The following is a 288,358-nucleotide window of genomic DNA, read 5'->3' on the forward strand; positions in this document are numbered from 1 at the left end:
CTTGCAGTGTAAACAGGCAGCCAATCACCCTGTGAATGAGATAAAATTGTGGTGGGCTACTGGGGAGACGCAAGATGTTGCAGAAGGGCCAGCTGGGGCATGTAGTCCCACTGGCAGCAGACAATGTTATGGTAGCTGAAGTGGGTCGCTGTACCCCTCAATGCTTCCCTCATGTCCACAACAATTATCAATAGTGGGAGGTGGCACTTATGGATGGTATAGGATCCTCCGCGGGCACTCCAGAAATGGTGTCTGGGTGCAGGTTTTGGAGCGCCCGTGGTGTTTGTGCAATCTCAAGTAGCCAGACACGCAGGTGAACTTGTAAACATAACAATTTTACTGAAAGCGATAAAGGGGTACAGTCTCTCTTTTAAAGGCAAAGTTCACAGTATATTGTGCATATGGAAGTAATGATTCTCTCCACACAAGACAAGCGAGGTTATGGTCTCTCAGGGTGGCTGGAGCAGAGTTCTTTTCACTTGCTTTTAGAGGAAGTGCTATGTGCAGTCCGAGAAATATTACACAGATGGCAGGATTGACTCTCTGTAGAAACACACTAAAGTGTGGAAGTACTCTCAGTTTTCAGCCTACCATTCCCTATTGCAGGGGGTAGTGTTATGAATGGGTCACCAAGGAGAAAAAAGCAAAACAAGCTAAGTCACAGAAAACCAGAGAGGTTGGTAACTATGCAGATTGCAGATCCCTGATCTTACCACACAACTAGCAGTAGCCGTGGAGCGTGCCTACGATGTTCCTAGATGCCTCGTCACGGCCGGAGGACTAAATAAGCCTAAAGCAAGAAAAGGGAAAACTATCTGCCCCAGAGCAGACCCCAAAAGAATAGATAGCCCCCACACATGTATTGACGGTGAAACAAGATGAAGGCACAAACACAGGCAGGAAAATAGACTGAGCAAATGATGGGGCCCAAACTAACTAGACAGGGAAGGAAAGAAAAGACACTGTCTGCAACCTGCAAAAAACCCTACAAAAATCATGTCCAACACTTCTGATAGTAAAATTAACCCTGAAGTCACTAGACTTCTTCCACTATATCAGCACTCTGAAATATTCTGAGACAGAGCAAAAAGAGACTGGACTAGTAAGGGACAAAAAGCCAATTGGCAAAATACTGATAAATAAGAGTGGAAATTCAGCACAGCCCCCAGCAGGGGCTGGCTGACCACATCAAAAAACTGAATAGACCAACAAAATCAAGTGTGAACATTAGCAGAAAAACTTAGCTTTAGATGACTGGAACAGAGCTGAAAACCAAGAGCTGACAAGCCAGAAGGAATCACCAGCAACTGAATAGGGCGTCGGCTGTCTTAAATCCAATCTGAGACTCCTGAGATCCAATCGTCATCTTCTTTCTCAGGTGGCAGATCTCCACCGATCAAATCAGCCTCTCTACCTCCTGTTACCACCAGAGGGAGTCTGGAAGGAGAACTCACAACTGGTGAACCAGAGAATGAACTCAAAATAGTACCCCCCCTTGAGGAGGGGTCACCGAACCCTCATCCACGCCACCAGGCCGATCAGGATGGGCCCGGTGAAAAGCATGAACCAATCTATTGGCATGAATATCGGAGGCAGAGACCCAAGAATTATCCTCCTGACCATAACCCTTCCATTTGACCAAATACTGGAGTCTCCGTCTATCCAAACGAGAATCCAATATTTTCTCTACCTCATATTCCACATTGCCTTCAACCAACACAGGGTCAGGAGGTGCTGCCATAGGCACCACTGTCTCAACAAATCTCTTCAACAGAGATTTCTGAAATACGTTATGGATCTTGAACGTAACTGGAAGAGCCAATCGAAACAAAACAGGATTAAGAATTTCCAAAATCTTATAAGGACCAATAAATCTTGGCTTAAATTTAGGAGATGCAACCTTCATAGAAATATTCTTAGATGACAACCAAACCATATCAACCACTTTAAACCGGGGACCAATGGTCCTATGCCGGTTGGAAAATCGCTGGGCCTTTTCCTGAGAGAGTGACAACTTATCCACCACTTGGTCCCATATCTGCTGCATTCTCTTAACCACAGTGTTCACACCTGGGTAGGATGAAGATTTCACTTGCCCTGAAGAGAATCAAGGATGAAACCCAATATTACAGAAAAAGGGTGACATCAAAGTGGCAGAACTAGCTCTATTGTTCAGTGCGAATTCGGCCAAGGGCAAAAATGAGACCCAGTCATCCTGATCAGCAGATATAAAACATCTCAAATAAGACTCCAAGGTCTGGTTTGTCCTCTCAGTCTGTCCTTTGGTCTGGGGATGAAACGCGGAGGAGAAGGATAACTGAATTCCCAGATTGGAACAAAAGGCTTTCCAGAATCTGGAAACAAACTGGACTCCTCTGTCGGACACAATATTCTCAGGAATCCCATGTAACCGAACCACCTGTTGTAAAAACAAGGGCACCAACTCAGCGGAAGATGGCAACTTTGGGAGTGGTACAAGATGGACCATCTTCGAAAATCTATCACAAATCACCCGTCATTCTCTGAGAGACAGGAAGATCAGAAATAAAATCCATTGAGATATGGGTCCATGGCCTCTTGGGCACCGGCAAGGGCATCAGCAACTCACTAGAACGAGAACAGGGTTTAGACCGAGAACAAGTCCCACAGGACTGTACAAAATTCCTAACGTCACGAGATAAGGCAGGCCACCAAAAGGACCGACTTGCCAAATCTCTGGTACCAAAAATACCTGGATGACCAGCCAATGCGGAGCAATGAATTTCAGACATCACTCTCTTTCTCCACTGGTCTGGAACATACAATTTTCCCATAGGGCAACGCTCAGGTTTATCCTCCTGAAAATTCTCCAGGGCGTATCTCAAATCGGGCGAAATGGCAGAAAGAACTACCCCCTCACCTAGTAGGCTCGGTCACACTAAGAGAATCGGCAAAGAAACTCCTAGAAATGGCGTCTGCCTTAACATTCTTAGTGCCCGGAAGAAAAGAGACCACAAAATTAAAACGCGTGAAAAACAAGGCCCATATAGCCTGTCTAGGATTCAAGCGTTTGGCCGACTCCAGATAAATCAAATTCTTGTGATCGGTGAGGACCACAACTTGATGTCTAGCTCCCTCCAACCAATGTCTCCACTCCTCATATGCCCACTTCATGGCCAACAATTCCCGATTACCCACGTCATAGTTGCGTTCAGATGGGGAGAACTTTTGAGAATAGAAGGCACAGGGATTCATCTTAGAAGTCACAGGGTCTTTTTGGGACAAAACAGCTCCTGCACCAATCTCAGAAGCATCTACCTCCACCTGAAATGGAAGTGAGACATCAGGTTGCCGTAAAACTGGAGCTGAAGTAAATCTCTGCTTAAGCTCCTGAAATGCTGAGATAGCCTCAGGAGACCAATTCAGCACATCAGCGCCCTTCTTGGTCTGATCAGTCAGTGGTTTGACAATACCAGAAAAATTGCCTATAAATTTACGATAGAGATTAGTAAAACCCAAAAACTTCTGGAGGGCCATCAAAGAAGTAGGCTGAACCCAATCATAAATGGCCTGTACCTTGGCCGGGTCCATTTCCATAGTCGATGGAGATAAGATAAATCCCAAAAATGAAATCCTCTGTACACCAAAGAGGCATTTTGATCCCTTAACAAACAGGGAATTCTCCCTCAAAATCCGGAACACAGTCCGGACGTGTTCCACATGAGAATCCCAATCACTAGGAAAGATCAAAATATCATCCAGATAGATGATCAAAAACTTATCCACGAGGTCACGGAAAATATCATTCATAAAGGACTGGAAGACAGAAGGGGCATTAGTGAGCCCAAAAGGCATCACCAGGTACTCAAAATGTCCCTCCGGAGTATTAAATGCCATCTTCCATTCATCCCCGTGCTTGATGCGAATAAGATTACACACCCCCTGAGGTCAAGCTTAGTAAACCAGCAGGCACTCTTAACTCTGGAGAATAAATCAGACATCAGAGGTAACGGGTACTGATATTTAACCGTTATCTTGTTAAGGGAACGATAACACAGGTCAACGAAAAAAATTTTTTTTTCTGGTGTCCAAAATATTTTAATGAATTTGGGGTATTTTTGGGGTGCTGATTCTGAATATGTCATCAGTTTTGCCAGATTGGCTCAAGTTTTTGAGATTTTTGGTATCTTATTTATAGCACTTGTTGGTAAATGCGACGCATCATCTCATTAATTTCTTTGGATTAGTACTTGAACTGAGCAGTTCTCAATATAGTTTTGTGTTAATTAGTGTTCTAAAAGTTTGTTCATAGCTTGATTTTTGCACTAACTTTATGTTGTTGTCTGTTTTCCAGTGAAAAGCATGAACTCATCATGAAGAAGTTGTCTTAACGATCCAGACTCATTCTGTTACATTTGTGGTGAATATACACTGCCAAAACATAGAAGAAACATAACAGACTTCGTAAAAAAAGTGTATTTTGCCTATTTTGGGGTTATGCTTGGGGACCAAGACAAGTTTTGGGCACCACACATAGTGTGCAAAGCATGTATCGAATTATTACGAAAATGGAGCAAAGGACAAAGAAAAAGCTTCAAATTTGGTGTTCCAATGGTGTGGAGAGAGCCAAAAAATCATCATGATGACTGTTATTTCTGTGCAGTGCAAGTGCAAGGATTCAATAAGCATAAGAAACGAAAATGGGAGTAACATGGAATCTGCAAGAAGGCCTGTCCCTCATTGTGAAGATGTGCCTGTACCTGTGTTTACCATAAATAACAGTCATCATGATGATTTTTTGGCTCTCTCCACACCATTGGAACACCAAATTTGAAGCTTTTTCTTTGTCCTTTGCTCCATTTTCGTAATAATTCGATACATGCTTTGCACACTATGTGTGGTGCCCAAAACTTGTCTTGGTCCCCAAGCATAACCCCAAAATAGGCAAAATACACTTTTTTTACGAAGTCTGTTATGTTTCTTCTATGTTTTGGCAGTGTATATTCACCACAAATGTAACAGAATGAGTCTGGATCGTTAAGACAACTTCTTCATGATGAGTTCATGCTTTTCACTGGAAAACAGACAACAACATAAAGTTAGTGCAAAAATCAAGCTATGAACAAACTTTTAGAACACTAATTAACACAAAACTATATTGAGAACTGCTCAGTTCAAGTACTAATCCAAAGAAATTAATGAGATGATGCGTCGCATTTACCAACAAGTGCTATAAATAAGATACCAAAAATCTCAAAAACTTGAGCCAATCTGGCAAAACTGATGACATATTCAGAATCAGCACCCCAAAAATACCCTAAATTCGATGAAATATCTTTGGCACCAAAAATGCTGTTGACCAGTGTAATCAATACACGGTCTTAATGAACCATCTTTTTTGGCCACAAAAAAAAACCCAGCACCTAAAGGTGACGAGGATGGTTTAATATGATCATTCTCCAATGACTCCTTAATATGGGATTGCATAGCATCATGTTCGAGTACTGATAATTTGAAAAGCCGACAATTGGGAAATTTACACCCAGGCATCAACTCAATTGCACAGTCATAACTCCTATGAGTAGGCAAAGACGCAGACTTGCTCTCACTAAATACATCAGAAAAATCGGCTAGATAATCAGGAATATCATGAGACTGAGGAGGGGTGGAGAAAATAGGAGCGTCCCTAAGAACACACTGACAACCCCAACTCACCACAGACCCAGATTTCCAATCCAAAACTGGATTATGAGTTTGCAACCAAGGAAAACCCAGAACAATAGTATCATGCAGATTATGCAGCAACAAAAATGTACAATTTTCTTGGTGGTCTGGGGCAACTCGCATTGTCACCTGGGTCCAAAACTGAGGTTTATTCTCCACCAAAGGAGTAGCATCAATACCCCTCAAAGGAATAGGCGTCCACAGCGGCGTCATGGAAAAACCACAATGTTTAGCAAAGTCCAAATCCATCAGATTCAACTCTGCTCCTGAATCCACAAAAGCCTTCGTGGAAAATGTGGATAAGGAGCAGATCAGAGTAATTGCCAAAAGAAACTTAGGTTGTATACTGCCCACAGCAAATGTGTGTGCAAAACGTTTCTCTCGTTTTGGGCAGACAGAAATAATATGAGAGGCGTCTCCACAGAAAAAACACAGCTTATTACGCCTTCTAAACTCCTCACGTTGTGCCCTAGACAAAACCCCATCACATTGCATAGGTTCAGACGTTTGTTCAAAAGGTGGCAGCGCCTCCCGTGTAGTTTTACGTTCACGTAAACACCGATCAACTTGAATGGCTAATGACATAGAATCATCCAGACCAGAGGGAACAGGAAATCCCACCATAACATTTTTTACGGTCTGTGATAAACCCTTCCGAAAGAGAGCTGCCAATGCACTATCATTCCATGTAGTAAGGACCGCCCACTTTCAGAATTTTTGACAGTATAACTCTGCAGAATCCTGACCCTGGTTTAATGCCAACAGGGTTCTCTCAGCTTGATCAACAGCATTAGGTTCATCATACAACAACCCCAAGGCTTGAAAAAGTGCATCCACATTAGTCAGAATAGGATTTTCAGGTGTCAGATAAAAAGCCCAATCCTGAGGATCGCCGCGCAGCAAGGAGATGACAATTTTAACCTGCTGCACAGAGCTCCCCGATGAGTTAGGCTTCAAGGCCAGAAATAATTTACAATTATTCTTAAAATTCAGAAATTTAGACCGATCCCCAGAAAACACATCAGGAGTAGGGATCTTAGGTTCAGCAGCATGTGACTGAATGAGGTAGGTGGAAATTCCCTGCACTTCAGCAGCCAGCTGCTCCACATGATCAGACAATTGCTTAATCTCCATTAGGAAAAAAAAAAAAAATCCTCCTACGGCCCCAGGGAAAAAAGAGGAAAAAATATAACAAAAAAAATATAATAAATTCTGACACTTTTTTTTTTTTTTTACAACTCCTTCCTGCTTTTGAGTACCCTAGAATCTGCAGTATGGCTGGTGATCCTGTTATGAATGGGTCACCGAGGAGAAAAAAGCAAATCAAGCTAAGTCACAGAAAAACAGAGAGGTTGGTAACTATGCAGATTGCAGATCCCTGATCTTACCACACAACTAGCAGTAGTCATGGAGCGTGCCTACGATGTTCCTAGACGCCTCGTCACGGCCGGAGGACTAAATAAGCCTAAAGCAAGAAAAGGGAAAACTAACTGCCCCAGAGCAGACCCCAAAGGAATACATAGCCCCCACACATGTATTAACGGTGAAACAAGATGAAGGCACAAACACAGGCAGGAAAATAGACTGAGCAAATGATGGGGCCCAAACTAACTAGACAGGGAAGGAAAGGAAAGACACTGTCTGCAACCTGCAAAAAACCCTACAAAAATCATGTCCAACACTTCTGATAGCAAAATTAACCCTGAAGTCACTAGACTTCTTCCACTATATCAGCACTCTGAAATATTCTGAGACAGAGCAAAAAGAGACCGAACTAGTAAGGGACAAAAAGCCAATTGGCAAAATACTGATAAATAAGAGTGGAAATTAAGCACAGCCCCCAGCAGGGGCTGGCTGACCACACCAAAAAACTGAATAGACCAACAAAATCAATTGTGAACATTAGCAGAAAAACTTAGCTTTAGATGACTGGAACAGAGCTGAAAACCAAGAGCTGATAAGCCAGAAGGAATCACCAGCAACTGAATAGGGTGTTGGCTGTCTTAAATCCAATCTGAGACTCCTGAGATCCAATTGTCATCCTCATTCTCAGGTGGCAGATCTCCACCGATCAAATCAGCCTCTCTACCTCCTGTTACCACCAGAGGGAGTCTGGAAGGAGAACTCACAACTGGTGAACTAGAGAATGAACTCATAACAGGGTAGGTTAAGCAAAGTCAGTGGCGTGACAGCCACGTGGATCTGGTCCTGGCTGGAAGCAAACAGGATAACCAGCATGCAGGAGGGCACATGTGCAGCTTTATCTCTTCTGACAGGATGAGACTTCACTCCTTTGTGGAGGAGATTATGTGGAGAAAGATGTTCCCTCAGTGTGGACTCGCATGGAAAACTATGATTGGAGCAGTAGTGTTTGCTCCCTTAGGCAGCTTGAACTGCCCAGAACTGGAAGTTGCCTCAGGAAGTGTGAGAGTCATGAGCTGAGAGGCTCCTCCTGGCCATTTCTATAGCAGCTTGCTGTGAAAAGAATCACTTAACTTTCATATACACATTGTCCTGTAGATGGCAGCAAAGCACATTTATGAGTCATCGGTATACAATGCAATGTATTAACTCACAGTTTCCAAACTAATTCTGACACACTGGAACAAATTTACTGCCACACGACAACTGCCTAATTCAGCAGCAGAAGAACGGATAGGGGGATACCACAAAATCATCTTTTGTGCTGCACAAAAGCTCATCCTTTTTAACAGCGCATTGTTTTGCATAAACAGAGCTTGAACTTCTGAGAAGAGTGGCAGACTATGTATTATGATTAGTGTTGAGCATTCCGATACCGCAAGTATCGGGTATCGGCCGATACTTGCTGTATCGGAATTCCGATACCGACTTCCGATATTTTTTCAATATCGGAATTCGGCATCGGAATCGGAAGTTCAAAGTTGATTGACAGCCTGACGTCATCATGATGCGCGGTGTGTGCGCATCATGATGCGCCGTCATTTCGGGCCTTCCGGGGGTCTCTGCCGGCCTGCCGGGGGGCTGAGTGGACTGCCCGGGGTCTGTACCGGCCTGCCGGGGGGCTGTGCCGGCCTGCCGGTGGTCTGTGCACCCTGTGGGGGTCTGTACCGGCCTGCCGGGGGGCTGTGCCGGCCTGCCGGTGGTCTGTGCACCCTGTGGGGGTCTGTACCGGCCTGCCGGGGGGCTGTGCCGGCCTGCCGGGGGGCTGTGCTGATGTCCGGGGGTCTGTGCAAGCATCGTCCGATGGGACAACAAGTCCCATCTGGCGATGCCTGCTACCATGACAGTGATTGACACATTAGCCAATGATGGGACAGTAGTAGTCCCATCATCCGGCTAATGTGTTAAATGTTAAAAAAAATATATATATATATACTACATACATACTACATACATACTACATGCATGCTACATACATACTACATGCTACATACATACTACATATATACTACATGCATGCTACATACATACTACATGCTACATACATACTACATATATACTACATGCATGCTACATACATACTACATGCTACATACATACTACATATATACTACATGCATGCTACATACATACTACATGCTACATACATACTACATGCTACATACATACTACATATATACTACATACATACTACATACATGCTACATACATACTACATACATACTACATGCATGCTACATACATACTACATACATACTACATACATACTACATGCATGCTACATACATACTACATGCATGCTACATGCATGCTACATACATACTACATGCTACATACATACCACATACATACTACATGCTACATACATACCACATACATACTACATACATACTACATACATACTACATGCTACATACTACATATATACTACATGCATGCTACATGCTACATACATACCACATACATACTACATACATGCTACATGCTACATACATACTACATATATACTACATACATACTACATACATACTACATGCATGCTACATACATACTACATGCATGCTACATACATACTACATGCATGCTACATGCATGCTACATACATACTACATGCTAGCTACATGCTACATACATACTACATGCTACATACATACTACATATATACTACATGCATGCTACATACATACTACATGCTACATACATACTACATATATACTACATATATACTACATGCATGCTACATACATACTGCATGCTACATGCATGCTACATACATACTACATACATACTACATGCATGCTACATACATACTACATGCTACATACATACCACATACATACTACATATATACTACATGCATGCTACATACATACTGCATGCTACATGCATGCTACATACATACTACATACATACTACATGCTACATACATACCACATATATACTACATACAAACAATACATTCATACAATACATACATAGACATACAGTACATATAACATAGAGTAACATACTTACCAATACTTGTCACATTGTTCCCCGAAGCCATTGTCTTTTCCGGAATAAATATTAACATAACAAACCACAAAAATACTCACCCACGATCCGAAGCAGTCCACGAGTGTGTCCCACGACGATCTTGGGTAGAGAACTGCAGCATCAGATGATGCTGCCGTTCTCTACGGGCTGCAGGAATCCAATGACGGAAGGTAGGTATCCTTCCGCACTGTATTCCTCCGCCACTTAAAAAAAAAAAAGTCCCTAGTCTCACTTTATGCCATTGCTGCGTGGGAAATTCCCACACAGCAATGGCATAAAGTGAGACTAGGGACTTTTTTTTTTTTTAAGTGGCGGAGGAATGCAGTGCGGAAGGATACCTACCTTCCGTCATTGGATTCCTGCAGCCCGTAGAGAACGGCAGCATCATCTGATGCTGCCGTTCTCTACCCAAGATCGTCGTGGGACACACTCGTGGACTGCTTCGGATCGTGGGTGAGTATTTTTGTGGTTTGTTATGTTAATATTTATTCCGGAAAAGACAATGGCTTTGGGGAACAATGTGACAAGTATTGGTAAGTATGTTACTCTATGTTATATGTACTGTATGTCTATGTATGTATTGTATGAATGTATTGTATGTATGTAGTATATATGTGGTATGTATGTAGCATGTAGTATGTATGTAGTATGTATGTAGCATGCATGTAGCATGCAGTATGTATGTAGCATGCATGTAGTATATATGTAGTATGTATGTGGTATGTATGTAGCATGTAGTATGTATGTAGCATGCATGTAGTATGTATGTAGTATGTATGTAGCATGCATGTAGCATGCAGTATGTATGTAGCATGCATGTAGTATATATGTAGTATATATGTAGTATGTATGTAGCATGCATGTAGTGTATATGTAGTATGTATGTAGCATGTAGTATGTATGTAGCATGCATGTAGTATATATGTGGTATGTATGTGGTATGTATGTAGCATGTAGTATGTATGTAGCATGCATGTAGTATGTATGTAGTATGTATGTAGCATGCATGTAGTATATATGTAGTATGTATGTAGCATGTAGTATGTAGCATGCATGTAGTATATATGTAGTATGTATGTAGCATTTAGTATGTAGCATGCATGTAGTATATATGTAGTATGTATGTAGCATGTAGTATGTATGTAGCATGCATGTAGTATATATGTAGTATGTATGTAGCATGTAGCATGCATGTAGTATGTATGTAGTATTTTTTTTTTTTTTTTTTTTTTTAACATTTAACACATTAGCCGGATGATGGGACTACTACTGTCCCATCATTGGCTAATGTGTCAATCACTGTCATGGTAGCAGGCATCGCCCGATGGGACTTGTAGTCCCATCGGACGATGCCTGCACAGACCCCCGAAGCCTGCACAGACCACCGGCAGGCCGGCACAGCCCCCCGGCAGGCCGGCACAGCCCCCCGGAGCCTGCACAGACCGCCGGCAGGCCGGCACAGCCCCCCGGCAGGCCGGCACAGCCCCCCGGAGCCTGCACAGACCACCGGCAGGCCGGCACAGCCCCCCGGCAGGCCGGCACAGCCCACCGGAGCCTGCACAGACCACCGGCAGGCCGGCTCAGCCCCCCGGCAGGCCGGCACAGACCACCGGAGCCTGCACAGACCCCCTGGCAGGCCGGCACAGCCCCCCGAAAGGCCCGTACAGACCCCAGAGAGGCTGTACAAGGCAAAAACAGGGTTTTTCTTATTCCGATACCGGAAGTCCCATAGACTTGAATGGGACTTCCGGTATCGGAATCGGCGATACCGATACTTTTTTTAAAGATCGGCCGATCCATTCCGATCCGATACTTTGAAGTATCGGACGGTATCGCTCATCTCTAATTATGATCTAATTCAATGAAAAGATCCAGCTCACCAGAGACAGCATCCTGACATCGGAGCACGAGACCGCTGTGTCAAAGTGCTTGATTTAAAACAATGAAGAAAGGAATATCCAGCTCCAAGATGTAACATACTGCTCTTCTCTTAGTTGAGATTCATCACTAGAGCAGTGTTTCTGCAGACTGCAAACAATCCTGACACATGACTAGGAGGGCTACTATCTGAGCTATGTGAATGGGTGCCATTTTTTCACATTCTGAGAGAACACCTTTTACAATATTCATTGAATGATCTGTATTAGATCATAATGAAGAAAGGAATGTCCAGCTCCAAGATGTAGTGAATACTTAAATCTTTTTATTCACTTAGTCACTTCAAAGGTGAGGTTAAAAGGCCAGCATAGAAAAACAAGGCTTGCTTTCTCAACGTGTTTCTGGTGACTTCGCACCCTTAGTCATGATGAACAGCTTTGTTACAAATAGATCTTATATACTGTGTCCGGTTGACACAACGGTAAAATAATTAACACACAAAAAGTGGGAGACATGTGAAACAGACAGAATTAAAATCTGAAATGGTTGCAGCTCATACTGCTGTGATTTGCAGCACAATTTTTCTAAAATCGCAAGAGTTTATGTGGAATATTTCTGCTACGAAAAAATTCTTCTTTGCACATAAATAAAAGGTAATTATTTCCTCTTCCCTCTCTGTTTTATACAAATAGTCTCTATAAAAATATAAACAAGATATAAAAAAATGTAATTTAAAATAAAATTTTTTTTATCTATTAAAATATAATTTATCATGACTAAGGGTGCAAAGTCACCAGAAACGCGTTGAGAACGCAAGCCTTGTTTTTCTATGCTGGCCTTTTAACCTCACCTTTGAAGTAACTAAGTGAATAAAAGGATTTATGTATTCACTAAATCGTGGAGCTGGATATTCCTTTCTTCATTATGATCTAATACAGATCATTCAGTGAATATTGTAAAAGGTGTTCTCTCAGAATGTGAAAAAATGGTACCCATTCACATAGCTCAGATAGTAGCCCTCCTAGTCATGTGTCAGGATTGTTTGCAGTCTGCAGAAATACTGCTCTAGTGATGAATCTCAACTAACAGAAGAGCAGTATGTTAAGCACACATACCAGAGCTGCTGGTTAAGGGCTGTGACAGGAGAATAAATAAATCTTCTCATCTGAATGACTGTGCACTGCAGGACTGAGGCTGTAGAAAAAAATCCTTTGTGCTCTGCCACAGAAAAGATTTCTTTCTTCTCATATCACAGCTCTTCTCCTGCAGGTCACTGAGGTGTGTTAGTTCAGACACAGGTCTCGGTAGCTTGTCTCTTCAGACTGCAGACCGTTCTGGCATGTGACAAGGGTTGTAGTTTGTATTACATGATGGGGGAGATTTTATATAATTCCTTATATTCAAAGAAATAGGTGACAGATTCCCTTTGAAGAACGTCTTCAATGCTTTCACGACATATGACATATTATTATGTCATATGTCGAGTATTCCCCTTTAATCCGAGCTCCGGCGCTGAGCCTGCAATTTTCTGGCGCAAGATAGCTGATGTCATCAGCTGACATGTTTCCCAAACAGATATGGGTGGAATCATGATCCACCCACAGCTGTTAACATGCTAAATGCCACTGTCAATCTTTTTAACATGATCGCGCTGGAAGTACATCAATCTGCAAATCTGTCACATGACTATGGGGCGTCAATAGGTTGGAATGACAACCCGATGTCTCTAGGAGACCCCCATGGTTGTCATTGCTGATCTGCTATTGCTTATTGCAGATCAATTCAGTAGCATAAGTGATCAGAATTTCGCAACTTCAAGTCTCCTAAGGGGATTATTGGAGCAAGTATAATGTAGAAAAAAATGTTTTTAAATAAATATATAAAAAATGATATAAAAAAGTTCAAATCACCCTCCTTTTGCCCCATTCAAAATAAAATAATATAAAAAAATCAAAACGTGTTTATATCTGGTATCAGCACATTCAGAAATGCCCGATCTATCAAAATATAAAAAGAATTATTCCGATCCGATCGGTAAACAGTGTAACAAGAAGAAACTCCAGAATTATTTTTTTTGATTACTGCAACATTGTGATAAAATAATAAAATGTATCATAGGCGATTAAAAAAATCATTTCTACCCCAAAATGGTATCAATAAAAAATTGGCTTGGTACGCAAAAAATGAACCCTCACCTGACCCCAGATCCCAAAAAATGGAGATATTATGGGTCTTGGAAAATTGAGCCATTTTTTTTTATACCAAACTATTAATTTTTTTCACCACTTACTGTAAATAAAAAAGAATCTATATATGTTTGGTATCTGCAAACTCACATTAACCCCTTTCTGACATCAGACGTACTATCCCGTCCATGGGACCCGGGCCCCTATGCCCATGGACGGGATAGTACGTCTAGCGCGGTCAGCTGCGCTCCCGGGGGGGAGCGCAGCTGATCGCGACCGGGTGTCAGCTGATTATCACAGCTGACACCCAGCACTATGTATCAGGGGTGGTCATGGACCATCCCTGACACGTTAACCCCTTGCACACCGCGATCAAACACGATCGCAGTGTACCGGGGGTTAAAGGGAAGCATCGGCAGGGAGGGGGCTCCCTCCATGCTTCCCTGAGCCCCCCACAGCAGCACAATGTGCAGCGCTGCTGCGGGGGGCTCCTTCCCTGCAGGTCCCCGGATCCAAGATGGCGACGGGGACCTTCAGGGGCCTGCAGGGAGCTGGCTTCCTCAGTGCCTGCAAAGCGCAGGCATGAGGAAGTCTGATTCAATGCCTGTGACAGATCGCTGATCTGTCACAGTGATCTGTGATGTGACAGATCAGCGATCTGTCACATGACAGCTATGTCCCCCCTGGGACAATGCAATAAAGTTAAAAAAAAAAGTGTAAAAATTATTTTAAAAAAATCGCTAAATAAATTTAAAAAATATATATTCTCTAATAAATTCATTTTTTGGAAATAAAAAAAAAAAACAATAAAAGTGCACATATTTGGTATCACCGCGTCCGTAACGACCCGCCCTATAAAACTGTCCCATTGGTTAACCCCTTTAGCGAACCCCTTAAAAAATAAAAAACGAAGCAAAAATAATGATTTATTACCATACTGCCGAACAAAAAGTGCAATAACGCGTGATCAAAAAGATGCATATAAATATCCGTGGTACCGCTGAAAACGTCATCTTGTCCCACAAAAAACGAGCCGCCATACAGCATCATCAGTGGAAAAATTAAAAAGTTATAGCTCGCAGAATAAAGCAATGCAAAAATAATTATTTTTTATATAAAATTGTTTTTATTGCATAAAAGCATCAAAACATAAAAAAAACAACATAAATGAGGTATTGCTGTAACCATACTGACCCGAAGAAAAAAACCGCCTTATCAATTTTACCGCTCCCCCCAAAAGAAATTCTTGAAATGCTGGTTTTTGTTCATTCTGTGTCCCAAAAATCGGAATAAAAAGCGATCAAAAAATGTCACGCGCCTGAAAATGGTAACAATAAAAACGTCAACTCGTCCCACAAAAAATAAGACCTCATATAACTCTGTGGGTCAAAATACGGAAAAATTATAGGTCTCAAAATGTGGTGATGCAAAAACTACTTTTACAATAAAAAGCATCTTTTAGCGTGCAACAGCTGCCAAAAATAAAAACCCGCCTTAAATAGTAAATTAAACCCCTCATTATCACCCCCTTAGTTAGAAAAAAATTATAAAATTTAAAAAAAATGTATTTATTTCCATTTTCCCATTAAGGTTAGGGTTAGGGCTAGGGCTAGGGCTAGGATTAGGGGTGTGTTGGGGTTAGGGTCAGAGTTAGAATTGGGGGGTTTCCACTGTTTGGGCACATCAGGTGCTCTCCAAACGCAACATGGCGTCTGATCTCAATTCCAGCCAATTCTGCGTTGAAAAAGTCAAATGGTGCTCCTTCCCTTCCAACCTCTGCCATGCGCCCAAACAGTGTTTTACCCCCACATATGGGGTATCAGCCTACTCAGGACAAATTGCAAAACAACTTTTGGGGTCCAATTTCTCCTGTTACCCTTAGGAAAATAAAAAATTGGGGTAAAAAATATATCATTTTTGTGGAAAAAAAATATGATTTTTTTATTTTCACTCCCGGATATTATAAACTTCTGTGAAGCACTTGGGGGTTCAAAGTGCTCACCACACATCTAGATAAGTTCCGTGGGGGGTCTAGTTTCCAAAATAGGGTCACTTGTGGGGAGTTTCAACAGTTTAGGCACATCAGAGGCTCTCTAAACATGACATGATACCCGCAAACCTTTCCATCAAAGTCTGCATTCCAAAACATCACTACTTCCCTTCCGAGCCCCGATGTGTCCCCATACAGTAGTTTTCTGCCACATATGGGGTATCAGCGTACTCAGGACAAATTGGACAACAACTGTTGGGATCCAATTTCTCCTGTTACCCTTGGGAAAATAAAAAAATTGGGGACTAAAAGATCATGTTTGTGGAAAAAATATGATTTTTTTATTTTCACGCCCGGGCGTTATAAACTTCTGTGAAGCACTGGGGGGTTCAAAGTGTTCACCATACATCTAGATAAGTTCCTTAGGTGGTCTAGTTTCCAAAATGGGGTCACTTGTGGGGGGTTTCCACTGTTTAGGTACATCAGGGGCTCTCCAAAGGCAACATGGCACCAGCAGATCATTCCATCAAAGTCTGCATTCCAAAACGTCACTACTTCCCTTCCGAGCCCCGACGTGTGCCCATACAGTAGTTTTCTGCCACATATGGGGTATCAGGGTACTCTGGACAAATTGGACAACTTTTGGGGTCCAATTTCTCCTGTTACCCTTGGGAAAATAAAAAAATTGGGGACTAAAAGATCATGTTTGTGGAAAAAATATGATTTTTTTATTTTCACGCCCGGGCGTTATAAGCTTCCATGAAGCACTTGGGGGTTCAAAGTGCTCACCACACATCTAGATAAGTTCCTTAGGGGATCTAGTTTCCAAAATAGGGTCACTTGTGGGGGGTTTCTACTGTTTAGGTACATCAGGAGCCAGGACCGGACTGGGACAAAAAAGCAGCCCTGCCACACAAACCCCACTAGCCCACAAACTATAACACTCCTCACCTTGATCAGTGAATCTTGATTTACTTTGTCATGCTTCTCAATCTCCTAAAGGGAGACATTTCAAGAGCCACATGTGAATGGCGCCACACTGCGTATGATCGACCACAGCTGCATTTACATGCTGCTCTACATAGTTCCAATTTTCAGGATCATGGGGGTCCCAGCAGTCGGATCTCCAGCAATTGAAAAGTTATCCCCTATCAAGAGGAGAGGGGATTACATGGGATAATGCATTTAAACCGCTTTTCCAATATTTTATTTTTATTTGGCCATAGTAATATTTAAAATACTAAACCAAAATTGACCCTCCCAAAGTCCAATGTGGCCTCTTTGACAACAAGACAGGAGAAGTGGGTAGTGTGCAAGTCATACAGGGCTAGCTCCAGGTTTTTGAGGGCCTCGGGTGAAAGTCTCAGTGGCCCCTTTAACACATACCACAATTCATAATGCACATATACAGCAGAGAAATATAGGTATACAATGCCAAAGATTTCACTTCTTACATTACATGAGTGATAACTATTGTACAATAGGTCAGAAACTAGACAGTATAGTCCTCCATACAGAATAATGAGCCCCATATAATGCTCCATACAGAATAATGAGCCCCATATTATTATTATTATTATTATTATTATTATTATTATTATTATTATGCATTTATATAGCGCCATTTATTCCATGGTACTTTACATATCAAAAGGGGAATTATAGACAAGTATAATATATACAAGAATAATAAACAAGTGTAAGACAAGGGACGCACAAGTACATAAGGAGAGGGGACCCTGCCTGTGAGGGCTCACATTCTACAGGAATGGGTGAGGATACAGTAGGAGGGGGTAGAGCAGGTCGTGCGGTGGTTCAGTAGACCGAGGATCATTGCAGGCTGTAGGCTTGTCGGAACAGGTGGGTCTTCAGGTTCTTTTTAAAGGTTTCCGCTGATGGGGAGAGTCTGATGTGTTGCGCCAGGGAGTTCAAGAGTATGGGGGAAGCACGGGAGAAGTCTTGTATGCGGTTGTGGGAAGAGGAGATAAGGGGGAGTAGAGAAGGAGATCTTGAGATGATCGAAGGTTGCGTGCAGTTAGGTACCTAGAGACCTTGTCACAGATAGATGGAGGAGACAGGTTGTGGATGGCTTTGTATGTCATGGTTAGGGCTTTGAATTGGATCCTCTGAGTGATAGGAAGCCAGTGAAGGGCCTGGCATAGGGGGGAGGCTGGGGAGTAGCGGGGAGACAGGTGGATTAGTCGGGCAGCAGAGTGTAGGATGGACTGGAGCGGTGCCAGAGTGCTAGAGGGGAGGCCAGAGAGTAGGAGGTTGCAGTAGTCAAGGCGGGAGATGATAAGAGCATGCACTAGTGTTTTTGTCGTTTCGTGGTTGAGGAATGAGCGGATCCGGGAAATATTTTTGAGTTTGAGGCGGCAGGAGGAGGCGAGGGCCCCATATAATGCTTCACACAGAATAATGAGCCCCATATAATGCTCCATACAGAATAATGAGCCCCATATAATGCTCCGTACAGAATAATGAGCCCCATATAATGCGCCACACAGAATAATGAGGCCCATAAAATGCTCCATACAGAATAATGAGCCCCCTTTAATGCTCCATGCAGAATGAGCCCAATATATTGCTCCATATAGAATAATGAGTCCCATATAATGCTCCATACAGAATAATGAGGTCCATATAATGCTCCATAAAGAATAATGAGCCCCATATAATGCTCCATACAATATTATGGGTACCACATAGTCCTCCATTCAGTGTAATGAGGCCCATATAATGCTCCATAAAGAATAATGAGCCTCATATAATGCTCCACACAGAATAATGAGCCCCACATAATGCTCCACACAGAATAATGAGCCCCCTTTAATGCTCCACGCAGAATAATGAGCCCCATATATTGCTCCATACAGAATAATGAGTCCCATATAATGCTCCATTCAGAATAATGAGTCCCATATAATGCTCCATACAGAATAATGAGGCCCATATAATGCTCCATAAAGAATAATGAGCCTCATATAATGCTCCACACAGAATAATGAGCCCCACATAATGCTCCACACAGAATAATGAGCCCCCTTTAATGCTCCACGCAGAATAATGAGCCCCATATATTGCTCCATACAGAATAATGAGTCCCATATAATGCTCCATTCAGAATAATGAGGCCCATATATTGCTCCATACAGAATAATGAGCCCCATATAATGCTCCATACAGAATAATGAGTCCCATATATTGCTCCATAAAGAATAATGAGTCCCATGTAATGCTCCATAAAGAATAATGAGCCCCATATAATGCTCCATACAGAATAACGAGCCCCATATAATGCTCCATACAGAATAATGAGGCCCATACATTGCTCCATACAGAATAATGAGGCCCATATATTGCTCCATACAGAATAATGAGGCCCATATATTGCTCCATACAGAATAATGAGTCCCATATATTCCTCCATACAGAATAATGAGCCCCATATAATTCTCCATACAGAATAATGAGCTCTATATAATGCTCCATACAGAATAATGAGGCCCATATATTGCTCCATACAGAATAATGAGCCCCATATAATTCTCCATACAGAATAATGAGTCACATATAATGCTCCATACAGAATAATGAGGCCCATATATTGCTCCATACAGAATAATGAGCCCCATATAATGTTCCATACAGAATAATGAGGCCCATATATTGCTCCATACAGAATAATGAGGCCCATATATTGCTCCATACAGTATTATGGGTACCACATAGTGCTCCATACAGTATAATGAGCCCTATATATTGCTCCATACAGAATAATGAGCCCCATATATTGCTGCATACAAAATAATAAGCCCCATATAATGCTCCATACTGTATTATGAGTACCACATAGTGCTCCATACAATATATTGAGCTCCATATATTGCTCCATACAGTATTATGGGTATGCCAAAGTGCTCCATACAGTATAATGAGCCCCATATATTGCTCCATACAGCATTGTTGGTACCACATAGTGTTCCATACAGTATAATGAGACCATATATTGTTCACCATATATGTTGCTCCAAGCAGTATAATGAAACCCATATAATGACCCCAAACACTATAATGAGCCCCATATAATGCTCCAAACAGTGGAATGAGCCTCACATAATATTCCATAAAGTATAATGAGCCCCATACCATGCTCCATACAGAATGGGCCTCATATAATGCTCCATACAGAATAAGTTCCATATAATGCTCCATACTTTATATGATGGGTCCTATATATTGCTACAAACAGAATGGGGTTCATATAATGCTCCATATATAATGGGCCCCATATGATGCTCCATTATATGATGGGCCCTATATAATGCTCCATATATAATGGGCCCCATATGATGCTCCATTATATGATTGGCCCCATATAATGCTCCATATATAATGGGCCTCATATGATGTTCCTGTATATAATGGGCCCCATATTATGCTTCAGTATAATGGGCCCCATATAATGCTCCATATATAATGGGCCTCATATGATGTTCCTGTATATAATGGGCTCCATATTATGCTTCAGTATAATGGACCCCATATGATGCTCGATACATAATGTTCCCCATATGATGCTTCAGTATATGATAGGCCTCATATATTGCTCAAAACATTTAAAAAAAAGAAACCAAAAATCCTCCCCTCTCCTCGCTGGCTGCTGCTCTTCTCTGGACACCTCAGCGTCGCCGTCTTCCAGCTCTCTGCACTGTGACTGTTCAGGCAGAGGGTGCACAGAAGTGACCTCATCGCACCCTCTGACCAGAAACGTCACAGTCAAAAGACACCACAGCGGAGGAGCGGGAAGAGGTAAGTATCGCAAGTGCTGGGCCCATGAGCAAGCGGGGAGGGGCGGACTCTTTATTAGCCCATGTAGCAATAGTTTAGTTCCACAGCAGAGAAAGGTTATGTTATGGATCTGACACGTTGCCACATGGGCTAATAAAGAGTCCGCCGCTTTCCACAATTTATCAGAGTGATTATATATATTAAATATATACACATACACATATATACATGCATAGACATACAGACACACACATAGTAAGCTCAGATACTGAGAATTACACCATGTATACAGGACAGAAGTATACACAGCTCCACAATATATACTGTGGTAAGGAATATAAAGTAGAGTGCAGCTGTGTATATAGTGTATAGTGGGACTCACCCTCGCAGACACGCTCATAGACATGCATGCAGACATGTACAGAAAGACACTCACACACTCAGATAAGTACATAGATATGCTTATAGACACTCTTATAAACGCACGCACACAAACATGCTTGTAAACAATCGCACGGAGACTCGCACGCATTCAAGCAGACACACACAAGCAGACATGCACGCAAGCAAACATGCAGTCTAGCTTGCAGGCATGCTTATAGAAATGATTATACACATGCATGCAGACATGCTTATAGACACACCCACAGACACGCTTGCAACATGCATAAAGACACGCTTATAGACACACTCGCAGACATGCTCACATGCATGCACGCACATAGACAGGCACACAGACACTCATGCACACATGCAGACATACACATATACAGACACATACACAGATAAATATACCTGCAGTCACATACATATTTGGACTTATATACAAAATAATCTTACAAAATTCATATCTATAGACATATAAATATACGGAAACAACATTCATGTAAACACTTATTAGGGGAGGGTTTTTTTTTACCTTCCCCCGATTTTTCACTGACCCTCATGCACGCTCCTTTGATGTTCCTCTCCAGCAGGAGGATAGCAGTGCAGGGCGCGCTGCATTATATCATCATAGCAGACAGGGCCATGTCTGTCTGCTGCTGTGATGCGACCAGGCCCGGCACACAAGATTTAAAGGTGCAGTGCTGGCATGGCCCGGGGGAAGAAACAGCCCGTCTTGTGTCCCTGCAGAGCTGCTGGAGGAGCCGCCTGGGGGGGCATATGCCCCTCTGCAGAGAAGCGGATCACTGGCAGGGGCTGGTGGTCATTGCTGAGTAGCGCAGGGAAAAAAAATCTGCTCTGACGCTGGTAGCCTGGTACTGGCCAGCATCAGACTGAAGAGCCCTGCTCGCGCCGCGAAGGCCTTTTCAAAATACCCTGTGTGCGCGCACTCCTGCTTGCACACACTGACACAGGGCCGCCGCTGTGAGCACGTACTGTCTGTCAAGTGCCACAGCGGCTCTTGTCAGCGCGTGCAAGGAGAGAGCGCGCGCGCACAGGGCCTCTAGTAAGTTGTTTTAAGGGGCCGGCGGCCCACTATGTTACATAGACGCCAGCCCACCTGGAATCTGCCTGGTTCACCAGATTACCAATCCGGGCCTGTCAGGTGCTCTCCAAAGGCAACATGACACCAGCAGACCATTCCATCAAAGTCTGCATTCCAAAACGTCACTACTTCCATTCCGAGCCCCGACGTGTGCCCATACAGTAGTTTTCTCCCACATATAGGGGAATCAGGGTACTCTGCACAAATTGGACAAAAACTTTTGGGGTCCAATTTCTCCTGTTACCCTTGGGAAAATAAAAAAATTGGGGACTAAAAGATCATGTTTGTGGAAAAAATATGATTTTTTTTATTTTCATGCCTGGGCGTTATAAGCTTCTATGAAGCACTGGGGGTTCAAAGTGCTCATCACACATCTAGATAAGTTCCTTAGGGGGTCTAGTTTCCAAAATAGTGTCATTTGGGGGGGTTTCCACTGTTTAGGCACATCAGGGGCTTTCCAAACACGGCATGGCGTCCAATCCCAATTCCAGCCAAAAAAGTCAAATGGCGCTGCTCCCTTCCGAGCTCTGCCATGCACCCAAATAGTGGTTTACCCCCACATATGGGGTATCAGCGTACTCAGGATAAATTGCACATTAACTTTTGAAGTCCTGTTACCCTTGGAAAAATAAAAATTGAGGGTGAAAAGATCATTTTTGTGGAAAAAGTGTGATTTTTTAATTGTACGTCTGTACGTTATAAACTTCTGTGAAGCCCTTGGGGGTTCAAAATTCTCACCACACATCTAGATAAGTTCCTTGGGGGGGTCTAGTTTCCAAAATGGTGTCATTTGTGGGGGTTTCCACTGTTTTGGTACATCAGTGGCTTTCCAAACGCGACATGGTGTCCGATCTCAATTCCAGCCAAAAAAGTCAAATGGCGGTGCTTCCCTTCCGAGCTCTGCCATGCGCACAAATAGTCATTTACACCCACACATGGGGTATCAGCATACTCAGGACAAATTTCACAATAACTTTTAGGATCCTGTTACCCTTGGGAAAATAAAAATTGGGGGTGAAAAGATCATTTTTTTGGAAAAAATATGATTTTTTCATTGTATGGCTGTACGTTATAATCTTCTGTGAAGCCCTTTTGATTTCAAAGTTCTCACCACATATCTATATAAGTTCCTTGGGGGGTCTAGTTTCCAAAATGGGGTCACTTGTGGGGGGTTTCCACTGTTTAGGTACATCAGGGGCTTTCCAAACGTAACATGGCGTCCGATCTGAATTCCAGCCAATTTTGCATTGAAAAAGTCAAATGGCGCTCCTTCCCTTCTTAGCTCTGCCATGCGCCGAAACAGTGGTTACCCCCCACATATCAGGTATCAGCGTACTTAGGACAAATTGCACAATAACTTTTGCAGTCTAATTTCTCCTGTTACCCTAGGTAAAATAAAAAAAATTGGACCTGAAGTAATTTTTTTTGTGAAAAAAGTTAAATGTTCTTTTTTTTTAAACATTCAAAAAATTCCTGTGAAGCACCTGAAGGGTTAATAAACTTCTTGAATGTGGTTTTGAGCACCTTGAGGGGTGAAGTTTTTAGAATGGTGTCAATTTTGGGGATTTTCTATCATATAGACCCCTCAAAGTGACTTCAAATTTGATGTGGTCCGTAAAAATAAAATGGTGTTGCAAAAAATCGCTGGTTAACTTTTAACCCTTATAACTTCCTAACAAAAAAAAATTTTGGTTCCAAAATTGTGCTGATGTAAAGTAAACATGTGGGAAATGTTACTTATTAAGTTTTTTGCATGCTATATCTCTGATTTAAGGGCATAAAAATTCAAAGTTGGAAAATTGTGAAATTTTCATAATTTTCGCCAAATTTCCATTTTTTCACAAATAAACGAAAGTTATTTGAATGAAATTTTACCACTATCATGAAGTACAATATGTCACGAGAAAACATTGTCAGAATCACCAGGATCCATGGAAGCGTTTCAGAGTTATTACCTCATAAATGGACAGTGGTCAGATTTGTAAAATTTGGCCCGGTCATGAACGTGCAAACCACCCTTGGGGGTAAAGGGGTTAACCTGAAGAATCATAATGGCAGGACAGTTTCTGCATTTAGTGAACATAAAAAAATTGTGGAATTGCTCTTTTTTGCAGTTTCACCGCACGTGGAATTTTTTTCGGTTTTCAGGTACATTATATGGTAAAAGCAATGGTTTCGTTCAAAAGTGCAACTCCTCCCACAAAAAACAAGCCCTCATATAGCCATATTGATGGAAAAATAAAAAGTTAGGGCTATATGAAAAAATGGAAAGTGGCCCGGAGTTGAAGGGGTTAAGCTTGATCTACCTATGTAAACAGCTTGCTAAAAGACTGCCAATCATAGAATCATAGAATGTCAGAGTTGGAAGGGACCTCAAGGGTCATCGTATCAAACCACCTGCTCAATGTAGTGCAGGATTCACTCAACCATCTCAGACAGATATCTGTCCAGCCTCTGTTTGAAGACTTCCATTGAAGGAGAACTCAGCACCTCTAGTGGCAACCTGTTCCATTCATTGATCACCCTCACTGTTAAAACGTTTTTTCTAATATCTAATCTGTGTCTTCTCCCTTTCAGTTTCATTCCATTGTGTGAGATATGGGAAAATGGTGTCATTTTGATAAAGTTTGACATAAAAATACTTGCTTCAGACCACTCAGCCCCCCCCTCCCTTGGCATCCATTCCCCAAAGCCATAAAAAGCAATGCAATGTTCTTTAATTAAAACCTCCAGGAACAAGCTCTTTGAAGCTCGGTGACTACCAATTAGCACAAGGGTGTGAGTTCTAGTGCAGGAACAGCTAAACTAAATTCCTTTTGTGTAACTCAGGCACAACACGTCACAGCAAGGCTCTGAAGTGTGGAATCTGGAAAATGACTTTTAATAACAGAATGCAATATCTCTGAGACTAGCCGAGCACATAATCAGAATCGGCATTCCTTCCCCTACACGCCCGTGCCCGGAAGCCACCTGTAGCACTCTGCGTTATTGAGATATAAAGCAAAGCTTCCAGGAATTATATATGGTAGGCATATTTAGTCTCTATGCGCAGATAAAATCCAGCAGAATCCAGTGGCACCGCTGCTATTCCATTCAGAGCTTTGGGCGAAAAGTTATGAGCTTCCACAGTTCTGGACAGAAAATCATAATCTCAGAGATGGGAGGAGAGAGGCTGCACAAGCTCAGGGGTGGGCACAGAGTGTGGGAGGGAACAGCATAGGACATAAGTGACAGCTGCTGATTCTGAGCTTAGTTTTTCTACTGGCAGGAGGATACGTTAGCTTTGCAGCCAGGAAAACCACATAACTAAGATTTGGACCTGTGATCCATCAGCGCCTCCCTGTGGTCACATGCTACATAACAGGGTAATTGCAACCTATCAATACCCTATCCTTGTACTACCCTCTTGACTGTATACCTGTATATTATTCAGGTAAATATATATATATTTCTAGTGCGCCTTTCCGGCGATTAAATATAAAATTAATCTTGGGCTGCTCTTTTATCTCGATACACGAGTCCCCATGTCTGAACACTCCATTGGTTATTATATGCTACCAGGGTTGGTTTCTGATCTGATATACAGTAAGCCTGCTGTCAGACGGGGTTTATTTAGAACGAGGAACTGGTGGCAGCAAACCGTGCTGTTTTAGTGAGGAACTCTGACAGTAATGGCCAGGAGGTTTATATATATATGTATATATATATATATATCCCCAGCCTGCACTGTTGATATATATCCCCCTCACTGGGAACACCTCATTAACTCGTACCTATAAGGGAAGCTTTTCCTGCGACTATTTGCCCTCGGTGCAGTTCCCTGACTGATCTAGGGCAAGTGGTGGCACCAGAGAGCTGATCCCTGCTGGGTCCTTCTCTCCCCTCCCCCAAGGTGAGCAAAGTCGACACCCCCTTCTCCTGTGCGATCCATCACACATTGTTTCTCTTGTTTCCATGAGCAAATGAGAATAAGGATGATAGATAATACTATGAATACAACTCTAGGCACTAGCAAGATGAGTTCCTCTGGGTATATGTGATGCTGTTTATTGTTGATGATTCTTGCTCAGACCATATACACTCAGTCTTTTATAAGAGGTGCTCCTCTCAACAAAGATGGTCAGTATACAAAAATATACAATGTTCTGTATAAATGAGTACACCCCTCTGAAAACTTTTCGATTCCTTTCAGAATCAACATTTTCTATGGGTTACCATTCTACAAAATACACTCACAAATATGGGCTATTGATTACAAAGAAGATTTATTATTTTGAGAACCCAGAAAAGTTATTTTTCTAACAAATTCATTCAAGATTGCGTACACCCCAATAAAAAGTCATAGGAGCAAAGCTGAAGATTAAGCTACAAAATTAAAATGAACACAAATTCAACCACAGGTAAGTCTAATTATTCATTATTTAGGTGTCTATCAGACAATTGACTATAAAAGGGCGTTACTTAAAAAGGAAGCAAAATGAAGAGACTCCAGCTCCAAAAACTGTGATTAGGGATGAGCGAGTACTGTAGTATTCAGACTCGCTGTACTCATTACAAGTACCTCCTAATACTCGGGTACTCGTAACGAGTACCAAGTCCAATGTAAGTTTATGGGAAATGCGATTAATGGGCGGGAACTGTGCGAAGACTGTTCCAGGCTATGCGGGACTGTGCTGGCCTGTGTGGGGACTGTGCCAGACTGTGCTGGCCTGTGCGAGTACTGTGGCGGGCTGTGCGGGACAGTGCTGGGCTGTGCGGGAACTGTGCGGGGACTGTACCGTGCAGGACGGTGCAGAGCTTTGCAGCTACTGTGCGGGACTGTGCTGGTGTCACGCCGCCTCCGCATACTCACCCGGCCTCCGCTCCCACGCCACAGCCCCCTGCCGCCCGACAGCCACGGCGGTCCCTTCTGACAGGCTCGCGGCCGACGGGGTCTGTGCAGTCTCTGCATGCAATGTGCATGCGCCATAGGCCGCAGCCGCGCCTCCCTCCTGTTACTTGTGCTCTGGCAATGCCCTGACCCGGAAGCACCTACGGACCAATGGCAGACCTGACAGGGCCATATCAGGCCATTCCCCCCTGAGGGAGGCCTGATCGTTGTGTTGCTAGTACACTGGGGCCTGCTTCCTTGTGTGCTCTCTGCAGTCTCGCAGTCCTGTCTTCAGTGATTCCTGCAATAGCCTCTCAGTCCTGCCTTCCGTGGTCCCTACAGTAGCCTCGCCATCCGGTGCTCCGTGGGTCCAGCTATCTATACTCCAGTCCTGTCTCCGGTGTTCCTGCTCCTTCCTGCTATCCACACTCCAGCCCTTCAGTCCAACTCCAGTCCTACCTCCGGTGTTCCTGCTCAATCCTGCTATCCACACTCCAGTCCTACAGTCCTACTCCAGTCCTGCCTCCTAGTTTCCTGCTCCATCCTGCTATCCACACTCCAGTCCTTCAGTCCTACTCCAGTCCTGCCTCCGGTGTTCCTGCTCCATCCTGCTATCCACACTCCAGTCCTTCATTCCTACTCCAGTCCTACCTCAGGTGTTCCTGCTCCATCCTGCTATCAACACTCCAGTCCTACAGTCCTACTACAGTCCTTCCTTCCCGTGTTCCTGCTCCGTCCTGTTGTCTATGCTCCAGTCCGGCAGTTCTACTCCGGTCCAGTTTCCAGTGATCCTGCTCTGTTGTCTACGCTTCAGTCCCGCACTCCTACTCCAGTCCGTCCTGAACCGCCCCTCTCGGTACCGGCTATCGTGGTACCCAAACCCCTGGGCCTGCTCATAGCGATCCCTGCATAGGGGTCGGCTCCACCTGGCAGCTCGCCCGGGCCCCTCGGTGCCATGGTCCAGAGGGTCCACTCCTGGAGATTTGTCTCCTGACCAGCCGTGGTAACAGTTGGGCTGTATGGGACTGGGTTGGGCCATGCTAGGCTGTGCGGGGACTGTGCCGTGCTGTGCGGGACTGTGCAGGACGGTGGGGAGACTGTGTGGGGACTGTGTGGGCTGTTGCGAATATTGCGAGGCGAGTAGTGAAATACTCGCGAGGATTTGAGTACCGAATACCGAATCCTCACGAGTTTGCTCGCTCATGCCTAACTGTGATTCTTTATTCACATAAGCAATTTGGAGGATATACATAGTCAGCTATACAAATTCACATGACATGCATCAACACATTTCAGGTGTTCTGCGCACCATCAATCATGATGCGTGTCATTTGAATTTGTATCGCTGACTGTGCATGTCCTCCAAATTGCTTATGTGAATAAAAAATCACAGTTCGTGGAGCTGGAGTCTCTTCATTTTGCATGTTCCATGCCTTGACAAGGCACTTCCAGGCTCCGAACACCCTCAAGATGCAATCACGGTGAGCTGGATTTTATTTTAAAAAGAAAGCCTTTTCCCTTGTGATGCTGTCAGCAATGGCACTACATGGAAGAGAAATGTCACAAGACTTGAGAAAGAAAATAATTTCTTTACATGAGATTGGTGAAGGCTACAAGATGAGCAAAGTTTTATTTAACTGTCGTAATACTATAGCAAAACTGAAAAAAAAAAATTAACAAAGATTGAACTGTAACCGTCTAACAGGGATGTCTGGGTCGACCATAGAAGATAGCACCTAAACAGTAGCATCTTCTGGTAAGAACAGTTTGAAAAAAATCAGCATGCAAATTCTCAGCAGTAATTACAAAAGTAAAAAGCCAAACTAGAGAAAGTGTTATCCTTCTCTCCTTCATCTAGATGCCTTGATGAATGGTGGTATGATGTGACTATTTAGCCTGGCATCAAGGAGGCACTGAGCTGTGCATCAGATGGCAGCTTCAGAAACCTGTGATGACATCATTGAGGTAACCGCGGGTCCTTGAAGCTACGGTACCCACAAACAGCTCATTTTTAATGGCCCTATGAACTTCAGTAACCTCAAAGAAATTTCTCACAGTGTTAGTGGTGATATAATGAAGGTTACCGCAATTCATCGGCTGGCTGGCTCACAGTGAACTGAGTGTGAGAACAGCTGGCAGTGACCGGCAGTAGCCTCCATGATGTTACCGCTCATCACTGAATTTGCGCTCTGATGCTCAGCTCAGTGCCACTTGGAAGTCAGGCTGAATGGTTGCATCATGCCATCATTCAGTAAGTCATCCAAATGAAGCACAGATGGATTACGATGTGAGACAAATGAATTAACATTGGACAGATGAGGATTATGGTTATGTATTATTTTAATTTTTACAGTAATAACTGGTAAAAAGGGTGGGGTGTGTTCATTTCAATTAAAGGACTTTATTCTTGTTGTGTCTTTTTTATAAAATGAATATGGGGTTAGTAATGGGGATGTTTTTTAGACACCTCTTCATTACTAACCAGAAGGGCTTGATGTCTGCTGGCAAAACAAAGCTTACATCAACTTCAACCCTATTACCCCACTTGCCTCCACACCAGGGTGAGTGGGAAGAGGAAGGCTAAGCACCAGGTTTGGTGCATCTTATGAATGTGCTATTTCTGGGGCTGCTGGTAGCTGATGTTGGTAGCCTGGGAGGGGAGCAATTTCCATGGCCCCTTCCCTAACTATTAATATCATCCCACAGCAGTCTGTTTAGTCTTTGCTGGTTAGTATTTATAGGGGGACCCTATGTCATTTTTTTCTGGGGTACCCCTGTAAATTAACCAGTAAAGGCTAGGTAAACAGTTTTCAGCTGTGATTAATAGCCTGGAAGCCTTTTGGGATATTGTCTCTTTTTCCAGATTATTAACATCAGACCCCAGCCGTGGGCTTTCCCCCTGCTGGTTATCAAAATTACATGGGAGCCCATGTCAATTTTTTTATTTAATTCTTAATTTTACACAGAATGTACACAGGGGGTCTTGAATACAACTCCCATCATTGTTGCCTGGTCGCACTGAGCTCAAGGAGACCAGGCGACAATGATCACAGCAGTCTTCAGCAACCAGCTCCTGGAAACAGCGCAAACTGTATCGCTTTTCCCAGACGCCGGTATGTGTCACACTGATGACATACGGATGTCATCCATGTGTCGCCAGTGTGTAAGTATGTGGGACATTTTGCGGCCTATGCTGCTGATAAAGCATAGATATGTCTGTGCGTTTGCCACACGAACACATGGTCCGTGTGAAAAACCCGACGTGTGCACACCACCATTGAATATAATAGGTGTGCGTGTGTCCGTATCTGCGGTCATGAAAAAATGGACCTCATACGGATAAGAAAAACAGACATGTAAAAAGGGCTTTACATATAGTTAGAGTTACTGAGCTGATAGAAGTATACTATGGCATTGCATAAAGTGTGGTGTAAATGATAACTTGGTAAATAATGTAATGGAAACCGTCCAACTTCATGACTAACTTTGCCTTTATTCTTTGTTAAACAGTATCTGGACTTCTGTTGTGTGTTAATAGCTAATGTTTTAGTACACAGCTACATGACTCAGACTTAAGCTATTCCAATGCTGCTTGGAACATTTATATAAAGTCAACATATGGACAAAGTATTTTTTGTTTATATGAAGGATACCCTGATTTGTAATTTGTAATTATGGCAAATGTCTTAACCCATGCATTAAGCAACAATTACTCTAGTGCTGCCTTGTTTACAGAAAGTACTTAGGAAATGCTTTCATCCATCATAATAATTTTTCATAGAACCCATCAATGCTTGAAACAATGTGGAGTTAGTAAATATTATTCAAGTAAGGCTCCAATAACTGCGCCAGGAACAATTACATACAATAGGAAGTTTTTAGCTCTGCATTTCATTAAACCTTGGAGTAATATAAAAGCAACATAAACATAATTAAGTGTTAGACTGTGCTCTTTCTTGTGCCAGTCACATCCTCAAATTGTTAAAGTGACAGTCCCTGTGCATTCCTGTACAGTACATCTACAGATGCAGGAGCTGTCGGCTATTAAAGGGAACCTGTCACCAGGTTCTGCCTATAAACAATAGTAAACCCCTTTTTACAGCATTCTAGAATGCTGCATGTATATCCCCAATTCCCTATAAAAGGCACAGCAAAGGTCTTCTATTATAATCATATACAGTGCAGTCCAGTTCAGTCAGCATCTCTGGTCTTAATCTTCTTCTTTTCTTATGATCGCCGTCCTCCTGCCCTGCTTCATGTGGATGGCTCATGATTAGTGTTGAGCATTCCGATACTGCATATATCGGGTATCGGCCGATATTCGCTGTATTGGAATTCCGATACCGATTACAGATATTTTTACAATATCGGATACCAGAATTGGAAGTTCCCATAATGCAATGAGCCACTATTGTGGCTGTGATTGGCTGCTGAAATGATGTCATCATGATGCGTGGTCTGTGCGGGCCTGCCGGGGGTCTGTACGGGCCTGCCGGGGGTCTGTGGCGGCTGCCGGGGGTCTGTGCGGACTGCCGGGGGTCTGTATGGGCCTGCCGGGGCTCTGTGCCGGCTGCCAGGGGTCTGGGCGGACTGCCGGGGGTCTGTACGGGCCTGCCGGGGGTCTGTACGGGCCTGCCAGGGGTCTGTGTGGGGCTGCCAGGGGTCTGTGCAGGCTGCCGGGGGTTTGTGCGGGCCTGCAGGGGTTCAGTGCGGGCTGCCGGGGGTCTTTGTGTCTGTGTGCAGGCATTGTCCGATGGGACTACAAGTCCCATCGGGCTATGCCTGCTACAATGACAGTGATTGACACATTAGCCAATGATGGGACAGTAGTAGTCCCATCATCCGGCTAATGTGTTGAATGTAAAAAAATATATATATATACATACTACATACATACTACATATATACAACATTCATACAACATACATACATACATACTACATACATACTTCATATATACTACATTCATACAACATACATATATACTACATACATACTACATATATACTACATTCATACATCATACATACTACATATATACTACATATATACTACATTCATACAACATACATACATACTACATACATACTACATAGATACAACATTCATACAACATACATACATACTACATACATACTACATGTATACTACATTCATACATCATACATACATACTACATACATACTACATATATACTACATTCATACAACATACATACATACTACATATATACAGCATTCATACAACATACATACATACTACATATATACTACATTCATACAGCATACATACATACTACATACATAGTACATATATACTACATTCATACAACATACATACATGCTGCATACATACTTCATATATACTACATTCATACAACATACATACATGCATACTACATACATGCTACATATATACTACATTCATACAACATACATACATAGTACATACTACATACATAATACATACAACATGCTACAGACATACAAAATACATACTACATACTTACTACATACATACAACATACATACAACATGCTACAGACATACAAAATACATACTACATACATACTACATACATAATATATACAATACATTCATACATTCATACAATACATATAGACATACAGTACATATAACATAGAGTACATACTCACCATTACTTGTCACTTTGTTCCCCGAAGCCAGTGTCATCTGTGAGAAAAATTAGAAAATAACAAACAAGCAATATACTCCCTGATCCGCAGAAATCCACGAGTGTCCCACGACGATCTGCTGCACTGCATCACTGAGAGGTTACTATCGTTCACTGGTCTCACTTTATGGCAAAAGCTGCGTGGGAACTTTCTCACACAGCAATGCCAAAAGTGAGACTAGGGACTATTTTTTTACAGTGGCAGAGGAATACAGTGTGGAAGGATGCCTATCTCCCGTCATTGTATTCCTGGAGCCCCCTAGAGAGCGGTCGCATCAGCTGATGCTGCTGTTCTCCATGGGAGATCGTCATGGGACACTCGTGGATTTCTGCAGATCAGAGAGTATATCTGTTTGTTATTTTCTAATTTTTCTCACAGATGACACTGGCTTCGGGGATCAAAGTGACAAGTGATGGTGAGTATGTACTCTATGTTATATGTACTGTATGTCTATATGTATGTATTGTATGAATGTATGAATTTATTGTGTGTAGTATGTATGTAGTATGTATGTCGTATGTCTGTAGTATGTATTTTGTATGTCTGTAGCATTTTGTATGCATGTTGTATGTATGTAGTATGTACTATGTATGTATGTATGTTGTATGAATGTAGTATTTATAAAGTATGTATGTAGTATGTATGTATGTTGTATGAATGTAGTATATATGTAGTATGTTGTATGAATGTAGTATATATGAAGTATGTATGTAGTATGTATGTATGTATGTTGTATGAATGTTGTATATATGTAGTATGTATGTAGTATGTATATATATATATTTTTTTTACATTCAACACATTAGCCGGATGATGGGACTACTACTGTCCCCCGGCAGCCGGCACAGACCCCCGGCAAGCCCGTACACACCCCCGGCATTCCGCACAGACCCCCGGCAGGCCCATACAGACCCCCGGCAGGCCCAGACAGCCCTCCGGCAGGCCCGTACAGACCCCCGGCAAGCCTGCACAGACCCCGCCCGCACACACAGACACGCACAGTGTCCGCCCACGCACCGCCCACACTCTTCCCCCCTCCCGAAGAGGGTGTGCAAGTACAGAAAGGGTTTTTTTTAATTCCAATACTTCTGTCCCATTGACTTGAATGGGACTTCCGGTATCGGAATCGGCGATACCCGATACTTTTTGGGTATCAGCCGATCCAATCCGATCCGATATTTCTCAATATCAGATGGTATCGCTCAACACTACTCATGATATGTCTTCCATACATTGTCCCCCATTGTGCTCCTGTGCAGGCACACCTTTCTCTGCACTGCCGGGGGCAGAGCAAACCACTGTAGTACGCCTGTACGGGGAAAGGCCTAAGAGCGCCGATGACCTGTATGTAAAGACGTCATATGCGCACTACAGGGCTTTGCTGTGACTTTGGCAGGGTAGACCGAAAAGTGCACCTCGGCAGGAGTGCAATGGGAGTCACCATGTGGATTATATAGGAAGCGTCTTCCAAATGAAGCAGGAAAGGAGGACAGCAATCGTAAGAGACCATCAAACTGCCTGATTACTGCCATACCTGTTCTCAATCAAGAAATCACTTAAATAGGACCTGTCTGATAAGGTGGAGTAGACCAAAAGACCTCAGAAGCTAGACATCATTCCGCGATTCAAAGAAATTCTGGAACAAATAAGAAATAAAGTAAGTGAGGTATATTAGTCTGCAAAAGGTTATAAAGCCATTTCTCAAGCTTTGGGACTTCAGTGATCCAGAGTGAGAGTCATTTCCACAAATAGAGAAACATGGAAGAGTGCTAAACCTTCCCATGAGTGGCCAGTCGACCAAAATTACCCTAAGAGCGCAGCAACTACTCATCCAAGAGGTCTCAAATGTCCCCATAATTTTCCAAAAAAGGATCTGCAGGCTTCATTTGCCTCAGTTAACCCCTTCATGACCCAGCCTATTTTGACCTTAATGACCTGGCCATTTTTTGCAATTCTGACCAGTGTCCCTTTATGAGGTGATAACTCAGGAACGCTTCAATGCATTCTAGCAATTCCGAGATTGTTTTTTCATGACATATTGGGCTTCTTGTTAGTCATAAATTTAGGTCAATAATTTTTGCGTTTATTTGTGAAAAAGACGGAAATTTGGCGAAAATTTTGCAGTTTACAAATTTTGAATTTTTATTCTGTTAAACCAGAGAGATATCTGACACAAAATAGTTAATAAATAACATTTCCCACATGTCTACTTTACATCAGCACAATTTTGGAAACAAATTTTTTTTTTTTTTGTTAGGAAGTTATAAGAGTTAAAAGTTGACAAGTGATTTCTCATTTTTACAACAAAATCTACAAAACCATTTTTTAAGGGACCATCTCACATTTGAAGTCACTTTGAGGGGTCTATATGGCAGAAAATACCCAAAAGTACACCATTCTAAAAACTGCACCTCTCAAGCTACTCAAATCTACATTCAAGAAGATTATTAACCCTTCTGGTGCTTCACAGGAACTATAGCAACGTGGAGGAAAAAAATGGACATTTTAATTTTTCCAACATAAATTTTCTTTAGTATCAATTTTATCATTTTCACATGGGTAACAGGATAAAATAGATCCTAAATTTTGTTGGGCAATTTCTCCTGAGTACACCGATGCCTCATATGTGGTCATAAACCACTGTTTGGGCGCACGGCAGGGCTCAGAAGGGAAGGAGCGCCATTTGACTTTTTGAATGGAAAATATGCTTGAATATTTAGCGGTTGCCATGTCGCATTTGGAGAGCCACTGTGCGCCTAAACATTGGAGTTCCCCCACAAGTGACCCCATTTTGGAAAAACTAGACCCCCAAGAAGCTTATCTAGATGCATAGTGAGCACTTTGAACCCCCAGGTGCTTAACAAATTGATCCGTAAAAAAAAAGAACTTTTTTTCACATAAATTTTATTTAGCCTTAGTTTTTTCATTTTCACATGGGCAAAAGGATAAAATGGATCCAAAAATTTGTTGGGCAATTTCTCCTGAGCACACCAATACCTCATATGTGGTCATAAACCACTGTTTAAGCGCACGGCAGGGTCCAGAAGGGAAGGAGCGCCATTTGACTTTTTGATTGGAAAATTAGCTCCAATCGTTAGCGGACACCATGTCGCGTTTGGAGAGCCCCTGTGTGCCTAAACATTGGAACTCCCCCACAAGTGACCCCATTTTGGAAACTAGACCCCCAAGGAGCTTATCTAGATGTGTGGTGAGCACTTTGAACCCCCAAGTGTTTCACAGAAGTTTATAACGCAGAGCCATGAAAATAAAAATATTTTTTTTCCTCAAAAAATAATTTTATCCCACTATTTTTTATTTTCACAATGGTAACAGGATAAATTGGACCCCAAAAGTTGTTGTCCAGTTTGTCCTGAGTACGCTGGTACCCCATATGTGGGGGGGACCATTGTTTGGGTGCACGGCAGGGCGCAGAAGGGAAGGAGTGTCATTTGACTTTTTGAATGGAAAATTAGCTCCAATCGTTAGCGGACACCATGTCGTATTTGGAGAGCCCCTGTGTGCCTAAACTTTGGAGCTCCCCCACAAATGACCCTATTTTGGAAACTAGACCCCCTAAGGAACTTATCTAGATGCATAGTGAGCACTTTGAACCCCCAGGTGCTTCACAGAAGTTTATAACGCAGAGCCACGAAAATAAAAATATTTTTTTTCCTCAAAAAATGATTTTAGCCCACTATTTTTTATTTTCACAAGAGTAACAGGATAAATTTGGACCCCAAAAGTTATTGTTCAGTTTGTCCTGAGTATGCTGGTACCCCATATGTGGGGGGGACCACTTTTTGGGCACACGTTGGGGCTCGGAAGGGAAGTAGTGACGTTTTGAAATGCCAACTTGATGGAATGGTCTGCGGGTGTCATGTTACGTTTGCAGAGCCCCTGATGTACCTAAACAGTGGAAACCCCCCACAAGTGACCCCATTTTGGAAACTAGACCACCCAAGGAAGTAATCTAGATGTGTGGTGAGCACTTTGAACCCCCAAGTGCTTCACAGAAGTTTATAAAGCAGAGCCGTGAAAATAAAAAATAATTTTTTTCCACAAAAATAATTATTTAGCCCCCAATTTTTTATTTTCCCAAGGATACCAGGAGAAATTAGCCCCCCAAAGTTGTTGTGCAATTTTTTCTGAGTACACTGATACCCCATATGTGGGGGTAAACCACTGTTTGGGCGCACATCGGGACTCGAATTGGAGGGAGCACTGTTTAACGTTTTGAACGCAAAATTGGCTGGGATCAATGGTGGCGCCATGTCGCTTTTGGAGACCCCCTAATGTGCCTAAACAGTGGAAACCCCTCAATTCTATCTCCAACCCTAACCCCAACACACCCCTAACCCTAATCCCAACCCTAATCATAACCCTAACCACAACCCTAACCCTAATCTCAACTCTAACCCTAACCACAAGCCTAACCGTAATCCCAACCCCAACCCACCCCTAACCCTAATCCCAACCCTAATTCCAGCCCTAACCCTAATTCCGGCCCTAATTGTAATTCCAACCCTAACCATAATTCCAACCCTAACCCTAATTCTAACCCTAGCCCTAACCCTAGAATCATAGAATCATAGAATCGTAGAGTTGGAAGGGACCTCCTGGGCCATCTGGTCCAACCCCCTGCTCAAAGCAGGATTCGCTAAATCATCCCAGTCAGATGTCTGTCCAGCCTCTGTTTGAAGACTTCCATTGAAGGAGAACTCACCACTTCTCGTGGCAGCTTGTTCCACTCATTGATCACTCTAACTGTCAAAAAGTTTTTTCTAATATCTAATCTGTGTCTCCTCCCATTCAGTTTCATCCCATTGCTTCTAGTCTTTCCTTGTGCAAATGAGAATAAAGTTGATCCTTCTACAATGTGACAGCCCTTTAGATATTTGTAGACAGCTATTAAGTCTCCTCTCAGTCTTCTCTTTTGCAAACTAAACAATCCCAAATCCTGCAACCTTTCCTCATAAGACAGGGTTTGCAGACCAGTCACCATTCTGGTTGCTCTTTTCTGAACTTGCTCCAGTTTGTTGATGTCTTTTTTAAAATATAGTGCCCAAAACTGGACACAATATTCCAGATGAGGTCTGACCAAAGAGGAGTAGAGGGAAATAATGACTTCACGTGATCTAGACTGTATGCTTCTGTTAATACATCCTAGAATTGCATTTGCCTTTTTTGCTGCTGCATCACACTGTTGACTCATATTCAGTCTGTGATCTATTAGTATACCCAAGTCTTTTTCACATGTGCTGTTGCTTAGGCCTATTCCTCCCTATTTTTCCCTGTTGAAAACCATTCTGTTAGTTGCTGCCCACTTCTCCAGTTTATTTATATCTTTTTGAATCCTCTCTCTCTTCTTTAGTATTAGCTATCCCTCCTAGCTTTGTGTCATCAGCAAATTTAATCAGTTTACCCTCAATTCCTTCATCTAAATCGTTGATAAGGATGTTGAACAATACAGGGCCCAGGACAGAGCCCTGTGGTACCCCACTTGAGACATTCTTCCAACTGGATGTGCAGCCATTTACTACCACTCTTTGGGTCCGATCACTAAGCCAGTTATGAATCCACCTAACAGTTGCCTTGTCCATTCCATACTTAGTCATTTTTTCAATAAGGATTGTATGAGATACTTTGTCAAATGCTTTGCTGAAGTCAAGATATACTATATTGTATTGTAAGGGTTCCAATGGATTGTGATGAATAAGAAAATGCTCACACAAGAATTGAATTTACTAAATTGATTTACTTAATAAATGATAAGATTAAATAATAAACAATATAAAACTATAAATACAAATGCATTAATCAGAAACAAGCATTATTCATACATTACATTATTCAGATAGATGTCGACCAGTCATCCTCCATGAGCCAAGAGCGCAAGAGAACATGTGTCCTAGTTCTTTTAAAAATGTCCAGCGAAAAGGTGTGTCCAGCCCCACCATATGGGGAATGATGTCACAAGTCTATTGTCCATTAGCTATAAACACATCCCCTCAATACCTGTTTTAACCAGTACATAATACAGGAAGCTGGAGGAAAGGGGCCTCATGTGTGCCACATGGCAGAAATACAGCAAGCTGGAGGAGGGGCTTCGGAGGAATGTTTACCCACCCAATCTAATTATGGCAATGAAGGTCCTTTGTTGGTAGATAAGTGTAAGACAGTTAATTGCTTTGCTTGGACAATTTGACCATCTGGTTGAAACAAGTTTCAATGACCTTCTTGGAAGTTTCAAAGAGCTGATTGAAACTATATCAATAGTTGGTATTAATTAATTGGAGTGTTGAAACCATTAAAAATAACTCATAGTATACATATATCTACAGCATTTCCTTGATCCACCCAATCAGTGATTCCGTCATAGAAGGAAATTAGGTTAGTCTGACATGACTTATTAGTTACAAACCCATGCTGACTCTGTTTAATCACTTCATTCTTATCTAGGTACTGACATACATGTTGTTTAATAATTTGTTCAAAGATCTTTCCTAGTATAGAAGTCAGACTCACTGGCCTAAAGTTGCCTGGGTCCACCTTCTTCCCCTTTTTGAAGATAGGAACAACATTTGCTCTTCTCCAGTCTTCTGGGACTTCTCCTGTACTCCAAGAATTTTCAAAGATTATGGAGAGTGGTTCAAAAATTTCTTCTGCTATCTCCTTCAGTACTCTGGGGTGTAATTCATCTGGACCTGGAGACTTGAATTCATTTAGGTTAGCTAAGTGTTTCCTCACTATCTTTCTGTTTATAGATATCCTGGATTCTTCTATTCCCTTAATAGGACAGTGAAGAACAGTTGATGTTACATTTCCTTTCTGAGAGAAAACATATGCAAAATAGGAATTTAAAAGTTCGGCCTTCTCAACATCCTGTCTTACCATTTCATCATTTTCATCCTGTAAAAATCCTATAGCATCTTTGACTTTTCTTTTACTTTTGCCATATCCCCAAAATCCTTTATTATTGCTTTTGACATCTCTTGCAAGCCTCCATTCATTGTCAGCTTTAGCTAATCTGATTTGTGCCCTGCAGGTTCTGCAGACAGCATTATATTCTTCTTTAGATAAGCCTCCCTCTTTCCATTTTATAAACATTTTTTTCTTCCTTTTTAGCATGTGCTTAAGTTCTGTGTTCATCCATCCTGGCTTCCTTAAATGCTTCCTATTCTTCCCTCTTTTCCCTAATTCCAACCCTAACCCTAACTCTAACCCTAGCCCTAACCCTGATGGAAAAATAAAAATATTTCCTTTATTTTATTATACGTCCCTACCTATGGGGGTGATAAGTGGGGCGGTGATTTACTTTTTTATTTATTTTGATCACTGTGACAGTGATCAAAATAAATGAATGAATCTGCAGCGTCGCAGATTCCCGGCGGGCGTACTGCGCATGCACCTGCCATTTTCCAAGATGGCGGCGCCCATGATCCATGATGGCGGGACACCAGGACGGCCAGAGGGAGGTCGGAGGCCTCGTGGAGGGTGAGAGGGGGTGATCGGAAGGCGGGGGACCGGAGGGAAGGCGGGGGGCAGATTTTGACAGCGGCTGCCGATCTGCGCCGTCAGATGGTGGCGGCGGCCGATTGGCGCTGTCAGTCAGTTGGGGGGTCGGTTCAGTGTCTCCAGCCATGCCCAATGCTATTTCAGCATCGGCCATGGTTGGATTTGTAATATTTCATCAAATTTCATTGATGAAATATTACTATCGCTCTGATTGGCAGTTTCACTTTAAACAGCCAATCAGAGCGATCGTAGGCATGTGGGGGCTAAGCCACACCCCCTAGGGCTAACTCTAAGGTGTCCTCTGTGTGCGGGTCGGGTGACCTTTCAGTGTCCCAGGTCACCTGACCCGCAGGGGGGCTTTAAAGTCATGACGCCATATTTTGACACGACTTTTCATGACGCCTATGTGGCGTCAAAGGTCATGAAGGGGTTAAGGTTAATGTTTATGACTCCAGCATAAGAAAGAGACTGGGCAAAAAAATGGTTTGACTAGCAGAGTTCCAAGATGAAAACCACTGTACAGCAATAAGAGCCTAAAGGCTCATCTCATTTTTGCCAGAAATCATCTTGATGATCCCCAAAAGACTTTTGGGAGAATACTCTGTGGATTGACAAGGCAAAAGTTGAACTTTTTGTAAGGTGTATGTCCAATTACATCTAGCGTAGAAGTAACACAGCATTTCAGAAAATGAATATCATACCACCAGTAAAATATGGTGGTGGTAGTGTGATGGTCTGGGGCTGTTTACCTGCTTCAGACCTGGAAGATTTGCTGTGGTAAATGGAACCATGAATTCTGCTATCCACCAAAAAATCCTGAAGGAGAATGTTCGTCCATTTGGTCGTTACCTCAAGCTGTAGTACACTTGGATTATGCAGCAGGACAATGATCCGAAACAGCAAGTCCGCCTCTGAATGACTTAAGAAAAACAAAATTTAGACTTTGGAGTGGCTAGTCAAAATCCTGAACTTAATCCCATTGAGATGCTGTGGCATGACCTTAAAAAGGCAGTTCCTGCTTGGAAATCCTCCAATGTGGCTGAATTGCAACAATTCTGCAAAGTTAAATGGGCCAAAATTCCACCAGAAAGTCGCAAAAGACTCATTGCCAGTTATCACAAAACTTTGATTGCAGTTGTTGCTGCTAAGGGTGAGCCAACCAGTTATTAGGTTTAGGGGACAATCACTCTTTCACACAGTGCCCTGTAGGTTTGGATTTCTTTTTGTTCTTTAATACTAAAGACCTTCATTTAAAAACTGCATTTTGTGTTTACTTGTGTTATCTTTGTCTAATGTTCAAATTTGTTTGGAGATCTGAAATATTTAAATGTGACAAACATGCAAAAGAATAGCAAATCAGGAAGGGGGCAAACACTTTTTCACACCACTGAATGTGCCCTCCAATACACATCACCGAGCTGACAAATAAAGGTAGATCAACATCACGAAGCAAACACTGACCTCAGGGAGACCAGTCAAAGAAAACTCTGCGGCAGCCGGCAAAGGCGCTCAATCACAGTGAAATCCTAGGTGCATTGCTCCCTGGGAAATACAAATATGCAAATAAAGTCTGTGGAGCCTCATTTAAGAGTCTCAAACACGGGACTAGCCAGATCTTCCTCCAGGGAAGGACCCAGCCAAGGGGTGGATCCTTTCGGAAACCACCATTACCACCATATTAAGTGGCCCTTTAAGTCAATATCCAGCTCTTTACGAGTTTACAGATATGACAAGGGAAATACCAAGGCCAGGTATCCATCCACAGACAGTTGTTTCGGGGTGTTGCCCCTCATGAGTGTGGAGTAGGATTCTGGCTAGGTGGGAGCAATGCCTAGTAGACCAACATCACAAAACAATCACTGACCTCAGGGAGACCAGTCAAAGAAAACACTGCGGCAGCCGGCAAAGGTGCTCAATCACAGTGAAATCCTAGGTGCATTGCTCCCTGGGAAATACGAATATGCAAATAAAGTCTGTGGAGCCTCATTTAAGAGTCTCAAACACGGGACTAGCCAGATCTTCCTCCAGGAAAGGACCCAGCCAAGCCATAATCATACTCCACACTGATGAGGGGCAACACCCCAAAACAGCTGTCTGTGGATGGATACCTAGCCTTGGTATTTCCCTTGTCATATCTGTAAACTCGTAAAGAGCTGGATATTGACTTAAAGGGCAACTTAATATGGTGGTAATGGTGGTTTCCGAAAGGAGCCACCCCTTGGCTGGGTCCTTCCCTGGAGGAAGATCTGGCTAGTCCCGTGTTTGAGACTCTTAAATGAGGCTCCACAGTTATTTGCAAATCAAGGTAGATAGCATGTATTCTTGTTGGAACCAAAATAGCCCTGTGAAGGATCTTTAGAGAAGTTTCCATTAAAGTGAAATGCTGACTTCCCATGCTAGCAGCAGTGTACAGTCACCTTTAATTTTCTTTACATATTTCTTTTCCTACTGTATATTTCCTTCCAGTTGTAACATGTAAATGAGTTTGGTATTTGATGGGTGTGCTATTCAAACAGATGCAAATGGATAAAAAAATGCCCTTTTAGTTGTCATCAATCCGCCCTTTTATGATGATTTGTTTGAAGGCGGTGCTAGAAGCTGTGGGGTGGCGCAGGAGTCACTCACTGCTTCTATCTCTACCCTGTGATGATGTCTTCTTTCACAAAAGCTATGACTGTGGTGGAGTTAGAAGCAGAGTGCTGGCGCTGCACTTACCTTTCCCACAGCATCCATCACCCAGGATCCAGTTTGTCTTCAGAGGGGGCAGCAATGCAAGAAACTAGTAATTGCAGCACTGCCCCCTGTGACATCCTGTCCTATGAGGGGCAATGGACGATGCGGGGAGTGAGTTTACCATCATCCTCCTTTGACTTCACGTTTGAGGCTCCTCTCACACAAAACATCACAGGAAGTACAGTAAAAAAAAGCACATTTAGAGATTATGTAGATAGGGAAAAGTGTTGGGTGTTGTGTAATAAAGCTCACAACAAAAGTGGTTAGGGTGTAAAGATAGATAGTTAGAAAATACACTTTAGGTTCCCGGACAATCCCTTTAGGACTTCTACCGGGAGGTGAGGGGAGAGGAGCTTATAAGTTGTATTGAAGGTAACCATGGTCATCAGCTTGTCATGTAAAAATAAATCTTTAAAGGGTTGTTCAATACTTAAAAAGTCCTCAATAAATACCTATATTTACCTGTCTCCTGTAACGGTCTGTTTGAGACTTCTCTCAAATTAAATGTCACAGGATGTAACTGTGACGTCTGTCGGCAGATCTGGGCTGCAGTAGGGACAGCACCCCGAGAAACCCAGAGACCCTTAACCCCTATACAGGGATCTGGAATTGTAGCAAGGCCAAGGGGGTGGCTGTCTAGCGGAGCAGTGCGCCAGAGCAGGACGGTCGCCAATAGGGAAGAAAACAGGGATCCAAAAACGTAGTCAGAAACTGGGCGAGCAGCGGTAAAAGTACAAAAATGGCAGGCAGTAGCAGAGTCAACAGTCCAGGCCAAGGTCACAAAACGGGAGGGCGGTAAAAGTACAAAAACGGCAGGCAGTAGCAGAGTAGAATATCCAGGCCAAGGTCACAAACTGGGAGAATAGCAGAGGTATAAAATCGTCAGGCAGTAGAGGGGTCAAATATCCAGGCTGAGGTCAGAGTCAAACAATAGCAAATCACACAGTAGCACATAGGGGAACCAAGAAAATATCCGGCAGCTTGCAAGACCAGTCCGAAGGTATTTGAGGGATCAGGTCAATCCTCACAGGCTCCAGGACTGATGATGTCATCAGGACCGCCCCCAGGACCAGGCCAGATGGCAATGCACCAACCCCTCCATGACCGACAGAGGAACGGAGCCTGCTTTCATCAGATGCCTGCGCAAGAGCCCCTTCTCTGTCGCCACCATCACTCGGGGCAAACCACAGCGCCTCCCAGTGGTCGAGGCAGGAACAGCAGGCCCCGAGTCTGATGGCGATGTGACAGTCCGGCGCCTCCTAGTGGCCGAGGCCAGGACAGCAAGTCCCGAGTCTGACGGCGACGTGACAGTCTGGTGTCTCCTAGTGGCCGAGGCCGGGACAGCAGGCCCCGAGTCTGACGGCGACGTGACAGTAACATATCACAAATTTCTAAAGGCCTTTATAGGTATTGGTCCACCCCTTTAAGCACCAAAAATCTCTGAGCATTCAACCGCACAAAGTGGTGAGGATCAGCTGCTGGTGGGTAGTCAGGGTTATAGAGTATAAGGTTGATAAAAGTGCTGCCCTGATCATTGCAATGAATATATGTGCCTCTAGGAGTATGTGCACACGTTGCAGATTTTGAAGCGTTTCCGCAACATTTTTGGATGCGCGGTATTTCACTGTTGCCATGCGTGCTGGGTTATGGTCACCATTCTTTCTGTGTTTATTGTGATTGATCTAGGCTGCTGTGCACACACACAGCAGCCCTGTCCTGCCCCAGCTCAGTTTGATTGTGCACCTCTGTCTGGGCCTGTATCACCCTTCATCTGTGGAGCTGGTGAGACACTGTGGAGGTGAGACCTGAGATGTCTATGTCCGGACCTGGTCAACCTTTATCTACGCTCGCCTTTTCTGGCTCCGTGGGAGTGATTCAGAAACACTTCAGGTACAGTTTGCATTTAATGTGGTCTTGTTTTTAATACATTTAGGAGGCCATAATGGCACAGCGAATATAAAAAACGTAGAGTAGGACTGCCCCATATGAGAATGCCTTGGCATGGCGGGGTGGCTCAAATAATTGATCATTTTTTTGCAAAATGTCTCATTTTGAAATACAGTTAGAAATCAATATGTGCATATTCACTTTATGAAATGCGTTCTGACCATAAGCAGCGCTGACTTCTCCCCCCCTTTTTTTAGTTATTGCATCAAATCTGCAGTGCAGAGTGCACATAATGTTGATCAATGGGAAATTCAAAAACGCTGTGCATATGCTGCGGAAAAAACGCATGGATTCGCAGCGTTTTATTTTCCGCAGCATGTCAATTCTTTGTGCGGAACTGCAGCATTTCTGCACCCATTGACCTGCATTGAGTCAGGCACATCCGCAGCAAACCTGCAGATGTAAAAAAGATTTTTCGGTTTTGCTGCGGATGTGGGTGTGAGAAATGCTGCGGACCGGGAGGAGTGAAGTGTGTGGGCGGAGTGTGGGTGGAGAATGTGTGCATGTCTGTGTGCGGGGCGGGGTCTGCGTGTAGTGTGTGTGCCGGTGTCTGCGTGAATCTGTGTGCAGGGTCGGCGGGGTTGTGTGAGGGGTTGGCGAGGCTGTGCGGGGTTGGCGGAGCTGTATGCGGGGTCGGCGGGGCTGTGTGTGGTGTCGGCGGAGGTCAGAGGGGCTGTGTGCGGGGTCGGTGGGGCTGTGTGTGGTGTCGATGGAGCTGTTTGTGTGTGTGTATGCAGGCATCGTCGGATGGGACTACAAGTCCCATCCGGCTATGCCTGCTACAGTGACAGTGAGTGACACATTAGCCAATGATGGGACAATAGTAGTCCCATCATCCAGCTAATGTGTTGAATGTAAAAAAAAAAACACATACACACATATAGTTCATACTCACCATCTATGATTAATCCCCGAATCCCTCGCTCACCTGCAAAAAAAAATCAAAATAATAAAACAACAATATACTCATTGTGTCCACCATAATCCAATTAATACGATTGTTCCATGACGATCTCCCATGGAGAGCTGTCCCATCAGCTGATGCGACCACTCTCCAGGGGCTCCAGTGATACAATGATGGAGATAATCCTCCGCATTGTATCCCTCCGCTGCCAACAGGTCACTTGAGTTCACCTGTCACTTTGCGGCACTACAGAATGAGAATTCTGATAAAAATGAACAAAACCTGGTTTAGCCCCGACTTTTCCACACCTCCAGGGAACAGCAGTGCATAAAGTATTTGTAATCTTCAACATTAATGCCCTCCAGTTGCTGCCTTCAACAGTGTATGGATGGCCCACCTTATATTTGTTTCTTGCTTTCCATTGTGTGCAGAGCCTTTAGGAGTTTAGAAGTACCACAACTACACTTTCTTAATATTTGAATGAGGCACTCCAGTTGGTGTGTATGGTTGACCCTGCTTGTAATTTTTGGCTGGCATTGCATTGTGTGCAAAGCTTTTATGAGTGTAGGAGTACCACAACTACACTTTGTTCACAATATTTGAATGAGGCACTATAGTTAGTGCCTTCAAAGGTGTATGGATGACCCAGCTTGTAATTTTTGTCAGTCTTTGCACTGTGTGTAGAGCTTTTTGAGTGTAGGAGTACAAATATTATACTTTGTTCATAATATTTGAATGAGGCACTACAGTTGGTGCCATCAAAGGGGTATTGATAACCCTGTTTGTAATTTTTGGCAGGCTTTGCACTTAGTGCACAGCCTTTATGAGTCTAGGAGTACCACTACATGACAATTTGAACAGCATGTGTATAAGGCCCTCCTTTATTTCGAATACAGGATGTATCTGAGTCCCTCTTCCACCACATGTTTGACAGTTCTTGCTTCCTTCATAAATTACACTGACATTTCCATTTTTTTTATAAAAATTACAATTTTGGTTTACTTAAATTATTATTTTTCAATCCTTTTTAAATTTTGCCTTATATTCAAATCATTATACAGGAAATAATGTATATTTTTTATTATGTATTGCTTATATAGCACCACCATCATATTTTACAGCTCTTTACATACATTATTATTACTGTCCCCAATGAGGCTCACAATCTATTTTCCCTATCAGTATGTCTTGGAGAGTGAGAGGAAACCGGAGAACCCAGAGGAAACCGTCGCAAACACGGGGAGAACATACCAACTCTTTGCAGACGTTGCCCTCAATGGGATTTGAACCAAGGACCAAAGCACTGCAAAGCTGCAGTGGCAACCACTGTACTACGCATCTTTATTTTTATTTCCTCTTTCATTTTGAATGTTTTATTGTCAGTCCTTAAAGAGGAGTAAAAGTACAATACAACCATTGTTCTCAGTAGTGATCTGGGAGTCAGATATGCTCACATGTGTCTTCCCCATGCTGTTCAGCTTTTTTCCATCAATTCCATAATTTTCATGCTCGAATTTCCCAGTGACTCCCATTATACTCGTTACTCGAAACGAACATGCGAATATTAAGAATTGCTCTGTTCACGTAACGAGCAGCCTAGCATTTTAGTGCTCTCTCATCCCTAATAAACATCTCAAAAGTGGCACAACTGTTAATTATATACGATACGATACACTTTATTGATCCCGAGGGAAATTATGGTATCACAGCAGCGTTACAAACAGCATTCCAAACATTGCAACATTACAAACAGCATTACATAAAGTAATTCCTAGACACAGATCTTTCACATGACAAACCACATTACGTAACAAGCAAAATTGTGTAAGTGCAGGTACTTAAATCTTACAACTCTGATCATTGCTATTAGTGCACCAGCCATTGGTCGTTGATGTCTTGACTGTCGCCAATCGATATTTCTTCTACAATCTGGCAAGTTATCTTTTATCTCCTCTGCTCTCTGCAGGGAAAAAGAACCTGTCCCAAAATATACAACGTACCAATTGAGAATCCTGTTTTGCCCCTAGCAGAAGGAAGTGCATCTGGTCCACAAACATATGCCCAACTTTTTCTTGGCACCAGGCAGGTACGGACTGGGGCTGAAATTCACCCCTGGCTTTTGAAATCACACTGGCCCATGTTGTCCTCGTCCCCATGAACCAGATGGGATATATTACTAATATTACCCTGGATGGAGGAAAGGAAGATTTTCTACAAGACCATAATTTCTAATGATACCTGTGGCCTGCTGGGGTAAGTGATGGAGTCAGCAACTTTGTGCTCCATCACAACTCTTAACAGTATGGATGTCTTGAGAACACTGATTCTGTTAAGAATGTAGCAGCCAAGCGGCCCACAACCAGACAGGCCCTTCTGGCATTTGCCAGAATTGCCAGATGGCCAGTCCGGCCCTGGCACTAAGCCTGGAGTTCAGATAAATACGGAGCCCATAATCTTAAGGCATTCTCAAATGTGAACTTTGATCCCAGGCACCCTGTGTTCTGAGCACAATACAAGTATTACAAATACAGACTTAAAGGTTCAGTGTCTGAAATAAACATGAATACACAAGAAGGTACAAAACGTATAATTTATCAAATGCTTTATAGTCATCTTGGTCCCATTATTCACAAACAAAGCAGATTTTTTGAAGGATCAGTATGCAATAAAAATATTTTTGGCATTATGCAAACACACATGGCTTAACATAGGTTGGCAAATGTCACCAGTTCATTAGCTATCACAGTTCAAGGACACATTTGTTAGAAGGGGACTGTACTTTCTCATTAAACCAAACCCTGACTTTAGAATTTATATGTAAATTGAGACTTAACGAAATTTAAAAATTCGCTTGAAATAGGCTTTAGGTGAAATAATGCACCTTTGGATTAAAAGTAACCTTTGAATTTGCATCTACTATATAAACGTTCTTTTTAATTATCGTCTATTGATTTGTTTGTTCTTTTTCTATGACCACAAGCGCACCATAAGCCCGATTAACTGTAACTGTCATTTATTCTGTTTTTAAGTCAGAAATGAAAGTTGAAATTTGCGTTCGAGCAATGGCTTTCCAATACTGTTGAAATAAATAAGATCAAAACAAGCAATCAAAAAGAATACGAGCACAAATATTACAATCGCAACAAGTGTTCCGGCTTAGATTTGGCTATGCAATGGAATCAGACACATGTTTTGATAAGGTTTTTACAAGTAACTTCAAAGGCTGAAAACTCTGCTAATATAACAAAAAGCGCAAGAAAAACAAAGTGAAATGATTGCTTGGCACCCAAATCATCTCCATCCATCTTAGTAAAAAGAACATGAAACTTTTCCTTTACTTAGAACGATGTCTTTCAGCCAAAACAAAAATGAGCTTCAGGAATATATTATAATAAAACATCAGGATTTATTATACTCCAAGTAGTTATTTGTTCATATATTTACTGTTTTTCTTGTATAGTAATACAGATTACAGAATCTTCACAGGATCTAATTTCTCCATAAATCAACAGCAAAACCTATATATTTTATTCAATGATGCAGGACAATATATGTATTTTTACCAGATGTCATTTTACTGCATTTCGTGCCTTTGCGGTATGCACACTCAAAAGTGAGAATGCTTTAGAATTAATAAGACTTGCTTTCTTTCTACCCAACCAATACAATTTTGTTCACGATAGAGCTAGGCTACGGAAAGGGCACACTTTAAACTTGTGCACCTTGTGCTTTGTAAATGAATTGTACATTACAACAGTATAGCAGTGTCAATATCAGTTCACTTTGTGTTCCATCTCCCCCACATAAAAGCTAGTGCCTATCAATAAAAATTCATTGAAAATTGAGCATATGGATGTGGTGGTAAGACCAAATATTTCACAAATGTTACAAAATAAAATCATGGTGTTACAGACTCTTAAATAATATTGAGAATTGTTCAAGAATTCGAAGGACTGGGAAGAAAAAAAGGGGAAGAATAAGTTTTATTTCTGAAGCTTTGCTGGTATGGGCAAACAAACCCACAATAAAAGACCAAATGAAAGTCATTTAACTCTTTGAGAACTCTACAGAAAGAAGATTAAAGGAGCTGTCCAATCACTAAATGCTGTTCCAGTGCTGCCACTCCACTGTTACCCTGAACTTTGTTGACACAGCTATAGATATAATGTCACGTTGACAGCTTGTGAAGTTGTGACCATCACCAGTCAACCACTGGACTCAGCAGTATTGTGTCATCAACGTTGTCATCACTGTTGAGACCAGTGATTGGCTGCAGCAGTAACATGCGCAGATGGGATGTCACTGCTATAGCCATGTCATCAAAGACCAGTGGAGCAGTGCACAGTGCATAAAGCTAATTTTGTTATTTTTATGTGGGGCACAATTAAGATTGTATGATATTTAAAAGTAGGCAATCCCATCAAGGCTAGGTGTACATCATGTAGCTTTTGATGAACCTTTTCTTTTAGCCAAAACAAGCACTTCATACTTCCCATACTTCCTCCATTTTAGGTTTGAGTCTTGATCTGGTCATACAGAATGCATCAAAAACTAAAGTGAATTTGCTGTCTGAGTCTGGCCTAAATAAGTAGATTTTCCAATACACCTACTCATGCCACAGCAATTCAATATGTCATAAACCCTAGATACCAGACCTGGAATGGTGACCAATGAAACACCAGAGCCAGCAGTATATATATGCACATGAACAGTAGATGTATAATCAGTCCAAGACTTGCAGCAAGCAAATTGTTAAAGAAAGTTGTAGTAGAGTTGTATGCTATTATCAGAAAGATGGTCTTTGGCAGGGATGACGGCAGCAGTGATGAACAGGAAAACTGTGTTGTTTCTTATAGAGAAGGTACACACTACTGTGGTTGAATTTGTAGTGTGAAGAGAACCAGTGAACAGTTTTGTTAACTGCAGGTCTGAACCATTAAGTAAATCCAGAGAGTTGAGAAACAAACATAAATTTGCTGAAGAGATGATTGTGAGCTGGGAGAAATGGATGGTGAGGCAAACTCCAACAGCACATGTTAACTGAATACAAAGCTCAAGGAATATATTGAAACACAAAGTTTTCTGAGGTACCTTTAAAAAGCCTTGAATAATGTCATAAGAATTTTCTGGACTACTTGAGAAACCCAATGTGGACCTGAGTAAAGAAAGCTGCTATATAAGAAGATAGCAGGGCTCAGCACCAAACCAGAGATAGGTGAGTAGCAATATGGTTGTCTGCGATGAACCCCTTTTTAAAGTTTAAACATTTTTAAAGTTTGAAGGTTAAGGTCACTATATAATAAATGTCCTAACATACCATAAAGTGTTATTTTTCTTTACATTTAATGTGTTAATGTGTCTGTTTATTAGCCCAGCTCTTTACTGGAAGCTCCCTTAGTGCACATGGAATAGACATGTAAACGATTGACAATGGAGATCCCCCCATGTAAGATAGCTCCAGTCACATGACCTACCTATGTGACCGCTTCCCTGACGTTTCCTTGTTGAATCCTCTTTTACTCTGAATAGTGGTACCACTTATGGATACTACGTATCCATTGTTAGACTAAATTAACAGGTCATGAATTAACATCCTGGAAAAGGGTCCCCATATATGGAGGGGCACAGGAGCTGAGCCTTTTTTTTTCATGCGACTGATGCTGATTGTTTTACATAACCGTAACATGGCACCCTCATAAAAGTGCAGCAAAATCTGCACTGTAATATGGTTCTATTTCCTTTCTGAGCATTGTAGTTTTTGACAACATATGGGGTATCGGTGAAACTCAGAAGAAATTACACAACAAACTTTGGGTCCATTTTCGCCTTTTGCCCTTGTGAAAATACAAAATTTGTAGCTAAAAAAGATTTTTGGGAAAAATGTATTTTTTTTATTTTCACGGCTTAATGTTATAAACTTCTGTGAAGCACCTGGGGGTTCAAGGTGCTCAATACACATCTAAATAAGATCCCAACGGGGTCTAGTTTCCAAAATGGCATCATTTGTGGGGGGTTTCCACTGTTTACACACATTAGAGGCTCTTCAAACGCGACACAGCGTCCGCTAATTATTCCATCAAATTTTGCATTGAAAAAGTCAAATGCGCTCCTTCCTTTCCAAGCCCTGCCATGCGCGCAAACACTAGTATTCCCCCACATATAGGGTATCGGCATATTCATTAGAAATTGCACAACAAATTGTATGAAGAAATTTCTCAAGTTACCTTTATGAAAATGCAAAATATAGAGCTAAAAAAGATTTATTTTGGAAAAATTAGATTTTTTTATTTCCACGGCGCTACGTTATAAACGTCTGTGAAGCACCTGTGGGTTCAAGGTGCTCAATACATATCTAGATAAGTTCCCTAAGGAGTATAGTTTCCAAAATGGTTTCACTTGAGGGGGGTTTCCACTGTTTAGGCACATCAGGGGCTCTCCAAACATGACATGGCATCCGCTAATTATTCCAGCAATTTTTGCATTCAATAAGTCAAATGGTGCTCCTTTCCTTCCAAACCCTGCCATGCACCCAAACAGTTGTTTTCCTCCTCATATTGGGTATCTGTGCACCCTAAAGAAATTGCACAGCAAACTGTATGGAGCAATTTCTCCTGTGACCCTTATGAAAATGCTAAATTTGGAGCTAAAAAAGATTTAGCTAGGAAAATGTGATTTTTTTTTATTTTCACGGCTTAACGATATAAACTTCTGTGAAGCACCTGTGAGCTGAACTTGCTCAATACGCATCTAGATAAGCTACCTAAGGGGTCTAGTTTCCAAAATGGTGTCACTTGTTGGGGGTTTCCACTGTTTAGGTGCATCAGGGGATCTACAAACATAACATGGCGTCCGCTCTCAATTCCATTTAATTTAATTAATTATGCCAGCAAATTTTACATTCAAAAAGTGAAATAGCGCTCCTTCCCTTCCGAGCCCTGCCGCATTCCCAAACAGTAGATTTCTACCACATATAGGGTATCGGCATGCTCAGGAGAAATTGCACAACAAATTGTATGGTCCATTTTCTCCTATTACCTTTGCGAAAGTAAAAAAAAATAAGTCTAAAGGAAAATATTTGTGAAAGAAAAATAAATGTTTATTTTTTTCCTTCCACATTCCAAAAATTCTAGTGAAGCACCTGAAGGGTTAATAGACTTCTTGAATGTGGTTTTGAGCACCTTGAGGGGTGCAGTTTTTAGAATAGTGCCACTTTTGGGTATTTTCTATCATATTGGCCCCTCAAAATGACTTCAAATGTGAGGTGGTCCTTAATTAAATGGTTTTGCAAATTTTGTTGTAAAAATAAGAAATCACTGGTCAACTTTTAACCCTTAGAACTTCCTAACCAAAAAATTATTCTTCTAAAATTGTGCTGATGTAAATGATTTATTAAGTATTTTGTGCAATATGTCTCTCTAAATTAAGGGCATAAAATTAAAAGTTTGAAATTAAAAGTTTGAAAATTGCAAAATTTTCTCCAAATTTCCATTTTTTTCACAAATAAATGCAAGTCATATCAAAGAAATTTTACCACTATCATAAAGTACAATATGTCACGAGAAAACTTTCTCAGAATCAGTGGGATCCACTAAAGCGTTCCAGAGATATGAACTCATAAAGTGACACTGGTCAGAATTGTAAAAATTGGCCTGGTCAGGAAGGTGAAAACAGGCTTCGGAGTGAAGGGGTTAAGGGGGTTGTCTAATAGGTCAGCATCAGATCGGTGAGGGTCTGACATCTGGCACCTTCAAGGGTCAGATAGTATCAGCTCTGGCATCAGCCAGATACAGGGCTGCCAGTAGGAATTTCGGGGCCCCATACTGGCAAAATTTTCAGGGCCCCATTGAGATTCTGCCCAGTCTCCACCCCAGCCCTGCCCTCCACCCCTCGAACTGTCCACAGTTCCACTGGTCTCTCTTGGAAAAACTCCACAAATACCACCGCACCATGTCCAGACCACATATTACCATCACATATTGACCTATACAGCCACACCATGCCCAGACCACATGTTACCACCACATGGTGACTGAATAATACAATACTGATCATTAATGAAAAAGCATAATATTATCACCATAAGTGCCATTATACACAGGAGATCTGTACTTAGTATGCAGTATCTGTGTACAGGTAATACAGTGATCACTGGTGACATTCTGCACAGGACCTCTGTATGTAGTGCCAGTGTACAGATAATACAGTTATCGCTTGTTATATTGTACACAGGAACTCTGTATATAGTGTACAGTGTCAGTGCACAGGTTATACAGTGATCACTGGTGACATTGTGCAAAGGCACTCTGTATATAGTGTATAGTGTCAGTGTACAGGTAACACACTGACTCACCAATGACGTGTCTAGGTGAAGTCCTTTATCTTCGCTTTTCATTTTTCATCCAGCACAGGACCGCCATCACGTCTTCCAGCCAGGGCTCGTCTATGCAGGAAATAACACAGTTATCTAGAGCTCCACTTGCAGAACACATTACTTACTTTTTTACCAACTTCTACACTACACCAGATGAAAAAAAAAGGTGACATAGTGTCGCTCTGTACAGTTACAGGACCTTCCCCCATTTAAAACAGTATCCTCAAAAAAGTAAAATAAATACATCACTGCAGTAATAATATCTCTTAATTATCCCCTATGGTAATAATATCCCCCATCCTAGCCCCTGTGTGTCTCATTCCTGGCTCCAGCCATATTTTCTCTCTTCCTGCCCTCATGAGTATCCATTATGCTCCCATATGATCTCCCAATCCTGCTCCATCTGTCTACATCGTATCCTTCCTGCTGCCCCATGTGCCCCATGTGTCTCCCATCCTGCCCCCTGTGTCTCCCATCCTGCCCCCTCCTGTATCTCACATTCTGCCCCTTCTGTGTCTCACTGTCACATTCTGCCCCCGTGTCTCATATTCTGCCCTCATATCCATTCTGCCCCCTCATGTATCTCACTGTCACATTCTGCCCCGTGTCTCACATTCTGCCCCTGTGTCTCACATTCTGCCCCTCCTGTGTCTCACTGTCACATTCTGCACCCATATCCATCCTGCCCCTCCTGTGTCTCACTGTCTGTCACATTCTGCCCTGTATCCATTCTGCCCCTCCTGTGTCTCACTGTCACATTCTGCCCCCATGTCTCATATTCTGCCCCCATATCCATTCTGCCCCCTCATGTATCTCACTGTCACATTCTGCCCCGTGTCTCACATTCTGCCCCTGTGTCTCACATTCTGCCCCTCCTGTGTCTCACTGTCACATTCTGCACCCATATCCATTCTGCCCCTCCTGTGTCTCACTGTCTGTCACATTCTGCCCTGTATCCATTCTGCCCCTCCTGTGTCTCACTGTCACATTCTGCCCCCATGTCCATTCTGCCCCATCCCCATGTCTCACATTCTGTCCCATGTCCATTCTGCTCCGTGTCTCACATTCTGCCTCCGTGTCTCAGATTCTGCCCCATGTACATTCTGCCCCCTGCTTGCCCTGGGGTCCTGTGGCAGTGGGAATGCTGCAGTGTGGGCACCCCCCTGGGTCCTTTGTTCGTGGATGCTGCCTGTGGCTGGCTGTGCTGGGCCCCCCCTGGCCCCTGCCTGCCCTGGGGCCCTGTGGCTGTGGTGGGAATGCTGCAGACAGTGCAGCTGGCTGCGCTGGGCCCCCCCTGGCCCCTGCCTGACCTGGGGCCCTGTGGCTGTGGTGGGAATGCTGCAGACAGTGCGGCTGGCTGCACTGGGCCCCCCTGGCCCCTGCCTGCCCTGAGGCCCTGTGGCTGTGGTGGGAATGTTGCAGTGCAGCTGGCTTCGCTGAGCCCCCCTGCCCTGAGACTACTCACCTGCTCGCTCGCCTGCCGCCACGTCCGGTCTGCTGCGCATGCCGCCTCTTCTCTCCTGATGTCCGCCACCCACCACCCACCACCCGTCCACCGCTCCCAGCCACGTGGCACGCACACCGCACGCCACTGCTCGCTCTGCTCCGGAATGAGAAAGTGGAGCAGAGCTGCAGAGTAGCATGTGATGGGTGACGTCACAAGAGGTTTGCTGGACCCATAATGCACTGGGGCAGGCCGTAGCTTAAAGCTACAGTGCTTGCCCATTTCCTTTTGCCAGGCAGGCCTGGGGCATTGTTAATAAAAGCACTTGCTGCCTGAACAAATCATCAGGGGGCCTGAGTGCACGGATCAGGCTGCCAGCGTGCTCAGGCGGCAGGCCCCCCGATTCACCATGCCCCATACACCAGTAAGGGCTGTAATGCCCTGATGGTGGCCCTGGCCAGATACAAGCAATGTATGGAGTGGAACACTGCAGCTAAGTACATTGTTTAACAGCCACTGCAAGAACTGCAGTTTATCTCTTATTAATTCTCTTCGCTGTTGAATGCAGCAGTTTATCTCACATATCAAGGTAATGTATCCTTATCTAATGTTAACTAACTGAAGAAAATATAAACCTAAGACGTACTTGTATGGAAATAGTAGACTTTTTATGTTAATTTAATCTTATCTCATCCGCAAGGAACAAGAAGTCCACAAGTGTCATTGCATGACACACAGACTCCAGGCCTTTTTTTCTGCATTATTGGTGCGTTATATTGAAGTACTAGGTTAATCAAATGCATTATTTTCCAGTGGTATTCATTTGGAACTAGTTATATTTTCCTTTGCTTTTTGATATCGGGTTCCAATGTTGCTTTTTTAATTGATCTCCATAACCCACAGTTTAGTTGCTTAAATATGCTGCCTTGGGTCCACCCAATGACGTCTGCTGTCCATTATTCTGCATTCAACAGTGAGGTGGAAAACATGTCTCACTTTTTTCCATCTTAACGTTTTCACCTCCTAGAGCAAAGTATATTAAACAAGGAAGTAGCAATTTACTAAAATGTGATTTTCACTTTTGAGGAAGATGATTATATAATAGTAACAATACAATTCTTTGGCCTGATTCATCAGAGCTTTAATGTCAGAATTCAGGCCTGAAAAGCTTTGAAATATTGCAATATTTTGTCAAAATGCAAGACTGTAATAACATTTTGGAACTTATGGCAGTGGGCAGAGCTGGGATGGGACATGGCATGGCAATCCCTGCTCGTGAAATTCATGAAGCGTGGTAGCGCTTACTACAGTCTCCGGCTATAGTATGATTTGTGCCAAGGTGCCCACAAAGGTAAGCGCCACTTGTCAAAATAATCTGATTAAAAGGCATGCACCTTATAAAGAGGTTGTTTTATCCAAATTGTTAAGTCTGCATTCATCACCGAATCCTGAATTAGCATGCACACGTTCCCTATTTGTGACTTGCTGCATTTGTTTACCCACTAACTTCACTAAAGTCAGTAAAAAACTCAAAAGACGCAGATATAATATTTTCTGCTCATTTGCTATATTTGTAGCATTTGTACTTAAAAAAAATATGTGTTTTAATAAAAAGAAAGTGATATGATAATAATAATAATAATAATCTTTATTTATATAGCGCCAACATATTCCGCAGCGCTTTACAGTTTACCAGTTTACCAGTCCTTCTGGTGACATATGATGTCACCAGAAGGAAGAGGAAGCTCCACCCTTTTGTGCAGATGTGTGATGGGTATATGGGCATGGGACTATGGGATGGAGGATGTGTGATGGGTATATGGGCACTCGACTATGGGATGGAGGATATGTATGATGGGTATATGGGCATGGGGCTATGGGATGGAGAATATGTATGATGGGTATATGGGCATGGGACTATGGGATGGAGAATATGTATGATGGGTATATGGGCATGGGACTATGGGATGGAGGATAATTATAATTTGCGATAACTAACCACAGTTAGGTACTATGCCCGGGCAGCGCCGGGCTCTTCAGCTAGTATATAATATATATGTACTTGAAACATACACTTGATATATATACTTGAGATATATATATATATTATATATATAGCAAATATAATTGTACATATTATAGGATGCACATTATAAAATTGCACCCTTTAGTGAATTGCATATGGAGTTTATTGTATGGCTTTGTATGAAGCTAATAAGTGAATGAATGAAAAAAAATACATTCGGTCTCCCACATTTTTTTAACCAGCAAAGTGAAGGCAGACAGCTGTGAGCTGATATTATCTTTCTGTGTTGGCAGCAGATTATTCAGGATACTCTCCAAGCATGTGACAACAGAGCTTCTTCATTCAGAAACAAACAGGAACAGTATAAGATAAACTTAATAGATCAGGAATAAATCATTTGTGTGTATCTGTGCAGCATCAACAGCAGGCTGCTTCTCTCATACACAGACACAGGAAAACAGGAAATACAGTTACATGCTATCCCTGTGTGAGCCTCTGGAGAGCTTTTTTTTATTTTTCTTCTAACTTTATAAGCAGCATACAAATCTAGCAACTAAACACTCATAGACAGGAATGGAGTTGTTGCACCAAACATATTCACACATTCTGGGAAGATCAATTGTTATTGGCCCCTTCCCAACCTAAAAATATGAACCCACAGCTGCCCCATATTTGGCACATCACATTAGATGCGCCAAGTCTGGCTCTTCGCCTTGGCTCTTCCCGATACCTTGGTGCGGTGTCAATCGGAATAACGGTATTTGGGTTGATGTCAGTTGTGAAGTGTCCAAAAACACATCTCTCATCAAGCCTCAGTGCTTGTAATGGAGATGTATCAGACACCCTCATTACTAACCCAGTAATAAAAAGGAAAAACACACAAAAAAATACTTTTTTTAAAATAAACACTCCCTGACACTTTCACCACCAGCGTAAAGTATAGTGGCATACAAAAATATTATAAAGAGGTCATTTCTGTGGAAGTAAAATTGTATAAACAATTATATGTATGAGGAAAACCCGCACAATATATATTATTATCATCACAGTTCAACTCCTAATATAAGATGAAAGAAATGAAGTTGAAGAAACCTTCTAAAGCAATATAAAGTACATAATGACACCAAAAGAACAGTGTATCCACCAAAGATCACATTACTTCACTGCTTTTTTGTATTAACGCATGATCAGTGGTGGATATGCCACTATTTTAGTCTAAGGTGGATACTGTGCTCCCAGTTTGGGTTAGGTGTGGAATTGTGTTATACTATCTTCATGCGTTATAGTTTTCTTTTGATGTTTTAAATGCCCTATTTCTTTTGCTGAACTTGCACTTCCATTGAAATAGATCTAGCTGTATACACTGTATATATGTTGCACCAGTTTTCCTCCCACCTATATCTGTTTATACAATTGTACTTACACAGTAATTCTTTATAACATTGTTGCAAGCCTCCATATATTATCCTGCATCATGTTCTCTTGCCAGTATTATATGTTTTAATGGAATTATGTAATTTAATCATGATTGAATAATGTATTATATACATTGGTGGGGTCTCCTTGCTCTATAGGACTGTATTTTTGAGTAGACTCAATATTAATATTGGCCTTCTTGTTTGGTTTATGAGCTGTAATATAGTGGCATCCAGTTATGGTGACTTTCCGTGACTGTCTCACACAGGAGAGGGTTATCCCTCTGAAGGGAAGGCCTTAGTGCATCATTTAATGCAATTAATTCTACTTCATCTGTAATAACATATGTGTTAGCTGGTCAGAATTTATTAGTTCCTAAGCAAAAAAAATTTAATAGTGCATTTTTTCAACGTCATGGCTGATGTAAAGCCTGCAAATATGTAGGGAAAACAATAAAAAGAGAAGAGCATTATGTCTTTTTTAATGATAAATGACAGTTCTCAGGACAGCAATATCCGCAGACGCAGACTAAATGGAAGCACATCTGAAGGGAATTGGGAAAATCTGTTTTCTTTTTTTGTGGATTACCTTTAGGACATCAAAGCAAAAGATGTGACAATTGTTCCAGGGGTGAAAATAAAAAAAATGAGCAACTTAAACTTAATTCATTAAAGATCTGGGCCTAAACTCTGAAAATATTAAATGGAGTATCAAATAGGAAATAGGAAGAAAAAGGGGCAAATGAACACAATAGAATAGAAAAGTATTAATACTTACATAGATGATTGGAAGTTATCATACTCAGGATCAAATGGGGTTGTTAACAACTGCAGACACCGCTCTACAGAAAAAGTATGTATGTACAGAGGGTACGGAAAGTATTCAGACCCCTTTAAATTTTTCACTCTTTGTTTCATTGCAGCCATTTGGTAAACTCAAAAAAGTTCATTTTTTCTCATTAATGTACACTCTGCACCCCATCTTAAATGAAAAAAACAGAAATGTAGAAATTTTTGCAAATTTATTAAAAAAAAACTGAATTATCACATGGTCATAAGTATTCAGACCCTTTGTGCAGACACTCATATTTAAGTCACATGCTGTCCATTTCATTGTGATCCTCCTTGAGATGGTTCTACTCATTCATTGGAGTCCAGCTGTGTTTAGTTTAAGCTGATAGGACTTGATTTGGAACAGCACACACCTGTCTATATATGACCTCACAGCTCACATTGCATCTCAGACCAAAAGAGAATCATAAGGTCAAAGGAACTGGTGAAGGAGCTCAGAGAGAGAAAGGTGGCAAGGCATGCATCTGCCCAAGGTTACAAAACAATTTCTGCAGTAGACAATGTTCCTAAGAGCATATTGGCCACCATAATCCTTAAATGGAAGAAGTTTGGGACCACCAGAAGTCTTCCTAGACCTGGCCGTCCAGCCAAACTTGAGCAATTATGGGAGAAGAGCCTTGGTGAGAGATGTAAAGAAGAACCCTAAGATCACTGTGGCTGAGCTCCACAGATGCAGTAGGGAGATGTGTGGCACCCCCAGGAGTATGGTCACCACAGTCGCATTGCCTTCCTCCTAGGGAGAGTGATGTCATGCCTGGAAGCAATGAAGGGTCTCTCTGGCAGTTAACCATAACATACAACACAGTTCCCACTAAAGGCCAGCAGAGGGAGTTCTGAACCAATACTAAGGGGAAGAGCTTCTGTCTGGGGGCCAGGAGGGGATATTAGTCAGTTAATGTGAGGAGGGCGTCATGTGCAGACATGGAGAAGAAGAGCTGGGGAGATTGAGGAAAGTGGAGAGCTCAGTCCCAGTGATAGCGCATGATCTGGAGCCTGGTCTCCAAGGGTGTATGGATACTAATGGTCCTGCACCAGAAACCAGAGGAATAGGAAGCTGTAAATGCCCTATTCCCACATAATCCTCAGAGGCACAACAGCGACGGGTGAGCCAAGAGAGATAAAAGGCTACGGCTGTCTGCCATGCGAGTGGAGTTTGGATAACATCAGAAAGGAGGAACTCCAGTGTAACTCAATACTGGGAGTACTTCATAGAGAGCGCTAGTAAGGAAACTGCACAACCCATCTGCCAGAGTGATTCCTGATTTGCTTCCTGGCTAACCAGCTCCTGTGCCATCTGTACTCAGGACCCTGGACTGCATTTGCCAAGTAAAGGTAAAGAAACTGCAACCTATTGTGTCCTTGCCTTTTTGTTGCAACCTCCCCGGCACTGCTACATCTCTGTGCCTGACACTGCACCTTCCTTCCCAACACCCACCTACACTGCCCTGGGACTACAGCCCTGCCTGTGGAGGGCTATAACATCATTGCTGCACTACACCATCTGTCCCAGAGGATCTGTCTGAAGCGTCGGCTTAACATTTGTCGAACACCACAGGTGGCGTCACGAATAATCTATTCATAAACTTTATTCCATCACTTCACTCCCTTACATGGACGCCCAGGGCCACGGACTGGGTCACCGCTACTGTGACACTTCCCAGTGAAATACCGGCACGGTACCGAGTACTCCACTGCCCTGGCGGGCGATCCAGATGGGAGAAAGTTCCACAAAGTCAACTTTCACTGCAGCCCTCCACCAGTTGGGCCTTTATGGCAGAGTGGCCCGACGGAAGCCTCTCCTCAATTCTAGACATAGGAAAGTCCGCATACAGTTTGCTAAAAAATACATGAAGGACTCCCAGACTTTGAGAAATAAGATTCTCTGGTCTGATGAGGCGAAGATAGAACTTTTTGGTGATAATTCTAAGCGGTATGTGTGGAGAAAGCCAGGCACTGCTCATCACCTGCCCAATACAATCCCAACAGTAAAACATGTTGGTGGCAGCATCATGCTATGGGGGTGTTTTTCAGCTGCAGGGACAGGACGAAAGGGTTGCAATTGAAGGAAACATGAATGCGGCCAAGTACAGAGATATCCTGGATGAAAACCTCTTCCAGAGTGCTCTGGACCTCAGACTTGGCTGAAGGTTCATCTTCCAACAAGACAATGACCCTAAGCACACAGCTAAAATAACAAAGGAGTGGCTTCAGAACAACTCTGTGACCATTCTTGACTGGCCCAGCCAGAACCCTGACCTAAACCCAATTAAGCATCTCTGGAGAGACCTGAAAATGGCTGTCCTCCATCATTCACCATCCAACCTGATGGAACTGGAGAGTATCTGCAAGGAAGAATAGCAGAGGATCCTCAAATCCAGGTGTGAAAAACTTGTTGCATCATTCCCAAGAAGACTCGTGACTGTACTATCTCAAAAGGGTGCTTCTACTCAATACTGAGCAAAGGGTCTGAATAATTATGACTATGTGATATTTCAGTTTTTGTTTTTTAATAAATTTGCAAAAATTTCTACATTTCTGTTTTTTTCAGACAAGATGGGGACAAAGTGTACATTAATGAGAAAAAAATGAACATTTTTGAATTTACCAAATGGCTGCAATGAAGCAAAGAGTGAAAAAAGTAAATGGGTCTGAATACTTTCCGTACCCACTGTATATAAGAAGCCATCTAGTCGAAAGAAGACCGCTAGCAACATTTCTAATGGATAATAAAAAAAGTAATAAAGCAAAAAAGTAAAAATTCAGGTGAAATCCCCACAAAATGTGCAGAAAATCCGCAGTAAATCTGCACTAAATTCGCAAGTAAAATGCAGGTCACTTTACCTGTGGATTCAGCCCCATCCACGCAGAAAAATCCGCAGCCAAATCCGCAACGTGTGCACATACCCTAAGCAATACAAATGTGTGTACTGTGAACAAAGTGCTGGAGAATCTAAGTAAAAATAACCTAACATGGTAAACCACAAAAATCAGAAAAAAATGAAGAAATGATAAAAACTAACCTAGGACAGTGAACTGAAGGAAAATCATTTACTATTGGAATATGTTTGGTGCAACAACTCTATTCCTGTCTATGAGTGTTTAGTTGTTAGAGTTGTATGCTGTTTATAAAGTTAGAACAAAAAAAACTCCCAGAGGCTCACACAGAGTGAGCATGTGACTATATTTCTTGTTTCCCTGTGTCTGTATATGAGAGAAGCAGCCCGCTGTAGATGCTGCACAGATAGAGACACACAAATTATGTATTCCTGATCTATTAAGCTTATACCTATATTGTTCCTGTTTGATCTTGAATAAAGAAGCTAATACTAGTACATATTAAAAAAAAATATTTATTTATCAATTAAATTCATCATGAGGAATCTCAGGAAAAAGGAAAAATGATAAAGTGCAGTCCTTCCATTAAAATGATGGAGCCTTGAGTCCTCAATACCGAATACACCAGGAAAGGCTACACGTAGAATGACACAAAATCTGGAAAGTATATGAAAAATGAATAACAAACAGGACAAAATTAAAATCAAAATGAAAAAAATAGTAAAATAATAAAAACATAAAAATAACAAAATAATAAGTAGTGAAAAAAATACAAAGTTTGTAAAAAAAAAATGGTGCAATTTTTAGCGTTAACTTTTTTTGGAATCTGGGGCCAGGTGAGGATTTTTTTTTTGCACCCCGTGCTGTCCTTTTTATTGATACCTTTTTGAGAAAGATACAATGTTTTAATCGCCCGTTATTACATTTTATTGCAATGTTGCGGTGATCACAAAAACGTAATTTTGGCATTTTGATTTTTTATCGCTACACCATTTACCGATCAGATTAATTATGTTTATATTTTGATAGATCTGGCGTTTCTGAAAGCAGCAATACCAAATATTAGAGATACTCAGGAGAAGTCTTGCAGGCGATTGGATGAGGAACGTTTGATTGTGGAGGAGAAGGAGGTCTTGGGAGGAGTAGAGATTACATGGAGGGAGATATTGAGAGATTAGTTCAGAAATATATGGGGAAGACAGATGTTGTACGGCTTTGTAAGTGTTACTAGCTTGAAGTGGATACGTTGTTGAATTGTGAGACAATGAAGGGGTTTGCAGGGGGAGAAGCGGCGGAATAGCAGGGAAAGAAGTGAATTAGTAGGACAGCAGGCTTACAGAAAGACTGGAGACGTGTGATGATGCGATGGGGGATGATGAGGTCTTAAACCCAACATGTAGTCAAGGCCATCCAAGTGACTTGGGCAGAGGAAGAGGCCATCCCTTAGCAATTAAGTTGTCTGCTACTGCACACCATGGCAAGCCCCTAGCCTTTTCTCTGCCCATGTTGCTTCCTCCTCCTACTCCGCTTCCTCCACCATCTCATCCGGTCAGAAAGTGCTGGCTGTCTGTGCGTTCTCATCCTACTGCAGGTGGGTATCTACGGTGCAGCGTCACTTCTGCTTTCCCACTCTGCGCCTCATATGCGACATACCCATAAGGTGGAACTCCAATTTGCATAAGCTGGAGAGATTGTACAAGCAGCAGCACTCGAAAGTGGAGTTTCAGATGGGTGAGTGTTATGAATGAGTCACTGGAGGAGGAAAAAACCAAAATGCAAGCTAAGTCCAGAAAACCGGAGAGGTTGGTAGCTAGCGGATTGCAGTCCGCTGATCCTATTCACAACAACTAACAGTAGCCGTGGAGCGTTCCTATGGTGGTCCTAGACGCCTCTTCACAGCCGGAGAACTAAATAAGCCTAAAGAAAGAAAGGGGAAATCTAAACTGCCCCAGAGCAGACCCCAAAGCAATAAACAGACCCCAACATGTATTGTTGGTGAAAACAGATGAAAACACAAACACAGACAGAAAGACAGGCAGAGCAAACGATGGGGCCCAGCTAACTAGATAGGAAAGGACAGAAAAGATGCTGGCTGCAATCCGCAAAAACTCTACCAAAAATGTCCCAACACGTCTGATAGGAAAAACGGCCCTGAAGTCGCTAGACTTCAAAATCCCTATATCAGCACTCCGATATATCGATATATTCTGAAGACAGAGCAAAAGAGATTTAACCGATCAGGGACAAAAATGGAAATTCAGCAAAGCCCCAGCCGGGGCTGGCTGAACACAAAACTAAGCAAATCAGGCAAAATCTCATGGAACAATAACAGAGTAAAACTTAGCTCTAGAAGACAGGAACTGAACTGGAGGACAGAGCTCAGAGCAGAGAAATCACCAGCAACCCTACAGGGCGTCGGCTGCCTTATATCCACTCAGAGATTTCGGATGTCCAATCGCAATCCACCTGTTCAGGTGACAGGTCTCTCCCATCCAAATCAGTTTCACGACCTCCCTTCACCAGCAGAGGGAGTTCATTGGACATCAAAGGTGAACGAGAAAATGAGCTCACAACAGGTGAGTGGCTCTGCGGAACAATACCACTTTAATACCAATAAGTGGGCTTCCCTGCGGGACGTATGTCCCGTGCTGCGCTGCTTCGAGTACTCTCGAACACGGCCAACGCTTATGACGCCATAAACAGTGTTACGCTCCCAACTTCTATGTTTCCTTGAAAGAACGCTTCAGGTGATGATGAATCAGATGGTGGCACAGTAGGAAGAGGATGAGGAAAATTAGTTATGAGATATATGGGGGAGACAGATTATGGACGGCTTTTTAGGTTAGTGTTACTATCTTGAAGTGGATATGTTGTGGAACTGGGAGACAATGAAGCCATAGCTATCACTAAGGACCCTGTGTGGTCTGAAACGGCATAAGCAAGATGTTTTTATGAAACTACAATAAATAGTGTTGAGCATTCCGATACCGCAAGTATCGGGTATCGGCCGATACTTGCTGTATCGGAATTCCGATACCGACTTCCGATATTTTTTCAATATCGGAAGTCGGCATCGGAATCGGAAGTTCAAAGTTGATTGACAGCCTGACGTCATCATGATGCGCGGTGTGTGCGCATCATGATGCGCCGTCATTTCGGGCCTTCCGGGGGTCTCTGCCGGCCTGCCGGGGGGCTGTGTGGACTGCCCGGGGTCTGTACCGGCCTGCCGGGGGGCTGTGCCGGCCTGCCGGTGGTCTGTGCACCCTGTGGGGGTCTGTACCGGCCTGCCGGGGGGCTGTGCCGGCCTGCCGGTGGTCTGTGCACCCTGTGGGGGTCTGTACCGGCCTGCCGGGGGGCTGTGCTGATGTCCGGGGGTCTGTGCAAGCATCGTCCGATGGGACTACAAGTCCCATCGGGCGATGCCTGCTACCATGACAGTGATTGAAACATTAGCCAATGATGGGACAGTAGTAGTCCCATCATCCGGCTAATGTGTTAAATGTTAAAAAAAAAAAAAAATACTACATACATACTACATGCTACATACATACTACATGCTGCATACATACTACATACATACTACATACATACCACATACATACTACATACATACTACATACATAACACATATATACTACATGCATGCTACATACATACTACATGCTACATACATACTACATACATACTACATACATACTACATACATACCACATATATACTACATACATACTACATACATAACACATATATACTACATGCATGCTACATACATACTACATGCTACATATATACTACATACATACTACATACATACTACATATATACTACATGCATGCTACATACATACTACATGCTACATACATACTACATATATACTACATACATACTACATACATACTACATGCATGCTACATGCATACCACATACATACTACATACATACTACATACATACTACATGCATGCTACATACTACATGCTACATACATACTACATATATACTACATGCATACTACATGCTACATACATACTACATACATACTACATGCATGCTACATACATACATACTACATGCTACATACATACTACATATATACTACATACATACTACATACATACTACATACATACTACATGCATGCTACATGCTACATACATACCACATACATACTACATACATACTACATGCTACATACATACTACATATATACTACATGCATGCTACATACATACTACATGCTACATACATACTACATATATACTACATACATACTACATACATACTACATGCATGCTACATACATACTACATGCTACATACATACCACATACATACTACATACATACTACATGCTACATACATACTACATATATACTACATGCATGCTACATACATACTGCATGCTACATGCATGCTACATACATACTACATACATACTACATGCTACATACATACCACATATATACTACATACATGCTACATACAATACATTCATACAATACATACATAGACATACAGTACATATAACATAGAGTAACATACTTACCAATACTTGTCACATTGTTCCCCGAAGCCATTGTCTTTTACGGAATAAATATTAACATAACAAACCACAAAAATACTCACCCACGATCCGAAGCAGTCCACGAGTGTGTCCCACGACGATCTTGGGTAGAGAACTGCAGCATCAGCTGTTGCTGCCGTTCTCTACGGGCTGCAGGAATCCAATGACGGAAGGTAGGTATCCTTCCGCACTGTATTCCTCCGCCACTTAAAAAAAAAAAAGTCCCTAGTCTCACTTTATGCCATTGCTGTGTGGGAAATGGCATAAAGTGAGACTAGGGACTTTTTTTTTTTTTAAGTGGCGGAGGAATACTGTGCGGAAGGATACCTACCTTCCGTCATTGGTTTCCTGCAGCCCGTAGAGAACGGCAGCAACAGCTGATGCTGCAGTTCTCTACCCAAGATCGTCGTGGGACACACTCGTGGACTGCTTCGGATCGTGGGTGAGTATTTTTGTGGTTTGTTATGTTAATATTTATTCCGTAAAAGACAATGGCTTCGGGGAACAATGTGACAAGTATTGGTAAGTATGTTACTCTATGTTATATGTACTGAATGTCTATGTATGTATTGTATGAATGTATTGTATGTAGTATGTATGTAGTATATATGTGGTATGTATGTAGCATGTAGTATGTATGTAGTATGTATGTAGCATGCATGTAGCATGCAGTATGTATGTAGCATGCATGTAGTATATATGTAGTATGTATGTAGCATGTAGTATGTATGTAGTATGTATGTAGCATATATGTAGTATGTATGTAGGATGTAGTATATATGTAGTATATATGTAGCATGTAGTATGTATGTAGTATGTATGTAGCATGTAGTATGTATGTAGCATGCAGTATGTATGTAGTATATATGTAGTATGTATGTAGCATGTAGTATATATGTAGTATGCATGTTGCATGCATGTAGTATATATGTAGTATGTATGTTGCATGTAGTATATATGTAGTATGCATGTTGCATGCATGTAGTATATATGTAGCATGCAGTATGTATGTAGTATATATGTAGTATGTATGTTGCATGTAGTATATATGTAGTATGCATGTAGCATGTATGTAGTATGTAGTATGAATGTAGCATGTATGTAGTATGCATGTTGTATGTATGTAGCATGTATGTAGCATGTAATTTTTTTTTATTTTTTTTTTTTACATTCAACACATTAGCCGGATGATGGGACTACTACTGTCCCATCATTGGCTAATGTGTCAATCACTGTCATGGTAGCAGGCATCGCCCGATGGGACTTGTAGTCCCATCGGACGATGCCTGCACAGCCCCCTGGAGCCTGCACAGCCCCCCGGAGCCTGCACAGCCCCCCGGCAGGCCGGCACAGCCCCCCGGCAGGCCGGCACAGCCCCCCGGAGCCTGCACAGCCCCCCGGCAGGCCGGCACAGCCCCCCGGCAGGCCGGCACAGCCCACCGGAGCCTGCACAGCCCCCCGGCAGGCCGGCACAGACCACCGGAGCCTGCACAGACCCCCTGGCAGGCCGGCACAGCCCCCCGAAAGGCCCGTACAGACCCCAGAGAGGCTGTACAAGGGAAAAACAGGATTTTTCTTATTCCGATACCAGAAGTCCCATAGACTTGAATGGGACTTCCGGTATCGGAATCGGCGATACCGATACTTTTTTTTAAGATCGGCCGATCCATTCCGATCCGATACTTTGAAGTATCGGACGGTATCGCTCAACTCTAACAATAAAGGATAAAGGTTTATTAATATCACAGCCTTATTTTCCTCTATCTAAATATGCCGTTTTGCTGGTGACTGGACTTCCCCCTTTTTTTTGTATATAGTTTATTCACTTGGGAGTCGGCTCAGGATCTCTGTGTCCGTGCACCGCACCCTACTAACTCCGGAGTGACCTCATTTGGATGAATGTGAAGGTGAGCTGAAACACCTTTTTTTCTGTTTCTTGGAGCAGAATTAAATAATTTGCTCTGCCCGCAAATAGGAACCAGACGCCTGCCTACTAGAATTTTTTTTTAGCGCTGCTATTTTTTTTGTGAAAAGTTCAGGTACATCTAGCAGAATTGATGTTACAATCAAGTTTTGTAATGCGCTTTTTGTAGATTATACTTTACCAAGACTTAAGACAAGGTTAAATAAGGGCCACTTGGGATAGTTCTTGATACTATAGAGGAAGGTGCTAGAAAAGTACTATAAAAAAGTTATATTAAGCAACTTTTTGTGTCAGTTTTTTGTTTTGGCAAAAAGAAAATACATTAAAAATCTAAAACTGCACTGTGTGACCAGTCCCTAGTCTCATAGGATCATATGCTGACATAATGACAGTTAGTTACTTTAGTCATATAAGCTGCTTGAACATTATTATAACCACCAAAGAGATTTATTATAGTGGTTTGAAAAAACCACTATATTGTAATCCGAACGCTGCTAACTTATTCTTCTTCTTCTTATTTTCCAGTTGATTTCCGCAATTAATACAGCCCGAACCGCTACACGCACAGACGCCGTTGAGGTGTCGTTTCGAAGCCAGCGTCCATGAGAGGTGTGCTAAGTATTTTTCGTGTTGATCGGATTTGTAGTTTTTGCGCAATTTGCGTTTGAAAATTTTTTTTCCCGTCATTGGAATGCACTGTCTCCAATGCTTGTCAATGGGAAATGGCAAAACGTGCCCTGAGGCGATTGAAATGACAGTTAAGCTCATTGATATGCGCAGGCACACCCAGTTACTATGCCAACGCCTACGAACGTCACATGACATCTCCATAACAGAGCTTCTGCCACATAATATCAGCTCTTAAAGCGAAACCCACAGCACAAATGCAAATCTAGCTTCATCACATGACACATGCCCCTGAGAGAGAATGTGCGCCAAAGTGGATTTAGAAGCCCAGTGAGCCACCCTGGCTCTTAAAGGGCCGACGTGCCAAAGTGATTCTTAAAGGGCCGGCGCACCGAAATGAGTCTTAAAGGGTCGGCGCGCCAAATCGAAAGCTGAGTGACCCCGGCCTCCAAGTTGGAGGCTGAGCCACTCCGGCCTCCAAATCGGAGGCTGAACCACCCCAGCCTCCAAATCGGAGGCTGAGCCACCCTGGCCTCCAAATCGGACCCAGTGTGGCCCCGCTCAAAAAATCAGACCCAGTGTGGCACAGCCCACCAAATCAGACTCCGAGTGGCCCCGCCCACCAAATCGGACCCTGAAGGGCCCCGTCCACCAAATCGGACCCTGAGGAGCCCCACCCACCAAATCGGACCCTGATGAGCCCCGCCTGAAGGGCCCCGCCCACCAAATCGGACCCAGAGTGGCCCCGCCCACCAAAATGGACCCAGGGGGCTCCACCCACAAAATCAAACCCTAAAGGGCCCCACCAACAAAATCGGACCCTGAGTGGGCCCGGCCACAAAATCAGACCCTGAGGGGTCCCAACCACAAAATCGGACCCTGAGAGACCCCGGCCACAAAATCAGACCCTGAGGGGCCCCAGTCACAAAATAGGACCCTGAGGGGCCCCAACCACAAAATCAGACCCTGAGGTGCCCCGGTCACAAAATCGGACCCTGAGGGGCCTCACCCACAAAATCAGACCCTGAGGGGCCCCACTTACAAAATCAGACCCTGAGGGGCCCCACACACAAAATCAGACCCTGAGGGGCCCCAGCCACAAAATCAGACCCTGAGGGGCCCCACCCACAAAATCAGACCCTGAGAGACCCCGGCCACAAAATCGAACCCAGAGGGGCCCCAGTCACAAACTCAGACCCTAAGGGGCCCTGGTCACAAAATCGAACCCTGAGGGGCTCCACCCACAAAATCAGACCCTGAGGGACCCCAGCCACAAAATCGGACCCTGAGGGGCCCCACCCACAAAATCGGACCCTGAGGGGACCCGGCCACAAAATCAGACCCTGAGGGGACCCGGCCACAAAATCGGACCCTAAGGGGACCCGGCCACAAAATCAGACCCTGAGGGTCACCGGCCACAAAATCGGACCCTGAGGGGCCCCACCCACAAAATCAGACCCTGAGGGTCCCCGGTCACAAAATCGGACCCTGAGGGGCCCCACCCACAAAATCAGACCCTGAGGGGCCCCAGCCACAAAATCGGACCCTGAGGGGCCCCAACCACAAAATCAGACCCTGAGGTGCCCCGGTCACAAAATTGGACCCTGAGGGGCCCCACCCACAAAATCAAACCCAGAGGGGCCCCAGTCACAAAATCAGACCCTAAGGGGCCCCGGTCACAAAATCGGACCCTGAGGGGCCACACCCACAAAATCAGACCCTGAGGGACCCCAACCACAAAATCGGACCTTGAGAGACCCCGGCCACAAAATCGGACCCTGAGGGGCCCCAACCACAAAATCAGACCCTGAGGGTCCCCGGTCACAAAATCGGACCCTGAGGGGCCCCACCCACAAAATCAGACCCTGAGGAGCCCCAGCCACAAAATCGAACCCTGAGGGGCCCCACCCACAAAATCGGACCCTGAGGGGCCCGTCCACAAAATTGGACCCTGAGGGGCCCCGCCCACCAAATTAGACCCTGAGGGGCCCCGCCCTCAAAATCGGACCCTGAGGGGCCCCAGCCTTAAAATCAGACCCTGAGGGGCCCCAGCCAAAAAATCGGACCCTGAGGGGTCCCAGCCACAAAATTGGACCCTGAGGGGCCCCACCCACAAAATCGGACCCTGAGGGGCCCCACCCACAAATCCAGACCCTGAGGGGGCCCGGCCACAAAATCAGACCCTGAGAGAACCCGCCCACTAAATCGGACCCAGAGTGGCCCCGCCCACATAAATGGACCCAGGGGGCTTCACCCACAAAATCAGACCCTAAGGGGCTCCACTCACAAAATCGGACCCTGAGTGGGCCCGGCCACAAAATCAGACCCTGAGGGGCCCCAACCACAAAATCGGACCCTGAGAGACCCCGGCCACAAAATCGAACCTAGAGTGGCCCCAGTCACAAAATAGGACCCTCAGGGGCCCCAACCACAAAATCAGACCCTGAAGTGCCCCGGTCACAAAATCGGACCCTGAGGGGCCCCACCCACAAAATCAGACCCTGAGGGGCCCCACCCACAAAACCAGACCCTGAGGGGCCCCAGCCGCAAAATAAGACCCTGAGGGGCCCCACCCACAAAATCGGACCCTGAGAGACCCAGGCCACAAAATCGAACCCAGAGGGGCCCCAGTCACAAAATCAGACCCTAAGGGGCCCAGGTCACAAAATCGGACCTTGAGGGGCCCCACCCACAAAATCAGACCCTGAGGGACCCCTGCCACAAAATCGGACCCTGAGGGGCCCCACCCACAAAATCGGACCCTGAGGGGACCCACCCACAAATCCAGACTCTGAGGGGCCCCTACCACAAAATCAGACCCTGAGGGTCCCCAGTCACAAAATCGGACCCTGAGGTGCCCCACCCACAGAATCAGACCCTGAGGGGACCCACCCACAAAATCGGACCCTGAGGGGCCCCGCCCACCAAATTAGACCCTGAGGGGCCCCACCCTCAAAATCGGACCCTGAGGGGCCCCAGCCACAAAATCAGACCCTGAGGGGCCCCAGCCACAAAATCGGACTCTGAGGGGACCCACCCACAAAATCGGACCCTGAAGGGCACCACCCACAAATCCAGATCCTGAGGGGACCCGGCCACAAAATCAGACCCTGAGAGACCCCTTTCACAAAATCAGACCCTGAGGGGCCTCAACCACAAAATCAGACCCTGAGGGACCCCAGCCACAAAATCAGAACCTGAGGGGCCCCAGCCACAAAATCGGACCCTGAGGGGCCCCACCCACAAAATCAGACCCTGAGGGGCCCCACCCACAAAATCGGACCCTGAGGGGCCCCGTCCACCAAATTAGACCCTGAGGGGCCCCACCCTCAAAATCGGTCGCTGAGGGGCCCCACCCACAAAATCGGACCCTGAGAGACCCCGGCCACAAAATCGAACCCAGAGGGGCCTCAGTCACAAAATCAGACCCTAAGGGGCCCCGGTCACAAAATCGGACCGTGATGGGCCTCACCCACAAAATCAGACCCTGAGGGACCCCAGCCACAAAATCGGACCCTGAGGGGCCCCACCCACAAATCCAGACCCTGAGGGGCTCCGGCCACAAAATCGGACCCTGAGAGACCCCGGCCACAAAATCGGACCCTGAGAGACCCCGGCCACAAAATTAGACCACGAGGGGCCCCGGCCACAAAATCGGACCCTGAGGTGCCCCACCCACAAAATCGGACCCTGATGGGCCCCACCCACAAAATCGAACCCTGAGGGGCCCCGCCCACCAAATTAGACCCTGAGGGGCCCCACCCTCAAAATCGGACCCTGAGGGGCCACAGCCACAAAATTAGACCATGAGGGGCCCCGGCCACGAAATCGGACCCTGAGGGGCCCCACCCACAAAATCGGACCCTGATGGGCCCCACCCACAAATCCAGACCCTGAGGGGCCCCAGCCACAAAATTGGACCCTGAGAGACCCCGGCCACAAAATCGGACCCTGAGGGGCCCCAACCACAAAATCAGACCCTGAGGGGCCCCGGTCACAAAATCAGACCCTGAGGGGCCCCACCCACAAAATCGGACCCTGAGAAACCCCGACCACAAAATCAGACCCTGAGGGGCCTCACCCACAAAATCGGACCCTGAGAGGCCCCGCCCACCAAATTAGACCCTGAGGGGCCCCAGAGTCAAAATCGGACCCTGAGGGGCCACAGGCACAAAATTAGACCATGAGGGGCCCCGTCCACAAAATCGGACCCTGAGGGGCCCGACCCACAAAATCGGACCCTGATGGGCCCCACCCACAAATCCAGACCCTGAGGGGCCACAGGCACAAAATTAGACCATGAGGGGCCCCGGCCACAAAATCGGACCCTGAGGGGCCCCAACCACAAAATCAGACCATGAGGGGCCCCGGTCACAAAATCGGACCCTGAGGGGCCCCAGCCACAAAATCAGACCCTGAGGGACCCCGGCCACAAAATCAGACCCTGAGGGGCCCCAGCCACAAAATCGGACCCTGAGTGGCCCCACCCACAAAATCGGACCCTGAGGGGCCCCACCCACAAAATCGGACCCTGAGGGGCCCCGCCCACCAAATTAGACCTTGAGGGGCCCCACCCTCAAAATCGGACCCTGAGGGGCCACAGCCACAAAATCGGACCCTGAGGGGCCCCACCCACAAAATCGGACCCTGAGGGGCCCCGCCCACCAAATTAGACCTTGAGGGGCCCCACCCTCAAAATCGGACCCTGAGGGGCCACAGCCACAAAATTAGACCATGAGGGGCCCCGGCCACAAAATCGGACCCTGAGGGGCCCCACCCACAAAATCGGACCCTGATGGGCCCCACCCACAAATCCAGACCCTGAGGGGCCCCAGCCACAAAATCGGACCCTGAGAGACCCCGGCGACAAGATCAGACCCTGAGGGGCCCCAACCACAAAATCGGACCCTGAGGGGCCCCACCCACAAAATCGGACCCAGAGGGGCCCCACCCACAAAATCAGACCCTGAGGGGCCCCGCCCACCAAATTAGACCCTGAGGGGCCCCGGACACAAAATCGGACCCTGAGAGACCCTGGCCACAAAATCGGACCCTGAGGGGCCCCAACCACAAAATCAGACCCTGAGGGGCCCCGGTCACAAAATCGGACCCTGAGGGGCCCCACCCACAAAATCAGACCCTGAGGGACCCCGGCCACAAAATCAGACCCTGAGGGGCCCCAGCCACAAAATCGGACCCTGAGGGGCCCCACCCGCAAAATCAGACCCTGAGGGGCCCCACCCGCAAAATCGGACACTGAGAGGCACCGGCCACAAAATCGGACCCTGAGGGGCCCAACCCACAAAATCGGACCCTGAGGGGCCCAACCCACAAAATCAGACTCAGTGTCCCCGCCCACCAAATTGGACCCTGAAGGGCCCCGTTCACCAAATCGGACCCAAAGTGGCCCCGTCCACCAAATCAGACCCAGAGTGGCCCCGCCCACCAAATCGGACCCTGAGGGGCCCCGCCCACCAAATTGGACCCTGAGGGGCCCCACCCACCAAATTGGACCCTGAGGGGCCCCACCCACCAAATCGGACCCTGAGGGGCCCCGCCCACCAAATCGGACCCTGAGGGGCCCCGTCCACCAAATCGGACCCTGAGGGGCCCCGCCCACTAAATCGGATTCTGAAAGGCCCCAACCACAAAATCGGACCCTGAGGGGCCCCGCTGACCAAATTGAACTCTGAGGGGCCCGCCCACCAAATCGGACCCTGAGGGGCCCCGCTGACCAAATTGAACTCTGAGGGGCCTCGCCTACCAAATCGGACCCGGAGTTGCCCGCCCACCAAATCAGACCTAGAGTGGCCCGCTCACCAAATCGGACCCCGAGGAGCCCCACCCACCAAATCGGACCCCGAGGGTCCCCGCCCACCAAATCGGACCCCGAGGGGCCCCGCCCACCAAATCGGACCCCGAGGGATCCCGCCCACCAAATCGGACCCTGAGGGTCCCCGTCAACCAAATTGGACCCTGAGGGGCCCCGCCCACCAAATCGGACTCTGAGAGATCCTGCCCACCAAATCAGACCCTGAGGGGCTCGGCTCACCAAATCGGACCCAGAGTGGCCCCGCCCACCAAATCAGACCCAGAGTGGCCCCGCCCACTAAATTGTACCCTGAGGGGCCCCACCCACAAAATCGGACCCTGAGGGGCCCCACCCACAAAATTGGACCCTCAGGGGCCAGGCCACAAAATCGGACCCTGAGGGATCCCGGCCACAAAATCAGATCCTGAGGGGCCCCAACCACAAAATCGGACCCTAAGAGGCTCCGGCCACAAAATCGGACCCTGAGGGGCCCCAACCACAAAATCGGACCCTGAGAGGCACAGGCCACAAAATCGGACCCTGAGGGGCCCCGGACACAAAATCGGACCCTGAGGGGCCCCGGCCACAAAATTGGACCCTGAGGGGCCCAACCCACAAAATCAGACTCAGTGTCCCCGCCCACCAAATTGGACCCTGAAGGGCCCCATCCACCAAATCAGACCCAGAGTGGCCCCGCCCACCAAATTGGACCCTGAGGGGCCCCGCCCACCAAATCGGACCCTGAGGGGCCCCGCCCACCAAATCGGACCCTGAGGGGCCCCGCCCACTAAATCGGATTCTGAAAGGCCCCAACCACAAAATCGGACCCTGAGGGGCCCCGCTGACCAAATCGGACCCTGAGGGGCCCCGCCCACCAAATCGGACCCAGAGTGGCCCGCTCACCAAATCGGACCCCGAGGGGCCCCACCCACCAAATCAGACCCCGAGGGTCCCCACCCACCAAATCGGACCCCGAGGGGCCCCGCCCACCAAATCGGACCCCGAGGGATCCCGCCCACCAAATCGGACCCCGAGGGTCCCCGCCAACCAAATTGGACCCTGAGGGACCCCGCCCACCAAATCGGACTCTGATAGATCCCGCCCACCAAATCAGACCCTGAGGGGCCCCGCTCACCAAATCGTACCCTGAGGGTCCCCGCTCACCAAATCGGACCCTGAGGGGCCCCGCCCACCATATCGGACCCTGAGGGCCCCACCCACCAAATCGGACCCTGAGGGGCCCCAGCCACAAAATCGAACACTGAGGGGCCCCACCCACAAAATCAGACCTTGAGGGGCCCCAGCCACAAAATCAGACCCTGAGGGGCCCCACCCACAAAATCGGACCCTGAGGGGCCCCGGCCACAAGATTGGACCCTGAGGGGCCCCAACCACCAAATCAGACCTTGAGGGGCCCGGCCACAAAATCAGACCCTGAGGGGCCCCACCCACCAAATCAGCCCCTGAGGGGACCCGGCCACCAAATCGGACCCTGAGGGGCCCCACCCACCAAATCGGACCCTGAGGTGCCCCACCCACAAAATCGGACCCTGAGGGGCCCCGGCCACAAGATTGGACCCTGAGGGGCCCCAACCACCAAATCAGACCCTGAGGGGACCCGGCCACCAAATCGGACCCTGAGGGCCCCACCCACCAAATCGGACCCTGAGGTGCCCCACCCACAAAATCGGGCCCTGAGGGCCCCACCCACAAAATCGGACCCTGAGGCCAAAGTGGCCCCTGAGAGGCACCCACAGTTAAAACGGATCCTGAGTTGAAAGTCTTGCAGGTGCAGCAGGCAAGTCTCTCTTAAAGGGGCAGCCCGGGCAGCATTTCAAACCACTATCTGTACTACATTCAGGAAATACACATCTAGTTATAGTGGTTTGAAAAAACCACTATATTGTAATCCGAACGCTGCTAACTTATTCTTCTTATTATTATTATTAAGTTGATTTCCGCAATTAATGCGGCCCGAACCGCTACACGCACAGACTCCGTTGAGGTGTCGTTTCGAAGCCAGCGTCCATGAGAGGTGTGCTAAGTATTTTTCGTGTCGATCGGATTTGTAGTTTTTGCGCAATTTGCGTTTGAAAAGTTTTTTTCCCGTCATTGGAATGCACTGTCTCCAATGCTTTTCAATAGGAAATGGCAAAACGTGCCCTGAGGCGATTGAAATGACAGTTGAGCTCATTGATATGCGCAGGCAGACCCAGTTACTATGCCAACGCCTACGAACGTCACATGACATCTCCAGAACAGAGATTCTGCCACATAATATCAGCTCTTAAAGTGAAACCCACAGCACAAATGCAAATCTAGCTTCATCACATGACACATGCCCCTGAGAGAGAATGTGTGCGCCAAAGTGGATTTAGAAGCCCAGTGAGCCAAACTAGCTCTTAAAGGGCCAACGCGCCAAAGTGATTGTTAAAGGGCCAGCGCACCCAAATGAGTCTTAAAGGGCCGACACACCAAATCGGAGACTGAGCCACCCCAGCCTCCAAATCGGAGGCTGAGCCACCCCGGCCTCCAAATCGGAGGCTGAGCCACCCCGGCCTCCAAATCAGAGGCTGAGCCACCCCGGCCTCCAAATCGGAGGCTGAGCCACCCCGGCCTCCAAATCGGAGGCTGAGCCACCCCGGCCTCCAAATCGGAGACTGAGCCACCCCGGCCTCCAAATCGGAGGCTGAGCCACCCCGGCCTCCAAATCGGAGGCTGAGCCACCCCGGCCTCCAAATCAGAGGCTGAGCCACCCCGGCCTCCAAATCGGAGGCTGAGCGACCCCGGCCTCCAAATCGGAGGCTGAGCCACCCCGGCCTCCAAATCGGAGGCTGATCCACCCCGGCCTCCAAATCGGAGGCTGATCCACCCCGGTCTCCAAATCGGAGGCTGATCCACCCCGGCCTCCAAATGCGACCCCGGCCTCCAAATCGGAGGCTGAGCGACCCCGGCCTCCAAATCGGAGGCTGAGCCACCCCGGCCTCCAAATCGGAGGCTGAGCCACCCCGGCCTCCAAATCGGAGGCTGAGCCACCCCGGCCTCCAAATCGGAGGCTGAGCCACCCCGGCCTCCAAATCGGAGGCTGAGCCACCCCGGCCTCCAAATCGGAGGCTGATCCACCCCGGCCTCCAAATCGGAGGCTGAGCCACCCCGGCCTCCAAATCGGAGGCTGAGCCACCCCGGCCTCCAAATCAGAGGCTGATCCACCCCGGCCTCCAAATCGGAGGCTGAGCCACCCCGGCCTCCAAATCGGAGGCTGAGCCACCCCGGCCTCCAAATCGGAGGCTGAGCCACCCCGGCCTTCAAATAGGAGGCTGAGCCACCCCGGCCTCCAAATAGGAGGCTGAGCCACCCCGGCCTCCAAATAGGAGGCTGAGCCACCCCGGCCTCCAAATCGGAGGCTCATCGACCCCGGCCTCCAAATCGGAAGCTCATCGACCCCTGCCTCCAAATCGGAGGCTCTTTGACCTCAGCCTCCAAATCGGAAGCTCAACGACCCCGGCCTCCAAATTGGTGGCTGAGCGACCCCAGCCTCCAAATCTTACCCAGAGTGGCCCCACCCACCAAATCAGACCCAGAGAGGGCCCTGCCCACCAAATCGGACCCTGAGGGGCCCCGCCCACCAAATCGGACCCTGTGGGGCCCCGCCCACTAAATCGGACCCTGAGAGGCCCCGCCCACCAAATTGGACCCAGAGTGGTCCCGCCCACCAAATTGGACCCAGAGTGGTCCCGCCCACCAAATTGGACCCAGTGGGGCTCCGCCCACAAAATCAGACCCAGAGGGGCCCCTGCCACAAAATCAGACCCTGAGGGGCCACGGCCACAAAATCGGACCCTGAGGGGCCCCAGTCACAAAATTGGACCCTGATAGGCCCCGGCCACAAAATCGGACCCTGAGGGGCCCCAACCACAAAATCGGACCCTGAGGGGACCCAACCACAAAATCGGACCCTGAGAGGCCCCGCCCACCAAATTGGACCCAGAGTGGTCCCGCCCACCAAATTGGACCCAGAGGGGCCCCACCCACAAAATCGGACCCTGACGGGCCCCGGCCACAAAATCGGACCCTGAGGGGCCCCACCCACAAAATTGGACCCTGAGGGGTTTCGGCCACAAAAATCGGATCCTGAGTGGCCCCGGCCGCAAAATTGGACCCTGAGGGGCCCCAGCCACAACATCGGACCTTGAGGGGCCCCACCCACCAAATCAGACCCTGAGGGGCCCCGGCCACCAAATCGGACCCTGAGGGGCCCCGGCCACCAAATCGGACCCTGAGTGGCCCCGGCCACAAAATCAGACCCTGAGGGGCCCCACCCACAAAATCGGACCCTGAGGGGCCCCACCCACAAAATCAGGCCCTGAGGGGCCCCACCCACAAAATCAGACCCTGAGGCCAAATTGGCCCCTGAGAGGCACCCACAGTTAAATCGTATCCTGAGTTGAAAGTCTTGCAGGGGCAGCAGGCAAGTCTCTCTTAAAGGGGCAGCCCGGGCACCATTTCAAACCACTATCTGTACTTCCTTCAGGAAAAACACATCCAGTATTATTATTACTATTCAGTTGATTTCCGCAATTAATGCGGCCTGAACCGCTTTACACACAGACTCCGTTGAGGTTTCGTTTCGAAGCCAGCGTTCATGTGAGGTGTGCTAAGGACTTTTCATGTCGATCAGATTTATAGTTTTTGCGCAATTTGAGTTTGAAAAAATTTTTCCTGTCATTGGAATGCACTGTTTCAATGCATTTCAATTGGAAAATTTTGACATAGGGAAAACATGGGGCAGTCGTGAGGCGATTCAAATAGCAGTTAAGCTCATTGATATGCGCAGGCACACCCAGTTACTATGAACTTTTCATGACCCCTCCAGGACAGAGTTTCTGGCAGATAATATCAGCTCTTAAAGCGAAACCCAGGGCACAAATGCAAATCTAGCTTCATCACATGACGCATGCCCCTGAGAGAGAATATGCGCCAAAGTGGATTTAGAAGCCCAGTGTGCCAAACTGGCTCTTAAACGGCCGATGCGCCCAAGTGATTCTTAAAGGGCCGGCGCACCAAAATGAGTCTTAAAGGGCCGGCGCGCCAAATCGAAATCTGAGTGACCCCAGGATCCAAATCGGAGGCTGATTGACCCTGGCCTACAGAACAGAGACTGAGCTACCCTGGCCTCCAAATTGGACCCAGAGTGGCCCCGCCCACCAAATCGGACCCTGAGGGACCCCACCCATCAAGTCAGACCCAGAGTGGCCCCGCCCACTAAATCGGACCCTGAGGGGCTCCGCCCACCAATTCAGACCCTGAGGGGCCCCGCCCACCAAATAGAACCCTGAGGGGCCACGCCCACCAAATCGGACCCTGAGGGGCCCCGCCCACCAAATCGGACCCTGAGGGGCTTCAACCACAAAATCGGACCATGAGGGGTCCAGGCCACAAAATCGGACCCTGAGGGGCCCCGTTCACAAAATCGGACCTTGTCGGGCTCGGGGCACAAAATCAGACCCTGAGGGGCCCCACCCGCAAAATCGGACACTGAGGGGCCACACCCACAAAATCAGACCCTGAGGGGCCACACCCACAAAATCAGACATTGAGGGGCCACACCCACAAAATCAAACCCTGAGAGATCCCGGCCACCAATTCAAGCCCTGAGGAGCCCAGGCCACCGAATCAGATCCTGAGGGGCCCCACCCACCAAATCAGACCGTGAGGCCAAAGTGGCCCCTGAGAGGCACCCACAGTTAAAACGGATCCTGAGTTGAAAGTCAGGGGCAGCAGGCAAGTCTCTCTTAAAGGGGCAGCCCGGGCACCATTTCAAACCACTATCTGTACTTCCTTCAGGAAATACATATCTAGTTATTATTATTAAGTTGATTTCCGCAATTAATGCGGCCCGAACCGCTACACGCACAGACTCCGTTGAGGTGTCGTTTCAAAGCCAGCGTCCACGAGAGGTGTGCTAAGTATTTTTCGTATCGATCGGATTTGTCGTTTTTGTGCAATTTGCGTTTGAAAATTTTTTTTCCCGTCATTTCCCGTCTCAATGCATTTGAATGGGGAAATTTTGCTATAGACAAAACATGCCCTGAGGCGATTGAAATGGCAGTTAAGCTCATTGATATGTGCAGGCACACCCAGTTACTATGCCAACGCCTACGAATGTCACATGACCTCTCCAAGACAGAGCTTCTGCCACATAATATCAGCTCTTAAAGCAAAACCCACAGCACAAATGCAAATCTAGCTTCATCACATGACGCATGCCCCTGAGAGAGAATGTGCGCCAAAGTGGATTTAGAAGCCCAGTGAGCCACCCTGGCTCTTAAAGGGCCAACGCGCCAAAGTGATTCATAAAGAGCCGGCGCACCAAAATGAGTCTTAAAGGGCCGGCGTACCAAATAGAAAGCTGAGTGACCCAAGGCTCCAAATCGAAGGCTGAGCCACCCTGGCATCCAAATTGGACCCAGAGTGGCCCCGCCCACCAAGTCGGACCCAGAGTGGCCCCGCCCACCAAATCAGACCCAGAGTGGCCCCACCCACCAAATTGGACCCTGAGGGGCCCCACCCACAAAATCGGACCCTAAGGGACCCCTCCCACAAAATCGGACCCTGAGGGGCCCCGGCCACAAAATCGGACCCTGAGGGGCCCCACCCACAAAATCGGACCCTGAGGGGATCCGGTCACAAAATCAGACCCTGAGGGGCCCCACCCACAACATCGGACCCTGAGGGGCCCCACTCACAAAATCGGACCCTGAGGGGACCCACCCACAAAATCGGACCCTGAGGGGCCCCAACCCCAAAATCGGACCCTGAGGGGCCCCAACCACAAAATCAGACCCTCACGGGGCCCGTCCACAAAATCGGACCCTGAGGGGCACCGGCCACAAAATCGGACCCTGAGGGGCCCCGCCTACAAAATTGAAGCCTGAGGGGCCCCAACCACAAAATCGGATCCTGAGGGGCCCCACCCACAATATCGGACCCTGAGGGGCCCCACCCACAAAATCAGACCCTGAGGGCCCCGGTCACAAAATTGGATCCTGAGGGGCCCCAACCACAAAATCGAACCCTGAGGGGCCCCAACCACAAAATCGGACCCTGAGGGGCCCCAACCACAAAATCGGACCCTGAGGGGCCCCACCCACAAAATTGGACCCTGAGGGGCCCCACCCACAAAATTGGACCCTGAGGGGCCCCGGCCACAAAATTGGACCCTGAGGGGCCCCACCCACAAAATTGGACCCTGAGGGGCCCAGGCCACAAAATCGGACCCTGAGGGACCCCGGCCACAAAATCGGATCCTGAGGGGCCCCAACCACAAAATCGGACCCTGAGAGGCTCCGGACACAAAATCGGACCCTGAGGGGCCCCAACCACAAAATCGGACCCTGAGAGGCACACGCCACAAAATCAGACCCTGAGGGGCCCTGGACACAAAATCAGACCCTGAGGGGCCCCGGCCACAAAATCGGACCCTGAGGGGCCCAGCCCACAAAATCAGACTCAGTGTCCCCGCCCACCAAATTGGACCCTGAAGTGCCCCGCCCACCAAATCGGACCCAGAGTGGCCCCGCCCACCAAATCAGACCCAGAGTGGCCCCGCACACCAAATCAGACCCTGAGGGGCCCCGCCCACCAAATCGGACCCTGAGGGGCCCCGCCCACCTAATCGGACCCTGAGGGGCCCCGCCCACCAATTCGGACCCTGAGGGGCCCCGCCCACCAAATTGGACCCTGAGGGGCCCCGCCCACTAAATCGGATTCTGAAAGGCCCCAACCACAAAATCGGACCCTGAGGGGCCCACCCACAAAATCGGACCCTGAGGGGCCCCGCTGACCAAATTGAACTCTGAGGGGCCCCACTCACCAAATCGGACCCTGAGTGGCCCCACCCACCAAATTGGACCCTGAGTGGCCCCGCCCACCAAATCGGACCCTGAGTGGCCCCGTCCACCAAATCGGACCCTAAGGGGCCCCACCCACAAAATCGGACCCTGAGGTGCCCCGGCCACAAAATCGGACCCAGAGGGGCCCCACCCACAAAATCAGGCCCTGAGGGGTCCCACCCACAAAATCGGACCCTGAGGCCAAAGTGGCCCCTGAGAGGCACCCACAGTTAAAATGGATCCTGAGTTGAAAGTCTTGCAGGGGTAGCAGGCAAGTCTCTCTTAAAGGGGCAGCCCGGGCACTATTTCAAACTACTATCTGTACTTCCTTCAGGAAATACACATCTAGTTACTCTAAACACTCTGCATGTCATCAGGAAAGATGAAAAAAGTTCACACTGAATCTGATGATTCATCTTGTAATACAAAATATTCTCGAAATGGGTCAAATAAGGGTGTGATTTCATATTTAGAATATGTAGTATGAAAATTTAACCTTTCAATAAAAATTGAATTTTGAAAAATATGCTGCAACCTAGAAAATAATTGCAGGGATCTTGGCAGTTGTTATAGGTTCTGAATGTCCTCACCATATTTAGTGAGAAAAGTGGAGGTTGTGCTTCCTTTAGGGTATGTGCACACACTGCGGATTCTGCTGCAGATCCGCAGCAGATTTGGCCCTGCGGATCCGCAGCAGTTCTGCAGACAGTGTACAGTACAATGTTAGCCAATGGGATTTCCATTCCGCAGTGCACATGCTGCGTTTTTTTCTGCACGGATTTGCTGCTGTTTTAAATCCACAGCATGTCAATTCTTTCTGCGGATTCCGCAGCGGTTTGCCACCTGTTCCATTTTCCAGGTGTCAATATGCAGGGGAAAATGACTGGCAAATCCGCAGATAAACCGCAGATCACTTTACCTGCGGTTTTACCTGCAAATCCGCGCGGAAAAATCCGCAAGTGAATCCGTAGCGTGTGCACATACCCTTAGATGGATTGTGTTGCTTTAGGATAAATGAAATGTTTATAAGCAGTCATCTTCCATCAATGACTGCTGCTTAATATCACGGTTACCAGGTGTGGATAAAAGTGAAAATGGCATGGGTTTCTAATGTCATCTTTGATGAAAGTGTAGGGAAGTGGACTGACCCATGGACCTGTCTGAAGAGGAACAGTGAATGTAAAATGTGAAGTGAATTTGTATAGACATGTGGGGAGACAGCTAGAAATAGTGAAAGATTTTGAAGTACTGGGTTTTGGCCACTAGGGGGAGACAAAGAATAGCAGGAAAAGGAGACGATGGCCACTAGAGGGAGACAAAATAAAGCAGGGAAAGGACATAACAGCAGCTAATGCTTAAGAAGCCGCAAACTCATGGTGGACGGAGTTACGGGGACTCGAGAGGGGAATTCCCAGGCAGGGGAATTAAAGAGAGGGAGAGAGAGTCGAGGGGTTCCAGTACAGGAGGAGTTCAGCACAGCTCAGCTCAGGAGGAGACTGAAGAAGGACAAGCTCCGGAAGGGACTGGAAGGAGAGACAGTCAGGGGGGTGGCCCTGATAGGATAGCCGTAGGACAGAGCACACCCGGGGTACCAGACAGACAGACTCGGCCATGGGAAGCACTGTCGTGGTGGGCCTAAGCCAGCCACGGTGAAAGAACTGCGAGGGACATCGCCTAAGGGGAGAGGAGGAGGTGAAGGGTACTCGGGCCTGTGCGTAGGAGCTGTCATGGTGCTGTGGTCATCGAGAGGATGGCCAACAAAGAGGACCTGTTTGACCGCACTTTGGTTTCCGTCTCCAGTCTGTTTGCAGCCGAAAGGGACAACCCCCAGTGGGCTCACGTACTACAAAAGGATGATTCTGAATTAACAGCAAATCCAGTTCTAAACCCATGATGAGGAAACCAGACAAGTTTTCTAAAATAAAGTCCTTTTTACTAACAATAAAACCTATGTACAGAGGATAACAGGAAATAAGCTTGCTGTTTTCTTCTGAACCGTACACAGACACATTCTTGGTGGTTATGGATGGCGGCACAATGCTTGTGGTGAATGTTACAGATGAACAACAGGAAAAATTGGGTAACTCCATCTTCCTAGTACAAGGCCACAAGGGTCAATGTGTTTCCCTGAGACCACTGTACCCTAGCTATACTCTCGTGAAACAATGTAAGGGAGCTCTTACTAGCTACAATCTTGCTGATGTGCTCCAGTCTGGCTGACCACATATTCCTTCATGTCTGATCTCCAAGTCTTGCTAATACCACTGCATGCTTTAGCTTTTCCAGTTCTCAAGTGCCCCAACTTGCCAGTTATGAGGAACCGATGCCAATGAATATCTCTTGCTGAAACTTGCTGCCTTTTTCTTGTCTCTTTTCCCACACACGGTCAAATAATGATAGCTTTCCTCTGAGGGTATCATTTCTTCTCTCTTGCTGACTAACAAATAACTACAAACTAAGAACTAACACACAAGTCCCTAATTCTCCTCCCCAAGTATGGGCTGGCTCTACTGTTAACTGTCACCCCTGTCTAACAGGCACTGTAGCCTTCAGGAGAATAAAACATGTCATAAAATGCCCTTTGTGTAACTTTAAAACACAAGGGTCTTCAGAAATGGTCTGTTCATTGTGTCTAAAGTAGAAGTGAATTTCCTGAAACAGCAGGCAGTTAGAGTCCATAAACTACCCAATGTCATGTGTTAAATTGGCAAGATTTCTCATTTTTCGTTTTAATAAAGATTATTATACAAAAATAAAATATATTGGGAATATTTTTCAAATACTTTTAATGCAAAATCCTGATTTAAACAATAGATTATTTCCTGATATACTCATTTTCTTTAATTAAACAAAACGCACAAATTAACAATTTGTGTACCAACATTGAACACAATGAAGCATATTGTATGTTTTAATGTTTCATCATTGAATAATATTAAGGCAGGGAGTCTCACAACTACAAGCTTTGTTATTGAAATATTCCTCATTTTTAAGCTCTCCCTTACAATTTTGGTCTTCTTCTTTCTCGTAAGCCATTATGCATAGTTATGGCCACTGCTGGGGTCTCTATTTAGTTGTCATTCTTGTGCAAGTAGCTTCCCATTAATTTAAAGTGGTTATTCGGAACGTTTAGTTTTCCCTATGGGGCTAAGAACATAACAGCAGATAGTTGCCAATTACTGTCTGTTCTGTCATTTGACAGTCTCATTCATAGGATTCTCCTGTTCCTTTGACCTGACATCAACAGAGCAGCTCTTTCGCTTCCGGGATGCTCTCTCAACATCAATGCTAACAGCTGACTCTCCTCAGTTAGGCAGGGGGGAACCAGTTGTCAATCAGCATGACATCAGCAGTGATGCACTGTTAAAATAGCAGGGTAAAAGAGAAGGAGCTGTCCTATGGATATGACTTCACAGGAAGCAGAATAATCGATGACTGTTCTAAGCTGAAAAAGATCATTGTTGTCAGGAACATGGCACTGCACTTGCTCACTGAGCCAGTGCGTGTGTCCTGACTCCTGAGTACAAAAACAGCGCTCAAAGATACCTGTAGAGCGGGCAGCAGCGGTGATGATGCATGCTCCAGGACCTGAAGCACGTGACTTCTGGTGGCATGGCCTAAGCTCCACAGAGCTAGGAGCTGCAGGGAAACTCCTAGAAAGGTAACTACAAGACAATGTTACCAAGAGGCATAGACAGGGACATAAATCAGATCAAGCCGGGTCAAAGCACGAGATAGCAGGACAGTACCAAAGGGTTAGACAGAGCGAATAGTCAGGACGTAGCAATAGATCAGAAATCCAGAACGGGCAATGGACGGTACAATAGGGACAAACTGCAACGGAGTAGCAATAGCCAAGCCAGGAGGTCAGAACCGGAGAAGACAATAGTACCAAAATGAGAGACGGAGTACAGAGTGAGGGAACAGGCCGGGTCATACACGGGAATCAAACAAGCAATGCAGAATACACGCATACCAGGGGGGTCGGTCAGACACACAGCAAGAATAACAGTATAGCTGACAGAGAATGCTAGTCTGGAGTGAGTATAAATACCCCTCCCAGATTCAAAGAGAGGCCGGCAAAAGTTAACTCTGTGAGAACAGGACATTAACCATGTCCTAACCATGACAGTACCCCCCACTTAATGGGGGGCCACTGGACCCCCAGGTTTCTCAGGGTATCTGGCATGAAAAGCCCGCACCAGTCGATCAGCGTGCACCGAACTGGCTGGACCCCATGACCGATCCTCCACGGAATATCCCTTCCAATGAATAAGGTACTGAAGTCTCCGGTGCACCCACCGTGAATCAATTATGCGCCCTACCTCATACTCCAGTTGAACCTCTACCAACACTGGTGGAGCCACAGATGAGGATCTTCTCTAACTGTCCCCACAGGTTTTAATAGGGACCTGTGGAAAACGTTAGATATTTTGAAGGAGGTGGGCAACTGTAATCTGTATGCCACCGGGTTGATCACCTCTACAATCTTGTATGGGCCAATAAATTTTGGGCCCAACTTCGCAGAGGGTATTTTAAGTTTGATGCTACGGGTGGACAACCAGACTTTTTCCCCCACTGTTAACGCAGGACCCAACCCCCTCCTACTGTCCGCAAAATGTTTATACTTCTTCTGGGCTTTGGAAATGTTCCCCTGCACCTCCTCCAGAGGGTTTTTAACTGTTGTACCATCCCCTCGGCACCAGGGCAATCCGAATCCATAAGGGAAAATTCCTCAAACTGCGGAATGAACCCATAATTGACCTGAAAGGGAGACTTTCCGGTAGACTGATTAATACGACAGTTGAATGCAAATTCTGCCATGGGCAATACCTCACACCAGTCTTCCTGTCTGGAGGAGGCCAGGCATCTCAGAATCTGCTCCAATGACTGGTTGGTGCGTTCATTCTGTCCATTGGATTCCGGGTGATAGGCAGAGAAGAATGACAACGTGACCCCCTAACTTCATACAAAACGCTCTCCAAAACCTGGCCACAAATTGCACACCCCTGTCCGACACCACATTCACGGGCACTCCATGCAATCAAACAATGTGCTGTATAAACAAGCAGGCCAAGGTTTCAGCAGATGGTAACGCAGGTAATGGCACAAAGTGAGCTTGCTTAGAAAATCTATCAACCACTACCCATACCACTGAGTTGCCCTTGGAAGATGTAAGATTAGTGATAAAGTCCATTGACAGGTGTGTCCATGGTTTATCCGGAATTGGCAAAGTCACCAATTCCCTGGCCGGCCGGACCTGAGAGCTTTTCGAGCACGAGCACACCTCACAAGAATTTACAAACCTTTTTATATCAGTACTAATAGAGGGCCACCAAAAACCCCTAGCTACTGCCCCCGGGTAGCTGCAATACCAGGGTGTGCACTTAACACAGAATCATGAAATTCTTGAAGGAGTGTGAGACGGAATTGTTCAGGTACAAACAATTTACCTGGCGGTTTATTTCTGGGAGCTTGTGCTTGTGCTTCCAGAATCTCTCTCTGTAACTCAGAGGAGATTTTAGCTACAACCACTCCCAGTTGAAAAATGGAGGAAGGAGGTTCTGGAGGGGACACAGAATCAAAACTTCTGGATAAGGCATCTGCCTTTACATTTTTAGACCCTGGTCGGAACGTGATGGTAAAATGAAATCGAGAAAAAAAAAAGTGCCCACCGAGCCTGTCTGGGGGTCAATCTCTTAGCAGACTCGATATAGGCCAGGTTTTTATGATCAGTGATGACCGTAATGGAATGAGCGGCCCCCTCCAAAAAAATGCCTCCATTCTTCGAAGGCCAATTTAACCGCTAACAATTCCCTGTTACCGACATCACAGTTTCTCTTGGCCAAAGAGAATTTCTTAGAGAAAAAGGCACAGGGTTTGAGGTTAGTCAGGGTAAAGGAGCCCTGTGACAATACTGCCCCCACCCCCACCTCCGAAGCCTCGACCTCAACGATAAAAGGTCTTGACGAATCGGGTTGTACCAACACAGGGGCTGTGGTAAAACACTTCTTTAGTGTAAGGAAGGAATTTTTTGCGGCCACGGACCAATTTTTTACATCTGCCCCTTTAAGAGTGAGGTCCGTCAAGGGTTTCACCACCTGCGAGAACCCTTTAATGAACTTCCTATAATAATTAGCGAAGCCCAGAAATCGCTGCAACCCCTTCAGGTCATGAGGCTGCACCCAATCGGTACTGGCCTGAACCTTCCCTGGATCCATGCAGAATCCCTCCCCGGATACAATTACACCCAGAAAAGACAGTTCTTGCATAAAAAATGAGCACTTCTCCAGCTTAGCATACAAATGGTTCTCCCGGAGTCTCATAAGAACCGTACGTAAATGGTGTAAGTGTGACTGACTGTCCTCAGAGTATACCAAGATGTCATTGAAGTAGATAACTACATAACGCCCAATCAAGTCAGAAAAAACAACATTAATGAAGTTCTGAAAAACAGCAGGAGTGTTTGTGAGGCCGAAGGGCATAACCAGGTTTTCAAACAGCCCCTCAGTTGTCAGGAACGCTGTTTTCCATTCGTCCCCCTCCCGGATCCTTATAAGGTTATAAGCCCCTCGTAGATCGAGTTTAGAAAACCATTTGGCCCCCGTGAGTTGGTTGCATAGATCAGGAATCAACGGGAGAGGGTACGTGTTCTTAACAGTAATTTTGTTCAGTTCCCGAAAGTCGAGGCACGGTCGCAACCCACCATCTTTTTTCTTTACAAAGAAAAACCCCACTGTCACGGGTGAGACCGAGGGCCGAATATGCCCCTTGCGAAGGCTCTCTTTGATGTACTCTTTCATAGCTTGGCGCTCAGGCCCGGACAAATTAAACAAATGAGCCTTGGGTAATTTGGCTCCAGGTACTAAATCGATAGCACAATCAAATGGTCTATGTGGTGGGAGCGCCTCAGCCTCGTTTTCAGAAAATACATCTTCAAAGTCTCTCAGGTACTCCAGAATTCCATCCAGACCGACAGACGACACAGATACAGATCTTATCGGATTGACAAAAGGAACCGGGTTACAACACAGACCATTATCATTACATCCCCATCGGATGATCTCCCCCTTCACCCAATCAATGAGAGGATTGTGGCGTTGCAAGCAGGGCATCCCCAATACCAGTCCTGCAGGCAGATTATTCATAATAAAACAACTTAACTTCTCCACATGAGTGGAACCCATTTTCATAGAAAAAACTTCAGGCATAAAGCAAATTCCATCCCGGGTAAGAGGGGATGAATCAACAGCCACAATTTTAACAGAGTCTTTTAACCTGACTGTTCCTATCTTATTAAGAGTCACAACTTGGCCATCAATCAGATTAATGGAGGAACCACAGTCAACAAAGGCGGTAGTCATAACAGGACCGCCAGCAAGTTCCAATTCAACCTGGAGCACCATCTTTGTACATAAGAAAAAATGTACCTGGGAGTCTGGACAACCTCCTCGATTGTTGCCCAGACTCAGCCATTTCTCTGATGGTTTCTCTGAAGAAGGGCAGGAGGGGCAATTCCTTTTCCAATGTCCAGAGGCTCCACAGTAAAAGCATAGTAGGTTGTCTCTACGGTATCTTCTCTCTTTCTCCTTAACCGAGACTGACCCAACCTCCATGGGCTCAGATACAGGTGCAGTGTCACACAATTTGGGGTACAAGGGAGACTCTTGTTGCATCATTCCTCTAACACGGAGTCTCCGGTCAATACGGACTGCCTGCATCATGGCATCCTCCAGGGTATCGGGGAGGATGTAATGCCAGAGCTTCCTGCAGATGGTCAGACAGGCCCCTGCGGAACAACCCCCTCAGGGCGGTGTCATTCCAGGATACTTCTGTGGTCCAACGTCTAAACTCTGAGCAGAACCATTCAGCAGAGTGCCTCCCCTGTGTCACACTCATCACATATCCTCTGCCAGATGCACTCTATCAGGCTCATCATAAATGTGCCCCAGAGCCTCAAAGAACAAATTCACAGACATACGTTCAGGATCAGAGGAAGAGAGAGAGAAAGCTCATGCCTGTGGAGCCCCCCGAAGTAGAGAAATGACGACCCCCACCCTCTGGAACTCATCCCTGGAGGAGTGGGGCCTCAGAGAAAAAAAAAGCTTGCATCCTTCTCTGAATGACCTGAACTCCCATTTATCCCCTGAGAAAGGGTCTGGCAATTTGACCGGAGATTCGGGGGATGCCAATGACACATCTCTATCCCCAGCACTAGAAGCCCCTGCAGTGACAACCCCCTGCACAGTATCCACCAACTGTTGCTGGGTATGAGCCATCGTGCGCTGTTCCACATTAAGTTTGTGGAACAATTGGGTCAGGTGCTTGACCTGATCAGCCAAAGCTTGTATGGGATCCATGAGGATAACACTGTTTTTTTTTTCTTCAGAGAAAAAAAAACTGAAATGGTCAGCTATAATGTCAGGAACACCGCACTGCACTTGCTCACTGAGCCAGTGCGCGTGTCCTAAGTACAAAAACAGCGCTCAAAGATACCTGTGGAGTGGGCAGCAGCGGTGATGATGCATGCTCCAGGACCTGAAGCACGTGACTGCTGGGGGCGTGGCCTAAGCTCCACAGAGCTAGGAGCTGCAGGGAAACTCCTAGAAAGGTAACTACAGGACAATGTTACCAAGAGGCATAGACAGGGACGTAAATCAGATCAAGCCAGGTCAACGCACGAGATAGCAGGACAGTACCAAACGGTTAGACAGAGCAAATAGTCAGGATGTAGCAATAGATCAGAAATCCAGAACGGGCAATGGACGGTACAATAGGGACAAACTGCAACAGAGTAACAATAGCCAAGCCAGGAGGTCAGAACTGGAGAAGACAATAGTACCAAAACGAGAGACAGAGTACAGAGTGAGGGAACAGGCCGGGTCATACACGGGAATCAAACAAGCAATGCAGAATACACGCACACCAGGGGGGTTGGTCAGACACACAGCCAGAATAACAGTATAGCTGACAGAGAATGCTAGTCTGGAGTGAGTATAAATATTAGTGTTGAGTGATACCACCCGATACTGAAAAATATCGGATCGGAATGGATTGGCCGATCTAAAAAAAGTATCGGTTATCGCCGATTCCGATCCCGGAAGTTCCATTCAAGTCAATGGAACAGAAATATCGGAATTACAAAAAACCCTTTTTTTCCCTGTAGGTTAATTCTACATGAAGAAAAACAACTAATAATAATGTAGAATGTATTGTGGGAGGTGTAGGAGACATTAAAGCCATAGAGGTTTAGCCCAATCAAATGGAATAGCAGTAATTTGTTTTTTTTAAAGATGTTCGTAGTTACAAAGATATTGACTATGTTAAAGTCTTTAATATTTTGTCAGATATGTATGTTTCACTACTTTCATGCTCTTCACCTTCTTTTTTACTTCTCCCACACTTTCTCCTTCATCATCCTCAGCAGCATCTTTTTCATCAACTTCTTCTTCACCTTATTCATCTTCTTCTTCTTCTTCTTCACCTTCTTCCTATTTTTTTTTTTTTTACATTCTTCATATTCTTCTTATTCAACTATTATTCTTCTTCATATTCTACTTCTTCATCTTCTTCCTATTCTTCTTCATCATATTCTTATTTGTGTCAGGCATTCCTGTAGTTGTAATCTATAAAAGTTTGAAGATTACACCTTCTGTTCAGCGTGTCACAAAAGATTTACAACAGGATTTGTCTGCGTTCAGTTTGGCCTGCAGCAGCAGGCCTTTTCCAGGGGCACCACGAGGAGGAATGGACTCACCCCCATACACTGCTTAGTCTTCTTCTGCTTATAAATTAGATAATATAATTTGCTCAGATTTTTAGTGTTATGCTTAATGTTCTTCTGCTTTTGGTTTTTATGCTTCTTGTTCTTCTGTCTCTTGTTGTTCTGCATCTTGGTGGTTGTCTTCATGTTCCTTGTCCTCTTGGTCATCTTCTTCAGGGTCATCTTTTAGGTATTCTTCTGTGTGGTCTTCAGGGTCGTCGTCTTCAGGGTCATTGTCAGGGAGATCCAGAGTGAGAATCAAAAACCATTTCCACAAGTTTGAACTTGGAAAAGTAGTAGAAGGTACAAGAAGGTTGAGGAACTGCCGAGAACCAGCTGACGGTACTGGAACCCAGATGGGTAGCAGAAGGAACAATAGCAAATGGAACTAGCGAGGACCAGCTGATGGTGCTGGAACCCGGAGGGGCAGCAGAAGGAACAAGAGCCAACGGCACAACTGTGGACCAGCTGACGGTGCTGGAACACGGTTACTAAGCAGGAGGTACCTGTGCTACAAAGCACTACCAAGGACCAGCAGATGTTGCTGGAACTCGGATACCAAGAAGGAGGCACCTAGGCCAAAGGCTCTGCCGAGAACCAGCTGACAGTGCTGGAACCCGGATGGGTAGCAGAAGGAACAATAGCAAATGGAACTAGCGAGGACCAGCTGACGGTGCTGGAACCCGGAGGGGCAGCAGAAGGAACAAGAGCCAATGGCGCAACTGTGGACCAGCTGACAGTGCAGGAACACGGTTACTAAGCAGGAGGTACCTGTGCTACAAAGCACTACCAAGGACCAGCAGATGTTGCTGGAACTCGGATACCAAGAAGGAGGCACCTAGGCCAAAGGCTCTGCCGAGAACCAGCTGACGGTGCTGGAACCCGGATGGGTAGCAGAAGGAACAATAGCAAATGGAACTAGCGAGGACCAGCTGACGGTGCTGGAACACGGTTACTAAGCAGGAGGTACCGGTGCTACAAAGCACTACCAAGGACCAGCAGACGTAGCTGGAACTTGGATAACTAGAAGGAGGCACCTAGGCCCAAGGCTCTGCCGAGAACCAGCTGACGGTGCTGGAACCCGGATGGGTAGCAGAAGGTACCCATAATCAACAAAGTTGCAAGGCCGCGAGCAGGACGCAGTTACCGAATCCCACAGTCCAACAGGGGGTGCTTGTCCTATTGGCACTACGGAACCAGCCTTTAGTACCAGAACCCACAGCCCACATAGGAATCACCGAAACTGCAGGCACCATAGACTCGGCTAACCCGACCGCAACACGACAGGACAACGTATTGGTGGCAAAGTGACATTGACACTACCCAGAAACAGCAGGCGTGCTGGAACCAGGCTGGGCAGGAGGGATTACCCATGGCAAAGACACTGCCGAGAACCAGCTGACGGTGCTGGAACCCGGATGGGTAGCAGAAGAAACAAGAGCCAATGGCACAACTGTGGACCAGCTGACGGTGCTGGAACACGGTTTCTAAGCAGGAGGTACCTGTGCTATAAAGCACTACCAAGAACCAGCAGACGTTGCTGGAACTTGGACACCGAGAAGGAGGTACCTCGGCCGAAGGCTCTGCAGAGAAACAGCTGACGGTGCTGGAACCCAGCTGGGCAGGAGGGAGTACCCATGCCAAAGACACTGCCGTGAACCAGCTAAGGGTGCTGGAACCTGGATGGGTAGCAGAAGAAACAAGAGCCAATGGCACAACTGTGGACCAGCTGACGGTGCTGGAACATGGTTTCTAAGCAGGAGGTACCTGTGCTAAAAAGCACTACCAAGAACCAGCAGACGTTGCTGGAACTCGGACACCGAGAAGGAGGCACCTCGCCAAAGGCTCTGCCGAGAAACAGCTGACGGTGCTGGAACCCGGCTGGGCAGGAGGGAGTACCCGTGCCAAAGACACTGCCGAGAACCAGCTGACGGTGATGGAACCCGTATGGGTAGCAGAAGGTACCCATAATCAACAAAGTTGCATGGCCGCGAGCAGGACGCAGTTACCGAATCCCACAGTCCAACAGGGGGTGCTTGTCCTATTGGCACTACGGAACCAGCCTTTAGTACCAGAACCCGCAGCCCACATAGGAATCACCAAAACTGCAGGCACCATAGACTCGGCTAACCCTACCGCAACACGACAGGACAACGTATTGGTGGCAAAGTGACGTTGACACTACCCAGAAACGGCAGGCGTGCTGGAACCAGGCTGGGCAGGAGGGAGTACCCGTGCCAAAGACACTTCTGAGCAGCAACTGGCAATGTTGGAGCCCAGGGGTCAATCATGCAGCAGGATGAGGCCTACTTGGAGCGAGTTTTATATTGGTTGTACACAACTAGTGATTGTAACCGTGCTCCACTTCGGCCTCTGCCTCTACTGTCTCTAGTATTTCCCCTGGCCTCCAACACCGCCAGTTGCTGCTCTGAAGTGTCATCTGCACAATCCACACTTGTTCCTGGGTTACAGGGGTTCTGTCACGTCAGTTGATCCCATGATGTGTGTCCGGCAAGGTCTCCTGCTCTGTCCACATTCCCACTACTAGTAATGGGAATGGGGACAGAGCAGGAGACATTGCCGGACACACATCAGGGGATCAACTGACGTGACTGAGCCCCAGTAACACAGGAACAAGTGTGGATTGTGCAGACAACACTTCAGAGCAGCAGCTGGCGGGGTTGGAGGCCAGGGGAAATACTAGAGACAGTAGAGCCAGAGGCCAAAGTGGACCACGGTTAAAAATCAGTAGTAGTGTGATGGTGTAGGCAGCAGGAGACTTAGCCATCCGCACAGCAGGGGAACAGCTGGCGTAACTGAACCCCACAGACACAGGAGCGAGTGTTTCTATCTGTGCGGACGGCACTTCCAAGCTACAACTGGCTGTGTTGGAGCCCAGGATCAATGCTCTGAGCAGGCTGAGGCCTACTTGGAGCAAGTAGAAAATAAGATGTTGCGTGATTTTGGAGGCAGCAGGAGACTTTGCCATCCGCACAGCAGGGGAACAGCTGGCGTTACTGAACCCTACAGACACAGGAGCGAGTGTTTCTATCTGTGCGGACGGCACTTCCAAGCTACAACTGGCTGTGTTGGAGCCCAGGATCAATGCTCCGAGCAGGTTGAGGCCTACTTGGAGCAAGTAGAAAATAAGATGTTGTGTGATTTTGGAGGCAGCAGGAGACTTTGCCATCCGCACAGCAGGGGAACAGCTGGCGTTACTGAACCCCACAGACACAGGAGCGAGAGTTTCTATCTGTGCGGACGGCACTTCCAAGCTACAACTGGCTGTGTTGGAGCCCAGGATCAATGCTCTGAGCAGGCTGAGGCCTACTTGGAGCAAGTAGAAAATAAGATTTTGCTTGATTTTGGAGGCAGCAGGAGACTTTGCCATCCGCACAGCAGGGGAACAGCTGGCGTTACTGAACCTCACAGACACAGGAGCGAGTGTTTCTATCTGTGCGGACGGCACTTCCAAGATACAACTGGCTGTGTTGGAGCCCAGGATGAAGCATGCAGCAGGCGGAGGCCAACTTGCAGCTGGTTTTATAGAGGTTGTAGACTACTACTGATTGTAACCTTGCTCCACTATGGCCTCCGGCTCCACTGTCTCTAGTATTTCCCCTGGCCTCCAACCCCGCCAGTTACAGCTCTGAAATGGTGTCTGCACAATCCACACTTGCTCCTGTGTTACTGTGGCTCAGTCACATCAGTTGATCCCCTGATGTGTGTCTGGCAAGGTCTCCTGCTCAGTCCTCATTCACACTACTAGTAATGGGAATGTGGACAGAGCAGGAGACATTGCCAGACGCACATGAGGGGATCAACTGACGTGACTGAGCCCCAGTAACTCAGGAACAAGTGTGGATTGTGCAGATGCCACTTCTGAGCAGCAACTGGCGGGGTTGGAGGCCAGGGGAAAAACTAGAGACAGTGGAGCCAGAGGCCTAAGTGGAGCATGGATAAAAATCAGTAGTAGTTTGAATGTGGATGGAGCAGGAGACTTTGCCGTCTACACAGCAGGGGAACAGCTGGCGTTTCTGAACCCCACTAACACAGGAGCTAGTGTGTTTTTCTCTGTGAAGATGGCACTTCTGAACACCAACTGGCGTTGTTGGAGCCCAGGTTGAGGCATGGAGCAGGCTGAGGCCTGATGTTTTGGGCATGTGGAGTCAGCAGGAGACATTGCCGTCTACACAGCAGGGGAACAGCTGGCGTTACTGAACCCCACTAACACAGGAGCAAGTGTGTTTTTCTCTGTGAAGACGACACTTCTGAACACCAACTGGCATTGTTGGAGCCCAGGATGAGGCATGGAGCAGGCTGAGGCCTGATGTTGTTGGCATGTGGAGGCAGCAGGAGACTTTGCTGTCTACACAGCAGGGGAACAGCTGGCATTACTGAACCCCACTAACACAGGAGCTAGTGTGTTTTTCTCTGTGAAGACGGCACTTCTGAACACCAACTGGCGTTGTTGGAGCCCAGGTTGAGGCATGGAGCAGGCTGAGGCCTGATGTTGGCATGTGGAGTCAGCAGGAGACATTGCCGTCTACACAGCAGGGGAACAGCTGGCATTTCTGAACCCCACTAACACAGAAGCTAGTGTATTGTTCTCTGGGAAGACGACACTTCTGAACACCAACTGGCGTTGTTGGAGCCCAGGTTGAGGCATGGAGCAGGCTGAGGCCTGATGTTGTTGGCATGTGGAGGCAGCAGGAGACTTTGCCGTCTACACAGCAGGGGAACAGCTGGCGTTACTGAGCCCCACTAACACAGGAGCTAGTGTGTTTTTCTCTGTGAAGACGGCACTTCTGAACACCAACTGGCATTGTTGGAGCCCAGGATGAGGCATGCAGCAGGCGGAGGCCAACTTGCAGCTGGTTTTATAGAGGTTGTAGACTACAACTGATTGTAAAACCGTGCTCCACTTAGGCCTCTGGCTCCACTGTCTCTAGTATTTCCCCTGGCCTCCAACCCCGCCAGTTAAAGCACTGAAGTGGCATCAGCACAATCCACACTTGTTCCTGTGTTACTGGGGCTCAGTCCCGTCAGTTGATCCCCTGATGTGTGTCCGGCAAGGTCTCCTGCTCTGTCCTCATTTACACTACTATTAATGGGAATGTGGACAGAGCAGGAGACCTTGCCGGACACACATCAGGGGATCAACTGACGTGACTGAGCCCAAGTAACACAGGAACAAGTGTGGATTGTGCAGACGCCACTTCAGAGCTGTAACAGGCGGGGTTGGAGGCCAGGGGAAATACTAGAGACAGTGGAGCCAGAGGCCTAAGTGGAGCACGGTTAAAAATCAGTAGGAGTTTGAATGTGGATGGAGCAGGAGACTTTGCCGTCCACACAGCAGGGGAGCAGCTGGCGTTACTGAACCCCACTAACACAGGAGATAGTGTGTTTTCTCTGTGCAGACGACACATCTGAGTGACAACAGGCTGTGTTGAAGCCCAGGGATTATAGTTCAGGTGGTAGAAACATGAACACAACAGGAGACCTGGATACAGTTGCCAACCAATTATTTAGTCGGAAAGAGGACTGGCAAATTCTGGAGAGATCCAGGCCTTGTTCATTTTCAGAAAAGTAAGCCGGTCGACATTATCGGAAGATAGTCGCGTGCGACGGTCTGTTAGTACACCACCTGCGGCACTAGAGACGCGTTCCGATAATTCACTGGCAGCAGGGCAAGCCAGCCCCTCCAATGCATACTGGCTAAGCTCTGGCCATGTGTCCAGCTTAGAGACCCAAAACTTGAAGGGGGAAGAGCCATCTGGGAGTACACTGACAGGGCAAGACATGTAGTCTGTCACCAACTGACGGAAACGTTGCCTCCTGCTGACTGGAGCCGTCTGTGATGGTGTAGACAATTGTGGCGGACACACAAAACTTTGCCACATTTGGGCTATAGTGGTCTTGCCTTGTGCTGAGGCGCTGTCTCTGCTGCCTCTTTGTGCCGAGTTTCCTCCACTGCCTCGACGCACAGAGCTGCTTTGTAAAGCAATAGCACCACTGCTGTCGGGTGGAATGGAAAACATGATGGACTGCACCAGTGTGTCTTGGTACTCCCGCAGTTTACGCTCCCGGTTCAACGTTGGTATGAGGCTTTTTAAGTTGTCCCGGTAGCGAGGATCTAGGAGGGTATACACCCAATAATCAGCCGTGTAGAGAATGTGGGCGATGCGGTGGTCGTTTCTCAGGCACTGCAGCATGAAATCAACCATGTGCTGCAGACTCCCAACTGCCAAAGAACCGCTGTCCCCTGCTTGAGGCGTGATCTCTGCCTGCTCTGCATCACCCCACCCTCGCTGTACATACTGACTAGAGCTTTGTGTACCTCCCTCCTCTGGAGACATGTCTTCATCCTCCATCGACTCCTCCTCATCCTCCTCACAAAGTGTCCCCTGCCTAGGCCTTTGTGAGGAACCACGTAGCGCAGACTGTCCAGAAGCAGATGGCATTTGGGACTCCTCATCCTCCACCTCTTCCAAAACCTCATCCCTTAGTTCTTTCAGTGTTTTTTGAAGCAAGCAGATAAGGGGGACAGTCATGCTGACTAGTGCATCATCTGCACTCGCCATCCGCGTGAAATCATCGAAGGCACGCATAACGATGCAGATGTCCTTCATAGAGGCCCACTCAGTGGTGCTGAAGTGTGACCGGCGCACAGTGCGACTGTCACGGGGGCTTAGTTCAACTAAGGCTGAAATACCCGGGGCCCCTGTGGTGTCCCTTTACTAGGGGAAACCCTGTCTGACCCTCAACCCAGGGTTTTTGCTGAAGGTGCAAATGCCTGAGCCTCCGACCTTTCCTTATCTCCTGCTCAGCCCTGCACTTAACCATCCACCCTCCACCCAGTGAGAAGTCACCACCAAAGCTCCCACACAAATAATGACAGACAGGGAGAACTTAAACTGCACTGCGCCGCACACACACAGGAATAAACAGTAATGTGAACAGGGCACAACTAAACACAAATATGGGAAGGAGAAAGGATAACGACGGATCATACGACACCAGATATGAATCTCTCTCTCTTGAACACCTCCACTCCAGACCGGAACCACTTGGTATGAAACACAAGCTATAATCGGCGACGCCCATAGGCCAGCATGACTATTTAAAGACCTTGGCGTGACTAACCATCCAACCTGGTCTCCAGCAGGATTAACCCCCGAGAGCCTGAAGATCAGGCCGGCGCCACTGAGGCTATAGTGGCTGGAGGTGGAACTACCTCTGCCTGCCGGATGCTGTGGTGTGAACAGCGTCCGACATGACAGTACCCCGTCTTCTAAGAGGGACCCCAGGGCCCTCAAGACTCATAGGACCCGGCTTGTCCGGATGACGACGGTGAAAAGAACTGACCAGCCGATCCGCATGTATGTCTGAGGCTGGAACCCAAGACCTCTCCTCTGGACCATACCCCCGCCAGTGCACCAAATACTGAAGAGTACGGCGTACTACTCGAGAGTCCACTACCTTGGCGACCTCGAACTCTAACTCGCCATCCACCATGACTGGAGGTGGCATCGGCGTCGTGTCCACCAAGCCTACCACCTTTTTCAATAAAGCCCTGTGAAACACGTTGTGTATCTTGTACACCGCGGGAAGTTCCAACCGATAAGCTACTGGGTTAATGATGGCAGAAATCCTAAAAGGCCCAATAAACCTTGGACCCAGTTTTAAAGAAGGGATTTTGAGTTTTATGTTCTTCGTAGCTAACCACACCCATTCACCCACACACAGGTCCGGACCTGGCACGCGTCTACTGTCAGCCACCCGTTTGTACCTGGCACTCATGCTCAACAAACGCTGTTTCACCCGCCTCCAGACTGATGACAATTGGGCTCCTAGCTGATCCTCCTCCGGGACACCCCCGGAGTCACCCTGACGTAAGGTACAAAACTGAGGATGTTGACCGTACACACAAAAGAATGGAGACTCTCCTGATGACTCTTGGCGGTGATTATTTAATGCGAATTCGGCCAGAGGAAGGAAAGTAGACCACTCCTCCTGGTTGTCGGACACAAAGCATCGTAAATACTGTTCTAGATTTTGGTTCATGCGCTCAGTTTGTCCATTAGACTGTGGATGAAACGCCGATGAATGTGACAACTTGATCCCCAACCTTGAGCAAAAAGCTTTCCAAAACCTCGCCATAAATTGCGTACCCCTATCAGATACTATGTCAGACGGTACTCCGTGGAGTCTGACCACCTCCTTCACAAATACCTGAGCCAACGTCTTAGCATTGGGCAAAGAGGACAACGCCACAAAATGCGCCATCTTTGAAAAACGGTCAACCACCACCAGGATGACCGTGTTCCCTGCCGAGGCTGGCAAGTCAGTGATAAAATCCATGGAGATTTCTGTCCATGGCCTATTGGGTACCCCCAGAGGCTGTAGCGTGCCAGCAGGACGGGTTTGGGGTGACTTAGCCCTAGCGCACGTGATGCAAGCTGCCACGTACGAGACCACGTCCTGCCGGATTTTGGGCCACCAGAAACGACGCGATACCAGCTCTAAGGTGCCCTTCACCCCTGGGTGACCAGCCAGTACCGAATCGTGGTGTTCCTTCAACACCTTAGGCCGAAGATGCAGGGGTACAAATGATTTGTTGGCGGGAAGTCCTGGTGGTACCTCCTCTTGGGCCTCGGCAATCTCCGCCTCTACCTCAGTCGTGAGAGCCGAGACCACTACCCCTTTCTGGAGGATGGGTACCGGCTCTTCCCGAGGTTCTCCCCCCGGAAAACACCTAGACAAAGCATCCGCCTTGGTGTTTTTAGCCCCGGGACGGTACGTCACAAGAAAATTGAAACGAGTAAAAAACAATGCCCAGCGAGCCTGCCTAGGAGACAGACGCTTGGCCGACTCCAGGTAGAGCAGATTCTTATGGTCGGTGATAACTGTGACCTGGTGAGCCGCCCCCTCCAAGAAGTGTCGCCATTCCTCAAAAGCCAGTTTGATGGCCAACAACTCCCTGTTGCCGATATCATAATTCCGTTCGGCTGGCGACAACTTCTTGGAGAAGTAGGCGCATGGATGCATCTCGCTCAAGGACGAGCCTTGAGACAGTACTGCCCCCACTCCCACCTCCGACGCATCAACCTCTACCACAAAAGGTTTAGACACGTCTGGTTGCACCAGAATGGGGGCTGAAGCAAAACTATTCTTCAGACGCTCAAATGCACGTATAGCCACCTCAGGCCAGTTCGCCAGATCGGCACCCTTTTTTGTCATGTCCGTGAGCGGTTTGGCGACAGTCGAAAAGTGTTTTATAAATTTCCTATAATAATTCGCAAACCCAAGGAACCGCTGGAGTGCTTTCAGACTCTCCGGCCTCTCCCATTGCAACACCGCTTGCACCTTAGCGGTGTCCATTTTAAAACCAGCTGCGGACACAATATATCCCAAAAAGGGCAACTCCTGGACAAAAAATAAACATTTTTCCAGCTTAGCATAGAGCTGGTTCTCCCGGAGCAACTGTAACAACTGCCTAACATGCTGCAAATGAGTGTCCCGATCGCTAGAATAAATGAGGATATCATCCAGGTATACAATCACAAATCTCCCCAGGACATGAGCAAAGACATCATTAATAAAATGTTGGAAAACGGCAGGCGCGGTGGTCAACCCAAACGGCATAACCAGACTCTCAAAATGACCCTCAGGAGTGTTAAACGCCGTCTTCCACTCATCCCCCTGACGGACCCTTATGAGGTTATACGCCCCCCTGAGGTCCAGCTTGGAAAACCATTTTGCCCCCGCTACCTGGTTGAACAAATCCGGGATCAACGGCATTGGGTAGGGATCACGGACAGTAATCTGGTTTAACTCTCGGAAATCCAGACACGGGCGTAACCCCCCATCTTTCTTCTTAATGAAGAAAAACCCCGCGGCTACAGGCGAGGACGAAGGCCGATTATAATGTCACGGGGGCTTAGTTCAACTAAGGCTGAAATACCCGGGGCCCCTGTGGTGTCCCTTTACTAGGGGAAACCCTGTCTGACCCTCAACCCAGGGTTTTTGCTGAAGGTGCAAATGCCTGAGCCTCCGACCTTTCCTTATCTCCTGCTCAGCCCTGCACTTAACCATCCACCCTCCACCCAGTGAGAAGTCACCACCAAAGCTCCCACACAAATAATGACAGACAGGGAGAACTTAAACTGCACTGCGCCGCACACACACAGGAATAAACAGTAATGTGAACAGGGCACAACTAAACACAAATATGGGAAGGAGAAAGGATAACGACGGATCATACGACACCAGATATGAATCTCTCTCTCTTGAACACCTCCACTCCAGACCGGAACCACTTGGTATGAAACACAAGCTATAATCGGCGACGCCCATAGGCCAGCATGACTATTTAAAGACCGTGGGCGTGACTAACCATCCAACCTGGTCTCCAGCAGGATTAACCCCCGAGAGCCTGAAGATCAGGCCGGCGCCACTGAGGCTATAGTGGCTGGAGGTGGAACTACCTCTGCCTGCCGGATGCTGTGGTGTGAACAGCGTCCGACATGACAGCGACTTGTTTGCGCCTGATGCAGCTGGTACTCCATGACTGCTGCCTGCTGCTCACACAACCGCTCCAACATATGTAACGTTGAATTCCACCTGGTGGGTAGGTCACATATAATGCGATGTTCCGGAAGGCGTAATCGGCGCTGCAGAGCAGCAAGGCGCGATCTTGCCGTGCTGGAACGCCGCAAGTGAGCGCACTCTATGCAGATCTTGTGCAGCAGTGCATCAAGATCCGGATAGTCCCTCAGAAAGCTCTGCACGACCAAGTTCAGCACATGTGCCAGACATGGGATGTGAGTGAGGTTGCCTAGGCCAAGCGCTGCCACCAGATTTCGGCCATTGTCACACACTACCAAGCCCGGCTGGAGATTCGCTGGCAGAAACCACACGTCGCTCTCCTGCTTGATGGCATTCCAGAGCTCCTGCGCTGTGTGGCTTCGATTCCCCAAAGAAATTAATTTGAGTACGGCCTGTTGACGTTTGGCCACGGCTGTGCTCATATCGGTCGTAACAGGCTCCTGCTGCGCTGTTTCTGAGGAACTTGAGTAGGAGGAGGAGTCTATGTGTACAGACTGGATTCCTTTAATCCGTGGAGTTGGCAGAACACGTACAGCGCCACTCTCCAGATCTGTACCCGGCTCCACAACATTGACCCAATGGGCAGTGAGGGAATGGTATCGTCCCTGTCCATGGTTACTGGTCCACGCATCGGTGGTCAGGTGGACCTTGCTACTAACGGCGTTTAGTAGCGCATGTTCTATTTTTCCCTCCACATGTTTCTGCAGGGCAGGGATGGCTCACCTGCTGAAATAAAAGCGGCTGGGCATGGTGTATTGTGGGACTGCCAATGCCATGAAGTCCCGGAAGGTGTCAGTCTCCACCAGCCTGAATGAAAGCCTTTCAAGTGCCAGTAGTTTGGCAATGCCAGCATTCAGAGCCTGTGCTCGGGGATGGTTTGCCGAGTATGGCCGCCTTTTATCCCATGCCTGTGCTACCGATGGCTGTCGAATGGCCTGGGAGTGTGAGGATGACTGGGAACGTGGTGCTGTGGGTGGAATGTCACAGGGTCTCCGGACAACAGTGCCAGAGGTTTTTCCTTGGTGATCCTGTGAGGAAGCCGAACCAGCTGTGTGTGAGCTGGAGGAAGAGGCCCCAACACGAGCTGAAGAGGTTGTAGGTGGTGCTGTACGTTGGCCTACGTCTTCAGTGTGTCTGTGTAACTCCACCTCGTGCTTGGTCCGCACATGTTTCCACATATTAGTGGTATTGAGGTTGCTGACATTTTTCCCTCTTTTGACTCTCTGATGACACAGCTTGCATTTGACAAAGCAAATGTCATCTGCAACTGTGTCAAAAAAGGACCACGCACTGCAAGTCTTGGGAGCGCCCGTTTTGCCTTTTGAAAGAGGAATGCTCCTAACGGGTGCCGAAGTGGAGGCTACAGGCAACCAAGTCTGCCCCTTCCCTCTCCCTCCTGTTTTGGCCGTTCGGGGAATCTCTTCCTCAGAGCTGCTCCCACCACCTTCCTGTTGCTCACGCCATGATGGGTCAAGGACCTCATCATCTACACTCCCCTCTTCAAACACCACCTTCTCCTGGGTTGTCTCGCCAGCACCATACGCACCAGAAAGTGGCACCTGTGTCTTGTCATCATCTGATGCGTACTGAGGTGTGCTGACCATAGGCACTGGCCCACCCGCCTCTTCAGATTCAGAGGGACAAAGAAGTTGCGCATCACTGCATACTCCCTCTTCATCACATTCTGGAATGCTGCTTGGCTGGCCCCCTCTTTCCAAGCCAACAGATTCAGAGAACAGAAGTAGAGACTGTGATGGCTCCTGTCCAGGGCTCTCTGACTGCCTGGGCACTTTGGCAGGTGGGGAAGAGACAGATGGTTGCTCTTCCATGCTCTGGCCCTGAGAGGATGTGGAAGTCATTGAAGTCGATGCGTTAGCTGCCATCCATCCGACAATGGCTTCAATTTGTTCCTCCCACAGCAGTGGGGTACGGCGAGGTCCTACAAAGCTGCGCATAAAGGACTGTTGCCTGCTAAAACTGGGGGCTGCTGACTCACTGGTGCCTGCAGCAGGCACAGAATCCCCACGTCCTCTCCCTGCAGAATCCCCACGTCCTCTCCCTGCAGAATCTCCATGTCATCTCCCTGCTGAAACTCCATGCCCACGCCCACGTGCCTTACTCCCTGCCTTCTTCATCTTGCTAGACTGATAAAGATAGGCAGAAAAGTACAAAGGGGGGGCTTAGTGTGCTTATTCCTGAACAGCTGGTTACAGGTAGAAGAAACACTAATTTTATGAAGTGTGTGTGTGGACTACACTTTAATAGGAGCTAATGTGGCCTACACAACATTCAAATGTAGTGTTTGGTGAACTTTATTGGTTTTTTTTGTGAAGAAAAACTAAAACGATGTGACCAAAGATTTGAAAGTGATAGTATCACCAACTTTTTGGAGCTATTACAATGCAGGCAGGTAACCTACAATGCAAAAGATGAGGCTCCAAAAAAATTGGGTAATACTAATCTGGCTGCAGATGAAGGGCACAAGCCAGAAAAAAGGCTCCTCTATCTACTCCTATATAGTGTTTGCAACCAACCAATGTAGATGGATACGGATGGATGCACACTAATAGGAGAAGAAAAAATGAGCTGCAATTAAAGAAAAATATGTGTGAGGCAGTGAAGCACGCTGAGCGGCCTACAACCAGACGTAGCTGCAGGACACACTACTCGGCGTGAGCAGCACTCACACATAGTCAGAGACCTCTCAGACAGCCATGAACAGTGCAGCTAAATGGGCACTAGCACTGAAAGGCTGCAGAAAGGCTCCGCTGTCTACTCCTAGAGTGTTTGCAACCACCGTATATGGATACGGATGGATGCACACTAATAGGAGAAGAAAAAATGAGCTGCAATAAAAGAAAAATATGTGTGAGGCAGTGACGCACGCTGAGCGGCCTACAACCAGACGTAGCTGCAGGACACACTACTCAGCGTGAGCTGCACTCACACACAGTCAGACCTCTCAGACAGCCATGAACAGTGCAGCTAAGTGGGCACTAGCACTGAAAGGCTGCAGAAAGGCTCCGCTGTCTACTACTAGTGTTTGCAACCAACATATATGGATATGGATGGAAGCACACTAGATATAATTTTTTAAAAATAAGCAGCTCAAAAAGAAAAATATGTATGAGGCAGCAGTGAGGCACGCTGGGCGGCCTACAACCAGACTTGGCTGCATGACCCACTCCACAGTGTGACCTGCACTCACACAGCCCTTGCAGACAGCTGTGAACACTGCTGCTAGGGAAAAGAAAGCTACAGTGGTGGTTTATGTAGCCTGGTTAAAGCACAATATGTTTTGTAGAATCGCTATTTCTAACTGTCCCTCACAGTCTTCAACAGCAGCCTGTCCCTAACTGAATTCACAGCAGAGTGACCAGAAATGGTGGCGGTGGCAGCTTTTATAGTGCATCATGACATCATTTCAGCAGCCAATCACAGCCATGGCAATAGTTAACATGCCTACATGCCTAACAGGATGTGCCCACACTTCTGAGGATTCCCATTGGCTGAATCAAAGCGAGCGGGCTCATAGCATTATGGGAACTTCCGATTCCGGTATCCGATATGAAAAAAGTATCGGAAGTCAGTATCGGAATTCCAATACAGCTAATATCGGCCGATACCCGATACTTGCGGTATCGGAATGCTCAACACTAATAAATACCCCTCCCAGATCCAAAGAGAGGCCAGCAAAAGTTTACCCTGTGAGAACAGGACATTAACCATGTCATAACCATGACAATTGTACGGCAAAACAGATAGTTAGTAACTACCTGCCACTAAATTCTTAGCCAAATAGGAAACAAAAGTCCCAGATAACCCTTTTAAATGCTTCTGTCCAGGTTCTTGGTAGCATGCATTGCACAGACATTTTTTTTTCATTCTTTGCCCCATCACTCACGTCAGACTCTATTGTTACGTGTAGGACACTTCCAAGCAGACTAGCCTGTTCGCCTTTTCATCTATTGTCTTTTCAACAAGAAACCAATTTTGATTATGTCTCCATATGCTTGGTTATACCTTTTTGTGTTTATAGGGAAATAATCAGAGGCATAGCTAGGGATTCAGTTTTGAAGGGGCAAAACATTTGAGTGGGCTCCTAGCCGGTAATCCTGATTACAAATACAGGGGCGCAACCTGATCACAGGTATAGTGGAACCTCATCAGATGACTGTTGCTACTGAAAACCTCTATACAAAGACCAACACTGATATCACCACCATTTGGTGACCATACAGTGGTATATATATGCGATTCCTGCAGAACATACAAGGGATAACTGTAGTTAATAGTGACCTACAGATGACTTTCTTTCTGATGCAGTAGTTTTCTCATCTTTTCCATCTGGTCCAGGTTGATATTAAACATAATTATGCCCATCATTGTGCCTTTTACAAAGTAAAATGCCTACTTTCATCCCTCTAGATCAGTGTTTCCCAAAATCCAGTCCTTACTGCCCCCCAACACATCATGTTTACAGAATTTCCTTAGTATTGCACTATTGAGAGAACCTGTGGACATTTCTGATACCTTGATAGTGATTCCATCACCTGCTGAATACCAGGAAAATAATGAAAACATGATCTGTTGGGGGGTGTAAGAGCTGAAATTTGGGAAATACTCCTCTAGATGTTAAAATTAAGTCCTAGAAAATATTAATGACCTGTGCAAGTGCCCTAGAAAACAGTGGTTGCATTTTGTCCCCAGAAAGTAATAATGCCCAAAATGTGCCTATTTGACAGACATAATGACCTGACTGCCCCTACAACAATTATGCTTCTTAGGTGCTCACTTAACAGTTAATAATGTTCCCTGAATCCCCCATATATATAGTTCCCATCTGTGAGTGACGAGGGAGACTCCATTTTGGATTTATGAATTCAGTCCCCATAGCTTATCCAGGGATCTCCCTCCTCTCCTGGAATGTGGCCACCACCCTTGGGAGAAGTACACAATACCCAAAGAATGGAACCTTTGCCAAATGGCCAGTGAATTAGAAGCCACATGTTAATGAGGCAAGGAGGAGCAGAGCTAGGACCCTATGCTGTCTTTTGTGCAAGTCTGCTTACTTCAAGGGAGAACTCTAGACTCTTTGGCACCGACATCTAGAGATGGATTATGAAAGTACCGTGAATCTCAGGGTTAAGTCCAATGTATCACCAGAAGCCCTGCATGCACCCCTGCGTGTCATATTGCGCTTGCTGTCCCAGATGCCGATCTATCGAGACTGGCTCTCCAGAAGCACTTAGCCGACCTAAGTTTGGACTCTCTGTATCAGTCCAACCCCAACGAGCTCATTGAGACGTCACTCGTCCTGTTTGGACCTCCCACTAGGAAGTTATGACCTGTCCTAGATATTGGGAATTATTTCAGCCAGGAGATCAAGGGAGAAGAATTCAGTCCAACCTAGAGTGGCGGTGGCAAATATGGGAGGGGGCGTGCAAAGGGTTAAAAGCTAGCTACACACTTTTAGCCCTGTCTTTGTTCTACCATGGAAGACACTTCCCGTTACGTGTGGAGATGAACCAGAAACTAAGGAAGTACCTGTGGACTCAAGCACTTCCCTGGGGTCCACATGCTATAAGAGACGGTAACTTGACAACTACAGCTAACTGCTATTCCCAACCTGTACCCTACTTTTATTTGTACCTCTGACTGTAATATCTGTAATGTCTATATATATATTTGTAGTATCTAGTTCACTTTTTGGTAATTAAAATATCAATTAATTTTGGGCTGCTCTTTTATCTCGAAACCTGATTTCCCATGTCTGTGAGTTCAGCTAGCACTTATACGCTACCCGGGGTTAGTTTCTGACCCAATATCAGCTTGTTAACAGACCGGGCTTTTATGTAATGAGCAACTGGTGGCAGCATACCGTTCCAGTGTTATTGGGAGATCCTGGCAGTGACGGATCGGAGATTTATATATATATTCCTGGCCTGGGACTGGTGGTATACTGTATATTCTGTCCTTACTGCAGAGTGCCCTGATAACCAGTACGGGACAGGGAAGCCCCTCCGGCAACTACTTATCCTAGGTGCAGTTCAATGACTGACCTGAGGGTAAGGGGGAAGTGCTGTGACTGTGTAAGCTTCGACACAGATTGGTGACAGTGGGGTGATATCCGTAACCCCCCCAGTCCTCTCGTGTTTGTTGTGTTTTTCCTTACACCCTGCGCATAACATGATGCCCAACAGTTCCCACATACACAGAATGTTCGGCGGCTCATAGCTTCCATCTACACAGCTTGATGGATCCCCAGCTTCCTATAACAGCACGATGGCCCTCAGTACCCCCCCTGCAATGTATGGTGGCCCTCAGTAGCCTCCCCCACACTGTATGGTGGCCCTCAGTAGCCTCCCCCACACTGTATGATGACCCTCAGTAGCCTGCCCCACAAAGTATGATAGCTTTCAATAGCCTCCCTCACACTATAAGATGGCCTTCAACAGCCCCCATCTATACTGTTGGTTGGCCCTCAAGTGGCCTCCCTCACACAGTATGATGGACCCCAGTAGCCTCCCCCACACTGTAGGATGGCCCCCCCATAGCCTCTCCAACACTGTACGATGAGCTCCAGTAGCCTCCCCCACACTATATGATGGCCCCAGTATTTCTCCCCCCCCACACACTGTAGTAATAAGCGCATACCGATATAGGTAAGGGTAGTGTAGCTCCTTCTGAGCCCATCTGAGTTCAGCGACTGCACCCTCTTACCTCCAAGAGCTATGCAACTGGAATTAATATATGGGTGCCATACTCAGTTCCACATGCATATTAGAAGGACAAAAACGACAAGAATAGTAGCTAAGAAAATTGAAAAGGCTAATAATATAGTTAATTATATTGATGATCTATCCTGTTTAACCTCTTCATCCCAAAGCCTGTTTTTACCTTCCTGCAAAGGTCAATTTTCAATTTTGACCAGTGTCACTTTATGAGGTAATCATTCTGAAATGCGTCAATGGATTCAAGTAATTATGAAAAAGTTATCTCGTGACATGTTGTACTTCATGAAAGTGGTCAAATTTGTTCAATACGACTTGAAAATGAGGATATTTGGGGAAAAATCTTTAAATTTTGCAATTTTCAAACTTTTCATTTTTGTGCTCTTAAAGGGAATCTGTCACCCCTTTTTAGTGATATCATGTAAAGATATCACCCAATTGAGCATCCCACAAGGATTCTTTTAGGATTTTTTATTCCCCCCGACCCCGCACCTTTGATGCAAAAATACCTTTGCTATGTTGGTGAAGAGGTAAGCAAATCACCGTGGTCCGGTCCGATGGGCGTGGCTTAGTCGGATTCTTTCCCCCCCTCTTCGGCTTGGTGAGTGTATCACAGATAATGTTGTTTGCCGCTCTTGCGCATTCAAAGTGGCCTCTGGCGCCTGCGCAGTATGCTTTGCCCAACTGTGGGTGAAACATATAAGCGGTACTGCGCATGCGCCGGTATTTTCCAGCACGGTCTATGCCCCGGAAGTGTGTTCTGCATGTGAAGACTTGTGGGGCATAGACTGCGCTGGAAAATACCGGCGCATGCGCAATACCGCTTATATATTTTGGATCGCTTCAAATTGTGTTCTTGTTATGGCCATACAGAATACTGATGTGCTGAAAAGTATATCAGTAATCCAGTATTGCTGAAGCTCTGGTTTTCTGACAATGCCCATAAACAGCTCAATGCCCCAAAATGTCCTAATTTCTGCTGCATTTACAGGGGTCCATCTGGCATATGATGATGTGGGATTTTGGGTGAAAAATTGATGGGCATGCAAATTTGTCTGGGCTACCATATGATTTGCTATTTAATCGCTGAAAAAGAATTTGAAAAATTCAATTTCAATGAGGCCACTAGCGTCAAACTGGTTTCCTGAGCTGCCCATGAAATCCAGAATAACAGGCTGATAATTTTTGTAGTTGGGTTGGAGTCCATATGGGATCAATTGATGTAGAGGTTCCCTGGGTCCTAGGGCACCTTTCTGGAGGTCCCTACTCACCACATGAGGAGGAAGAGAAATAGGGGAACTTGGGATCTTCCTCACTGTCTGAATCCATGTCAGAGGCAAAGAAAGTGTATGCCTCCTCTGCTGAATAGCATCTTTTTGACAAATGGGCAATTTTTATTTAATTCTTCAAAACACTCGGGATGTGTGTGTAGGGAAGGTGACCGGACGGACGGACGTGTCAGTAAAGAGAAAGGAAGGTTTGCACAGTATAGACAGGTGTCAGTTACTACAGTGGGGAAACAGCTAGGAAAGTGTAGTAGACGTGCAGTACCTTGGGTTGACCATTAGAGGGCAGGGAGGAGTGTGAGCAAAGGACTTGGCATCAGCTTAGAGCTTTAGAAACTGTTGGTCATGGGGGGCGGAGTTACAGTGACAGGGGACCGGGAAAGCTATAAATTTGACAGGAGGGTTCCAGAAAGTTCCAGTCCCCAGGGGGAGCCCAAGTGACAGGAGAACTGCGACAGTTTGTGCACTCTGAGGAAAACCAAACCAGGGGGACTAAGGAGAGAGAACGTCAGGGGGGTGGTCCTGACAGTAAAGTACCGCAGAATAGACGAGGCACTGAGGTAAAGCATACCATACTGAGAGAGACGACTGTTCAGTAAAAGTACTGTTGGTTTACGGGCCTAAGGCGGCCACAGTGATGGATTTGACAGGAGCGTCGAAGAGTGAAGAGGGGACGTTGTATACATACCTGTCCCCAGTGTAAAGTACGGTGTGCGGGAAACGGAGGGTCGATAAGTGAAGTAAACTGTATTGAAATGTGGTGTACTGCGGAGGCCGTCAGGTGGACGGCGAAGAGAATAAAACTTGGACCTTCTGTACCCGATATTTGCCTCCATCGTGTCTCTGTTACATCTCTGCGCGGTAAGAAAGGGACCGCCCCCCAGTCCGGCCCACAAACCCTACATTTGGCGTAGTCGGCAGGATCGCCGCCGCTAATGTCATCTTCTGCGGCAGGCCTGCCCTAAAGAATGGTGAAAGACTTGGACTATACTGCTTGGATTACAAATACCTGTGGAATACAAATTACCCACCTGTGGATTACAATTTGGGAGCGCTGTGGCGCATCTGCGTCACCAGCAGAAGATCCGGGGAGGTACCAGGCCTGGTGCAAGATGGCGGTGATGCTTCAGTGCAGAGGAGAGATCCAGGTGTTTGCTGTTGTTCCCAATGGACTGGGGCCCCCTCCTACGTACGCCGGGGACCAGCGCTGTGTCCCGGGAGGCCGATGCGCCCCCATACTGGACCCCGGCCTATGGGTGGAGAGGCCTGCTGATGCCCCACCCCACAGAGGGAGTGACACAGAGGAAAAGCTTGGGTGCGGCTGCTTGGCGCCATTCGATTGCTGCCCATCGGACGGTATGAGACGCTGCGGGTGTCGGGGCATCAGCCGCCTGGAGTGGCAATGGCGGCAGGAGACCGAGCTACGCCAGAAGATGTCACCCTCAGGATCACAGGCAGAAAGCGGAATGCTGAGCAGGGGAGCGGAGCCTGTGTGGAGCCAGAAGGAGCGACCGCCACTGATACCAGCGGAGGACTTCCCCGCGGAGTCCCTGAGCCTGGAGGCTGGGCCTGCTGAACAACGGATTGAGGAGCGGAGACTGCGGGAGGAGCCGCGTGGTGACTTGACGGAGGCCGCGGTGCCGGGGAAGGTGAGAGTTCCCCCGGCCCTGTTGGCAGCTCCGCAGGCATCTCCCACCATACAGCCGCAGCGCGCGGCTCCCTGTGTTCCCGAGGGCCCAACCATCTAGGCAGAATTAAGCTGGGCCTCCACTCCAGCTCCTGAACCATCCCGCTCGGTGTCGCCGGAGCGGAGCCTAACTTTAGAAGGCGCTGATACGCTTTCCCCGCTGCTGGTGTTCTCTTCGTCCAAATCGGCTGCTGCTTCGACTCCAGTTGAAACCACGGGTGCGGCCTGTTCTACAGCCGCGGCTATGCCTGCATTGGAACCGACTGCGGCCTACATGACGAACCTGGGTATTCAGGCTCACGGAGACACGGCTGTTCCCGTCCGCCGCCCGGCCCCAGCGGCTGCTGGGCCTCTGATCCCATCGGCCGCCTCTTCCCCACGTTCTTTTTCGGCTGAGTCCCGCCCACCGAACTCTGGGACTGGCACGGCACCCTCCATTTGGGTCGCGGAGGTGATCAAGCAGAAGAAGGTCCGGGAGCAGGAGGTATGGAGCCTGCTCCACTCAAAAGAGGAGGCTGGCATGGCGGTGAAGAGATCACAGGGATGGCTGGTATACACCAACATCGATAGAGGATACGGTTTCATCCGGGATGAGACTGGACAAAAGGTTTATATTAATGTGGCATCTATTCGTCACGACCGGGCTCTGCATGAGGGGGACTGGGTGACGTACTACAAAGAGTACTGCCTCCGTGGCTACTACGCGGTAACTGTGGTTGCTGAGCCAGAGGACCGTGAGCCCCCGTAGTGATAACCCCTAGGATACTCCCTACATCCCGGGAGCTCCACAGCTGAGGGGCCCCTCGCTGCCGGCCGCCTGGGAGTGGTTTGAACTCTCGAAATTTCGTCGCACCGTTGTGCAAAGCATAAGGACAGTTGATGTATACATTAATGAAAAAGTTTGATATAAGAAGTTAAAGTTTTTGATTGAATTAAGCCTGGCAAAGCGGGGATGTCATGACGGAGGGAGTGTCCATGTCAAAGGAAGGGGGAGAAAATCAGTGTGCTCTCCTTAGGCTCTCCCCGCCCCCTCCTGTCAGCAGGAAACTCCATCTCTCTTCTCCTTCCCTCCTGCAGCAGAGGAAGATCCGCCTCCCATAGGCTTCCCCCCGGAAACGGAGGATGAAGGCCCTTCAGTTCCAGACCAGGCATGCAGGTACCCACGGTCCAGTCCACCTCCTTATACACTATATTTTTTGCCTTTCACGCTTTTTTTTATGTTTACACCAAACTAAAAAAACTTGCTCATGAATGTTTCCTGTTCTCTCAAATCATTAAAATTATTCTTCTTGTTTTTTGAAAATTGCAATATGAATCCACAACTGAGTTATGGAGAATATAGTAAGCCTTACATAATGTAAAAAATATTAGTAAAGTATAATATGAAAAATAACAGCCATCACAAAATATTTTATAAAGGTCTGTACTTACTTCTACTTGTTCTTAACAGTAGAATGGAATATTGACAATCCAGAGGTTTGTCCTAACCGTGGACATATGATGATGTCCATACTGAATCCATTTCAACGTAAAGCATTTCTGCGTAGAAAGATTGCTTACTCCCCAAATAGCATTGTGCCCGAAGGAGTCAGATTTAGGAATATCTGAATAATCACAATACAGGAAAGCTGGAGATTCATTGATGTTCTGGGAGCAATTTCCTTCTTGAATCCTTTACCATCTGTCATCTATAGAATGATTCTTTACCTAGGCTAACGTGCTGAAAACTTTCCCCATATGGGTTTATGTTAATTTTAGGGAAAGAGATAAAGGACTCTATCACGGAAATAAAAATGTCTAATACAATATGAGGGAAGATATGTGTAAAATAACACAGAATTGAGCTCCATGGAACATTTCACAATTGGCCAATGAATTAGAAATTAAGAAACCAGAAAATGCTTCACAGATAAGTAAAGTATGGTTAATATCAGATTAATATTACATGAAAGAAACTTGAACCAATGTCCAAAATTTCAAGCAAAAGGAATATATGAAAGCCAGATTCTTGAGTGTAAGTTCTTTGTGTTGCTGTGACATCATTTAAAGAATAGAAAAGGTAATGTTTGCTAAGCTGTTTCACTCATCATTTCTGGTCTTGTTCTTACTTATCCAGCACAGTACAAGTGTAAGATCGCACATAGCCTTACCAGTTTATAAGCATGCTACACTGTTCTGCATATTTTCAAAAGTTGTAAAGTTCATATAAAGATGCAGAATATTTTGTTATGCCAAGTTTTGGATATTTATTTAGAGGAAATTTATCAACAATACAAATAACTGAAACATGTCTAAACACTATTGCGAATTATAAACAGCCACAGAAATTGTACAACTAAATTTGTTCCTCATTCAGTGACAATTCTTTTTTGCTTGTCTCTTGTACTCCTGCATCAGATCATCTCTTACAATTGTCCAACAGTAATCTATAAGCATTGATGGATTCCATTTTCCTTGATATCTTTTCTCCATAGCTGCAATAGCTTGGTTAAATCTCTCATTGTGCTGGTCGCTCACTGCTAAACAGTTTGGTGGAAGGAAGTCTGAATGCGAATGTAAGAAATGAATCTTTAAGGACATGTTACAGCCAAGATATATTTTGAGGAGATTTTCCACCAAGTGAAGTGAATGTTGGAGCGGCCAGTCTGTTTCATTGTACTCATATTCTCTTTCGCAACTATCCCACTCACAGAGAAAGCAGTAGCACCTTGTGTATCCACCCTGGAGACCAAGTAAGAGGGCAGCCACCTTTATGTCCCAAGAGAGGAGCCACAAATGTTGGTCATAATTCAGGCACACCAACAGCTATTTCATGTTGTTTCTTTCATGTGGAGTGCATAACCAACTGGAATTGAAGGTAGCGCATTGCCATTATGCAGCAAGATGACTTTTAGTCTTGCTTTGGACGAATCGATGAAGAGCCTCCCTTCCTCTGGATTATGGCTTCACTTCAGAGGCTCCATTAAACTGTTGATTCTGTTGGGCAAGATATTTATCACTGTTGAGGGGCAAAGAAATTTGAACATCACCTGCTAGGAGATTTCACTGCTGTAGCCTGGAATCTAAGCTGATTAGGTGTTTCTTGATTGGTCACTCTAAGATGATAGAATACTGAAGGCATAATAGATTAAATAGATGATGTAATAGACTAGTGTAGCTGCTAACAATGCAATAACGATGATGAAATAATAAAGATGCAATTTTTCTATAAGCCTACATGAAAAGTGTCATAAGTAATTACAACCTAGTCTGGATCTTGAAAATTAGAGCCAATAAGCAAAGTTAAGCATCATATTCATTTTCAACACCACAAAATTAGTTGAGTTTAACGGTTTTGATCTCTGAACTAATTTGGCTGCAGAACAGTGCTATTAACAACAATATGATATAAAAAAAATTGCATATCGTTCTTTAATTTTTTTTTATCTGCGTTATATCATGACTATTTCATTATATTGTTTTCTCTACTCCTAGGCTATGCACTATTTCTGATGTTAATGTCCAGGTAGTATTTATATCAGGGGCAGACACTGACAGCTTGGGGCCCCTGTGTAAGGCCTCTTTCACACATCAGGTTTTCTGCTTCAGGCGCGATCCGGCGCTTTTGACTAAAACCGGATCCGTCGAAATGCAATGCCGGATCCGGTTTCCCCCCCATTGACTTGCATTAGAGCCGGATCGAGCCGGATGGCCATGCGTTTCATCCAATTTTCGCCGGATCCGGCAATGTGACGCGATCCGGCATCTGGAAAAAACGGTGACTGTAACGTTTTTTGTATCCGTCGAAAAAGCCGGACACGCCGGATCCGGCGTGTCCGGCTTTTTCATACAATGAAAGCCTATGAGCGCCGCAATGCGCCGGATCCGGTTTCTTTGGTCTGAGCATGCTCAGTAGCTCTGCCCACAGGACATATATAAAAGCAAGACAATGGGACCCTCAGCCACACCCAACATGCCACCCAAGCCAAGAACCAGGAGCAGGAGAAGGCAGCAGACATCTGCAGCAGCAGCACCATCAGCACCACCCCAAATGGAGCAGCATGCTGAACAATGGGAGGGGAGTCCAGCAGCAGATGAGAGACGGTAATTATCAAATCCCCCATTCCTCCAAACTAGGGCTATGGAATAGCAAGATATTCATTGGCCCTTTGTTTCTCTTTATTCAACAGCCGCCCAATAGATGCAGCAGCAGCAGCAGCAATGGCAGCAGCAGAAACACCACCCACAGCCATGGAGTCTGGCCATGAGGAAGACAGCACATCTTCTGGGAGCCCTCCCTCGCATCGTCAGCGTTTGACGGTAAGTTTTTATTTCCAAAATCCATCATCTCTGTAATATATGTGTATTCATTGCCTTTTATTTCAAAACAGGAATCACAAGATGAAGAGGAGCTCCCAGAAGAAGAAGGAAGGGGTGGACAGACACTTGGAGTGGGCTCACAATTGGTAAGTTTTTTGCATCAAACGCAGAAACACAACATCACACTACACACAACACATAGAAAACAATGTTCTGCAGACCACACACAGCAAACAAATGCCTACATCCAAAGACATAACATTTTTTGTTTTCTTCTCTAGTCTTCCCAATCTGGTGCTCGGCCAAGAGGTCCTCGAAGTGCCTCCCAGGGTCGTCGGCGACAGCAACGCGGCGGTCACCAGCGTGTAAGTATAAATATTTTTGCTTTGTTTTTTTTGCACTTTTTATTTCATTTCTTTTGTGGAGGCTAATTATGTTATTTTTGTCTTTTTCTTTAACAGCCTTCACAGCGTGCTCCCGACTCTGACGGTGAGGATGGAGGGATTGATGTGGACCGCCTCATCGATCTCGTCAGAGAAAGGGAGCCGCTCTGGAATATGGCTGACCGACGCCACGCTGACCTGATCGTTACCCGACGACTCTGGGAGGAAATCTGTTCACTCCTTGTGGACCGCTGGGAGGACCTCGAAGCTCGGACCCAGATTAAAGAGCGTAAGTATATACAGTACCGGTTGCTTGATTTAAACCAGTGTTTCCCGAACTCCAGTCCTCGTGGTCCCCACGGATCACGTGTTCAGGATTTCTATTTACTTTGGAAATCCTGAAAACATGACCCCTGGGGACCATGAGGACTGGAGTTTGGGAAACACTGATGTTGTATACTAACCACTTTGTCCTTTCTCGTTTCAGGGGAGAGAATTGTGAAGCGGTGGCGGTCTGTGAGGGATCGTTTCAAGAAGGAGTTCAATAAAGAGATGCGGGCCCCGAGTGGATCTGGAGGACGCAGGAGCAAGTACAAGTACGCACGAGCCCTGTCGTTCCTCCGGGAGACAATGCTCACCAGAAGGTAAATATTACACACCACATGTGACAAAAAAATGTTTAGATGTAACTTTTTTTTTTCAGCCAGGGCCATACCATGTCACTATTTTAATTGTTTTTTTTTCTCTTTATTCCACAGCACGGTGAGCAGCACTCGGGAGCCTGCACGATTGGACCCTTCTGAGGCGATCCCTGAGGAGACCGGCACCGAGGGACACTTCGACCGCCCCGGTACATCTGCACCTTCGCAGCCTTCCCACACATTCGACCCATCTGTCCTATCCACCAGCACAGGAGCATCGTGGCCGCCTACATTACATGAAGCTGCTGGTGAGGAGATCGCTTTCCCTTTACCCCACCCCTCTGCCCCTGCCACCTCTAGTACACCTCCGGGTACTGGGCGGCAGCAGCAGAGGGGTCAGGAAAAGACTTATGCGCCAGAGTTCTTGCATCTGAATGCATCTTTCCAGAACTGTCTAAAAGTCTTGTCAGAGCAAATCTCCGCAGGCTATCAGCAGATCAACTCCAGCATTCTGGAGGTGAAGACACTTCTGCAAACCATGCATTCAGAAGCAAGATCTTCGCCAAACCACACCTTTTTCAGGTCTGTTGTGGAGCGCATGTAAACGCTCTCTCCTGCCCAGCAGATGCATGTAATGCATTCATGCCACGCTGCTCTCCAGCAAGTTACCTCCCAACCTCCTCCTCCCACCACAGTAGTTCCTCCACCTGCACCCCTTCCAGCCACTTTCCATCCTCCCCCTCCTATTACATCTACACCCCCTCCAGCCACTTTCCATCCTCCCCCTCCTATTACATCTACACCCCCTCCAGCCACTTTCCATCCTCCCCCTCCTATTACATACCATCCACCTCCCCAGCACCATCCACCTCCCCAGCACCATCCACCTCCCCAGCATCAGCAACCTCCCCAGCACCAGCAACCTCCCCAGCACCAGCAACCTCCCCAGTACCAGCAACCTCCCCAGTACCAGCAACCTCCCCAGTACCAGCAACCTCCCCAGTACCTGCAAACTCCCCAGTACCAGCAACCTCCCCAGTACCAGACATCTCCCCACTTCCAGCAACCTGCCCCGTACCAGACATCTCCCCACTTCCAGCAACCTGCCCCGTACCAGACATCTCCCCACTTCCAGCAACCTGCCCCGTACCAAACTCCTTCCCCATACAACTTGCCATCAACATCATCTGCTCCTACAGTCCCTGCCCAACCCTCCACTCCACCACCCACCACCTCTTCTGCTTCCCACATGTCCACCCATTCTGTAGTTTTTTCCACACCTTCACCTCTAACTGTTCCTTCCCCACCACGATCCCAGTCCTCTCTCCACACTCCCAGTGTCGAAGTGTCCCGCAGCCCCTACAGCAGTATTTCCACCACACACTACACAGATTTATAATGTGTGTATTTAAATAAAAATGACCAGTTTTATGGTTTCAAAGCTTTATTAAACAAGTTTATTAAAATTTTAAAAAAAGTTTACTAAAAAAAACATTTTTCAATAAAAGTTAAATTATTTTACACTGGTTGTCTGTCATTTCTTTCTGCGGCGAAAAAGGTTAAATACAGGGTATTTAAAAGGTGAAATGGTATTCAAAACTAGGTATATAACTGTGGGTAAATTTTAGCTTTTTGCCACAGTTGTGTTCCTGGTTGTGTTTGAAGCAAAGTATTTCACCTAAAAAGTTGTGTTTATTGTTGGTGATTTCATAACAATGTACACAACTTTTGTTAAAAGGTGAAATACTTTGCATAAAACACAACCAGGTACACACCTGTGGCCTAAAGCTAAAAATAGAGACCATGACAAGATAGCCAACTTTGGTTGGCAAAGGTATATACTGTTGGTACAGAAGGTACACAAGTTTGGTTGGGCACAAATCTTTCACACTCTGTCATCCTGCCAGTGTACTCTGCCGTGAGGTGACATAAAGTATAGTGCAAAATTGTCCCTCATTACTGAAACCGTCACAGAACTTCTAGTGGTAATGTCATGGTAATCTTGCAAGGTGGTTTCTTCAGAGGTGTCCTCAATGGAAATGGGTTCCTTGCAGATAACAAAATTGTGGAGTACCACGCACGCTTTGATCACCTCGTCCACAGTTTCTGTCTTGAGGTTGATCGCAGTCAATAGGACCCGCCATTTGGCTGTCAGAATACCAAAGGTACATTCAACCATTCTTCTTGCTCTTGTGAGGCGGTAATTAAAAATGCATTTTGGTCTTGTCAATCCTCTGCTAGAGTACGGTTTCAAAAGGTGTTCCGACAGCTGGAAGGCTTCATCCCCTACACAGACAAATGGCATAGGTGGACCAGATGTTTGCGGCAGCGGTCTAGGTGGTGGGAACTGGAAGGTGTTTCCATACAGTTTACGCCCCATGGCAGACAGTTTGAAAACTTGAGAGTCATTGGAGCGGCCATAGGCCCCAATATCAACCGCAATAAATTTGTATTCCGCGTCAGCGATGGCCATGAGGACAATTGAAAAATATTTCTTGTAATTGAAATATTCTGATCCCGATCCAGCTGGCTTTACAATGCGGATATGTTTCCCGTCCACAGCGCCCAAGCAGTTGGGAAACTGACATATCTGTTGAAACTTGTCAGCAATTTCAATCCACCTCTCTGTTGTGGGCTCTGGTAAAAACTCTTCAGCTAAGGAGTCCCACAGTGCACGGCATGTGTACTTCACTATTCCAGATATGGTGGAAATCCCGAGTCTGTACTGGAAATGCAGTGACGAAAGGGATTCTCCAGTTGCAAGAAATCTGTGGGGAATTAAAAAACAATAAATTAGTTTTAAATCACAGCATTACATACCAAAACTGAGCTATAACACTTGGAGATACAAACTACCACCAACAAGATTGCAGTGAAAGTGTGCTCTGATGCGATCACATCCAATAAATGTGGCTTACCTTAAAGTCACCATCAGACGCTCTGTGGGTGAAACAGAGAAGCGGCAATAGGTGTCCGCTTTTCTTATGAGGTGTGCAATGCGCTCCACCAAGTAATCAAAATTCTCCATTTTCATCCTAACATATCCAAAAAATTTATCCGGGTTTCGTCGAAGGTCCATGCAGAGTGTAGAACAGACCCCACGCGTCATTCTCTTGGCTGTGATGGGGTGGATCCACAAACGTCGTCTACGATGCCTGATGCGCTGCTGTCTCGCTCTCTCCTTCTCCAGAACAATCACCCTCAAACGGTTCGCCTCCGCTATAAAATCCGCCAAATTCTTCAAAATATTTCCAATGACAACATCCATCTTCGCCAGTAACTTGCTCTTCTCTCCAACCTGCACTTTCTCCTCTACAACCTGTCAAAGAAGGGCTGTAGGAACATGCTATATATAGTTTTCCAGTAGCCAATCCCGTTCAGAAGGCCACAAGGGTCAATTTTAAAAACCGGATCCGGCGTAATCCGTCAAAAAACGGATAGAAAAACGGATGAACCAGATGAGACGGATCCGGTTTTGTCTGTCAAGAAAAAGACGGATCCAGCAGAAAACCGGATCCGTCACATCCGGTTTTACTAAACATTTGCCGGATCCGGCGTTCCGGCACGACGCCGGATCGCGCCTGACGCCGAAAACCTGAAGTGTGAAAGTAGCCTAAGAAATGTGTCAGAGCCCCCCTCCTTTTATGGCCACAAAGCTGTATATATATATATATATATATATACACACATACATATATATATACATATATACTGTATATATATATATATATATATATACACACAGTTTATAGCCACACACTCTTACATAGTCTCCTTTATTATGTATATTGCCGTCCCTTGTACAGTGCCCTCTCTTGCAATGTACAGCAAGAACTATAGCCTATCACCTGTGTCAAAGATTCTTTTTGTAGCCCCAAGCCCTGTATATAAACCCCCTGACCAAGGCAAAGTGACATCCTTAATGTCACACTTGCACTTTATAATCTAAATTTGGTTATTACTTTTATATGTTATGTGAACTTGGCTTGTATAGCTGTATAATAATTTATTACGTCAACTATATTGCAAATAATCACTTTATAATCTTACTAGGTGTTAATCATCACACTACTATGTTATATAAAACTGGCTAGTATAAATGTATACTATATATCGTATTTAATAGCAGCACTTAGTTTTATCATTGCTTCTCAATTTTTTCAATCAATAAAGATTTGCTTTTTCTGAATATACTTGGGGTGTGTGGACTTTTCTTTATGCTTCATTGATATTAAAGAAGTGTTAGCCGCCATGTGCTATTTGATTAGTAGGGATCCCCCATTTACACACATGAACCAGGGACTGTAGTGTAATCTACGGTAGCCACAGACATAGATAGGTGACAGAAATATCACTTTATAGATTGTAGTTGTCATGGTTAGATCCCCAACATCATCATAATGGGATAGAATGGAGCATGATAACTTCACAATGGAGGGAAAGGTTATGTACATGGAGGTCCGCTGTGTGACCCCTTTGAGGGTTTATAGTGAAGGCGAGTGAAGATGTCAGGTATGTTCTGGAAAAAGGTTTATCTTTTTCTTATCATTTCATTCTTTAGTACTCTTATCCAACATTTTGGCAAGGTTGACAGAAACTTTGGTGCCCATGATAGAGGGATACAATCCCCCTTTTGAATTTCTGGAGTTGTATTTCAGAAGTGGTCTACCCTCCATATACTGTCCTGCGATGATGTATATCACACAGTGCCAGCAAGTGATGTGTGAGCGATGCAGATTGTCTGATTACGTGTCATTTCCTGGCAGTATAATGATTCTCCTGTACATTACGGCCAGTGTTATATGGGCACTATGCCATGTGTTATGTGGCCAGCATTATTTATGGTATATGAAATGTATGCATTGTAAACTACACTATGTATGGACTATATGATATCAGCACCATGATGAGCATTATATACTGTATATAATATATATATATATATATATATATGTGTGTGATATTTTGGTATTGGACACAAATTGGGCTTGTTATTTAGTGAAGATAATATTCTGAAAATGAGGGGCTCAGCTGCCTCATTCAGGGGTCCTCCCAGAATTCACATTACAGCCTCAGCTTGGTAAATTTTGGGATATATTTTAATGATAAGGTTTATAGTATTAGAGCTGATGACACCAACAGACAGTCTTCACATAAGGAGTTTATAACATTGATATTTCTCTTCACAATCTGAGAATTTTTCATCCAATATCTTCCTCCACCGAGGTCCACACTTCTTACTCCTATTTAGAGCAGGATTACTCTATGTCTAAGGTCCATGTTGGAAAATTATAGTGATCTCAATCCTAAATCTAATCTGTTTCTTACACAGGAGTTTGGAAGATTGTTGAGATTTTGCTTTTTGAAGTAGAGGCGTTTGCCATTAATATATGTCTACGATGTTGTTCCTGGTAAGTTACTGATCAACTTGTATTATGTTCATTTTTTCTGGCTAGAAAGACCTGCACATAGTAACCATTATTATATCTCTGCAGTGTATATAATGTGGGGAGGGGGGAGTGATATAAAAATATGATGGGCTCATGTAGAATAATGGACACTTCGTCCTTTCCACTATGAGAGCTAGTGAGTGATGATCACTGGACAAAGCATAATATGCTGTTTCTGTGTCTGGGCTGGGCATAGTGACAATAATGTTTGGCTGTCTAATGCCGACCCAGACTTTACAGGATTAGGTAAAAGTTTACAGGAATCTTGATGTTTTTACTGTTTTACTGAAGCTTCTTAGGCCAACATGATGGAATGATTCTGATGGCCAACCTTTGGTTTTTACACTCACAGGACGACTCATCAAGAAGGTCTAATAGGTTATTTGTGAATTCCTATATGAGGCCAATATATATTTAAGGCACTCCAAAACAGTAAAGAAATCCCAAAATAACTATAGAACCACACATGGCCCAAATAAAATACCAACCTTCATGAATGAGTCATCAGAAAACATGACATAGACATAATATATAGCATGTTATATAACAGTTTGGGACCCAGAACTCCATACCACCCAGAAATCAAATCAACATGACATCAAGGTTATAAGAGTAACACGCAAAACGCAAAATCCCATATATCTATAATGATAGGCCAAGTGATCAAATGATTGCATTAAATATAATAAATAAAGCCCAAGAGTGGCTGAAGTAACAGTGCAAGTGTAGATGTTGGGTAATACAAAGAAGAGAGACCTGGGTGGAAATGAACCAAAATCCCAGGGCATTAGCTTCTTCCATGGGCTTCACCTGGATATATAGGATTATAGATGTATAGGATTGTGCATTTTCCATGTTACAGTTATAATCTTGATTTCATTCTGATTTGTTTCCTGGGTGGTAAGGATCTCTGTGTCCCATATTCTTATATATTCTTATACAGTGTATAATATTTTTTCAATTATGTCTATTTCATGTTTTCTGATGAATCATTAATAAAAGTTGTTATGGTATTTCTGCCTTTTTTGCTTCCATAGTTTTTTGGGTGTTTTTGTGAATCAGCCTATAATAAATAGAGCCTGATGGGAAATGAATAGCTCTAGAGTCACCTCAAAAGTTGTCGTCTTCTGGATCTTTTTGGCTTATTAATGAGTCATAGTCTTGGTTTCCTGATAAGCTCTTCTTGTAATCTGGTGGTTCACTTCAACAACAGTCAGAAAAGTGTGTCCTGCTTTGTAGAAAGAGTAGATATGAGAGATCACAGAATATGAGAACTTAGCAGTGATTTTAGGATTGTAATATACAGAATAGTTGTGAGACCAAATATAGATACATGTGACATATTTATCTCTTAAGTTATTAGGGCAGCACGGTGGCTCAGTGGTTAGCGTTGCAGCGCTGGGTTCCTGGGTTCAAATCCCACCAAGGACAACATCTGCAAGGAGTTTGTATGTTCTCCCCGTGTTTGCGTGGGTTTCCTCCGGGTACTCCGGTTTCCTCCCACACTCCAAAGACATACTGATAGGGAATTTAGATTGTGAGCCCCATCGGGGACAGTGATGAAAATGTGTGCAAACTGTAAAGCGCTGTGGAATATGTTAGCGCTATATAAAAATAAAGATTATTATTATTATTATTACAAGTTTCCTATTTGGGGATTGTAAATCCAGAAAATAAAAAATTTTACAACAGCAACTCCCATAATTCTAAGCTAATCATTGGGGATCCCGTCTCTACACCTCCGAGCTATCAGCTTTTGTAACTCAGAAAAACTGTTGGTACTTAATATTTCTCGTGCTTGCTGAATAGGACACGTAATATGACATTGGCTTTCTACTCTGGGGGTCAAAAGTGGGAGACCACCTCTACAATGTTCAAATTAGCTGGGGGAGTCTTGTGTGGACAATGTATATAAATGCAAAGCCCCATCTGTCTGCATTATCCTGCACAGTGCATCAATGGATTTACTTTCTTACTTCTCTAAATCCTATACAGAAACATAAAGGCTTTTCTTAGTTTTTTTTTTTATTGTTATTTGTTTTAGGTGCAATAAAAAAGATCGAGGAACAGATGATCTACGGGAAGTAATTATAGACAATCCAGATAAAAGCTGTTACCAGATAGAATACGATGTGATTCCACATAACTTTGTATAAGGATATGTTCCCATGCAGCATTTATGCATATTAAAAAAAGCTGTTTTTAATGTATAAGCAAAAGCTGTGAAATCTCATGTACGCGCTTGTTTTTTCCTAACTGATTTTGAGAACTGAAGCATTTTTTAAATCTGCAGGATGTCAATTCTTTCAGCATTTTTGTAGCATTTTTCCAGCCATAGAAACCAATGAGAAAGTGAAAAATGATGCAAAGAACGAAAAGGCGTTTTTAATTAATAAAAATTTCTTTATTAAAGATGTACAGTAGACAAAGCACACATATACTCCATTCCCCCTCCCCCCAAAAAATGCTGCAAAAAAACACAAATGCAAATTTTAGCATTTTTACAACTCAGAAAGCATATCCAGTGTGAACACATCTTTAGGGCTTATTTAAATGTTAGTTTTTTCATACGAGTGAGCACTATCCATATTCTTCACCAATATAACTATTACTTATGGTAATTTATGGCCAAATTCACATGTCTGATTTTGTCTTCGAACCAAGTGGTCTGCACTGAGACACGGAGACTTGTCCGATATTGATCTGAGTGCCAGATCCAAATTGCAACTACAAGTCTATAGATCCGTGAAAAAATTGGATAGTACTTTGATGCCATCTGTGTGCAGTCTACTTTTCATTGACTGTTTTATATAAAAGTTTGAGAATCCACCATCAGATTTTCTTCCGAGGAAAAACTGATGAAACTCTAGCGAAAATCTCATGTTAAAGTCTGACAATGACCAGAGTCTGATGACAGTCACTGATCAAAACACCGATGAAGCTGGGAACGTTATCTGTATATTGCATTCATAATGTGTCTTTAACCTACTTTAGATCTACAGAACTATTTACATCTTCTATTTTTCTGTCTAAAGGTACTGTCACACTGAGCGATGCACCAGCGATCCCGACCAGCGATATGACGCTGTCAGGATCGCTGGTGCATCGCTAAGTGGTCGCTAGTGAGCTGCCACACAGGCAGATCTCACCAGCGACATAGCAGCGGTCGGGGTCGTTACTTACTTGTCAGACGAGGCGATCCTGACGTCCTCCCACCCGCGTCCACGCGTCGCTCGTCGGCGCCACAGGAAGCCCAGCAGGAAGCTGACGAGAAACGATCCAGGACGTTCTCGCGCAATCTGCGATAATCAGCGGGGAGCGGTCGGAGGTAAGTATCAGACACAGCGATATCGCTAGCAATATCGCTATAACGTCACAAAAACCAGTGACGTTATAGCGATATTGCTAGCGATATCGCTTAGTGTGACAGGCCCTTATCAGATATCCCCTTCTATAACTTCAAGGAAAAGGAAATTGTGCACTGGATGAAGTCAGTGGAAGGTTGAAAGAGTGGAAGAAATGTGCTGAGATACCAACATGATTTTGAGATAACACCACAGAAAAAAATATATCATTATCATTAACATAATAAAATAATTATCATTATCACCTGTGAGATTACAATTGTCATTATCATCATTAGCAACAGTGAGAACATAGTTAACAGGAACATCATGGTTTGTTATCTACAGTACAGTTAGAATTATGACCAGGGCTGGGACGAGGGGTAGACTGGGTAGGCGCCCACCTAGTGTGCTGCCTCCTGCGGTGAACATTGAGGGCAAAAAAAAAAGATCCTTTATTTTTATTTTGCAGACTATAGTCCTGCAGCGGCTGGGAGATCACGTGTGTCCGCTATTAAAGGTAATGTATATTTATTGCTCCTCACGCCAGTGAATATTCCGGCAGCTGACGTCAGCGTGTGGGGGTTGCATGGCAGTAGGGCACACGCTGCGCAGCTTACACGCTGGCATCAGAACAGGAAGCTGCGCTGCGAGGAAGAAGAATAAAGGTGAGTAGAATCTTTTTATGTGCGGTGCTTCATGGTGGGGCCCTTATATACCAGGATGATGGGGGGATTTATGCAAGGTTGGGGAAGCCATATATACCAAGTTGGGTTAGCCCTGCATAGCAGTATGGGAGATCCATATACACCAGAATGGTGAGCCATATATACCAGGATGGGGGGCCATAAATACCAAGTTGAGAGGGCCATATATACCAGAATGAGGGAGTCATATATACAAGTATGGGGGGCATATATAGCAGGATGGGGAGGCATACATAACAGGTTTCTGGAGCCATATATGCCAGGGTGGGGTGCCATATACAGTGGGGAAAAAAAGTATTTAGTCAGTCAGCAATAGTGCAAGTTCCACCACTTAAAAAGATGAGAGGCGTCTGTAATTTACATCATAGGTAGACCTCAACTATGGGAGACAAACTGAGAAAAAAAAATCCAGAAAATCACATTGTCTGGTTTTTTTTTCATTTTATTTGCATATTATGGTGGAAAATAAGTATTTGGTCAGAAACAAAATTTCATCTCAATACTTTGTGATATATCCTTTGTTGGCAATGACAGAGGTCAAACGTTTTCTGTAAGTCTTCACAAGGTTGCCACACACTGTTGTTGGTATGTTGGCCCATTCCTCCATGCAGATCTCCTCTAGAGCAGTGATGTTTTTGGCTTTTCGCTTGGCAACACGGACTTTCAACTCCCTCCAAAGGTTTTCTATAGGGTTGAGATCTGGAGACTGGCTAGGCCACTCCAGGACCTTGAAATGCTTCTTACGAAGCCAATCCTTCGTTGCCCTGGCGGTGTGCTTTGGATCATTGTCATGTTGAAAGACCCAGCCACATTTCATCTTCAATGCCCTTGCTGATGGAAGGAGGTTTGCACTCAAAATCTCACGATACATGGCCCCATTCATTCTTTCATGTACCCGGATCAGTCGTCCTGGCCCCTTTGCAGAGAAACAGCCCCAAAGCATGATGTTTCCACCACCATGCTTTACAGTAGGTATGGTGTTTGATGGATGCAACTCAGTATTCTTTTTCCTCCAAACACGACAAGTTGTGTTTCTACCAAACAGTTCCAGTTTGGTTTCATCAGACCATAGGACATTCTCCCAAAACTCCTCTGGATCATCCAAATGCTCTCTAGCAAACTTCAGACGGGCCCGGACATGTACAGGCTTAAGCAGTGGGACACGTCTGGCACTGCAGGATCTGAGTCCATGGTGGCGTAGTGTGTTACTTATGGTAGGCCTTGTTACATTGGTCCCAGCTCTCTGCAGTTCATTCACTAGGTCCCCCCGCGTGGTTCTGGATTTTTGCTCACCGTTCTTGTGATCATTCTGACCCCACGGGGTGGGATTTTGCGTGGAGCACCAGATCGAGGGAGATTATCAGTGGTCTTGTATGTCTTCCATTTTCTAATTATTGCTCCCACAGTTGATTTCTTCACTCCAAGCTGGTTGGCTATTGCAGATTCAGTCTTCCCAGCCTGGTGCAGGGCTACAATTTTGTTTCTGGTGTCCTTTGACAGCTCTTTGGTCTTCACCATAGTGGAGTTTGGAGTCAGACTGTTTGAGGGTGTGCACAGGTGTCTTTTTATACTGATAACAAGTTTAAACAGGTGCCATTACTACAGGTAATGAGTGGAGGAAAGAGGAGACTCTTAAAGAAGAAGTTACAGGTCTGTGAGTGCCAGAAATCTTGATTGCTTGTTTCTGACCAAATACTTATTTTCCACCATAATATGCAAATAAAATGAAAAAAAAACAGACAATGTGATTTTCTGGATTTTTTTTTCTTAGTTTGTCTCCCATAATTGAGGTCTACCTATGATGTAAATTACAGACGCCTCTCATCTTTTTAAGTGGTGGAACTTGCACTATTGCTGACTGACTAAATACTTTTTTTCCCCACTGTATATCAGGATGGGGGGGCACATATACAAGAATAGTGGTCTATATATTCCAGGATGGTGGGCCATATATACCAGGAAGGTAGGTCATGTATACCAGAATGAAGGGGGCCATATATGCCAGAATTGGGGAGCCATACTACCAGGATGGTGGGACTATATAGTAGGTTGGGGAGCCATATATACCACAATGGTGGGCAATATCTACCAGAATGAAGTGGGCCATATATATCAGGATGGAGTGAGCCATATATACCAGGATGGAGGGGGCCATATATACCAGGATGTGTGGGACCAATATACCAGAATGGAGAAATATATATCAAAATGGTGAGCCATATATACATGTATTGAGGGGGGCATGTAAACCAGTATGCTGAGGGCCATATATGCCAGTATGGCGGGTCATAAATATGGCATGGAGGGGGCCATATTTACCACAAAGGGGAGTCATATGTACCAGAAAGGTGAGCCATATATACCAGGATTGAGGAGTCATATATACCAGAATGATGAGCCATATATACCAGGATGGGGGTCATATATACCAGTGTGAGGGGCCATATACACCAGAATGGTGAGCCATATATACCAAGATGGTGGGCCATATATACCAGGATGATGATCCATATATACAATGATGACAGGTGCCATATATACCAGGATTGGGGAGACATATATACCAGAATGGTTACTCATATATACCAGAATGATGAGCCACATATACCATGATGATGGTCCATATACCAGGTTGTGGAGGGCATATAACCCAGGATGTGAGGGCCATATATACCAGGATGGTAGGGGTTTTATATACACCAGGATGATGTGCCATATATATCTGAATGGTGAACCATATATACCAGGATTTGGGAGCCATGGATGCAAGGATGGTGAGCCATATACAGTATACTAGGATGGACGAATCCATATACACCAGGATGGTGAGCCATATATACCAGGATGGAGGGGGCCATATATACCAGGATGGGGGGACATATATTCAAGGATGGGGAACATATACAGCTCTGGCAAAAATTAAGAGACCGCCTTGCAAAATTTTTCTCTTTATAGGTATATTTTTGAGTAAAATGTAAATTGTTCTTTTATTCTATAAACTACTGACAACATGTCTTCAAATTTCCAAGCACTACATTTTGTATGTATTTTCTGAAAATGAGAAATGGTCAAAATATCAAAAAATTCAGTGCTTGCAGACCTCAAATAATGCTAAGAAAACAAGTTCATAATCATTTAGAAACAACAATACTAATGTTTTAGTTCAGGAAGAGTTCAGAAATCAATATTTTGTGGAATAACCATGATTTTTAATCACAGTTTTCATTCTTCTTGGCATGCTTTCCACCAGTCTTTCACACTGCTTTTGGGCCACTCCTGGTACAAAAATGTAAGCAGTTCTTCTTTATTTGATGGCTTGTGACTATCCATCTTCCTCTTGATTGCATTCCAGAGGTTTTCAAAAGGGTTCAGGTCTGGAGATTGGGCTGGCCATGACAGGGATTTGATGTGGTGGTCCTTCTTCCACACATTGATTGACCTAGCTGTGCGACATTGCGCATTGTACTGCTGGAAAAACCAGTCCTCAGAGTTGGGGAACATTGCCTGAGCAGAAGGAATCAACTGTTTTCCAGGATAACCTTGTATGCGGATTGATTCATACGTCCTTTGCAAAGATTAACCTGCCCAATTCCAGCGGAAGTCTATGGGCGCCGGAATGCGCCGGATTCGGAAAAAGACGGATCCAGACACTTGATCTGGTTTTTTAAGTCTGCGAATCCTCAGATCCAATTGGCCAGCCCCCAGGAAACATATATTAACCTGCTAGATGGATGCGGCAGAAAAATGGATCTGTTTCTTCAGTTCTCCAAAATTTACACCGGATCCTGTTTTTCTAAAAATAGCCGGATCCTGCCTGTCGGAAAAAAAACTGATGTGTGAAAGTAGCCTAATTATACCTAGCAACAACAGGGAATTTTCTGACAACAACAGCTATCATCATTGCCCCATTGAATAACATTGGTCCGAGTGCTAGCCGATAAATAATTGGATAGCACTCATCCAATTAATATAGTGGTCTGAGCGAGCTCTTATACAGATATTATATGATGTTTCTGCAGCACCCACAGGAATAATTATCAGAAGGACATTGTGAGCAACATTGATACACAGGGGTAAAATATCAGTAATGAAAGCAGCCTCTGTGCCTTTTTTCTACTGTTGTTGTTTTACTACTGCAAAATATAGATGCAAAAGTAATAAAAAAAGACATCCACTTTATATACAGTGTATCCATGTAGCTAATGCTGCACTTGACTTTCATTTATTTTTACTTCACCCACTGACAGTTCTGACATTGCTTGGCTGTGACCTAATGCCTCCTGGCTAACTCCGATCTGGAGTAAAGTATATGTGATTTTTGATTTCCTTTTATGTGATGAAGTCATTGGCATAAAATTGAGGGAAGAAGGAAGACTCTCTTCTTAATTGATTGGAAGGGCTTTGGCCTTGAAGAGAGGTCCTGGGAACCTCTCGCACCTAGTCCCATGGCTGCACAACATTATTAGTGCACACGCGCACTCTTCCTTGGCTGTGACTGCAGCCACGCCATCTCTATGATTCTGGAGGACCTGACCCGGACGTCCCTGCGCTCTTGACCTATATCAGGCTACCTCTTCCTATGGGAGGTGCCTGATTATTGTTGTGCTTCCCTGCTAGGCCTGCTTGGTCCCTGCTCGGTCGCCCACTGTATTCGGGTCCCTTGCCTTGTGCTCTGTTGTGCTCCTTACCACACGCTCTGCCTTTGCTCTGTGCTCTGCTGTGCTTCCCAGCACGCGCTCTGCTCTGTGTTCTGTCGTGCTCCATAGCACACGCTCTGCCTATGCTCTGTGCTCTGCCGTGCTTCCCAGCACGCGCTCTGCTCTGTGCTCTAATGCAATATACTAAAGGAACAGAAAAGCGCAATAGGGTCTTATCCGAGTTAATATTAAAAGATTAAAAGAAATTCACTCACCTATTTGTAGGAGAGATCAAGCACGTAGGATTCGTGGTCAGCTGCTGCACATCCAAAGGTCAAACCGAGTGACCGCTGATACATCAATTCTTATGGAAATAATTTATGGACATCCATGCGCTGCTTGACAAAATACAGAATCCCACTTACGGTGAAAGATTAATCATTTATTCCCAACGCGTTTCGAAGTAAGGACTACTTCTTCCTCAGGGGATGACAAACATGAACAGATAGTGTTGTCACAAGACTATATACACTCCATATTTGAAAGTTGGCGCCAATAGTCACATGTTCTTGCAAGAAGTCAAAGTTTAAACATATGAAATAGCATGAAATAACATGATCAATAACCTTTACCTATTAAAATCACAATGTCCCTTTATTATATAATAGATAAAACTTAAAAAAAAAAAAAAACTTAGAAAAAAAGAAGAAAAGCAAAAAATGTGAAAATATCAACGAAAAAAAGAAGAGCAGAACTTGCAACAAGAAAGAGCCGAAATCAAGGGGCCAACCACTTAGACCACTATATCAGAACAAGAATATATCTCAAAATTGGAAAAAGAATGAATGAATGTTCAGAACAAGATATATGCGGGATAATCATTGTAAAAATCTGCTTCATGTGAAATAAAAAATGCCAGTCCAAAAGACACAATTTATATATGTACAAAAAAAAATATTATACAGTATATATATAAATATATATATATATATATATATATATACATCTGAATAAAAAGATTACATATATCTTAATAAAAAAGAAAATTATTAAATTGTGATGTGTATGTCCATTACTTCCTAGATCATGTCAAGGGTACAGACGTTGTCGTCATAAGATCTCATTGGAATTTCACTAAAACCGATAGTCAAAACAATCGGTTATTGATCATGTTATTTCATGTTGTTTCATGTGTTTGAACTTTGACTTCTTGCAAGAACATGTGACTATTGGCGCCAATTTTCAAATATGGAGTGTATATAGTCTTGTGACAATGCTATCTGTTCATGTTTGTCATCCCTTGAGGAAGAAGTAGTCCTTACTTCGAAACGCGTTGGAAATAAATGATTAATCTTTCACCGTAAGTGGGATTCTGTATTTTGTCTAACTGCTCTGTGCTCTGTCATACTCCTTTGCACACGCTCAGCTCCTGCCTTGTGTCCTGTCGTGCTTCATAGCACACCTTCTGCCTTGCCTTGTTCTCAGGCATGCTTCCTAGCACACGCTCTGTCTAACCTTGTTTTCTGGCGTGCCCCCTTGCACGTGCCCTGCTTTGCCTGCACCCGGGTGTGCTTGTCAATGTGCGCCATACATGCTCCTGTGTACTCGCCTTGCACTATCCAGTATCTAGCGCACTCCCATGTACACGCCCTGTATTGTCCTGAACCCTCCGTACTTCCGTACACTCGCCCTGTATTGTCCTATACCCTGCATGCCCCTGTGTCCACGCTTTGCACACTCTTGTACTCTGCACATTCCCTGTTGCACCTTGCTAGACACACTCACTCGTCTCTCCTGAGAGCCGGCCACATGGTTCCAGCAGTCGTGGTACCTTACCCCCTTGGGCTTGCCCCTGACACTCCCTGTATAGGGGGTGGTCCTCACTAGGTCATCTCGCCCTGGGTGGATTGGTGCCACGACCCAGAGGGTCCACTCCATGAGTCGTCACATATATATTACATCACAAATCTCCAGCAATACTTTAAACTGTGATTAACCCTTACATTAATTACAGTAAATCTGCAAGAGGCCTCATTTCTTAGTTCTAATATCTTTAAATGAAGAAAGGGTCATGTCTCCCAGAAACATTGGGGTCTCAGTTAGTGTGAGAATCAGGTATGTATTGGTTTCTTGTTTTGAACACATTTGAAGATGCATGATAAATGGATTCACACATGATAAATTAAAACATATAGTTTAGTAAAATTATGAAAGGGAATATATAACATTTAAAAGAAAGCAAAAGATATACAATATATCTAAATATATTATCAAATGCTACATCCAAGCAAATGTATTATTCTGTGCCTCCATATCTGGGGGAGTAATTCCACTGCTCTCTTGCCCATGGGCCCAGGTTGATGACAGCAATTCAAATTATCAAAGTAATTATGCAAATGTTTACAAGTTACCATTCAACCTCACTCCAAAAAAGTCCCCTAACCGTTTTAATTGAAACTACAACTTAGTTTACTGATTAGTACTAGCACATAAAAACAATCTCATAAAAATTGGTCTTCAAATAAATATAAGAAAATACTAAAAAATTGAAAGCGGCAATCTGAAAGAGATGGTGAACGCACTTATGGACGTGATTAGGCAGTCACTAATAATCAATAAATAGTAAGAAAAAGCAACTTACTGACTGCAACAGCACTGGGGTCATGTTGGGAAAGAGCAAATCTATCCATAGCTTCAGATTTGTTTGCACATACACTTCAATAAAATGTTTACCCTTGCACAATACTGATGTCACCTTCAGAATTTATCCATAGTTGAATTTCAGCTATAGCTGTGGATCTACTATATATGTGTGTGTGTGTGTGTGTGTGTGTGTGTGTGTGTGTGTGTTTTCAAGATTATTTTAAAATTATGTTTACATTAGTGCTTTACAATGCGATTTTAACATGAGCTTTTACATAGAGAGAACTGCTGTATGTAAAAGCTCATGTTAAAATCGCATTGCATACAGATGCCATACGGATGTCACACTGTTGCTAGATGTGAGGAAATCGCATCCTCACATTGCAAACGGATTGCATACGGATCACTGTTCGGGGAACATTAATGCGATTCTCGACCGTCAAAATTGGACCAATTTTTTAGACGGTAAGTGTGACTCCAGCCTTGTTAAGCCCTGGACTTAACCCCTTATTGACAGAGCCAATTTGCTACCTAATGACCAGGATAATTTTTTCAATTCTGACCACTGTCACTTTATGAGGTTATAACTCTGGAAAACTTTAACGGATCCCACTGATTCTGAGAATGTTTTTTCATGACACATTGTACTTCATGTTAGTGGTAAAATTTCTTCGATATGACTTGCGTTTATTTATGAAAAAAAACCAGAAATATGGCTAAAATTTCACAATTTTCAAACTTTTAATTTTTATGCCCGTAAATCAGAGATATATGTAGTTAATAAATAACATATGCTTCTATGATTCTATGAACATTTTCCACATGTCTACTTTACATCAGAAATATTTTGGAAACAATTTTTTTTTTTGTTAGGAAATTCTAAGGATTAAAAGTTGACTAGCGATTTCTCAATTATACAACAAAATTCACAAAACCATTTTTTTTAGGGACCACATCATATTTAAAGTCATTTTGAGGGGTGTACATGACAGAAAATACCCAAAAGTGACACCTTTCTAAAAACTGCTCCCCTCAAGGTGCTCAAAACCACATTCAAGAAGTTAATTAACACTTTACATGCTTCACAGGAGCTGAAGCAATGTGGAAGGAAAAAATGAACATTTAACTTTTTTTCACAAACATTTTACTTCAGAACCAGATATTATTTTCACAAATGTAAAAAGAGAAAATGAACCACAAAATTTGTTGTGCAATTTCTCCTGAATTTGCCGATACCCCTTATGTGAGGGTAAACCACTGTTTGGGTGCACGGCAGAGCACGGAAGGGAAGGAGCATTGTTTGACTTTTTCAATGTAGAATTGGCTAGAATTGAGATCGGATGCCATGTCGCATTTGGAGAGCACCTGATGTGTCTAAACAGTGGAAGCCCCCCCACAAGTGACACCATTTTGGAAACTAGACCCCCCAAGGAACTTATTTAGATGTGTAGTGAGCACTTTGAACCCCCAAGTGCTTCACAGAAGTTTATAATGTAAAGTAAAGCCGTGAAAATAAAAATTCATATTTTTTCCTCAAAAATTATCTTTTCGCCCACAAATTTTTATTTTCCCAAGAAAAAGAGGAGAAATTAGGCCACCAAAGTTGTTTTGCAATTTGTCTTGAATATGTCGATACCCCATATGTGGAGGTAAGCCACTGTTTGGGTGCACAGCAGAGCTTGGAAGGGAAGGAGCGCCATTTGACTTTCTCAATGAAGAATTGGCTGGAAATGATATCAGACGTCATGTTGCATTTGAAGAGTCCCTGATGTGCCTAAACAGTGGAAACCCCCCAATTCTAACTCCAACCCTAACCCCAACACACACGTAACCCTAATTCCAACCCTAACCATTACCCTAACCACAACCCTAACCCCAACAAAACCCTAACCCTAATCCCAACCCTAACCACAACCTTAACCACAACACACCCCTAACCCTATTCCCAACCCTAACCCTAACCACAAACCTAACCCTAAAACACCCCAAACCCTAACCCCAATCATAACCGTAATCCAAACCCTAACCCCAACTCTAGCCCCAACCTTAACCCTAACCCTATCTAACCCTAAATTAAGCCCCAACCCTAACATGTTCTCTGGGGTCGCAGCTAACCCAGCAGTCGAGACCCCTGAGAATTTCCGACTCTGAGGGGCGCTATACACTTAAACATCAGCGCCATTATAAAAGTGGCACTGTGGTTTAAGTACTCTTAACTGCCACCATTAAAAGGCCTATCGGAGGTCGTTAAGGGGTTAATGTAGCAAAGATCCTCGATGAAATCTACAATACAAGCGAAAGACGGACATAGAACCAAGATTACAGTCAGTAGTAGCAATTTATTTTTTTAATTTATAACATGAAAAATATGCATCTGCTGTGCAACAAAATTGCTAAAACAGGAGGCATATGTCAAATGTTAATTAAAGTTTCACTTTGTTTTAAAATATATATAACAAAAGACTGACTGTCACTTCCAAAAAAAATTGTTGTGTACAGATGCAAACTAAGAGTAGCCATCTCTATATACAAAGAACAAAGAAAATTGCTGTCATGATCCAGAGTGGATCTGACAGGTTAAATGTACATAATTAACTTTTTTTCCTTTGGCTGTGAGCCAAAGTGGTGTGATTGCCCCCGGTGGCCATTGGAATTATTACACGTGGTGTTGTTTGTTCTAAGTTGCCCCGGTGGTGGTGAGCGGTAGTGCACTTTAGTTTCTTTGGTTGAATGGACGTAATTATAAAACAGGTGTGATGCTCTATAAAAGAGTGTCAGGTGTGTTTGATCACCGTTGGTGATATTGTGAGTTCGTCATTTGGGAAGTAAGCCTGGGTGATGAAGGAGGGGAACAAGAGTCCTGGGCAGCCCAGCCAGGGGGGTTGAGTCAGCTATGGAGTCTGCAAGAAGTGCTGGCATGGATTGGTGGATTTCAACAATGGTGTCTGCAAGAAGGGCTGGCATGGCGTGGTGGAGTTGCAGTTTATGGTGTCGGCAGGAAGTGCTTGCATGGCTTGGTGGAGTGGCGAATATGGTGAGAGTTGCACTCAGCATGCTGGACTTGGTTGCTGAGAACTGGACTCAAGCATGCTGGACTTGTTGGCAGATAAGTTGGACTCAAGCATGCTGGACTTTTTGGCAGAAGCTGGACTCATCTTTGGGACTCTGTATACTGGGCAGCTGCAACTGGTGGTGGACTCTGCTCCAAGGCTGCACTATGGTGATGGATCCGGTTATGGTGATGGATCCGGGTGGAGGAGAAGATGCACGCAGGTGGTGGGCTCTGTTGCTAGGAGCGTACGCAACAGAACAAAGCTAAGTGGTGTTTCCCCTGTGTTGTAATTTTTCCCTTTTGTGTGTTTAGTGCAGTGGTGGGATTAGTTTCCGCACCGACCAATTCCCTAGTGAGGGTTTAGGTGCAGGGCGAGTCAGGGTTTTAAGGTACGCGTGCGTCGCCCGGTGCGGAACCGGCATAGGGAACGCTAGGAGTGCAGGGACTCTGGCTCAGGGGAGTGCAGGAGGTCTTCACTTTCCCATTCCCTATTGCAGGGCCCTCCATTGTTAATGTTACCCAGGTTTCCCCTTTATTATTTAAATTCGCCTTACTGGAGGCGGGGTTTCCAGATTTACGTGTAATACCTAAATTCGCCAGTTGGAGGCGGTGTATCCAGCTACACATCTTATTATTTAAATTCACCCCACTGGAGGCGGTGTATCCAGGGTCACATGTGTCATATGGGTTCGCCTTGCGGTACTCGCTGCATCCAGACACACGTGACCGTGACATTATCACCAACCTATACTTTTTTTTTCTGGTTGGCCCTGGCCTTGTGGAGACCTGTGAGTAATTGCTGCCGGGCCTCACTGAGGTGAGTGGGGAGTGGCATGGTGTGTTAGAGCTGCTGCAGCAGCAGTTATCAGGGTCTGGGGCCTCTCCTCAGGCAACCAGGAAATCAAAATGGCGGCTTTGGCAAGTATGCCCCTAGAGTCGCTGCTGGGGAGCAGGACTTGTTCATACAGGTGGGTGGAGTTGGTGATCCCCATGGTGCTGTCTGGGGTTCCCCGAGGTGAAAGGATATGTCCCTGTAGTGAGCAGACTGGTGTTATAGTCCTCGGGGCTCACGCCAAATCTTCAATACCACCAAAGAAGCCACCCCTCCTGGTCATGTGGAGGCAACCAGAGAGTGTATATTTCCTCCATATTCCGGTCCCCTTCTCCTCCAGGTGTGAGCAGCAGGTGTGCTGCAGGGGAGTAGGGACAGATCTCAATCCTCGCCATTATCCATCCCTGGAGGGCAGACCTCGTGGTGAAAGGGTTGGAGGGTGGTGTCCCTTGGTGAATAGCGGGGATTTGAGTGTGGTGACACAGGGGGACGCCTCTGTTGTCAAGTCCAGAATGAGTTCACTAAATATGACAAATGAATGTGTGGCAATAAGCATTCAGGTCCGGACCGGTGTGTGAACGAGCATGTATGGGTGGCCACAAAAAACATCTTGTGGAAGTGGGTTGTGGAGTCTGATCAGCTCATAACAAACATACACATTCATAAACTCATTCCCCAGGTCGGCGCTGTGGAGATGTGTGATGCCTCCAAAACATACATTGCCAATTCCAACGGTGCGTTTGTCATAAACCTGAAGTGTCAGATAGTGTTGGGGTGAACTCTGGATCTGGGCATCCCCGCTGTAGGTGTTTTCCCTAATGAGGAGTGGTCTTGAGGGTCCAGAGGCCCCTCTTTAAGGAGGGGGTACTGTCATGATCCAGAGTGGATCTGACAGGTTAAATGTACATAACGAACTTTTTTCCTTTGGCTGTGAGCCAAAGTGGTGTGATTGCCCCCGGTGGCCATTGGAATTATTACACGTGGTGCCGTTTGCTCTAAGTTGCCCCGGTGGTGGTGAGCGGTAGTGCACTTTAGTTTCTTTGGTTGAGTGCACGTAATTATAAAACAGGTGTGATGCGCTATAAAAGAGTGTCAGGTGTGTTTGATCACCGTTGGTGATATTGTGAGTTCGTCATTTGGGAAGCAAGCCTGGGTGATGAAGGAGCGGAACAAGAGTCCTGGGCAGCCCAGCCAGGGGGGTTGAGTCAGCTATGGAGTCTGCAAGGAGTGCTGGCATGGATTGGTGGAGTTCAACAATGGTGTCTGCAAGAAGGGCTGGCATGGCGTGGTGGAGTTGCAGTTTATGGTGTCGGCAGGAAGTGCTTGCATGGCTTGGTGGAGTGGCGAATATGGTGAGAGTTGCACTCAGCATGCTGGACTTGGTTGCTGAGAACTGGACTCAAGCATGCTGGACTTGTTGGCAGATAAGTTGGACTCAAGCATGCTGGACTTTTTGGTAGAAGCTGGACTCATCTTTGGGACTCTGCTTACTGGGCAGCTGCAACTGGTGGTGGACTCTGCTCCAAGGCTGCACTATGGTGATGGATCCGGTTATGGTGATGGATCCGGGTGGAGGAGAAGATGCACGCAGGTGGTGGGCTCTGTTGCTAGGAGCGTATGCAACAGAGCAAAGCTAAGTGGTGTTTCCCCTGTGTTGTAATTTTTCCCTTTTGTGTGTTTAGTGCAGTGGTGGGATTAGTTTCCGCACCGACCAATTCCCTAGTGAGGGTTTAGGTGCAGGGCGAGTCAGAGTTTTAAGGTACGCGTGCGTCGCTCGGTGCGGAACCGGCATAGGGAACGCTAGGAGTGCAGGGACTCTGGCTCAGGGAGTGCAGAAGGTCTTCACTTTCTCGTTCCCTATTGCAGGGCCCTCCATTGTTAATGTTACCCAGGTTTCCCCTTTATTATTTAAATTCGCCTTACTGGAGGCAGGGTTTCCAGATTTACGTGTAATACCTAAATTCGCCAGTTGGAGGCGGTGTATCCAGCTACACGTCTTATTATTTAAATTCGCCCCACTGGAGGCGGTGTATCCAGGGTCACGTGTGTCATATGGGTTCGCCTTGCGGTACTCACTGCGTCCAGACACACGTGACCGTGACAATTGCACTCTGTTGCACTAAAGCATGTAAACATGAAACATATGAAATTTGAATTGCATTACTGCTCTAGATAATAAGAAAAAATGGAGATGCTTAGCACATAATTTGGCCAATTAAAGCATGCCAAGCAGCCAAAGACAGGGCGATCTCCAGTTGTTGGAAACTTACAGTTGAAACCAAAAGTTTACATACAATTTCACAATCCATGATTGGATTGTGACAGATCTGGCTCACATACAGTTAGGTCCATATATATTTGGACAGAGACAACATTTTTCTAATTTTGGTTCTAGACATTACCACAATGAATTTTAAACCAAACAATTGAGATGCAGTTGAAGTTCAGACTTTCAGCTTTCATTTGAAGGTAACATTAAAATTGGATGAAGGGTTTAGGAGTTTCAGCTCCTTATCCTTGTCATGTTGATGATGATGTCAAAATGGTTGCCATGGCGAAGATGATATAATGGTTGCCATGGCTGATGACATACAGGTATATACTACATACAGGAGGAGATGACATACAAGTATATACTATATACAGGAGGAGATGACATACAAGTATATACTATATACAGGAGGAGATGACTCACAGATATACACTACATACAAGATAAGATGACATGCTGCAACAATTTATGTGCAATATAATCATTATAATTTGTTATAACAAATACACCACAGTTAGTTACTATGCCCGGGCAACACCAGGCTCTTCAGCTAGTGTATGTATATATATATACAGTATATACGAGGGGCGATCCAAAAGTAATGATAATCAATAATAAACACAATGAATATAGTAAAAAAAAAAAAATTATTTTTCTACATAGTCTCCTAACAAGTCTATACATTTAGTCCATCTCTTTTCTAAACTTAGAATTCCCTTCGAAAAAAATTCTTGATCTTGACCCTCAAAAAACTCCCCAACGGCGGTTATCACGTCGCTATTGTCGTCAAATTTCTTGCCCCGGAGGTGTTCCTTGAGCCGAGGAAAGAGAAAGAAGTCACTGGGGACTATATCTGGCGAATAGGGGGGGTGTTCCACCAGTTCAAAGCCCGCTTCTTGAATGGTAGCCATGGCAACTGCAGCTTTGTGAGCCGGTGCGTTATCTTGGTGAAACAGCACTCCAGCCCGCAGTTTGCTGCGCCTTTTCTCCTTGATAGCCTCCCGCAATCTTCTTATTTGTTCTGCTTAGTAGGAGCCCGTAATAGTGGCTCCCTTCTCCAAATAGTCCACCATAATAATTCCTTCAGCGTCCCAAAAAACAGACGCCATAACCTTCCCTGCTGAGCTTGACACTTTGAATTTCTTTGGCGTCGGTTCGTCGGCTCGTTTCCATGTCATCGATTGGTGTTTAGTTTCGGGATCAAAGTGGTGGATCCAGGTCTCATCCATGGTCAAAAAACGTGACAAAAAATTCTCCTTGTCTGCTTGGAACTTTTCGAGATTTGCTATTGAAATGTCAACTCGTTTCTTCTTTTGCTCGTCGGTTAACATTTTTGGCACCGAACGCGCGGAGACCTTTCTCATATGCAATTCTTTTGCAAGGATTCTTTGAATACTGCCATATGAGATCCCTGTGACCTCAGCTACATGCCTGATAGTCACTCTTCGATCTGCCAACACAACTTCTTCAACTTTTTTCACGTTTTCTTCATTGAGGGACGTGGATGGGCGTCCTTCGCGATGTTCATCTTCCGTCGACATTCTTCCCAGCTTAAATTCCTTGGCCCAGCCTGCAACTGTGGAATATGGAGAAGAGTCCCCCAATGTTTCCACCATGTCGCTGTGTATGTCTTTGGTAGACATTTTTTTCAAGCAGAGGTATTTGATGACAGCTCTGAGCTCGTTTTTTTCAATTTTTGATGTTCACTCCTTGGCAGTTCATATTCAAATGAATGTAGCTCCCAGGAATCGTGGCCTATTTAAGTGATTTTTTTTCCTGGACTAGTGGGTACCTAAGAGAGAAGAAAACATTTTATTTTAATTTCTGTGTGCAATAGAAATAACCGATTATCATTACTTTTGGATCGCCCCTCATATATATATATATATATATATATATGTACAGTGCTTTGCAAATTAATTGGAACAAAGCATTATTTTAAGTAAAATCATAAGTTGGTTACCAGTCAGTGATTCAAACCAGTTTTAGCTGCTTTGAACAGGCACTCACACCTGTTCAAAGCAGTTAAAACTGGTTTGAATCACTGACTGGTAACCAACGGGACCCGTGGAAGCGCTCGAGTAGCGCGAAACGGCTGTTGTCAGCCACTTGACACTCTTGTTATCACATCCCCGACGTGACATGTAATTATGTGTCAATAAATCTTCACTATTATCTCGCAGAGTGCGACCTTCTTTCTTTGGAAACCACAAGTGATTTGTTATGAGGTCAAGCACCCGGGAATCCTCCATGTGAGCTCACCGCCTGCTGCAAGCCACGGATCCTAGCACGGTAACAGCGGTGCCGCCCGCTTCTTCTTTTTTACTATTATATATATATATCTTTACATTTCATAGACAGATAGATAGCAGAACAGCCAATAATTCATTTGTCGGCTCCTGTAAAATCATTGCAGAAGCCGATGGAGTTCCCCGCAGGGCCTTAGGTTACTCGGTACCGGGCCCGTTGATTTCAATGGGGGATGTCACAGTGGCAGTGACCCGGTCCGTGGCCCTGGGCGTCCAGTAATTAAAAAGAGGAAAGTTGTGTGATGTTTAAGTGTGACGCCACCCGTGGTGTTCAGCAATGAGTGGCCGTCGCAGTGGTTTTGGTCCTCTGGGGCTGATGGTGACGCAGCAAAGATCGTTCAGCTCCCCATGAGTAGAGCGGGGGCCCCAGGGCAAATATATTTGATTAATTGTTCAGATGGCGGTGAATGTTGGGGTGCAGAAAAATAATAGAAGGACACAGAGAGGTGCAGTTTTCTTTACCTTGTTTAAATGGCAGAATCTTGCTAGGTGTCCCGCCTTGTTGCAGCGGCGACAGATGGGCTGTCTGGCCTCGTTAGCTGTCCCTCCCTCTGGTCGGTGGGATTCTCCTCTGCTGTCGCCATGGGACATCATCTGGACTGGAGGCCAGCTGGATCTTTTTCTTTGGACTCACTTGTAGGGACTGTACAGTTTTTGTGAGTGCAGCCACACTTTTGGTTAGTTCCTTGACTTGGAGACGTAAGTCTGCGGCAGAGTCATCATCTTGGGCTGGCATGTCAGTCTCAATAGGGGTCTTTGGAAAGGATGCTGCCTCCTGCTGGTATGTAATTGCAGGATGCTTAGAGGGCTCTGTGCTGCTAGGATTAGGTTCACGCAGCATCCGGATGGCTCTATCCTTAAAGTGTGCAAAGTCCAATTCAGGAATTTGTAGGGCCATTATGCGCAGCTGTGTCCTTTGATTGTTAGACTGGAGTCCCTCTATAAACTGCTCCATTAGTAATCTATCTTCATCTTGCACGCTGTCAGGGTCAACCTGCTTTACGGCCCGTAGCACCTCCTGAAGCTTAAGAGCATAGTCCCGTATACTGTCCTGCACCCTCTGTTTGCACCCAAAGAATCTCATTTTTATCTCTGTTGCAGAGCGGGTATCAAAAGTGTTCTTCAGTCTGGCCAAGATTTGTTTGACAGTTCCTTTATCAGTGTCTGGCCAGGACTTTATTTCCCTCTGGGCCACACCAGTTAACTGGCCAATGAGGATACTGGCTTTTTGACTCTCAGACAGGGGGTACACTTTGAACAAACTACATAGTCTTTCCTTAAAATCGCTCAGGGTGTGCGACTCCCCTGAGTACTGAGGTAACCAGGCCACTCCTGGTATATATGGCATTGATAGCGGCATTATGGAGGCTTCGGCTGCAACCGCCGCTGAATCTTCACCCAAGTTGGGTATTTTCTTCCTGCTTTTCACTTGCTCACAATAGATCGCAGCTAGAGTTGAGCGACTTTTGGTTTTTTAGGGTCGAGTTTCGTTTCGTGAAACCCGACTTTTCCAAAAGTCGGGTCGAGCAAGATCGGCCGACTATAGGGAAAAGTCGGGGTCGTCCCGAAACACGAAACCCAATGTAAGTCAATGGGGAATAAAAGTCGGCAGTGAGAGGACAGGAAACACACCTAAAGTGCACATTTGAATGCCAAAAGCATCTATTCTTCTTACTTAAGCTTGTCAACCTTAATTAACTTCATAATACTAGTTACGCACTGAAAAACGCACGCTCAGTACCTCAGCAGGACAAAAAAAAAATTGGGATTGCTTTTAAAAAAGCAGTTTGCAGAGCAGTGGGTAAACAGCAATGCAGCCGTCAGGAAGCCTTAGAAGGCAGCCTAACAACCAACACCACTGATCCAGCAAAATATAGCCTCCCCTTGCACTGCACACACAGTGACTGGTGTGTTGTACAGGCAAAATCGCTAGCAGCAGAAGCAGTTTTTGGTGTCTTCTTACCTGCCTAACGCTCTCCCTACAGAATCAGCAGCAGCAGCAGCAGCTCTCCCTATTCTGAGATCAGCATGAGGAACATGGCAGTCGGCGTGCACGCCCTTTTATACCCCCTGTGATGCCCACCAAAGCAAGCCAATCACTTGCATGCCCTTCTGAAAGATGGTGGTGACCCCTGCCTATGTCATCACGTTGCCCACAGTGTCCGTGGATCCTGATTGGCTGAAAAAGAGCACAAAACAAACTTTTGAAACGCGACTTTGGCACATAAGTCGCCGAACTCGTGGCCGACCTCATCCTAGGGTCGGGTTTCGTTTCATGAAACCCGACTTTGCCAAAAGTCGGCGACTTTTGAAATTTTTCGACCCGTTTCGCTTAACTCTAATCGCAGCTCCAGCTTCACTTTGCCCACTCACATCAGAGCGCAGGCAGGGCTTCGCGTCATGCTTTATTTCTGGCTCTGTCCACAATGGAACGCCCCTCTCTGCTCGCACGCACTGTGTGACGCAATTATGGCGGCCATTTGAAATCTCATTAAAGTTTCTAGCACTCAATTTAATAAAGTCTATGGCACACAGTACCCAGCTTTGCCAGGCTCCTTGTACCCAGCTTTGCTAGGCTCGATAAATCCTGTTCGTCGTGACGCCAATTGGAGCGCCCCGCCGGGTCTTAGGTTACTCGAAACCGGGCCCATTGACTTCAATGGGGGATGTCACGTGGCAGTGACCCGGTCCGTGGCCCTAGGTGTTCAGATTACTGGGTGGTCACTTTGCTGGATCCATGCTACAAGGCAAACATACAATCATTACTTCTGTCACTGGTGCAGGAGCAATCAGGAGATTCATTGTTCAGCCTCATCTCTCTTGAGTCTTTTGTGGAGGTGACTATTTGGAGAATGATGTCCTTTCAGCAGGGACTAGAACTAGGTTTTGGGTGTAGTTGTGCTTGTGTGTAGGGAAGTCCAAACTTCCTCTCTCTTGGATGGTTTGTTTCAGCTTTCAGAATGTTTCAGCATTGATCTATGAGACTTCTTCCTCAATTTCTATGGTAAAGAGATAGTGAATACCTAAAGCTCATATACATACATTAGGCAGCAGAAAGAAACATAGAAGTCTGTGAGTCAGAGGGGCCCGGTGCCAGTAACACTCACCTCCCAAGCATCATAGAGGCTGATACAGTTTAAAGCAATGATGGAGGAAACAGCGTCAGTTGATGCTCCCTCTCTCATAACTCTTCTTTTGCGTCTGACGCAGCTGGTGTGTGATTATGTCACATCATCACACTCCACGTTGTGCCGCCATGAGGAGAGGTAAGTATTGTTTTATTTCTTTTTTAGAATACTGCAGGATTGTGATGCTCCGTTACACTGTGTGTGTGTGTGTGTGTGTGTGTGTGTGTGTGTGTGTGTGTGGCTGCATTATACTTGATGTGTGTGTGTGTGGGGCTGCATTATACTCTATGTGGGGGGCTATATTCTACTCTGGGGGCTGCATTATACTCTATGAGGGGGCTGCATTATACTCTAGGGGGGCTGCATTATACTTGTCATGCTGGGTGAGGGTGAAGTAAAATGCATAACAATGGGGAAAGGGAGGGGGAAGCCCAAACATTAGGGAAGAGGGGAGTGGAGACTCCTAGGCAGATCTAATAACATCCTGTGTGCCCTAAACATCCATAAATAGGTTCTGCACCAATTGCTGAGCAGGAACCTAATCCCTGCCTAGTCATAGGCCATGGATAGGGAGGGGACGGGGTAAGCAATAGTCAGCCTTCAGTACCGGTAAATACAGAGAGGGTCTACAAACGAGGGGATACACTTAGCTTGAGAAGACCACCGATATATCATGCCAGCAATCCTCCAAGGGAACTCCAAGAAGACACTAGCCGACTTTTAGTTCTTCCAGCCAGACAGACAGAAATTGAACTAACATTAGCGTTCTGCTGAAGAAACTGAATGTATTAAAACCTTCAGCAAAGGTGTGTTAATTAGCAACAGGAGGTGGAGGTAACTGTTGGATCCTTGAAGGAGAAGGATATCACTCCATAACAGAGATGCAAAAATCAAGCAGGTCCTTGTAAGAGCTAAACACAATGACCTTCTACAGCCAGATCCAGGTTCACTGTCTGTCCCACCTGACACACCCATGACAATACTCTAGGGGGGCTGCATTATACTTTATGGGGTGGCTGCATTATACTCTATGGGATGGCTGCATTATACTCTATTGAGGACTATGAGGTGCATTATACTATATGTACTATATGAGGGCTGCATTATACTTTATGGGGGTTGCATTATACTCTATCAAGGACTATGGGGGAATGCATTATACTATATGTACAATATGGTACCTGCATTATACTGTATCAATGACTATGGGGAATGCCTTATACTAGATGAAGGACTATGGGATGCATTATACTATACTGAGGACTATGTGGAGCTAAAGTACTATAAGAAGGATATGGTGAGAGTATTATATTATATGGATGACTATGGGGAGTGTATTGGACTATGGGGTGTATTATACTATATGGAGACCTATGTGGAGTGCATTAAAGTATATGAAGGGATATGGGGCACATTATACTATATGGAGGATCATGGGGCACATTATACAGTATGGAGGACTATGATGTGCATTATACTATGTGGAGGACTATGGGGTGTATTATACTGTGTGGAGGACTATGGGGTGTATTATACTAAACAAGCAAAATGCTCCCTATTCATCAAGTGATTGGATTGTTTATGCCGAAACAAAAATCCTTGTTCTTAGCAGCACGTTGCCCGGTGAAAAATGCTGCTATGCTGCTGAAAACATAATACTGTATGGGGACAGATTGATCTACTAGTGATCATTCTGTGCCTGTCATTCTTCCTCAGCCGTTGTAAAGAGGCTAGGAAACAAGATTCAAATGACTTAAATATCATCGATCGTGCTTGATTAACGGCCTGAATTCAGCACATGTAAATACAACTGAAATGTTTGTGTGATGGTGCAATATATGAGCATTTGGGGCCTCACTTTAAACTTTTGCCCAGGTTCCCACTTAGTCTACAGCCACACAAGAGCTGTTTTACTTAACAGCAGCAGACGAACGGGTACCAGGATTCCACACTATTAAATTCGTAGTGTAATAAATAAGTTTTTACCTTTTTAAGCCGGGGGTCACATAAGTTTAGAAAATGTAAAACTGTTCATGTCATGCATTCCGTATGCTGAGTATAGAACCCATTTTAAAAAATGTCATTTCCACTCCGGAATACATATAAAATCAATTGTTTGTCTGACAGGAATCCTTTCAGACATCACCATAGTCATGCCATTCTACTTTTGGTCGAGTAGGCATGGTCATTCCAAAGTGACAAAGATGCACTAAGATTATTGTTCTGCACAAAGAGCCAAGGTGAAATTGCTGGGAAATGCTAACAAGTATTATGTATGGTAAGCTTTACAGACCTAGAGATGAGGTTTCCATAAAATAATTAGCATTATCAGCAGAAAGTAAATAAATATATATTTAGTGACACCGTATGAGGTCTCCTACTCAGCACAGAAATATGTTGAGTTGTAGAAACGACATATGCTTCTAGTTGTGCTTCCTGGAAAAACAGTTGATTTGATTAGATGAAAGGTAGAAAGGGAGGATAAAGCAGTGATGGACACATTTATACATTTTGGGGGGCAGCGGTCCCATTACAGCCTCCCTGCTTTACTTTTATGCTACTGCCCTCAGAACAGCCTGGAGCCAATATTAATGGAATAGCTGAAATTGCTGGAGCATGAAGAAGACATTGTGTATAAATGATTTAATATTTCACATTGGCATTATTTGTCATCATCTTTACTTATTACATATGCTTTCAGTAAATGTCTGTGCTGTCATGAGCATTCTTGAGATTTTACATCAGAAATGTATTATAAAAGTCACAGCAACATATTACAAAAAGAGCAGTACACTACAATCCTTTACTTCGTGTCATGGTGTAATATTTTACTATATTTTGTGGTGTCATATTCCTATAAGGCCACCAGTATTCCTATGCCCGGCAGCTGGTCACTTACTAGGCCTCCGCAACGTCATGATGTCTCTTGACGTACATCCCACGTGAGGTCTAGTGACTAGTAATTACATCGCTCGGACATAATACTCAACAATGGCGTCCATTAGGCTGGACAAAGAATTCTCCGTAGAAAAGTGAACCCTGATCTGATCCGGCTGCCAATGAGCACTGAACTGGATGCTGGACCAGGCTAATATGAATCTTTCCATTCATCTTTAATGGATGGGTCAAGTCCACTAAAACTGGAGTCACTTACCATTTTGGCTCACAGAGGCTCCACACCCCTGCAGACTTGTCATAAAATGATTGAAGAGACATGGGAAAACATCATATATATACACTTATCACTTTCACCCACAAAGCTCTGCAAGGTTCAACACCACCCTAGATCTTCCCTCTCGTCTCAGTCTACCACCCTAACTGTGCCCTGAGTTCCGCTAATGACCTTAGACTAACATTCTTAATAATTCGAAACTCCCATTCCTGTCTCCAAGACTTTTCTCGTGCTGCGCCAATTCTTTGGAATAATAATAAATAATAATAATAAATTTTATTTCTATAGCGCCGACATATTCTGCAGCACTTTACATTTCAGAGGGGATTTGTACAGACAATGGACATTACAGCATAACAATAATCACATAGATTATAACAAATACCAAGAGGAATGAGGGCCCTGCTCGCAAGCTTACAGTCTATGAGGAAAGAGGTAGACAAGAAAGGTGGGTGGTAACAGTTGCCCTGATTGTATGGACCAGCCATAATGTTAAGTGTGTAACAGTACAGACACAAAGGGCTAATGGATACATAAAGCATGTGGGAGCATGATGTGGGGAACCTGTTTATGGTAAAACTTTTGGCTATGCAACCCAGGGATAGATCAGGTTAATGTGTTGAGGCGATAGGCCAGTCTGAATAAATGCATTTTCAGGGCACGCTTAAAATTGTGGAGATTGGGGACTAATCGTATTGACCTGGGAAGTGCATTCCAAAGAATTGGCGCAGCACGTGTAAAGTCTTGGAGATGGGAGTGGGAGGTTCTGATTAATGAGGTTGCTAACCTCACGTCATCAGCAGAGCGAAGGGCGCGGGTTGGAATGCACTGCTTAGGACAATTCAATTAATCCCAATATCCAAAGTTTTAAGCGTGGCCTAAAAATGAATTTCTTTAGACTGGCCTAACGCCTCACTTCACTTATCTAACTATCCCCGATTTGCCCATACAAAGTTTTACTCAAAATGAGGACCCTCGTAGCATCTGTTCACATACTTTCCTTGCACTTAATAGCCCTCTGTGTCTGTACTTGTACACATACAGGCTGGTGACCGGTTCATGCAGCATTATGTGAATACCCTATTTATTATATTGACCTATCTGGACCATACATGACAAACTTTACCATCTACCTTTCGAGTTTTCCCTATTTCCTCATAGATTGTAAGCTTGTGAGCAGGAGCCTCACTCACTCCTCTTGGTATCTGTGCTTTGTGCTATTTTGTAATGTCTTTATTGTCCATATAAGTCCACTCTAAAATGTAAAGTGCTGCTTTACAATTTGGTGCTATAGAAATAAAAACTATTATTATTATCGGACCAAAACTTATCTCCAAAGCTGTTTGGTAATAATGATGCAATATGATTTGTAATATGTCCATTCTAGAAATCCATGTTACGAATTCTTATCAGTAGCACCACTTTTTTTTTCTATTCCTGTGTTTGATCTGTTTTGGTAGTTTGAATCTTTTTGCTCATCTCTATCCCATAAATTACATGGCTATTTCTTCACTTGAATTATCTATCCAGATGAAATCAATTGTCAGGGTTTAGATAATGGGGGACAGCTATCGAAGGCCAAATTTTTAAGAAGTAGGTTGTCGCGGGAAAACATTACTTTTGGTATCAGTTCTAATATTTGAAGAATACGCTCAGAAAGCAAATAATAGCATTAACTCATTTGTGCTTCTTCATTATGATGATTAAAAGGAACTGACACTATTTTACATAAATGCATTGAAAGTATAAGTGTTCTACATGATATCATTGTACGATACACAGAACAATACCACAAAAATATCAGATACTGCAGTAAGCAATCCATATAACTTTTATAATGGCCAATAAGATCTTTGTGCTTTGCTGCTGAAAAAAAAGAAATTATTGTTAAATTATTTTGTTTACAAACTGATTCTTTTGTGGATTGAGAAAGTGATAGCATATGTCAATTCAGAGAAATTCACAAATCCTTCAATTAAAAATAAAAATGATATTAAATGTAAAAGGTCACACATTCTTGCTGTGGCTCTTGGACATTGAGCAGGAGTTGTAGCCTAAAGTTAGAATTTCACTTTTTCTCATAGGAGGGAGAATAAATACGGTATGTTCATAGTAAAATGCTGCCTCCTAGTGCTGCCAATGGAGAACAGCAGGAAATGTATTTCTGTAGTCTAATTATTAAGATCATAGATTGGTAAACTTGTTTACAGCTATGGGTTTACTTACTAAAACTGTGTGGATGTCGGTGCTCCCTTCAAATGGGACAAGTTCATTTCTGAATGAGTTTAGTGTATCTTCCAGCTGCGATGTTCCACCACAATGTATTCCAGTCATTGTTAGACATGCTGGGTCAACTAGGCAAAGTTTACCTACATTTTCAAATAGCTGGTGAAGCTGGCTGGGACTGCCATAAAAATATAATTTTTGTGAAAAAAATTGCTGCATTTCAGACAGTTTTCCAACAAAATGAACACAAAAACTGTATGGAGAGACTTTGTTCTACCTTCACTGTGTTCGGCAGTGCTCATTTTAATAGTCACTATGCTTTCTCTGATAGCAATATTGTGTTTTCAGCCTTTCTAAATTTATAATGCAGTTAACAATAGACCTTGTCACAAAATTAAAATTTTGGGAAGTTAAACGTGAATAATGCAAGGTCTATGAAGAATGATCCTCCTTACAGACTTATAGTAGGTTATCCACTGCTTATTTCACTAAGAGAAGATTATTGGAATTTCTCCAAATAGCTCAAACATATTTCACTGTATGTCAGGCTGCAGTGTAATTACATATAGCTTTTATGAAATTATCTTAGGAACTCTATATAGTAAAATAAATCAAAGGGCCAGACCACAATTTCAGAACAGATACCTAGCACTAACTTGTTTCCTCATTTGATGCTGCCATAAGTCATCAGAGGCTTGGCTGTCTATGATGATCCCATATATTGGTTCTCATATCAACTACTAACAATGACCTACAAAGTCTTGCATAATCTGTCATTTCCATATATCTCTGATCTATCCTCCTGATATCTTCCCACACATAATCTCCGGTCCTCCCAAGACCTCCTTCTCTTTTCCACATTTGTACATTCCTCACCCAGTCGCCTCCAAGACTTCTCCTGAGATTCCCCCACACTCTGGAATTCTGTGCCCAATATGTCCGATTATTCACCACTTTCCGAACTTTCAGACAGAACTTGACAACTCATCTCTTCAAGAAAGCTTATAGCCTGCAATGACCACGCTACCTCAACACCATCGGAGCTACTGCAACCCCTTGACCTACTGTTTCCTTCCCTATTGTATGGTAGGCTGCAAGCCCGTAAGGACAGGACTCTTTCTTTTCTGTATCTGTCTCTCATTGTTAGTTTGTTTACAGTAAGTGATATCTGTATTTTGTATGTAACTCTTTTAACATATACACTACAATGGAATCAATGGTTCTCTAAAAATACATAATTATAACCATAGTGCAGTGGTCTGTGCACCTCAGCTTATACGTTAACTTGTCCACTACTTTTGAAATCATTACAAAGAACAGGAATCTATATAATAAACAGCAGTTACTTTTACTTACCCCTGGAATCCCCTCCTTCTCCAGCTTTGCCTGTCTGATGCTCGGCCAAGAGTCAGAGACCAAAACGATCAGGTACAGTAACTGGTAGCCAAATCATCATCACTTCTGGTAACATAGTGTCTTCAAAAGTAGTGGACAACCCCATTAAGGTGTATAAGTCATCAGGGGCTTCGCTGTCTATGATCATCCCATATATTGGTTCTCATATCAATTACTAACATTGACCTACAAAGTCATCCATAATCTGTAATTTCCATATATCTCTGAACTATCCTCCCGATATTTTCTCACATGTAATCTCTGGTCCTCCCAAGACCTCCTTCTCTTTTCCACATTAGTACATTCCTCACCCAGTCGCCTCCAAGATTTTCCCCACACTCTGGAATTCTGTGCCCATCATGTCCGATTATTCACCACTTTCCGAACTTTCAGACAGAACGTGACAACTCACCTCTTCAAGAAAGCTTACAGCCTGCAATGACCACGCTGCCACTTCAACACCATACACATAAATGCTCAGCTCAGACACAAGTACACATGCTCTCGATGAAGAGAGGACAGTAAGCTGCAGTCAGTCACCTTTTATAGTGGCTTCTCATTTCAAATGTCATCTGCATGGGAATATTTGGGAAACCCCAATAAATATTAGGTAGTTGCCCGCCCATGAAAATCTGTGGGTTCAGTTGACTTGATCTCAAATATACCATATAGAAAGAAATTGAAGCACCTGAATCGAGTGCACTTTAGTGTACTTACTTGTGTTGTTAACAGGTGATTAGGCAATGTATCTGTATTAAAACTGCAGACACTGCAAACCCTAGGCCCCTCTCATATTACATGGTTAGATAAATACTAACCTGAAAGGTGATAAAGTACACAAGGTGATACTTAGGCTTTATGAAAGTTGCATGAACAGCGAGTGAAATAAATGTTGAAAACGTCACCAATTTTCTAAGTAAATATATTTCTAAATGTGCTATTGACATGAAATTCTCACCAGATGTCGATAGAAACCCATCCAATTCATGAGGGCAAAGAAATCAAACCATAAATTAAGTTATTTATAATAAAGAGAAATGACGCAGGGAAAAAGTATTGAACACATTTACTGAAATTTAATTAATACTTCGTACAACTGAATTGTTTGGTGATGACAGCTTCAAGACACCTCTCCTCCTATTATTGTTATTATGCTTTGTTTATAAAGTGCCATCATATTCCTCAACACCATACAGAATTCATTATCTTTCACCCCAATGGGTTCACAATCTAAATTCCCTATCAGTATGTCTTTGGAATGTGGGGGAAACTGGAGCACCTGTGGGAAACATGGGCAGAACATACAAATTCCTTGCAGATGTTGTCCTTGGTAAGATTTGAACCCATGACCACAGCAATGCTCAGCAACAGTGCTAATCACTTCCACACAAGCACTCATCACATCCTGAAGGTTCCATGGGCTCCTTCTGTGAACTCTGTGCTTTAGTTCCTTCGCTAAATATCCTATTGGCCATGTGATTGGGATCATTGTCTTGCTGAAATGTCCACCCTCATTTCATTTTCATCATCCTGGTAGATAGCAGATTTTTTTCAAGAATGTCATTTGTACATTTGTCCATTCATCCTTAATTCAACCATATGAAGTTTACCAGTGCTGTATGCTGAAAAACAGTCCCAAATCATGAAGTTCCCACCTCCATCTTTACTGTTAAGATGTTATGTAGTGCCTTTTGGCCTCCAAACATTTGAAGAAAACAACCATACATGTCAATAAAGGTTATGTGTAATGAGAAATGACACTGGGAAAAAGTATTGAACTCATGAAGAAAGAAAGGTGCAAAAAAACATGGAAAATCCTGACACCAGCAGAAATCTATCAGTAATTAGAAAACAATCCTGTCACTTAGCCAAAAATAATATCAGCTGGTTCAACTGATGGGCTATAAAAAAAAGTCTCTCATTACCAAGGTTCCACACAAGGAACATCTCTTAATAGGTAAAACCAGTAAGCTGCCTCAAGAACTCGGCAATCTTATTGTTATAAAACAAACTGATGGCATTGGTTACAGAAAAAAAGTTCTAAACTAATGAAGGTTCCATTGAGCACTATTGGGGCCATAAACAGGACACAACCATGTGCTCCTCACAAGATTTCAGACAGAGGAGTGAAAATAATTGTCTGAAGAGTTGTCCCAAAGTCAAGGACCTTCTGGCTATCATTCTAGAAAGACCTGGAATCAGCAGATACTAATGTGTCAAACAAAACAATGAGTAATGCACACAAAATCCATGCCTGTATGCAAGATAACCACACAAGACTCCATTGCTGAACAAAAAGCATGTTAAAGCACGTTTAAAGTTTGCTTACCAAAATTTAGACCTGGAAGACTTGCTGTGGTAAATGGAACCATGCATTCTGCTGTCTACCAAAAAATCCTGAAGGAGAATGTCCAGCCATCTATTCATGAGCTTAAGCTGAAGCGCACTTGGGTTATGCACCAGGACAATGATCCAAAACACACCAGAAAGTCCACCTCTGAATGGCTTAGGAAAAACAAAATTAAGACTTCGGAGTGGCCTAGTCAAAGTGCTGACCTTAATCCTATTGATACGCTGTAGTATGACATTAAAAAATTGGTTTATGCTCAGAAACCCTCCAATGTGGCTGAATTGGAAGAATTCTGCAAAGTTGAGTGGGCCAAGATTTCTTGTTGTAAAATACTCATTGCCAGTTATCACAAACGCTTGATTGCAGTTGTTGCTGCTAAGGGTGAGCCAACCAGTTATTAGGTTTAGAGGGCAATAACTTTTTCACACAGGGCCCTGTAGGTTTGGATTTCTTTTTCCCTTTATAATAAAGACCTTCATTTAAAACCTGCATTTTGTGTTATTTGTGTCTAATATTTAAGTGTGACAAACATAACTGTAGAAGCAAAGCATAATAATAATAATAATAAGTAGCGTCTTGAAGCTGTTATCAACAAATTATTTTGCACAAAGTATTAATTACATTTCAGAAAGCATATTCAATACTTTTTTTCCCTGTGTCAGTTCTCATTATTACACATAATTTACAGACATCTATGGTTTGATTTCTTTGCCTGTGTGGATTAGATGGTTTGTTACCGACATAATTTCATGTCAATAGCATCTTTAGAAATATATTTATTTAGAAAATTGGTGATGTGTCCAAAACTTATTCCACCGGCTGTACATGGAGCCTGTACAATGGTATATGAAGCAATGAGTAATCAGTGTACTGCCATATGTTGCATCCTTATAGCCTCATAATTTTACCTAGATGCAATGGGAAAGGGATAATACCTGTGAAATATGGTATGTGATGGAGCACGACTTCATATCTCTTATGCCTCAAACAATGGCAAGTAAGTAATGGAATTATTATGGTGTCACCTATATAATATTCTACAGTAGCTGTAATATTTTAGTACAAAGTAGGACAACATGCCAGTAGTGCTCAGTTTATTACGGGCAGCAAACCCACCATCCATTATAAATGTGACCTTATGAAGCTCAACACTAGCTTCTTTCTAAGGCTATGTGCCCACGTTGCGATTTAACCCGGACACTCAAAACCGGACTCCTTCCCAGAAATAGCGCGTTTTTCCCGCGCGATTTTACCGCGATTTTGCCGCAATTTTCGCGTGCGATATTCAAGCACTTTCCAAGCGATTTGAAGCATCGCTTGGAAAGTGATTGACAGGTTGGTCACACTCGTCAAACATAGTGTTTGACAAGTGTGACCAGTTTTTTACTATTGAGGCCGCCTATGCGGCATCAATAGTAAAAGATAGAATGTTAAAAATGATAAAAAACTAAAAAATCGGGGTATATTTACCTTCCGACGTCCCGCGCAGTCTCAGCGATGCTCCCGTTCCCAGCGATGCCTTGCGAGACCTGTGATGACGTTGGTCTTGCGTTGCTATAGTGATCTCATGAGACCGCTAGAGTAACGCAAGACTACATCATCACAGGACCTTGCCGCAAGGCATTACTGGGAACGCTGAGGCCCGGGAAGGCTGCGCGTGACGCCGGAAGGTAAATATACCCCGATTTTTTATTCTTTTTTTTTACAGGGGTATGGTACCCAGGGCCTGGAGGACAGTCTTCTCTCCTCCACACCGTGGGTACCAACCGCACATGAGACGCTTAACTTTGCGCATGGTGGGCATAGCCACATGCGGGAAGTAAGCGGTTCTCATGCTTTCCTATGGGTGCGGAATCGTGGCAATTCTTTGCCATTCTGCAAAAAAGAATGAGCATGCTGCGTTTTTTTCTGCGATGCGATTCCGCCGCGGAAAAAAGCGCAGCATTAGCACAGCATGTGCGGAATGCCATAGGAATGCATGGAATGCGTTCTGTACGAGTTTTTTTAAATGTTTTTGCGCTGAAAATCGCGGCAAAAACACTTAAAAATCGCATCGTGGGCACACAGCCTAAATGTTTTAAAAAGTTCTCAGCAGATCTCCATGTGATATCATGATGACTATACATTCATTGCCACCTGTCACATGAACACTTATTTGGCAACTCAGAAAATTAATAAATTAGTTTTGGCTTTGGAAATCATGAGTTCTCCTATTTTCTCTATATTCTGGCCACTGATATGTGGTATAGTGATAAGGAAACGTGATAACAATAAATGCATATGTTCTGCCTTTGGTGTCTTATATCACCTCTCAAGATACATATTGTTGATTTGAAGGTCACAGTCAAGGTCATAAAATCTAAACACCCTTCTTTTGAACATCTGCATATAATTTAGTGTGGATTTATTTATGATTCATCAAAATGAAAGTAATAAATCTCTACTTTGTACAACAGTGTAGTAATATAATATAACATATGGAAAATATTACTGTCTAAGAGTTGCAGTCTGATGTGGCAATATGTGAGTCCCTTATCTTATGAAGGATGATGCTCGGTCGGTTACATCATGTGACATGATTAGTGATAGGGCAGGCCCCCTCGCTACCTTAATTATGCAGATAGAATCTAATGAAAGCACCAGTCCTGCTGAGCCAGCATTTTAAGGTACAGCACTGTTCTGCTGAATGTCAAAATTTCACATCAATCTGCATCTTCATGAGTCCTTCTTTTTTTATGCAAATAATGAAGATATTATTTGTTTCCCATTTTTAGTTCCAAAGTTGAGACCAAATTTACGATAAATAATATATACAAGAGATTTTCATTAGAGATTTCCGAGATTATTAGTATCCAGATGATTTGTTTAAAGAGTTTTTCTGAGAATAAAATGTCTAATAGGGAGCTCTAAAATGTTATGCAAATTAGCACCTACAAGGGGGTGATTACCTGCCATGCATTTTATTCAGCTCTTGAAGTTGGGTTATATAATATATCATAAAAAGTACATGTGGCATAGTAGTACATAAAGTGCTAGGACCCTACATATTAGGGTTTACCCTTCATATTAAGGTTTGCCATTAACAATGGAAGGGGGAAGGAGACAGTTGGTAATGGTAGAATCTGCTCATATGGCAGTGTAGTGATGGTAGGCATTACGGGAACTCGGCGCACCCTTGGCGTCACCAAACATTTAAGTGCACCTTCCCACCTACTTGTTTTAGCCCCAACTCTCCATCTCCATCCTTCCATTGCTTTATAGAGCCAGTGAAAGGCAGTGATAGGTGGAAAATAAGTGGATAGGAAGCAGGGTGTCAGATGTAATTGCAAAATCAATAAAGCCATATCATAAATGAACATTGAAGACCTTCACATGACCCTTATTCTCAGCTGCCCCTCCCCCACCTCTGTAAACAGGTAATTAGACTTGGTTTTGTTATGGATCACAGACCAGGCACTTGTGACAGAGAATGGAAGACTTCAGATTTATGACCATTGGAGATAACCTATCACCTTCTGCCTCCCTATTACGAGAAAGCAAGCAGACTGCAGTTTAGGCTGCAGTGTGAATATTGGAGATTTTATGAATTAAATAGATATGGCAGATAGGAGAGACATATGGTCAACGTTGTGACAAAGCTGGTAATTATTGGCCTAGTAGTGAACACATCCATGGACTGATCTATCACTTGTCAGTCAATTGTGTACTTGTCCTTACGATGGGAGGCGGAGGACTGTTGTTCCCTGACACAGGGTTGCCAACTTGACTTTTTATTTTTTTCTGGACAGCTTATCAAATATCACGGACAAGCAATATTTTTTACGGACACATTGGAAAACTATAATAAATCCTTTTGATTACAAATGATACATCTACAGCCCATAAACTGATCTGAAGACTTATGCTTCAATCACAGACACCTATAATTTTTATGGACAAGCAAAAATTTGCTCTATTCTTTTAAACCTTGTTTCTGTTGTATAGAAACATTTTTCCTTACATACATCAATGCAAACATTACTTGAGGCATATATGTCAGCACATCTATTCCAGAAATAGCATTGATTTAAATGAGGGTAAACCAAAAACAAAGAAAAACTGGGAAAAGGGAGTGTAAAAGTGTAAAAATGAACGTATTAATATGCAAAATCTTAATAAGAACTCTATATATAAAAATAAATACCTTATTCAGAGATCAATAAATTATGGGTAGGAGATAAGCTCTAATAGCACGGCACAGAGGAGTAATTCCAAATCTTCAGTTATAATCCAGCAAGGAGTTGCGCATTTCCGAAAGCTTGCAGAAAGTAATGCCACTTAGCATATAGTTGGTGGTCCGTTGTTCTTCGGTTTGGATGGTGGTTCCTTATTCAGATAATGATTTTATAATATATAATGAGAAGTGCTGTTCCTCCCTGATGAAGGAATACGTTTCTATTCCGAAACACGTAAGATAGTGGCTCTCACTGCACCCCGTACCGCTCCCAGGTAGCGTCATGTGACCAGCCAGGTCAGGTTCTTGTAATGTCACGAAGGTCCTGCGAGTCTGTGAAAGCGCCCGTTCTGTTACCGGCGTCTATGCTCGCAGTCCCTAGCATAGTGAGCGCTGTTTCCGGCAGGAACAGCGCTTCTCATTATATATTATAAAATCATTATATGAATAAGGAACCACCATCCAAACCGAAGAACAACGGACCACCAACTATACGTTAAGTGGCATTACTTTCTGCAAGCTTTCGGAAATGCGCATCTATTTGCTGGATTATAACTGAAGATTTTGAATTACTGCTCTGTGCCGTACTGTTAGTGCTTATCTCCTACTCATAATTTATTGATCTCTAAATAAGGTATTTATTTTTATATATAGAGTCCTTATTAATATTTTGCATATTAATCCGCTCGTTTTTACACTTTTTGTTCAGCACAGGTATAAAAGTTAATATTTTTTCTAGGTATATCTCGTAGTGGTTGAGATTATTACCTGCAGCAGACTTAAGGTGGTGGAACCAGCGATGCTATTTATTTATATATTTAAGTTTCAAAAAAGGACTGCACCTCTCCCTCTTTATGCAAGGAGGCCTCAACCCAATCCATCGGAAGCAAAAACAACAGTTTTTCTAGAAAGATCTTGAGAGGAGGGGCATGGTCGTTGATCCATGTCTGCAGAATGGCCTTAGTACCTTAGTATTCATTTAATTGTGCATTCAGTGCATATATGGGTGTGACCGCCCTCTTTCTGAGCTGAGAACACCATCCTATCTGGCCTATGCTTTTACTGGTGGTTCAGCCGCTCGATCCTTGTTCACATTCACGTCACTTGGCACGTGAAAAGGTTTTAAATACTAGAGTAGGGACTGTCCCACAAGGGTTGCCATGACGTGGCGGGATGGCTTGTACATTATTTTGATCAAAATTATGTTTACTATATACCCTTATTATTATTATTACCTACAGTATATGCATTATTTGCAGTTTATTTTTTACTTTTTAGTTCAGGATATTTGTGTTTTTTGCTTTCTGTTTTCTCTGGTTAATGGTCATGTGTTAATATGCACTTACATTGTGCATGCACATTAACTTACTTTTCTCAGTTCAGATTCGTTTTTTATTCATTTCATTGTGCATTCAGGGCATATATGGGTGTGACCGCCCTCTTTCTGAGCTGGGAACACCATCCTGTCTGGCCTATGCTTTTACTGGTGGTTCAGCTGCTCGATCCTTGTTCACATTCACGTCACTTGGCAAGTGAAAAGGTTTTAAATACTAGAGTAGGGACTGTCCCACAAGGGTTGCCGTGACGTGGCGGGATGGCTTGTACATTATTTTGATCAAAATTATGTTTACTAAATACCCTTATTATTATTATTACCTTTATGCATTATTTGCAGTTTATTTTTTACTTTTTAGTTCAGGATATTTGTGTTTTTTGCTTTCTGTTTTCCCTCTTTATGCAAGGAGGCCTCAACCCAATCCATCTGAAGCAAAAACAACAGGTTTTCTAGAAAGATCTTGAGAGGAGGGGCATGGTCGTTGATCCATGTCTGCAGAATGACATTAGTACCTGCTGCCACCACTAAATGTAGTAGTTTATGGGTTCCTAGAGAGCAGGTGTATTTATCTGGTTTTAAATATCCAAAAATGGCCCTTAGAGGTTTGTCAGGAGCAAAGTTTGTCAGATGTGTGATGGTGAATTGTCATACTCTGACCAAAAATGATCTGATGACCGGGCATGCCCATAGTCAATGGAACTAGCTGGCCTCTGAAGAGTGACATTTGAAACATTTGGAGATTGTGTACAGCCCCATTCTATTACCTTTTTGCCGAGTTAGGTAGGATCTATGACAGATTTTCAGTCTCATTTCTAGGAAACGAGCTGAAGGGGAGAATTTGTAGGCTTGATCTAGAGCTTTTCAGAATGGTGTTGCAGGGCAAGCTGTGGTCCTCGATCTGCCATTTTGTTAGCGGAAATAGGAATTGTTCATAATCCAGGGCTACATGGATGAATTTGTAATTGATGTCTACGAAGAATTAGATTTAGTGAACCATCTAAGCAGGTAAGATCTCCACTCATGCTCAGGAAGATGTGCTAGTATTTTTCATAACTTTTACCTTGTAATTATTGGAAAGAAGGGAATATGGCGGTGGGGTATTTACATTAAAACTCCTCTACTGAGTATATTCAGCGTTCCTAGAGGTGGACTAGGTGTTTAATAGATGTTACTCCCTGAGAGTGCCATTGATAGAAGACGGTGTGAGAATGACCACTTTGAAAGTGAGGGTTACCAACTAGTGGAAGAAGGAGGGACACCCAGGGAGAGAGCCGAAATGCCGGCGTATTTTCTGCCATGCCTTCCGTGTAGACATCAGAAGTGGGTTAACTCTCACTTCAGCCGGCAGTTCAGTATAGAGGAGGTGTAAGAGGGCAGGGAGAGCCAGCTCTGGAGTGAGACAGCACTCCAGGTCATATTGGGCATAACAGGATGTCCCTCCCAGCCAGTCCACCACCACCCGGAATAAGGATGCTAGATTATAATGTCAAATATCAGGGAAGTTCTTCCCCTATATCCCTTCAGTTGTTGGAGTAATTTAAAGGCTATACGGAGCTTTTTTCCCATACAAATGAGCGGTACAAATAATTGATCCGTTTCTCTTCTTTAGGAGCTAAATAGATTGGGAGAGTATGGAAGAGGTAGAGAAGAAGCAGAAATTCTGACATTTTAAATAAATTGGAACTGCTTAGTTATATGAAAGGGTAAAATCCTTCCATTTGGCTAAGGTGGATTCTAAGTTTTTGAAATATGAATTAATATTTGTTTTCAATAATTTAGCTGGGTGTCTTGTCACCTGTATTCCCAAATATTCCCTCCCCTTGAGAAAGCCGTGGTGAAACGCGCGTCAGGGTCGGGCGAAGTGTCTCCCCTCCTTTGTAATCCCGTTATGGGTAAGCGACATTGGCATTATGTGCACCAGGTTTTGATCCCGGTATCTTTTGATAAGCTTTTTGGAGCCGCATATTGTTGCTATGGATTGGCACTTAATTTTATGGAGTACCTTTTGTGTCCTGTAGATGGATATATTCCTGTGATAACTAGATAGTGCACTTGGGTGATCTGTCTGCAATAACCTTATATTACCTAGCGGTTTCATTGCCTATTGTCAGTTTTATTGTGTGTGGGGGTGACATTTTGCTCTCTGGAATGCTTTTTTTCCTATTTTCACCTCATATACGGTATGTACTTACAAATGTCTGATACTTTTTAATGTAAGATAATAAAGGTTGCTTTTATCTTTTCCTTACCTTTGTTTGTGGTTGATGGTTACACCACTTTTTCTTTAAAATTGCATGCTATTGAGAGTACTCCACTATTATTAAATTAGTCCTTATGGCTGGTGGGGGAACTACTATTGTTTTTCTTAAACTGGTTCCTGGCCACGTATGATAATTATGAAGGTTTTGAATTTTTTCTCAGTGTTCAGAGATGGTAGATTGATAAAGTTCAAAAAGGAGATAACTGTGGGGAGATTGGCAAGAGAGGCTATGTATAGGTCCTCACAGTACTCACTGAAAATCGCTGGTGCGTCGCTTAGTGTCACACAGCAGAGATTCTGACGACTCCCGCCTGCGTCCATGATTTCTGAGCCGCTAATGAGGTCACTCGTCGGTGTCAAACACAGTGATGCGCGCTGGCTAGCGGGACACCAGCGATCAAAAAATGGCCCAGGACATTCGAGCACGATCAGCGATATCGCAGCGGGGGCCTGGTCGCTGCTAAGTGTCACACGTAACGAGATCACGGGCGAGGTCGCTGTTGCGTCACAAAATCGATGACGCATCAGCGATCTCGCTAGCGATCTCACATAGTGTGAAGTACCCCTTAGTCTAAGTAGGAGATTATGAGGACATGCATTAACATTTCTGTTTTTCTGAAAATTATAAAAAGGGATATTTTTAAATTTGAGTTGGCAGTAGGTGGTAAAGGCTGACATGTGCAGTTTGAAAGAATAAAATGTTGCCCCTATACTTCCAAATTGTGAGAATGTAAAAATTTGAGCCATTAACCTAGGTCAAGGTGCGTGTGTTTGGTGCGGGCTCAGGAGCTGTGCCTGCTTCTAACAGGCCAGATGCCGACTGCAACAAAGCCATTATCTGCTCTTAACAACAGTGATAGGCGCTAGCGTCAATCACTGATAGCAAAATTTAAAGAGCTTAGTTGCTAATGTGAGCACTTACTAGACACGCTGCAATGCGTTGACCAATGGAGTACCATGGCAGCCTGGTAGCTACAGGCTGACCTTCAAAGGATATTGTGATTTATACTGTGATATTGCACTTTATAGTAAATATACGATCGCCAGTTAAATTCTCCTTAGAGAGACTAAAAACTAGAAAGATTAAAAAAATTAAATATAAAAAATTAAACAAATATAAAAATTTAAATCATCTTTTTACTATTTTAAAAATTAAGAAATAATAGTATCAGGTAACACTGCATTAATAAAAGTCCTGTCTGTCAAAATAAAAAATTAGGTAAAACATATGTTGAATGTCAAATATAAAAAAAAGTCAAACCATCAGATTTACAGTTTTTCAGTCTCCATAGTTCCCCCAAAAATGCAACAAAAAGTGATCCATATGTCATATGTTCCCTAATACTACAGCTCGGCATGCAAAAAAAATACACTATTGATGGAAAAATAGAAAATTTATGGGTCTCTAAAAAATGGCTGCAGAAACAAACTTTTTTTTTTTTACAAACTTCAGAATGTATTATCACTATTAAAATTTAAAAAAAAACTATGCAAGTTTGATAGCACCCTTATTAGACTGTGTGCCCACGATTAGGAACAGTAGCGCTTTGGACGCAGTGTATTTTCGCTAAGTCCAAAACGCTGTGTTTTACATTCAGGGGCTGGCTGGCACTTTTCAGCCTGGGGGGCAATCACAAGGCAGTGGCCCTCAAATTGTGGTGGCCCACCTCTGCCCTGCTTATCTCTGGCCGCTGCATTAAAGCAGCAGCGATGACAAGCTTTAAAGACAGGCTGGTACATAGATATGGGAACAGAACAAAGCTTGCTGCATAGATATGGGAGTAGAACCAAGCTTACTGCCTACATAGATACTGTAACAGAAGCAAGCTAGCTACATAGACTCAAGAACGGAACCAAGATTACTACGTAGATAAGGGAACTGAAACAACCTTACTACAGAGATAAGGGAGCAGAACCGAGCTTACTACAGAGATAAGCGAGTAGAACTGAGCTTACTACAGAGCTATGGGAGCAGAACCGAGCTTACTACAGAGATATGGGAGCAGAACCGAGCTGACTGCAGAGACATGGGAGCAGAACAGAGCTTACTCCAGAGATATGGGAGCTAAACCGAGATTACTAAGTCTGCTACATAAATACGGGAAGAATACCAAGCTTACGGCATACTTATGGTACCAGAATCTAGATTACTACATCGATACAGTACCAGAACCAAGCTTACTGCTTAGATATGGTACCATAACTGAGCTTACCTTCAAACATACTGTATATATAACTCCAGAAACACAGACATGTAAACACACAGTATGCAGGGGTGTTGCTAGGGTCCTAAAAGACCAGGGGTCCAAGCCCCAAAGTGCATGTTTCCCCACATGACCCCCCTATAGCCATATAAAATAGCATCTGTACATATGTAATTACAGTATATCACTGTTGCTAGCCAACAACACACAATGCAAAAGACCAATATTATCAAAATCACTACTACAAGACCAAACAATACGGCTACACAATGTCCACTACCATCACCACTACACAGCGAATACATAATAATATGACCATTACCTCTACATAACAAGACACTCTATACAAAGACCAATGACACCACCACACACCTAATACTACATAATGACTGAAACACATTAAGCTGTTACTAAATAAAAAAAATAAAACACTACTAAAAAGAGCAATATTCCCACCTTACAGTAACCATATATTGGTAGATACCAGTTCCAAAGAACAAACATGTGATTACAGTACAGTTTAACTTACACATGACGTTCTTTCTGATTCGGGTTGTTCACTTTTCCAGTCTTTTCCATCTGGCCCAGACCTCCATTACCACTTCTCCAGCCACAGCTTGTCTGCACAGATTACAACAAAAACACATTTAAAGCGAAGTCGCCATCTATTTCCAACCTACGAAAACTTCCCACTCTGCATGCACTTGCGGTGTGGAGCACTGACCCCAATATTTAAAAAATTGTGCCATTATTAGGATTACTCCCTCCGGAAAAAAATTAAAGTGTCCCATAGAAAGTATTAATGCCCCTACTGTGCAAAGGCCTGTATTCTATATAATATCCCATTTGCCCCCTTCCAGCAACAAATACCCTTGAGTGTCCACTTAAAGTTAAAAATGCCCCCCCAACAAAAATAAATATTGGGACCTGAGTGCCCCTATCAAAACTAATAATGTCCCCTTTTATAACAAATAATGTCCTCTGAGTACCCAAACAGCTCTGTATATACAGAATGATAGTCCTACAGCCCTCAATACACAATATGATCGTCCCCAAAGCCCTTTATAATACATTGAGGACCCCAGAGCTCCCTATATATAGTAAAATGGCTACATAGCCCCTATATACAATATGATGTCCCCACTGCCCCCTATATATAGTATGAAGGTCCTCACTGTCCTATACGTATTATACAGTGGGGAAAAAAAGTATTTAGTCAGCCACCAATTGTGCAAGTTCTCCCACTTAAAAAGATGAGAGAGGCCTGTAATTGACATCATAGGTAGACCACAACTATGAGAGTCAAAATGAGAAAACAAATCCAGAAAATCACCTTGTCTGATTTGGCAAGATTTATTTTGCAAATTTTGGTGGAAAATAAGTATTTGGTCATTAACAAAAGGTCATCTCAATATTTTGTTATATATCCTTTGTTGGCAATGACAGAGGTGAAACGTTTTCTGTAAGTCTTCAGAAGGTTGGCACACACTATTGGTGGTATGTTGGCCCATTCCTCCATGCAGATCTCCTCTAGAGCAGTGATGTTTTGGGCCTGTCCCTGGGCAACATGGACTTTCAAATCCTTCCAAAGGATTTCTATGGGGTTGGGATCTCCCCTCATCTCCCCACAACCCCTTATCTCACCACAGCCCCTCATCTACCCACAGCCCCTCATCATCCCTTCTCCCCACAGCCCCTCATCATCCCTTTTCTCCCCACAGCCCCTCATCATCCCTTCTCAGCATGCATAGCTCCTCATCACCCCGCCTTTCTCCCCACAAAGCCCCTCATCATCCCCCCATTCCCCACACAGCACCTCATCACAATCCTCCCTTTGCAGGCCCACTCAAGTAGCATCAACCCCTTTCCAAAATACATCCTCAGGGTCCTCACACCAAGTCCTGCGTCCTCTCCTCACAGGGCTCCATGCTGCAGCCCCTCAGTTTCCTTCTCCAGCAGCCTTGCCAAAACACAGCTTCACTTCCTGCTATTGGATCGTCACTGGACCGAAGGAGGCCCACCCTTTCCAGTGACATCATTACCTGAAGAAATTAACTCCGATCTTCTAGACACAAACCGTGCTGCCAGCCGCATCACAGACAGTACTGTGCAGCACAGCAGACATGGCCACACGCAGTTTGCTGTGTGCAGCCATCAGGAGGCTGGCCCTGCACAGCTGCTGGGTGAGTGGCCCGTGGGGCATTTGCCTCCCTGCCACCCGGCCCAGCCCACCCCTGTTTACATTACAAGCACAGTGGATGGGATTTATAGAAATCCCATGCCCACTGTGCTTCTTTTTAACGCTGCATAAACTGACCTATGGTGCAGGTTTCCAAGTCGCAGCAAGCTAATTTCTATTGTGGAGATGCTTGTCTCCTCTGCGTACTTTCTCTAATAGGCTCATTAGGCCGGGGTCACACTTGCGAATGTGATGCGAGAAACTCGCGCGAGTCTCTCTCATCAATACCCAGCACTGACACCGACAGTCACAGCAGCAGCAGCCACAGCAGCAGATGGGGGACCCACATTCCTTATTTTCCCCAAGTTTCAGTCGGGGCCAACAATCAAGACGGGCATTGGGCCCAAGGAGGTCCAGGCAGGCCAGTTTAAGGAGACAAAAAACAGTTAGGACCATTGTCGCTGAACCTCTGTCCTCTCCTCCTAGTGTGTCTAGCTCCATTCCCATCACTGGCCTCCCTTCCCCCACAAGTTTTGTTGCCCCTTCCCCTAGAACACCTTCATCCACTATAAGCTGTTCATCTTCACTGCACACCCCCAACTTGCAACCATCTGCCACCAAACGCAGAAAAAAATAAAGTTTTTTTATAATTTTTTTGGATAAAAATAAATTTAAATTTCTGGTTTAACATAACAAAGTTTGATTAATATTTTTTGTGCCACTTACACACACTGCGCCGTACACACAATGCACCTTAAACTTTGCAAGGTGTCATAAAAAGTGTTTTGAGGATGGACTGTTTTTACCATCCTCATTTCACTTATTGTGATACTAGGTCAGGGGGATTATAGATATACCTTGCAATTAACAACATACTCTTACTAAGTGTGTGTTGAATCAACTGATGGGTAAAATACACGTCATATGGCCAATACCCAGACCTATGGCCAATACCCAGGCCTAGTATCATAACTATTTATCAATCATGGGCAGGTGAATACACATATGATGTTTAACCTGCAGCGTCACTTACGTACCAATATATTTCATGCAGACTAGCGATGCTACAGTTTAACTCGTATGTGTATTTACCTGCCCAGGTGTGAGAACATCATGAATTCACAGGTATACATGGGAAGTTGTTTATTTTATTGGAGTGTAAAAAGACATAGTGCACTCGGTACAGGTATCAAAACAGGTTTTTTATTAACATACACACACAAAAACATTTTTACACCATTTCATCTTGCCAGTGCACCCGTCCTACATCAGAGATAAAGTAGGCCGCAAATTTGTCCCTCATTTGGCCAACTTCAACGGATGACCTGAGAGGGTGCTGAGTGCATTCAGGCAATGGGTTAGGAGCAGCATCATCGAGTTCAAAGGTCGGGTGCTCTTTAGCCATCACAAAATTATGAAGAACCACACACGCCTTCACCACCTCATCCACTGTTTCAAGTTTAAGATTAATGGCTGTGCCGAGAATTCACCATCTGGAGACAAGAATCCCAAAAGCACACTCTACAGTTCTTCTGGCCCTGGTCAGCCTGTAATTAAAGATTTTTTTGGTGTGATCCAAGTCACGGCTGGAGTAGGGTTTCAGTAGGTTTGCGCACATTTGAAAAGCCTCATCCCCAACCATTACAAAGGGCAGTGGCGGAGCTTCTGTGTGGGGAAGAGGACGTGGCATAGGGAAATTAAATTAGTTGGCATACAATCTCCCGCCCATTGTCTGAGTTGTTAAAAGCCTGGGAGTCATTACCACGGCCAAATGCTCCAATGTCCACTGCTACAAACATACATCCGGCATCCGCAAAGGCCATGAGTACTGTTGAAAAGTACTTTTTGTAATTATAGTACTCCGATCCAGTTCTTTTGGGTTTGATGATCCGTATGTGTTTACCATCAACAGCTCCCAAACAGTTGGGGAAATTGCAGACTGTCCAGAATTTGTCAGCAATTTCCATTCACTTTTCAGTGGTGGGCAGGGGCATAAATTCTGGACAAAGAACGTTCCAGAGAGCCCGGCAGGTGTCCGCAACAATTCCAGACAAGGTGGAGATTCCAAAACGGTACTGGAAGTGTAGTGAAGATAGGGTCTCTCCAGTCGCCAGGAATCTGCAAAACAGCGAAAGAAGTAAAATTAATATTTCTGTATATGGTTTTTTAAAACAATAAAATAAAAAATTAGTACATTCACGGAAAATAATTAGGCCAGGTTTTGAATAGTACATGTCACAAAAAAAAAGGAGACACCCCCCTTGATTTTTAAATATTACGTACCGTAATGTCACCAGGAGCTGTTCCTCAGGAGGAATCGCATGACAGAGCTGTGTGTCCTGTCTCCGGATGGATTCTTGGACATGAGCAAACAAATCCCTGAAGCTTTCTTGGGACATCTGGATATAATCTGTAAATTTATCCAGGTTTGCCTGTAGCTCGCTGTAGAGGGTGTGGTAAGCCCCATGGCTCTCCCGGAGTTCAACAATCGGATGTATCCACAAACGCCGCCGCTTCCGTCTTCGCTGTCTCTCTCTCTCTTCCTTTGTTCATGGCAAGCAACTGCATATGCCCTAGCCATCGCGATGTCCAAATCCAAGTTGAAGTGAAAACTCTTCCAGTGCAGATCCATGTTGACACGAGAAAAATCAAGCAAATGTGAAGAATACGGCTGTAGACAGGGTCTATACTGTATATTACCATACCACACCGCCACTGATGTCCCATTGGTGGTGTGTTGCAAGATTGCTATCTATTTTTTTTTGGTGAAGACAAACAAAGTGTAAAAAAAGCAAACGCATTGAAAACTCATGCAAACACATACAAACGCTGCATTTTTTTAACTTCATGCGCACGAAAATGCTGCAAAAAAACACAGCATTTGTATGCTTTTTTAATGTGTTTGTGTGCGCAAAAAACGCAGCGCAAAAAAAGGCAAATGTGAAAGTAGCCTCAGAACTGAACCTTAGGGGACATCAACAGATAGGGGGTGAGATGAGGAGGTGGTGTGTGAGTGGGAGATGCTGAATGTCCGGTCTGTTAGGTGTCACGGTTCTGTTAGGGTCGGCATGCAGTCACCGCTGAGCAAGGACTCACCCACACTGCAGAGGGGCCCGGGGTCAGACACGGCCGGATAGTTCAGGCAAACAGGATCTGGAGAAGCTGAAGTCAGTGAGCAGTGAAGGACCTACCGACATGTGACTGCAAGGGGCGGGGCTTAGCGTCCTGCTGCCAGAGACAGGCAAAATACTATACAGGAATACTCAAAGTCAGACAAACCGGGTTATACACAGAGCTAACAGTAAAGTACCAGGGATGAGACCGAACGGATAGTCGGGGACAGGCAGTGGTCAAAGTCAAACAGACATTGAAGGTACCAAGCAGAATCCAACAAGCAGTATCCAGAGAACAGGCCGAGTCGTACACCAAGTTATCAGGCAAACAAGAACACAGCACAAACACACTCAGGGGTCAACACACTCTGCCAAGGGTGAACGTATAACTGATGGGGATAGGAGCTTCCTGAGGCCATAAGAAGCCTTCCCAGAACCAGGGAGAGGCCACAATAATGAGCCCCAGGTGTGCAGGTAAGCCTGCACTGGGATCATAACCTTTAACCTCAGAAGTGCCAGTCATCAGCACTGGTTCCAGACATTAACCCCACATGTGCAAATCAAACCCGCACTGAGATCATGACATTAGGTATGAGGAGATCCAACATAGGGCCAAGTCTGTGATGCCAAGAGATGAGAGAATAGTAAGTGGGAATCATCCACTGTGTTGAAGACAGATGACTTGTGCAGGAGAAGTACAGAGTGGTGTCGCTTGGATTGGGCAGTTAGTAGGTTGTAGTGTTAGTGTTTAGTTAGGGCAATTTCAGTGGTATGGTGCGGTCGGAAGCCAGATTGTAAGCGGTCGAAGAGGCAGCGGGAGGAGAGGTGGAAGGACAGTTCCAAATGGACGTGCTGTTCCAGTACTTTTGATGCATAGGGGAGAAGTGATATGGGGCAATAGCTAGACAGAGAGGATGGGTCAAGGGAGAGCTTTCTGAAGATGGGTGTGATCGAGGCATGTTTGAAGCATGAGGGGAAGACACTGTTACAAGATATTGTTCTTTGCTATATATTTTTTTCAGGTTGTCTAATATAAGGCCCTCAAAAATTTTGCACACTATTGATTTCAAACTTAACAGATGATTATTTGCCTAATAGGTGTAGACATGCTGCAATAAAAAATAGGAAACATCAAAAAATCAAACACTCATCGTGGGATCAAATCCTTTCTCCACTATACCCACACAGGATACAGAATTCAGCTCTAAGGCCGTAACTATCTTACATGAAGGTTTGACCACTTTTCTGCTTGGAAGTCTTTAATCCTGGCACTCTTGTGCATTTTTCTTTGACATATAGATCTACCTAAATGTTCTTAGGTACACCTCTTGATTGAAACAGTATTAACTAATAGCAGTGGTCTCTTTCTGCAGAATAAAGCATCATGCAAAAATGTTAAGGAATATTTTGAGGAACATCATAAAGGTTTAAGCTCTTGATCTGGCCTACAGGTTCCTAATATTTCAACCTGATTGAGTTTTTATAGAATGTGCAGATAAATAAGTCTGATTAATGGTAAACTCACATAGCTACACACTACTTACACAATCTGCTGTTCATGACTTATGGCTAATCTAGATATGCATTTTGCAGAAGCTAACGTCATTGCAATTACGTCTTTTATAGTATCATCCAATAGACTATTTACGTTGGAAATGGAGCCTACAGTCCAACACATTACTTACATAAAGTAATCACAACCTACACCAATTATAATAATCCTCTACTTAGCATCCATTATCTATCTTATTTCAGGATTAGTACCACACATGATTTTTACATTTCTCTAGGTTAGACTTTTAAGATTGTGAAGGTAAAAGAGTCTTAATACTATAATTAGAAAATAACACAAGATCTCTGAAGGCTGACAATGTCAATGGAAACTACTGTATATTTAAACTTAGACAGTTGGGTCAAACACAAGTGAGGTAGAGTAATTGGGATCTCAATACATCATACGTTCAGCTTACTTAAATATTTTATAATACTTTTTTTATACATTATCCAATTATGACAAAATAAAATGGGCATGTGAAATATACAGATAAGCATGAAGGCTCTTAAACATTACCCAGATCAGGAAGCCTGCACTCCGCAATGCCTCCCGCACTGTGCTGCTGCCTTTACTGTGAGTGCTTTTCTACTGCCCTGCTGAGTGTGTCATGCTGCTACCATTGCAAATATTTTGGTTCCTCCAATTCTCTTATACAGGTCTGTCTAGGGGGTGGCTGTCAGATTTTGATACCACTGTCTTTTCAGACAAACTGTTATGAGGGGGGAATTTGTTTGCCACGTTGTTAAAGTTTCTTGGGGTCCTTAAACAGGGAGGGGTAGGTTCTGACCTGAGGTCTGTAATTTTAGGGCATCTGATCAGGGGTGTGTACTTTTTGGGGGGTTTGATTGTGACAAAGGCATTATTTTTTGCAAGCCTTCTCCAACTGCTCACACTGATGAGCAAAGATATGTGTTTTCACCCCATAAGTGTTTGAATTCTTGGAGTCAAAATTATACAGAGGTTTTAACTGGGATCTGTAAACAGAGGGGGGGATGATCTGGGGTCTGCCCAAATAGAAGGGGTCTGAATATACAAGGGTGCTAGTATGACCTGGGATGTGTATTAAAAGGGGCTTTAGCCTGGGGTGTGTATAAAAAAGGGGTTTGGCCTAGGGTCTAAATTTTTATTTATAAGATCTGATGTGTGATCTATAATTATTTTAGGGTCTGTTGAGGAAGGGAGGTATATATACTATTTGTGATTTAAATAATGTTGGTTAAGGGCATAGCCTATAAATATGGAAGGGGTCAAAGTAAAAAATGTTAAAATCTTAATGGAAACAGTGCTTGGCAGTTCCCATTGGTGCTTGGCAGTTCCCATTGACTTCTCAGGGATCTGTCAGTGTTTCTTTGTGACATTTGTTTGGGTAAGAAGAATAGCACTCCATGCCGTGCTGTTTCTCTCATCAAATCTGATGAATGTGATTTTGGCACCTCTGATCTCAGTTTGAACACTGACTTGTATAAGTGATGACTTTCATGGGAGTACTCAGCTGAAATTCCTTGATGGGAGGAGAGGCAGTTGGACTGAAAATGTTGAGAGACACTAGTCTACAGAAATATACCACAAGCAGATAACAAAATAATATTGAAATAAGACAAAAAAAAAAGAGTGGCCAACTACAGACACCAATAAAAATGCATTGGCAGATAATTATTTCTAATTATTTTTTTAGGCTTTGATCACACACTAGAATATTTTTCAGCTATATACAGTTTGCAAATTATTTACTTTTTTCAAAGAGACTATGGGGGGAAGTTATGCTACCATGGGGACTACATTCTCATTTTATGTGCCACATTTATTAACTCCTTAATGACTGCCAATGTGCATTAAAACGGTGGCCGTTAAGGGACCTTATCCCCTCATCACTGTTTTAAAATGGTGATTGGGAATAAGTATATAGCTCCAACCCAGAGGACAAAAATATCCAGGGGTCTCAGGTACTAGTTGAGACCCAGGATAACACGATCAGGGTCGGATTTTCCGGCCCCCGATCACCCGTTATTCAATGCATAACAGTGATTACATAAAAAAAGTGCCCACTATTAAGATCATTTATCTCTATTCTGACATGATATACATGTCAGAGGAGAGAGAAATGATGTCCACAAGACCCCTCCCCCCAGTACTTCCACCCTCCCATGGGCCCTCCTGAGCCATCTCCTAGCCTTCTATGTCCTCTTTCTGAAAAAAAATGGCGGATGCATTTGCAGTGTACCAGCTGAGATCTGCCGGCTGGCACCCAGGCAACAACAGGGACTTTTCTTAATGGTTCCTCACTTGATCACTGTGATAATTCCTCAACCATTTCCTCTCTGTTGGTAAGAACTAGGTCCAATATTGTAGATCCTCTTGTTTTCTCTTCTACGTTTTAAAAGATAAAGATGTCAGCTAGAGAAAATAAGAATTTTCTGGACCCATTACTTTTGCCTGAGAGAGATTTCCCAAAAAATATCTTTATAGCTAAAATTTCCCATGATCACTATGTTGTACTTTTTTGAGCACAGAGACATCTGATGTAAAGAGTTCATCCACATCTTCAGTCTATCCAGATGGCTCATAGTAAACACCTACAATAATGTCCATTCTGTTCTTCTCTCCATGTATTCTTACCCAAACAGTTTCTACAGAGCTACCAGTCTCTGAAGCTTGGATCTCTGTGGAGATATACGTTTTCCTAACATACACCTCCTCCCCTCTTGTTAATCCTGTTTCTAAAAAATAAGTGGAAGCCTTCAAGGTTTGTATTCCAATCATATGTATCATCCCACCAAGTTTCAGTGATGCCCTTGACATCATATCTCTCTTCCTGTGTTAGCAGCTCCAAATCTCCTTGCTTGTTTCCCATGCTCTGTGCATTTCTATAGACACATTTTAGTTTGTAGTCGGTTTTTCCTGCTCCTCTATTTTCATTCAGAATTTGTTGTGTCTGTGCTTTATTTTCACTTCTATTAGCAGGGATCTCCAAAGACTTCATTAGCTGCATATTTTTTCTGGCCGTATATTTCCAATCCCATATTGCTGTAGTTTAAAGCTTTCCTGATGAGTGTGGCTATACAAATATGTGTTTTTCTGTTCTCATAACATGCAACCCATCTGTAGCAAGGAGTACATCATACAGTAATTCACTCCATGACAAGAAACCCAAAATGTTGCCCACTTAACCATCAACGTAGCGAGTTGTTCAAATAAAGCTGTTTTGTTTTTGATAATTCCAGGTATTTGGCTTTGACAAAACTTTACTGACATACTTAGGTGTGAATTACATGCGTTTATGATGTGTTTCCACCGCGAAATGCACTTAAAACATATGTGCATTTTTTACCTGTGGAATTTTCACACCTAATCCAAGTGCTATGGACTGACCTGAGTTGGAGTAGTGATATTGCAACCACTAGGAGCAGCACCAGCAGGTAGCGTCACCAGGATATAGCCAAAGGTCAGTACACGGAGCAGCAGCATAGTTGGGATGATAAGCAGGTATCGTAGTCAGGAATTAGCCAGAGGTCGGTACACGGTGCAGCAGTATAGTTGAGAGGCTAAGCAGGTATCGTACTCAGGAAAGAACTAGAGGTCGGTACACGGAGCAGCAGTAGAACCTTGAGGATAGGCAGCAGGTGGACTAGATGCTGGAAGCACAATAATCTTGCAAGGAAGGAAGTACAGTGCTAGGTTTAAGTAGGGTGCTCAATCAGGAGATCACAGGGTTGAGCCAATCAAGAACTTGGACTGAAGACAATAAGGAACAACACAGGTACTAGTATCTGGTTTACCAAGGAACTGTCCAGCGAGATGAATAGCTCAGAGGCAACAGCTGCTGCCTGGTGTACAAGGGCTGCTGGGTTCAAGTCCTGAGAGCAAGTCTATGGTGAAATTTGGCACATAGAACTTGGGGTACCCGCAAGAGAAACAGACATGCTCAGGATCTGAAACATGCACTGCAAGTGAGTTTACGCTGCATTAAAACGAAGCACTGTGGGCATGAGACTTCTATAAATTCCATATACTTTGCAGGAACTATAGGAAGCTGTGTTTTTGACACCGCAAAAATAAGCAGCGTCAAAAAAGCACCAAAAGCTCATCGTGGGAACGTAGCCTTTCAAATGCAAAAAATAACATATTTTGTATTGCCACATATGTAATTTTTCAACTAATAAAATATATATACTATAAAGTGAATGCAAAAATGGAAAACGCAAAATGACAGGATTGCTGTTTTACTGTTTCATGTCTCAAAAAAATGGAATTTAAAAAAAAAGATCAGAAAGTTGTATAGACACAAAAATGGTACCAATGAAAACTATAGCTCTAATACAATCCAATCAACTGAAAAATACAAAAGTTATAAATAAATTAGGTTTCTCCAATTTCTATTAAACAATCAGTGAAAAACAGACAGCACATGGATGCCATCAAAATGCTCAGTAGTACAAAAACATGAACAATACAGCGTAATAATGAAGTCCCAGGAGGGTATTAAAAATCAACGTTTATTACAACATTTAAAATTTCCATAAGGTTATTAAAATTCAGACACAGAAGGGAAACACAGAAAAAAAGAACAATTAAATAAACCACATGTTGAGGGGAAGGTAGTGTTTTTTTGTGCATAATGACAAGATTTACATTTGTTGACTCCAGAAAAATGAAGCCAGAAATCAGTCTCCCGTAGACTTGCATTGGCGATTTTGATCCAACATTTGAATCAATATCGGACAAGTCTCCATTAGAGTTGAGCGAAACGGGTCGAAAAAATTCAAAAGTCGCCGACTTTTGGCAAAGTCGGGTTTCATGAAACGAAACCCGACCCTAGGATGAGGTCGGCCACAAGGTCGGCGACTTACGCGCCAAAGTTGCGTTTCAAAAGTTTGTTTTGCGCTCTTTTTCAGCCAATCAGGATCCACGGACACTGTGGGCAACGTGATGACATAGGCACGGGTCACCACCATCTTTCAGAAGGGCATGCAAGTGATTGGCTTGCTTTGGTGGGCGTCACAGGGGGTATAAAAGGGCGTGCACGCCGACCGCCATCTTACTTCTGCCGATCTTAGCATAGGGAGAGGTTGCTGCTGATTCTGTAGGGAGAGCGTTAGGCAGGGAAGAAGACAAAAAAACTGCTTCTGCTGCTAGCGATTTGGCCTGCACAACACACCAGTCACTGTGTGTGCAGTGCAAGGGGAGGCTATATAGTGGTGTATCAGTGGTGTTGGTTGTTGGGCTGCCTTCTAAGGCTTCCTGACAGGCTGGCATTGCTGTTTACCCACTGCTCCGCAAACTGCTTTTTTAAAAGCAATCCAATCTCCCTTATCCTCTAGTCACTTTGGTCACAGCTGCGCCATCGAGCCTGTCACATAGCGCTCAGATATTCATTGGGCCTCAAACTGCTTTTTTAAAAGCAATCCCAATTTTTTTTTTTTGTCCTGCTGAGAAGAAAAAAAAACTGCTTCTGCTGCTGATAGCAATTTGGCCTGCACAACACACCAGTCACTGTGTGTGCAGTGCAAGGGGAGGGTATATTGTGGTGTATCAGTAGTGTTGGTTGTTGGGCTGCCTTTTAAGGCTTCCTGACAGGCTGGCATTGCTGTTTACCCACTGCTCCGCAAACTGCTTTTTTAAAAGCAATCCAATCTCCCTTATCCTCTAGTCACTTTGGTCACAGCTGTGCCATCGAGCCTTTCACATAGCGCTCAGATATTCATTGGGCCTCACACAATCCAAAAGTGTCCAGTGTCCAAAAGTGTGTGCAGAGATTCAAAATCTCCCTTATCCTCTAGTCACTTAGGTCACAGCTGTGCCATCGAGCCTGTCACATAGCGCTCAGATATTCATTGGGCCTCACACAATCCAAAAGTGTCCAGTGTCCAAAAGTGTGTGCAGAGATTCAAAATCTCACTTATCCTCTAGTCACTTAGGTCACAGCTGTGCCATCGAGCCTGTCACATAGCGCTCAGATATCAGTGGGCCTCACACAATCCAAAAGTGTCCAGTGTCCAAAAGTGTGTGCAGAGATTCAAAATCTCCCTTATCCTCTAGTCACTTAGGTCACAGCTGTGCCATCGAGCCTGTCACATAGCGCTCAGATATCAGTGGGCCTCACACAATCCAAAAGTGTCCAGTGTCCAAAAGTGTGTGCAGAGATTCAAAATCTCACTTATCCTCTAGTCACTTAGGTCACAGCTGTGCCATCGAGCCTGTCACATAGCGCTCAGATATCAGTGGGCCTCACACAATCCAAAAGTGTCCAGTGTCCAAAAGTGTGTGCAGAGATTCAAAATCTCACTTATCCTCTAGTCACTTAGGTCACAGCTGTGCCATCGAGCCTGTCACATAGCGCTCAGATATTCATTGGGCCTCACACAATCCAAAAGTGTCCAGTGTCCAAAAGTGTGTGCAGAGATTCAAAATCTCACTTATCCTCTAGTCACTTAGGTCACAGCTGTGCCATCGAGCCTGTCACATAGCGCTCAGATATTCATTGGGCCTCACACAATCCAAAAGTGTCCAGTGTCCAAAAGTGTGTGCAGAGATTCAAAATCTCACTTATCCTCTAGTCACTTAGGTCACAGCTGTGCCATCGAGCCTGTCTCATAGTGCTCAGATATTCATTGGGCCTCACATAATCCAAAAGTGTCCAGTGTCCAAAAGTGTGTGCAGAGATTCAAAATCTCACTTATCCTCTAGTCACTTAGGTCACAGCTGTGCCATCGAGCCTGTCACATAGCGCTCAGATATCAGTGGGCCTCACACAATCCAAAAGTGTCCAGTGTCCAAAAGTGTGTGCAGAGATTCAAAATCTCACTTATCCTCTAGTCACTTTGGCCACAGCTGTGCCATCGAGCCTGTCACATAGCGCTCAGATATTCATTGGGCCTCACACAATCCAAAAGTGTCCAGTGTCCAAAAGTGTGTGCAGAGATTCAAAATCTCCCTTATCCTCTAGTCACTTAGGTCACAGCTGTGCCATCGAGCCTGTCACATAGCGCTCAGATATTCATTGGGCCTCACACAATCCAAAAGTGTCCAAAAGTGTGTGCAGAGATTCAAAATCTCACTTATCCTCTAGTCACTTAGGTCACAGCTGTGCCATCGAGCCTGTCTCATAGTGCTCAGATATTCATTGGGCCTCACACAATCCAAAAGTGTCCAGTGTCCAAAAGTGTGTGCAGAGATTCAAAATCTCCCTTATCCTCTAGTCACTTAGGTCACAGCTGTGCCATCGAGCCTGTCACATAGCGCTCAGATATTCATTGGGCCTCACACAATCCAAAAGTGTCCAGTGTCCAAAAGTGTGTGCAGAGATTCAAAATCTCACTTATCCTCTAGTCACTTAGGTCACAGCTGTGCCATCGAGCCTGTCTCATAGTGCTCAGATATTCATTGGGCCTCACACAATCCAAAAGTGTCCAGTGTCCAAAAGTGTGTGCAGAGATTCAAAATCTCACTTATCCTCTAGTCACTTAGGTCACAGCTGTGCCATCAAGCCTGTCACATAGCGCTCAGATATCAGTGGGCCTCACACAATCCAAAAGTGTCCAGTGTCCAAAAGTGTGTGCAGAAATTCAAAATCTCCCCTGTCCTATAGACACCTTGTACCTTGTTTTACATACTATATAGTTTGTTGGATTTTGTCTACATTTCTACCAAAAATGAGGAAGGCTGGTGGAAGAGGCCGTGGAATTGGGCGGGGGTTGGCAGCTGGTAATGATGGTGTTGGTGGTGGATCTGATGGTAGTGGCAAGAGCAAAATAGGACCGAATGCAGGAGGTGTTGAGCCTGCGTCATCGTCTGGCTACATAAGGCCTCGAACGCTTAGTTTTCTAGGAGTTGGCAAACCGCTTTTAAAGCCAGAGCATCAGGAAAAAGTTTTGTCTTACATTGCTGACTCAGCCTCCAGCTCTATCGCCTCCTCTTCTTCAGTTGTAAAAAGTAAAAGCACTGAGTCGTCATTGGAGGCTCATGTTCATGAACCACACCTTTCCTTGTGTCCTTCACCCCAACCAAGATTGAAGGATGACGCAGGCCATACTACTGATTACTCCATGGAGCTGTTTTCACATACCATGCCTGGATTATCAAGTGAAATGGTGAATTACCCAGGCCAAGATGAATCTGACATGGAGTGCACTGATGCACAGCCGCTGATGGATGATTCTGCTGGTACATTCACTCAGAGCACTACATTGTCCTCGCAGTGTACAGAGCCAGATTCTGACCCTGATGAGACTCAGGTGCCCCTTCCCGCACACTATACCACCATACACGGTGACACAGAGGAAGGTGCACATGACATAGAAGAGGAGGTGATGGATGACCCAGTTGTTGACCCAGATTGGCATCCATTGGGGGAAGAGGGTGCTGCTTCCAATAGCTCAGATGAGGAGCATCCACAGCAGACATCGACATCGCAACAGCTGTTATCTGGCAGGCCCGGAGCACTCCAAAGACAGGTTCCAAACATCAAAAGAGTTGCTGGACAGCTTGTCCAGAGGGTCAAAAGATCACAGCGTGCTAGGCCGCAAAATGTCTGCCAAAGTAGGAAGAGTGCAGTGTGGCACTTTTTTGAACAAAATCCTCATGATCAGGCCAAGGTTATCTGTAAGAAGTGCGCAAAGACCTTTAGCCGAGGGAAAAATCTGAAAAATTTGAATACCAGTTGCATGCTTAGACATTTAACCAGCATGCACTTGCAAGCGTGGACACAACACCAAACCTCAAGTGCCACATGTGCAACTGATCACAACGAAGGTAGTCAGCAACGCTACATTGTTTCCCCCACTGTAAGCCCACCGGTTAGCACAGCAGCAAATGTTGAGGTGTCGTTGCAAGGCCACAGCAGTCAGGGAATCCTACTGTTATATCAACGAAAGACTGATTCTAGGCCATCAGAAAGAACACCAACTCCATCACCATCATCAACCCTCTCTCAGTCCGCCCTGTCCACCGCTACTTCCACCATATGCAGCTCTCAAGTCCAGCTCACCCTCCCAGACACTATGAGTAGGTCAAGAAAGTACTCAGTCTCTCATCCGCGTACACTGGGTTTGAACGCCCACATTGCCAAACTAATCTCGTTTGAGATGATGCCCTTTCGGTTGGTGGAAAGCACAGCTTTCCGCGAACTCATGGCCTATGCAGTACCACGCTATGACCTACCCAGTCGCCACTTCTTCTCTCGCAAAGCCATCCCAGCCCTCCACCATCATGTGAAAGACCGCATTGTCCATGCACTCAAGCAGTCAGTGAGCGGAAAGGTGCACCTCACTACTGATGCATGGTCCAGTCGGCATGGCCAGGGCCGTTACGTGTCCATCACTGCGCACTGGGTTAATGTGGTGGATGCAGGGTCCACAGGGGACAGCGGTGGTGGGACAGTGCTGCCTAGCCCACGGTATAGGAAACAGTTGGCTGTAGGCGTTCCACCCTCCTCCTCCTCCTCCAGAAGCGAAAGCTCGTCCACAGAGCGCAGTCGTACGAGCACTCCATCTGCAGCTGCCACTGTTGCACACGATGTGTCCCCCTATCGAGCAGCTAGTGGAAAGCATCAGCAGGCTGTGTTGCAGATGATGTGTTTGGGCGACAGACATACCGCCGAGGTGCTGGCCGAGTACTTGAAGCGACAAACTGAGTCATGGCTGGGCAGTGTACATCTTGAGGCAGGCAAGGTAGTTAGTGATAACGGACGTAATTTTGTGGCAGCCATAGCCCTTTCAAAACTCAGCCACATACCTTGCTTGGCTCACACCTTGAACCTGGTGGTGCAGTGCTTCCTCAAAAATTATCCGGAGTTAACAGCCCTGCTCCAGAAGGTGCGAAGACTGTGCGCGCACATCCGCCGGTCGCCTGTACACTCCGTTCGTATGCAGAAGCTGCAGCGATTGCTCCACCTTCCCAACCACCGCCTCATTATCGACATTGCAACAAGGTGGAACTCCACCCTGCACATGGTGGAGCGGCTGTGCGAGCAGAGGCAGGCCCTAATGCATTTGTGGGAGGATACACGGCCAGGCACTTTGAGAGCAGACATGGAGTTGACAGGTGTGCAGTGGTCGAAGCTGAAAGACCTCTTTAAAGTCCTTCAGTGTTTTGAGGAATGCACACGGCTGGTAAGCGCAGACGACGCCATCCTAAGCATGAGCATCCCACTTATGCGTCTGCTCATGCAAACTTTGACGCACCTTAAGGAGCAGGCGTCTGCAGCCAATGTTGATGAGGAGGAAGAGGAGGAGGGAATCCTTGATGACATTCAGCCATTGTCTGCTCAGGGACCTCTCCTGGACGAGGTGGAGGAAGAAGAGGAGGAGGAGGATGATGATGGGGATGATTACTTAGGGGAGGAGGATGCATCTCGTGGGGCAAGTGAAAATGTTGGCGTGGCAAGGTCTGGCACAGGGTTTGTGCGTGACTGGAGGGATGTGGATTTGCCAGAAAGTGCTCCTCCAACCAGCACTCGCAGTGCATCATTGACACCGGGAACATTGGCCCACATGTCAGATTATGCCTTGCGGATCCTAAAAAGGGACCCCCGCATTGCCAAAATGATGAACGATGACGACTACTGGTTGGCCAGCATCCTGGATCCACGCTATAAAGGCAAATTACAAAACATCATGCCACAGGAGAACCTTGACCTAATATTGGCTAATAAACAAGCAACTCTGGTAAATCGGTTGCTTGAGGCATTCCCAGCACACAGCAGCGGTGATGGTTCTCACACGAGCCGTACGGGCCGGGGGCAGCTTGGCAGAGGTGTTCGTGGTGCACACAGCAGAAGTGGCGTTGGAGACAGGGGTTTCATGACAATGTTGTGGACTGATTTTTCAAATACCGCTCACACAACTGGTAATACTGCATCGATGGAAAGTGACAGGAGACAGCAGTTGTCAACCATGGTTACAAACTACTTTTCCTCCCATATCGATGTTCTCCCACACAGGTCATTCCCCTTTGACTATTGGGCCGCTAAACTGGATACCTGGCCTGAATTGGCCCAATATGCCTTACAGGAGCTCGCTTGCCCAGCTGCAAGTGTGCTATCGGAAAGAGTCTTCAGTGCAGCTGGATCAATCCTGACAGAAAAAAGGACCCGTCTGTCAACCCAAAATGTGGATGATCTAACCTTCATTAAAATGAACCATGCATGGGTTTCCAAGGATTTTGTCCCACCTTCCCCTGATGACACATAGGGTGACAGAAAAATGGCTTGCTTTGGTCCACCTCTTCCTGGGACTTGACCTATTTCGCCTTTTGCATCAGCTGAATGTCCAACATCAACATATGCCACTTTCTAAAACTCCCTAACTGTGCTGCCTCCCCCCCCATGGCCGGGGTCACCACCTACCGCACGACACCGTGCGAGTGCCGTTGCCCTGGACAGGTGGGTAGGCCGACTCTTGGGCGCGGGCACTGGCACAGGGTCCCTCATAGTGCAATCAAGTGTCTCTGACGGTGGTGGTGCACACCCGCCGTCAGACACACCGCTGTACTATGAGGGGCCCAGTGCCAGTACCGACGCCCACGAGTGGGCCCCCCTTGCTTGGGCAGGGCCCCAGCATTTGCAATCTTTACCTCTCCCTGCTCCTCCGCTGTGTAATCTGGGCCGTCAAATCCATACTGTGCCTGACACCGTCTGAGCCTGCCTCCTGAGACATATATTTTGAATGTGTACGCTATCCATACATGTTATCCGGGGATACGGTACCCTTTCTAACCTTTGTGCAATCACGTGCAATCCATACTGGGCCTAACACCGTCTGAGCCTGCCTCCTGAGACATATATTTTGAATGTGTACGCTATCCATACATGTTATCCGGGGATACGGTACCCTTTCTAACCTTTGTGCAATCACGTGCAATCCATACTGGGCCTAACACCGTCTGAGCCTGCCTCCTGAGACATATATTTTGAATGTGTACGCTATCCATACATGTTATCCGGGGATACGGTACCCTTTCTAACCTTTGTGCAATCACGTGCAATCCATACTGGGCCTAACACCGTCTGAGCCTGCCTCCTGAGACATATATTTTGAATGTGTACGCTATCCATACATGTTATCCGGGGATACGGTACCCTTTCTAACCTTTGTGCAATCACGTACAATCCATACTGGGCCTAACACCGTCTGAGCCTGCCTCCTGAGACATATATTTTGAATGTGTACGCTATCCATACATGTTATCCGGGGATACGGTACCCTTTCTAACCTTTGTGCAATCACGTGCAATCCATACTGGGCCTAACACCGTCTGAGCCTGCCTCCTGAGACATATATTTTGAATGTGTACGCTATCCATACATGTTATCCGGTGATACGGTACCCTTTCTAACCTTTGTGCAATCATGTGCAATCCATACTGGGCCTAACACCGTCTGAGCCTGCCTCCTGAGACATATATTTTGAATGTGTACGCTATCCATACATGTTATCCGGTGATACGGTACCCTTTCTAACCTTTGTGCAATCACGTGCAATCCATACTGGGCCTAACACCGTCTGAGCCTGCCTCCTGAGACATATATTTTGAATGTGTACGCTATCCATACATGTTATCCGGGGATACGGTACCCTTTCTAACCTTTGTGCAATCACGTGCAATCCATACTGGGCCTAACACCGTCTGAGCCTGCCTCCTGAGACATATATTTTGAATGTGTACTCTATCCATACATGTTATCCGGGGATACGGTACCCTTTCTAACCTTTGTGCAATCACGTGCAATCCATACTGGGCCTAACACCGTCTGAGCCTGCCTCCTGAGACATATATTTTGAATGTGTACGCTATCCATACATGTTATCCGGTGATACGGTACCCTTTCTAACCTTTGTGCAATCACGTGCAATCCATACTGGGCCTAACACCGTCTGAGCCTGCCTCCTGAGACATATATTTTGAATGTGTACGCTATCCATACATGTTATCCGGTGATACGGTACCCTTTCTAACCTTTGTGCAATCACGTGCAATCCATACTGGGCCTAACACCGTCTGAGCCTGCCTCCTGAGACATATATTTTGAATGTGTACGCTATCCATACATGTTATCCGGGGATACGGTACCCTTTCTAACCTTTGTGCAATCACGTGCAATCCATACTGGGCCTAACACCGTCTGAGCCTGCCTCCTGAGACATATATTTTGAATGTGTACGCTATCCATACATGTTATCCGGGGATACGGTACCCTTTCTAACCTTTGTGCAATCACGTACAATCCATACTGGGCCTAACACCGTCTGAGCCTGCCTCCTGAGACATATATTTTGAATGTGTACGCTATCCATACATATTATCCGGGGATACGGTACCCTTTCTAACCTTTGTGCAATCACGTGCAATCCATACTGGGCCTAACACCGTCTGAGCCTGCCTCCTGAGACATATATTTTGAATGTGTACGCTATCCATACATGTTATCCGGTGATACGGTACCCTTTCTAACCTTTGTGCAATCATGTGCAATCCATACTGGGCCTAACACCGTCTGAGCCTGCCTCCTGAGACATATATTTTGAATGTGTACGCTATCCATACATGTTATCCGGTGATACGGTACCCTTTCTAACCTTTGTGCAATCACGTGCAATCCATACTGGGCCTAACACCGTCTGAGCCTGCCTCCTGAGACATATATTTTGAATGTGTACGCTATCCATACATGTTATCCGGGGATACGGTACCCTTTCTAACCTTTGTGCAATCACGTGCAATCCATACTGGGCCTAACACCGTCTGAGCCTGCCTCCTGAGACATATATTTTGAATGTGTACTCTATCCATACATGTTATCCGGGGATACGGTACCCTTTCTAACCTTTGTGCAATCACGTGCAATCCATACTGGGCCTAACACCGTCTGAGCCTGCCTCCTGAGACATATATTTTGAATGTGTACGCTATCCATACATGTTATCCGGTGATACGGTACCCTTTCTAACCTTTGTGCAATCACGTGCAATCCATACTGGGCCTAACACCGTCTGAGCCTGCCTCCTGAGACATATATTTTGAATGTGTACGCTATCCATACATGTTATCCGGGGATACGGTACCCTTTCTAACCTTTGTGCAATCACGTGCAATCCATACTGGGCCTAACACCGTCTGAGCCTGCCTCCTGAGACATATATTTTGAATGTGTACGCTATCCATACATGTTATCCGGTGATACGGTACCCTTTCTAACCTTTGTGCAATCACGTGCAATCCATACTGGGCCTAACACCGTCTGAGCCTGCCTCCTGAGACATATATTTTGAATGTGTACGCTATCCATACATGTTATCTGGGGATACGGTACCCTTTCTAACCTTTGTGCAATCACGTGTAATCCATACTGGGCGTGAGAATGGCTGGCGAGCTGTTAAGCAAACTACAGCACCTGTGGATTGCACACGTAAGTTTTTCATTTTTTCAGGAATGACGGTTAGGCCTAATTCCGGAACTGCAGTTCACCTGCACTTACTGGGAAATCATTGTTCGCGGGTAATAATTGTAATCAGTGATCCCAATCACTAACGTTGTTCAGCGGGTTATCTGCACCTGTAAGCGACAAACGCTGGCCTTTTCAGTGTAGCGCACATGCAGCCACGGACATGTAAGGGCATGACACACCAGTTATTGGCCAATCTCATGTTCCAAAGCCTCACGTGTAAGCCGGACTCGGACCGCGGGGCATGACGGAGTCTCGTTCGTTAACGGAATTAAGCTTGCAATGTGTGCATCTGTTCTGTAGCTGGCATGGTTGAGGTTTCCCAGGTGGAGTCGAATTTAACTGTAGGCTCCACTCCTGGTGGTGCCCTTCTGGACATTCCTTTAAGGTTCAGCTTTGCAACCATACTGCCCACCTAAAACAAACAATTTGCCTTCATGAACGCTGTTTGGTGGGTCATGACTCGTGGGAATAACGCCGCCCAATCAGTTAACCTGCTAGAGAGATCCTTCGTTGCTCCCAAGCATGACATCACACTCCCTAGGAGGAAGGTAATGCCACTGTGGCAACCGTACTCCTGGGGGCGACACAAGTGCACTGATGCCCAGCCACTGCTCGATGAATCTGCTGGTACATTGACCCAGACCACTACATTCCCCTCGCACGCTACACGGCCTGAATCTGACCCTGATGAAACTCAGGTTACCATTCCCAAATACAGTTCCATCTTACACGGTAACAAAGAGGAAGCTGCAGATGAAAGTGCAGGTTCGGCCCACCCGCCATCAGACACACCACCGTACTATCAGGGGCCCTGTGCCAGTGCCGTCGCCAACGAGTGGGCCCCCCCTGCTTGCTCAGGATCACAGCACTTGCAAGGTTGAAATACTGTGCAGTGAGATGGAAGATGGGGACGACGAGGAGTCCAGACTAGTACAGGGATTCCCTAGCGAGGAGACTTATTTGATTGTTTTCAATGTTGGGACAGCAATTTTTGGGGAGCACGTTACTCTGGAGAATGATAGATGGGGCCCACCATACACTGGAACATTCCAAAGGTGGACATCAGACACTGGAGCAGCATTTACAGGGCACATTATACACTAGAGCATTAGAAATGGGGCCCATTATGTTTGGAGCATTATTTGGCCCCATAAGACAGTGGAGCTTCATCCATGGGGACCAACATATACTGTAGCATTATGTGGAGCTCATCATATACTGTTTCAAACATTATATGGGACCAATGATTCTGTATGGAGAAATAGATGGGCCTCGTCATGAGATGTAAAAAGTGAAGTATTTTTCATTGTACTATACCGCTATTTCTCTGCCGTATCGGAGCATGATGAGTTTTGGTATGTGTTTAAGGGGCGCTCTTTCCCCCAGGGCACATGAAAACCTGGAGCCAGCCCTACCCCCCCACAACTTTAGCCAAATAACCCCCATTTTTCAGTGCGTAACTTGTATTATGAAGTTAATTAAGGTTGACAAGCTTAAGTAAGAAGAATTGATGCTTTTGGCATTCAAATGGGCACTGTAGGTGTGTTTCCTGTCCTCCTCTCACTGCCGACTTTTATTCCCCATTGACTTACATTGGGTTTCGTGTTTCGGGACGACCCCGACTTTTCCCTATAATCGGACGATCTTGCTCGACCCGACTTTTGGAAAAGTCGGGTTTCACGAAACGAAACGCGACTCTAAAAAACCAAAAGTCGCTCAACTCTAGTCTCCATACTTTTGTGCATACTACTTGGCATGAGGAAAAAGTCAGACATGTGTACTACCTTTTATAGACTCCATAGACAATCATAAGTCTGAGTTCTATCTGTGAAAACCAAGTATAGAACTCATATGTGAAAAACTGACAACTGAATGAGGCCTTAATGTTTGAGACCTCAACTATAGAACAAAGTTACCAGGTCAATTGTACCACGAGTGAATACAGTAAAAACCAAACCACGAAGATAACAATGGTATTTTTTCAATTATGGCCCACTTGGAATTTTTTTTAGCATTTTTCAGTACATTATATGATAAAATGAATGGTGTCATTCAAAACAACAACCTATTCCCCAAAAAACAAACCCTCTTACTGTTGACAGCAAATTTAAAAAAACATGGCTCTTGGAAAAAGGCTTGGAATAAGTGAAAGCAGTAAAACTAAAAAACACCTTGTCTTTAAAGGGAACGTTAAGCAGGTTTATCTACCCCAAAGTAACGTCATCATAGATCAATAATGGTGCTTGTGTGATACAGTATGTGAGTCTTTATGATCTTCTCTACTGCATGAGATCTCGTGCAGGCGCAGTTATTCCTAGGAGTGGTGCGTACACTGATGGATACATTCCTGCTCTCCAACGTCAACAGGACATTACAGTTCTTGAGATACCCCCAGAATGATGGCCCCTAAGTGAGCAGGTCACAGAGAAGAATGACCTGTTAATCATTGGCAGGAGGTTGGCATGAGGAGGTGAAAGAGGCCGGAGCGCTGTAAGTGCAGACCAAGCCACTGTGCTTGTGAGTTCATTTGCACGAGAATTCGCTGATGGATTACAAGATGGCGGTGAATTGGACATGTAATACAAAGGTATGTTAGTAATCATCATTACAGGTGCTTTTCTGTGGTGATGTTACTCTGGGGTCTAAAAACCTACTGAAAGGTTCCCTTTAAGGAGGTATGGTTGGGAACATGTATAGTAACTGTTCTGTGTAAAAGCACATAAAATTAGTCTAAGTGTGATTTAATTAAACCTTGTTATTACTGCACAGTATATAAGTATAGCCAAAATGGCTTTTGGGCTAATCCGTACATAAAAGATTACCTATTGTTTCAGTACAATACTGTAATGTTTCAATCCATCAAGTAACAAAGAAAGGAATATTAGAATGACAGAAATTAAATCTCCTGACCTTGAGCGCGGACTTACACGTTGAGTGTCAAAATGTGCTGCCCATGACAACAGCAAAACAGGAATAGGCTCACCCTTAATCTGACAGCCTTGGAATGTGGGAAGGTAGTGTCAGCCCTGAATGCACAGACTGTACCTTATTTCTGCTGAGCTGCACTTGCAGAGCAATTATAGCAATGTCTGAGCAAATGGAAATTGCATGGAAACTGCTTGATCTTCATGACTCCATCTCACTTTCCAAATCTGAGAGACAAGTTAGAAGAACAGGAGGGCTGAAGCAATGGCAGCTGGAGAGATGTCCACACCTAAGCTCATCGGTGACTCACTCTCTGGAAAAAAAACAGACCTTGCTGTACCAGGCTGCCTGGAAAGGAGATACAGATCAAGTGAATACTTTACTCAACTTTGGGATATCTGTAAACTGCCAGTAAGTTCATTGCAATATGTTTAAAATCTGAACAGGTGTGAATCATATAGAAAGTCAAGATGATTACGATAACCAATATTTCAGGAGCACTTCTAGCTTTGAGTGACGTTTTCTCATGTTGTAACTCTAGCGTTATCAAAAGGTTCTCAGTAATGTGTGATAAAAATGAAAAGCTTTAGTGATTTGCTATGTTTCCCCATAACCAGAAAATACACTCAAGATCTCATTTATACATCTGTATTTCACGTATGCATTCTATCTGCTCTTTTCACAGATAGAACATGCACCCATAGTAGTCTATGAGTCTATGGTGCCGATCACAGGTTTTTTGGAGGGGTTTTGCAGACATGTACAGTATGTCTTGAATTTAACTCACCCATTCAAAACAATGGGTCCAGGATCATTGGAAAGCATATTGTGATGTCATTGTGTTTCATCCAATTGTTATCTGCTTTTTACTCCTTAATGGTAGAAGCTTGGAATTTATTTATTTTTTTTGCATTGAAGGAGACAAGATGTCACACTGATGATAAAACAGACACATCAACCAAAAATTGCTGAAAATTGGATATACAACATTAAAACATGGAAAGCATGTGCATGTTTATTTCTTGGTAGATCAGATATTTGATTGGATGCCAAATTCTTTAAAAATAAAGTGTCTGTTCGGCATTACCTTTGACTGGTAAACATTTCACTGTAAAAAGTCAAAGCTCAATCATTTATGCTTTTTTCATGGTGTACAGTTTATGCTTGTGAATATGCCTATAGTTGTATATGTCTTGTGTGTATGTTCGGTAAAATATATATATATATAGTAATTACTTCTACAAACAGCAAATGCATTAAGTAAGTGATATCCTGACAGGTAATCTTTAAAACATACAGTAAAATGTTCCATCGACCCGTCGTTGACCTAGCCCTAACATTTCCCTCACGTGGATCACATCAGGTAAAGATCAGAATAAATATAGTCTAAATGTGCTTTGACATTGTCCAGTTATATAAAGCTTATTAAAGATTGCCATTAAGCGCTAGTGATGTAATATGTATAATATGTGGCTCAACTTACTAAATACGCAGCTGAATAGCGGTCACAGACCGGTGCTTTTAGTGTTGCCGTTACATGCCTCTTTATAGGCGTGAATAAGGCATTGAATACTGTCTCCGGGTATATATATATTTTTGTTAATGGAGATTTCATCAGGATAAACAAACGCCAAAGTAACTATTATAATACATGGAGGCTCATTGTATCTCCTGCCTCCTTATAACTTAGTAAACAGTGATCTGTTTGGATTAATATAATACACTGTAATCACTACTACAGAAACTACAATGCCGTTACTTTGTATAGAAAATGCACATACAATGGAACATGTAGGGCGAGGTTACAAAGCAAACACAATTTTAAAGGTTATATGGTTATTGAGAATTTACTGGTACAATAAAAATATGTTTATTTAACATTGCACACAGAAATCCAGCGTATATAATGCTACCTGTGAAATCATAAAAATAAGAAGAGTGACAGCATGGAGGTAATTGTGTGATAATGCAGTGCTCTCTTCATCTCACAGTAGTAAATCTAGGAAACGGAGATATGGTGGGGTTGTTTAACAGGGTTCTCATATATGCTAGAGTGGTTACATGGCTGCTTGTATCTTGGATGGCACATGGATGTCACCTCTGAAATTATCTAAAGGGTATAGTACAGGTACCACATTATGAAGGTGTGTTCACACGTTGCGGTTTTTGCTGCAACTTTTTCCGCAGTTCTTGGCAGAAACCGCTGGGTGAAATATTCCAGCGGATTCCTAGATTTTGTTGAGCATATTTCATGGAGAGAGAGAAAGATTTTTTGTATGTCCTGGAACGGAATGCATCTGCGGTTCCGCAAAAAGAAGTGACATGCTGCGGAAAAGAAACCGCAGCGAATATGCATGGAATTTTCCGCAGCATGTGCACAGCGGATTTGGTTTTCCATAGGTTTACATGGTACTGTAAGCTGCATGGAAACTGCTGCAGATCCGCAGGACCAAAACCGCTGCGGATCCACAGCAAGAAACGCAACGTGTGCACACACCCTGAATGTACCCATATATTGGCACCTTATAATGATATGAATAAGGTTAGGTTCACATTAGCGTTTGAGTCTGCAGCATATCATCCGCATTACCAAATGCATGCAAAAACACAAGCAAATGCATGTTTACGCTGCGTTTTTTTTCCGCATCTTCTTACACATGATGCTAAAAATGCTGCGTTTGCATGCGTGTATGCATTTTTTGCGTGCGTTTGCATTGTTTATACACATGCGTTCGAAATTTCCAATGTATAGCATTAGCTTTTCCTTGACATCAGACACCCAGTAGGCGTGTCTCATGGGAAATCCTCGTCTTTGGCTGCTATATCTAGCTGCAAGATGGATCTTGACCTGGACAGCTTCCTAGAAGATTTGGATTTACAACTGAAATTGGCTTCTGCCTTTGCTTTTGCTTGTCAAGATCAAAGAAGAAAAGAATGACGTCGTCATTGCTATTGGCAACACCCCATCCTTGAACTCCGATAGAGCTGTGGAGCCTATCACTCTTTGTACACTGAGCTGCAGCAAAACCCGGAGAACTTTTTTGACTACACACGGATGTCACAATAGAGCTTCCATAACTTGCTGCTATGTGTCCAAGGATCCATTACCAAGCAGGACACACAGCTCTGTCAAGCAATTCCTGCTGAGGAACATCTCTTGGTCACCCTGAGGTACATAGTGTTGAAAAAGAAACTCCTGTCACAAATGACCCTATCCCTAACCCTAAGCAGTGTACTGATTTTTGTTTCTCATTTTCTTTTCTGCAGGAAAGATGTATATCTTTGTACCGTGTTAGCCAGTGGATAGAAAAATATTCAGGATTGAGAGTCCTCAGTAGTTGATACCTTATAATGGCTAACTGAAAAGATGGTAACACAGGGGCAACACAGAACTAGACCCCAATCAGAGGACCATAAAACATCCAGACTCCTTATCTATGAACTGGTCCAATGTTTATATTTATGTTTCTCCCTCTCCCATATTGATAGTTCTGCTTCACGTCACTTGTCTTATCTATTGCATTTTTTCTAGGCTGTATTGTGCATAAATATGTGACTTCAGATTTTGTATTAGTCTAGCCTGATGAAGAGACCTGAGTAGTCTCGAAAGCTTGCAATGTGTTACCATCTTTTCAGTTAGCCATTAAAAGGTATCAACTACTGAGGACTCTCAATCCTGAATATTTTTCTTTTCTGCAGATTCCTGGCTACTAGAGAGACATTATCATTGTTACATTTCCAATTCAGGCTTGGATTATCCACGCTTTCTAGGATTATTGTAGACACTTGTCGTGTTTTAGTTGACATTCTGCGGCAAGAATTCCTCCCCCAACCCACAACTGAACTCTGGCTTGAAAATGCTTCCAAATTCCAGGAAATTTGTAATTTTCCTAACTGTGTGGGGGCTGTGGACGGCAAACAAATTAGGATTATGAAACCAACTGGAAGTGGAACAGAGTACTTCAATTCTAAAAATACTTTTCCATTGTTCTAATTACTATTTCAGATGCAGAGTGTAGATTTGTTGCAGTGGACATTGGCTCATTTGGATGAGGAAATGACTCGCAGACTTTCAAAAACTCTGACATGGGCCAATGTCTGTATGGGAATGATTTTAATCTTCTGTCACGACCTCTTCCCTACACTGATGGACCACTAATGCCTTTTGTTGTTGTTGGGATGAGGTGTTCTAAATGTGTGCCAACCTCATTAAACCATATTCAAGTCGGAACTTAAATCACACAAAAAAAATTTTCAACTACAGAATGACAAGGGCATGAAGATTCATGGAGTGTGCATTTGAATTGCTCATATCAAAATGGCACATTTTGTGCACATCCATTAATCTAAAAATTGACAATATTGATGAGGTTGTGAAAGTATGTGTTGTTCTGCACAACTACATCCCGGTAAAAGAGCAACCAAGCTTACAAACTGAGGAACCTGTTACATTGCATGATTAACAATTTCACCCTCTGAGAACCACAGTGGAAGTTGCCCAGATGAGGGATAATTTTGCTGCTTACTTTGTTTCAGATAATGGACGTGTGGCATGGCAAGACAAAATGATTTAAGCCGCTAAGTAAAATGTACCTATTTGTCTAAATTTACCTGTAATGTAAAAAATTACATACCTGTTATGTTTAAATGTACCTGTGATGTTAAAATGTACATGTAATGTTAAAATTTACCCTGGATGTTTGCCGAGTTAGATAATAAACTACCTTCTCTCAAAAATAAAGTGTGTTTGTGCCGGCGGTGGCACATAAAGATACAAATAAAACAAGATATAGTGCAAGCAAAATACAACTTTTATTTTCCAAACTTTAACTAAAAAGAAGGGTTAAGGTTGGGGTGATTGGTTTTTGCCCATTCAGACAACACAGTGCTATTTGGCAATTGGGTGGCTATTTAATAATATACAGCTCTGGAAAAAATTAAGAGACCACCACATCAAAACCCTGTCATGAGCAGCCCATTCTCCAGACCTGAACCCCATTGAAAACCTCTGGAATGTAATCAAGAGGATGATGGATAGTCAGAAGCCATCAAACAAAGAAGTACTACTTACATTTTTGAGCCAGAAGCAGTGTGAAAGACTGGTGGAAAGCATGCCAAGACGCATGAAAGCTGTGATTAAAAGTCATGGTTATTCCACAAAATATTGATTTCAGAACTCTTACTGAGATAAAACATTAGTATTGTTGTCTCTAAATGATTCTGAACTTGTTTTCTTTGTTTTCTTTGCATTATTTGAGGTCTGAAAGCACTGGGTTTGTTTTTTATATTTTGACCATTTTTCTTTGTCAGAAAAAAATACAAAACTTATTGCTTGGAAATTCGGAGACATATCAGAAATTTATAGACTAAAAGAACAATTTACACTTTACTCAAAAATACCTATAAAGAGAAAAATAAGACAAACTGAACAGTTGAAAGTGGTCTCTTAATTCTTGCCAGAGCTGTACATACTCTCACCAATACTTACTATACCTTCTGAAATATAAGAGTCTGACACAAACCATCTTTAGTCTTGCCTTGTCCTTGGCCCCTGTTTTTACCCTGGGTCATGATTAGTTGCTTAGTTACCCACTGTTTACCTTGGATACCACCTCCCAGGGCGAGCACGCTGGTATCCAGGGTACACAGTGGGTAACTAAGGTATGCGCGTGCTTAGTTACCCGCTATTTACCCTGGATACCAGCTCCCAGTGTCTGCTTACAGCGCTGGGAGCTCGCTGATCGTTGGTCTCCTGCTGCCACACGCAGTGCTGGCCACCGGCAGACCAACGATCAAAAAATGGCCCAGGACATTCCTGCACGATCAGCGATACCCGGCGGGGGGGCCGTTTGCAGATGCGTGCCACACACAGCGAGATCGCTGGCGAGATCACTGATGCGTCACAAAATCTGTTACACATCAGCGATCTCGCTAGTGATCTCGCTTAGTGTGAAGTACCCCTTAACCCCTTCGCACCCGAGCCTGTTTTTGCCTTCGTGACCGGGCCAATTTTTTTCAATTCTGACCAGTGTCACTTTATGAGGTCATAACTCTAGAACGCTTCAACGGATCCTACTGATTCTGACATTGTTTTCTCATGACATATTGTACTTCATGATGGTGGTAAAAATTTTTAGATATGATCTGCACTTATTTGTTAAAAAAATCAAAATTTTGCAAAAATTTAGAAAATTTTGCAATTTTCAAACTTTTAATTTTTATGCCCTTAAATCAGAAAGTGATATCGCACAAAATAGTTAATAAATAACATTTCCCACATGTCTACTTTACATCTGCACAATTTTGGAAACATAATTTTTTTTTTTTAGGAAGTTATAAGGGTTAAAAGTTGACCAGCGATTTCTCATTTTTACAACAAAATTTGCAACACCATTTTTTTTAGGGACCACCTCACATTTGAAGTGAGTTTGGGGGGTCAATATGACAGAAAATACCCAAAATTGACACCATTCTAAAAACTGCACCTCTCAATGTACTCATAACCACATTCAAGAAGTTTATTAACCCTTCAGGTGCTTCACATGAATGAATGGAATATGGAAGGAAAAAATAAACATTTAACTTTTTTTCACAAACATTTTACTTCAAAACCATTTTTTTTTTATTTTCACAAGTGTAAAAAAAGAAAATGAACCACTAAATTTTTTGTGCAATTTCTCCCGAATACGCCAATACCCCGTATGTGGGGCTAAACCACTGTTTGAGCACACGGCAGAGCTCAGAACGGAAGGAGTGCCGTTTGACTTTTTCAATGCAGAATTGGCTGGAATTGAGATCGGATGCCATGTCGCATTTGGAGAGCCCCTGATGTACCTAAACAGTGGAAACCCCCCACAAGTGACCCCATTTTGGAAATTAGACCCCCCCAAGGGACTTATCTAGATGTGTGGTGAGCACTTTGAACCCCCAAGTGTTTCACTAAAGTTTATAATGTAGAGCCGTGAAAATAAAAAAAAAATCATTTTTTTTCCACAAAAATGATCTTTTAGCCCCCAATTTTTATTTTCACAAGGGTAACAGGAGAAATTGGACCCTAAGAGTTGTTGTCCAATTTGTCCTAAGTATGCTGGTATGCCATATGTTGGAGAAAACTACTGTTTGGGCACACGGTGGGGCTCGGAAGGGAAGTAGTGACGTTCTGAAATGCAGACTTTGATGGAATGGTCTGTGGGTGTCATGTCGCGTTTGCAGAGCCCCTGATGTACCTAAACAGTGGAAACCCCCCACAAGTGACCCCATTTTGGAAACTAGACCCCCCAAGGAACTTATATAGATGTGTGGTGAGCACTTTGAACCCCCAAGTGTTTCAGTAAAGTTTATAATGTAGAGGCGTGAAAATAAAAAAATCATTTTTTTTCCACAAAAATGATCTTTTAGCCCCCAATTTTTATTTTCACAAGGGTAACGGGAGAAATTGGACCCTAAGAGTTGTTGTCCAATTTGTCCTGAGTCCTGAGTACGCTGGTACCCCATATGTGGGAGAAAACTACTGTTTGGGCACACGGTGGGGCTCGGAAGGGAAGTAGTGACGTTCTGAAATGCAGACTTTGATGGAATGGTCTGCGGGCGTCATATTGCATTTACAGAGCCCCTGATGTACCTAAACAGTGGAAACCCCCAATTCTAATTCAAACCCTAACCCCAACACACCCCTAACCCTAATCTCAGCCCTAACCATAACCCTAACCACAAACCTAACACCAACACACCCATAACCTTAATCCCAGCCCTAGCCCTAGCCCTAGCCCTAACCCTAGCCCTAACCCTAGCCCTAGCCCTAACCCTAACCCTAACCCTAGCCCTAGCCCTAACCCTAACCCTAGCCCTAGCCCTAACCCTAACCCTAGCCCTAGCCCTAACCCTAACCCTAACCCTAGCCCTAGCCTTAACCCTAACCCTAGCCCTAGCCCCTGCATTTTTTTTTTTTTTTTACTTTTTTTTATATTTTTGTCACAAGATCGCTGCCCTGCGATCTGACTCATAGTAACGCCACTTCACCTCTGATCATCTGTCAGTGTGAGATCAGAGGAGAAGCAGCGTTACTATGTGACATTCTCTATTACTGAATTTACCTTTCATATTGAGAATGGAAAAAAATTCTGCAGCATGAGCCTTTTCTTACATTCTAAAAATGGACAAATAACGGAACCCAGGTGACACCGTCAATGGAGCCATCAATGGAGCACTCTGCTTCCATTTGTATTTGTTATGCCACAGATCTGTTTTTAACATAAATTCCCTTTGTTCCTAAAACGACAAACAGAATGTTCAAATATATGAACGAAGCCATACAGAAGAAACAAAGTGGATGAGATTTCAAGAAACCTTCTCCTCTCTCTGCAGATAAAACCTTTGGAGTAATCGACAAGATGAACAGATTTTAAACCCTGCAGTAGGTCAATATCTTACTGTAGATTTTCACTGCAAATTTCAGCCTTTGCATTTCATTGGGTGAAATTTTTGGCACATCTGCAAGAAAATCTGTGCCAAAATTTTCTTTCCAAAACAACTTCCTACATCTCAGCATGACTGGTGTTACTATTACTAGCTTGGTTCACACAGTTTTTTAGGAGGATTTTGAAGCAGATTCACTCATAACCTGCTTAAATGCGATTTGAGTACTCTTCCCATTCAAGTCAACAGAAAATCTACTTTACTTTTTTTATGACAAGGTTTTATAAACATTGCTGAGGAAAGACAGAAGCGACATGTTACTTCTTTGAGGTAAATTCTTTGTGTAATTCATTCCAAACTGTCCAGTCAAAATACTGCAAAAGTCATTGAGGGCAATACCTGCTAAATAAGTTGAAGCTCACTGCAGATCACAATGTGAAAATTAAAAAACTTTTCATTTGTTGTACTGTTTATAACAGAAACCAATTTTAAATATTTAAATAAAAATACAACTTGGAGAAGGTAAGGTTGGGGAAAATGCTTTAATTTCTGATATCCAATCAATATACCATAATAGCCTCATAGAAGTGGGTCCCACCTCAAGGACTCACACATATGATGATCCATGGGCCGTGTTCACAGAAAATAAAGAGATTTGAATGGAAAGGTGAACGGAGACAGCACCACACATGTAACCAAGTCTCCACTGATCCTCAACCGTCCAGAAATTCTTGTACCGCCAATAAAAAAGTGGAATTTTTTCCCTGTCAATTAAAAAAATTAGTCGTGTCCATGATTTTTTGGGAAATTGGAGAGACTTGAATGGATTATTTTGCTTTTAGTTATCATCCTTTTACAGTTCACAGTGAATGCAGATACTGCTTTTATATGAGAATTATGAGCTGTAGCTATGTATCACTTAAAATCTTAATGGCTTGTTATGGTTTTCAATTGTGTCCATAAAAAAAGTTGTCTGTCCATGATTTTCTGAGAAGTAGTCCAGAAAACCCCATTTACCAACCAACTTCATGTGACAGCCATCTCCTTGGTCAGAATGGGGATCGGGGAACCTGAGTTTGCAACATAAGGTGTCTATCAATGGAATCCTCGCCTATGTTACCAGAAATATTAGAAAACAATAGACATTTGTAATTCCTAGAATCGTAGAGTTGGAAGGGACCTCCTGGGCCATCTGGTCCAACCCCCTGCTCAAGGCAGGATTTGCTAAATCATCCCAGACAGAATAGAATCATAGAATTGTAGAGTTCATTCTAATTGTGCGGTAACTCAAGATTTGGTGTTAGATTTAATCTTGACATCCTTTCAATAGAATGTAGATACTAGCACAATCTCATATGTGAATTTCAGATTACTGATTCCTTTCTATGACCATATGAATAAAAGAAAAAGGGGGTTGGTACCATGCTAGCCAATTGAAAAAAAAGAATGCTCTCAGTGGGAAAAACAAGATAATATTGTGGTTATGATACCTTTTAGTGACTAACAAAAATAAAATAAGTGATGTTACAAAGCAAGCATTTGAGACTTCTTTGGTCTCTTCCTCAGGCACAATATAATAAAGTTTCTGAAGAAACACAAATACAGTATATGGAAGGGACATAAGAAGCCTAGAAAGCTTGCTTTGTAACATCACTTATTTTATTTTTGTTAGCCATTAAACAGTATTATAACTACAAGATTATCTCACTGAGAGAATTCATATGGCTAAAGTAGTGGTATGAGATGCTCATGCACCCTGTAACTAGATTGTCTGATAGAGAGACACAGCTAATGACCTCATCCATGGCTGATATATATATATATATATAGAGAGAGAGAGAGAGAAAGAGAGAGAGAGAGTTTCCCCACCTACAGTGCGCCCCCAACCTGTAGCATACAGATCCACAATTCAGGGTCAGCTCATGTAGCACTCTCAGTTTAGCCATATTCTTTAAATATACAGAATCAGCAAGCCAGTACTTGAATGTAAATGACACACCTTTCAGCATTTTCTTTTTTGTTTCCTTATATCCATCACCTGCACATAGAATAAAGCATATACTGCATCAGGCATCATGCACCCTAGCACAATACACATGGAAAGCCTGGGGCCAAGAGCTGATTATGGAGGAGAACACAAAAGATATGTCCACATAATTACAGTAGAGGACACAATGCAACCCGATCACTCCGAAGGGAACCGGAAGAGCGCAAGCAAAACAGCATCACATAGCTCTTCTCCAGCTAAATCTGAATAGATCATTCAATTCTAAACACATAGATCTCCCCGAGAGACAAACATAAGAGTCTGCACGAAATAGTTCACTAGGCAACCAAAGTATTCCATTTTATTTTGCAGAATTCGCTGCCAGGGTAAATAAAAGAAGCAGGTTTAAGTTATTAGAACTAAGACACAAGTAAAATCACAAAAATTATAATTTTATAATTATTTATGGAAAAGTTGTAGCTGTAAGAAATGAATAAGCCAAACAGGTCTGTGACATTGGAGTAATGTAGGAAAACATTGACATTTCACCTATGATCCCTTTTGTTTCCATCGAGCCATGCCTGAAAAGTTAGGAATAGTCATAAATGACATTAGAGGCACAAGGAAATTTTTTGTTTTATTTTTTTTTTAATTCTCCATGGTCAGTGGTATTTGCAGCCAACGAACCATAACCTGGTTTTAATGAATACAGAGTTTCCATTTTCCATATTCATTGTTACATAGAAAAAGACAACCCCAAGTTAAAATGCTATTATTGATAATATATAGTACATGTTGGCTTATTTGTAAGTCACGTACCGGAATGAAGTCACATGCGAGAAAACCGACTCCTACACAGCTCACTCACCGTAATTAATTTACTCAGTTATGTGGGTGACTTAACCAGAAAATAGAAAACATTCAAAGCGTTATACAGACATTCAGCCAGGAGGCTGAGATCCCTGTGCTGTGCAGTGTGGCACCCAAACAATATGTATCTACTACACTTTCTATAAATCTATAAATCCTGTCTAAATTGGCCTCCTGTCTAAACTTGTAACTGGGACAAATACATGAGTGTAAGGCCGGAGTCAGGCTTGAGAGTACAATGCGAGAAACTCGCGCATCAATACCCGGCACTGCCGTCGGCACTCAGATCGGAGTGTGAGGCTGCATGTATTTCTATGCAGCCGCACACTCCAGTCCCGAGTGCTGGCTGCAGTGCCGGGTATTGATGCGAGAGACTCGCACGAGTTTCTCACATTGTACTCTCAAGTCTGACCCCGGCCTAACTTATGGGATCAACTGCGGTACAGCACAACAGTTTACAATCTTACACTCAACTAACTGTATCCTCCAACCAAATATCCCTCTCCCATGCCAATGTGACTTCAATGAATTCAGAGAAATAATCCATCCTCAACTATACTGAAATACCATAACAGTTAACCAACTGTGACAGCTATTTAACCATAAACGAAGTCTGTCAAAGTTGAACCAGTTGTTCCTCAGAAACTCTCCTGAAACGAAAAGAAGTTCAAGTTTGGTCTGAAGTCAGTTGTGTGCCATGTAGGAAGTACAGTCGGGGAAAAAAGTATTTGATCCCTTACTGATTTTGTAAGTTTGCCCAGTGACAAAGACATGAACAGTCTATAATATTAAGAGTAAGTTAAATTTAACATTGAGAGATGGAATATAAAAAACAGAAAATCACATTGTATAAATTATATAAATTTGTTTGCATTTTGCATTGAGAAATAAGTTTTTGATCCCTCTGGCATACAAGACTTAATACTTGGTGGCAATACCCTTGTTGGCAAGCACAGCAGTCAGATGTTTTTTGTAGTTGATGATGAGGTTTGCACACAAGTCAGGAGGAATTTTGGTCCACTCCTCTTTGCAGATCATCTCTAAATCATTAAGATTTTGAGGCTGTCACTTGGCAACTCCCTCCATAAGTTTTCTGTGGGATTAAGGCCTGGAGACTGGCTAGGCCACTTCATGACCTTAATGTGCTTCTTTTTGAGCCACACTTTTGTTGCCTTGGCTGTATGTTTTGCGTCATTGTCTTGCTGGAAGACCCAGCCACAACCCATTCTTAATGTCCTGGAGGAGGGAAGGAGGTTGTCACTCAGGATTTTATGGTACATGTCTGCCCTTAGTAGAGAAACACCCCCAAGCATAATGTTTATACCTCCATGCTTGACAGTGAGGACGGTGTTCTTTGGGTCATGGGCAGCATATCTCTACCTCTAAACACAGCGAATTGAGTTAATGCCAAAGGCCTCAATTTTTGTCTCATCTGACCACAGCACCTTCTCCCAGTCACTCACAGAATCATCCAGGTGTTCATTGGAAAACTTCAAAAGGGCCTGCACATGTGCCATCATGAGCAGGGGGACATTGCGGGCACTGCAGGATTTTAAACCTTTACGGCGTAATTTGTTCCCAATGGTTTTCTTGGTGACTGTGGTCCCAGCTGCCTTGAGATCATTTACAAGTTCCCCCATGTAGTTTTAGGCTGATCTCTCACCTTCCTCATGATCAAGGATACCCCACAAGGTGAGATTTTGCATGGTGCCTCAGATCGATGTCGATTGACAGTCATTTTGTATTTCTTCCATTTTCTTACTACTGCACCAACAGTTGTCTACTTCTCATCCATTGTCTTCCGTATGGTTTTGTAGCCCATTCCAGCTTTGTGCAGGTCTATGATCTTGCCCCTGACATCCTTATAAAGCTCTTTGGTCTTGCCCATGTTGCAAAGGTTAGAGTCTGACTGATTAATTGAGTCTGTGAACAAGAGTCTTTTATAAAGATATGCCTATTTTTCTAACTACAGGTTCTATCTCAATCTTGATTATTGTGGTGCTACAATGTAGTGAGATACATGCACTGTTACCCACTGCGGCGGAGCAGTGGGCTTTAGTTTTCTTACCAACCTGAGTCTGCTCCGGACAAACAATTGGTGTATATGGACAGATGCAGGGTGCCTCCAGCAGGTGAAAGGTACCGTTGATGACTGTGACTTAACTCCTCAGCGGCATCCAACACCTTTCATGCCAGGTCCTGGCCTTTTCTGTCTCTCAGCAGTATCCCTGGCAGAAATCTCCTCGCAGACATCTCCTCACCTCTGGACAGGTTCTTGTCATGGACACGATCAACTCCACTCTGCCTCTGCTCTGGTCTCAGTGGGTTGCTTCCATGAAAAGTCGTTTTTGGACTCCCCTCTGTCACGTCCTCTCCCTGTTCTCAATGACTGCAGAATGCTCTTACGATGGCTGAACTTCCTCTTCTTGTGTTTTACATGACCTCAAATTGTATCTCCACCTCTGATAATCAGTGTGTATCTTACAGTCTTTCAGTAATGCTTAGGAAACAACGACATCTTGTTACCAAATAACAACATTACTGCAGATGATCAAACCTATTTACAACAGGTACAGTATTATACTGATGCAGACCCAAGTATACATATTTATAGCATCTTGGTGAGCTGACACACAACTCTCATATTATATACTACTTAAATTGCTTTTTCGGAATCCTTATGCTCCATGTCCAGCAATCGTTTTGACTACACAAAGTAGCAATACTCAAGAATAATTCTGCTAATTTAAAACCATTTTAACTTTGCATTCATGACATACTTACCAAATTTTAGGGGTAGCAGCAAAAGGGGTTGTGGATTCCACTTCACTATGGCCTTTTAGACACACCAGATCTGTTATTTTATCTCTCTAATGAACACCAGTATTCCTTTTTACTGACCTAAATAATAAGAGAATAACCCTCCTCACAGGCAAAAACGCATTGGATGTCAGCCGTTTACTATAGCTGACACCTTGCTGCATTGCCCATGACTGGTGTTAGCACCAATTGTGGTTTTTGAATGCCACAGATCAGGGGTGCACAAACTACAGTCCTTAATGGCCACCAACAGTGCATATTTTCAGGATTTTCTTAGTATTGCACAAGTGGTAATTTAATCACCTGCACAGGTGATGATTCCAACAGCTTATACAATGCTAAGGAATTCCTGAAAACATGCACTGTTGGTGGCCATTGAGGACATGAGTTGTGCATTCCTGCAATAGATGCTGCTGTCAAATGCAACAATGGCATCTAGAAGGTTAAGAGACTGAGGGGACTCCCTCTTACACCCACTGGCACACTATGAATGTAATCATATAATTTAGATGGTTTACATGGCAACAAAAGGAAATGGGCTTGTGAGCTGCCAGATATGGTTAATTGTTAAACTTTTTTTACAGTAAAATGTTGCAGTTTGTCATTACACTTTAATTACTGTGACACATCTGAAAGGTTAAACTTCCTAACTGCAGTTTTGAATACTTTGAGGGGCACTGTTTTTAAAAGTTGGGGTTTCCACATATATAGGCCCCTTAAAGTCACTTCAAAACAAAATAGATGTTTTATTGGTTAGCACTTGGCCCAATTTTATAGTGCAGTGTATATCTGTGATTATAATGACAGCATGCTGCGAGTGGCTCCGATATTTGAATCACGCGCATACATACAAGTCTATGGGTGCGTGTAGCACATTGGCTTGCTCTCGGATGTCATCTGAGTGTAGTCTGATGTAAGCTCACAGAGATAATGGAGAAGATTGGGAAATTAAGTTCTCCATCTTCTCCGCACTTGTGATACAATTTTCTTATGCAAGAGAATTGGATCACACTCAGATGACACTCGGATCAAACTCTGACAGTGTTTCATCTGAGTGTCATTAGCATATTCGGCCCGATTCTCTCACATGAGAAAATCTACTCCAGTGTTAGCACATCCTAAAAAGTATGAGCATTCAAAAATATTGAAAATTGCTGCATTTTTTAAATTTTTGTACATTTTCCAATATTTTCATATGTAAAAGTAAAACATATCAACTTACAACTAACATAAAGTATAATGTGTCATGAAAAAGGACTCTGAGAATCACTGGGATATGTAGAAACATTCCAGAGTTATTGCCACATGAAAAGACATATCAGATTTGTAAAAGTTGGGCTTGGTTGGTCCTGAAGTGCATCAGATGACAGCTATCAGCTCTTTTGACCTATGTGTTTTAGCAAACATTAGCATTTTCCATGAAAACAATAACGGAGGGCCATTACGTGTGACTCAACTGTTCCTCTATTATTGTTCCTGGAAATGTATAAATACATTACCAGCTAAAGGTTACCACACTCCTTGTTGATATGACGTGTCCCTACAAATTGTGACACTATATAATTAGCGTTGACAGCTTCAAGAGTGCATAACAGCAGACTATTGACTGGGGAAATGATAACGCGTGGTTGTCAATTCATTCATAGATTTCCAGAATCCAAACAACAATGGAAAAGGCGGAGTGTTAAGAAAGGTGATCCACAATTGTTAAACAATTGGGAATACAACTATTTGCTAAAAAAAAAATATGCCTCACAGAAGAGTTGACAGGTGTTTTATGGTACCAGAATAATTCATAAAAGGTACAGCTGTCAAAAAGACTAATTTTAATATATGTCTAAAAATTTTCCTTTGATTAGATTTTATTTGCTCTGATTACCAATGGATTATTATTATTATTATTATTTATTTATATAGCGCTATTAATTCCATGGTGCTGTACATGAGAAGGGGGGTTACATACAAAGTTATAGATATCGTCAGGGACGGACCTACCGCTGTGCATTGCATGGGCCCAGGGGAGAGGGGGCCCCTCCAGCCTCCAGCACCGCATGGCTAATTATTCAAATTAGCCATGTGGAGTGCCAGGCGCAAGGAGGAGAGGAGCCAGCCCTGAGGTGAGATGATATCAGTGTCAGTCATGCTGTGCTGCGCTGCTGTTGGGGGAGGAGAAGAGGAGACAGACTGGATGGGAGTGATGGAGAGAAGGGAGTGATGGGGAGAAGGCAATGATGGGAGTGATGGAGAGAAGGGAATGATGGGGAGAAGGCAATGATGGGAGTGATGGGGTGATGGAGCAGGCAATGATGGGGAGAAGGCAATGTTGGGAGTGATGGGGTGATGGAGCAGGCAATGATGGGGTGATGGAGCAGGCAATGATGGAAGTGATGGGGAAAAGGCAATGATAGGAGTGATGGGGTGATGGAGCAGGCAATAATGGGAGTAGGCAATGATGGGAGTGATGGGGAGAAGGCAGTGATGGGGTGATGGAGAAGGCAATGATGGGAGTGATGGGGAGAAGGCAATGATGGGAGTGATGGGGTGATGGAGCAGGCAATGATGGGAGTGATGGGGAGAAGGCAATGATAGGAGTGATGGGGAGAAGGCAGTGATGGGGTTATGGAGAAGGAAATGATGGGAGTGATGGGGAGAAGGCAATGATGGGGGTGATGGAGAGAAAGCAATGATGGGGTGATGGAGAGGGCAATGATGGGGTGGTGAGGGAAAAAGAAATGATGATGGGGTGGTGGGGGAGAATGCACTGGTGGTGGTGGAAAGGGCAACAATGGGGGTGGTGGAGGAAGAGGAAATGATGGAGGTGGTGGAATGGGCAATGATGGGAGTGGTGGGGGAGAAAGCAAAGATAGTGGTTGGGGAGAAGAAAATGATGGAGGTGGTGAAGAGGGCAATGATGGGGTGGGGGAGAGGACAATAATGGGATGCGAGGGGAGGAGGACAATGAGGGGTGTGGGGGATTGGGATGTTAGGAAGGGGGACTTATAATGGCCTTAGGAACAGGGGGAGGTGAAGGAAGATGTTATCGCTTATTATGTCTAACACAGTCCCTTAGTATATAGTGTACTCACTATGTCTAACACAGTCCCTTAGTATATAGTGGAGTCACTAATTCTGTATAACACCACCCTTAGTTACATAGTTTCCTCTTTTATTATGTATAACACGTCCCTTATTACGTATCATCCTCTCTTGTTATATATGGTGCCGTCCCTTATTATATAGCTTCCTCTGCTGTTATGTATAGTGCTGTCTCTTACATAGTGTATTCTTGTTAATTTTGTTATTTACAGTGCCCTCTTTTATTACATAGTCCCCTCTCTTGTTAGATATAAAATGACTGCTGATGGAGCAGCCGGTGACCAAACTACCAGTCCATCAGCTCCTCCATTAGAAAGGAAGCTTTCCCATGCTCCATCAGCCATCATTGCATTATACAGCTAACAAGACAGGACGGTATGTAATAAAAAACAGGGCTCTAGATAACTCAATATGTAAGGGACTGTACTGTACATAAGAGAGGGCACTATAGGGCAATATACATAATATCGTTACCAGTAAACAAATTTACAATGACAGACTGGTACAGAGGGGAGAGGACCCTGTCCTTGTGGACTTACATTCTATGGGGATCAGCTAAGTTCATAAAGAGTAGCCGTTGTTTTAAATTTTATTTCATATATCAATAATACATGTGAAAATAAGAAACTTTGGATATACAGTATCTTATCAGAGAATTCTGCTTTTTTTTATCCTCCAGGACTGAGCTTTCATTTTCAAAATTTTCAATTCCCTGCAAACATTTGTAACTAGGGAAGACAGATTTTTACAATATTGAGGTAGAAGATGACAGTTAGTAATGATGATAATCTGTGTAGAGGGTAAAGAGAAGGAGGACAGGAGAGCTACAGGCAGAGCTTCTCCCACCTCTTCCCATCTTCCATCTATATAGAACCTTATCAGTTGCAATGGTCTTTTCCTATTTCAGCAATGTAAAAATCTATCTTCACTGAACACAGATTTTATCCCTAAATTGAGAATTTTTGAGAATGAAAGATCAGTCCTGGTGGAGAAAGAAACAGATTTCTCTAATACGATGTGTTGCAAAGGTTCTTAATTTCATGTGTGCTATTGGTTTATGAAATACAAATTAAAACTACAATTACTCATTAACTATCTCCTTTGGTACATCATTGTAGATTTTGATATTTAATTGCTTACCCTACAATTATTTATTCACTATGGGATCAGTTTAGTTGCATTGTATTACCTTCACATTAGCCAATTTGGGACGTTTTCAGAAATATTTAGTCTATAGATGTTTTTAGTGACATAATGTGTTTTACTTTATATAAATTACTTAAGCTCTCCATCTTGAAAACATCTGATATCAATTAAATTGTGGAACGTGTACCCCAAGGAGCATATGCTAGGTCTCTAGCGGGACTTGCACTATCCTGATTCTTTACTTTTTATCTATAGCGCTGTGTATGATCAGAGCTTTGTAGCTACTTTGAAGTAATTCATTTTTGTAAGAAGTACTTGGCTGATCTAAACGAATACTGATCTAAGAGACGTCACTAAACAATATCTTTTAATGGAGAAAGTCTTCATGTATGAACGTAATTATGATTTGGAAGTATAAAGATATATAATATATTTCTAGACTGACAAAAAGGTCTTGTCAAGTAATGTTCAATCTCTAATTTCAAAAGCATCATTTTTTCCAGCATAGAGGGTGAGGAACTCTAATTTCAGTGGTATTAATGGGCTCCTCAGTATATGAGATTGCTATTACCAAATACAAATCCCTAAACAAAGACTGATATTATCCACATGCAATGAGCATACAGTGGTAGGTACCAGTTCAGCAGTCCAAATAAGTGATTACAGTATCGTACTAGATAGTAACTCACCGGTGGTGTTTTTTTTAATGGAGTCATTCAGCTTTCCCATCTACAGTGGGGGAAATAAGTATTTGATCCCTTGCTGATTTTGTAAGTTTGCCCACTAACAAAGACATGAACAGTCTATAATTTTAAGGGTAGGTTAACTTCAACATTGAAAGATAGAATATCAAAAATAAAATCCAGAAAATCACATTGTATAAATTGATTTACATTTTGCAGTGAGAAATAAGTATTTGATCCCCTAACAACCATTAAGAGTTCTGGTTCCTACAGACGAGTTAGACGCTCCTAATCAACTCATTACCTGCATTAAAGACAGCTATCTTACATAGTCATCTTTATAATAGACTCCTGTCCACAGACTCAATTAATCAGTCAGTGTCATGCTCGCCATGTCTGTCATGTCCGCCATGTCTGTTTTGCCTCAAGAACCCCTGGAGCGGTGTGCACGCGCATCTCGTGTCTGCTATCCTGCATGTTCCCTAGAGCAGTGTGCACACTCACCTCATGTCTGAGCTGCAGGATGCCTGCGTTTCTGCTCTGCCTTCTGTGATCATCTCGTCATGTCTAGAATCCCTGATCATGTGCACTTCCTATGTTCCAGCATAGGCTGGTCCTGCATTCGTCTCTGCATGTCTGAAACCCTGATCATGTGACCTTTCCTAGGATCCTGCACTGTCCGGGTCTGCAATCGTTTCTGCATGTCTGAAACCCTGATCATGTGACCTTTCCTAGGATCCTGCACTGTCCGGGTCTGCAATCGTTTCTGCATGTCTGAAACCCTGATCATGTGACCTTTCCTAGGATCCTGCACTGTCTGGTTCTGCAATCATCCCTGCATGTCTGGAATCCTTATCATGTGACTGCACTCTGTGATCCTAGAGGATCTGAACTGGAAGCTCTTCCCTGGTCCTGACCCGGAAATGGTGGTGCTATGCCCTATATTAGACCGCCCCTTCCTATGCTCAGGGCCTGAGTATTGTGTTGCTTCTCTGAATGGCTGCTTGGTCTGTGGGGTTGCTCCCTCTATTCTGTGCCCTTGCACTCTGCTCTGTCGTACGTCTCTGTACACGCTCCGTGCTCGTATTCCGTCTCTTGTCTTGTGCTTTGTTTCGTGTTGTCCTCTGTGCTCTGTTTGTCCTCGCTATGTCTTCTTGTTATGTCCGTTCTGTACCCTGTCCCTGGCGTGTCTTCTTACACGTGCAGGCCTCCGCTCTGTACTCTGTCTAGTCCCAAGGTTCTCCCTTGGCCCGGCTCTGGGCTTCGGCCTATGCTCCGCTGCTAGACTCTGTCTCTGTCCCTGACGTGTCTGTCTACACGTGCAGGCCTCCGTTCTGTGCTCTGTCCCTGGCGTGCCATTCAGTACACGCAGACCTCGCCTTGTATTTTGCCCCTGGCATGTCCTTTGCATGCGCAGGGTCCTGTCTACTACTCTATGCCTTGTCTCTGATACTTTGTGCGCTCTTGCACTTTTCGTACCAGGCTTTGCCAGGCTGTCTGCACGCGTCTCTGTCCTGTATCTTTGCCTAGCCCTGCCTTGTGGCTCCGTGCATCCGTGCACATGCCTGGTCGCCTGTGCCTGCCTGGTGTGCCTCTGCCTTGCCACCTTTAGCCGTGCTCGCCTGTGTGCCTCAGCCGTGCCCGCTGTCCAGTGCTATAGTGGTCTCCGGCTGCGTGGCCGCAGCGGTGCCGCCTCTAGTCGTGCCCGCTTGCTTATGCCATCGTCGGTACCACCTGCCGGTGCTCCCAGCTATGGTCTCCGTGCTCCCTTGCACACACGCTGGTTCTCGCACTGTGCCTTTTCGTGCTACTCTTGCACAAAGCTTTTTGCCTCTTTTGCTCTGCTCTGAACCCTAGTTTGCCTGCCGGATACCGTAACCTGCCGACTGCTGCCAGAGCTCCGGATCTAGATGACTGCGGCCTGATGTCCGGAGCTGATGTCCGCAGCCTGATTCCTGGACACTGTCGGTCGATGCCAGCACCCTGGATTCCGATGCCATTGAACCCGTCCCTGGCGTGCCCTCGCACGCGCAGGCCACAGTCCTTCTGCTCCTCCCTGGTGTGCCCTCGCACGCGCAGGCCTCCGTTCTTGTACCCGTCCCTGGCATGCCCCTTGGCATGCGCAGGTCTCCGTTCTGTGAATCTGATCCTGGCGTGTCTCCTTGCACGCACCCTGTTTTGTCTCCTAGTTCGTCTGTCGGATTCCTGAAGCCATCTGACTACTGCCGGAGGTCTGGAGCCAGATGTCTACACTCTGATGCCTGGACCCTGTCAGCCCTTGCCAGCCTTCTGAAGTCCGATTCCTCGCATCCTGCCTGGGAGTTTGGTGTGCCCTGGCACACACCTTGTTATATGAATTCTGTGTGTTCACGTTTTGCACCTGTTTTACCTTGAAGAGTTCCTCATGACTTGGACCTCGGCGTGCCCCTGCACGCATCTTGCTTTGTGTTCTTTGTGTGTTCACCTTTGCACCTGTTGTACCTTGAAGTGTTCCTGAATGAAGTTTACTTGAACTAATGCCTTGTCTCGTCTTGTCTTGCTTCCTGAGCCGACCTTCTGGTCCAGCAGCTGTGGAGGCTCACCCCCTTGGTCTTGCCCCTGACACTCCCTGTATAGGGGGTGGTTCCTCACTAGGTCAGCTCGCCCTAGGTGCGTGGGTGCCACGGCCCAGAGGGTCCACTCTTTCAAAGAAGAACGACTCAGCGTAAGCTGACGCTCGTCACAGTCAGACTCTAACCTCTACCACATGGGTAGGACCAAAGAATTTTATAAAGATGTCAGGAGCAAGATCATAGACCTGCTTAAAGCTGGAATGGGCTACAAAACCATAAGTAAGACGCTGGGTGAGAAGGAGACAACTGTTGGTGCAATAGTAAGAAAATGGAAGAAATACAAAATGACTGTCAATCGACATTGATCTGGGGCATCATGCAAAATCTCACCTCGTGGGCTATCCTTGATCATGAGGAAGGTGAGAGATCAGCCTAGAACTACATGGGGGGAATTTGTTAATGATCTAAAGGCAGCTGGGACCACAGTCACTATGAAAACCATTGGTAGCATATTACGCCATAAAGGTTTAAAAACCTGCAGTGCCCGCAAGGTCCCCCTGCTCAAGAAGGTATAAGGGGGACGACGAGACCGTGGGTACCTGCATGCTGGGTCAAGAACTGTTGAGGCTGCATCCCCTGTTCCTGGGGGAAGCATTAGTGTGCCGGACCTTCCTCCTGACAGAGGGGGAGGTGGGATATAAAGGCAGAGCACGTGCAGCAGCGGGGTTTTAGCGCAAACCTGGGGCAGCATGCAGTCAGAGGAGCGCTGCGCCACGTCCCTCCTCAGAGTACCGGCGCTGCATCAGGCCCCACCACCTGCAGAGGAGCCGCAGCAGAGAGAAGGGTCAGGCATGCTGCAGCAGACCAGAAGGAGAGGGACTGCTGCGCTGAGGGGAGCTGTGTGTCCAGCAGCAGCCAGGCAGAGGAGTGTTCCATCCTGGGTGGATCATCAGCATGCAGGCCAGTGTCCGCCGTCTCCCGCCGCCAACAGCGGGCACCAGAGAGGGAGAGGAACATGAAGAGTGTGCCCGATGACTACAGAGAGAGGTGCAGTGTGCCGGTGACTACCAGAGAGAAAGGCGCCGTACGCTCAGTGTCCGTGAGTACAGCACACGTGCCATATAAGAGGGACCGTATATGGGACAGACACTTGTGCCTTGACATTGCCAGCGAATATTTGCCCTGGCACTTGCACCCTGACTTCACCAGTGCATATTTGCAGTGCTACATTGGGCTTGTACAGGACTGTGGCCCATACTCTTGTCAGCCATTGCAGTAAATGGACTAGGCTCAGCAGAAGGTACAGGAGACTAACCGCTGCTGCCAGAAGACGGGTCATTGATGCCCACAGGACCTTCCTGGAAAAGACACAGAGCCAGCCATTGTCAGCTCTATTGATTACCCAGCAGGAGTTACAGTTTGAGGAAATCCTGACACAAGTGCTTCACAGGAACTGCCATTATCTGAACTGTTGTTCTTGAACTCACAATATACTTTGCCATTTGAACTGTTTAATCCCTTGTTTAACCCATTACCTCCCTGCGTGGAGTATTCCCCTGTTATTACATTTGTTAACCCTTGCACTGCATCCTGTCTGTCACTGCATCCCGCAATCTGCCCACAAAGGCACATGTGCAGACCTGTCTGAAGTTTGCCAATCAACACCTGGATGATTCTGTGAGTGACTGGGAAAAGGTGCTCTGGTCAGATGAGACAAAAATTGAGGTTTTTGGCATTAACTCAACTCGCCGTGTTTGTAGGAAGAGAAATGCTGCCTATGACCCAAAGAAAACCGTCCCTACTGTCAAGCACGGAGGTGGAAACATTATGTTTTGGGGGTGTTTCTCTGCTAAGAGCACAAGACTACTTCACCGCATCAATGGGAGAATGGATGGAGCCATGTACCGTAAAATCCTGAGTGACAACCTCCTTCCCTCCGCCAGGACATTAAAAACGGGTCGTGGCTGGGTCTTCCAGCAAGACAATAACCTAAAACATACAACCAAGGCAACAAAGAAGTGGCTCAAAAAGAAGCACAGCACATTAAGGTAATGGAGTGGCCTAGCCAGTCTCCAGACCTTAATCCCATAGAAAATTTATGAAGGGAGTTGAAGCTCCGAGTTGCCAAGCGACAGCCTCAAAATCCTAATGATTTAGAGATGATCTGCAAAGAGGAGTGGATCAAAATTCCTCCTGAAATCTACACAAATCTCATCATCAACCACAAAAAACGTCTGACTGCTGTGCTTGCCAACAAGGGTTTTGCCACCAAGAATTAAGTCTTGTTTGCCAGAGGGATCAAATACTTATTTCTCACTGCAAAATGCAAATAAATTTATATAATTTATACAATGTGATTTTCTGGATTTTATTTTTGAAATTATATCTCTCAATGTTAAAATTAATATACCCTTAAAATTATAGACTGTTCAAGTCTTTGTCATTGGGCAAACTTGCAAAATCAGCAAGGGATCAAATACTTATTTCCCCCACAGTATTCCATTTTGCATAGACAGCCAGGACTTCGTCTTCCACCTACAAATCGTCTAGAGTTTACAACAAAGACATCCCCATCTATTCCCAACCTTCACAAACGATACATCCTCCTGATACCATGATTATGGCTTCTATGCTTCCTAATACTGCTAAGAGTGGCAGTTGTTCCAGGTGGGCCCCACTGTGTAAGTGAGCTCTGGGTGACCCAATTTTCTTCCTGATTCCATGGTAGTTACGCTACTGAACACACTAAAAAACTTAAAAAGTGGTGTTCAGATATAAGGAAGTCCACCTTTTGCTTGAATGATGAAAAGTTACACATTTTTCAATACTGGTACATCAATTCATTGCAGGTTTCAGGTTCTTTACTTGCATTCATTTAAATGCATTATCCAGGACTATTTTTATTTTTTTTTACTATGAGCCTAAGAACTAACTGATAAGTAGTTGCTTACTACCTGTTTGTTGTGCATGACGCCAATCTATGCCGGCACAGTGCAGTCACAGACCACTCTTGCAAGCGATTCAATGGCTTCTCTTCTGCCGCATAACTGCCAGAACTCAGCTGTCAATCAGCATGATGTTGACAGTCATACCCTCATTGACAGAGGAGCCTGAAAGAAGAACAGCTCTTTTGACATAGAGCAGCAGAATCGTTGGCTGAAGCGGTCAACTCTGAGCCGACACTGGGTTGAACAGGCAGGTAGTTGCCTCTGTTAGCAACCTGTTCGTTTTTAGATCCTTAGTAAAGAAATATAAAATAGTCCCGGACAATCCTTTTAAAGAGGAACCTTCACTGACTACAGTTACTGTAAGTTTATCAGAACAACATCTCATAATTGTCCCTGCCCTTGAGAGATCATCTTGAAAACACTAGTGAATTGGTTCAGAAAGTGCACTGGAAAACGAAAAGTTAAAGAGGAAACAATTTAAGATGCTTAGACCTTGTATCAATAATTCATTGCAAGGCTAGGTGCTGATGACCGTGTATTCTTTCATCCGAATTGAGTCGACTATGTAAACCACACTCTAATCACACTCTGATCACAGTGTGATCAGTTTCGTACGAGTCTCTTGGATGAGTAGAAGATGGAGAAAAAAGTGTTTTGTCTTCTCCATTCTGTGAAGCCGTAGAAATCAGACTGCATTCTGATGTAATCCAAGTGAAGTCCAATGTTTTTTACAGACTCATTGCCTTGCATGGCTGAGTCCGAATATTGGAAAAAAATCAGAAATGCTGCAATTTTTCCCTCGGACCAAAAAGGTCTGACATGTGTGTAGTAAGGTGGCCCAGCTTGGGGGGTGGTCCCTTATTTACCGCAAACAGACGTCACTGACACGAGACGGAGGCAGTTTTCGGGTACAACAGATCCAAGTTTATTGGCCGTCCTCCTGACGACCTCAGTAATACACCGCAGCACTTCCACAGCTCTCCGTATTCAGACCCGGGTACACACACCTTTCTTCTGTCGTAGTGACGTTTCTCACGGTTCTGTCACTGGGGCCGCCCTAGGCCTTTCTACCGCCAGCACTTCACCGGTCAGAGGTCGTCATCAATTTGGTACCCCCGGGGCCTCGTCTGTTCTGCGGTTTTACGTGTCGGGGCCACCCCCCTGACTCTTTTTCTCCTCAGTACCCTAGTTAAGCTCTCCACACTGTCCGCACTCCTTCACTGAGTCCTCTCTTTCTGAGGTCCTCGCAGGACTGGAACTTTCTGGAATCTTCCTGTCCTATTTATAACCTTCCCGGTTCCCTGTAACCCCGCCCCCATGACTAACGGTTTCTAGAGCCATAAGCTGCTGTCAAGTCCTGTACTCACACTCCCCCCTGCCATCTTATGGTCAAACCAGGGTACTGCACCCATTCTACACTTTTCCTAGCTGTTTCCCTTCTGTCATTACTAACATCTGTCTAAAGTGCACAAACCGTCTCCTCTTCTGACAAGTCAGTTCGTCCGGTCACCTTCCCCACATTTGCACGGCCCCATAGAATAATATTGGCTTGAGTAAGATCCGATGTTTTGTCAGATCATACTCGGACTGAAAATACGCTTTTTTTCACCTGCCCTAAGTATGTTAACCTCCAAATAGATCTGGCAGAACATTATATTATAAAATTATGTTTTGTTAACATTTATTAAAGTAATAATTTAATCGTATTCATACAAACTCTATTAATTTTGATAATCTAAATAGATCAGTGATACATAGTCAGAAGAGTCTCTGTAATCAGAGATCTTCAAGGTGTCCTGAAATTATAGAACTAAAAGTTGATAAGACTAGCACTGGTCAATGCTCCGTCCAAACATGAGTTATTAATGTACATTTGTGTAAATTTGGAGAAATATATGGTAATAGCTCATCTTGATTTGTATTTGGCAGAGATTACAGAGGATGGTCTCCACTGCACATAGCTTCATGTTGTGGACATCTAGCCCTAACAAAATATCTTTTACAAAAAGGAGCTTCTGCTAATGTCAGGGATTCATGGAATTATACCCCACTTCATCGTGCAGCGTGGAATGGACATGCAGAAGTAGCTGAATATTTGCTAGAATGTGGAGCCTCTCCTGATGTTCTGACATCTTCTGGAGAATCAGCTATGCATCTAGCTGCAGCAAATGGCCATCTTCTGTGTGTTAAAGCACTACTGAAATACAAGTCATCACCCAGCATCAAAGACAACAACAAGTGGACTCCATTGCATTGGTGCTCTGTCAATAACCACATTGATGTGTTGGATCACCTTATGTCTCTCGGAGTTTCTCTGGAAACAGACACCAACACAGGCATGACAATGCTTCATTTAGCTGTATTGACTGGAAGTATACAGGTCATCAACTATATGCTAAAGAGGAAAGTCGATGTAAATGTCAAGGACTCCAGGGGAAAAACTGCCCTGCATTTAGCAGCAGAAAATGGTTACAATGAGGTAAGAGATTTTTTCTTTTTTCTCGTTAATAAAAAGATTCTTGAAGCAAAATTATTCTTATAGGTGAAGCACTCACTAGTAAACTATGAATACGTGAAAGCTAGAGAAGCAAATAATGTAGTGGGCAAATTACATACAAGCACCGGTAATATATAATACTAGAGGTGGGAAGTGTGTGTGGGGTGTGTACAGTGTGTGTACGTACGTGTGTGTGTGTTTGTACGTGTGTGTGTCCCGTAGCTGCCTGCCCACTCGCCTCCGTGCAGTCACAGCCGGCAGAAAAGAGGGTGGTTTGTGCTAGAGTTGTGAGTACATGTGTATGTGAGTACGTGTGTGTGTGTATATGTGAGTACGTGTGTGTGTGTATGTGAGTACATGTGTGTATGTGAGTACGTGTGTGTATGTGAGTACGTGTGTGTGTGTATATGAGTACGCGTGTGTGCATGTGAGTACGCGTGCGTGTATGTGAGTACGCGTGTGTGTGTATGTGAGTACGCACGTGTGTGTGTGTATGTGAGTACGTGTGTGTTTGTATGTGAGTACGTGTGTGTGTATGTGAGTACGTGTGTGTGTATGTGAGTACATGTGTGTGTATGTGAGTACGTGTGTGTGCATGTGAGTACGTGTGTGTGTATGTGAGTATGTGTGTGTGTATGTGAGTACGTGTGTGTGTGTGAGTACATGTGTGCATGTGAGTACGCGTGCGTGTATGTGAGTACGCATGTGTGTATGTGAGTACGCACGTGTGTGTGTGTGTATGTGAGTACGTGTGTGTGTGTATGTGAGTACGTGTGTGTGTATATGTGAGTACGTGTGTGTATATGTGAGTACGTGTGTGTGTATGTGAGTACATGTGTGTGTATATGTGAGTACGTGTGTGTGTATGTGAGTACGTGTGTGTATGTGAGTACATGTGTGTGTGTGTGTGAGTATTTGTGTGTGCATGTGAGTACGTGTGTGTGCATGTGAGTACGTGTGTGTGTATATGTGAGTACGTGTGTGTGTATGTGAGTACGTGTGTGTGTATGTGAGTACGTGTGTGTGTATATGTGAGTACGTGTGTGTGTATATGTGAGTACGTGTGTGTGTATATGTGAGTACGTGTGTGTGTATGTGAGTACGTGTGTGTGTATGTGAGTACGTGTGTGTGTATGTGAGTACGCGTGTGTGTGTGTACGTGTGTGTGAGTACGTGTGTGTATGTGAGTACGTGTGTGTATGTGAGTACGTGTGTGTATATGTGAGTACGCGTGTGTGTATGTGAGTACGCGCGTGTGTGTACGTGTGTGTGAGTAAGTGTGTGTATGTGAGTACGTGTTTGTGTATGTGAGTACGTGTGTGTGTATGTGTGAGTACGTGTGTGTGTGTATTTGAGTACGTGTGTGTGTATGTGAGTACGTGTGTGTGTGTGTATGTGAGTACGTGTGTGTATATGAGTACGCGTGCGTGTATGTGAGTACGCATGTGTGTGTGTACGTGTGTGTGAGTACGTGTGTGTATGTGAGTACGTGTGTGTGTATGTGAGTACGTGTGTGTGTGAGTACATGTGTGTGTATATGTATGTGTGTGTATATGTGAGTACGTGTGTGTATGTGAGTACGTGTGTGTGTGAGAGTACGTGTGTGTATGTGAGTATGTGTGTGTGTGTGAGTGTGTATGTGAGTACGTGTGTGTGTATATGTGAGTATGTGTGTGTGTATATGTGAGTACGTGTGTGTATATGTGAGTACGTGTGTGTGTATGTATATGTTGGTACATGTGTGTGTGTATGTGAGTAAGTATGTGGGTATGTGAGTACGTGTGTGTATGTGAGTACGTGTGTGTATGTGAGTACGTGTGTGTGTATGTGAGTACGTGTGTGTGTATGTGAGTACGTGTGTGTGTATGTGAGTACGTGTGTGTGTGTATGTGTGTATATGTGAGTATGTGTGTATGTGTGTGTATGTGAATACATGTGTGTGTATGTGAGTACGTGTGTGTGTATGTGAGTATATGTGTGTGTGTACGTACGTGTGTGTGTATATGTGAGTATGTGTGTGTGTATATGTGAGTACGTGTGTGTATATGTGAGTACGTGTGTGTGTATGTATATGTTGGTACATGTGTGTGTGTATGTGAGTAAGTATGTGGGTATGTGAGTACGTGTGTGTATGTGAGTACGTGTGTGTATGTGAGTACGTGTGTGTGTATGTGAGTACGTGTGTGTGTATGTGAGTACGTGTGTGTGTATGTGAGTACGTGTGTGTGTGTATGTGTGTATATGTGAGTATGTGTGTATGTGTGTGTATGTGAATACATGTGTGTGTATGTGAGTACGTGTGTGTGTATGTGAGTATATGTGTGTGTGTACGTACGTGTGTGTGTGTACGTACATGTGTGTGTGTGTACATAAAAGTGTCTGTGTGTACATGTGTGGGTATGTACATATGTGTGTGTATGTACATGGTGGGTAGGCAGCGGCGGGTCTGGCGGGGGGGTCTGGCGGCGTGGCCAGCAGCGGCAGGTCCAGCGGAGGCGGGTCACCCGGCAGGGGGGTCCTGGTGGCAGCCAGCCGGCAGGAAGGACCGCGGCTTGCGGCCTGTGCTGGAGATGGGGTGCGGCTCCACCAGAGGGCGCCCGCACCCCATCTCCAGCATAGGCCGCAAGCCATGGTCTTTCCTGCCGGCTGTGACGAAGGTGGGTGGGCAGGCAGCTGCGGGTCCGGCGGTGGGTCCAGCAGCGGCGGCGGGTCCAGCAGCGGCGGCAGGGGGTCCGGCGGCGGTGCAGTGGTCCCAACGGTGTCCCGCTGGTGGTACTGTGGAAGGGCCTGGTACCACCAGCAGGTCCCATATTGGAATATCCATCACTTGAGTATTCCAATATGGTGGTCGGCATATTTCTGATGCGGCGCAGTGGATTGTGGGATTCGGGGACATCCAGACTGAAGTGGATGACGGACAATTTAAGGCAATTATATATATAGATTCTACCTGCCAATATTTCTACAGCTGTCAGGAAAAAGCACAAACAACCAACTCCAGAACTAAAACCAACGAGTCCAGTATGTCATTATTAGAGATGAATGAGCACTAAAATGATCAGATGCTCATTACTCAAACCGAACAATTTCTAATACTCGGACACTCATTTCGAGTAACGAATACAATGAAAATCAATGAGAAATTTGAGGATTCCGTTGTGCTGAATGGAAGGAGAACAGAATTGGGAAGATCCCTGGAAGCATCTGTCACTCCCAGATTGCTGCTGAGAACAATTTTGTCACACTTTCACTACACTTAAAGGACTAAAAATAATACATTCAAAATCGGTGAGTTGGAGTTTACAGGAAAACAAAATGTTCAGAAACTATTTTCCCTGTATAATGACTTGTATATAAGGCAATATTTAAAAAGGATTTTAAAAAATTCTAATTTAAGTAAACCAAAGTTGAATTTTTATTACAAATTGGAAATTTCAGTGTAACATATGAAGGAAGCAAGAACGGCCAACAATTAGGGACTCAGAGTGAGGCCGGGGTCACACTGGCGAGGAATACGGCCGAGTGAGAGGCGCTAAAAGCACGCATTACACAAGGACAAATGGGGTCCCTCGCGCCAGCCATATATTTCTCATACGTATTCTACGGTCCGTGCCAATCGCAGCATGCTGCGATTATCAGCGTACTACAGCCGTAGTACGCCAATGCAAGTCTATGGGTGCGCAAAAAATACGGATTACACACGGACCAGATGTGTGACCTACGCAGGTCTTTTGGCTGGTGACAGGAAATGGGCCAATCCATCATCAGGAAGCCTAGACATGCAAATGAGCTCAAAAAGCGCTCCAGACATCCAGGAAGTACGCCTCCACGGAGTACAGCAGCATCATGGCGTCCACTTACATTAATGTGGAAATGTTAATAGTCCTGGTGCAGGAGCGTCCCAAAATCTGGGACCAACATGATGCCAATTATTCCAACCGGGCAAGAAAGGAGGCGTCATGGAGGCGCATCTGTCGCCAGATGTACCATGACTTTGGTGATCGACCACGTGAGGAGCAGCATAAAATTTGTAAGTACAAGCCAAAACATGAGTAACCTTAGCGCACAACAAAAAAGGAATATAGATTTATCACCCCCCTTCCTGTGCATGTACTTTTTTCCTCATGAGGCCGTTAGATTTGGATGTGACACGTGGATTCACACAGCCATAATTTGGGTTTAGGCCACAAGCTCCTCATCCTCCTAGACAAACCAATTATTAAATGTAGCTATTTCATACATCAACTAAAGAGACCCTGTGTATCTGCCTAATTAGATATGCCACCATGGGAAGAAAGCACACCCCAGAAGGCCCCATGCCTAGACTACTGGTAGCAAATGTTACCTATCAAATGTGTGAATTTGACAATATTTCCTGTCACATTGCAGTGGAAGATGTGATGAGACGCTGGCGAAGCATCCGGGACCAATACCGCCGGGAACGCCAGCAGCGGTCCAGGAGTGGGGATGCTGGCTACGTTAAAAGAAAATATATCTATTACGACCGCCTCTCCTTCCTCGCCCCAATTCTGGATCTGAGACCGTAAGTAGATACCTCACACCACATTACACAGATACTTTACAGGGCCAAAAATATTGATGTATTTTTGCCTCTGTTCTATTTCATAACAGAACTCAATCCAACCTTACGGATCGAGGAACGGGCTCAGAGACAGAGCCCATAATTGATCCTGTAGGGGATGAGGTGGCTGGCCCATCTTCTCCCCCTACAAGAAGTATGGGTGAAGATGAGTCATCACAGGAGAACCCATTGGCTGCCCAACAAACCACACCACCAGGACCGTCTGCTGCTGCCCCATCTCCCATCCTGGAAGAGCCGGGCAACTTGAGCAGCAGCCCAACTGGCCAGATCAGGGGATCCCCACAGGCTGCTGTTACATCCCGGCGAGGCCGAAGAAGGCGCCAGGTCGCTGTTCAAGAGAGCAGGACCAATGTGGACACAGGGGTGCTATATTATTTATCTAGAGTCACTACAGATGATGGGGAGGAGGCCTACTCACGTAGCCTGACCCTTTATCTCCGTGCCCTTTCCCGTGAGGTCAGGCTCCGTATTAGGGGATGTTTTCAGATCCTGCTTGATGCAAGCACCCCCCCCAATACCCCATATGAGCTTTTCGAATATCTGGAGAGGTGGCAGCTTTCCCCCAGAAATCTAATGCACATGAGACCACCCACACAGATGCTTGCTCAAGCAGGGTCTGAACATCCTCTAATACATGGGCCAACACCTCACCCCCTTTCTCCCCCTACCCAACCTTCACAACAGCAGCAACAGATTTCTGGCTCTAGCCAACCCCACCAATATGGCCACTTATTCCCACCCAGTGTTGGAGGCTGGTCCCAACCTGGTTGGGGACGACATGGCTATATTGGTGGGTATGAGACACGGGCCTACCCGCCCCAACAAGATGCCCCTCAGCAGTATTACTATGGCCACTACCCCCAACAATCACAGGAGGAAGGTCAGTACCAACAGCATGGGCAACAGTATGCACCCACACAGGGCAATGTTGCTCAAAGTAGTCAGCAGCAACCACAGGCTGCTCCTCCGCCTTCTCCTTCCCCAACATTCCATAATTTATAAGTGGCTAAAAACATGGAATTAGTAAACCCATACTGTACATGAGTGTTCTTAATCGGTCTGATGGGAGGAGATGTCCAGTGTGTTTGAACTGGTGGTTAAAATCCCAAGGCAAAGTAAAAAAGAGGTTTTCTCCATCAGCAAAATGAGCTAAAACAGATAATACTAACATTTCTTACGAGGGTTTTCAAATCACATGATTAAGACACCATGACAGGCAAGGCTACCTTATGCGTTTCTGAGACATATTACATGTCTGTAAAAAATACAATATTTAACGGGGCTATACTGGCAAAGTCAAAGGATCTAAATAGAGTACTCACTTGATAATGCATAGAAAAGGCGTGCTGTCCATATTCACTTAGTCCAATTTAGGCCAGCTAACTATATTCCAAAATCAAGGCAAACAGCCTCAAGACCATCACGCTCTCTCTATGTATTATCAAGTCAGTCTTCTAATTTGATCGTTTGACTTTCCCAGTATAGTGCGGTGAAATATTGTGTTTATTACAGACATGTAATATGTGTCAGAAACGCGTAAGGCAGCCTTGCCTGTCATGGTGGCTTATTAATATGATTTGAAAACCTTCAGAATAAATGTTAGTATTATCTTTTGTAGCTCATTTTGATGATGGATAACTCCTCTTTTTTACTTTGGATTACAAATGTGTAAAGTTGCAATGTTGTTATTGCACTATGTATGTTGTAGGATATGTTTGTAATTTTGTTTGAACAACAATGTTGAAATATGCCAAAAGGCCAATTTGTGCCATTGCCCAAGTTTTTCATAGGGCAAGAATATGTTTGCCTTACAAACTAAAAAAAAAACAAAAACAAGCCAAACGTAAAAATTTGGCAACTACACTTTACGTCTCTGTCTTAATTGTCCAAACCCATATCAAAATACGCTTACCAAATCAAATCAACAGTCATAGATTCAAAAGGGGTAGAAATATATATATTTTGACACACATCAAACCAACATTGCCAACATAGATCCAGCATGCTCTTTCCAAGAAGGTTCCCCCTGAGGTGCCATAAAGTAATTAGTGAAAAGATCACGCACTTTGAGGCCAGAGATCGGTCTACGTTGATGGTTGATAGGTGGTCTCACCCTACGTACATTGTCCGGCCTACGCCCAACACCAGCAGAGGAGGAACAATCATGTATCCTGGTGAAGTTATGATGAACAACACAGGCTTTCACTACTTCATTAACATTTTGCTCACTCAGCTGAATGGCAGACTGGAGTACCCGCCATTTGGCACAAAGAATGCCAAAGGAACACTCCACCAGTCGCCGAGCACGTGATAGGCGCAAGTTAAATATCCTGCGCCTGTGGTGAAGGTTGCGTCGGGGATATGGCCTCATGACATTGCGTGTTAACTGAAAGGCCTCATCTGCCACAAGAACATAAGGGACACATTCTTGAGTGGAGCCTGGTAGCTGGCGTGGTGGTGGTAGATCCAACTGGTTGGTGCGTAGCCGCCGAGCCATAATGGAAGTATTGAAGACTCTAGAGTCTCCCGTCCTTCCATAGGCCCCAATGTCAACAATTATAAACTTGTATTGAGGGTCGGCCAGAGCCAATAATACAACAGAAAAGTATTGTTTATAATTGAAGAATTGGGAGCCAGAGTTCGGCGGCTTACGCACCTGGATATGTTTGCCATCAAGGTCCCCAATACAATTTTGAAACTGGCATTCTTCCTCAAAGTCCCTTGATATCCTCAACCAGTCTTCCATCCTGGCCTCGGGTATGACGACTTGATATAGTCTTGTCCATATTTCAATACATGTTGACCTGAATATGCCAGATATGGTTGATCTTCCAATTAGAAACTCATGGTGGAGGGCAGCATAAGACAGGCCAGTGCCCACGAAGCTGAAGAACAACAGAAAAGAATGATTGTCGAATGCACATATTTACAAAACAAACAGGTCCATACATACCAAACTTGGTAAGATTTCAGAGCAAATAACACACACATCTTGCTTTGCACAATGAGTAAGTGATATTCAGTACATATTCCACACAACATTCGGGTCTGTAAGTTGAAACATATGTGGACTAAGATGAGGGCCTAAAACTTACTCCAAGAAGGCAAAAATTCAAACTTTGCCCAACACATCATGAACATATAGAATATGGTTGTGTAGTACATACCGTATTGTGAGTAGAAGTCGCTCCTCTGCAGATATAGCTTTGCGCATCCTTGTATCCTGAAAGGTTATCCCAGGGCGCACTGTCTCCAAGAGTCTATCAAATGTGGCAAGGCTCATGCGACAGTATTGGTAGAATTTGACAGGATGCTCCCACAGAGAAGAATAGAGGCGGTGAAAATTAACTCTTGTGAGTCGTTGCCTCAAAAGTGAATGTACCCACATGCGTCTCCTCCTCCGCGGATCCACTATCACTGGGTATGGTTGGCCAAAGCGCCATGACAAAAGCCAGTTGTGTTGAAAGTCAGACTGTCTGCCATGTTGCACATACCACAGCAACACACCTAGTGAAGGCAAGGTGACAAATGGACAGAATGGAGGCTGCCACCTGTTCCTGAGCCAATAAATACAGTACAGGCTAATGATTTAAATAGTTAGTAGGCCTCAAAACCGTTAAATGTCCATTTTGCAAGGCTGCGAGAAAATCTCGCCATATGGATTGCATACGGATGCCATACGGATTACATACGGATGCTCACATGCGCAAAATACGCGACCGCACCTTGCTTACGGATGACCTACGGGGCACTATTTAGGGGTCATTCATCCGTATTACGCCTGTAAACTACGGACCGCATTTTGCGCAGGTTAGTGTGACCCCAGCCTGACTCAGATATACCAGGTACACGGGTTTAATCCAAACTTTGCTCATTGTTATCAGAGTGAGCCTGTCAGCACTTTCTGTTGACAGGTGAAAGCGCCTGTCTGTTATGATTCCCTCCAGTGGCACTAAAATCCAATAATAAATAAATAAAACCCAATAGCTGAAGGACGCAGAGGATTTAGGGAGTATGCTGGTTTCATCGCCAGGTATTGCTTGACCATCTTTAAAACGTTTCCCTCCTTGTCAAAAATATCCGGTCATCAGGACCTGGGAGGGTATTATGAAATTGGCCCAGGCTTTTGACAGTGTACCCTTGCCTCTGTTGTACCTGGTGTGTGACTCCCTCATCTCTCCTTGGTTGGGCAAGAAAGCTTGCCCCCTGCCACTAGCATTGTCTAGTCTGAACTTTTTCAACATATTTTCCACAATTTTAGAAGACCTCTTTGTCTCAGGAAGAAGAGATGCAAAGTTCTCCTTGTAGCATGTGTCTAGAAGGGTGAACAACCAGTACTTATTTTTGACCAAGATGAATGTAATGCGAGGGTCACAGGAAAGGCAGTGCTACATAGTCTGCCATATGTGCCAAGGTCCCTACAGCCAACACTTCCTGTCTCCACCGTGATGACTACTCTCCATCTCCTCCTCCATCTCTTCCTCCTCATTCTCCTGCTCAGCCCATCCACGTAGGAGAGACAGGAAAAAGCTTATGCGGGTACTAGCCTCATTTGCATCTTCCAGCTCCAGTTCCTCCTCCTCTTCCTCAGGCTCCACCTCCTGATTGTTACCCAATCTGAACTGAGCAGATGAGATGAGGTTGGGCTGGGTAGTATCTCCCTGTGTCATGCCTTCCTCCATCTCCACCTGGTCCACATGCAAAGCTTCAAGTTTAATTGGGCGGCACGGTGGCTCAGTGGTTAGCACTGCAGCCTTGCAACGCTGGGGTCCTGGGTTCAAATACCACCATGGACAACATCTGCAAGGAGTTTGTATGTTCTCCCCGTGTTTGCGTGGTTTCCTCCTGGTACTCCGGTTTCCTCCCACTTTCCAAAGACATACAGATAGGGAATTTAGATTATGAGACCCATCTGGGTCAGTGCCAATAATCTCTGTAAAGCGCTGTGGAATTAATGACACAATATAAATGAGTAAAATAAATAATTAATTGCCAGCAGTGACTGTTTAAGTAGGTACAGAAACGGGATCATTGCACTGATGACGGTGTCATCACTGCTCACCAATTTTGTGGAGTCCTCAAAGTCTTGGAGAACTGCAAAATAGCAAAGGCTGACCTCAATACCAACGGGCATGGTGTTGTACCTGGTACTCCAACTGCCTCACCAGCATGTGCAGTGTGGAGATCCAGCAGCAGCTGTATCTGAGTTGCATAAATGGGCACTGATGCGGCATACCTCAACAATAAGTTCTGGAAAATCTGGATAGGTTTTCTGATTCCGCTAAACTACCAAGTTGAGCTTGTGGGCCAAGCATGGTATGTGAGCTTGCTAAGGTTCACAGCTGCTAACCTCAGGATACACCCATTATCACAAGCAACCATCGACGGTCTGTTATTCTTTTCAATAAAGGTGCCATCACACTAAACGATGCACCAGTGATCCCGACAACGATAAGACCTTGTCAGGATCACTGGTGACTCGCTATATGATCGCCGGTGAGCTGTCAAACAGGCAGATTTCACCAGCGATCAGGACCAGCGAGGACGCTGGTATCCAATTTAAATATCGGGTAACTAAGCGAGCGCGTCACTTAGTTACCCGCTGTTTACCTTGGATACCTGCGTGCTCACGCTGGGAGCTGGTATCCAAGGTAAATATCGGGTAACTAAGCGTGCGAGTCACTTAGTTACCTGATATTTACCTTGGATACCAGCTCCCAGCGCCAGCACGCAGGTATCCAAGGTACACAGCGGGTAACTAAGCGACGCGCGCGCTTAGTTACCCGATATTTACCTTGGATACCAGCTCCCAGTGTCTGCTTACAGCGCTGGGAGCTCGCTGATCGTTGCTCTCCCGCTGCCACACACACACAGCGATACGCGCTGGCCAGCGGGAGACTAACGATCAAAAAATGGCCCAGGACATTCGTGCATGATCAGCTATACCCGGCCACACACAGCGAGATCCCTGGCGAGATCACTGATGCATCACAATATCAGCAATCTCGCTAGCGATCTTGCTGTGTGTGACAGGGCTTTAACTCTTCAATAACTCTACCACGGTGTGCGGTGTATCTCATAGACAAATTAGCTTCAGCAGAGCCTGTTGCCGCTTCACTGAGGCAGTGCAGCAGAGCTTCCAACTTCTGGCTAATGTGGACAACGTGCTGTGATATAGCACATCGGAGATGGAGGATGAGGAGGAGCAGGAGGGGGTGCAGGAACTGGTGTAGGAGAAGGAGGAAACCCTAAAAGAAATAGGGCCAGCAATGCTCAGCATCGGCAGCTCATACGCCCTGCCAGGTTGGGACTCGGCCATGGCCTCCACAATGTTCACCCAGTGTGTCCTCAAGGAAATGTAGTATTTCTGGCTACAAGCGCTTGTCCACGTGTCGGTCGTTAAGTGGACAATCACAGTTACCATGTTAGTAAGGGAACGGCTGCTGTTCCTGGACACGTGCTGGTACAAAGCGCTGATGCCACTACAGGAGAAATAGTGACGACTAGGGACAGAGTACCTAGGGACCAAATTTGTACACCTGTAGCAGGACAATTTTTGTTTTTTTATTTCAAATCAACAAATTTTCACACAAACCAAGTTCAACAGTATACAGCATATGACAATAGCAAATTTTAAAACAACCAAATTTCTACACCTGTAGCAGGCAAATTTTGTTTTTTTTTTTATTACAAACGCAACTAAATTTCACATAAAACAATTTCTAGAGTATATTTGACAATAGTCAATTTTTGAACAACAAATTTCTACACCTGTCGCAGGCCAATTTTATTTTTAATTTCAAACCCAACGAAATTTCACAAAAAGCAGCTTAGGCTAGGTTCATATTTGCATTTGAATTCGCAGTGTATCATCCGCATTCTCAAACGCATGCAAATGCATGTTTATGCAGCGTATTTTATCCTCATCATCTTACGCATGACGGCAAAAAAACTTACATGCGTGTGTATGTGTTTTTGCATGTGTTTGTGTTTTTTATGCGCATGCATTAGAAATGTCCAATTTTTTACCATAGCTTTTCCTTGACATCAGACACCCAGTAGGCGTGTCTCATGGGATTTCTATATACATAGACACACTGCACTGAGGAAATCCTCGTCTTTGTCTGCTATATCTAGCTGCAAGATGGATCTTGACCTGGACAGCTTCCTAGAAGATCTAGATTTACAATTGAAGTTAGCTGCTGTCTTTGCTTTTTGTCATCGCATAAAGATAAAAAAACAAGATATAGTGCTAACAAAATACAACAACTTTTATTTTCAACACTTTCACAACTTTTATTTTCAAAAGGTTTAAGGTTGGGATGATTTGTTTTTTCTTCGGGGTTTACGTGAGGGTGAAATGGGTAGGACCTTGAGGGTGTGGAGCTGTGAGGATTGGATAGTAGTTGATGAGGAAGGGGTTACAGGGGAAGGGTCTACAGGGGAAGGGGTAGCCAATTGAAGGATTGGATCAGGCATGGCAGTGGACACATTGGGGATAGATGACAAAGTGGAATCATGGGAATCGATAGACAAACTGGAAGGAACAGACAGAGTCACAAGGGAAGGTAGTGACAAATTAGTAGGTGATGGTGTAGGTGGTGGGTTCAAGGTGGGCAGATTTTTTTGGCTCCTAGTTTTGGTCCTGATGCCAAGATTTTTTTTTTCTAGGACCTCGCTTTTCTTGGCCCAGTGGGAGTGCTGGGCTCTGTAGTAGCCATCTGGCATGGTGCTGGACTGGGCCACATTGTGAAGACTGCTGGCTGCACTGGTGCTGTAGTGGGCAGGGGTGGTGGACTGAACAGGGGTGCTGTAGTGGGCAGGGGTGGTGGACTAGGCAGCATCGTTGATTCCGCTGGCTGCATGGGTGCTGTACTCTGGAGCACGGTGGATGCTGCCGGCTGCAGGGTTGAAGGACTTGGCAGCATGGTCGATCGGTGAACTGGAGGCGGTGGTGGTGGTCGAAAATTCAGTGCTGTGGGAGCTGGATAGTAGATTTGCTGCTGGTAGTATCCTCGGGCCTGTTGAGTGTAGGATTGTGACTGCAGCTGGGACAGCTGCTGCTGCTGTAATGCGTGGCTGTAAGCAACCTGGCAGGCCTGCATGACGTTGAGCTGGGGTTGAGGCGTAAGGTTTTCCGACACGCTCCACTCAATTGCAGAAAAAAAAATGTCATGCAGGTCTCTCAAGGTCGGCTTTCAGGCGGTCTATGCGATTGTTGACTTCCTTGAACAACTCTTCACTCTGTCAGCATTCAACCTAACCCCATTCTGGAAGACCGAGCATAATTGAAGAAACTCGGGCATGCCTGACTTCTCCCAGGCCCTCTGCCGCTGACGAGAAGACCCAGCAGAGGCAGAGGGTTGGGAGAGGGGAAAACCTGATGGGCCGGCTGCCTCTTCCCCAGCCTGTGTAGCCTGCAAAGTTGCTCCATCACTGGTGGATGCTGGTGGATGACTGGGACTGCGTCTGTTCAGTTGCTGGTAGATGAGGGGCCGCTTCAACGGAGGAGGCTCCGGGTTGTGTGGTGCTGCACCAGGTTCTGTGGGGAAAAAAGAAAAACATTAAACATTAGTAAAAAGAAAAAAAATTATATATACTTACGTTAGCTGAGCAAGCGCAGGCCTCAGAAAGGCAAGGTCCCAGTGGTATTTGTATTTGCGGAACCTTGCAGCAGAACCACTTCGAACTCGAAGCTCCTCTCTCATGTCTTTGTTGAAGCGGTTCTTCATTGAGCGCCAACGGATTTTGATTAGCTTCTCTGTGAAGGGGAAACAGAAAAAAAAATTAGAAAACAATGCACATCCTTTCCCAGGTTCACTGCCGGTCCAGACCACATTGCAATACTTACCAAAATCAGTTCTGGCTCGCAGCGTGGCGCAGTTCCAACCAGGCAGCAGCGAGGTTGCCACTTGTTCCCAGAGCCATCGAATCATCACATTGTCGGAGTGCTGACGGTCACGGGTGTCCCACAACTGTACTCACTCTTGCACAACAAGGTGGATGAGTTGATCATTATTTATATCCAGTGTGGCTTCTTCCCGTTGTGAAACCTATAGATAAAATAGAAAAAAAGAACTTGAAGTAAAACTGAAAAAAAATTGTGTTACAACTCTGATGAAAGGAATACTTACACCCCGTCTTTCCTCCTGAGCCCGATGACCCTGGGAAGAATCCTCTCCACTGGACTTCTCCTGCTCTTCATCACTGCCAGGTACCTGTAAAGAAATTAAATGATTCAACACATGTGGAGTATTGCTAGTCAATACATACCAATCAGTTAAGCGAATGTGATTATAAAATCTTTGTCCGGTCCACCCTGGGAAGAAGTTTGTTCTTCACTTGAGGACATTTTGAATAGCAGGGAGCAGTCAAGTGAAACACTACAGAAAATAACAGAAGAAAAATTAAACTTGTAAAGATCCAAAAACAATGTAGACCAAAAAAAAAGGACAACAATACTTACATTACAGGCAGTAGTCCCACACCACAGCAGTCAGCACAGGCCAGGGACAGACAGCAGCAACAGGAGCCAACCACAGCACCAGGAGATGACCACGGGAAAACCGCTGCACCAGGAGACACCCACTGCTCCAGAGAGAATCAGCCAGTCTACAAGGAACAGAAAAAGCATTCAGAGAGACAGACATTTCCATAGCTTCTATACTTACATAGACAGTGTTGTCCTCACCATGACAGAAAGCTGCACCAGGAGACAAACTGGGGAAACCCACAGCAACAGGAGCCAACCACTGTACCAGGCCACTCGTCACGTCTAAAAGTAAACAGAAAATTTTTTCAGTACAAAGTACAAACAACAGTGAGGGAGGATGACATTTTCTAAGGTTCTATACTTACATTGCCAGTGTTGTGGTATCGTCCAGAGTCCAGTGAGTTATGGCCTTGCAGTGTCCACATTTCCTTATATAGAGCTCTCAATTATCAGGTGGATGAATCACTTCCTGGACCAACTCATTAAAAAAACGCATGCGTATAGAACGCATGTGTGTACGGATGTCCTTGCGTATGCGAGCGTTCCCATAGACAGTAAGGTGTTTATTTGACGCACTCATGCACATGCGCATGAATGTGCATATTTGGCGGATTTTTGCCGCTTCCAAAAATCTAACATGATGCGTTCGCCGGACCCCGCCGCACACCAAAAAACAAAGCATGCGAAAGCTGAGGCATGTGAACTGATGCAAACGCATGCCCCTGTGTCCACCATGTTAAAGAAAGGAAAACATGATGCATACGGATTGCTGTGGATAAACTGCTGCGCACACAGACGCTAATGTGAATCCAGCCTTATACAGTATATATGACAATAGTCAATTTTTGTAACAAAAATATTTTGTGAACTGCTTGGATGGCTAATTGTATCCAGAAAAAAATGTTGAACTGTTGTTTGTAGTTTTAGATATCACTGTAATGTAACGATAACCATGTTAAACTGGTTAAATTTTGAATATAAATATTCTGAAAGTGTAGTTGATGTCCTCTTATACTCATAAACGCTTGACAGGAAGTGCAAAGCCTGGAAATAATTCTAAGGTGGCTAATACAGTAAACCTCTTCAGGTGTCCACCACTTCTTCTCCTTCCTCGATAGCCTGGGGGGGACTGCTTCCACCTGCTTTCTGGAGCCCGATTCCCAGGTGCCTGGGCTGTAAGTAACCCGGCATCTGGTAGTGCCGGAGCCCCAGTCATGTAGAAATGGGCAACAGCCCCCTGTGTCTCCTGCATCATCGCCTGCTCCCACAAACTGTAGGAGGTGGGGAATCCCAAGGACAGTCTCTCGGGGTTGGTAGCCATGTCTCAAGCTGCTTCGAGGAGCTTCTCCCAAACCCGTTCATTTTTCAAGAAGGGTTCTTCCTGCTCTCTTCCTTCTTGGATCACACCCACCGCATACCAGCAAGGCTGACCCTCCATTTTGAGGAATGTGACCTTGGTTCCAGCCATCAGCTCTTGCAGCCTTTGAGGCCAGTGTTCTGTCTCTACAGCCCGGTGGTTGAACGAGATGTGATGACAGGTTCCAAACTCTTCTACGGAACCCTATTTCTGCTACTGGTCCCGCTAGCACTTCTCCAGCCCTGGTCCTGGCTCGCTCTCTTGTTTATTCCAACCAGCCTAGGCCCCGCAGTCTGCGCACTAGTTGTTGGATCCTGGATTTTCCATCTGCACTCCACAAGAAGCCCAGAGGTGAAGGCTCAGGCCTGGGATTGGGCCTTGGTTTTTCTGGGAAAGTGGCCAGTTCCAGACCACAGGCAACGGCCACCTCGGCTGCTGTGCCAGCTTGGCCTGGCTCCGATAGTACTCAGATCGTGCCCTCAGGTGTCTGCCATCTTTGTTGCCTACTAAGCAAATTACAGTGTATGGATTACTAATTCATTCCAGAAAAAAATTAAATGCTTTTTTGGAGTGTAATTCTCAAATACTCTATGGATGAGTAATATAATACGAAAAAAACTTTGCACGCTTTTTTGGAATGTTATATACCACCAAAATGTACGCCCAGAGCACATAATACTCTTCTGTATGGATGAGTTATTGAATACAGAATTTTTTAATGCATTTTTGGAATTTTATATACCACTGATTTGTACCCCAGAACACGTAATACTCTATGGATCAGTAACTGAATACAGACAAATTTTTCAATGTTTTTTGTAGTCTTATACACCACCGAAATTTAACAGCACCTAATACTGTATGCATGACTAATTGAATCCAGACAAATTTTTCAATGCTTTTTTGGAGTCTTATATACCACCAAAATGTCACAGAGATCACCAAATACTATATGGATGACTAATTGAATACAAACACATTTTTAAACTTTTTTGGAGTGTAACATACCACTGAAATGTCACAGGAAGCACCTAATGCTCTATGGATGACTAATTGAATACAGACAAATTTTTGAATGCTTTTTTTGAGTCTTATATACCACTGTAATGTAACAAGAACTGCATGAAACTGTATGGACTGAATCCATAAAAAAATTTTGAACTGTTGGTACCTTACAGCTAGAGGGCCTGATTGCATTTCTCCAGCCCTGGTTTTGGCTCATCTCCTTGTCTCTTCCAACGAGCCTAGGCCCCGCAGTCCGCTCAAGAGTTCCTGCATCCTAGCTCTCCCGTCAGCAGTACACAAGGACCCCAGCAGTGAAGGCTGTGGCCTGGTTTGGGCCTTGGTGGTTCTGGGAAAGCATCTGGTGCCAGAACATAGGTTCCTGCCACCTCCACTATTGTGCCAGTTTCCTCTGGCTCCGATATTCCTCTGGTCACTCTCTTGGAAGTCTCACTTGATTCTGTCATCTTTGTTGCCCACCCTGCAAGTAATACTCTATGGATGAGTAATTTAATACAGAAAAATGTTTCAACACTTTTTTTCACTGTTATATAACACTAAAATGTACCCCAGACCACATAATAGTATATGGATGAGTAATTGAATACAGAAAAATGTTTCAAGGCTTTTTTGGAGTGTTATATAACACAGAAATGTTCCACTAACCACCTAATACTCTATGGATGACAATATAGTCAATCCCCCCCTCCAAAAAAATGTAGTCATGAACCCAGCAAAAGGAAAAAACCACACCAAATAAAAACACGTGTCAGTTCTTTTTCCTTTTACAAAAGTGAACAGCCGGTGATATGTCACGCACAGTGTAGGAAAGACTAAGTGCAATACGAAGGGATATGGGGAAGAAAATTCAACACTTGGGAAGCGGAGAGTAGAGACTCCTAAGCAGATCTAACATCACCCTGTCTACTTTAAGCAACCCTAAATATGTTCCACACCTATCGCCGAGCAGGATACCTATTCCCTGCCTGACCCTAGTAGTAAGCCCTGCTAAATTATGAACAGGGTGAGCACTGGTCGATCCCCATTACAACTAAAGACAAATGGGATAGACAAACAAGGGGAACACTTATCTTGAGTAGGCTCAAACACAGATGTCCTCCAAAAGCAAAAGAGGAAGATAGCTGACTGCTTTAGACAGTGGACAGGTGTGTCTATTAGAGTAGAAGGAAGGTTGCCACTGGGTCCTAGAGTCAGAAGGACCAGGAAGATATCTACAAAGCAAACTGCTGAGACCTTCTGCAGTCAGATGCAGTGCAACGGTCCGCAGCCTCTGATACACTCATGACACGCAGCTATATATTTAACAACTGACTGCAAAGCCCTAATCCCTGCCTAGAGACTGTATTTAGCCACTTTCCCTGCTTCTGCTGCTCTCTCTGCCTCCTTATGCTAAACGGAGAATGTATCTGACACAAACAGCAAAGCATAAAATTAGACTTTACAAGGACTGTTAATATGATGGTTTAACTTCAGCACCAGTATCAACACTACAGGACTCTGATTCGTTAAACTGTGCACACACTCCTAGACAAGCACTCTGTCCCTCTAATAACAAATATCACAGAGCTGTGCAATGGCGTCAGTGTGCCAAACCTGGAAGCCCCTATCCTTTAATAACCCCTGATGATGTCACATGGCCAGCCAATCATAGCAATGCCACTACCAAGATGGCTACGGCATTAAAATGACTCGCAGGCAATCCCTGCATGCTTATTGGCTGTGTAACAGGCGCCAAACAAGGGCTCGTTCACACTTGGGTAGCACTCCGGCTAATGCTACTCAATGGGACAGTGCTGATGTCTCTGAGAGAATTTGTCAGTGAAAAAAAATTGCAGCATGCTGCACTTTCATTTTGAAATTGGAATACACTCACCTATTCAAGTCTAAAAATGCGTTGAAAACATCAGATTGCACTTGGATAACATCTGAGTGCAGTCCGACTTGCGCTGACACACTAAATGGAAAAAAATGGAGATATTTTGTTCCACATCCTCTTCTCACAGTATGCTCTGATTCTCTCATCTCAGAGAATCGGATCAAACTCAGATAACAGTTTGATCAGGGTCAATTGCATTATCGGTCCGATTCTCTCGGATGAGAGAATTGACGGCCATCTGACCTCAGTCTAATAATACACACACTCACAGGAGGTTCACTTCTAACACAAAACCACAGAAATGACCAACCTTTTCACTAAGAAGACACTCTTTTTATTATCATTCTTCATTTCTGTAAAAGTGGCAACTGCAACTGATAATAGGGATTCTATAACCAGGGATTGTGGCTGGCACATGCTGTCAGACTAAGGCCATGGATGGCTCTTTGTATACTTCACATCTACCTGGGCACAATTTTAGGAAACTCATTGACACTAATGTGAGTCAGATTTGTTTCTGCTGCTTTAAATCTCTTTTTCTATTGACAGTAATGGTATTGTCAGATCTCACTGGACGTTATTCACTTAAGTATACACCACTCGAAAACTGTATATAATTGGGGAAAGGAATAGAAGGGGAAAGGGATAAGTGAATGTCAATTAGCTTTTATTAATTATTTTATAAAATAGTAGAAATGTTTAAAAAATATATATTTTTTCACATACACCCAAATAAGGGTGTATATTGAGTCACTGCTTAATTTTATTTTGTGCGCTTATTAAAGCTGTGGCTCACTAATTTCCAATTGGATCACTTGATTTTAAATGTCTATATATAGAGACCTTAGGAAAAGCCAGTATCCCGGTGAAACGCGCGTCAGGGTTACATGTCCCGATTAGGAAATAGATTAAGTTCGAGATGTAATTAGCTATCCAGACAGGGGACTCTGACTGCCCACATATACCTATGTCCTTATTATCTTAAGTACTGGTGTGCTCTCCAGTCATTGGATACCATGCCGATTAGCCACCACACTTAGGCTGTGTTCACACACAGCGTTTTTTTTCCGCATTTTTCCCGCGGATTTACCAAAAAATCCGCTCAAAAACTGCTTAAAAGAAGCTTCCCATTCATTTTAATGCATTTTGCACTTCCTGTGCATATTGATGCGTTTTTTTCCACAAAAAAAACGCTTTGCGCTAAAAAAAAAGCAGCATGCTCATTAATTTCACAGAAAATTCTGCGTTTCTAGCTATTTTCTATGTGTCTGGGGACGCGAGGGAAAAATCGCGGCAAAACACACGTTTTCTGGGAAGGAGTCCGGTTTTTATGCAGACATTTTCTGCATACGTGTGCACATAGCCTTATACTTATATAGTTGAGGCTGGCGTATTGGTCTATCAGGTGGCACAGACACTTAATGTGTTGATGCTATAGCGGAGACACATTGTCTTTTTATCGCAGTATATATGGATCAGTCATATGCAGATATGGTATGGCCAGTCACATATAGGTTAGGTGCGGCTTGCATGTCAAATCGTTTTGGCGGTGTGTTGAAAGCTTGATATTATTTGTATCTATAATGCAACAGAGATACAATATTCCACAGCAGCACATACTATTTCAGCCATATGTGGTTTCGATATAACTGCTTTCAGATACTACACAGTTAATAATCTTATAATTCAATATATCATTTACCCCTGTCTGGCGACATAGTAGTGAAACGGAATAATTGAACCCTTATGAGAGGAACTCAGTAATTACTAACATACTACTTAGCTCAATATGATAATGGCAAGAAGTCATTCTGTATGATAAATCCTTTGTGATTATTCTTGTGACCTAATATATGAATTTTGATATCATTTTAAATGGTCTTTAATTTATATATGAGTGAGTAAAAAATAAATAAAGTTAGGCTAGTTTCACATTTGAGCTTTTGAGCGCAGCAACGGCCTGCGCACGGCCGCCGCTAAGCCCTGCCCCCTGCCGCATCTCCACCGGTAGCTCCGCCTACCGGCGCATGACGCTGCATGCGTCCTGCGTCCCCTATCTTTATCACTGGGGGCGCAAGCCATGCGCAGTATGCGTTTGGCGGCGCATGCGTCCTTTTCATGGTGCGCCGACCAGCGCCAAACGCAACCTGCTGCAGTTTGGTTGCGCTCGGCGCACCGTGAAAAGGACGCATGCGCTGCCAAATGCATACTGCGCACGGCCTGCGCCCCCAGTGATAAAGATAGGGGACGCAGGACGCATGCAGCATCATGCGCCGGTAGGCGGAGCTACCGGCGGAGGCGCGGCAGGGGGCGGGGCTTAGCGGCGGCCGTGCGCAGGCCGTCTCTGCGCTCAAAAGCGCAAATGTGAAACTAGCCTTAACGACAATGGTCAGGGTTCATCACAACCTAAATATAGACATTTATAATGAAGTGATCCAATCAGGAATTAATGAGTCACAGCTTTAATAAGAAAGCAATATAGAATTAAGCAGTGACTCACTATATACCCTTATTTGTGTGTATGTGGAAAACATTTTTTTAACACATTTCTACTATTTTATAAAATAATTAATAAAAGCTATTTTTTATTTACTTACCCATCCCCTGTTTTTCTACTGCGAAATCCTAATCATGTCAGTGAATGTGTCAACTACAAAGTACTTACCAGTTGAGAACATTATGTACCCAGACAATGAAGGCATATTATGCTACTCTTTTAAGTTATATAGGTACACAAAGTGTCCCAGTAATGAATAATGCTTTATAGTCTCATTCCTGAGGTGCCAACAAGAATGATACACTCATTGCACAGCGAAAATCTGACCACATATGGCCACTAGGTGGCACTGCATTATCACAAACCGGACACTAGAGTCTAATTACTATGTCTGTTTTCAAAACTAAACATAAAGCAAATCCGTCAGAAGATTTTCATCCCTCAATTTATAATTGCATTTAAATCTTTCCAAGACAAGTCCAGCAATAGCTTTACATAGGAAGTCTATTCCTTTGTTTGGGAGAAATCAGTGTTTCAGTTGATATTTGTAGATCTGCAGCCTTAGTCACTCCGGCTCCATTTCCAACCTAGCGCCACCTCCTGCTACTTGACTGATGGCCTCTATTCTGTGCTACTTCAGGCAAAAAAGCAGTTAGCCAAGCAAGAGAAGGCGGCGATGAGTGGGTAATAGAGCTGGAGTAACCGAGGTTTCAGATCTATAAATAGCTCTCCACCTGCATTTGTAAATCTATTGAAATGCAAACTGACTGAACATTCCGCCACTTAGCCTCAGGCATTTTTAATTGCAACAGGATCATACCCCTCCATTGAGATATAGACTTCAGTCTAGGAGAGGATTCACATTAGGTTCCCAGAAGAAATGTAGACTGCCTAAGAGAGGATTGGCATTAGGTCCTGGTAAATGAGAATCGCCTTAACGTGGCTGCCAGGTACACATGAATTGGCCAATTTATGCACTAAGCATTCTCAATTTTTCATATTTCCAGTGCAGTAATGCAATTTTCCTATTTGATGTTTGCATGCTACAGATTGCTGCCTTATTTGTTTGATTGTGTGGCGCCTCTGAGGGTCCAGTCGCCACAGAGGTACTGCACCTCAGCCAGAGGTGTGGTACCCCGCTCTCAGGTAAGGAGGGGGCACTAGCTAGGACCCACACACCAGCATCCAACACTAGACCTCTCCAGGCCAGGGAGGAACTAGGTAGATGGTGTGGGTGGAGGAAGTAGATAAGGGAAGGACAGCTGGAGAGAAAGCTGACAGTTGGGAGTGGAGAATTGTCATGGTAACAGGAGTCAGGAAGGAGAAGGCTGTTGGTGCTGGAGACTGGAGGATAGAGGAGCATGTCCCTAGACTAGTGCAGCGTGAGAGAAAAGAGGAGAGAAAGAAGGGGTCCTAGGGGCACGGTAAGGGAGGGATTCACCCGTGGCGCCCAAATCCACGCCGACTGTAGTCGGGTGGAGGGACCAAGTTGCAGTAGGGGACCGGCCCAAGACCAGTGGAGAAACTGAGGACTCAGCTATCTAACTGGAGGCTGCAGTATCTGTATGTGCTGCAGCCACATCTGCACACAATCACTGAAAGGCAGCCACATAGGATTAATGTGTCCTAGAGTACGTTGCCCGACAGGATCCAGGGCTGCTGGCTCGAGACACTGTGTAAGAAGGCGCAGGGCAGAAGAGGAGGGAGCCAGCTCAGTGAGACAGCCAGGGAAGAAACATCTGAAGGGGGTTCTGACACAGTGTTCCCCAAATTATTTGAGAGCTGGCTGGACCACCAACCCGGAGGACACAGCACCCTGACTGGGGAATGTAACTGGAGAACTGTGAGTAAAAGTGTGGAAACTGCATTCCGCTGTGTCCTCGGATTTATTTACTGCATCACCTGCCTTGCACCACAACCACCATCATCATCGTGGAATCCTATAACTGTCCTGGGGCCTAGCTCTGCCCGTGGAGAGCTGTAACAACTCTGCTGCATCACCAACAGCCCCAGTGGTCTCTTTTGCAGTGTCGGCTATCACCTTACTTGCCGAACACCACGGGTGGCGTCACGAATATATTTCCCCATAAACTACTATCCCCATCTTTTATTTACATTGCATGCCCTGGGTCATCGGACTGAGTCACCGCTGCTGTGACATATCCCCTGAAGGACTGACCGGCCTGGTACTGAGTAACCTCGGCCCTAGGGGGTGCTGCAAACTTGGCATCATGAACAGGATATCGTGGCCTGGCATTGCCGGGTACTGTGTGCCAGAGACCTTGTTGAACTGTAAAAGCGCCACCATTACTGAGTCACTGGATGCGCAGGAAGAAGGTTGCGTGTTGTTATGGGCAGAACTGGGAAGAAAGGCTCAAAAACCATGCCCGCCCATTGTAGATACTTATGCACTGAGGACAAGCCCGTCAGCCACGGAGATGCGCCTCCTAGTTTGGGATGGCAGGAAGAGAAAGAAAAAGAAGGACCGCTCACGAAGGAGACAGCGGGAACAGCTTGTGGGCACGGCGGAGAACCTGGCAAACAAGATGGCAAGCAGTGGTTATCCACAGCGTGGGGTGGAAGGGAGGACTCCCCCAGACTGCGGGAGGGGAACCAAGACCAGCTGCCTACCGTGGACCCAGAGTTCCTTGGAGCAGAGGTGAAGGAGCTGAGCTGCCAGCTCCTGTGGTCGCAGATCACCGAAGTGTCGGCACGGAAGGAGGCCTTATTGGAGAAAGTGTGCAAGCGGTGGGCGGCCTTGCAACCAGCATCCCCAACCCCAGCGGAGAAGTCCGGCACTGGAGAAACATCTGACGCAGGTACTGTGATCAACCCTGCCACGGTGACCGAGGAGACCCTGTTAGGCCCACTGCAGCCCCCTTCAGCCCTCAAAACCGGCCAGGCATGCCAAAATCTAGCCTGGGATCGGACCTCAGACATCGAGGACCAGCTGGAGGTGCCACTACAACCCGACCGTATGCTCTGGTGGGTGCATGAAGAATGGGTGGCGTTCTGCTGGGAGCACACAGGAGCCGATTTAATGGGGTTCCCTGGAGAGGCCCAAGGGGAGGGCTGTGTGGAGACCATCAGCAAGGAGAAATATTGCCAGCAGCTGGCACGCAAGTGGGAGAAGGAGGAGGAAGAGCACGCAGCTCAGTGGAGGGCCATGGAGGAAAGGAACAGGCAGGCCAAGGCCCAGGCCCGTAAGGCCAGAAATGCAAGCCGGGATCCGCTGAGGCAGGGCATCATGGTGGCCTTTAAGTTAAAGAAATGCAGGGGGTTCATAAAGGAGCCCGGCATGGTCTCAGAAGTCTTCGTCACCCGGAGGTATGTGGAATCGCACCTTCTGGAGGGACATCCAGATTGTGATCTATACCTGGGTGACCAAGTCACTTACACCCGATATTGTGGTGATAAGGGGTGGTACGCCCTGAATGTACGGAAATACCCAAGGAGGCGTACAACAATAATTTTAAAAGTTTTGTTTACTGATGTGTGCGTGCAACCGTGGATGGTCCAAATTAGTGGAATAGTAGATGGTTGGTGGATAGCCTCCATGTTCCAAGAAGGCTATGATGTCGATAATGAGGTGGCAGAGTCATGTTTTGGGCCAGAATCATGGGGAGAAAGCTGGTAGACTTCTTTAGAATCCCTGAACGTGTGACAATGACCTCAGTATAGTATATAGTTTCTGACTGACCACTTTCTTCCATGGTACAAAAAGAAAAAACTGTGCCATGTGTAGCAAAATTATCTTCATACATGTCAATGCACCATTTAATGATGCAAAGAATACCTCAGAATCATTGGCTGTTGTGGGTGTAAAAGGAGAGAAACTCATGGTGTGGCCATCGTTCTCGCCTGACCTCAAACCTATTGTAAGGTAGCGCTTGTTATTCAGGTTGTGGATACTCGCTGTGCAGCCAAATAACCAGGTCCGGCACGGGTTTTTCATAAAACATCAACATAGTCCATGCGGTTTATTCATCATCATAAACCAAAGCAGTATGCAACAGTCTTACAGCAGACAACAGGGTATCTTCATGGTGGAGCTCTGCTCCCCTTAGCCCTCTGGTCACACAGGCTGTGCTTCATCCCGCCAATAGGCTATATAGTCTCTCAGTTACAATCCTGTGTCCAGGTTACCTCTTAGCTGCTTCACACTGCAGATGTCCGTTCCCTCCAGGGAACTGTCAGACACACATCGCCATTACACACAGCGTCCACACATGCTCTCAGGAAGGCAGCCACATCTTCCAGCACGTCGGCCTGATGAGACCTTCCATACGGACAAATCAGGTCCAAGCATTCACTCATGTGACCTACCCTGGTCACCTTATATGGTCCGTAGCCACGCCCACCGGATTACATGGCTTTGACCTCATCGCAGGTCCTACAACCATTCACACACATTCACTTTACTATGGGCGTCTTAAACACCCGCCCCTGGGTGGGTTTGTAGGTGGCTGGTCTCACTCGTCTCACCAACCACCTGAAGGCTCTCCCTTACACATTGTACCAGAAACATCAGCAGTACCTCAGCTGATCAACACATAATCAAGCCTTCATCCCAAGGCCACCCACCTTGGGATACATAACGGTCATTCAGCATCCTACTCCTATTACCACACTGGATATGCCTGTATACCCATCCTGGGACACTCCCCCCCAGCGGACACAGTGGTCACTACACCACACTAATCAGAACCTTTGGAGTATCCTCAAGCAATAGATCAATGAAGGTGGAAGTCAGTTCACATCAAAACAGCGAAGCCCACCTCAAAGCAGGGGAGCCTGACCGCTGACGTACTATCCCGTCAGTAGTCAGAAAGTGGTTAAGGATAGTGTGGATTCTTCTAGTCCTTCGATAGCACCGTGAACATCAGTCGATGTTACAATTGTTTTCTTAAAGAACACAAAGGCAAAATAGGAATTTAAAAGTCCAGCCTTCTCAGCATCATAGTTGACCACTTCACCTTTGTCATGCTGTAAAAATTCTATAGCTTCTTTGAATTTTCTTTTGCTTTTGACATACGCTCAGAATCCTTTTTTACAGCTTTTGGTCTCCCTTGCAAGCCTCACTTCATTACTGGCTTTAGCTCTTCTAACTCTTGCCCTGCATTCCCTGCAGAGAACATTATATTCTTCTGTAGATGTGCCCCCTCTTTCCATTTATATGCAAATTATCTCCCTCAAGCTTCAATTTCTGGTTTGATGATTTCCTTAAGGCAGCTCGATCCAGCTACATCCAAAGATCCTCAGACTCATTCCTTCCAGAATGCACCAGGAAAATGCAAATTATCTCCCTCGAGCTTCGATTCCTGGTTCCTGGTCATATATGCAGTATGTCTATATGTCAGAAGACCTGCAGTCAGATCAAATATTACAGTCTGTACTTGGACCGTGTTTCACAGATGACTGAATTGAGTCTCAGACACAGAAATTTTCCTTATGAGTGGGGGTTGCTGATCAGCTGCATAGAATGGATTGAGTCTGTGGGCACTACTGACAGTGGTTTGGGGGCAGAATCCACTGAGAAACTGCTTAAATTAGTGACGTTACTTATTGAAGTGGATTTGGAAATGGTGTCTGGTAAAGTGCAGCCCTAAGAATAGTCACCTGTCACTAAAAAAACAGCTGTGCCATTATGAATATCTCCTGTTCTTTAATGATAATAGACGCCATGAGAGATGCCATGTAGGGAGCTAACCATAGCAGGTCTTCTACCCTGGTGATAGCTGGAATTCAGAGAATTTTCCAATGAACGGGCACATTTTGGAAGTTGCAGGAAATGGGTTAATAGTTCATAATTAAGGCAAATTTATGAAAATGTTAGGAACCTCTATGAAGATTTCATACAAATATAAATGGCAACACAAATTCACATGTAATATTTTATTTTCTGTTTCAGATGGCAGAGTTCCTGCTTAGAAAAGGCGCTTCTGTAAATATACTGGATGACAATCAGCTCACCCCATTACACCACGCTGCGGGCCGAGGTCATACTCTGGTGGCAAATCTACTAATACAGGAAGGAGCAGATGTAAACGGCACTGACTCACTAACCCTAACGCCTTTACACCATGCAGCCTATAGGGGGCACAGTGCAGTATGTTCCAGTTTACTTCAACATGGAGCTGACATACACGCCATAGACTGGCTCGGAAAAACAGCTCTACACCTGGCAGTAGAAAGAGGGCAAGCTCATGTAGTGAAGACTTTGAAGGAGTGCGGGGCTAATCCTTGTATCAAGTCCAAGTGGAATGAATCGGCTACAGACATGGCTGTAAAGGGCAGCTACAGAGATATTCTTAATATTTTAAACATTGGGGGAATGAATCTATGCTAGAAACAATGTTAAACCGAATCTAGCACCAGATTTCACAATAGGGACTGCATACATAACTAGATCTTTTAGACCCGATAAGGCTGCTGCGCTTACTTTTTTAAATCTATGCCAAAAATGCTGTATAATAGTTTTTCAAAATTTTCACTTCTAACATTAAAGAGCCCATCTTAATATCAGGATTACAAAGCCATTCCGAGTACAACAGCCATAACCTATCCATTTCATAGTCAGCTTGTATTGTGAAGGCTGCCGACAGATCCACTTTTGATAAACATACCATCCTTTCAATATACATTATGCATCTATGCTGATACAGTATTTTTAATAGTTTATGAATTTATTTAAAGGGAACCTGTCACCAGGTTTTTCTCATATCAAGTATGGCCAGATCCTATAAGCCCTCATATACAGCTTTCCAGTATGTATGTCCCTAATCCGGTTTATAAGGCGCAAAAAATAGCTTTTATTATACTCACAGACGACACGGTCCAACCGATCCAATGGGGATCTCTGGTCTTGATCCAGCGCCTCCTCTCTTTCTACAATCGCCATCCTCCCTCCACACAGTGTCCCCCATCGCACTCCTCTCTTTTGCAGGCGCATTTCTATCTGTTCTTCCCAGGGCACAGCAAAGCACTGTAATGCGCATGCGCTGACATTACCTACCTGCGCATTACAGTACTATTCTCTATCCTCGGCAGGGCAGATAGAAATGCGCCTGTGCAGGAGCGCAAATGGTGACACTGTGTGAATTATGTAGGATAAGTCATCCACATAAAGCCAAAAAGGAGGATGGCGATTGTAAGAAGAGAAGGTTCAAGACCAGAGACGCCCATTGGACCGGACCGCGCCGTCTGTTAGTATAACAAAAGGTCTTTTCTGTACCTTGCAAAGGTTATTGTGACATATATAGCATCCTAGTATGCTGAAAAAGAGGGCTTATGGGTGCTGGCTGTACTTTATATTGAGAAAACCTGCTGACAGACTCAACTTAACACTTTAAATTCCATTAAAGGATTTTGTCACCCACATTTTTTTTTTACAAAAATCACCTAGTATGGTGCAAAAAAACAAACAAATAGCATACTCGCCTTTCCAAATGCTGCTGCCCCTTTTCTAATGCAACCCAGGTTCCCCCATGGTTTCTGTGCTTCATTGTTTTTGAAAAATTGGGCAGCAGAATCTCAATCACTGTTCACAGTAGTATCCATATGGCTAGAACAGTATTTATAGGGTAACAGCTCTGTGCATTATGTTCCAGCCATGGGGACATGTGACCCCTGCATCACATCATCAGTTCTGATGTACAGGATCCCGCTGTAGCCAGTGATTGGGTGCAGCAGTAACTTACCCATCACACCAGAAGATGAAGTACAGAGCTTGGCAGTGGACTAGGACAGCATTATTTTACACCATAGTTTTGTAAAAAAAAAAAGAAAAGTCAGGTGAGGTAAAACCCTCTAAAAATGTTAAGCATTTTAGACATGTTTAACATGTTAAAATTAGACCTCCAAGAACAAGCTGTCCTGGTTTAGCTAGACAAACATATTCTTTCGCAAACATAATCCTGCTAATACGTGTAAGGTGTTTTCCACTCATAGATGATATGGTGTGGTGGCTGCATTTGATTTTCTTTTTTTTTTAGCAGGTTTAATCCAGGGGATACAATCTTTGCTGATTCATATATGATAATAATAGCTACTATTCTTTTGTCTCTACATATACAGTGGGGATAATAAATTTTCCTACCTCCAAAGAATGGAGAGCTATGTAACTTTTATCGTAGGCACACTTCAACTGTGAGAGACAGAATCTAAAAATAAAAAAATAGAAAATCACATTGTATGATTTTTAAATAATTAAAATGTATTTTATTGTGTGAAATAAGTACAGGTGCTTCACACAAAATTAGAATATCATCAAAAAGTTAATTTCAGTTCTTCAATACAAAAAGTGAGACTCATATATAGAGTAACTACAAACAGAGTGGTCTATTTCAAGTGTTTATTTCTGCTAATGTTGATGATTATGGCTTACAGCCAAAGAAAACCCAAAAGTCATTATCTCAGCAAATTAGAATACTGTATATACTCGTGTATAAGCTGACCCCCCTAATTTTGTCACAATAAACTGGGAGAACTTATTGACTCGGGTATAAGCCTAGGGTGGAAAATGCAGCAGCTACTGGTAAATTTAAAAAATATAAATAGATACCAATAAAAGTAAAATTAATTGAGACATCAGTAGGTTAAATGTTTTTGAATATCCATATGAATCAGGAGCCCCATATAATGCTTCATACAGTTCATGATGGGCCCCATAAGATGCTCCATACAATATACGCCTCATATAATGCTGCACAAAGGTTAATAATGGCCCCATAAGATGCTCCATAGAATAATATGTCACATATGCTACTCCATAAAGGTTATGGCCCCATAAGATGCTCCATAGAATAATATGCCCCATAAGATGCTCCATAAATGGTTATGGCCCCACAAGATGCTCCGTACAAAATACGTCCCATATAATGCTGCACAAAGGTTAATAATGTCCCCATAAGACGCTCCATAGAATAATATGCCCCATATGTTGATCCATAAAGGTTATGGCCCCATAAGATGCTCCATAGATTATGCCCCCATATGCTGCTCCATAGATTATGCCCCATATGCTGCTCCATAGATTATGCCCCCATATGCTGCTACATAGATTACGCCATGTGCTGCCCCATAAGATGACCCATAGTTTATGCCCCCATATGCTGCCCCATAAGATGCTCCATATATTATGCCCCATAGTTTATGCCCTCATATTCTGCACCATAAGGTGCTCTATAGTATACCCCCCATATGCTGCTCCATAAGGTGCTTCATAGTATACCCCCCATATGCTGCCCCATAAGGTGCTCCATAGAATCCCCCATATGCTGCCCCATAAGGTGCTCCATAGTATACCCCCATATGCTGCTCCATAGTATACCCCCCATATGCTGCTCCATGAGGTGCTCCATAATATAACCCCCATATGCTGCTCCATAAGGTGCTCCATAGTATACCCCCCATATGCTGCTCCATAAGGTGCTCCATAGTATACCCTCCATATGCTGCTCCATAAGGTGCTCCATAGTATACCCCCTTATGCTGCTCCTATAGGTGCTCCATAGTATACCCCCCATATGCTGCTCCATAAGGTGCTCCATAGTATACACGCCATATGCTGCTGCTGCCACCGCAAATAGAAAAAAAAGAAATACTAACCTTTCTGTCGCGGGGGACCAAGTGCCAGGGTCACCGCTGGCTCAGAACCCCAGCACTGGCGATACTTACCGATCCTCCGTCCATTGCTGCGCGCCCCTGTGTCTGCCGGGTCCCTCTGTCAGTGACGTTCAGGCAGAGGGCATGCACTGACTACGTCATCGCGCCCTCTGCTTGAACATCACAGACAGAGGATGGAAGACACCAGAGCAGCGCGCAGCGATGGACCGGGGATCGGTAAATATAGCATATACTTCCCCCCTCCTGGCGCGGTCTCTGTGCAGCCCCTTCTCCCAGTCTCAGGCTCCTTCCTGCAGCGGTCACGTGGTACCGCTCATTAAAGTCATAAATATGCGCATATTCATGACTTTAATGAGCGGTACCACGTGACCACTGCAGGAAGGAGCCTGAGACCTGGTAGAAGGGGGGGCGCTGCAGAGACCATGTCAAGGAGGGGGTAAGTATGATCGGACACCCCCACTCCCCCTCCGCTGCCGACCCCCTGGTATATGACTCGAGTATAAGCCAAGAGGGGGACTTTCAGCCCCAAAAATGGGCTGAAAATCTCAGCTTATACGCGAGTATATACGGTACTTTAAAACACCAGCTTGAAAAATGATTTTACAATCCGAAATGCTGGCCTAATGAAATGTATGTTCAGTAAATACACTCAATACTTGGTCCGGGCTCCTTTTGCATCAATTACTGCAACAATGTGGCGTGGCATGGAGGCAATCAGCCTGTGGCACTGCTGAGGAGTTATGGAAGCCCAGGTTGCATTGATAGCAGCCTTCAGTTTGTCTGCATTGTTGGGTCTGGTGTCTCTCATCTTCCTCTTAACAATACCCCATGGAATCTCTATGGGGTTCAGATCAGACAAGTTTGCTGGCCAATCAAGCACAGTGATACTGTTGTTTTTACACCAGGTATTGGTACTTTTGGCAGTGTAGACAGGTGCCAAGTCCTGTTGGAGAATGAAATTACCATCTCCAAAAAGCTTGTCTGCAGAGGGAAGCATGAAGTGCTCTAAAATTTCCTGTAGACGGCTGCACTTACTTTGGTCTTGATAAAGCACAGTGGACCTACACCAGCTGATGACATGGCTCCCCAAACCATCACTGATTATGGAAACTTCACACTAGACCTCAAGCAGCTTGGATTGTGTGCCTCTCCACTCTTCCTCCAGACTCTGGGACCTTGATTTCCAAATGAAATGCAAAATTTACTTTCATCTAAAAACAACACCTTGGACCACTGAGCAACAGTCCACTTCTTTTTTTCTTTTGCCCAGATAAGACGCTTCTGGATTTATCTATTGTTCATGATTGGCTTGACACAAGGAATACGATACTTGTAGCTCATGTCCTGGATATGTCTGAGGGTTGTGGCTCTTGAAGCAATGACTACAGCAGCAGTCCACTCCTTGTGAATCTCCCAAAAAATTTTAAATGGCCTTTACTTAACAATCCTTTCAAAGCTGCAGTTATCCCGGTTACTTGTGCACCCTTTTCTACCACACTTTTTCTCTCCATTCAACTTTCCATTAATATGCATGGATACAGCACTCTGTGAAGAGCCAGCTTCTTTAGCAATGATCTTTTGTGGCTTACCCTCCTTGTGGAGTGTGTCAATGACTGCCTTCTGGACATCTGTCAAGTCAGCAGTCTTCCCCATGATTGTGGAGCCTACTGAAACAGACAAACGGACCTTTTTAAATGCTTAGGAAGCCTTTGTAGGTGTTTTTTTGTTAATTATTCTAATTTACTCAGATGACTTTTGAGTTTTCATTGGCTGTAAGCCATAATTATTAACATTAACAGAAATGAACACTTGAAATAGATCACTCTGTTTGTAATGACTCTATATAATCTATGAGTTTCACTTTTTTATTGAAGAACTGAAATAAATTAATTTTTTGATGATATTCTAATTTTGTGAAAAGCACCTGTATCTAATAACCCACCAACCAGAATTCTGGCTCTCACAGACCTGTTAGGCTATTTTCACATTAGCGTTTTTTTGTGCAGCGCATCGTGCGCAATAGAGACGCATGCAAAAAAACGCATCATGCGTTTTTGCATGTGTTTGCTTTTTTATGCGCATCCGTTCTTTAGGGGTTAAAACCAGTGTCTACACATTTTTACCCCAAAAACGCATGCGTACGAAAACGCAGACGAACGCATGTCCATGCGCACGCCTGTGTTCCGATAGACTGTAATGCGTTATTTTGACGCATTCTGTGCGCAAGCGTGCGCATGCGTTTTTTTTACGCCTTTCGATGGGCCCAAAAATGCAACAGGTTGTGTCTGGCGTGACTAGGCGCACACCTTGAAAAAGTGCATGCGCACGAAAACGTATACGAATGCGTGCAAACGCAAGACCATGCTCCCCCATGTTAAACATAGGTACGCATAGCTCATGCGCATGGACGCGCACGATACGCTGCGCAAAAAAACGCTAATGTGAAACCAGCCTTAGTTTTCCTACACCGACCGTTTAGGGTATGTGCACACATAGTTTTTTGTCTCTGCGGATTTTGTAGAGAAAACCGCAGGAAATCCGCAGGACAAAGTGCTGCGGTTTTTCTGCGGTTTATCTGCATTTTTTCTGCGGTTTTGCCCTGCGGTTTTACACCTCATAATGGATGAGGTGTAAAACTGCAGCATTTCTGCACCAAACAATTGACATGCTGCGGATTGTAAACGCAGCATGTGCACAGCTTTTTTTTTATTTCCATAGGAAATAAAGGTACTGTACAACGCAGCAGAATCTGCTGCGTTTCTGCAGAGCCAAAAACGCTGCGGAAACGCAGCAGAATCCGCAGCGTGTGCACATACCCTTAAGAAGCCCTCCTACTCTGCATTCATTAACTGTATTTATAGCATCTCTTTAAACTCATTACCTGTATAAAAGACACCTGTCCACACAATCAATCAATCACACTCCAACCTCTCCACCATGGCCAAGGTAAAAGAGATTTCTAAGGACACCAGGGACAAAATTGTAGACCTGCACAAGGCTGGCATGGGCTACAGGACAATAAGCAAGCAGCTTGATGAGAAGGCAACAACTGTTGGCCCAATTATTAGAAAATGGAAGAAACACAAGATGACTGTCAATTATCCTTGGTCTGGGGCTTCATACAAAATCTCACTTCGTGGGATAAGGATGATTCTGAGAAAAGTCAGGAATCAATCCAGAATTACACAGGAGGACCTGGACAAAGACCTGAAGAGAGCTGGGACCACAGTCTCAAACATTGCCATTAGCAATACACCACTCCATCATGGATTAAAATCCTGCAGGGTATGCAAGGACCCCCTGCTCACACCAGCATATGTCTACGCCCATTTAAAGTTCACCAATGACCATCTGGATGATCCAGAGGAGGCATGGGAGAAGGTCATGTGGTCAGATGTGTCACGCTCGCGCCTTGGCTGAGTGGCGTGAGCCAGGGGGTTGTGGCCCCACTGTGCCACAAACCAGACTACCCTGGAAGGGGCGTAACTACAGCAGCTACCTCGGTCTTCACTGGAGCCTCTGATGGTGAGGTCAGGCTTGTGCGGCAGGTAGCTGCCGGGTGCCACTCCAGGGTGGTGTCTGGCTGTGGCTGCTGATCCCACTCGGGAACAGGACACCTGGACAGGTGCGAGTTACAAGCAGGCTGAGACACAGGGAAAGCCAGCACGGCTTGGAGACACAGGACAGGCGGGCACGGCTTGGAGACACAGGACAGACTGGCGTGGTATGAGAAGGGGCAGGTAGGGACCTGTTCACACAGCAGGTGCAGGCAGGAGGTAGTGGTGTATGTTGGAACAGGATTTGGACCTGTTCACACAGGAGGTGCAGATATGGATATAGGCAGGAGTGTGGAGTAGGCAGAGCCGCAGGAGTGCGGAGTAGGCTGGGCGGCAAGGGAGGAGGGCAGGCAGAGCGGCAAGAGAACCGTGCAGGCTGAGCAGCTAGAGAGCCGTGCAGGCTTAGTGGCTAGAGAGCTGTGCAGGCTTAGCGGCTAGAGAGCCGTGCAGGCTTAGCGGCTAGAGAGCCGTGCAGGCTTAGCTGCTAGAGAGCCGTGCAGGCTTAGCTGCTAGAGAGCCGTGCAGGCTTAGCGGCTAGAGTGCAGATGCACAGATAGAGCTGCAAGGGTGCAGATTCACAGACAGAGCTGCAAGGGTGCAGATTCACAGATAGAGCTGCAAGGGTGAAGATTCACAGACAGAGCTGCAAGGGTGCAGATGCACAGATAGAGCTGCAAGGGTGCAGATTCACAGACAGGGAGGACACAAGGAAAGATACAGCAGGGAAGGAAGCCACGGACAAGGAGAAAGGGAGACTAAGGTAGGACAGAGTACAGACAAGGTACTGGAACCAAGACTCAAGGGCCAGGATATTCAGCCTCCTGGCAGGCAGACAAGGTACAAGGCAAGACAAGAAGTATTCCTCCAGAGAAGGAGAAAATACACAGAACGGGGCCTGGCTTCCTCAGCAGCAAGATACTAACTGAGATTAGACATTGCTCAGACAATGTGTCAGTGGGTGTGGCGGAGCTAAATAGTCAAGGGCTCTAGGTGATTGGTCAGGGACAGATTAGACAGGTGCACCCTGACTGTATAAGAACCAGAGAGTTCTGGCGCCACCCCCCATTCACACATAGCCAGGAAACATACAGGAGAGCAGAGGCAAAGAGCACAGGACTGGCAACAGACAGAATTCACAGCATGACCCGGAGCAGTGAGTAAGTTGATGTGCGGGGGATGGGAGGCCATGCAGTGACGCCAGCAGGGTTGTTACAGTACCCCCCCTTCACGGCCCCTCTTCCTCAAGCCTGCCAGAATGACCTGAAGAAGGAGTATGGGACCACACACAGTCCAGGTTGATACGATATCCTTCAGGTAGGGTGGAATATGTGTGCCATCAGGAATCCCAGAGTGCCAAGTATCTTGGTGCCCAACAGCTTCCAACACAGAGGGTGCAAGGACTTCTTCCTCCAGATTGGCAAAAAGCGGGGCCCTAGCAGCTTCAAACTTCGCTCCTACATCAGCCGGCCAGCTATAAACTGAAGACACCTGCACAGAGTCAATTTTTTGCCCGTTATCCCAAGAAAATTGGACCTCCTCCTCCAGATGGGTAAAAAACGGAGATACATAGGCCACTATTCTCACCTCTTCATCCACCTGCCACATGGAAGCTGGAGGCATACATACGGGGGAGCCACTTCCGCCTGTTACCCGGAAAAAACTGGGCCACTTCCCCCACGTTGGCGAATGAGTAATGCTCAATCCTGGGACCTTCACCCACTGGCCATAGAGGAGCCTAGGGCATCCACTCAGGATCCATCTTCAGCCCATTATCTTGGGGAAGACTATCAAGCGTCAGGGATGTTCCTGAGGACTGGTCACCGGAGGTGTGCGGAGAGGGCGCCACTGCTTTCTTTTCTTCAGTGACATCAGTACACCATGGCTTGATAGCCGGCAGATCAGGTGGAGAAGGTGATGATACAGAAGACTGACCTTGCAGTAATGGAACTAGACACCTCTGTTGGCTAGGCAGTTCCAAATGTAGCACCACGCTGGGTCTTTGGACCGGAAGGGGCAATAGAGTACCTGGCTCAAAACGACAGGGGGCAAATTGGTCAGCAGATGGAAGACAAATGTCTCAGTGCATAATGCTCCGATTAGGAGCTGTAGTTGACCCCTCAATACTGGATTGTTCACAAGTAGGGCTCGGCCATCACCAAACCCCCTCATTGGATTCTGTAGGGGTGGAGCCGGGACCATGCACAGACTTCTTCTGGCTTGCAGCTTGCATACATCTGCACGGCGGAAGCTCCCACAAGGCACCGGAACAGTCACAGACTTCAGTAGAGAGGAGGTATTCTCACCAAGGGCAGCCTCTCCTACTGGCCCAAGGTTCTGGAGCTTTGGCTTCACAGGGCTGAGACCATCAGGATGTTCCTTTTCAGGACTGGCTTCTGGCAACAACCTAGCCAGCCCCTTTTTCTTAGACCTCGTGGATCTTGCATGGGGGGCTGCTTTGGCAGGCTGAGGAACAGATGGGTCATGGATGGTCACAAACTGAGGAGATGAATTGGCCACAGGTTTCTTCCGTCCGGTCCGTTCCTGGAAGCTTGGGGGGGGAAGACTCTTCAGGAGACACTGTACTGGGCTTGTCAAAGGCTTTGCAGAAGGCCACCAGGAAGGCCTGTAAGCTCAAGGTGATGGGATCCCCCGTTTCCCAAAGGGGGTTAAGCCACTGCAACGCATCTCCTGTTAGGTAGGACATTAGTAATCCTACCTTTACCCGATCGCTGGCGAAGTAAGGAGCATGCCATTGAAAATAGCGTAGGCACTGCTCCATAAAGGCACGACACTGCTTAGGATTCCCATCATATCTTGGCGGGTCCAAGGGCGGTTCAACTTTAGGTATGCCAGCCTCTAGTTGAGCAAACAGTCTATTGGAGACCACAATGGTGGGTGAAGCAGTGAAGGATTGGGCTTCAGACCGGGTAAATTTATTTGGTTGCCCATACTGGCAAAAAAAAGTTCATCTTGCTCTGAGAGCGAAACGACATGGGACTCAGAGGGGACCATGGCCTGAGCAAACTGTCACGCTCGCACCTTGGCTGAGTGGCGCGAGCCAGGGGGTTGTGGCCCCACTGTGCCACAAACCAGACTACCCTGGAAGGGGCGTAACTACGGCAGCTACCTCGGTCTTCACTGGAGCCTCTGATGGTGAGGTCAGGCTTGTGCGGAAGGTAGCTGCCGGGTGCCACTCCAGGGTGGTGTCTTGCTGTGGCTGCTGATCCCACTCGGGAACAGGACACCTGGACAGGTGCGAGTGACAAGCAGGCTGAGACAAAGGGCAAGCCGGCACGGCTTGGAGACATAGGACAGGCGGGCACGGCTTGGAGACACAAGACAGGCGGGCACGGCTTGGAGACACAGGACAGGCGGGCATGGCTTGGAGACACAGGACAGACTGGCGTGGTATGAGATGGGGCAGGTAGGGACCTGTTCACACAGCAGGTGCAGGCAGGAGGGAGTGGTGTATGTTGGAACAGGATTTGGACCTGTTCACACAGGAGGTGCAGATATGGATATAGGCAGGAGTGTGGAGTAGGCAGAGCCGCAGGAGTGCAGAGTAGGCTGGGCGGCAAGGGAGCCGGGCAGGCAGAACGGCTAGAGAGCCGTGCAGGCTGAGCGGCTAGAGAGCCGTGCAGGCAGAGTGGCTAGAGAGCCGTGCAGGCAGAGCGGCTAGAGAGCCGTGCAGGCAGAGCGGCTAGAGAGCCGTACAGGCAGAGCGGCTAGAGAGCCGTGCAGGCAGAGCGGCTAGAGAGCCGTGCAGGCAGACCGGCTAGAGTGCAGATGCACAGATAGAGCTGCAAGGGTGCAGATTCACAGATAGAGCTGTAAGGGTGCAGATTCACAGACAGAGCTGCAAGGGTGCAGATTCACAGATAAAGCTGCAAGGGTGCAGATTCACAGACAGAGCTGCAAGGGCGCAGATTCACAGACAGAGCTGCAAGGGTGCAGATTCACAGACAGAGCTGCAAGGGTGCAGATTCACAGACAGAACTGCAAGGGTGCAGATTCACAGATAGAGCTGCAAGGGTGCAGATGCACAGACAGAGCTGCAAGGGTGCAGATGCACAGACAGAGCTGCAAGGGTGCAGATGCACAGACAGAGCTGCAAGGGTGCAGCTTCACAGACAGAACTGCAAGGGTGCAGATTCACAGATAGAGCTGCAAGGGTGCAGATGCACAGACAGAGCTGCAAGGGTGCAGATGCACAGACAGAGCTGCAAGGGTGCAGATGCACAGACAGGGAGGACACAAGGAAAGATACAGCAGGGATGGAAGCCACGGACAAGGAGAAAGGGAGACTAAGGTAGACAGAGTACAGACAAGGTACTGGAACCAAGACTCAAGGGCCAGGATATTCAGTCTCCTGGCAGGCAGACAAGGTACAAGGCAAGACAAGAAGTATTCCTCCAGAGAAGGAGGAAATACACAGAACGGGGCCTGGCTTCCTCAGTAGCAAGATACTAACTGAGATTAGACATTGCTCAGGCAATGTGTCAGTGGGTGTGGCAGAGCTAAATAGTCAAGGGCTCTAGGTGATTGGTCAGGGACAGATTAGACAGGTGCACCCTGACTGCATAAGAACCAGAGAGTTCTGGCGCCGCCCCCCTATACACACATAGCCAGGAAACATACAGGAGAGCAGAGGCAAAGAGCACAGGACTGGCAACAGACAGAATTCACAGCATGACCCGGAGCAGTGAGTAAGTTGATGTGCGGGGGATGGGAGGCCATGCAGTGATGCCAGAAGGGTTGTTACAAGATGAGACCAAAATGGAACTTTTTGGTATCAATTACACTAGCAGTGTTTGGAGGAAGAAGAAAAATAAGTACAACCCCAAGAACACCGTCCAACTGTGAAGCATGGTGGGGAAAACATCATTTTTTGGGGGTTCTTTTCTGCATAGGGGACTGGATGAATGCTCCATATAGAAGGAAGGATGGATGGGGTCATGTATAGTGAGATTTTGGTCAATAACCTTCTTCCCTCAGTAAGAGCACTGAAGATGGGTCAGGGCTGGGTCTTGACAATGACACAAAAAACACACAGCCAGTGTAACTAAGGAGTGGCTCCGTAAGGCTGGAGTCACACACAACTTAGAGAAATACAGACAGTATTGTACAGCCATAATACGCATAAATGGTCCCTAAATAGTGCTCCGTATGTTATCCATTGTCAGGGTGTGGCGGCGTATTTTTCTCATATAAGCATCCGTATGTAATCCGTATACCGTTTTTTTCTCGCAGGCTTGCAAAACGGACATATAATGGAGCCCAATGACAGGTTTTGAAATCCAAACGAAAGAATAGATCTAGACACATAGAGTGCACACATATATATATATATGTATATATATACACATACACGTCATTGAGACACATATATATATATATTTATGTTTCACAGAGTTCTTCATAGCAGAATAGCCGCTAATTCAATTGCCGGCTTCTGTCAAATCATTCCCCAACCGGACATGAAATGACACATGGTTTACATACAGTAAACCATTTCATTTGATGTTTTTTTTATATGTCCCTGACTAATAATTAGATGAGGGTTTGTGTGCAAAATTTGGGAGGTGTAGGTGTTAATTTAAGGGGTTAATTCGTTGTAAAAAAAATGCGTGGGCTCCTGCTATAATTTGTCAACCAGAGAGACAAAGCAGGTGAGTCAGGACAGATTTTAATAGCCATGAGAGGGACCATTGTTTTTGGCCCCCCGACTACAAAAATCTGCCCCCAGACACCCCAGAAATGGCGCATCTATAAGATGCGCCAATTCTGGCACTTATCCTCTCTATTCCCATTGCCCTGTAGCGGTGGCGAACGGGTTAATATAACAAAGGGTTAATGTCACCATTCGATTGCAAGGTGACATTAAGCCGATTAATAATGGAGAGGTGTCAATAAGACACCGATCCATTATTAACCCTATAGTAAGAAAGGGTTAAAAACCACACACAAACATTAATTAAAAAGTCTTTTAATGAAATAAAAATAATGAAATAAAAATGAGTAAGAAAGTAATAGTTATATAGTAAGAAAGGGTTAAAAACCACACAAAAACATTAATTAAAAAGTCTTTTAATGAAATAAAAATAATGAAATAAAAATGAAAAAAGCATATACAGAATGGGAGGCATAGGCCTAAGCAACAGCACATGTGAAAAAGACTTGGGTATACTAATATATCACAGACTGAATATGTGTCAACAGTGTGATGCAGCAACAAAAAAGGCAAATGCAATTCTAGGATGTATTAACAGAAGCATACAGTCTAGATCACGTGAAGTCATTATTTCCCTCTACTCCTCTTTGGTCAGACCGCATCTGGAATATTGTGTCCAGTTTTGGGCACCACATTTTAAAAAAAGACATCAACAAACTGGAGCAAGTTCAGAAAAGAGCAACCAGAATGGTGACCGGACTGCAAACCCTGTCTTATGAGGAAAGGTTGCAGGATTTGGGATTGTTTAGTTTGCAAAAGAGAAGACTGAGAGGAGACTTAATAGCTGTCTACAAATATCTAAAGGGCTGTCACATTGTAGAAGGATCAACTTTATTCTCATTTGCACAAGGAAAGACTAGAAGCAAATGGGATGAAACTGAATGGGAGGAGACACAGATTAGATATTAGAAAAAACTTTTTGACAGTTAGTGTGATCAATGAGTGTAACATGCTGCCACGAGAAGTGGTGAGTTCTCCTTCAATGGAAGTCTTCAAACAGAGGCTGGACAGACATCTGACTGGGATGATTTAGCGAATCCTGCTTTGAGCAGGGGGTTGGACCAGATGGCCCAGGAGGTCCCTTCCAACTCTACGATTCTATGATTCTATGAAATAAATACACCAAGTTTTTGACAAATTTTTATTAGTCTGGTAATCCAAAATAAAACTATGACCTGCAACAAAAATAACATAAAATATCACCAATATCCTTACCTCTCCGCCGTTCAGTCATGTCCCACGCTGCAATCCATCAGAAGGGGTTAGATAGTTTACAATGAGGACCGGTGCTAATGCGACCAGCCTTACTGTAATCTACTACAAAATGAATTGATTCAGCTCTGCTCAGCCTCAATGGCTGCCTGTAGATGATCTAATCACCGTGGGAAAGTTTCTGACTTTTTTCCCTCGGTCATTAGTTCATTCACAGATCAGCCGGGGACTCCTGCTGACGTCACTGAGGCTGCGGGGAGTCCCCGGCTGATCTGTGAATGAACTATTGACCGTGGGAAAAAAGTCAGAAACTTTCCCACGGTAATTAGATCATCTACAGGCAGCCATTGAGGCTGCGCAGAGCTGAATCAATTCATTTTGTAGTAGATTACAGTGAAGCTGGTCGCATTAGCACCGGTCCTCATTGTAAACTATTTAACCTCTTCTGATGGGTTGCAGCGTGGAACATGACTGAACGGCAGAGAGGTAAGGATATTGGTGATTTTTTATGTTATTTTTGTTGCAGGTCATGGTTTTATTTTGGATTACCAGACCAATAAAAATTTGTCAAAAACTTGGTGTATGTATTTCATTAAAATACTTTTTAATTAATGTCTGTGTGTGGTTTTTAACCCTTTCTTAGTATAGGGTTAATGAAGGATCGGTGTCTTATTGACACCTCTCCGTTATTAATCGGCTTAATGTCACCTTACAATCGAATGGTGACATTAACCCTTTGTTATATTAACCACCGCTACAGGGCAATGGGAATAGAAAGGATAAGTGCCAGAATTGGCACATCTTATAGATGCGCCATTTCTGGGGTTTCTGGGGGCAGATTTTTGTAGCCAGGGGGGGGCCAAAAACAATTGTCCCTCTCATGGCTATTAAAATCTGCCCCCACTCACCTGCTTTACCTCTCTGGTTGACAAATTACAGCGGGAGCCCACGCATTTTTTTGCAACGAATTAACCCCTTAAATTAACACCTACACCTCCCAAACTTTGCACACAAACCCTCATCTAATTATTTGTCAGGGACATATAAAAAAACATGAAATGAAATGGTTTACTGTATGCAAACCATGTGTCATTTCATGTCGGGTTGGGGAATGATTTGACAGAATCCGGCAATTGAATTAGCGGCTATTCTGCTATAAAGAACTCTATGAAATATAAATATATATATATGTGTCTCAATGACATGTATATATATATACACTCACTGGCCACTTTATTAGGTACACCTGTCCAACTGTGTGTTAAGACTTAATTTCTAATCAGCCAATCACATGGCGGCAACTCAGTGCATTTAGGCATGTAGACATGGTCAAGACAATCTCCTGCAGTTCAAACCGAGCATCAGTATGGGGAAGAAAGGTGATTTGAGTGCCTTTGAACGTGGCATGATTGTTGGTGCCAGAAGGGCTGGTCTGAGAATTTCAGAAACTGCTGATCTACTGGGATTTTCACGCACAACCATCTCTAGGGTTTACAGAGAATGGTCCGAAAAAGAAAAAAAATCCAGTGAGCGGCAGTTCTGTGGCCGGAAATGCCATGTTGATGCCAGAGGTCAGAGGAGAATGGGCAGACTGGTTCGAGCTGATAGAAAGGCAACAGTGACTCAAATTGCCACCCGTTACAACCAAGGTAGGCAGAAGAGCATCTCTGAACGCACAGTGCGTCGAACTTTGAGGCAGATGGGCTACAGCAGCAGAAGACCACACTGGGTACCACTCCTCTCAGCTAAGAACAGGAAACTGAGGCTACAATTTGCACAAGCTCATCGAAATTGGACAGTAGAAGATTGGAAAAACGTTGCCTGGTCTGATGAGTCTCGATTTCTGCTGCGACATTCGGATGGTAGGGTCAGAATTTGGCGTAAACAACATGAAAGCATGGATCCATCCTGCCTTGTATCAACGGTTCAGGCTGGTGGTGGTGGTGTCATGGTGTGGGGAATTTTTTCTGGGCACTCTTTGGGCCCCTTGGTACCAATTGAGCATCGTTGCAACGCCACAGCCTACCTGAGTATTGTTGCTGACCATGTCCATCCCTTTATGACCACAATGTACCCAACATCTGATGGCTACTTTCAGCAGGATAATGCGCCATGTCATAAAGCTCGAATCATCTCAGATTGGTTTCTTGAACATGACAATGAGTTTACTGTACTCAAATGGCCTCCTCAGTCACCAGATCTCAATCCAATAGAGCATCTTTGGGATGTGGTGGAACGGGAGATTCGCATCAGGGATGTGCAGCCGACAAATCTGCGCCAACTGTGTGATGCCATCATGTCAATATGGTCCAAAATCTCTGAGGAATGCTTCCAGCACCTTGTTGAATCTCTGCCACGAAGAATTGAGGCAGTTCTGAAGGCAAAAGGGGGTCCAACCCCTTACTAGCATGGTGTACCTAATAAAGTGGCCAGTGAGTGTATGTATTCTATGTGTCTAGATCTATTCTTTTGTTTCTTTATTAAACCTGTCACTGTGATTTTACTGTATAGCGCACTGAATTGACGGCTTTTCTAAAAGACACCGGGTGCGTATTTCTCGGAAGTCACATGGTGGTCCGTGTGTAATGCGTATTTTTAGCGCACCCATAGACTTGCATTGGCGTTCTACTGCCGTAGTACGCTGACTATCGCAGCATGCTGCGATTGGCACAGACCGTAAAATATACGCAAGAAAAATACGGCTGATGGGAGCTGCCCCATAGAGAATTATTGGTCAGTGTGCAATGCGTTTTTTTAACTCCTCTCACTCGTCCATATTCCTCTCTAGTGTGACGCCGGCCTAAGGAGCATTTCATGATCCTGGAGTGGCCTAGCCAGTGTCCAGACCTGAAACCAATAGAAAATCTTTGGAGGGAGCTGAAACTCAATGTTGCACAGCGACAGCCCCGAAACCTGAAAGATCTGGAGAAGATCTGTATGGGGGAGTGGATCAAAATCCATGCTGCAGTGTGTGCACACTTGGTCAAGAACTACAGGATACATCTGACTTCTGTAAATGCAAACAAAGGTTTTTGCACCAAATATTAAGTTATGTTTTTCTATTGTATGAAATACAATATATACTCGAGTATAAGCCGAGTTTTTCAGCACATTTTTTTGTGCCGAAAATGCCCCCCTCGATTTATACTCGAGCGAGGGTCCCAGAAGATGGAGGGGGAGCTGTAGCGGCAGAGCAGAGGGTTACAGGAGGCAGAAGCCAGCTAAAGAAAAATGAATATTCACTACTCTGGCAGTGTATATTCATTTCTCTGTAATATAGCGGGCACAGTAGTTGCAGCAGCCGGCTTCTTGCAGTGGCCGTGTGGACATGTGTGCCCTCTACTGAAGAGAAATGAATATTCACTTCTCTCCACTCCCATGCACGTGACCGCCTGGCGACTGCGGCTGACATTGTGTGCGCTACTAAATAGCAAAGAATACTCACTCCTGAGGACCCATGCCAAGCCAACCAGGACGGGGATGAGAAGGCATGCATACAAGGATGGGGATGAAAATCCACCATTTGGAAGCTAATTAAAGCACCAAATCACATGAGCATGTCAAAGAAAATGAAAAAAATTCAATTTAGTTGTAATCCACTAAAAGTTACATGAATAAATATGATGTTACACAGAGTACAGGAAAAAAGAAAGAGAATGACGTATTGACTCCAAAAAATGACATATATTGCTGCATGGTAAGCAACCTGGCACACACAAGACTATCCAAAATTAATGAATTTACTAGAGGATTTATATGAAATGTATAATGCCTTATAATAGTCCAGTAAAAATGCCTAGAAAATCACTGCATACAAAATGCGCTTTCCCAAATGAAGGCCCATGTCACTAACTACTGCACAAATCTCTCCTGGAAGTACAGTATATATAATGTGAGCATGTAGACATAGGGCACTAGTGCCGCTAAATAAGTTGATCACATGTTATATATTTGATACAGGGTGGCCAAGGAAACTTTACCTGGATCCTAGCAGCATAAAAAATGAGGTGGGAGTCCCGTCATATGACCCCGACACGCACGTTTCGCCCTGCTTCCTCGGGGGGCGAGTAAGGGCAAGGGGTGTTCTTCGTTTAAACATGAACCCTGGCCAATAGGGACTCTGCCTTAACGAATGTGGTGAGTCAGCTCATATGATATGTTGGCACATGCGCCGATGGAGCACGGCTCCTGACAACAGCGGCATCCAGACGCGGTCACGATGGAACTCCCACAAACCACCGCGAGAAGTTATGCGGCCAGTGTGTGTGGTGTCAGCGTATGAGACCGCTTCCTGCATGTCACGGGTGCGCACAAGTCTGCGCATGCGCACTGTAACAAACGGAGCTGATAGACAGAAAAAAGGAACGAAAGGAAATGCCCGCTTGAACAACTTAATGGTGTGAACTGATGTATATATGTAAGCGTTGAGTGTCTATAATGTGTAGACTGTCCATGTAAATACCAGTGAGATATATAAAAAACGGTAATTAATAAAATAATTTTATTTATTTGGGAGGGTGGCACCCTGGATTGTTTCAGTGGCCTCTTAGTGCTGCTGCCCCTTGCAGACACTGCTCCATACAGCGCTGCCTCTCTCTCCCTAAGGCCTGCTTCATCCAGTCATATTGTATCCAGCCCCTTTGATAGACTCGAGCTCCAGTCATTACAAAATAAACAGCATTATAGGATTTCATTCCTGCCTTAGGATATCTATTACCCTACTGTATCTCTTACAGTCTACTCTAAAGAAACAAAAAGACCTTTCTGATGAAGGTCCGTTGTTGGACCGAAAACGTTCATATGATATGAGTCTATTTTTGTCTGGATGCACAATAAAGAAAAAATTGCTTCTCCGATTTTGAGTGCCAAGTATTTTTGCATGGATCTAGACATAGCTAGGCAGGTGCCTCTAATCAAACACTGAAGAGCTAGGATTTAACCCAGTCCTTCCTGGCTTTCCTACAATATATTTATATGTATTATATATACGAGGGGCGATCCAAAAGTAATGATAATCAATAATAAACACAATGAATATAGTCAAAAATTTATTTTTTTTCTACATAGTCTCCTAACAAGTCTATACATTTAGTCCATGTCTTTTCTAAACTTAGAATTCCCTTCGAAAAAAATTCTTGATCTTGACCCTCAAAAAACTCCCCAACAGCGGTTATCACGTCACTATTGTCGTCAAATTTCTTGCCCCGGAGGTGTTCCTTGAGCCAAGGAAAGAGAAAGAAGTCACTGGGGGCTAGATCTGGCAAATAGGGGGGGTGTTCCACCAGTTCAAAGCCCGCTTCTTGAATGGTAGCCATGGCAACTGCAGCTTTGTGAGCCGGTGCGTTATCTTGGTGAAACAGCATTCCAGCCCGCAGTTTGCCGCGTCTTTTCTCCTTGATAGCCTCCCGCAATCTTCTTATTTGTTCTGCGTAGTAGGAGCCCGTAATAGTGGCTCCCTTCTCCAAATAGTCCACCATAATAATTCCTTCAGCGTCCCAAAAAACGGACGCCATAACCTTCCCTGCTGAGCTTGACACTTTGAATTTCTTCGGCGTCGGTTTGTCGGCTCGTTTCCATGTCATCGATTGTTGTTTAGTTTCGGGATCAAAGTGGTGGATCCAGGTCTCATCCATGGTCAAAAAACGTGACAAAAAATTCTCCTTGTCTGCTTGGAACTTTTCGAGATTTGCTATTGAAATGTCAACTCGTTTCTTCTTTTGCTCGTCGGTTAACATTTTTGGCACCCAACGCGCGGAGACCTTTCTCATATGCAATTCTTTTGCAAGGATTCTTTGAATACTGCCATATAAGATCCCTGTGACCTCAGCTACATGTCTGATAGTCACTCTTCGATCTGCCAACACAACTTCTTCAACTTTTTTCACGTTTTCTTCATTGAGGGATGTGGATGGGCGTCCTTCGCGATGTTCATCTTCCGTCGATGTTCTTCCCAGCTTAAATTCCTTGGCCCAGCGTGCAACTGTGGAATATGGAGGAGAAGAGTCCCCCAATGTTTCCACCAAGTCGCTGTGTATGTCTTTGGTAGACATTTTTTCAAGCAGAGGTATTTGATGACAGCTCTGAGCTCGTTTTTTTCCATTTTGATGTTCACTCCTTGGCAGTTCATATTCAAATGAATGTAGCTCCCGGGAATCGTGGCCTATTTAAGTGATTTTTTTTCCTGGACTAGTGGGTACCTAAGAGAGAAGAAAACATTTTATTTTAATTTCTGTGTGCAATAGAAATAACCGATTATCATTACTTTTGGATCGCCCCTCGTACGTATATTGACCAACTATAGGCCTCATTGCCATGACCATATGAAAAATCAATAGCAATCAGCAAACCACTCTGTTTGTGTGCTTCTGTATATGTTCCCATAGGGTGTATACTAAAGTGCAATATGAGTTCCAAAGTATTTAGGAGAGCCAAAACAAGGTTCAGAGGTCTGGACATACTTGGGTGCAAGTTTAGGCAGATGTCAGAACACAGGCAAGTCTTCTTAAACTTCAGTTGGGATTAGAGAGCAGGTCTTCCATTTTTTGTATGAAGAGGAGGATGAATGAACTCATGGAGATCAACATTCGACACTGCGGAGACACCATCACGTGTTTCTCAACGCAGTGATTCTAGAGCACTGCCCCCATCCCTTATGGGAAATATGCAAAACAGAAGCCACGGAGACACCATCACGTGTTTCTCAATGCAAGCAATGACCAGCCAGGTCTTTGTCCGGGAAGGAACAACCACGGGAAGGGCAGTCTCCAATGAAGGAAACCACCTATGCCAAAACATGGTATCCATCCACATACAGCTGTTTCGGGGTATTGCCCCTCATCAGTGTGGAGTAGGAAACTGGCTGGTAGGAGCAATGCCTAGTAAAAAGACTATGAAGAGGAGGATGAATGAACTCATGGAGATCAACATCCGACACTGCGGAGACACCATCACGTGTTTCTCAACGCAGTGATTCTAGAGCACTGCCCCCATCCCTTATGGGAAATATGCAAAACATGCAAAACAGAAGCCGCGGAGACACCATCACGTGTTTCTCAACGCAAGCAATGACCAGCCAGGTCTTTGTCCGGGAAGGAACAACCACGGGAAGGGCAGTCTCCAATGAAGGAAACCACCTATGCCAAAACATGGTATCCATCCACATACAGCTGTTTCAGGGTATTGCCCCTCATCAGTGTGGAGTAGGAAACTGGCTGGTAGGAGCAATGCCTAGTAAAAAGACTATGAAGAGGAGGATGAATGAACTCATGGAGATCAACATCCGACACTGCGGAGACACCATCACGTGTTTCTCAACGCAGTGATTCTAGAGCACTGCCCCATCCCTTATGAGAAATATGCAAAACAGAAGCCGCGGAGACACCATCACGTGTTTCTCAACGCAAGCAATGACCAGCCAGGTCTTTGTCCGGGAAGGAACAACCACGGGAAGGGCAGTCTCCAATGAAGGAAACCACCTATGCCAAAACATGGTATCCATCCACATACAGCTGTTTCGGGGTATTGCCCCTCATCAGTGTGGAGTAGGAAACTGGCTGGTAGGAGCAATGCCTAGTAAAAAGACTATGAAGAGGAGGATGAATGAACTCATGGAGATCAACATCCGACACTGCGGAGACACCATCACGTGTTTCTCAACGCAGTGATTCTAGAGCACTGACCCCATCCCTTAAGGGAAATATGCAAAACATGCAAAACAGAAGCCGCGGAGACACCATCACGTGTTTCTCAACGCAAGCAATGACCAGCCAGGTCTTTGTCCGGGAAGGAACAACCACGGGAAGGGCAGTCTCCAATGAAGGAAACCACCTATGCCAAAACATGGTATCCATCCACATACAGCTGTTTCGGGGTATTGCCCCTCATCAGTGTGGAGTAGGAAACTGGCTGGTAGGAGCAATGCCTAGTAAAAAGACTATGAAGAGGAGGATGAATGAACTCATGGAGATCAACATCCGACACTGCGGAGACACCATCACGTGTTTCTCAACGCAGTGATTCTAGAGCACTGCCCCATCCCTTATGGGAAATATGCAAAACAGAAGCCGCGGAGACACCATCACGTGTTTCTCAACGCAAGCAATGACCAGCCAGGTCTTTGTCCGGGAAGGAACAACCACGGGAAGGGCAGTCTCCAATGAAGGAAACCACCTATGCCACAACATGGTATCCATCCACATACAGCTGTTTCGGGGTATTGCCCCTCATCAGTGTGGAGTAGGAAACTAGCTGGTAGGAGCAATGCCTAGTAAAAAGACTATGAAGAGGAGGATGAATGAACTCATGGAGATCAACATCCGACACTGCGGAGACACCATCACGTGTTTCTCAACGCAGTGATTCTAGAGCACTGACCCCATCCCTTAAGGGAAATATGCAAAACATGCAAAACAGAAGCCGCGGAGACACCATCACGTGTTTCTCAACGCAAGCAATGACCAGTCAGGTCTTTGTCCGGGAAGGAACAACCACGGGAAGGGCAGTCTCCAATGAAGGAAACCACCTATGCCAAAACATGGTATCCATCCACATACAGCTGTTTCGGGGTATTGCCCCTCATCAGTGTTGAGTAGGAAACTGGCTGGTAGGAGCAATGCCTAGTAAAAAGACTATGAAGAGGAGGATGAATGAACTCATGGAGATCAACATCCGACACTGCGGAGACACCATCACGTGTTTCTCAACGCAGTGATTCTAGAGCACTGCCCCCATCCCTTATGGGAAATATGCAAAACATGCAAAACAGAAGCCGCGGAGACACCATCACATGTTTCTCAACGCAAGCAATGACCAGCCAGGTCTTTGTCCGGGAAGGAACAACCACGGGAAGGGCAGTCTCCAATGAAGGAAACCACCTATGCCAAAACATGGTATCCATCCACATACAGCTGTTTCGGGGTATTGCCCCTCATCAGTGTGGAGTAGGAAACTGGCTGGTAGGAGCAATGCCTAGTAAAAAGACTATGAAGAGGAGGATGAATGAACTCATGGAGATCAACATCCGACACTGCGGAGACACCATCACGTGTTTCTCAACGCAGTGATTCTAGAGCACTGCCCCATCCCTTATGGGAAATATGCAAAACAGAAGCCGCGGAGACACCATCACGTGTTTCTCAACGCAAGCAATGACCAGCCAGGTCTTTGTCCGGGAAGGAACAACCACGGGAAGGGCAGTCTCCAATGAAGGAAACCACCTATGCCAAAACATGGTATCCATCCACATACAGCTGTTTCGGGGTATTGCCCCTCATCAGTGTGGAGTAGGAAACTGGCTGGTAGGAGCAATGCCTAGTAAAAAGACTATGAAGAGGAGGATGAATGAACTCATGGAGATCAACATCCGACACTGCGGAGACACCATCACGTGTTTCTCAACGCAGTGATTCTAGAGCACTGACCCCATCCCTTAAGGGAAATATGCAAAACATGCAAAACAGAAGCCGCGGAGACACCATCACGTGTTTCTCAATGCAAGCAATGACCAGTCAGGTCTTTGTCCGGGAAGGAACAACCACGGGAAGGGCAGTCTCCAATGAAGGAAACCACCTATGCCAAAACATGGTATCCATCCACATACAGCTGTTTCGGGGTATTGCCCCTCATCAGTGTGGAGTAGGAAACTGGCTGGTAGGAGCAATGCTTAGTAAAAAGACTATGAAGAGGAGGATGAATGAACTCATGGAGATCAACATCCGACACTGCGGAGACACCATCACGTGTTTCTCAACGCAGTGATTCTAGAGCACTGCCCCCATCCCTTAAGGGAAATATGCAAAACAGAAGCCGCGGAGACACCATCACGTGTTTCTCAACGCAAGCAATGACCAGCCAGGTCTTTGTCCGGGAAGGAACAACCACGGGAAGGGCAGTCTCCAATGAAGGAAACCACCTACGCCAAAACATGGTATCCATCCACATACAGCTGTTTCGGGGTATTGCCCCTCATCAGTGTGGAGTAGGAAACTGGCTGGTAGGAGCAATGCCTAGTAAAAAGACTATGAAGAGGAGGATGAATGAACTCATGGAGATCAACATCCGACACTGCGGAGACACCATCACGTGTTTCTCAACGCAGTGATTCTAGAGCACTGCCCCCATCCCTTATGGGAAATATGGGAAATGACCTGGCTGGTCATTGCTTGCGTTGAGAAACACGTGATGGTGTCTCCGCGGCTTCTGTTTTGCATGTTTTGCATATCTCCCATAAGGGATGGGGGCAGTGCTCTAGAATCACTGCGTTGAGAAACACGAGATGGTGTCTCCGCAGTGTCGGATGTTGATCTCCATGAGTTCATTCATCCTCCTCTTCATAGTCTTTTTACTAGGCATTGCTCCTACCAGCCAGTTTCCTACTCCACACTGATGAGGGGCAATACCCCGAAACAGCTGTATGTGGATGGATACCATGTTTTGGCATAGGTGGTTTTCTTCATTGGAGACTGCCCTTCCTATGGTTGTTCCTTCCCGGACAAAGACCTGGCTGGTCATTGCTTGCGTTGAGAAACACGTGATGGTGTCTCTGCGGCTTCTGTTTTGCATATTTCCCATAAGGGATGGGGTCAGTGCTCTAGAATCACTGCATTGAGAAACACGTGATGGTGTCTCCGCAGTGTTGGATGTTGATCTCCATGAGTTCATTCATCCTCTTCATAGTCTTTTTACTAGGCATTGCTCCTACCAGCCAGTTTCCTACTCCACACTGATGAGGGGCAATACCCCGAAACAGCTGTATGTGGATGGATACCATGTTTTGGCATAGGTGGTTTCCTTCATTGGAGACTGCCCTTCCCGTGGTTGTTCCTTCCCGGACAAAGACCTGGCTGGTCATTGCTTGCGTTGAGAAACACGTGATGGTGTCTCCGCGGCTTCTGTTTTGCATGTTTTGCATATTTCCCATAAGGGATGGGGGCAGTGCTCTAGAATCACTGCGTTGAGAAACACGTGATGGTGTCTCCGCAGTGTCGGATGTTGATCTCCATGAGTTCATTCATCCTCATTTTTCACAGTCTTCTACTAGGCATTGCTCCTACCAGCCAGTTTCCTACTCCACACTGATGAGGGGCAATACCCCGAAACAGCTGTATGTGGATGGATACCATGTTTTGGCATAGGTGGTTTCCTTCATTGGAGACTGCCCTTCCCGTGGTTGTTCCTTCCCGGACAAAGACCTGGCTGGTCATTGCTTGCGTTGAGAAACACGTGATGGTGTCTCCGCGGCTTCTGTTTTGCATGTTTTCCATTTTTTGTATGGCACACTGCACTTTTATTTAGAAGCACTTTATTCTGTTCTCTGGCTTACAATAAAGAATGAAAATGATTTTTGAAAAGATTCCTGATCTAAAACCAGACCTCCTTGTCAGATAAAAATGCTACTTGCATAGTACTGGTGAGATTATTTTAAATGATTCAGTATAAAAAAATGTTACTTTTCAGTCTTCATGAAATTCTATGTAAGAAAAAAATGTCAGCCATATGGTATATGACAATACCATCACACGCAGGTACAGGAACGTCTATAGGCAAACAGTAATTAGAGCTCCATATGGCTGATATGTATTGTAAAAGTTTTTTTATTTTGAAAGGCTGATTCTTTTTACTGTAAAGACCAGGGGATCAAGACCTCAAATGACACACTGTAAATGTTATCAATAGATAACATGTCACATTGTATAGCATAGAAAACAGTGTGATTCACAACTTAAAGAGAGTTTGTCATCCCCAAAATATATAATAAACTGACTGTACAGAACTATAGTATGATATACCCAGAAGTGTAGGGAGCATGCAGCTTCAGAAAAGTGCCAGGGAAGAGAACGCACCCACCAACACTGTGTGCGCCAGTGTGGTCAGGTGTGTGGCGTCCATTTTCACACGTATCAGAGACAGGTACACATGCACACCCATTATAATCTATAGGGCTGTGCACGTCTGTTTTCACATGGACCGTGTGATCCATGTGACCCACATGCAGACTTGTCTGTTTTTTTTCCAGCAGTGAGGATGACAATACATACCACACATGCGCACACGGATTGCATAGGTCTAACATCCGTTTGCCGTCAGTATAACATGCACTGGAATAGAATGTAGAATGGAAATTAAAGAATTTTATGTAGACAGATAGAATATACCAGCAAAGGTAAAGCAGACAGCTGTGAGCTGATAATACCAAGTTGGGAAGGTCCATCCTTATTGGGTCCATCTCAACCTAAAAATATCAATCACATGAGATGCTCCAATTCAGGTGCTTCGCCTTTGCTCTTCCCGATGCCCTGGTGCATTGGCAATTGGGGTAATAGTGGTTGGGGTTGATGTCAGCTATGAATTGTCCAAAAACACAGCTGATATAAAGTTATTGTGTTAGTAATGGAGAGGTGTCTATTAGTTACTCCCATTACTAACCCAGTACTAAAAAGAAAAAAGCACACAAAAATGCTTTATTTAAAAAAAAAAAAAAAAAAACTCTTTCCCTGGTTCACCAATACTACACTGGTTCGACATAATCCAGGCATTCTGACGTAGACCACAAATGGAAACCTGAAAAAAATATAAAAAGAGGGAAATAGAAACAAGACACTGTGCGTCGTTCACCAATTCATTATAAAAAAGTTCCCACTGAGGTCAGCCGTACTCCAGCACTTCCCTTGACGTTCTCCAAATCCGTCGTCTAAAGCCTATGGAGGCTCGTTCATGAGCCTCCATAGGCTTTAGCAGCAGCCACTCCCGACTCACGCTGCACTCCGCAAGATCAGGCGACTGTGAAGAGAACTAGCGTTACAGACGTCACCTTTCATCAGAGCTGCCGGGTCTCGCAAAGCGCAGTGTGAGCCGGTAGTGACTGCTGCTGAAGCCTATGGAGCATAGGCTATGGACAACAGATTCAGGATATGTCGTGGGAAGCGATGAGTTCAGCTAACGCTGTCAATCAGAATTGGAGAAAGTTCTCAAAATGCAAATTGAGGGGGCATAACGGTGTACTGAGTCTTTGGCCCGGCTCGGTCACTCAACACTTCTTCAGGTAAAATCTGCTTCCAGCAATAAAAGTAGATGACAATGATGGGAGGGTGGCTGGGTTAAAAAACATACAGTCATATGTAAAAGTTTGGGCACCCCTATTAATGTTAACCTTTTTTCTTTATAACAATTTTGGTTTTTGCAACAGCTATTTCAGTTTTATATATCTAATAACTGATGGACTCAGTTATATTTCTGGATTCAAATGAAGTTTATTGTACTAACAGAAAATGTGCACTCTGCATTTAAACAAAATTTGACCGGTGCAAAAGTATGGGCACCCTTATCATTTTCTTGATTTGAACACTCCTAACTACTTTTTACTGACTTCCTGAAGCACTAAATTGGTTTTGTAACCTCATTGAGCTTTGAACTTCATAGCCAGGTGTATCAAATCATGAGAAAAGGTATTAAAGGTGGCCACTTGCAAGTAGTTCTCCTATTTGATTCTCCTATGAAGAGTGGCATCATGGGCTCCTCAAAACAACTCTCAAATGATCTGAAAACAAAGATTATTCAACATAGCTTTTCAGGGGAAGGATACAAAAAGTTGTCTCAGAGATTTAACCTGTCAGTTTCCACTGTGAGGAACATAGTAAGGAAATGGAAGAACACAGGTACAGTTCTTGTTAAGCCCAGAAGTGGCAGGCCAAGAAAAATATCAGAAAGGCAGAGAAGAAGAATGGTGAGAACAGTCAAGGACAATCCACAGACCACCTCCAAAGACCTGCAGCATCATCTTGCTGCAGATGGTGTCACTGTGCATCGGTCAACAATACAGCGCATGCATAACGCCTTTTTGTATGACCAAACAACTCATTCTTTGTTTCATCAGTCCACAGGACCTTCTTCCAAAATGTAACTGGCTTGTCCAAATGTGCTTTTGCATACCTCAGGCGACTCTGTTTGTGGCATGCTTGCAGAAACTGCTTCTTTCGCATCACTCTCCGATACAGCTTCTCCTTGTGCAAAGTGCGCTGTATTGTTGACCGATGCACAGTGACACCATCTGCAGCAAGATGATGCTGCAGGTCTTTGGAGGTGGTCTGTGGATTGTCCTTGACTGTTCTCACCATTCTTCTTCTCTGCCTTTCTGACGTTTTTCTTGGCCTGCCACTTCTGGGCTTAACAAGAACTGTACCTGTGTTCTTCCATTTCCTTACTATGTTCCTCACAGTGGAAACTGACAGGTTAAATCTCAGAGACAACTTTTTGTATCCTTCCCCTGAAAAGCTATGTTGAATAATCTTTGTTTTCAGATCATTTGAGAGTTGTTTTGAGGAGCCCATGATGCCACTCTTCATAGGAGAATCAAATAGGAGAACTACTTGCAAGTGGCCACTTTAAATACCTTTTCTCATGATTTGATACACCTGGCTATGAAGATCAAAGCTCAATGAGGTTACAAAACCAATTTAGTGCTTCAGGAAGTCAGTAAAAAGTAGTTAGGAGTGTTCAAATCAAGAAAATGATAAGGGTGCCCATACTTTTGCACCGGTGAAATTTTGTTTAAATGCAGATTGCACATTTTCTGTTAGTACAATAAACCTCATTTGAATCCAGAAATATAACTGAGTCCATCAGTTATTAGATATATGAAACTGAAATACCTATTGCAAAAACCAAAATTGTTATAAAGAAAAAAGGTTAACATTAATAGGGGTGCCCAAACTTTTACATATGACTGTAAATCATGCGGACCTGAAATTTAGAGGTTATCAAATTAATTTGATTTATGGCCCAGCCCTAATGCAACATATGCAAACAGGACCAAGTCTGCTTGTATACATCTACATTGAAATCATAGAGGGTGCCGAAACCTTTGGTTCTCACTTTAAAAAAGCAAGTCATGAAAATAAACCTGGTAACTAAACCAATGATGCACATACTGTATTAACTTGTTACATTTATGTAATCATCAGGAGTTTCTACGTATTGATAATATTGCTTAACAAAAGGCGGCTTACCGTCTACTATGGAAAGTACTGCCATGAATTAGGGCAAATTCCTTGCAATTGCACCAAAAACCATATGGTATTTTAATATACCATAACGTTACAAAAAAGATGCTACATAGCAAACAAGGATATACTTTGTAGCTATAATTATAATTTTGCTGCAACTATGCCATATAGTAAAGAGTCAGTCATGACGAAAAACTGTACATTTTTCCAGGTTCGAAGCGTGTTGGATTTTTTACAGGATCTCCCGTTTTAAAACTTGTGTGTTTTTCACATATTTTTCTCATCAGGTGAGTTGAATATTTCTTTTTTTGTGAACTGTAAAGGTGTCACTAGTTGTCATTTGTGAGGACCCAGGCACTTCAACAAGCAATACCTTGCCTTTCTTGGGTTCACTAAGGAAAGACAGAGGCCAACCATTAACCCCTTCGCTGACATGTGTCCGTAATAACCGCGGATGGAATCACAATCCACCCTCGGCTGTTAACCTGTTTAATGCTGCTGTCAATTCCTGTTCGGATGATCGCAGCTTCTAGTCTCCCATGGACATTATTGAAGCTAGTGTAATGTTTTGAAAAATATTTTAAAAAAATGAAAAAAATAAAAGTTCAAATCACCTACCATTCAAAATAAAACAATTAAAAAAAAATACACATATTTGATATTGCCGCGTTCAGAATCGCCTGATCTATCAAGGTGTAAAAAGAATTAATTGGTAAATGGCATAGCGCAAAAAATTCAAAATGCCAGAATTGCAGGTTTTTTGGTCGCCGGCCGCAACATTGCATTAAAATGTAATAACGGGCGATCAAAAGATCGTATCTACACTAAATTGGTATCAATAAAAAAGACTGCTTGGCACACAAAAAATAAGCCCTCAACCAGCCCCAGATCAAGAAAAATGGAGACATTACGGGTCTCGAAAAATGACAATTTTTTTTTTTTTTTAACAAACTTTGGATTTTTTTCACCACTTAAATAAAAAGCAACCTATATAAGTTTGGTATCTACAAACTCATAATGACCTGGAGGACCATAATGGCAGGTCAGTTTTCGCATTTGGTGAATACGGTAAAAAAAAAATAGTTGTGGAATTGCACTTTTTTTTTGCAATTTCTCTGCACTTGGAATTTTTTCCCCTTTTCCAGTAAACTATATGGTAAAACCAATGGTGCTGTTCAAAATTAGAACTCGTCCAGCAAAAAATAAGCCCTCACATGGCCATATTGATGGAAAAATAAGAAAGTTATGGCTTTGAGAAGTAGGGGAGCAAAAAACAGAAATTCATAAATGAAAATGAGCTGCGGTGTGAAGGGGTTAAAGCAGGTGCAGGTGAGCATATTTTCAGCCGACAAAACGTGTTGTGATTTGGATCAAACTGCGATCAATGTTATTCTGTCAGGCCGTACACATGACTGATTTTTTCCTTGGACAGTGCGTCCGAGGAAAAAAACAAAATTGCTGTGTGACAAAGTTTGATCCGATATTTGGATTGCACTAGGCAATGCAATTCAATGAGTATGTGGGAAACATCGGACTTCACTTGGATGACATCTGAGTGCAGTACTATTTCTGTTGCCTTAAAGAATGGAGAAGATGGAGAAAAGAAATGTTCTCCATCTTTTCCTCATCCGAGAGAATCGGATCACACTCTGATCAGCGTTTGTTCACAGTATCAATTGCAAAATTGGCCCGATTCTCTGGCCTTACAGTGTATGATCAGTCTTCTGTACATGTCTCCAGAGAGGCCGATTACACAGCACATCTGCTTCAGCCTTGACTTCCAGGTCTGCCCTGAATGACAGTCACATGCCAACTAAATATTTGTCAGCTCACATACTTGTTCCTTGTGCCATGCCAAAGTCTTTATTCAGAGACCAGCATCATAATAAGGCTTCACTGTCAGGTCAGAGGGTTTTGGTGACCGCTTCGAGTGCTGCTGTAGGTCTGCCGCTATATGCCTATGAGAACTGATTCATCATCTCCATGTTTTTGATTGAATTTGCACACTATCTGTCCCTGTACACACGTGTTACCAAGAGCAATGGAAGGAAACAATACAAGCTCCATCATAAAGCATGAATGCCCATACGTAGTAGTTTCAATCTAATTATCACACATGTAAAGGGACATAGTTAACTTACATCGCAATAAAAAGCATGTTGGGCTTGCAGAAAAACCTAATCATGAAAAATGCCTAATGGCAGCACTACAATTTCAGTAGGTGATTCGCTAATATCTATTTATGATGTCATCCTCAGTGTTCATGTGTTGTCAGTAGTGTTGAGCATTCCGATACTGCAATATCGGGTATCGGACGATATTTGCGGTATCGGAGTTCCGATACTGAGTTCCGAGACTTTTAGAATATCGAATACCGGAATCGGAAGTTCCCATAATGCAATGAGCCAGTTTGATTTGATTCAGCCAATGAGGAATCCTAAGAAGTGTGGGCACATCCTGTTAGGCATGTAGGCATGTTAACTAATGGCATGGCTGTGATTGGCTGCTGAAATGATGTCATGATGCACTATAAAAGCCGCCTGTGGTGTCCGCCCGCGGATCTGGGCTGCAGTAGGGACAGCATCCCGAGAAACCCCGAGACCCTTAACCCCTATACAGGGATCTGGAATTGTAGCAAGGCCCAGGGGTTGGCTGTCTAGAAGCAGTGCACCAGAGCAGGATGGTCGCCAATAGGGAAGAAGGCAGGGAACCAAAAACGTAGTCAGAAACCGGGCGAGCAGCAGAGGTACAGAAACGGCAGGCAGTGGCAAAGTCGACTGTCCAGGCCAAGGTCTCAAAACGGGAGGGCGGTAAAGGTACAAAAATGGCAGGCAGTAGCAGAGTCGAATATCCAGGCCAAGGTCACAAAACCGGAAGAATGGTAGAGGTACAAAATCATCAGGCAGTAGAGGGGGTCAGGAATCCAGGCTGAGGTCAGAGTCAAACAATAGCAAATCACACAGTAGCACATAGGGGAACCAAGAATATATCCAGAGGCTTTCAAGACCAGTCCCAAGGTATTTGAGGGATCAGGTCATCCCTCACAGGCTCCCGGACTGATGATGTCATCAGGACCGCCCCCAGGACCAGGCCAGATGGCGATGCACCAACCCCTCCATGACCGACAGAGGAGCGGAGCCTGCGTCCATCAGATGCCTGCGCAGGAGCCCCTTCTCTGTCACTGCCATAACTCGGGGGCGAACCACGGCACCTCCCAGTGGCCGAGGCAGGAACAGCAGACCCCGAGTCTGACGGCGATCTGACAGTCCGGCGCCTCCTAGTGGCCGAGGTCGGGACATCAGGCCCCGAGTCTGATGGCGACGTAACAGTCCGGCGCCTCCTAGTGGTCGAGGCCGGGACAGCAGGCCCCGAGTCTGATGGCGACATGACAGCCCAGCGCCTCCTAGAGGCCGAGGCCGGGACAGCAAGCCCCGAATCTGACGGCGATGTGACACCGCCGCCATTTTGGGTTCACTCTGCTGTGAATTTACTTAGGGACAGGACGCTGCTGTTCTGACTCTGAGGGAAAGTTTGAGCTAGCGATTTGCTTTATTGTGCTTTACCCAGGCTACTTTAGCAACCGCTGTGTGAGAAGCTTTCTTTTGCCTTGCAGCGCTGTTCACGGCTGTCTGCGAGGTCTCTGTGTGTGAGTGCAGCTCACGCTGTAGTGTGTTCTGCAGCCACCTCCGGTTGTAGTCCACTCAGCGTGCGTCACTGCCTCATACATTGTCCTTTTTTGCATTAGTGCTGCTCATTTTTCCAGATTTCTCCTATTAGTGTGGTTCCATCCGTATCCAGCTAGATTGCTTGAAAACACTATATAGGAGTAGATAGAGGAGCTTTTCTGCAGCCTTGCAGCGCTGTTCACGGCTGTCTGTGAGGTCTCTGTGTGTGAGTGCAGCTCACGCTGTAGTGTGTTCTGCACCACCTCCGGTTGTAGTCCGCTCAGCATGCGTCACTGCCTCATACATTGGCCTTTTTTGCATTAGTGCTGCTAATTTTTCCAGATTTCTCCTATTAGTGTGGTTCCATCCATATCCAGCTAGAATATTTGCAAACACTATATAAGAGTAGTTAGAGGAGCCTTTCTGCTGGCTTGTGCCCTGCAGCCCCAGCCAGATTAGTATTAGCCAATTTTTTGGAGCCTCATCTATTGCATTGTAGGTTACCTTCCTGCATTGTAATAGCTACAAAAAGTTTGTGATACTATCGGTTTTACATCTTTGGGCACATCCAGTGTCTTTTTGTGAAAAAAAAAAAATAATTAATAAAGTTCACCAAACACTCCTCTTTACAGTTGTGTAGGCCACATTAGCTCATATTAAAGTCTAGTCCACACTTTATAAAATTAGTGTTTCTTATACCTGTTAGCAGCTGTTCAGGAATAAGCACACTAAGCCCTTAGTACTTTTCTGCCTATCTTTATCAGTCTACCAAGATGAAGAAGGCAGGGAGTAAGGCACGTGGTCGTGGGCGTGGAGTTTCTGCAGGGAGAGGACGTGGGGATTCTGTGCCTGCTGTGGGCACAAGTGACTCAGCATCCCCCAGTTTTACCAGGGAACAGTCCTTTATGCGCAGCTTTGTAGTAGCTTGCCGTACCCCACTGCTGCGGGATGAACAAATTGAAACCGTTGTCGGTTGGATGGCAGCTAACGCATCAACTTCAATTAGTCCCAGATCCTCTCAGGTCCAGAGCACTGAAGAGCACCCATCTGTCTCTTAACCACCTGCCAAATTGCCCAGGCAGTCAGAGAGCCCTGGACAGGAGCCATCTCTACTTCTGTTCTCTGAATCTGTTGGCTTGGAAAGAGGGGGCCAGCCAAGCAGCATTCGAGAATTTGAAGAAGAGGTAGTATGCAGTCATGCGCAACAGCTTTGTCTCTCTGAATCTGAAGAGGCGGGTGGGCCAGTGCCTATGGTCAGCACATCTCAGTAGGCATCTGATGATGAGACTCAGGTGCCACTTTCTGGTGCGTACTGTGCTGTCGAGACTACCCAGGAGAAGCAGTCATTTGAAGAGGGTAGTGTAGATGATGAGGTCCTTGACCCATCATGGACTGAGGTACATGAAGGTGGTGGGAGCAGCTCTGAGGAAGAGATTCCCCGAACAGCCAAAAAAGGAGGGAGAGGGAGGGGGCAGGCTCGGTTGCCTGTAGCCTCCACTTCGGCACCCATTAGGAGCATGCCTCTTCCAAAACCCAAAACGGGCGCTCCCAAGACTTGCAGTGCCTGGTCCTTTTTTGACACAGTTGCAGATGACATTTGCTTTGTCAAATGCAAGCTGTGTAATCAGAAAGTGAAAAGAGGGAAAAGTGTCAGCAACCTCAATACCACAAATATGTGGAAACATGTGCGGACCAAGCACGTGGTGGAGTTACAAAGACACACTGAAGACCTAGGCCAACCTACAGCGCCACCTACCACCTCTTCAGCTCGTGTTGTAGCCTCTTCCTCCAGCTCACACACAGCTGGTTCGGCTTCCTCACAGGATCACCATGGAAGAACCTCTGGCACTGTTGTACAGAGACACAGTGTCATTCCACCCACAGCACCACGTTCCCTGTCATCCTCACACTCCCAGGCCAGTCTACAGCCATCGGTAGCACAGGCATAGGAGAAAAGGCGCCCATACTCGGCAAACCACCCCCGAGCACAGGCTCTGAATACTGGCATTGCAAAACTACTGTCCCTTGAAATGCTTCATGGCATTGGCAATCCCACTATACAACGTACCCAGCCGCTTTTATTTCAGCAGGCAAGCCGTACCTGCCCTGCAAAAGCATGTGGAGGGAAAAATTAAACATGCGCTACTAAACGCCGTCAGTAGCAAGGTCCACCTGACCACCGATGCGTGGACCAGTAACCATGGACAGGGACGATATCTTTCCCTCACTGCCCATTGGGTAAATGTTGTGGAGCCGGGTACAGATCTTGAGAGTGGCGCTGTACGTGTTCTGCCAACTCCAAGGATTGCAGGAATCCAGTCTGTACACATTGACTCCTCCTCATACTCCAGTTCCTCTGAATCAGCGCTGCAGGAGCCGTCACAGTCTACCTCCACATGGACCCGTGAACGCTTACCTTTTACAACCGATATGAGCACAGCCGTGGCCAAACGTCAACAGGCCATATTGAAATTAATTTCTTTGGGGAATCGAAGCCACACAGCGCAGGAACTCTGGAATACCATCAAGCAGGAGAGCGACGTGTGGTTTGTGCCAGCGAATCTCCAGTCAGGCATGGTAGTGTGTGACAATGGCCGAAATCTGGTGGCAGCTCTGGGCCTAGGCAACCCCACTCACATCCCATGTCAGGCACATGTGCTCAACTTGGTCGTGCAGAGTTTTTTGAGGGACTATCCGGATCTTGATGCACTGCTGCACAAGGTCCGCATAGAGTGCGCTCACTTGCGGCGTTCCAGCATGGCAAGATCGCGCATTGCAGCTTTGCAGCGCCGATTCCGCCATCCGGAACATCGCATCATATGTGACCTACCAACCAGGTGGAATTCAATGTTACATATGTTGAAGAGGTTGTGTGAGCAGCAGGCAGCAGTAATGGAGTACAGCTGCATCAGGCGCAAACAAGTCGCACTGCGCGCCGTTCACACTTCACCATCACTGAGTGGGCCTCTATGAAGACATCTGCCTTGTTTTGCGTGCCTTTGATGATTCGATGATAGTGCAGATGATGCACTAGTCAGCATGACTATCCCCCTTATCTGCCTTCTTGAAAAAACACTGCAAGCACTAAGGGAGGAGGTTGTGGAAGAGGTGGAGGATGAGGAGTCACAAATGCCATCTGCTTCTGGACAGTCTGCGCAACATGGTTCCTCAGAAAGGCCTAGGCAGGGGACACTTTGTGAGGAGGATGAAGAGGAGTCAATGGAGGAGGAAGACATCTGTCCAGAGGAGGGAAGTAGACAATGCTCTAGTAGTCAGTATGTAGAGTGAGGGTGGGGTGATGCAGAGCAGGCAGAGATGACGCCTCAAGCAGGGGACAGCGTTTCTTGGCCAGTTGGCAGTCTGCAGCACATGGTTGATTTCATGCTGCAGTGCCTTAGAAACGACCGCTGCATCGCCCACATTCTCAACACGGCTGATTATTGGGTGTACACCCTCCTAGATCCTCGCCACCAGGACAACTTACAAAGCCTCATAACACCGTTGAATCGGGAGCTTAAAATGCGGGAGTACCAAGACACACTGGTGCATTCCATCATGTTATCCATTCCACCCGAGAGCAGTGCTGCTAGTGCTTTACAAAGCAGCTCTGTGCGTCGAGGCAGTGGAGGAAGCTCTGCACAAAGAGGGAGCAGAAGCAGCGACTCAGCACAAGGCAAGACCAGTATGGCCCAAATGTGGCAAAGTTTTGTGTCCCCGCCACAAATGTCTACACCATCACAGACGGCTCCAGTCAGCAGGAGGCAACGTTTCCGTCAGATGGTGACAGACTACATGTCTTGCCCTCTCGGTGTTCTCCCACACGGCTCTTCCCCCTTCAAGTTTTGGGTCTCTAAGCTGGATACATGGCCAGAGCTTAGCCAGTATGCATTGGAGGTGCTGGCTTGCCCTGCTGCTAGTGTATTATCGGAACGCGTCTTTAGTGCCGCAGGTGGTGTACTAACAGACCGTCGCATGCGACTATCCTCCGATAACGTTGACCGGCTTACTTTTCTGAAAATGAACAAGGCCTGGATCTCGCAGGAATTTGCCAGTCCTCTTCCAGATTAAATAATTGGTTGGCAACAGTATCCAGGTCTCCTGTTGTGTTCATGTTTCTACCCCCTGAACTGTAATCCCTGGGCTCCAACACCGCCAGTTGCTGCTCAGAAGTGCCGTCTGCACAGTCAACACTTGCTCCTGTGTTATTGGGGTTCAGTAACGTCAGATGATCCCTTGCTGTGTTTCCGGCAACTTCGCCTGCACTGTCCACATTCACACTACTACAGATATTAAACTTGCTCCAATTAGACCTCTGGCTAAACTCTGTTTATACTGAGAAACTGGGTCTGAGCAGAAAAAGTAAATGAATGTGCATGCAAAATGTAATTGCATATGAACACATGACCTTTACACAGAGAAAACCAAAAACAAAACACAAAACAAATATCCTGGAATAAAAAAGTAAAAAAAATATATTGCAAAAATTGCATGAAGGTAGTAATAATAAGGGTATTTAGTTAACATAATTTTGATCAAAATAATGTAGAAGCCATCCCGCCACGTCAAGGCAACCCTTGTGGGACAGTCCTAACTCTTGTATTTAAAACCTTTCCACTTGTCAAGTGACGTAAATGTGAACAAGGACAGAGGGACTGAACCACCAGTAATAGTATAGGCCAGACAGGATGGATTTTCCAACTCAGAAACAGGGCGGTCACACCCTTATATGCACAGAATGCACAATGAAACAAATGAGAAACTGGGTCTGAGCAGAAAAAGTAAATTAATGTGCATGCAAAATGTAATTGCATATGAACACATGACCTTTACACAGAGAAAACCAAAAACAAAACACAAAACAAATATCCTGGAATAAAAAAGTAAAAAAAATATATTTCAAAAATTGCATGAAGGTAGTAATAATAGTAATAATAAGGGTATTTAGTTAACATAATTTTGATCAAAATAATGTAGAAGCCATCCCGCCACGTCATGGCAACCCTTGTGGGACAGTCCTAACTCTTGTATTTAAAACCTTTCCACTTGTCAAGTGACGTAAATGTGAACAAGGACAGAGGGACTGAACCACCAGTAATAGTATAGGCCAGACAGGATGGATTTTCCAACTCAGAAACAGGGCGGTCACACCCTTATATGCACAGAATGCACAATGAAACAAATGAGAAACTGGGTCTGAGCAGAAAAAGTAAATTAATGTGCATGCAAAATGTAATTGCATATGAACACATGACCTTTACACAGAGAAAACCAAAAACAAAACACAAAACAAATATCCTGGAATAAAAAAGTAAAAAAAATATATTGCAAAAATTGCATGAAGGTAGTAATAATAAGGGTATTTAGTTAACATAATTTTGATCAAAATAATGTAGAAGCCATCCCGCCACGTCAAGGCAACCCTTGTGGGACAGTCATAACTCTTGTATTTAAAACCTTTCCACTTGTCAAGTGACGTAAATGTGAACAAGGACAGAGGGACTGAACCACCAGTAATAGTATAGGCCAGACAGGATGGATTTTCCAACTCAGAAACAGGGCGGTCACACCCTTATATGCACAGAATGCACAATGAAACAAATGAGAAACTGGGTCTGAGCAGAAAAAGTAAATTAATGTGCATGCAAAATGTAATTGCATATGAACACATGACCTTTACACAGAGAAAACCAAAAACAAAACACAAAACAAATATCCTGGAATAAAAAAGTAAAAAAAAATATTTCAAAAATTGCATGAAGGTAGTAATAATAGTAATAATAAGGGTATTTAGTTAACATAATTTTGATCAAAATAATGTAGAAGCCATCCCGCCACGTCAAGGCAACCCTTGTGGGACAGTCCTAACTCTTGTCCATCCTGTCTGGCCTATACTATTACTGGTGGTTCAGTCCCTCTGTCCTTGTTCACATTTACGTCACTTGACAAGTGGAAAGGTTTTAAATACAAGAGTTAGGACTGTCCCACAAGGGTTGCGTTGACGTGGCGGGATGACTTCTACATTATTTTGATCAAAATTATGTTAACTAAATACCTTTATTATTACCTTCATGCAATTTTTGCAATTTATTTTTTTTTACTTTTTTAATCCAGGATATTTGTTTTGTGTTTTGTTTTTGGTTTTACTCTGTTTATACTGTAATCCCTGAGCTTCAACACCACCAGTTGCTGCTCAGAAGTGCCGTCTGCACAGTCAACACATGCTCCAGTGTTATTGGGGTTCAGTAACGTCAACTGATCCCCTGCTGTGTGTCCGGCAATTTCGCCTGCTCTGTCCACATTCACACTACTACAGATATTAAACTTGCTCCAATTAGGCCTCTGGCTACACTCTGTTTCTACTGTAATCCCTGGGCTCCAACATCGCCAGTTGCTGCTCAGAAGTGTCTTTGGCACGAGTACTCCCTCCTGCCCAGCCTGGTTCCAGCACGCCAGCTGTTTCCAAGTAGTGTCAACATCACTTTTCCTCCAATACGTTGTCCTGTCATGTTGCGGTCGGGTTAGCCGACTCTATGGTGCCTGCAGTTTAGGTGCTTCCTATGTGGGCTGCGGGATCTGGCAATGAAGGCTGGTTCCGTAGTGCTAATAGGACAAGCTCCCCCTGTAGGACTGTGGGTTTCGGTAACTCCTGCCGGCTTGCGGACTTGCAACTTTTTTTTCATGTGTACCTTCTGCTGCCTATCTGAGTTCCAGTACCATTAGCTGGTTCTTTGGAAGTCAATCTTGAATATGTACCCCTGGGTTCCAGTAACGTCAGCTGGTCCCAGGCAGAGCCTTTGGCTTAGGTGCCTCCTTCTCGGTATCCGAGTTCCACCAACGTCTGCTGGTCCTTGGTAGTGCTTTCTGGCACAGGTACCTCCTGCTTAGTAACCGGGTTCCAGTACCATCAGCTGGTCCTCGGTAGTTCCATTGGCTCTTGTACCTTCGGCTACCCATCCAGGTTCCAGTACCATCAGCTGGTCCTCGGTAGTTCCTCAGCCTTCTTGTACCTTCTGCTACATTTCCAAGTTAAAGCTTTTTGAAATGGTTTTTGGTAATCTCTCTGGATCTCCCTGACGACGACCCTAAAGACGACGACCCTGAAGACCACCCCGAAGAAGACCAAGAACGTGACCCTGAAGAAGATGACCAAGAGGACAAAGAACAAGAAGACAACCACCAAGATACAGAAGAAGAAGAGACAGAAGACCAAGAAGCAGAAGAACAAGAAGCTGCAGAACAAAAAGCAGAACATTAAGCATAAGACTAAAAATCAGAGCAAAACAGATTATGTAAATTATAAGCAGAAGAAGACTAAGCAGTTTATTGGGGTGAGTCCATTCCTCCTCGTGGTGCCCCTGGAAAATACCTGCTGCTACAGGCAAAACTGAACGCGGACAATTCCTGTTGTAAATCTTTTGTGACAGGCAGAACGGAAGGTGTAATCTTCAAACTTTTATAGATAACAACTACAGGAATGCCTGTCACAAATAAGAATATGATGAAGAAGAAGAATAATAGGAAGAAGATGAAGAAGTAGAATATGAAGAAGAAGAATAGTTGAATATGAAGAATATGAAGAATTTAAAAAAAAAGTATAATAGGAAGAAGGTGAAGAAGAAGATGAATAAGGTGAAGAAGAAATTGATGAAAAAGATGCTGCTGCTGAGGATGATGGAGGAGAAAGTGTGGGAGAAGTAAAAAAGAAGGTGAAGAGCATGGAAGTAGTGAAACATAAATATCTGACAAAATATAAAAAAGCTGAAATAGTCAATATCTTTGTAACTCCGAACGTCTTAAAAAAAATTAATTCCTGCTATTCCATTTGATTGAGCTAAACCTCTATGCCTTTAATGTCTCCTCCACCTCCCCCAATACATTCTAAATTATTCTTAGTTGTTTTCATTCATGTAGAATTAACCTTCAAGGAAAGTAAGGGTTTATTTTCATTCCGATATTTGTGTCCCATTGACTTGCATTGGTTTCCGGTATCTTAATCGGCAATATCCGATATTTTTGGGGTATCAGTCCGATCCAATCCGATCCGATATTTCCCGATATCGGAATGTATCGCTCAACACTAGTTGTCAGGTCAGGGGAGTAAGCTGCTAGCAGAAACATCTGACATAATACTTGTCTCCACTGAGAAGGATTGGGTCGGTATAATTGGGTTTAATTGTTGGGTTTATCCACAAGTTGGGTTTGTATGACCATCTTAGGATTCCCAGTGACAAAAAAAGAGTTTAAGGCTGTGTTCACACGTATGCGTTTTTTTCGCGGTTTTAGGCTGGTTTCACATTAGCGCTTTTTAAGCGCACGCACGGCCGGGGGTAGCTCCGCCCCCGAGCCGGCTCTCTGCCCGGCGTGCCCGCCCCTTGCTTGTAGCGCCGCCTCCTAGCGCACAGTGGCGCCTGCGATCGGCGCACCCTATCTTTAGCATAGGGTGCGCAGATCGTGCGCAGGCCGTGCGCTAGTTGCACTTTGACCTGCGCTGCGCACTTTTGACGGTGCGCCGTGCGCGCCAAAATCAAACTTTTCGGATTTTGGCGCGCACGGCGCACCGTCAAAAGTGCGCAGCGCAGGTCAAAGCGCAACTAGCGCACGGCCTGCGCACGATCTGCGCACCCTATGCTAAAGATAGGGTGCGCCGATCGCAGGTGCCGCTGTGCGCTAGTAGGCGGCGCTACAAGCAAGGGGCGGGCACGCCGGGCAGAGAGCCGGCTCGGGGGCGGAGCTACCCCCGGCCGTGCGTGCGCTTAAAAAGCGCTAATGTGAAACCAGCCTTACCAAATAAACCGCTTAAAAAATGCTTAAAAGAAGCATCCCATTCATTTTAATGAATTCCGCACTTTTTGTGCATATTGATGCGTTTTTTTCTCGCGAAAAAAACGCATCGTGGAAAAAAACGCAGCATGCTCATTAATTTTGCAGAAAATTCTGCATTTTTAGCTATTTTCTATGAGGCTGTGACCGCTCCGGAAAAACTAATTAAAAACGCAAGTTTTTTGCTCAAAAACCGTGCAGAAAACGAGCAGAAAAAAACGCGTGTTTTCTGGGAAGGAGTCAGGTTTTCATGCAGAAATTTTCTGCATACATGTGCACATAGCCTAATTGGTTGTCACACAATCATCATATAGCACTCATCTATAGGAAAAGTGACAAATGTCTGAAACTTGCAATCCTCACAACTGGAACCTCACTGATAAACTGAGAAGCAGTGCCAAGTTCCCCACTTCCCATCATTACACGGCTCATATATTTCTGTCAGCAGCACGTACAGTATGTTCTATCACCAATCCATTCAATCTCCTCCTCACGTAGGCTATGCACAAGAGCACGTTATATGGGACCTCGGATCAAGTAGTGGGTGGTGGTCTCACCTACTACAAACAGACTTCCACCAAACCTGAGGGGGAGCGCACACTGAGTCTTTTTGCTGACTTTTTGAAGAAGAAACTGAGCAGAAAGTTTTTGAGGAGGATTTGGAGATTTGCGAACCCAAATGGGAAAGTTTGGGGTCTGAATCGAACACCTAGTGTCCATTACCGAACCACAAACATTTTACTGTATGTCTGGATTCCTGTTTGGGTTTGCCAGTATAATAAAGCTTGTTGAAAGGCTGCAACACAGCCAATCAACATGCTTTTAGACTGTGGGTACTTCTGGAGTCATCAAAACCATGATAGGTATTGGCATGGCTGTGTTTGGCTGGTGCAGCACATGACCAGGCCTGTATAAAGGCTGGATCATATGAATGTACTGCCCAGAATTCTATACTATCTACAGTCTTTGCCTATTAAAATACCATCTTCCTTTTTTAAGTCGATCAATAGGATCCAAACTACATTCATTTGGAATGGAAGAGGTTCATGACTTAGACGTTCGGTGTTATGAAGGCCTAGGGTGGAGGGTGGAGTGGGTCTCCCTGACATTAAGTTGTATCATATGGCGAGTCACCTCACACGGGTTATAGACTGGTGTAGAAATGGGGAAAATAAATTATGGGTACAGATCGAACAGAGCTTTACCCCCTGCCCTCTACATTCTCTCCCTTGGGTGGTGATAAAGGACCTGGAAGGCATGAGGAACCATCCTATCATAGGGCCTACATTATATAGTTGTGACTAGTGTTGAGCGATACCACCCGATATTGAAAAATATGGGATCGGATTGGATCGGCCGATATCCAAAAAGTATCGGGTATCGCCGATTCCGATCCCGGAAGTCCCATTCAAGTCAATGGAACAGAAATATCGGAATTAAAAAAAAACCCTTTCTTTCCTTGTAGGTTAATTCTACATGAAGAAAAACAACTAATATTAATGTAGAATGTATTGTGGGAGGTGTAGGAGACATTAAAGCCATAGAGGTTTAGCCCAATCAAAGGGAATAGCAGGAATTAAATATTTTTTTAAAAGACGTTCAGAGTTACAAAGATATTGACTATGTTAACCTTTTTTATATTTTGTCAGATATGTATGTTTCACTACTTCCATGCTCTTCACCTTCTTTTTTACTTCTCCCACACTTTCTCCTTCATCATTCTCAGCAGCAGCATCTTTTTCATCAACTTCTTCTTCACCTTATTCATCTTCTTTTTCACCTTCTTCCTATTATTCTTTTTTTGAACATTATTCATATTC

The 288,358-nt window shown here is 44.8% G+C and overlaps 1 protein-coding gene and 1 long non-coding RNA gene across 2 annotated transcripts; one reads left to right on the forward strand and one right to left on the reverse strand.

Moving 5' to 3' along the window:
- Window positions 1–17,325: 17,325 nt before the first annotated feature.
- Window positions 17,326–177,156, reverse strand: LOC141092777 (uncharacterized). The gene is made up of 3 exons (XR_012232910.1): window positions 177,069–177,156; window positions 46,151–46,183; window positions 17,326–17,363 (listed from the first exon to the last, which is right to left on the reverse strand). It is a non-coding gene; the product is annotated as an uncharacterized lncRNA (long non-coding RNA).
- Window positions 177,157–191,149: 13,993 nt separating this feature from the next.
- On the forward strand, window positions 191,150–245,384 carry LOC141092647 (uncharacterized). The gene is made up of 3 exons (XM_073578997.1): window positions 191,150–191,475; window positions 217,511–218,060; window positions 244,839–245,384. The coding sequence occupies exons 1-3, from the start codon at window positions 191,225–191,227 to the stop codon at window positions 245,274–245,276; spliced, it is 1,239 nt and encodes a 412-aa protein (XP_073435098.1). The 5' UTR covers window positions 191,150–191,224; the 3' UTR covers window positions 245,277–245,384.
- The last annotated feature ends 42,974 nt before the right edge of the window (window positions 245,385–288,358 follow it).

Source organism: Dendrobates tinctorius, unplaced genomic scaffold, assembly GCF_039654945.1.
Source record: "Dendrobates tinctorius isolate UK_male_01 unplaced genomic scaffold, ASM3965494v1 ptg000060l, whole genome shotgun sequence".
Taxonomy (NCBI): domain Eukaryota; kingdom Metazoa; phylum Chordata; class Amphibia; order Anura; family Dendrobatidae; genus Dendrobates; species Dendrobates tinctorius.

Bases quoted from the DNA above. Each gene is read 5' to 3' on its own strand.
- LOC141092647 (XM_073578997.1), top strand. From the start codon at position 191,225: ATGTCTGAGCAAATGGAAATTGCATGGAAACTGCTTGATCTTCATGAC. The intron at 191,476-217,510 runs GTAAGTTCATTG...TGTATTTGGCAG, and splicing joins GGGATATCTGTAAACTGCCA to AGATTACAGAGGATGGTCTC. The intron at 218,061-244,838 runs GTAAGAGATTTT...TTTCTGTTTCAG, and splicing joins CAGAAAATGGTTACAATGAG to ATGGCAGAGTTCCTGCTTAG.